Source organism: Ambystoma mexicanum, chromosome 5q (assembly GCF_040938575.1).
Source record: "Ambystoma mexicanum isolate Mex_15411 chromosome 5q, UKY_AmexF1_1, whole genome shotgun sequence".
NCBI lineage: Eukaryota > Metazoa > Chordata > Amphibia > Caudata > Ambystomatidae > Ambystoma > Ambystoma mexicanum.
The window spans coordinates 730,005,712-730,294,069 of record NC_090933.1 but is presented as its reverse complement, the minus strand read 5'-3'; the positions used below and the strand labels follow the sequence as shown (position 1 = coordinate 730,294,069).

General features: G+C 45.7%; 2 protein-coding genes across 2 annotated transcripts; one reads left to right on the top strand and one right to left on the bottom strand.

Moving 5' to 3' along the window:
* Window positions 1-80,297: 80,297 nt before the first annotated feature.
* On the bottom strand, window positions 80,298-168,826 carry TMEM70 (transmembrane protein 70). The gene is made up of 3 exons (XM_069621216.1): window positions 168,497-168,826; window positions 137,710-137,839; window positions 80,298-83,189 (listed from the first exon to the last, which is right to left on the bottom strand). The coding sequence occupies exons 1-3, from the start codon at window positions 168,674-168,676 to the stop codon at window positions 82,744-82,746; spliced, it is 756 nt and encodes a 251-aa protein (XP_069477317.1). The 5' UTR covers window positions 168,677-168,826; the 3' UTR covers window positions 80,298-82,743.
* A 623-nt stretch (window positions 168,827-169,449) lies between these two features.
* Window positions 169,450-288,119, top strand: ELOC (elongin C). Its single transcript, XM_069621217.1, has 4 exons — window positions 169,450-169,624; window positions 238,765-238,814; window positions 250,003-250,146; window positions 287,507-288,119. Exons 2-4 carry the CDS (start codon window positions 238,811-238,813, stop codon window positions 287,695-287,697), a joined length of 339 nt encoding a protein of 112 aa, XP_069477318.1. The 5' UTR covers window positions 169,450-169,624; window positions 238,765-238,810; the 3' UTR covers window positions 287,698-288,119.
* The last annotated feature ends 239 nt before the right edge of the window (window positions 288,120-288,358 follow it).

Genomic DNA, 288,358 nt, shown 5'->3' with positions numbered 1-288,358 from the left:
TTGCATTTATCCAAGTGTCCACCACACGGCAACAGCGCAACCCACTGTGATTGCAATGTTCACTCCTGTTGGATTGATGTTGGGTACTGGCCCCGGTTGGGCCATTAGCGAGGCGGACCCACGTTGGGACCCGCCCGCTGACCCCTGGTTTATGGGAAGTTCTGGTTTTGAGGGGAGGGGGAGGTTGGGTACACTACCTACCAGGGAGAGGTGGTGGGGGAGGGGGGTGGGATTTGGTTGAGCAAGGTTATTGGAAAAGGCAGAGGCAGACTGGCAGACCACATGTCATCGGGGTGCCCCCACAGTGATGGCCCCTGCGGCAAACATGTTCTATGACACCAGTGCTGGGATGTACCCTAGACACCTAGAATACCCACTACGGTGATGTCCTGGAACATTCGGGGCTTGAGTAATCATACTAAGGCTCGCAAGATCATTGCCTACGCTAATAGACACGGGTGTAAAATACTACTCTTGCAGGAAACACACTCTACGGGCCCTTTGACAAAGTGTATGGGGCCATCCTGGGGACCCAACAGGTATTCTACATCATACTCCACTCGGGCCAGAGCGGTGTTAACAATGATTGACAAATCACTCAAATTTGTACTCCACAAGAGTTACATTGACCCAGAAGGTAGATACATTATACTACACTGTGCAATTGCTAATAGAGAATATCTCTTAGTCAAAACTTACGGGCCTAATGTAGACTCCCCCGATTTTGTAGATCAGATCGCAGCTATATTGTTGGGCTATGTGGGGGTGCAGATTATTTGGGGAGGGGACATGAATTTCATTTTGAATACTGTGCTGGACAGAACAGGTACATCTCCCAGACTACAGTCTGGCGCAGCGCGCAGACTGCTGGCTCACAGCATAACACTAGACATCCGAGATCTATGGAGGACACTACTACCGCAAGCACGGGAATATACCCATTACTCCTCAGTGCATGACAGTTCCTCCAGAATTGACATGTTCCTGCTGTCACGCGGTCTGCTGGGTAGGGTGGTTGAAACACAAATACTGGCTCGCACCTTATCAGACCATGTCCCAATCATGCTATCCCTGGAACTGGGAGTGCCTGCCCCTACTATTAACACATGGCTATTCAAGTCTGCTGCACTGCAGGATGTCGTGTTTAAAGCAGACATCCTGTCGGACATCCAGTCCTACTTTGATCAGAATACACCCCAGTCCACTAACATAGGAGTCCGATGGGACGCCTTCAAGGCCTTTATCAGGGGAATGTCCATATCTAGGGAGGCAGGAGTTCTCAAGACTATAAGAACAGCCCTCGGCTGCTCCGAGGCCAGGTTACGCGAGCTGGAGTGGGCACATCCAACATCGGTTGACCCTGCCACCCTCTCCCTAATTAGCGAAGAACTCCAATCATTTAATGAACATGCTACTACGGAAGTTCAGTACTTTAGACGTCCACAAGTTGCGCGGAAGTACGGGGAGGGTGATAGACCTGGCAAAACACTGGCTACTCTGACTAGGGGAGAGTGGGGCCAAACTCAGATCACTTGTGTCAAGGATTGCTGGGGAACAGTACAATGGTCTGATCAGCAGATCTTGGAAGTCTTCACGGACTTCTACACGAAGCTATACTCCCAACCCCCCAAACATAATGAATCCCATATGAGGGACCTCCTCGAGCAAATACCCACGACCTGCATTTCTCCTGCAACCAGAGACCAACTAGATTGCCCAGTCAATTTCACTAGATGAAATAGTCGAGGCCATATCTAGACTCCCCAAGGGCAAGGCGCCAGGCCCCGACGGGCTCACGGCAGAATTATACCAAGAACACATAGCCATACTGGCCCCTAAATTACTTGAGGTATGGGACGAGTCGCTCCAGCTCATGACCCTTCCCCCGACACTACGCGAGGCCGTCATAACGGTGCTACTCAAGCCCGGTTAAACCAGCGATGAGTGCGGATCCCACAGGCCCCTCTCGTTGATGAACCTGGACACTAAAATCTACGCCAAAGTAATAGCTAATCGCTTCCTCCCAGTCATGACATACATGGTCAATGACGACCAATCAGGATTCGTACCTGAGAGATCCACCTCTCACAACATCAGAAGAATGTCAATGTCATGGCACGGATTGATCAGGGCGCCAATGCTGTTGCGGTCACACTCGACGCCCAGAAGGCCTTCGATATGGTGTCCTGGAAGTACATGTGGCTAGTACTGGAGACCATGGGCGTCGGCCCTAACATGATCAGATATATTAAGTTATTATACACTTCCCCTGTGAGCAGAGTTCGAGTTAACTCCTTAACGTCAGGCCTGATCCCACTCTTCAGAGGCATCCGACAGGGCTGCCCATTCTCCCTGATTCTTTTCGCCCTGGCGATAGAACCAATTGCTGACCACATCAGAGCGCGTCATTCACGCAGAGGGATACAGTTGAGAGACACCCCTGAGATTATCTCGCTTTATGTGGATGACGTGTTATTATTCATCAGGGACCCCGCTATCCACCTGGACCCTATCTTGCGCGACATCACTCGTATAGGTACACACTCTGGCTTCACTATCAACTACACCAAATCCGAACTCTTCCCCCTCACCAGCTCCACCCAGTAACCTACCACAGAGTATCCACTCCGCTGGGCGCCCGATGGGATTAAATACCTAGGGGCCCTGGTTTCCCTGTCCAGGGAGACATTACTAACAGACAACTACCTGGCTGCAGCACAGCAGGCTGAAGCCAAAATGATGTGATGGCGTTCCCTTCCGCTGCCCCTTGCCGGGAGACTCTCACTCATCAAGATGATACTGCTCCCCAACCTGTTGTATATATTCACTAATGTCCCCGCCTGGCCAGGAAAGAAATACTTTGCAAGGCTTCACAAACTGTGCGCGCAGTTCTTATGGCACTCAGGTGCTGTGCACAAAAAATAGTCTGAAATGACACTCCCTTACGATAGAGGGGGGTTCACCGCCCCCGATGTGCTGCGGTACTGGCTCACGGCAAAAGCGCAATTTGCCTCCAACTGGTATCCTGGGCAGCCCCTCGTCCCCAAGTTATGCTGGAAATACTGGTGGCAGCTGGCACTAACGTAATGTCATTAATACTACACCGGCAATATGTACCGGATTCACCCATTGATCCTGTTGGGACCACTGTGCATGCTTGGGGTCGGATATTCAAAGCAGGGACCGAACAGCAGCCATACTACAAGTGGCTCCCCACCTGGAGATTTCCCTGGCTGGAACCCACACATGACACAGCGCTGGCACGACATTAGGAGGCCCTGGGGTACCTTGCTCTAACGGACTTCTACCCGGAAGGGCAATTTATAACTCCACAGACATGGAGGCCGGGCGACTCAGGTTCAGCATTGGAATATCTGCTATTCTATAGACTTCGCTGAGCTTTCCGAACGGCCTGGCCTGATTTCCCTAACGAACCTCCGGACTCCTCAGAGATTACTTACATTGCTAACTCGGGTGGCGCTCATGGAGTGGTCTCTTCATTGTACAAGCTCTTGCAGATAGGTGCCCCGATCCAGCCCCCCCGGGCCCGGGATGGCTGGGCGGCCGAGTTGGATGTGAAACTCACCGACCACATATGGGGGAAAATGTGCTCACACACTAACAGAGTCTCCCTCAACTTTCGCTGAGAACCATACAATATAAACTGCTGAACATATTGTACTATACCCCGTGCAGGATCTCCAGATTTGCGCGAACCACCCTGCAACCCTGCCCTCGTTGTGGTACAGAGGGTGCTGATCATTTACACATGTTCTGGGAATGCCTAAGATTGGCAGAATTCTGGGGCAGGATCCTGGAGACACTATCTGAAATCTGTGACACTGTTATTGACCCAGACCCGATGGATGTTCTGTTTGGGTGTGGCAGGTCAAGGGGGCCAAACAGATGGCTACATTCTTTAATGTGGGCTGCATTGTAGCCAAGAAGTGTGTCCTACAGAACTGGAAGAGCTCCTCTCCCCCCTCATTCCAGAAATGGCTAAACCTACTCACCTGGTCCCGTAATTGTGAAGAGGAGTACATTACTATGATCCCAGCTCGCTCTCGCCCCCAAGAACATTTGGACTGCTTTCAACAGCTACCTCCATAGCCTAGATGAGACCTCCTCCGTAGGTGGGTCCCCCCAGAACTCTCATTAAAGTAGTGATGCACTATGGCACACTGTGATGCCTTACTTCCCACCTGTTGTATCACTGTCTTTTGCTGCCAATGTATTCCTTGGTGCATGTATTGTACTCATTAGTTGCCCTGATGTGTGTATATGCTATATGCCTCTGCCAACAAAAATAAAAGTTTATAAACATGCTGCACAAAAAACGAACATCACTTGGAAAATCTCCATCTGATGCAAAGTGAAAATCAATATCAAGAGCTTCTGAAACACAACAAACAGCAGCACGACCTGCCGACCAAAGGAGAAGAACAACTTTCTCCATGGCAAATGAGATGCCATTGCAAACTGAAACAAGACTTGCTGACATGAGGACAAGCACAACATTCTCCAGGGCATATGAGACACCACTCGATCAGGACATGGGCAACGCCGGGTACACCAGCCATTTACCCATAGATTGCTCCCCATAGATCTGTTGTTTTTGCAAATGTGCTAATTAAATATCTACTTTTAACTGCTCAGGTGCTGTTTTTACTAACGGGCTACTCAGATGTCTACTTTCAACTGTTTCTGCGACTTACTGCCTCGCCTCTCTCACAGACTGTGTGGATGGGATAGCTCTTCACGTGTCTGCTGTGGCTCACGTGGTTAATGACACCCTACCTTCACAACCCACCCCTTATGTGCTTGCCCTTCCTTACGATGGCTGCTCACTATTTGGTTACCTCTGCTAATTCTTAAACAATTTATTGGTTGAGTCAAGGCTCTGCCTGACAGTGTATCCACTCTACTCTCATCTTACATAAGTATCTGCACTCCTGCATCAGCTCCCCGTACCATGAGGTTTGATGTTTTGCTTACCTGTACACCTGTAGTAGCCCCCGCACCATGAGGTGTGGCTTTGACAGATTGTCCACCTACCTTGATTTAGATATTATGCTTACCTGTACATGCATCAGCCCCCATACCATGAGGCATGGCTTTGCCAGATTGTGCGTCTACCTCGATTTGGATGTTATGCTTACCTTTACAACTGAAAGAGCCACCCGCACCATGCAGCGTGGTTTGCCAGATTGTGCACCTATCTTGATTACAATGTTTTGTTTACCTGTACACCTAAGTAGCCCTTTGTACTGTAGAGAAGGAGCCAAGTACCCCCACCTCAAGCATCTCGCCCATATTGCCTATATGTTGGGAACCAGAGTGTGAAGTACGTGCAGTACCAGTGAAAATACCAATACAAAGGAGAATCCTGGAAGCAAGTTTCCCATTAAGAAAGCCATGCCTGCATACAAGACAGTATGATGGTCATTTGAATGAAATCCCAGAAAAAGAGTCAGAACTGAGCAAAAGAGCAGATTGGTGACGTCACACGAAGTAAGACTGATGCACACAGAAGAGATCCAGAGACAAGAGGACATAGACATTCTATAGGCATCAAGAAAGTATTCAAAGATAAGTAACATCTCGGGCTCGAGATGAAGAGGCTTATGCTGCAGAAATTAAGATATCAAGTTATTTTACACATGTACAGATGCAAGGAAATGCAAGCAGACAAAGTGTTCTTGAGGCTAGCTATGTAGTGAATAGATTGCAGCAAGCGCCAATGTATATATATAGGAGTGAGTGAACTATGGCCGATTCCACTACGCATTATAGCAGAGCTGGACTTGGAAAAGGAAGGCCTTTTCCAGTGTGTCACAGTTGAGAAAGCAATTGAATTACAGGAGTGAATCTCAGAATGGCGAGGCTGGACCAGCCCCAAGAATCCAAGGCTGTGTCTGGCTGGGATAAACAGACATTAGTTACAATTGTGTGAAAGAACAAAACTCCTGTTCAGAAGACATGCATGAAAACAAGGAAGACGTCAGAGGTTCATTAAATAATAGTATTTTAAATGCACCAAAGCTCAAATGTGTGGTCTTCAGTCACATGGAGGGGTGAAAATGGACAATCATGACAAACCACACCTACGCAACAAGTGCCTCCACGCTCCCTCATATTCTCCAGAGCAAAGAACATTTTCAAGGCCAAGTTAAAAGCCTTAATTGACGTGCAGACCACTGAGGTGATGATAGATGCTATGCTAATTGGTGGTAAGCCATGGTCAAGACCAGCCCACAGCTGCTAGCATAGGTGGAAAATTAATGATGGACGTAAAAGTGCCAACCAATTATTTTTTGATTATTGATGTTTGAGTATCTTCTTCATCCCCATTCATCTCAAAGTATTGCTACCTCGTCTTAAAGGGCTGGGTCAGCTGTCCCGGTTCACGTGGCAGCAGAGAGATGATGGTTAAAGAACTGTCGATATTGTAAGCTTTGGGGTCCCGGCAATGTCAGACTTCCTCTGCCATTCGGCTGAAAGGACGTGAAGCTCCCTGTAGATAGCGGAAACTAGCCTAAAAAAAACAAAGCTTGCAAGCGTAGGTGAGAGGGGTCCCTTGTTTTCAGGCAGAATCCCCTCCTGATTTCTACATGAAGTTGAGCAGATGGAAGGTTGAAAAGGCTGGTTGAAGAGGCGATGATCACAAGAGTCGGAAGTCTAAAAAGTGAATGGTGAGTAGAACTGAGTTAGGTAGAAAACTATGAATGGGCAGCGAGTGGAGAGAGTAATAAGGGAAAATAAGTAACAGAGGGGGGTTTGGGTAAAAACAACTCGAGACGATGAACGTCAAGTTATTAAGTAATTGACTTGAGATGAGGATTGCCAAGCAATTGAGAAACTGAGACGAAGAACGTCACAGTAGAGTAAGCCCAGTACCCTGCGTCATAGCACGTATCAGAAGGAGTCATATCCAGAGTCCCAATAGCAGATGACGTAGGTTATGGATAAGTTTAAAGACTGTTCACAGGGAATGAGTCAAACTCTGTAGGAGTGTTTTAGGGGCAAGAAAAAGTGTCACTAGGTGTACGAATAAAGGAATAGGGCCTCATTACACGGACGGCGGTAAGGGTTTACCGGTACCGGTAAGGGTACCGGTACCGGTAAACCCTTACCGCCTTACTACGAGGTCCCTTTGCGGGTTGGTACTTTAACGCCTGCTGTTTAGCAGGCGTTAAAAACCAACCTGCAAAGGGACCAGGGTGCTAATTACGGTGCCGCAATTTGCGGCACCGTAATTAGCACCTTCCCCATTCCCATAGAGCCCTATGGGGCAAAAATGGGAATGGGAAAGGGCAATGGGGGAAGGGGGAATTACCGCCCCCCCAACCTTGGAATAGGGCGGTAATTCCCCTTTCCTCCAAGGCGGTGCCGGTATTTTACCGGCATGGACCAAGGGGCTAATAGCACCTTGGTCCTCCGTCTACCGTGTAATGAGGCCCATAGTCTCAAGGAGCGTAGACTGTGATATACGTGGGCCGGCAAAGTCTGTCAGTTTGTCTGTTCGTTTTATGTATTATAATGAATATATGGTGAAGAAATAGTGAATTATTTAAGAAACGTAAAAAGGAAAGAATGGAGATTTGATTATTTGTTTATTTTTGAACTGACAATGCTTAGTAAGTAAATGTTAAATGTTAAAGGTATTTGTACCGCGCACTGTCTGATATAACGTGATTTAATGTGATATAAAAGGTTTGGAGCTGCAATGATTGGTGCACGCTCATATTGTGTTATTTTTCTGAAACGTATTTATAAAGCGTATAAAGAGTCCAAATGGAGGATATTACTCCGCTTATACATCTACGCAAGCAGTTGCCAAAACACGCACCCAAACACCCAGTACTGTGCGGAATGGGTTAAGGGCACGGCACGGCAGATAAGATGTTCGTGCCTTGGCCACAAGGGGGATCACTATCAAAGGCAGTTTTGCATCATATGACGACATACTTGCACGCAGCATACACAGGAAAAAAGTTAGACAAACGGCTAGCGAGCTTAGAGGTCTGGAAAATGTACCAGGAGGAAAGGGACGCGCCGCCTCCTGATGACAGGATGCTTAACCAATGCAAAGAGGGGGGTGTGGAGCCTTTTGCTCCCCCACCGCGCCTGTAGTAAATGGCGATAGCACGAAAGATGACAGAGTGTACCCATTAAGAGAACTTAAGGCAGCAATAGGGTACAGCAATCCGGCATATGAGCCGCCTGCACATAGTAGTGACGAGAGTCCAGAGAAGACTCCATAAAGAGATATGTCCCACGAGACAAACAGAGAAGGGATAAGGAGAGAAATGATCGACCAAGTATCAATCTTTAGATATAGAACGAGAAATAAAAAGATGGAAAGGAGAGAAAGATAAAGCTGATACAGAACGAATGGATGGGTGGTCAGATTTTGCTCAAACCTGATTGAAAGAGCATTGAGAAAGTAAGGCAAAGGGAAGATCAAGATGAATAAGATAAAAAAGATAGAGAACGAGAAGAACGATTGAAACGAGATGGGGCTAGAAGGAAGGATGGGCAGAGACGAGAACAGCTGCATCAAGGTGAACAGCTGAAAAAGCAGGAAAGGGGAGAGGAGAAAAGAAAGTATGATAACAGACAAAGGGCAATCGAAGAAAGAGACAAACTAGAAAGAAAGAGAGGAAGAGGAAGAACAGAAATTAAGGGATAAAAGAATACAAAGACGAAGAGACAAAGAAATATGTAGGGCAAATGAGAGAAGAGAGATGAAAAGACAAGAAGAGGAAAGGGTAAGAGAAGAAGCAAGAAAGCGAAGAGAGCTTGATGATGAAATAGAACGTAAAAGAAGGCAGAGAGCACGTGACATTGATCGCGTAGAAAAGGAATTAATGGAACCTAATCCAGTAGTAGCATGGGAGGACATAGAAGAATTCTTCCTGACACATGAACCAATGGCAGGTCTGTCTAGAGTAAATCTAGAGGATGAGTTTGACTCCAGAAGCATTGGGGACGCAATCGATAAGCTCTATCATGATATGGGGACTAAGAAAGAATCAAAAGGAAAGGGTAAAAACAATCGGCTAGAAAGTAGCAGTTGTACGATAGAGAGGCTCATTTCATTTCAAGCCTAAAGAGTTGTCTTTGGACAGCCTAACTCTGAATAGAGACGAAAAAGAGGGAAGCCATACAAGTTGGGGACAGTATATGTCAGATGAGGACAGAGAATCCTTCCGTGAGGAGGAGTAAGGTGACGCATCTGGTCCTGAAGGATGTTCTCCGATAGACAGAGAAGTAAGATGGTCAGATCTAGATCTATACAAATCACAGGTGTCAGAATCTCTGGTGCGACTAGATTGACCCAAAGGGCAATCCCGTAGTGAGAGGGGGGACTCGCCACCTTATGTGAGCAGGTTAAGGTCGCTACTAGGAAGAAGACGGTGCGGAACCATTGTTCCTGCTATGGACAGACAGACAATGGGGGATGAATGTGAGTTTGGAATCTTGCTAGAAATAGGAGGAGCCAGACCACAGTATATACCATGGCCACAAATAGATAAGGACAATTTAAGGTGTAAACGTCGGAGTTTAACTTCTGGCGTCGGAAATGGATACATGAATTAGAGAAAAGGACAGGAGGAAACACGTTAGCTATAGGAGACATTAAAGGTCTTCTAGCTGCTTTTCTTGGGGAAAGTGCAAATGACATTTGGACAAGAGCAGGATATTCGAGTGTCACTGTACAGAACACCACTCATGACGGAGCGCCATTTAATAACTATAGAGCGGCAGTCTGCAAGGCGCTGTGAGTGCAGTATCCAGATACATCAGATATGGGAGCTATAATGGCAAGGAAGGGGAGGATCCTCTTGGTTACATTAAAAATTTCCAAGAGCAGTCGTCTTTGGAAACGCGCGAGCCGTAAGGAAAATTTATATCTGTATTCTATCATATATTATGCCTGGGGTTGCCAGACCCAGCGCAGAAGCAGCTCAGCAAACTAGTGGGTATGGAGGCGAAACCATGGTCGGAAATACAGCTGATCATTGCGCATTATTGCAGATTACTGCAGGAGAAGAATCGAAAGAAAGATGATGTTAGGAAGGGTGAAGAAGCGAATTTAGTGCAAAAGAAATTGTCAAAATACACCATAGAAGGGGTGATGTTGACTAGCAGAGAAGGGTCAGGTTCACAGCAACCAGCAAGCATGCCACAGGTGAATAACCAAAGGCAGTTTGATCAAGGTAATAATGGATTCATACCACGGGGTAGGGGAGACTTCCGAGGTAGAGGCTTCCAGAATAATCAAGGAGATTTCAAAAATAATCAGGGCGAGTTTCAAAACACACAGAACGATAATCAAGGCATACAGGGAGGACACATCAGGAGACCTTCTATATGTTGGACATGTGGTATGACAGGGCATATTGTTCGCATGTGTGGAAGCCAAGGATTTGTGCAGAATGGGCAGTTCTCAAGAGGGAGACAACACACCTGCCTGCATACACCCAACAAAGTGGAGAGGGGTTTGCCCAAAATCGGAAAGTGCAGCAAACACAAGCGCTGAGAATGCAACAAGATTTGCAAACACAGCAGACAACAATGAATCCACCACAAGGGCAGTCGCAGCACAGGACAGTTAATGACTCCTAGGATAAGGGGTGTCACTGTCAAGGGAGGAAATCCTTTCACAGGCACAGGAATAAGTATGTACCCACAATAGGACAGCTCACTGGGAGACTTGATGTGTTCAGTACTATTAGTGACTCCTAATCCTCAAGAGGAACCGAGGGTTGATGTCACTATAGGGGGCAAATCTTTTTCTTTTTTAGTAGACATGGGGGCAACACGCTCATGTATACAAGAGTGGAAATTTACATTATCTGGGAATGACATGAATGCTCAAGTTTTCACAGGAACTACAAGTAGAGTTCATTTTACTGAAAAACTGCCTGTCTCTATAGGAGAATGTGACATGTCTGTACCATTACTGTATTCAAGACAGACACCAGTTAATATACTGGGTCAAGATTTCATGACATGGGTTAAATATGACGATTTCATTCACTGATGAAGGCATAGTGTGTTCAAATCCAGGAATGCATTATTTGAATGCGAGTGAATTTATTATGACATTTACAGGACAAATGGCCATACGAGGAGTACTGTTATAACCAGAGGTCTTTCACTATGGGGTATGCATTTTGTTAACATGGCTACCAGGTTTAGTGGGTAAGACTGTGAGAATACCTGATGAATTTTTATTTAGGCCAAGGATACCTATGGATGAAGAGGGAGGACAAGTCTTTCCCTTGGAATTACAAGCAGCTATAGTGCGAGGAGAATTAGCTATGCTTGATGGAGTTGACTATGAAGGCAGACAATGGTGCACAGTAATTGCCATTTGAGAAGGTTATAGATTGACTGACGTCACCAACAAGGATATGTTTAGAGAGCACCCATCAGATGATGAAGTAGTATTTGAAATGAGTATTACTTATTGGGTAAGAGCAATAAGATGTGAGGTTCCATAGGAAATTATGGTAGCACAGAAGCATCCCGAATTCTTTGATTAAGACATGGCGAAAGTGGCAGCTTCATTATGGACTACAGGCCCCTATGACGTAGGCCTATTAAAGGGGGTTGGAGAAGTTAAGATTAAACTGAACCCAGGAGCAATTTTGCCTCGAGCACGACAGTATCCCATGTCTCGAGAGGCAGACGGTATTTTTAAAACAATATCCGCCATGATGGAGCAAGGTAACTTAGGGACATCAGAGTCACCATGCAATACCACAGTGTACCCTGTGAAAAAAATCAAAGGGGGGTGTGGCATTTAATTCAGGACATGAATCCAATTATTCGGATTGTAGAGGCCGAGTTTCTTCTCGTTCCTAATCCGGCGACGCTCTTATTTAGTATCCCTGTTGAGGTGTGATATTTCACTGTGATTGACTTGAAAAATGTGTTTTTCTCAATCCCACTGCATAACGATTCTCAAGATCTGAAGTCCTTTACATTCAGACAAAGTTAAAAAGCACAAGATTGCCCCTGGAGTACTGTGAGTCTCCACAGATTTTCAATCGAGTCCTGCAGCTGGAGTTAAGCAATATAGATTTGCAGAGTATTGTGCTGCAATACATGGATGACATATTAGTCTGTAGCACCTCAGAGGAAGAGTGCAGACGCGACTCAGTTCAGCTAATAATTATTCTCGCAGAAAAAGGAAATAATGTGGACAAGGATAAATTACAGTATCGCCAAGAAGAGGTGTTATACATAGGCCAGTTAATCTCGCATGAGGGAAAGAAAGTTACACCTGAAAGGGCTGAGGCTATTTTGAAAACAGCAAAGCCACACACGATAAAGCATATGCAAAGGTTTTTGGGGCTATGCAATTATGTTAGAGCATGGGTCTTCGATTATAGTTCATATACAAGTCCCTTGTTGCAGGCTCTGAAAAAGGCACAGGCAACTCAGGAAAAGATTGTCTGGACTGAGGACATGGAGGAAAGGTTTGAGAGTTGAAAAAAGCAATTTGTACAGAGCCAGTTCTAGGGATTCCCAATTATGCTGAGGAATTCTTATTTTCACACACGAATGGCACAGTCATGGCAGCAGTATTCGCGCAGAGAACTATGTTGGGGTACAAGCCTCTAGCATATTACAGTGGGATTCTTGACGCAATAATGAGGAGTCACTTTCTTTGCGAACAATCTTTGGCAGCTGCCGCGTTCACCATTGAAAAGCCTGCCAGCATGGTAATGGGGTGTTCCATGATGTTAGTTGTTGAACATGCTTTGTTTGCCATTTTGGAAAAACCTAAGTGTACATTAACTTCTGAAAGGGCTTCTGCGAATCAGCGATTAAAATAGTCAGATGCACAATAGTGAATCCTGCCATGTTTGTAGCTGAAAAACTGACAGAAGACGATCATGCACATGATTGCTCAAATTCTATTATGAAATCCCGAGAGTGAAAGAAAATGCTGTGGCAGCTGGGGAAATTCTCTTTATTGATGGTTCTTCTAGAATTGATCAAAATGTTGAGCAGAGATATACAGGTGCCGCTGTGGTAAAGCACAGGGCCAATGGAGAGTTTGAGGTATTGATAAGTGCACGACTACTGTCTCACTTTTCAGCATAGGCTGCAGAGCTAGTGGTGCTGATTGTCACGCTCGAGAAAAATTCAGACCAGGAAGTAACCATGTACAGTGACTCCACCTATGTGACATCGACAGTACACGCAGGGTTAGCACGTTGGAAAAGGAGGGGCTACCTCAGAGCGGACGGCACTCTAGTGCAACATGTCACCTTATTGGACAGACTTATTAGAGCACTACAACTCCCAGTAGCCATGCAGTTGTTAAATACACAGCTCATACTAAGAGAGCAGACTTTATCTCATGCAGAACTCAAGCCGCAGACGAGGAAGCTAAACGAGTTGCATGTTCTGAAGTTATAATGAGTTTTGATACACCTGATGTGAATGAAAGCATGGTGGTAATGATGAGTGTGTATGATAGCTTTAACAACTTATCTAAGTCACTTAATGGAAATTCAAGGGGAAGCGCTGCAGGATGAGAAAGAGCTGTGGACGAGGAGGGGGTGTTCTTTATCCCCTTCTGAAGCATTGTAGTGAAGGGAAAGCACTGGTGATGCCTGTAGCCTTATTTAGGGTGGCATTGGAATAGTTGCACTACCCTGCGCATGTCGCTAGAGAAAGCCTCGCAGCAGCTATTGCGGAGGACTGGTTCGTTCTGAATCTGCTAGAACACATTGCATTTTATGTAGTAAACTGCATCGTATGTCAAAGGTTTACAGCTGGGCACACACTGCTTACCGTTAGAGGAGTCATCCCGAGACCTAATGGTCCATTTCAGCATTTACACATCGACTATGTCGATATGCTGCAGGTCTGTAATGGATATAGATATATGACAGTGGTATTATGTCCCTTTTCAAGGTGGATGAAAGCTGGTCCATGGACACATCCAGATTCCACCTGTGCAGCGAAATGTTTTGTACGGGAAGTATTTCCTAGATGGGCAATATGTGAAGTATTCAAATCTGATAATGGCCCTCATTTTGTCAATAAGTTTGTTGCTTCGTATAAAACACATGTTTTCATCGGCTTATCACCCGCAAGCGAATGGAGTCTGTGAGAAACGCAACGGCCTTCTTAAAGAAAGGATAGCCAAATTGAAGCTTACCTTGAAGAAAGGATGGTTACATTGCCTGCCACTTGCATTATATGCGTTGAGAAATCAACCAGGCTCCGACCATCATCTGACGCCCCATGAAATAGTGACAGGGAGGTGAATGAGGGTACCCCCTCACTCTTCCATCTAGAACTAGAAGTGATTCCCAGACAACAGCAGAATTGTTAGGAAAGGTTTTACATGCTTACTTAACATGTATGACTACAAGAATATCTGTCATTTCAAATCAGCTCAAGTGGAAGGGGCGTGGGGCTCAGAACACAGAGGTAGACCATACAACAACCAGACTTAAAGAATTATGTCTTCCCAAACTTTTTCCCAGAGAAGAGGTCCGAATTAGGAACTTTACGAGAAAGTGGCACGAGCCACGATTCAACTGTCCATTTGTCATGGAGGAAGTAACGCTGTCAACCATGAAGGTGCTAGGAAGACGCACATGGATATTTCTCTCTGAGACATAAAAATCTATGCTGGAGAATCCCCTTCACCCCGACCCCAATCGGAAGCAAGCATCGGGGAAGAACATCAGCATATGCAGACTAGATCTATGACGAGGAAGAAGGACACAGAAACTGTCAAAATAGATAAATAAAGAGTACATTGGACTGTGGTTCTTTCGGGACACTCTTTTTAACTGCTAAAAAAGGGAATTAAAGTAGGTTATTTGTTCTTGAGCCACAGGAGCTTATAAACATTGGACTGAGACACATTTAAGTCTTGATCGAGAAGGAAAGATGCCAGATCTGGAGTTCCTTCGCGATGATTGGAAAAGAGAGCAGTTCCCTGATTCCTTTCTCACTGAGTTTCTTTTTTGGAGGCACCCATGGTAGTGTTTAATGGCCACATTTGCCGGATCATTCTTACTGTTTTTCTATTCATTTTTCGTGCATACCCTGCACTTGAGGGGAGAACTACTTGCATTCATCTGTTCCTGCAAGATCCTAGAAATGGTCCAATCATGAGGAGATTGCTTGCAGCCATAATAGAGCAAGTTTTCCAGCTTCCTAAGTGCAGTTTAGAAAACACAAATGCCCCTATCTGATGACAATGCTCATAGACTAGTTGCGATGGTCTTTTACTACTTGATTGACGAAGGCCTGCATCTTATTGGAAGACAAACTGATGTTCATGCTTTTCTGAGAGATCCAAGGAACACAGAGGCACTTAATGAATTGCTACATGACATCATTGAACAAGTCAATTTAGATTCTGAGAGAACATTGAGAATGTCCTGAAAGAGGATTACGAAAGAAGAGATCCGGAACTTACTTTCCCCAGTGTTTAACTTCTTGTTGGAGACGCACTGCACTTTGTCTGGCGAAAGAACGGCTCCTTTGTGTACAATATGAATCCTGTGAATCGTCCTACGACCAGCCAGCTGCTTGAAGAATTTGTAGAGCAGATCCAGATGTTGCCAGAGTGTTTCATGATGTTACCTGACTCACATTTTCCTTACTTAAAAAGATTGAGAATGGGTAACATCAATAGCAAAAATAATGTTGCTAACAATGAGAGGCTGCCATATCAGGCAAGGAGCTACTGCTGCGTAAAATGGGCCTATCTATATTATATATTATCTATACATGCATCTTGTTTATTGTTATCATGCTCTCACTTACAGTATGTACTGCCTACTATTTGACAGATGAAGAAATCAGAGATTTCGTGAAGGCCAGTATCCATGCACCTGAGGGAACAAAGTTCCTGCATCCAAAGAACCATAAGAAGTATGTGGGGAAATGGATCTATTGTAGCCCAAGTGGACAGTGCATGCACCTGACTTGGAATAAGGATGAGCATGTGAAATCAGCTGGATGTCCGAAAGGAGTAATCAAGATATGGGTCCCGAAAAAACATTTCTTCAGAAAAGGATGTCTAGATGTGAAGAAGGATGGGAGAGTGGTCGATGAATTGCCCAGAGGGGGGAGTGTAGAGAAGGAGCCAAGTACCCCCACCTCAAGCATCTCGCCCATATTGCCTATATGTTGGGAACCAGCGTGTGAAGTATGTGCAGTACCAGTGAAAATACCAAGGAGAATCCTGGAAACAAGGTTCCCATTAAGAAAGCCATACTTGCATACAAGACAGTATGATGGTCATTTGAATGAAATCCCAGAAGAAGAGTCAGAAATTAGCAAAAGAGCAGATTGGTGGTGTCACACTAAGTAAGACTGATGCACCCAGAAGAGATGCAGAGACAAGAGGACATAGACATTCTATAGGTATCAAGAAAGTATTCAAAGATGTGTAACATCTCAGGCTCGAGAAGAAGAGGCTTATGCTGCAGAAATGAAGATATCAAGTTATTTTAGACGTGTACAGATGCAAGGAAACACAAGCAGACAAAGTATTTTTGAGGCTAGCTATCTAGTGAATAAGCACCAACGTATATATATATGGAAGTGAGTGAACTATGGACGATTCCCTATGCATCATAGCAGAGCTGGAGTAGGTAAAGGAGGCCTTTTCCAGTGTGTCGCAGTTGAGAAAGCAATTGAATTACAGGAGTGAATCTCAGAAGGGCGAGGCTGGACCAGCCCCAAGAATCCAAGGCCGTGTCAGGCTGGGATGAACAGGCATTAGTTACAAATGTGTGAAAGAACAAAACTCCTGTTCAGAAGACATGCACAAAAACAAGGAAGACGTGTGAAGGTTCATTAAATAATAGTATTTTAAATGCACCAAAGCTCAAATTTGTGGTCTTCAGTCACGTGTAAGGATGAAAATGGACATAGATGACAAACCACACCGACGCAAGGAGACAGAGCGTGCGTCTACTCCCTCATATTCTCCAGAGCAAAGAACATTTCAAGGCCAAGTTCAAAGCCTTAATTGACGTGCAGACCACTGAGGTGATGATATGCTAATTAGTGGGCAGCTATGGTGAAGACCAGCCCACCAGCACCTTGCGACTAGCCTGCGTGCTGCTAGCGTATGTGGAAAAGTACTGACGGATGTAAGGATGCCAACCAATTATAGGGGGCCGTGTAGCTAAAAGCCCTATAGCTTGTATAACCAATGGGACGTTGTGTATTTAGTGATGTTCATAGTGAACTGTTTTAGGGGAGGGCTTAGTTATCCCACCTGATGCTAGAGACCCTATCACTTTTCTAGATTAGTATGGAACGTATACCTAGATGTTCCCGCTAAACTTATCACATTTGCCACTAGGTTTTTGTAGTTTTCCAGGTAGGATGACGTTAGCAATTACATAGGTTGAAGTCAGTAATTACGGGTTTTTGCTATATAACTCATGTTTTTTATGAACATCGTTGAGGTCATGCTGTGAGATGTCCGTTGATGTCCACTGTACTCCCTGTTTTAGATAATTGACATTAAAACAATCTACTTTGCCAACTTTCTCTGCTAATATCCCACATACAATACCCAAAAGATTCTTTTCGAAATTACAGAGCATATATAGGGGTTTCATCTGGCATAATTCCAGGAATAGAATAGCATTACGGAAGTTACAAAACTCGTATGAGCAAGGAGGTATCAGATTGCCAAACTTCAAAGTATATTATCTGGCCAGCCAACTCCAATATGTATCAAGGTGGCTGTCAGAGGATCAAACACTTGAGTCTAAACTGTTGAGTGCCAAATGCACCCCCTATTTCTTGAACGAGAGGATGTGGTTGCCGAAACAACAGAAGAAGGGAGTGGGCAGACTATTGGACCTGGGAGGGAAGATGTGGCGCAGAGCTTGTCAATTAATGGAGACCCCGTCCCCGTGGTCCTCACAGGTTCCGCTAGTGGCGCTAGAAGGAGTAGATGAGCAAATGAGACTGGACATCAGAAGGAAATGGGAACCGGTAGGAATAGTGACAATGGGGGATGTGTGGCGAGACGGGAAGGTTGAGGAGTTTGATACACGGGTAGAGGACACAGGGTTACATCGGGGACAGCATATCATACATTCTAGGCTGGTGAGGAGTATCAAGGGTACGTGGCCCGCAGCAGTGTTTGTCCACCAACCCGAGACAGTCATAGAAACATTTTATGATGTGTCAGAAGGGGGCCACGAGGTCTCCCGTATATACGAGTTGTTGATGTCAAAGGTTGGGAAAGAGGTGGTCCAGACGAGACAGGATTGGGAGGTAGATGTGGGGGAATCAATGGAAGACGGCTGTGGGTCAGAGTACAGGGATACCATAAAAAGGTATCGAGAAATGCGCGATTGCAACAGACACAGTTATACGTCACCCACAGAGCATACATGACCCCGGAGAAAATAGCTAAGTTTAAAAACGCAGGGGTGCAGACATGTCTGAAATGTTGGGAGGTGAATGCAGGAATGGAACATATGTTTTGGGCATGCCCCGAAAAGGAGAATTTTGGAGGAAAGTGGCCCACTACATGGCAGAAAAAGAGGTAAACTTGGACGTGAGCTCCCCTTGGGCATACCTGTTGGGGGGGTTCCCCAGACCCCGTAGAGCTAAACACGTGAGCAAACTCAAAGACCTGGCCTATAGATTAGCTAAACGCATAATAGCAATGAGCTGGAAAGCGAGTAGGAAACCACAAGCACAGATCTGGTGGCAAGATCTTAAGAAATGGGTGAATGCCAAAATGACGGTATGGCTCAAAGCAGCAGGCAGAGGGGGGGAGGAGGAAGCGGACAGAGTGGTCGCCTGGAGACATTTAATAGCAACACTATCCAAGTCAGACCGGGAAAGCCTGGGAGAAGATAGCCCTTCAGGAGCGAAGTAGCGGTGGAAGCAAGTAGGAGCGGGCGGGGGAAGATTGAAGGGCGCTGTAGGCTGGGTCAGAGGGGGAGAAAATGCAACATGAAACTGTAAATGATAGTTACTATGCACAATGGTTATTGAATTATATGGTTGTCGTGTTGTGAAAATAATAAAAAATATATTTTTTTAAACTTTGCCTACTTCTTGAGTCGTTTTGATTATTGATGTTTGAGTATCTTCTACATCCCCATTCATCTAAAAGTATTGCTACCTTATCTTAAAGGGCTGGGTCGGCTGTCCAAGTTCAGTACCTTGAGACGTGGCTCTGCCAAAGTATGCTTTCCTATTCCATTATGCATGGCCTTGCACTTTATCAACTGTCACTAGCGCCTAAATGCTTTAGGGTTTTGTGCGCTGCTATCAATGCAAAAATAAATAAACTTGCACCCTTTTAGCACCACCGTCCCTTCCCCTCTCTTCCACCTCTCCCTGCACATTAGAATGTTCCCAGCTTGCTATAAGATAGACACCATCTAATTCATTTAAACATATGGCTAGCCTATAAGATAGACACCATCTAATTCATTTAAACATATGGCTAGCCCCAACACAGCTGTCCCCCTTTTTATTTACCACTCTAAAATTATAAAGCATGTGGTGTTAAAGGGCATCACCAATTTGCTTATAATACATACATTCCATTCTGGGTTCTGCAGTGATCACTCTTCAAAAGCAATGCTCACCCACAACGTGTACTTCCTCTGTAATACCTACCACCCTTACATAGCCTCATCATCCTTGATCACGCTGCAGCCGTCAACACTTTTGACCACTCTCCTCTCCTCCCATAACATCGGCTTACAGGGCACCCATCATGCTTGCCTGGACTTCCTCCTACTTAGATGGGAACTCCTTTTCCATTAGCTGTAATGCTGGAACATCCTATGAAGCCCCTCTACCAGTTGGCGGTCCTAAAGGGTTTATCCTTGGCCCTCTCCTAGTCACTCTATATACTTTGAATCTTGGCAAGCTGATCTTCTTTGGGTTCTCATATCAACTATTTGACAATCAAGCATTATTGGCAGCAGCTGCAGGCAATATGGGCTCTTATGAGCCCAGAAGCCTGATTTATGGGCCCAAGTGAAGCAAGAACCCAAAACGAGGCCTTATTGCCCAGCAGCTGCAGGGCTATGTGCTGGTGTAACATACAACATAGTGTTTGGAAAAAAGGAAAATCCACTTAGGAACAGCTGACAAGCAACAGGTGCTGATGTGACGTGGGCTGGAGGCACCTGCAGCGGCTAACATGAGGGAATGAGAGACAGGAGAAGGTGAGTGGGCAAATATAGAGGGAAGAAGTAGAGTGTGATTAGGGGATGGAGGCCGGGGAAAGAGCGGAACCAGAGCTGGAAATTGATTCCCCTGGAATGAGAGAGACAGCACCCTACTGGCAAATATTGCCTGGAGCCTCTGGTAAAAGACTGGCCCGAGGAATCTAACGTTCTACCCTGGTTGCTGAGGACTCAAAGATTCTAGAACCTACTAACCAGAAGATGGGAGCTTGAGTACTGAATTGACCAACTCCCCTGTTCCACAAGATTTAAAGTAGTTTCAACAATGTTTTTGTGAACTTACTCAATTTCGTAGAGCCCGACACAGAGGGGGAACCATGGAAGGCACTTCATACTGCTAACATTGTGAAAACCGCCAATGATGGCACCTGCATGCCAAACTATGGCACTGCCATGACCCCCGTAAATAATGCCAATACCTCTGCAGATACTGGTACCTACAGTGGCAGTACCGGTACACTCCCCACCACTAAAACCACAACCACTAACAGCAATTGTGATAACTCACTTGAGATGTGCACTGATCAATGCCCGCTCCATCAATGCCCACTCCCTGGATATTCATAACCTCATCATCTCCCACAACCTTGACATCCTCATGATAACTGAATCATGGCTACACAAGGCCTCAGGTCCTGCTCTATCCCTAGCCTTACCTCCGGGTTACTCTATCATCAGACGGGGCCGCCCCACCAAGGGTGGAGGCGTAGCTCTTATAGCTAAGGAATCCCTTTCTATCATAAAGACTGACAAAGACATAAACAACAATAGTCACTACCACTTGTTAAAATCAACCTATCCCACCACTGCACCATCACCATGCATCTTGTTTACCGCCCTTCAGGACCCGTAGGTGATTTCCAAACAGCCCTCACTCACCTCCTCTCTGACAACCTGAAAATAATCGACCAAAGCCATCATACTGGGGGACCTCAACCTGGGCATCAATGATGCAAAAGACCCTGCAGCCAAGTGACTCAACACTGCGCTCGAGACCCTAGGGTTCAGCAATTCTATCACTGCTCCCACTCAAATTCAAGGCTGTAACCTTGATTGGATAGCCCAGCACAACTGCCTCTTACTATCACTGCCAACACACCTACCCCATGATCTGACCACCATATTATCCACTTCAATATCTCCACTGTGAGGAACAAGCATCTCCCTACATCACCCCTGCCATGAGCGCTCTCTAGAAGCTCTCGGCAGCTTACTAAAATAAGACTACTGCCATATCTATCAGGACCAGCCTCCAGGCCCCCTTTCTCGGCCGACCCAGAGATCCTAGCATTCACCGATGCTAGGATATCAAAGCAGCAGTCGAAGATATCACACCACTTAAACCACTGAAAGCTAAACCCACCAGCCACACGAATGCCTGGTTTACCACTGACCTCCTTGCACTACGATCTAAGAAATGTTCAGCCTTATCCCTATGGCAAACCACCCGCATGGACGCAGCAAAACTGGATTTCAAAATCTGTTCTAAAGAGTACAAAAAAGCAATCATCCGTTCTAAAGCTATCTCTTTTGAAACCAGGATCCGTGAAGCACAATCTAATACCAAAGAAATCTTCTCCATCTTTAGGGACTTAGAGACTCCCACGCGCCCCTGCCCCACAGAACTTCACTAAAGACAAGACCTGGTGAGACGGAATACAATCAGCCATGATCGGCAAGCTCAACACCCTCCAAATTAAAATCCAGACAACCCGACAGACACCGAAGAATACCTCTCTCCTCGTCTCTGCGCAACCATCTCCCCCAGACACCTCCACCTCCTTTTCCTTCAAGGAAATTGATGAACAAGACATGATCAATATCATGAAATCCATTAAGCCATCTAATTGCAAAGGGGACATCTGCCCTGCTGCAATCATCAAAGACTGCGCCAGCACCCTCATCCCATTTTTTACAGCATTCGTGAATGCATCCTTTGCCACGGGAAGGTCCCTTCCTGCCTCAAGGAAGCATGGGTCCGCCCTCTTATCAAAAACCCACCCTGGACCCTTCCTCATCCAATAACTACAGGCCCATTACCACTGTGCCCTTTCTGCTGAAAATATTGGACTAAGCGGCCTACTTACAGGTATAGCAATTAATCGAGAAGAAACGTCTTGGGCTACATCAATCAGGTTTCCGTCCAGGGCAGGGGACTGAGACAGCCCTACTTCGTTTGAAAAACCAGATGGATGATGCAAGAGATTCAAGTAAACCTGCTCTTCTTCTTCTCCTTGATCTCTCTGCAGCATTCGATCTTGTTGATCACAAGGTCCCATGCCACCACTTAACCGCCAAAGCCAAGTTCTCACCAAACGCCACTGCATGGATCTCATCTTTCCTACAAGGAAGGACTATGCAAGTCTTCTCCAATCTGGCCCCCGCCTCACCTACTATCATCCTATAAGGCACACCACAAGGGTCCTGCAATGCGCCCACCGTCTACAATATCTTTACTCACCCCCGCATCCTCATTCTCGACTCACTGGGTATCTCGTACACCAACTACGCTGACGATCCTCAGATCCTCCTAACACTGACAGGACACCAACTCTAGGGCCCTCAATGACATCTACACCACCATCCAAGCATAGATGACGGCAAATGGACTCTGTTTGAACTCGTACAAGACTGAGCGGCTCCTGGTAGGCTCCACTGAAACACTGAAGAACCTTGGCTCACAGTTCAGGCACTTCACCATTGACTGCATCAGAATCCCAGCGGCCGATTCAGTAAAAACACTGGGAGTCTATCTTGATTCCAACCTATCAATGACCAGGCAAGTCAACGCCATGGCCTCTTCGGCGGCATACCACGCCAAACTCATGAACGCAGCCAGACCGTTCCTCTCCGAGGATAAGTGCGTTACCATTGCAAGAGCCATTACAGGATCGAGACTAGATTGCTGTAATGCCCTCTTCCTGGATACGTCTACAAAAAACATGGTAAAACTAAAAGTCATCCAAAAAATGCTCTGCGCGCAACTATCGGCATTCCTAAAAGGGAACACATCACTGCCACCAGGAAACAGGAGCACTGGCTCCCAGTCAAAGGGAGAGTTATCTTTAAAGCCCTTGCCCTCACTCATTAGTGTATCCACCGGACTGCCCCTCCCTACCTCTCGGAAAGAATTCACCTCCCCTCCTCCACAAGACTGACCAGAACTCCCTACACAAACATGCTCTCAGTACCTAAAATCAAGAGAGCTCGAGCAGGAGGCGCCAGCTTCCCTTACCTAGCAGCTCTGCATTGGAATGCCCTGCCACTACCCCTACGAGGAGAAAACTCATCTGGCATTGCGCAAAGCGGTGCAAACACTGCTCTTCTCATAAGCACTTAGCACTCCTCAGCTAACCTGAGAACTATTCCTGCAAGATAAGAATGTTCAAATGTATGTTATGTATAGATTACTAATATGCAAATGTTATTTCTCTGTAACTAAGCTACACACAAGTAATATCTCCGCGATGCCCAAGGTCTGTATGTGCACTATACAAATGTAAAATAACAATAAAATTCACCTTCCACCTCCATCCAGCAAGCACCTTTCTCCATGGACGATGTCTATGTCCAGAAAGAGCAACCCGTGGAAGTAATCGTGGAATAAAGGTCAGCTCCGAAGGCACAGGAGGCTAGGATGAGCAAAGTGCCGTACAGAATGGCAGACCTACAGGCCATAAAAGCAAATTAGATGATGGTTGAAACATTTAGAATTAATCTTAATATATGGCATCACACTAAGCAAGACCCAGCTACACCTCTATGATGATGCCCAATGAGGCTGAGACATGTCTGGGGTTGCTTATGGTCTTGTCCAAAAGGGATGTGGCCAAGCATTTTGGGCTGGACTGCGCCTTATGGGACCAAGCCCGATTTGCATATGGTATTTTCCCTTTCTGTAATTGCGTGGCAGACTGAAGAATTATGGTGTGGAGGGTTGCCCAGAGCAATTGCCAAATTAATTCACAGAAATGGCTCTGCTCGTTGCAAAGGACGCCCGTTATTATGCAGATGCTGCTAGATCTGTCTGCAGCATTCGATACCTTGGATCACAGCATTCTATTGAACCACTTGAAGGAGGTCCCTACGGTATCCGACATGGCTTGTCACTGGTTTGAAGCCTTTTCAGCTAATAGAATTTCCATATCGATGATCAAGGAGTTTTGTTCTAACCCAGAGATCTTGCATTATGGTGACCATCAGAGGACTTGAATCTCATTGCTATTATTTAACATCTCTGTTAAACTCTGGCATGATATTCTGGTGAATTTGGGTGTGGCCTTTCATAACTATGCTTATCATATGCAGATTGGTTTCCAACCGAAGTGACATGTACAGAAAAGCCTGGGATTTATTCAATCTACTTTTCAAAAAATGTCTGGCTGGATGTCCAACAACTAGTGCGCTTAAACCAAGTCAAAACTAAGCTCCTGATCATTCCTCCAGTTTCTAGGAGATGGAAAGGAATAATGCACCCAAACTGTTGAATCGTTCTATATACATTTATGATATGGTGAAATCTCTTGGTATGATCTTTGATGCATTGCTGACACCGACATACTAAATACGTAACATAGTTTAAGTGCCACTAACACTTAATACTCCCAAGACAACTAAGACCTCTTCTTTTCGAAACACACTTTGCCACCATAGCAAGGTCTATCATTCGGTCTAAAATTGATTACTTTAATAGCCTATATGCTTGCTCGACTGAACATGCCAGACTATGGAACAGCCCGCATTCATGCATTAGAGAAATTCTCGATCTGCTTTTCAGCCAAAGGTTAAAAACCTTTCTGTTTGACCAAAAAGATATCTACTCCTTGTCGCTTGGAGAGTTGCCCAGAGCAATCGCAAGAGGTTAGGATTAAAGGAATGGTGCGGTCAGAAATATTATTGTCCCTATGGTTTGGGCATGTGTTTTTAACCATACGGTGATCGATCGTACAAACATTTCCTATGCACCTTACTGTAGTTTTCATCTTTTGTACTCAAGAAAAATCAGGAGGCAGGGCGTGGCCATCTTGTGATAATCTTATCAGTTGCCGCATCGCCCAGGGTGGGCTGCCTTTGCGGCACTAAATCATATCCCCCGCCCCTGAGCCTGACATCACTAGACGCGTACCGCCCGATTCACAACGCCAAAGCACGTCTCGTGTCAACATTCTTTGCGCTTCAGCTAATGACATGTTGCCATGGAAATGGCAGGACGCCTCTTTCCTCAATAAGTATAAACAGACCATTTCACAACACACAACATCAGATTTTCTATTGCATTTCCCTCACTGTATTTCTTTGAGTATTCTGTGACTCGTTTCTTACTTAGCTATTCTGTTCCAGACTTGTTTTATGCATGGAATTTGAGATAATCTGATCATATTTACGTATCGTGTCATTCGTTTACACAATGTTTCATTCGTGGTTTGCTATTGATATGTACCTTTGTCCGCGTCCCAATGTGTTTGTCCAATTTCCAATATTTTCATCCATACTAATGCAAGTACTGTGTTTCAGGGAGAAGCTGGAGCGTCCTCTACAATTACAACATCCCTTGTAGTAGATCCAGATGTATGGTTACTGACAGTTCCATCAAATGAGATAATCGGATCATATTTACATATTGTGTCATTCGTTTACACAATGTTTCATTTGTGGTTTGCTATTGACATGTACCTTTCTCCGCATCCCAATGTGTGTGTTCAATTTCCAATATTTTCATCCATACTAATGCAAGTACTGTGTTTCAGGGAGATGCTGAAGCGTCCACTACAATTACATCATCCCTTGTAGTTGATCCAGAGCCAGAGGTATGCGTACTGACAGTTCCATCGAATGAGATAATCTGATCATATTTACGTATTGTGTTATTCGTTTACACAATGTTTCATTTGTGGTTTGCTATTGATATGTACCTTTCTCCGCATCCCAATGTGTGTGTTCAATTTCCAATATTTTCATCCATACTAATGCAAGTACTGTGTTTCAGGAAGATGCTGAAGCGTCCACTACAATTACATCATCACTTGTAGTCGATCCAGAGCCAGAGGTATGCGTACTGACAGTACCATCGAATGAAAGAAAGTCAGTCTAATGTAATACAAATGACTTATTTTAAATGAATACTCTTTTCTAGGGATGTATACAAGATCCGGCTATAGAACGGGAAGCACGTGGATCCGAGTCGGTGCACCAGCTTGCTGTTGGTGACGTTAGAGTAAAGAAGGTTTCAACGAAAAGAAAGAAAGATAAGGTAAGGTAATTTATAAACAGTTTCTATTTTTAGCAAGTGTTTTGTGCTGAGGCCTTCATAATATACTTTTTTTTAATGTAAATTGTCCGATACTGTATGTTGGATTTACATTGAACATCCTTATTCCAACCTGTCTTCTAGTTGCCTGATGGTGTACGGAGTATGCAGACACAGACAGCGACACAAATGAGAGATGCTGCTTGCCAAACTGTTTTCACCATGGAGGAACTATTAATTGAGGCGCAGTGTGTTCAGACTCGAGATGCCTTTGCCTAATGGCAAGAAAATTAATTTAATGTGACCGGCGAATCCAGCAAAGTGTTTCTGGACCATTGCTACAATGCGACTGCTCCACCAGATGAAGATGAAACTGAATGTATTGAAGATACTTTTGAATTAGTCGCAGACCACTTGACACAATCGACACCCGCCAAAAAAGTGCCACCCAAAAAGCAGTCGACATTGATGTTTTCTCCTATTCACGGTCAAGTAACAGATTGAAATGACAGAGACTGAAGCATCAACACAATTGACCGACGAACTAGACAAAGATCTCAACTATAGTGTGTCCAGTTTGGCTGATATGTCCACAACAGTTCAGTCCGAAACAACAGTAATGCAGGATGACAGTCTAATAAAGGAGGCCAAATACATAGTATTCAACAGCAGCTTGATGGAGATTATAAAGATGCTGAAATGTGTGCATTCAGTGAGAGGGGAAGTATGTGGGAAGCCATTGGTAAATGTGACTCGTCTAACACAAGGCAGTAACCTCAAAATACATGCAACCTGTGAAATGTTACATAATTGTTCAACCGATGCTGGGGAAACTGCCAGCTGGCAATCTACTGTGTGCAGCAGCTTTACTTTTCAGTGGCTCTAGTTTCAGGACGTTGTCCAGTTTCTGTCAATTTGTGGGACTCCTTTTTATTTCTAAAACGCAGTACTACAAATATCAACGTGATTATCTATTCCCTTCCATTAGTGAAGCTTGGAAAATTGAACAATTGTCTATTCAAAGTACATTCTCCGACAAACGGTTCAGGCTAGCCGGTGATGGACAGTGTGACAGCCCCAGATTTTCTGCTAAGTACTGCACATACCACTTTCAGGACATGGAAAGTAAAAGAAATTGTGAGTTCGGTGGTCGTGCAGGTGTCCGAATGTAAATCCTCAGTGGCCATGGAGAAACTTGGTTTTATAAAATCACTGGAAGATCTACAATCGAGGGGAATGCAAATTGACCTCATAGCCACGGACAGACACGTTTCATTAGCCAAGACAATGAGAGAGCAGTTTCCAAATATTAAAAATCAATTTGATGTATGGCATGTTGCCAAATCAATCAATACAAAAATCTCAGCTGCAGGGAAAAAAAAAGGTTCTCAAAGTATTTCACAGTGGTCCCAGTCTTTCAGCAACCATCTTTGGTGGAGCTCCAAAACATGTGATGGCTCTGTGGAAATTCTACTGGAAAAATGGCAGTCACTAATGCACCACCGTTCACTCTTGGACAGAAAACCAACATTTCCACCAATGTGTACAAGGCCCTTTGTCCCTGGAGCAGGCACGGAAGAAGAAGTGGTTGATTCCATCTTCACCTACACACAAAGCCCTTGAGAAGATTGTGTTTGATAAAACTCTATCAAGAGATCTGAAGGGACTCTCAGAATTCTGTCACACAGGAGATTTGGAGGTGTTCCACAATATGTGCCTAAAGTACAGGCCAAAGAAATTGCATTTCGGCATCGGAGGGATGAAATATAGGACATTACTAGCGGTATTAGCGCATAACGATGATGTAGGCCGTGAATAATCTAGGACTGCAGGAAACTTAGGGATGCTTCGCTACACTATGGCCTTTACGAAAAGAAGCAAAAAATGGGTGGTCAAACCAGTATATGAGGAAATGGAATTCGATTTTCTGAAATATCTTATTATTGATGTCTTGGAGATGCATACTCATGGAATTGCGTGTGATTTTGTTCAGAGCACACATACATTGCCACAAAACATTGCCAATGTGCCCTGTCCACCTAAGGCAGAGCTCGTTGAACAGTTCAAATCCCGGTACAAATGATTACAATCTGCTTTTATTTTTACCAACAATGTTTTTATGAAGTGTTCAAATAAAGTATGCAATTTCTCTTTTGAAATCTATCCTCTTTGTACTTTTTTTTCTCCAAATAGCACCATTTTTACGATTGCCATACAATGTAACGTTGTGCTTTCACATTTCACAGTTTCGTCGAGCTACTGTGGGACCTTCATTTATTGTGGTAGGGCCAGATGGATAACAGTGTGTAAGAATCTTCGGTGTTCGGCAGTTGCCTTACCATACAGTTACCCAATACGCTGAATAACTGCTTGTCACAAAATAGGGATGGGACCTAGGCTACATAAGATACTATGCACGCAAGAAGTACTGACTGTGAACAAAACATGCTATGGGGAAGAAGGCCGTGACATAAGCAGAGGTGGGGCTATTGCTAGACACACTTTGACTCTGTTTTTGTGTTTCCTCGACTACAAATTTTGGAGTAGGGCGCATTCTGTCATTGCCAAGTTTCCCCTACCCCTCAGCAGCGCCACGAACAGTGAGCAGTGACAGCCCCCGCATTTTTCCTTCTCTGCCCGTGCTTCACAATTCCAGTTCTCATGGATACGTTGACACGAGATGTTGCAAATTAAGAATGTATGTTCATTCTGAGTGAAGGTCACCAGCTTTGAATTATTGCTTGCGAGCCGAGGAAGCCCACCCGTCGCACACACAGTATACGTTTCTATTGTTTTTTGACCTTGAGAGACAGGGACCATTCCGAAAGGAATTGAATTGAAGGAGGGGTGTAATAATGTAAGATATGATAAGGTTCTCCATTCCAAAACTGGATTTAGGTACATGTAAGTTCAGTTTATGAAAAATCGTTGACCCGAACAGAGTCTGCGTTACGGTCTGCATTACGCCAAGAGAATGGAAATGCCGAATATAATGTAAGTTGCACTTTAGACGATTTTATACCAGAACTGGTCCAATTATCATTAGCTGACCGTTATTGCTGGGTTACATTGTACTTGTTTGTTCTGTGTGGCATATTGCAATGAAACACAAGTACAACCTTTGTGTGCTGGTCTTTCTAAAGGGCACATGGGCAGTGCAGCATCGAGACGCATGTAGACCACCACTCGGTTCCCCCTGGTTCAACGCTAATAAATCATTAAATTGTGCACCTCGAATTGTTGCCTCAGCTTCCGTATCACGTTTAGAGCTGAACATACTCCACTGCACTATCCTCGGAAGCAAATAGTGGAGTACTTTCCACGTAGTGTTCTCTCTGTTCACATGGTTTCACGTCTGTGCTAATCGTTAGTTGTAACTCGATGCTGAATTAATAAGTAAAATTATCAATTGTAAAAAGATTGGCTACTGAGACACATTTCTATTATTATGTTTTGCAAACAGGTACATCATGCCATTCTGCGATTGTCATCGATTCCAGACCCCAACCGATGGTTTCTTCAACCGCCAGCTGCAGCTACATGTCAATCACTGGATTTATTTGACTCTTTTTTGGCCGATATGCCCTTACGCTGTACCAGCGATTAGGAGAAACATAACAACCTTTACGGTGGTCTAGCGCCAAGTTGATGCACAAGCCTTGCAATTCACTGTGCGACCAAAGTGCTTCTTTTACCCAAAACGAACACCCTGTGTACTCAAAAGGAACAGCGCGTGACTCATGATAAACATTTGCGGATTGAGAGCAAAGAAAAAAATTTCCATTTTGATTGAATATGTCAATCGCTGAATGTTCTCGAAGCATTTACTGTGAAATAAATGTACTTTACAAATTGTACAGGCTTGCTGTTTCCTTTTAAAGTACAGTTTCATATTCCGAATTGTGAGACGATGTGTGTTGTTTTCCGGGTTCTGCGTCCAGCGCGTTTGGCTACGCTGCCCAGTAACGTCAGGGAGAAAGGCAGAGAATATCAATGATTTGGTGATGTCAGGCTTAGGGGCGGAGGATATGATTTAGTACCGTAAAGGCAGTCCACCCTGGCCGATGCGGCAACTGATAAGACTATCACAAGATGGCCGCGCCCTGCTGCCTGATTTCGCTTGTGTACAAAAGACGAAAACTACTGTAAGGTGCATAGGAAATGTTTGTATGATCGATCAACATATGGTTAAAAACACATGCCCGAACCATAGGGACAACAATATTTCTGACCGCACCATTCCTTTAATTCTAAACTTCCAGCCATCATATTGTTTTGTCTAACCCTCAGATTTCAGACCACAATTTGGGAGATAAGCATTAAGGACAGTTGCAAGATTTACAGCGAGGCCAGAATGGAAAACTGGCAACTCTGAACAAGGCACAGTCTTACAGAATGTAAACTGAGACAAAACAATATAACGACAAAGAGCACCCCGGGTTCAATCTCGGGTCCGCACTTAAAAACCTCTGGGTATTAAGTGCGTTATAAATAACATATCATATCATAACTTTCAATTTCAAGTATGAGCCCTAGCTTTAACCAACATTTTGCCAACATCTTCCGGACATGAGGGGCAGCACCCCCGAAAAGGGATGAGGTAGTATATAGAATAGGTAAACTAAAGTCAGGTACGGACTACCCTATACATATGCTGACACAGTTTCTGAGGTACTCCGTGAGAGAAAGGGTCCTGGGTGAGACCATGAAGCCCTGGGAGTTCACATGGCAGGGACACAAAGTGTGTATATTTCAGGGCTTGCCACCAACAGAGGTGATCGCCATGAGAATGGCCTTTAAAGTAGTGAGAAAAATGGGCCAGAAAATACCCATTACAACTGCTTTTCAATATCCTGCCACTCTGAAAGACTTGGCTGACAGATATGCTACATCTTCAATATTGTCATCAAGACTGACCATCAGACTCTGATCACGCACAAGTCGACTGCACAGTTTGGTTATCCACGATGGATAGCCCACAAGGTCCTTGAGGTTCAGTCCCTCCTTACTGAAAAAGAAAGACTTTTTGGATTGCTGGAAAGATGAGATAACACACTTCATGGAAATAAAACAGAACAGGGACACCTCCCTGGACGTGGTGTGACAGACTGTATGCCCACTTAAGGAGTATATTTTTGTAGAGGAAAGGAATACAAGGATTCAGAAATCAAAACCGGAAGCTAAGACACTGGAGGCAGATCTCACAGCACTACAGAAGGAATTAATGGTTAAGGGCATGAACCAGGAACTGAAACAATTGAAAGGAAACAAATAGCATCTCAACTGACATTACAACACACAGCCAGAGCTGCCATAATGAGAATGAGAGCAACATATTGGGAAGGAGGAGAAAAGGCAGGCAAATTCCTAGTCCACAAACTGAAAAAGCAGCGGAATAGGAAATCTATTTGTGCAATTAAAAAATGGAAGGGGAGCGCTGGTCCGTCAGACTCTCCGGGTCAGTCCACTTTTAGAAACAGCCCCGACAGTTAACTATTTTGTATTTCATGTGTGCGATTAGCATCTCTAGCTTGAGCTTTCTGTGATGCAATATTCCAAGGGTGATCATAACCTACTAAGCTGAACTATGAAATCCTCTTGAGAAGTAATTAAGGACTCTCATAGACAGTGTAATATTAGGTCTTGCACTGCACTGAAGCCGCTAACATGGGCTACGGTAGATAACCTCAGATAGGTTTATTGCAGCTACTTTTCAGGATTCGAGCCATGTCTCACTATCTCATCCACTGATGTTTCAAACACTGATGCGTATGTTAACATTTTGCAAATGGTTAGAATGTTCTTAGCATTGAAGCCCCAAATGAGATTACATTTTAAGCATTATCCTAAATGTACACTAAAGACTACAAGAGTATGAAATCCTTACTTCTTAAAATACTAAATGCTCATGCAGGAATAATTTTAAGATGGGAAGAGCAAAACAGGGCTATAAGAAGATCCTGACGAGGTCAAGAAAAGCTTGGAAGCAAGTGGCATGGCTCAATCTAGAATCTGCAGCTCATAATAAATATAAGGGTGTATTTGTTAAATTGTGTCCAGAGGCGTTGGGGCCGTCCAAAGCCACAATAGTGATAAGCGACCCTCCGCCCCCAGTCCGGGAGAAGTATTTTACCCAGCTGTACAACCTCTCAGTACAATCTGCTAATTCAACTGCAGCATTTTCATGATGGGATAAATGTGACCGGTCTTCAAGAGAGCAATTATCTATTAAATGGAATCTTGATGAAGTCAGGCATGCTCTCTTTATGTCACCTATTGGAAACACTAATATTCACCAAAACCTTTAATGCAATTGCAATTAGCAATTTAATCACAGTTAGTTGGGGGAAGTGCATCATTGTCGCATTTTGTAAGAAGGATGATGGATCAGATATATGCTATCAGACAATCTCACCAATTGATTCTTCAGCAAAAAGGTTCAGTAGGCTTGTCTGGGATCAAATCAATGTTTGGGTTAGAACTAATAATATTGCCTGCAGAAGAACAACATGGGTTTAGAGAAGGTGTGAGAACCATTAAGCAATCCATAAACCTCAGATTAATCCGAGACAAATATGTTCTAGGATCTAAGAGTCCAATCTACCTGGGGTTATGGATTTGAGCTTGGCCTTTGACTGTTATCGGCAAAACTGTGGGCGTAATTTTGTCTGCTTGCTCTGCTAAGGCCACTGCTAAATATGCAGATTGCTTTACACAGCAATCATTCAGCAATGTCTTCTTGACATTCAATGTATCATGCGAGGTTGAAATAGGATGTGTGCTGGCTGGCTTCTGTTTAATATTTGTTGACTCACTAAAAAGTTGAAAAAATTAACCAAGGAGACAAGAATTTCTGGACCAAACGTACACTGGCTTATGCTGATGATGCGGTCTTACAGGCTCGTGCCCTGGGAGCCCTCCAGAAACCTGAATTTATGGCTGCATGCTATATATGTGTGTAGGCAGTCATAGAGGCAAACTACTCTCAATTCCTGCAACCAGTGGTATTCTAAAATGGGTCAACCAGTCCCCTTTTAATAATAATACTGGCTTGATTGATCATGTTAATAACTCAGCCACCAAATTCACGGAGATAAACTGTGCTTTTATTTTACTATGAAGGGGTCTCATAGGATTGATTCAGTATTGTCATCTACCATGCAAAGGCGATTGATACAGGCAACTATGGTGCTCAAGGTTGCGATCCTGCGTCTTCGACCCCAATCCAAGTCAGAGAAAACAGTTTATTTGCATTGTATCTTTGGATTGACAAAGGGTGTTCCATCTTATTTCACACACCTTAACGTTGGTGTAGACTTAATCAGCGACTCAATGGGGGTCATTATGACTCTGGCGGTAGCCGTGCCGGTAAATACTGGCACGGCTGCCACCAGAGTCATGAATTTTCCGGCGCCCGGGAATGGGCAATTACTGGGGCATTACAGCCCGGCGGACCCGGTAATTGCCCATTGCCGGGCGCTGGAAAATATTACTCCCCATTCCCATTTGAGTCCCATTTGACTCAATGGGAATAGGGAGGACGGATTCACCCGCACCATTGATAAATGGTGCCTGTACGTCCGTCAAGGTCTGCGAGCGGGTGCCGTTCCACCCGCCAGGTCAGACCTGGCGGGCTGAAAGGCACCCACTCGCAGAACTCGTATTTTGCCAGTCCGGAAACAACGGTACCAGCAAGCTTACCGGTACCGTTGTTTCCAGACCAGCAAACTTATGATGATGTCCAAATAGCCGGAAACCACATTTCTGGGCTAGAATGTGGAAAAAGGCAAGCACACACCTCATCCATTACTTTTTCCAGGATATGATAACTTCTGACGTCTGCTCTAAAAGTCCATGGCTAAAAAGAGTTCGATTTGCTGGATTTGTCCGAAGTTTTTGCTCCCTCACATAAAACAGCCACAACAGATATTAAGCTGTCTGATCCAGATTTCTTGCATTGAAAAATGAACAGCGGTATGCTAATGAGATGGAACATTATTTTAAACTAGATTTAAATTTTACCAAAGGCAACTATTTATGCTGATTCGACAACATTTGTAAGCTCTATGTGAGGGCTAATTGCTTCCTGTTTCCATTAGTAATGACAAAATGGTCACGCAAAAATGAATGCAAGCGGACTTCAACCGGTATTTGCAATAGCACAACCATGGTGGGAGATCTTGCACATGTTCTATCTTCATGGGGTCAGTTTACTCTAGTGGTTCAGAGATTGAAAGGTGTTGAAAGCGGCTGCCTGTGTAGTGTGAATTGATGTTTTAGCGGATCTTGATGGACCAGCGAGAAAACAGTGCACAAGTGAGCGAGCGAGCAGGAGGAGGTGCACACAGGGACCCTGCCACGCCCAGAACCAATGACCCAGAGTCCCCAGAAATCTTTGCCATAGTCTATTTGCTGGAACCATAGTGTTCACTGTATTAGCCTCCAAGACGGCACTAACAGCCCATGAGTTTTCCAAGCCAGTAACTTCTGCCTGTTGATCACACAAGATACCCCAAGTAGGACCGCCAGTGGCAGGGAAAGGACAAGCAGGAGGGTACGTATTTCATAATGCAGTGTGTGCAGCCCCCTCTTGAGCCCCTGCTAGTTCTACATGTGTACAGTGTGCAAAATGTTTGTTATGATGGCATCGAAGCCAAAAACAAAATCACTAGTGACGCCTTCAGTAAGGAAAAGGAAGGGAAAAAATAAAGCACTCTTGCAGCAGACTAACCCCCGTAAATACATTCATTCAGAAGGGCTCGGAGAAGCCAGCAACTGACAGGGGGCACGTTAATAACATGGGTAGGTTAAGTCTGGCTAGTGGTACAGATCAAGAGCATGATCAATAACACAATGCTGATGCATGCTCGTGTGATAACCAACCGTTGATACATTTGGAGGAAACCACGAAGAGCAGAAGGGGTGCTGGCCATGTAATTCTGACACAGATCAGACCCAGAGAGACCCCTGAGAACTTACAGAATAACTGAAAGAGTATTGAGAGCTTAGAGGGGGTCAGATAATCTTGAATAAGGAATATCTGTTGATCCAACCATTATCTTTTGATACATGCAGCCCACACAGATATGGTTTGCTGCAATAGCTGCCATCCAAGCAGTAATTATGGATACTACAGCAATGTTGGGGGCACCTGGGTCGCTGGTCTCCATCTTAGAGAGCTTGGATGCCTAAAGAAAAATTGAGTCTTGCTCTTAACATTTGCAGTGGGCACACCAGCAGAACTTGAGCCAGACTGTATCTCTTCTGACCGACTAGAAACTAATTGGAATCAGTCAAATGGTAGCAATGAGCAGATCCTTACCCAGGGTATGGGCCTATGGACTCTAGCACTACTCACTGTCTACCGGTGGGCGATTTATCATTTTTCACTTGGTTGGAAAATGTTGAATCAATACTGGAACATTGAAAAGGGAAGCTAACAACCAAAATGAGAACAGGAATATAGAGCACTATGGGCTGGACAGATTCATTGAAATTATTGGCTCCTTGCTAAATCGACTGAACAGTGACAAAGGTGCCCGGGTAAAGCTAAATGTTGCCCTCAGAAAGGAAGGAATCAGTCTCAGGTGGATATAGCTTGTTAGACGTTGCCAATGGCTATAACACACAAAAGATAATCTCTGTCATCCAATAATAAAATTGGGCCCTCTGGAAGGAAATACCTGTTCTATCAACCGCAATAAGTGTAAATCTTCAATCTACAGAACAGCAACAGACTTACAATGCCAGAAAAATAGGCCTGGTGAAGTTTCCGAGCCCGACAACGCACAGAAGAAATGCTCACCAAGTATCTGTGGAGTGTCCGCCTCCTTCAGGATTGATGCCAGCTGGTACAGGTATTGGATGCCCCACAAATATTTCAGAGGCACAAAAATGACGCAAATATAGATGGTCATTTTTCATTGGATGGCCTCAGAAAGCAAGAAGATACACCACAAATTGACCAAATGGGATATGTACCTTTAAAGGACGCACACACGGAAACAAAACTTCTTGTAAACGTACAGTAGTGAACACCCATCAGTCATTGAGGGCGAATGGCATATCATGCAAGATTTTAATTACTGTTAGGATTTTATCTGACTTTGTATTGTGGCAGATACGTGTGGTTTGGTTTACTAAACTCTTACATAAGGAGCTGTTCAATTAATTGTAAGGATGCCTTAGTGGTAAAAGCAACAGAAGTATTTACTGACTGAAAGTTTTAAATATAGGTGCGGATCCATGCCCTTTTTCACGGCTATGCTGCATGACTCGGATGGCTATATGTTTCAGATCCTTTTTGGGTGAGCAGATCAATGGATACATGTTCTCCCTGCCTGTGGTCTATCGACCCCCTCCTGTGTAATCTAATGGTTCTGCTGTATGCTCATGTCAATCGACATGTCTTGATGTTCAAAACATTCGACATGCTGCAGTGTTTAAGGGGGAGCCTACCGCCTCGCCTCGCTTTACATCTACAGCATGGGCTTTTCTGATGTTGTATTGGCATTACGTTTCTAAGCTCCAATGTTGCTGTTGTTGTGGGGCTATTTTTAGGGGGAGCATGCGTCAATGGATTGCAGATCTTCTGTAGTTGAGGATTTATCCAGATGCCATGCTCAGGCATATTTTGAGTTGTATATCCCCGCACCAGTGGCAGGATTCAGGTCTGATGTGCACTCATCATCGTTGGCTACACTTGCATGCATTAGGATTAACATCCAGGAGTTTGGCCACCCTATTAAATGGCGCTGCTTGCTGAATCTCCTACAGGATTTTCTGGGGGATATTAGCTTCGTACAAGAAACGCATTTGAAAGCAGGTGCGTCGGCGAAGTTGTACAGAGGGTGGGTCGGTATGGCCGTCCACTCTCCATCGTGGGAAGCAGGGGGTCTCTATTGTTTCTCAAACGGATTCCTCTAACAGTTTTCTTTTTCAGCAACGTGTTACTCCTATCAATATATATGGCCCCACTGTTTTATACACATATGTTTGCTATGTGCACACCATATATGGGACGCTTTACAATCATGGGCGGGCCTCAATTTCACCCTCTCACCCGAGCTAGACGTTTAATCCTACACAGGTAGAGAGCGTCCCCCTCCCGAAGAAGGTTCAGACTCTCTGTACGTGGATGTCAGATATACAACTGGTCGATGTATGGAGACATGTACACGAAGGTCTGAGGGATTATACATTCTATTCTAATAATCACCAATGCGATTCCCAGCTTGACTATTGGTTGCTTCCATGTAACACAACATATATGGTGGGTAAATGTTCGATTCTCCCTCTGACAATATCCGACCATGCCCCGGTCCTAATGAATATCACACTCCCAAATATACCACATAAACCCCCACCCCCATTGGACCTAAACCTGATGGCACTGCAATACCATGATATGGTAGAACTTCTCATACAGGATTCTGACAAATTCTTGCAGGATAACTTGTCAGATGCTGGGATCCATACAAAGCATATCTTGGAGGGCAATTGATCTCTCACTGGGCATACAAGAAAAGATAGTGGTCCAAAAAGGAATCCCAGTTGTCTACAGACAGCTGAACGCAGTCACAAGGCCTCCCAGAATTCTCAGATTTACTCCCACATTCTCAAATTGCGATCTCAAATCTCACATCACTACATTTCGAGCCAAAAAGCCTTTGCCAAATTGCCTTTTTGCTGAGTGGGATAGACCACTGCACACGATGGCTCTTGCCCTCAAGGGTAAACAGTGGACACAACTCTTCTCATCGATTTGGGATACACAAGCTGAGATATTGACAAACGATGACGCCATTAATCAAAGGTTTGCAGAATATTACTTTGATCCCTATGCAGCCCCACCCGACCGAGGCACGGCCAGGTACATACTTTCTCAGCGAGATATCTCTTCCTTCAATCGCTCAAGAGGATCTTATCCTGCTAAAGGCTCCTCCTACCTACTGGAGCTATTCGGGGGGGTTGTCCTTGGGAAAAGCTGCAGGGCCTGATGGTTTCCCAATCGAAATATTTAAACTAATGCTAGATACCCCACGACTTGGACAAATGTTGAGAGAGGCTATGGACTTGCACCCTCTTCCATCCTCTCTAATGGCAGCCAATATTGATTTATTTATTGCATTTATCAAACGCCCAAACCCTGAGGTATCACCGCGTAGTTACAGACATCTTGGCTCAAAAGCATAAGAAATACATACCAGTAAAAATCAAGGATACAAAAGAATACATAATAAAAATAAGCTTTAAAAACAGAGGTTCATGATTACGATTTACATATTCTGGGAATAGTCTACGTTTAGTAGGCGTCTATCTGCCTGAGGTGGGTGTTGATTATGTGTCAGTTGGCTAGAATTGGTTGAATAGCCAAGTTTTTAGTCGTTTTTTGAAGCAATGGAAAGATTCTTCATTTTGAATGTTTAATGGGAGGGCGTTCCAGTGTTTAGGGGCCATAACTGGGAAACTGCTGCGCCCTGCTCTGGAGCTTTTGTAGCGAGGGACCACAAGGAGCACGTTTTTATTGGATCTGAGCGTTCTATTAGATTCTTTTTTACTTATTGAGTTGTTTATATAGATGGGAGCTTTCTTAGCAAGGCATTTATGGGTGACAAACAGAGATTTGAAGATAATTCTGGCCTTAACAGGAAGCCAATGGGTCTCCCTCCGGATGTTGGAAATATGGTCAGACTTCTTAATTCCTAGTGCTGCTCATAGCGCTCTGTTTTGCATTAGTTGTAGTTTCCCTAAATTGGTATTGGAGGTCCCTAGTAGGAGAACGTTACAGTAATCCAACTTTGATAGTATTACGGCTCTAGCTAGAGTAATGCAGTTTGTGGGTGTGAGATACCGGCGATTTAGGGCAATTAGTTTGGATGTGTAGGATTTGGATGACGATAAGGCGCTTACATGTTTTGTCATTGTTAGATTAGCATCTAGATAAACGCGTAGGGTTTTCGCCTGTTTTGATACTGGAATCAGAGTACCGTCAATGTAGATTGATGAGCAATCCGGGTGGAGGGCACTCGTTTTAGCTTGGGAGCCCACAATGAGAATCTCAGTTTTCTGATTATTGAGGCAGAGGCTGTTCATGGCCCTCCAATTTTGAATTATTGCCTGTATCTTATTGATGGTTAACGTATCCTGCTCATAGTACCCTGTGATCGGTATGAGGATCTGGGCGTCATCTGCAAAGTTCGTATAGATGACACCCATGGCATCCAGTGCAGAGAAGAGAAGCTTGGTGTACACATTGTATAAGGTGGGCGAGAGACAAGACCCTTGGGGTACCCCAATGGGGACTGTTATAGGATTAGCAGCCTCTTTACCAATGGTTACCCGAGACGTACGTTCAGCTAGAAAAGATTTCACCCAAAGTGTGGCATCTTTAGAAAAGCTAGAGTACCGCAAAGTTTATCATGATCCACAAGATCAAATGCTGCAGATAGATCTAACAGCAGTAGTATACAGAGTTTACCTGAGTCCCTAATAGTATTCATCTGGGTATTCAGAGCAAGGAGTGCCGTTTCAGTAGTGTGGTTAGGCCTAAATCCAGATTGTCTAGCTCCTAGGAGCTGGTTTTGTTCAAGATGGGCTTGAATTTGGGTATATGCTATTTTATCTATGATCTTGAGTAGGAACAGGACCGTGGTTATTAGTCGGAAGTTCGTGGGGACTGTCGAGTCAAAGGATGTTTTTTTCAGAAGTAGGGTCAACCAAGCTTCTTTTATGCTGGCCGGGATCATATTAATATTGAATGAGGCATTCACAAAGTTAGTGATAATAGGGTTAAGAATGGGGGCACATAGTTTAACTAGATGGGTTGGGAAATTGTCCCCTTTACAATTAGAGGCTTTTAGTTTGGCGATGGTGTCTGTCACTAGATCTTGGGTCACTGGGGTAAAATGGAATAGCAAATTCGCATTTTCCGTGGTTTTATTGAGAGAAGTATTAGGAGTGTTTTTTCCAGCTAAGATAGTTCTTTTTATTTGAATTTTCTTTTGTAATAATTCAATTTTGGAGGCTAGCGCATTTTGGATAGTGGTGCACCATTCTTTGCTGGAATTAGCCAGAGTGGTGACTGGGGTTGGGTTTTCCAATTCTCTGAGAACGGAGAGGAGCTCTTTAGAGTTCAAAGTGGCGTTGCTAATACAAGTGTTATATGCGTTAGCTTTATGGGTTACGATTGCTGCTTTGTATATTTTATTAGCAGCTCTGAAGGCCTTAGTAGATTTTGTTGTGAGAGATTTTTTATGGTTATGTTCAAGAGATCTTTTAGTTCGCCTTAGCGAAACTAGCTCGTCATTGAACCAGAAACTCGCTTCTTTGTCGGCACGTCGTGTTTTAGTTGTTTTCGGTGCTACCAAGTCAATAGTGGTGAGGCAATTATGGTGGGTGTCTGCCAGGAGACATGGGTTGTCACTTTTAACCATATTGGAAGACAAAGCTTCGCTTAGGATGGGGGCAAGGATGTCAGCTGTTAGCTTGCGAGTGTTTCTTGTTTCATAAGTGTCCATTGCCTTAGTCTTAGAGGGGAATATCTCATTGCTAGTAAGGGTGAAGTTAACACTGTGGTTATCAGACCAGTCCAGGGGTGCAATCGACTCCATGGATACTTTGGAATTGAGCGTGAGTACCCAATCCAGTGTTCGGCCCTTGATGTGAGTGGGGGCATTCACAAGTTGCGTGAATTTCATATCTTTGAGTGCAGCATGGAAGGCGTCTGCTTTGTGGTCCTGCTTATCCTTGAAACCTAGATTAATATCAACAAGGATGATACATTTGGTATTAGGTTTGATGACGGGAGCTAATAGTTGAGGGACGTCTAGGTCCGGATGGGTATTACTATTATGTTATCTGTAGATAACCAAGATGTTGAGGGTGGTTTTCTGGTCAGATGCAAGTTTGGCTAGGAGGAGTTTGTAACCTTCTATTTCTTCAAGGGGGCAGGATCTAATTTGCACGTTTGTTTTAGCTATTATGGCCACACCACCTCCTTGTGCATTAGGTCTATCAGTCCTAAGAATGCTATTATCTGGTGGGGTGGCAAGGGCTAGTAATGGTCCAGATGCTTGGTGCAGCCAAGTTTCTGTAACTACTAGGAGGTCCAATTGTTGTTCAATGACGAGGCCATGAACTTCCATAGCATGGGCTCCTAGTGAACGGGCATTGATCAGGGCACATGTATAATTGAGAGATGGCTCAACTGGAGGCACAGTGCTGGTAGTCAGTACCTGCGAGTCTGAGGAGCTAATGGATTGTTTGGCAGTGACTCCAAAAGTTGTTAGGTGTTGTTTGTTTTTAGGAAGAGGGTTGGGCTGAGTCTGTTTTAGCATGCCTAGCGCTCAATTCTGGTTCTGAGCGAACATTTTAGTTTGTGATCTTAAACAATCTAGTCTGATCTTACCCTGAATAGGATAGGAGGTTGAGTCATCCGTATTATTTAGCACATGTTCTGGAGCCATCATGAAAGAGATAGTAGAGGGCTCTAAAGTCTTAATGCTTCTTGTAGTGCTTAGGGTGTTAACGTAGTCCGGGATGGGCAAGAACGGTGGGGTTGAGGGTAGAAATGGGGTGGGACAAGGGATGGCATAATGCCTGTAGCAGCCAATTCTGGAGAGGCCCTTTCCATGTGTGATGAAGGAGCTTCCTGTGCAGGGTAGGCAGTCATTAACAATGCATAATGGAAACATAGTGGTGAATAACAATCCTAGCATGACTATATACTCAGTGGGGAAGTATTTGTAATAGTGCTGCAGTTCACACGTCGACAAAGGCTGCCAATATGAATGGTGCATTGCACTTTTATGAGAAAGAGTTAGATTAATCAATCTAGCAAGAGCATTCTGTTTCAGCAAGTGGCATGTTGGAAACACAGCGCATTATCCCTGCACTAAGGGGAACAGTACAAGTTAGTGATGCAAGCAGACTGGAATAATACGTGTCGATATATAGAGAGAAAGTTAGCACCACACAATCACCATAAGGGTAAGGTTAATTTAACAGGCTGCCAGGTTAATTTGGCACACTACATTCCATATTTAGTGAATATGGTAATGTGAACACAGCTTAACACAGTTTTGTGAAAAGGATAAAAAAAAACAATGTTAATGAGATCCGACTAGTAATATAACATTCTATGATCGATGAGGAAATGAGCTAGCATATTACAGTGCATTGGAGTCATAAGAACAAAATTAGCATTAGTAGTACAAGTGCACAGGTGAGAGGAGGCTGCGCACAATTTAATGTTTGTTAAACAAAGTACCCGTCAACAATGGGCAGTACGCTAATTGTTGGATATGTTACAAAAGTGCTGAATGCAAGTTATTAAATCGCACTGGGCGGCATATATGGGAAGCCTCAGGCAGAAAGCAGAGCATGACTTGATATGCAACAAAAGGCACCCTGAGTAGGTTTAGGTTTTTCCACAGTATGGAATACAACTGAGTGATACTGGGCGACGTGAACATTGATTTGCCAAATGATCAGCACAGTGGCTTGGTGTATGTCAACCGCTAGCGCGAGCCTGCTGATAGAGCAGTGGGTGAGCTACTATTTCAAAGTACTGGAAAGGGCAGATCCTTGTGGGTGCCGTCAAAGTCGAGCGCCAATTCGGTAACAAGTATTCGTCAGAGGTTAAACTGAAGGGTTTGTTATGGGTTACAGGACAACGAGGTTAGTGCAGCAGGGAGGCTGGCGGTCAATCAGAGTGAGTTGACAGATAGTAGGATAGGACCCGCTTTTGGGTATGAATCAGATGGTGGTACAAGGATAAGTGGAAAATCAATGCGTACCTTCCGTTTGCCAAGTGGACGGCGGATTGCTACAGAATGCAAACAGGGTGCAAACAGGACCTTTTTCCTCTGCCTTGTCCGCAGCCCGGCTTCCGTCTAACGGTGGTGCTGATTGGAGGATAAGGGAGCTAGTTACCTAGCGACTGAAATAACAGCCTCGGTTTCATGCCGCGTTGCACCGGCCATTTTGGAATCACGCGCTGGCTCGATAGCAACGTTGCGGTGCCCAAAATCGAACAAAAAGGCAGTAGCTGAAGATGAAATGGTGTGATTAAATCCACAGGCTGGCCTCACACTATGTGTAGGATGCAAGATGCAGAGTTCTCGTAGGGTTCCGACATGATGGCGAGATTGCAGTCGAGGAGCTGGAACCCTGATGACTCGTATTTGCTATTTCTGCAAAGTGGGGAGATGGGCTCCTGCCCTCCCTGCTGCAGGGGGACGACGCTTCTGGTCTGCAGAGGGTGCAAACAGGGCCTTTTTCCTCTGCCTTCTCCGCAGTCCGGCTTCCACCTAACGGCGGTGCTGATTAGAGGATAAGGGAGCAAGTTACCTAGCGACCGAGATAACAGTCTCAGGTTCATGCCACGTTGCGCTGGCCATTTTGGAATCAGGCGCTGGCTCGGCAGCAATGTTGCAGTGCCCAAAATCGAACAAAAGGCAGTAGCTGAAGACACAATAGTGTGGTTTTCCATAAGAAAGGGTTTGATCCCATTGTCTGCAGCTCTAACCACTCAATTTTGCTTATTAATACAGATGCGAAAGTGCTGGTGAAATGTATGGCGACTAGACTGGAGCGATTGCTTCCGCGTCTTATTCATCAAGACCAGACTGGTTTTATTCTGAACCGACACTCATCTGATAACCTCGGACGCCTGTTGTATATTATGGATAGCGATAACACCCTGAAGATGTTGTCCTATCGCTTAATGCCGAAAAGGCTTTTGATGAAGTGTGCTTGGACTGCATGTTCATGGTTCCCCAGAAATGTAGTTTGTGTGGGTACTTTCTGAAGATGGTGCAGCTTCTCTAAAGAGAAACATGTGCCTCGGTGGTAACCAACCGTCTTACATCAGAACCCTTTCCTCTATAAACTGGGACCTGCCAAGACTGTCCCGCCGTCCCTCCACTATGCTTTGGCGATTGAACCCTTGGCTGCCAAATTGCAAGTTGATAAGGATTGGTCTGGGATCTACAAGGGCACTGAAGAGCAAAAGGTTTCTCTCCATGCAGACAATATACTACTTTAAATCAGTTTGTATTCCAGGTCCCTTCCCAGCATTTGCACCATTCTGTGGGAATATGGCCCCATAGCTGTATACAGTGTCAATTGGGACAAGTCAGAGGAAATGCCCCTATCCTTGGACATTCCCTGGGAGCCGGGCAGGGTGGCCGCATTCAGACTACAGTCTCACCATATGAAATATTTGGGAGAATTGGTTAGCCCATAACTCAAATCCTTAGCAGACTTGCCAGATATGTTAACATGGAATGTGCTACCGCCATCACTCACAGGTAGGATTAATGCCCTTATGACGAATTCACTCCACTAGCCGATATACTTCTACTTCATCTGGAGGGGCAAGAAAGCTCATCTCGGTAAACTTGTCCTACAAGCTGCTAAAACTGAAAACTGATAGCATGACTATATACTCAGTGGGGAAGTATTTGTAATAGTGCTGCAGTACACACGTCGACAAAGGCTGCCAATATGAATGGTGCATTGCACTTTTATGAGAAAGAGTTAGATTAATCAATCTAGCAAGAGCATTCTGTTTCAGCAAGTGGCATGTTGGAAACACAGCGCATTATCCCTGCACTAAGGGGAACAGTACAAGTTAGTGATGCAAGCAGACTGGAATAATACGTGTCGATATATAGAGAGAAAGTTAGCACCACACAATCACCATAAGGGTAAGGTTAATTTAACAGGCTGCCAGGTTAATTTGGCACACTACATTCCATATTTAGTGAATATGGTAATGTGAACACAGCTTAACACAGTTTTGTGAAAAGGATAAAAAAAAACAATGTTAATGAGATCCGACTAGTAATATAACATTCTATGATCGATGAGGAAATGAGCTAGCATATTACAGTGCATTGGAGTCATAAGAACAAAATTAGCATTAGTAGTACAAGTGCACAGGTGAGAGGAGGCTGCGCACAATTTAATGTTTGTTAAACAAAGTACCCGTCAACAATGGGCAGTACGCTAATTGTTGGATATGTTACAAAAGTGCTGAATGCAAGTTATTAAATCGCACTGGGCGGCATATATGGGAAGCCTCAGGCAGAAAGCAGAGCATGACTTGATATGCAACAAAAGGCACCCTGAGTAGGTTTAGGTTTTTCCACAGTATGGAATACAACTGAGTGATACTGGGCGACGTGAACATTGATTTGCCAAATGATCAGCACAGTGGCTTGGTGTATGTCAACCGCTAGCGCGAGCCTGCTGATAGAGCAGTGGGTGAGCTACTATTTCAAAGTACTGGAAAGGGCAGATCCTTGTGGGTGCCGTCAAAGTCGAGCGCCAATTCGGTAACAAGTATTCGTCAGAGGTTAAACTGAAGGGTTTGTTATGGGTTACAGGACAACGAGGTTAGTGCAGCAGGGAGGCTGGCGGTCAATCAGAGTGAGTTGACAGATAGTAGGATAGGACCCGCTTTTGGGTATGAATCAGATGGTGGTACAAGGATAAGTGGAAAATCAATGCGTACCTTCCGTTTGCCAAGTGGACGGCGGATTGCTACAGAATGCAAACAGGGTGCAAACAGGACCTTTTTCCTCTGCCTTGTCCGCAGCCCGGCTTCCGTCTAACGGTGGTGCTGATTGGAGGATAAGGGAGCTAGTTACCTAGCGACTGAAATAACAGCCTCGGTTTCATGCCGCGTTGCACCGGCCATTTTGGAATCACGCGCTGGCTCGATAGCAACGTTGCGGTGCCCAAAATCGAACAAAAAGGCAGTAGCTGAAGATGAAATGGTGTGATTAAATCCACAGGCTGGCCTCACACTATGTGTAGGATGCAAGATGCAGAGTTCTCGTAGGGTTCCGACATGATGGCGAGATTGCAGTCGAGGAGCTGGAACCCTGATGACTCGTATTTGCTATTTCTGCAAAGTGGGGAGATGGGCTCCTGCCCTCCCTGCTGCAGGGGGACGACGCTTCTGGTCTGCAGAGGGTGCAAACAGGGCCTTTTTCCTCTGCCTTCTCCGCAGTCCGGCTTCCACCTAACGGCGGTGCTGATTAGAGGATAAGGGAGCAAGTTACCTAGCGACCGAGATAACAGTCTCAGGTTCATGCCACGTTGCGCTGGCCATTTTGGAATCAGGCGCTGGCTCGGCAGCAATGTTGCAGTGCCCAAAATCGAACAAAAGGCAGTAGCTGAAGACACAATAGTGTGGTTTTCCATAAGAAAGGGTTTGATCCCATTGTCTGCAGCTCTAACCACTCAATTTTGCTTATTAATACAGATGCGAAAGTGCTGGTGAAATGTATGGCGACTAGACTGGAGCGATTGCTTCCGCGTCTTATTCATCAAGACCAGACTGGTTTTATTCTGAACCGACACTCATCTGATAACCTCGGACGCCTGTTGTATATTATGGATAGCGATAACACCCTGAAGATGTTGTCCTATCGCTTAATGCCGAAAAGGCTTTTGATGAAGTGTGCTTGGACTGCATGTTCATGGTTCCCCAGAAATGTAGTTTGTGTGGGTACTTTCTGAAGATGGTGCAGCTTCTCTAAAGAGAAACATGTGCCTCGGTGGTAACCAACCGTCTTACATCAGAACCCTTTCCTCTATAAACTGGGACCTGCCAAGACTGTCCCGCCGTCCCTCCACTATGCTTTGGCGATTGAACCCTTGGCTGCCAAATTGCAAGTTGATAAGGATTGGTCTGGGATCTACAAGGGCACTGAAGAGCAAAAGGTTTCTCTCCATGCAGACAATATACTACTTTAAATCAGTTTGTATTCCAGGTCCCTTCCCAGCATTTGCACCATTCTGTGGGAATATGGCCCCATAGCTGTATACAGTGTCAATTGGGACAAGTCAGAGGAAATGCCCCTATCCTTGGACATTCCCTGGGAGCCGGGCAGGGTGGCCGCATTCAGACTACAGTCTCACCATATGAAATATTTGGGAGAATTGGTTAGCCCATAACTCAAATCCTTAGCAGACTTGCCAGATATGTTAACATGGAATGTGCTACCGCCATCACTCACAGGTAGGATTAATGCCCTTATGACGAATTCACTCCACTAGCCGATATACTTCTACTTCATCTGGAGGGGCAAGAAAGCTCATCTCGGTAAACTTGTCCTACAAGCTGCTAAAACTGATGGGGGTCTTGTGTTGCTGTCGAGGAGGACATATCAAATGTCAGCTCAGGTTTGCTGGGCCAAGCGTTGGCTCAATACAGGGGATACCATGAGCTGACGCACCATAGAACTACAGGTGCTCCTACCCTTCGCCCGCAGGAGGCCCCGGTGCCCCACAGAGCCTCTTGAAAAATCTCTCACAACATCCCATACTCGGTCCCACTCTGGTGCAATGGCACCAGATGCATATTGTGTCTGGGATCGATCCACATACAACCCCATTGTGGATCACTCTTCGTGCCCAGATGACGTATGGCACGCGTGAACAGATTCACATACAACAGCATACGCAGTGGCAACAAGTCAGGTTAATGGACCTATTTGAGGATGACACTCCTATCCCCTTCTCAGAAGCTAAAACCATGCTAGGGCGCTCAAACGTGGACTGGCTCAGATACAGGACTATATACTCAATCATTAACGCCCACACAACTAGGGACTCAAGAGTGAGGGTACTCTTGATGTGCAAAGCAGAGTTTGCTCAGGAACCCCTGGAGTACCACAGGATCAGGACGTTTTTTGCCCTTAGAATGCATAACAATTGCAGGAGGAATCTGACATTCGCAAATATGTGGCCGGAGGACTTGGGTATTGTGCTGAATATAGGAGATATGAGATTTTCTCCATGATCAATCATACTTTGTGCAATTTAAAACATAGAGAAATGCAATTTAAGAGTATTCGGAGAGCCTACACTCTGACCTCTAACCCCTCTCCTTATTCTCTGGCACCTTTTCCTCTTCTGTGCTTCTTTCACTCTGTTCTTTTTTACTTTACTGTTCTTCCTGCACACCACCCTTTCCTGTTGTTCACACCTGCACCTTCTTTCCACCTTTCTGTGCTTCTTGCACACTTCTCTTTGCTTTTCACAGTGCTCTCTTGCACCTTTGGATTCTCACTGTGATCTCTTGCATCTTCAATTTCTCACTGTGATCTCTTGCACCTTCATTTTCCCTTGTGCCTCTTGCACCCTCTGTATTTCTTTCGGGTCACTTGTCCACTCTCTCACTTTCAGATTGCTTTCACCCTCTCTTGACTGTCTGTTTTCTTTTTCACTGTCTCTTAACTGTCTCTCTTGGTTTTGGGTCACTTGCACCCCTCTCCTTTCTTTCGGGTCTCTTGCAGCCAGTCTTGCGTGTTTCCACGCCGCCAGCACACTTTGCTGTCTTTCATTATTTCTGCTTCTTTAGTGCACCTTTTCTGTTATTACACTTTTGTTTTTTCACGCTTACCAGCTTTCACCTGCTTTGCTTTTACCTTTCTCTTGCTTCGCTTTGCTTTCTTTGACCGATTTCACTTGCTTTCTTCCTTCTGTCGCTCATTGGGCTCTTCTATACACAATGCTCCTGCTCCCGCTCCAGCCACCCTTACGCTACCGAGTTTCTCAGTGCATCATGAAACTCACCAACAATAGTGGAGCGCTGGCAAGCAGGTCAAATGGGTTTCACCACCTGCCCCTCAAACATCCTTGGGACCGGCACTCATCCCAGGGGAACGAGCACTGGCCTAAACAAGGCCAATAGACTGCCTTCTGCCCTGCTCTGGCTTCCTGGAGACATGCCTCCCTCGACATGCTGCAGCCCTACACATACCGGGCCAGCGTCTTGGTGCCCCGCACTCCACTGGTCCTTCTGGGCTCCTCTTCTTGCAGCCTTCTGCTCCTTGGCCTTCTGTTCCATCCAGCAACCCCAGCTCGCTCCATGATTCTGACAGAACAACCCTTTTTAAACTGCAGGTGAGTAAATTGGAGTCAGGTGTTGTTACACTCACATAGCTCCCACAGAGGCGTCGATCTGAACTGGACAGCTGCGGTCTCCACCAATGTGACGCGTAGGGCCGAGATGACGGACTGGACTGGCCCACCTAGCTTCGTTTGCTTGGCCCGTAGGAATATTCTTCTGCAAATGGATAAAGGTAATTAACCACCCATGGAGTTGAGTGTAAATCCCCCCACCCCCGCTGTTCTCCCCACGGATCACCCTTGATGTCCCCTCTTATAGTCTCACCTGACAGTTTGAAAAGATGAGCTCTCCATCCTGCATTGAGCGTAGGGATGCGTTGATAACCAGTTGCTTCACTGGCTCGAAGGAATTGGTGAGTTCCAGAACAATATTGACTCCGAAAAGTATGTAGTTCGTAAGAGTTTAAATGCCTGACTTTCACTCTTGTCCAATTCCTTGCAGATTGCAGCTTGACCCTAGTGAAGAGTTCCTCGTGGCAACCGGTAATATTCTGGTAAGGATTTGTGTTTCCAACACAGTTCGATAAATAATGTCAATATGTAACCTGTTGCTTTCTCCCTTATTCAGGCACTGAGAGAAAGTATGAAGTCTCGGGGAATAATACCTCCGGCGGTAAAATCAGGTAAGTCTAATGTGGTGAGGAGGGTTCCCCTTGATAGTCCCTTTGTTTCACCTTGCTGTCCTTTTGTTTCCCCTTAGGGGCCGGGGTTCGGCAAAGATGCAGTGGAAGCTGCGCCGACCCGTGAAGAGGAATAGTACCCCCAGTGGTAAAATCAGGTGTCTATGGGGGGGTTACTAATATTCCTCTGCGTATTCCCTTGGCTCACCTTGCTGTTCTTGTCTACTCCTTAGGTGGCGGAATGCGGCGGGAACATGCAGGAGGATGCGGTGGAATGTGAAGATGCTGCGAAGGCCGGTGAGTTCAGCGCGGCGCTGCAGCAGGCGAGGCAACGCACATAAAATAACTTCTTTCTTCCAGCTCGAAGGCGCGATGGATCGGGAATTCAGGTAAGGATCAAAGGTATTGCTCTTGTTCTAACCTTTTCTCCTTCTTTCTCCCTTTTTCTAGGAGCTCCAAACTCGAGTCAGGCGTGGCAGAAGACTGGATGCAGACTTGCAGGCATGGTGAGCGTTACGCTGCTGGATGCAGAATAACACGAAGCGTGTGCTGCTCTTCAGGCGTGGTTTAAATAGCCTCCAAAGTAGTCCCAGGTAAGTATTCCTCCCCAGCCCCACCCGAGTAAAAAAATAGTCCCTAGGTAAAATAGTCCCTTCCAAGCCTCATTTGGCTTGGAGCTCTTGCAGCATGGTCTGCATCAGGTAAGCTTGCAGCATGGTCTGCATCAGGTAAGCTCTACTCTATGAGCCTGGCGCCTATGGCGCCAGCACTGACTCTCCATATGAGCCTGGCGCCATAGGCGCCAGGACCGCACCCAAACAGCCCCTAGCAGGGGTTTTTGGGCTTGCCCAAGATAACTTGATGCCTGCTTCTGGGATTGCTGGACCTGGTCTGGGTCCCTGGGGGTAGGCATCATGACAGGTGTGCACAGTTGGGGAATAGTGCCCGACTCCAATAGTGTGAGAATTCAAAAGGTGCTAGATGGTAAGCCTCACTTTGTATCCCCATGTTGCTTCTATGGGCAATCCTCATTGCTCCCAATCGCCTCTTCTTCATCCCAGTATATATTGGAAATGCGGAGCGATTGGAAATACCCCAATAAGGCTGAAGGATAGTGGGTTGGTGTATAATTGGGAAAGGAGGAATACCATGTCTCACCCTTGGGCATTCTCCTCTCAATCCCCAGTGACCCTCCACTCAGGTGATCCTCCTTCACTTTTCCACCCCCAGGATCAGGATCCAAAAGCGATGGCTTCCTGAATGGAAAATCCCGGGGGAGTAGGTGGGAGAACATTGTCTGGTTTCTCACACCAGGAAGCGAAAAACAGAAGGCTACTGTTCCTAGTGCTTCAAACATCCTGATAGGGACGTCTGGGTTAGGGTGGTGGGGACAAGGCTGGGGTAGACCAGAGAGAGGGCCGCCCTAGCATCAAATATCCTATACCCTGTTAGACCCAGACATCATTGACACAAGAAATACGACTATCCCATCTACAAGGAATTTTTATAAACACCCATGAACTCTATATATCGGAGCTAGCATGGTTCTTTGTGGCGGGCCACTCTGTCACACCCTCTTCTATTTTGTATTGGTCTTGGGCAATCAGAATTTGTGAAATACTAAACTGCTTGATAATGTTTTGAGGAGTGCTCTTCATACCTACGCACTTCCTCCTTGTCCCAGTATTTTCCTGAGAGCTCTCTCTAAGGTAGAACAGACACTTTTTAGTCCCAGTACCTTTAATATAGAACTCCCTTGGATTGACTATGTTCTTCATCATCCCAGTACGGTTTATTACTATGTACATGACACATGGGATGTCAAGGTAAATGACAGTGAATGGCACTGGGGTTGAGTATACCATGTTCTCCCTGGATATTCCTCCCTGATCCCAAAGAGGGGTCCCTCCCATGAGGACCTCCTGCTGAGTACCACCCCCAGGGAGCCTATTGAGTAGTGGCCTCACCTCCCTGGCCTCATGAGAAGGGCCTCCCCCCTGGGTAACAAGGGACAACATCAACTACTCTTCACACCTTTTAACAATTATTTATGGAGTAACAATATAGATTATTTATTTTTACTGTGTTATAGTTAAATGTAACTTTTTTTTTTTTTTACACACTTCCACCATTGCAACATTTCTCCGCATCTGCTAATTCTCACATTAAAAAGTCTTTAGAAGGACCTAGCACTTAATTGACTTACTTTGTCATTGGTTCTTCTGCTTTTAGCACATGATCCAAAAAGTAAATCCCTGCACACGTACGGCAGAGTCATTCTCCAGCTAAAAATAGCCTCTACCAGTCATCAAGTGACAGAGTGTTTCCTCTAAATACGTGCCCGGATACAGTGATCTATATCCTTTCAAATGTTTGCAGCTTGTTTTTAGATGTTTTGTAGATTCTAAAGTGTTCTCTAAACCACAGTATCTGCAATTGTTGTCCTGGATCCCGTGCTGACGTCTTCTATATATAACTTCTTTTGTTTTGGATGCATTTAGTTTTAATCGCAAGAATTGGTTACAATGGTAGGGGCTTGGAAATGTCTTCAGGTATGTTTGAATCTTATTCACTGCCCTATGCTCCCAAGGAATCAGTTCTAGAGACTTGTAATTCATTCTGATATTTTGAGTTATTATCCATTCATATTCTTTCACCTTTTTTTTTTAACTGCATCCGGATTGTTAATCAGGAGTTCCATGGTCGTGTCCAGTTGATTTAATTTAATTTGACATTGTGGTTGACATTCTCCAATAGGCCAAGATTGGGACCCACTTTCTTTCTGCCACAAAATGGTCTTGCCGCATCTTGTATTATTGACTTCATAAACAAGGCAAGGGTTTTCCACGTTAATACCGAGTGAAGGCCAAGTTCACTTCGTATAGCTGCTTTTGGGGTGCTCTTTGGAAGTCTCAGCACTTTTTTTCCCGAAAACAGCCTTGTAAAAATGGGCCAGATGTTGCATTTCATACTTAGGGTTGTTTCACATCCGTAGGTCACAACTGGCACAACTTTTTGTTTATAGAAACACAAAGCCATGAAGGTGAATTTCCCAAATCTGAAATGAATTGTGGATCCTTGAGGCACTACGACTTTAATTTTGATCTTTAAGTTGTTTATCCAGTCTACTTCTCCTAAGGATTTAGAGAATTGGATACTGAGATATCGTATCACTTCAACATGTTCTATATGTTCCAAGCCTATGGACCATCGGAAGCCAGAGTGGTTTTGTTTTTTTCCACCAGGTCTTGCCAACAGATTCACAATTTTGGATCTTTTAGAGTTGATTGCTAACAAATTTACTTCCATATAACTCTTTAGTGCTACAAGCTTACGGTGTAATCCGTTTGCGTCCTGTCAATCAGTACAATATCGTCGGCATATAGGATCCATGCCATGTGCTGGTTGTTTAGCTTTGGAGGAAAATCATTCACCTTAAACATAGCCTGCGGGAGGTCAGCCAAATAAAGGTTAAATAATGTGGCTGCCAATGGGCAACCCTGTTTGATACCACGTTCTGTCGAAATGGATGCATATAGAGTACCTTGTTTTTCAAGTACCACTTGGACTGACGTGTTGGTATAAAAGGCTTTTATTTGTTCAACTAGCTCTCTTGGGCATTTATGTCCGTGTCAAATAGCAAAGGTCAAGGTGTTACCATGCTCATTAACCCTCTATTGTGGGCTCTCAGAAAGTATTTGTACATGCTGCGAGTTGGCACAAAAGGAAGGCCAGAAAATAAGAGACCTGAAAAGTGCCCCGAGTACCACAGCAGAACTTGCATACACATGTGGGACCAGGGACCATCATTGGCACAATGCCACCGGACTTCACCCAAACACCTCTGGAGAGCAGAAGTACAGAATTCCTCCCCCCCTCCCAACCACCCATCCCTACTCCCCGTGGCTCAAAACACCAGAGGCAGACAGATGACAGCGAGAACCCCAGCAACAGTTAACTGCCCACCAAGGGGCATAGACATAAGATGTTTAGAAATGGCAACATAGAAAACAGTGCCTCGACACAAGCTGAAATTTTGACTTTTTTCAATGTCTACTTTCTTGCATTCTAGTACTTGTGCAGTTTTGTTTTTCCCCAGTTAGAAACATTTTCTACAAAAGCCACACCTTGACAGATCACAACATTTATAAAAATCTGCCATGATTCTGGAAGGCTGGCTATCCATCTAAAGAGCATTTATAAATCCACCTTCATCAGATTTGCTCCCTCTGTACACACTAACGTCCTGTCAGGACACCTGCCTCAAATCCACTCCTGCAGTGGGTTCAGAGCTGACCACAAGACCTCAACTGTCAGGTATCCTGAAAAGATAGCCGGGTAAAAGTAATTGGAGTTGTGATGGAATGTTTTTGACTGAAAACTCCCACAAAGCCCCAGTTCCCTACCAAATATTTTTATTAGACTATAAAAAGAAGGAATCATAAAACTCCCCTTCTAAAGCTTAGTTAAAGCTATGATCTATTTATAAGCACTATACATGTCCTTCACTGAAGTCCTGTTGTAACAAGCATTGGCAAAGGCAGTTTTGCCTTGTTATGCATATATTGACACATTTCTAGTAGTAAACCACTGATCGGCTGACTATTTGGCTGCTGCCTAATACTTAGGACAACTATTCGGTATTCGGCTGAATAGTAAATTCACTATTCGGTACAACCCTAGCTTTAACCCTTCAAAATAATTTTAAACGGATTTTACAGAGGGCCATCGTAAAAGGCTGAAAAGGAGGGCATCTCTCACACCCGCCCCTTCTCACCACCTATGCCTTGCAATGTCCTAAAGGGCCTTCATTTACCCTTTTGTGCATGAAAAGCATACAACTGTGTTATGAACAACTACTTTAGATAAACCATTTCCACCTTCAGAGTGAAGCTCAAATTTCTAATAATTTCTGTACTTACCCCTGCAAATCACGGGAAATGAATTGATGGGAGCTTATAGGAGAGAAAGGCGTTGGTTATGACTCACATGTGACAGTATGCAAGGGGTCTTGCAATAGCTTCCTGCAAATGTTTACCAAAAGTTAAATACACCCTCTCGCTGGGCTGTCATGAGTAAAAACCACTATTAAGTAAGACATTTGTTTTTGAGACACAAGAGGATCCAAAGAAAAAACAAGGTTACCTTCCTTGATGGTTAGAAGATCTGTCCTGTAGATCCCTCCCATCTTTTAACCTGGGATATAATCTGCAAAACACTTGAATGGCTATGGCTTGATCGCTCTTTTGTTGTGAAGAACCTGGAGATAGTTTTGAGATTGCTGATTTAGTTGTAAGCATCATTCTTGAACGTTCGCCGTTTATCTACTCAAAAGAAATATCTTCAGCTACATCCAACTGCAAATTAAGCACCTTACTACTGATCATGGGGAAGAAAGTTTGATGTTCCTTAGCCCTATTTTCACGCATCTAGGCTAAGGCACAGTCCCCTCACAACAGGGAGTGTACAATAAGACTGACTCAAAGAAAGACCAATGTTAACGGCTTCAATTCAACACTACAGCTAAGTCAATGCCTAGTCTGGATGCTGATGGAAACCCTTATTTATATATTTTTATGACCAGTTATAATCTGGATGATGAACCCTTGTATAACGCCCCTCTCTTAGAATCCCCCTGACCCCACTGAGCCAAGAAGTAGGTTTGTTTTGCAAATTAAAAAGGTTTATTTGAAAAATTACACAATAGATATATATCACACTTTTATAATAAATTAATATTTGATATCACACTTATAAGTATAATGTCGATCAACAATGGATAATGTTATACTAGCACACTTATTTTATTACTTAGGAGTAGTATAGAAGATAAGGTAGCTGAGAATGCTTTATATGGTACAAGGAAATGCAAGGTGAAAAAGAATGCAGCACAGGAATAAACTGATATGGGTTCAACAAAAGCTAATATGTTCACTTTTCCCCTTGTGGCAATTCACTCCCCCCCCTTTATGCAATATAAGGAGATGGAAGTAAAGCATGCAGTTCTCAGGAATACAATCAAATGTAGTTCAGTTCCCCCCTAGCAAGCTTAGATCACAGGGATGATTTTAAAAAACAGGCAAAATACTTTAAATGTGGTTTGCAAAGAAGGGAAAGATATGCTAAAAATGATTTTTAATTCCCTATAAGAGATTCAGAGTGGGTGATAGGATCACTTTAGCAATGCTCTATGAATGATTGTCAGGTTGCAAACGAATTTCAGCAAAGGAAAGCAAGAAGCTGCTATTTTGACAAGTGAAGAAATTTGAGCCAAATCGCAAATCGCTGCACTTTTTCCGAGTGCGTCGAGCGCGATTATGGAAAAAGTATAATGAAAAGAAAGTCGGTTCTGCGTTCGTTGGACAGCCTAGACTCTTAGCTTTAAAATGAAAGTTAAAACTCGCTCGTAGCACAAACGGTTCAAGAGATACGGACGATTTCGTGAAGGTAGATTTTCAGAAATGAAATAATGATTCAAAATGGCAAAATGACACTTTTACAGGTTTAAAATCGGAGAAGGGACACACAATTCCTATGATACAGTTCTGGACAGGTTCAAATGTTTTGAATCAGATTATTTTAAGCTAAGAGATTGGTTTTGTACAGTTCTAGCTGGGTACTCACACTATAAATTTGAAAGGAATGGCCTCGTCACGGATCTGGTCAACAAGTTTAGCTGCGGTTCTCTCTGCTCGGCGGGTCAATCAGGCACCGGTTCTGCTCACAGCGGTCTGGTCTGGTCTGCGGTTCTGGATACACAGGACCCTTAGCAAGCAGCAAACCCCACAGCCCGGCGGTTGAATAGTTTGCAAAAGATTTTGAGGCCTGCTAAAGAGTTCAGCTCTTTGGAGTTTTTGTTCTGGAGTTTGGGATTCTGGTGTTCTCCATCAGAGTGCTGCGCAGGAATTCAGTTGAAGGTTAGAAAATGAATGTCCCAGTCTGGCTTCCAGTGACTCTTTTTATGTCTTTTGAAAATGGGTGTGGATGCTAACTTTCTGTGCCCATCCCACTCATGATTTGATAGGTCAAGGATTTCTCTTTGACCTGATTTGAGAAGGGAGCAGTGAGTCATCATGTGTATTCTTTATGGCATACAGAAAGAACACTCCCCTTTGCTTTTACTTTAGAAAATCATTTTCATAACTAAACATATTTCCCAGATACACAAGTGGTTGACATTACATATACACATCATATATCACATAAGGTAGTTTCTGTTCCAACTCTGATGTTTCTAAGAGCTTGGATTAAGAAATGACAACATTTTGCGCTTTTTGGTTGGTTTACCAATATTGGATTTTTAGCAAAAATGACACAAATGTACACCGCCTTTCTACACATATTCCAGTAAATTTTCATTTTTCTAGCGTGAACCCTGTGTCTGCAATCTCCATAATTCATGGGGTTTTGCCTCAGAACATGGTATAGAGTTCTAACACCTCTTAAAATGTGCACAGAAAAATCACAAGAATAATGATATTAATTATATAATTTTGACAAGTCCGTACTATGAATTATCCATCTTTTTAAAATTATGCTCTGGCCCAGAGGGGTGTGGTTTCCCAAAGCACATGGTGGAATTTCTGGTTTGTCCACTTCCTCCAACTGAAGTTGCTCACAGAGGCCCTGCCCCTCCCTGTTTCTCTCAACAGGAAGCCATTTACGACCCCCCCCCCAGGAAGGCTCATTGTTCTGTTTCCTGCAGTCCCCAGCTGCTCCTCCCCTAATCCAATCAGAGAGGTGTCATCTCCCTTTGGTGAGGGCAGGAGAATGCAGGCCAGGCCTGGAAAGCGTGGCTGAGCAAGTTCATCTCCTGTCTGGGGTAGTTACCAGGCAGAATTCAATCTCTTTAAGCCAGGCTTCAGCTAAATGTCACTTTTGTTCCCAGTTTTTCTTCATCCAAATCAAACTTACAATTTTTACACATGCAGCTAGAATGCTGATTCTAAGTTCAAAACTATGACATTTAACAGTTGCAAACTATGTGACACTCAACAGTAGGTCACTCATTTATTTTAAACATTTCGATTTTAGTGGCTTTAAGTCCAATTTCACTTCAGCTGATGACATCCACAGCTCAGCAAGTTTCATTATGAACATTATTTTGGGCTCTTTCTCTTTCCAGATTTTGTATGCACACAAGTCTACCTTCTGCCAAATGTCTGCTGGTGTTCATTGAGATTTTTGAATATCTTGCAATGTTTAAAATAGGCATTTTTAGCCTGCATTTCAGAGAAACAAAGGTGATTTCAAAGCGCTTTCTGAGCTAACTGGCACTGCTGTTTTTCCTTTGGCACACATTTCACTCATGGCACTCCTGTCCCATCACGCTCGCACTGGTGGGTGGCAGGTCAGGGGAACATTTTGGTGTGCGCCAAAACTGCACGGTTTTCCTGGATTCTGGCGCAATGTGGGCTTTTTCGGCCATCTTGGATTTTCTAAGCCCACAGCACCAAATGTTGCAGCATAATAGTCCAAACGTAGGTCAGGACACCCAACAAGCCCCCCCACCCGACTGGGCTTTGATTTCGAGTCGAGGGGAAGTCGGGTGCAAAAGATGTTTTGATCCACGCGCTGGGATGTCCGCATCATCTTCTTCCGATCCCGCAGATGACAAAGTTCAGCATCTTTTCCTCCATCAGGGTGGATCGATCGGTTCTCCTCGCCGGTCCTGATGGAAGTATTGGGCGGTACCCGGGCCCCTCGGATCTTTGCTCCCGGTCCCCAGGTCGTCTTCCGTGGTCAGTCTTCAGGTTTTCTTTCTCCTAGGATGACAAAGCAAAGCGGCAATACCTATCAGTAGACATTTCTCCCCCACTATTGATATAGTGGGGCGGCTGTTACGCTCACCTGGTTCCCACGGGGGCGTCGACCGGAACTGGGCCGCTGTTGTTTCCACCAGCGTGACGTGTAGCGCCGAGATGACTGACTGGACTGGCCGCTCAGCCTAGTTTGTCTGGCTCGCAGGAATATTCTTCTGCAAAGGAGAAGAGGAATTAACCACCCGTGGAATTGAGTGTCAACCCACCTTCCCCACTCCCGTTGTCTTCCCACAGATCACTATTGATGTCCCCTCCTTAGTCTCACCTGATAGTTTGGAAGGATGAGCTCTCCATCCTGCGTCGACCGCAGGGGCGCGTTGATGACCAGTTACTTCACTGGCATAGAGGAATTGGTGAGTTCCAGTATTGACTCTAAAGTCCAATTGTTCATAAGAATTCAAATATCTGATATTCACTCTATCCGATTCCTTGCACGTTGCCGATTAATCCACTCTAAGATTTCCAAATGGCAATTGGTAAGATTCAGGTACGTCTATTGTGGTTTTCCCCTTAGGGGCCGGGGTACGGCGATGAAGCAGAGTTGACAGCGCCGACCCGAGATAAGCTGAGTACCCCCCGTGGTAAATCAGGTAAGTCCTTGGGAGTAGCTTGTATAGCCTTAGAGAGTCCCATTGCTCACCTTGCTGTCTTTGTCTCCTTAGGTGTCGGAGGGCGGCCACGAGATGGAGAGAGCGTGATGGAATGCTGAAGTACCGCCAAGCAGGTGAGTTCAGAGCGGCACCGTAGGAATGCGAAGCGATGCTTCAAAGACTTCTGTCTTTCAGCTCTGTGGCGAAATGGATCAGGATTCAGGTAAGGATTAAAGTTAAAACTCCTGTTCTAACCTTTATCCTTCTTTTCTTCTTGTTTCAGGAGTCCCAGGACTGAAGCGGGCGTGGCTGAAGACTGGAGCTGCTGAAAACACGGTGAGCGTTACGCTGCAGCAAGCAGAATAACGCAAAGCACGTGTGGCTGTCCGGGCGTGGTTTAAATAGCCTTGGAAGAAGATCCAGGTAAGTATTCTTTCACAGCCCCACCCAAGTAACAAAATAGTCCCTTCAGTAAAATAGTCCCTCCTAAACCTCATTTGGCTTGAGTCTTCATGCAGCATGGTCTCCTTCAGGTAAGTTATCAATAATGAGCCTGGCGCCCATGGCGCCAGGACTGACTTTATCTTTATGAGCCTGGCGCCATAGGCGCCAGGACTGCACCCAAACAGCCCCTAACTGGGGCTTTTGGGCATGCTCCATGTGGCATGATGCCTGCTTCCGGGGCGGCTGGGCCTGGTCTGGTCTTCCGGGGGCAGGCATCATGACAGCACTCCCCCTCAAGGCCCCTCCTAAAGTCGTTCTCCCCCTTGGCCGTGGGGTTTGTCTGGAAATTCCTGATGGAACCTCTTCACTAAACGAGGTGCATGCATGTGGTCACTAGGTTCCCAAGACCTTTCCTGCGGACCATAACCTTTCCAGTCAATTAGGTAAAAGAGTTTTGATCTCACTCTTTTTGAGTCCAAAATATTCTTGACTTCGAACTCGGGCTCCCCGTCTATGAGGATAGGTTCAGGTGGAGTGGTTAGCCTAATTCCTGGTTGCACTGGCTTCAAAAGAGACACGTGGAAGACGGGATGGATTCGCATATGAGCAGGTAGGTCCAACTTGACGGCCACTGGGTTAATAATGCCTTGACAGAAAAAGGTCCCAAATACCTGGGTTTAAAGGTCCGAGTCCCCTTGAGTGGTAAGTGCTTAGTGGCTAACCATACTTGGTCCCCTATTTGGTATTGAGGAGCTTCACTTCTGAGCTGATCCACATCCTTTTTGTATTTTTCCTTAGCCTTTTGCAAATGGATGGTTGCTTCTTTAAAGGCTTGTGTAATGACAGCGTGGAGATGGTCCACTGCGGGCATCTCTAAATGCTGGGGTGAGTCCAAATCCGAGATTCGAGGATGGTGCCCATAAATGGTAAAAAAAGGACGTTGTCCAGTTCCTGAGTGTACGGAATTATTGTACGCATACTCTGCGATCCACAGAACGTCTTTCCAATTCCCCTCAGACTGATGTAGCATACAACGGAGGTACTGTTCAAGAGTCTGGTTGGTCCTCTCCGTTTGACCGTCGGTCTGAGGGTGGTGACTGGTCGAAAGCCTAACATCAATTTGTGCCAGTTGGCAGCATTTCCTCCAAAAATGTGAAATGAATTGACTGCCCCGATCTGAAATTAACACTGAAGGAAAGCCATGCAGGCGGACACATTTTCAAGGAATTCCTTGGCCAGGATTGAAGCTGAAGGTATCCCTTTTAAAGGAATGAAGTGGGCCATTATAGAAAAAAGATCTACAATAACTAGAATGGTATTGTAACCTTGGTACGGGGGTAAATCCGTGATAAAGTCTAATGACAAGGTATGCCAAGGGGTAAGTGGTATGTCTAATGGTTGCAATAATCCAGCAGGTTTTTTCTTTTGCCCTTTATTTTGTGCGCAAATGCCACAAGATATGACAAATGACTTGACATCCTTTCGCCAGGTGGGCCACCAAAATTGCTTCCTAATTTTAGCTTCGGTTTTTGCAATACCCGGATGCCCTTCTATTAAGGTGTCATGGTAATGGGAAATGACAAGTTCCTGTAGTTCTTTTTGCGGTAAAAATAGCCGGCCTTGGTAATAAGGTAAATCATCGATGACAGAGTACTCTGGACGTTTCTTTGCCCAGTCCTGTAGGGCAACGGAATCAAAGAGTTGGTGGATCTTGTTTTGAATGTCCTCCAGTGTTTGTATGGATGTCAGGCCAAGGATTCTCTGTTCCGGAATTATGGGTACGGGTTCTAAAGTTATTTCTGCTTCTCCCATTCCAATCTGGGACAAGGCGTCTGCTTTACCATTCTTACAACCTGGTCGATAGGTTATTACAAAATCAAACTCGGCGAAGAACAATGCCCAACGGAGTTGGCGCGAAGATTGGGCTTTGGCTGTCTTTAGGTATTGTAGGTTGCGGTGATCGGTGATGACCGTGATGGTATGTCTGGCACCCAGTAGATAGTGCCGCCAAGCCTTGAAGGCGGACTTGATGGCCATCAGCTCCTTGTCGGTTATGGCATAGTTTAATTCAGGGGCTGAACATTTTCTTGACCAAAACGCCACTGGGTGAAGCTGGTTAGTTTCGGGATCCTTTTGGGAAAGGACTGCTCCCATGGCTGAACTGGATGCATCTGTTTCCACTATGTAGGGAAGCTTGGGGCGCGGGTGTCTTAATATGGGAGCAGATGTGAATTTAGCTTTTAACTCTTGGAAGGCGTTCTCGGCTTCCTCTGACCACACAAAGCGTCTGTTTTTTCGCAATAGCATCGTAATGGGATGTACAATGTGCGAGAAGTCTGGGATAAACCTGCGGTAGAAATTGGCAAAGCCAAGCATGCTTTGAACTCCTTTGATTGAACTTGGCGAAGGCCAATTAAGAATGGCATCCACTTTTCGTGTATCCATCCGGATTCCTCTCGGGGTCAGAATAAATCCAAGGAATTCCACTTCCGTAGTGTGGAAGATGCACTTTTCCAGTTTAGCATATCATTTATGCTGGCGTAACTTCTCTAGGACTGCTCGGACGTGTTTCACATGCTCAGATTCTGATAAAGAGTATACTAAGAGGTCGTCGATGTAAACGACCACACAAACGTCGATAAGCTCTCGGAGGACATCGTTCATGAAGAACTGGAAGGCTGCTGGTGCATTGCATAGTCCGAAGGGCATCACCTGGTACTCAAATAGTCCGTACTTGGTGCGAAAAGCAGTCTTCCATTCGTCACCCTCTTTGACACGTACCAGATGATATGCCCCCCGAAGGACTAGTTTCGTGTATATACAAGCGTCCTTCACCTGGTCTAGTAGTTCTGGGATCAAAGGCAGTGGGTATCGATTCTTGATGGTTATCTGATTCAGTGCGCGGTAGTCTAGACATGTTCTAAGGTCGCCTTCCTTTTTCGGTACGAAGAACAAAGCTGAAGATGCAGGGGACTTGGACGGGCGAATAAAGCCATTAGCAAGGTACTGGTCTAGGTACTGGCGCAAATGGAGATTTTCGGGTTCCGTAAGGGCATAGATTCTGCTGCAAGGTGGTTGTGCTCCAGGTACAAGATCTATTTGACAATCATACGATCTGTGAGGTGGTAAGGTGTTTGCCTGTTCCTTTTGGAAGCCATCCTGAAAGTCTTGGTATTCAACAGGTAATTGTATGGCTACTGGAATTACTGGGGCCAGGACTGAGTTTTGAGTTTTCCTTGGGTAGCAGGTGTGAGCACATTCTGGGAAGGTTAGTCTCTTCTCTCGCCAATCAATACAGGGGTTATGTTTTTCCAACCAAGGTATCCCCAGTATCAGCTGAAACTGTGGGGCCTTGATTAAGTCAAACACCATAGCCTCTCGATGCCCATCTTGACTCAGCAATGTCATCTCTGCAGTGGAATGAGTTACGGGTCCAGAGGCAATTTCCGTTCCATCTACAGTGGTGACAACATCAGCCATGGTCTTGCGGGTGAGAGATAGATTCATCCTGGTAGCCAATTCCCAGTCCAAGTAATTTCCTATGGCTCCACTGTCTACGTACGCCTTTACCGCGTGCATGCGTGATGGCTGCTCTGGATCTACAAGGACCATGGGTATGGTGAAATGCGAGGTCAGAGTGTCCTTCTTTAAGCTCGGCAAGCGGACCTCTACGCTTGCCGGGCGTGGTCGTTTCCGGAGTCAGATTTCACATGGTTTTCGTCTGCTGCTCCTATAACTTTCTTGGGTGGTTTTACAGGGCAGTTCCGAAGAAAATGACCAGTAGTTCCGCAATATAAACATAATTGCAGTTGCCGTCTTCTATCTCTTTCCTTCTGGGTTAAGGGTCCTTTAACCCCCCCCGATTTGCATAGGTTCTGAGACATCTACTCCCTTGGAGCTTACGTGGGTTTTAACCAACACCCTGTTCTCAAACTTGGTTCGGTCAGCCTTCCTGGTTTGAAGTCTGTGATCGAGCTGGACCACTAGATCTATATATTGAGCACAGTCTTGAGGCGGGTTCACGATTTGGGCCAAAACATCTTTGAGTTCTCCCCGAAGTCCTCGATGGAATAATGTGATTCGCTTGGCTTCAGGCCATTCGGTTTCCACTACTAATCTATTGAAAGTTGCAATGTAAGATAAAAGATCCTGGTTACCTTGATGTAGGGATAAAAGTTTGTTGTCCAAAGCCTGTCCTCGGGAGTGTCGGGCGAATAGTCTTTCCATGCTTGTTCGAAAACCCTGGAAATCTCGAAGAATCGGGTCATCCTGGTTAACCAGTGGAATGGACCAATCCGCTGCACTGCCGCTGAGATATGACAGTACAAAGGCTACCTTGACCTGATCGTTTGGGAAAGCTCCAGGTCTACATAAAAAGTGCAAGCGGCATTGATTCATGAATGTTGCAAACCCTTTTGGGTCTCCGGCAAAGCGTTCAGGCGGAGCCAAAGGAACGGCTCCAGGTAAATTTATCTGCACCGGGTTACTCGATGGTACAGGAGCTGGACTTGCCCCAAGTCCTGGTAGAGGTGTTTGTCCAGCCTGGCTCTGTAATAGTTGTCTGGCCAACTCATCAATTCGTTCTTTTGACACTATCAGTTCCCTCCTGAGGGCATTGGTTTCTTGGCGGGCGGAATGCATTTCGGCCCTTAATTCCCCTAATAATTGGGCCAACTGGTCAGTTTCCGAGGTCTCCATGACGCCCAGGTGGGTATTTGTGGGTAGCCTTTGCGTTCTGTTACGCTCACCTGGTTCCCACGGGGGCGTCGACCGGAACTGGGCCGCTGTTGTTTCCACCAGCGTGACGTGTAGCGCCGAGATGACTGACTGGACTGGCCCGCTCAGCCTAGTTTGTCTGGCTCGCAGGAATATTCTTCTGCAAAGGAGAAGAGGAATTAACCACCCGTGGAATTCAGTGTCAACTCACTTTCCCCACTCCCGTTGTCTTCCCACAGATCACTCGATGTCCCCTCCTTAGTCTCACCTGATGGTTTGGAAGGATGAGCTCTCCATCCTGCGTCGACCGCAGGGGCGCGTTGATGACCAGTTACTTCACTGGCGTAGAGGAATTGGTGAGTTCCAGTATTGACTCTAAAGTCCAATTGTTCATAAGGGTTCAAATGTCTGATCTTCACTCTATCCGATTCCTTGCAGGTTGCCGATTAATCCACTCGAAGATTTCCAAATGGCAATTGGTAAGATTCAGGTAAGTCTATTGTGGTTTTCCCCTTAGGGGCCGGGGTACGGCGATGAAGCAGAGTTGACAGCGCCGACCCGAGATGAGCTGAGTACCCCCCGTGGTAAATCAGGTAAGTCCTTGGGAGTAGCTTGTATAGCCTTAGAGAGTCCCCTTGCTCACCTTGCTGTCTTTGTCTCCTTAGGTGTCGGAGGGCGGCCACGAGATGGAGAGAGCGTGATGGAATGCTGAAGTACAGCCAAGCAGGTGAGTTCAGCGCGGCGCTGTAGGAATGCGAAGCAATGCTTCAAAGACTTCTGTCTTTCAGCTCCGTGGCGAAATGGATCAGGATTCAGGTAAGGATTAAAGTTAAAACTCCTGTTCTAACCTTTATCCTTCTTGTTTCAGGAGTCCCAGGACTAAAGCGGGCGTGGCTGAAGACTGGAGCTGCTGAAAACACGGTGAGCGTTACGCTGCAGCAAGCAGAAGAAGAAGATCCAGGTAAGTATTCTTCCACAGCCCCACCCAAGTAACAAAATAGTCCCTTCAGTAAAATAGTCCCTCCTAAGCCTCATTTGGCTTGAGTCTTCATGCAGCATTGTCTGCCTCAGGTGAGTATGCAGCATGGTCTGCTTCAGGTAAGTTATCAATAATGAGCCCATGGCGCCAGGACTGACTATCTTTATGAGCCTGGCGCCATAGGCGCCAGGACTGCACCCAAACAGCCCCTAACTGGGGCTTTTGGGCATGCTCCATGTGGCATGATGCCTGCTTCCGGGACTGCTGGGCCTGGTCTGGTCTTCCGGGGGCAGGCATCATGACAGCGGCATATACATTTTATAAATCAAAAGACATGAACATGTAATTTTTTAATTTTTTTTAAATCAGGAGACAATTTGCTTTCAAGAATCATAGAATTTTATAGGCTATATGTGGAATATTTTAGGGTTGGAACTGAATTACTCTGGGTAGGCCCCCTCTGGTATAGCAGAGGACTCCTCCAGTTGCTGCAGAGTGTGCCTGGGATGGCAACACTTTAGCTGATTGCTGTGGACCCACTTGTCTTCCCCTTCTGCCAAACTACCTTCGGGGAGGCGGATCGTGTATGCAACTGGGGAGATCTTGTCTATAATTTCAAAGGGTCCCTTCCATGTCGGCAAAAATTTTCGCTGTTTGGCCTGGTTCCTTTGGAAATTGTATAGATAGACCCGGTCTCCCACATTATATACTTTTCTGGAAGTTTTCAAATCGTAATGGGTCTTCATGCTATCAGCTGATCTTTCTAGATTCCGCTGAGCATAGGCAAAAGCATGTTGGAGGTGTTTCCTTAAATTCTCCACATACTCATGAGTTGTGGAAGAATGTATCAATGTCTGCTCTTGGGTCCTGTAGAGCAAATGCTGGGGAAGCACCATCTTGCGTCAAGTCATGAACTCAAATGGTGACATTTTGGTTGCAGACAAAGGGGTAGATCTGATGGCCATTAGGACCAGAGGTAATTGGATATCCCAAATTGGCCCAGAATCTGCCACAAACTTTTTTAATATGCTCACAATGGTTCTGTTGTATCCCTCTACTGCACCAGAAGAGGCTGGCCGGTAAGCAATATGTAGCTTCCTTTTGACCCCCAGTATCTCCCACATCTTTGTCATTACCTCGCTGGTGAAATGGCTACCTCTGTCTGACTCAATCCTTTGAGGTAGACCAACACGGGAAAAGATGTGGTTAATCATCAGGGCAGCTGCTGTTTCTGCCTTGCAGTTTGGGGCCGGTAGACATTCCACCCTCTTATAAACAAGCATGTGACCGTCAACATGTACTTGTTTCCCCTAGACGAGCGAATCACAGGGCCTACGAAGTCGATTTGCAAATCTGACCATGGCAGTGTCATCCCCCTCTTTTGGAGAGGCTAACGGTGTGTGAGTAATGATGGCTGAAATTTTGCACACACCAGACACCCCTTCAAGTATTGGTCGAGGTCCTGCCCCATGTGTGGCCAGTAAGCAACCTCTCTTAAGATCTCAAGTGTTGTATGAAACCCCCTATGACCGGCGGTGGCTGCATCATGGGCGTGACTTAACATCAGGCTTCGGAATGAGGTAGGGACCACCCACTGATCATGGCCAGCTTGGGATTTCCTTACCAACAAACCGTCTTGGATTCGGAAAATTTTTGGACATTTCATCAACACTCTAAGGTCCTCCTTCCCAATGTAATCGATATCCGTCAGGGGACAGTTCTCAGGGTCCTCAATGTGTTGGTAAAACTTACCAATTATTGGATCCCCCTTCTGAGCCGCAATTAAATCAGCATCAGGGATCTCCTTACTCCATTGTGCAGTTGAAAGATCGTTGTGAACATTTGTCTGGGACCTAGTGATAGCAGTGACCTGGATTTCCCCCAACAGGGACTCTATTTATATTAGATCCCCTTGGATGGCCCCGGTTTTAGCCAGCTGATCAGCTAAGTCATTTCAAGTTTTGTCTGGTCCCTCTACTTTGGAATGACCGTTGATCCTTTTCCAGTAGATGGTCATCCCATTCGAGGTGACCAGATCATCAATGTTTTGGATTAAGTTCCCATGTTTCAGCGGTTTATTAGCACATAACATGCCTCTGGTTTTCCAATTAACCAGGTGCTCCACAAACCCGTTCCGTACATAATCCGAGTCTGTGATTATGACCAGTTCGTGGAGTTGATGTTGGACAGCAGTGAGGATGGCTTGATGCACAGCCATCAATTCTGCCCAGCCATCAATTCTGCCACCTGACTACTTCGGGGACCAATTTTGTACCCAGCTGAGGGTTCTGGGGACTCATTCACCCATGCATTCCCTATTGCGGCCACCAGTTCTTTCTCTCCCTTGTTGTCAACATGGTAAGAGCATCCATCCACATAGACAGTAGGCATTCCCTCACACTTGTCTTCTTCAAATACTTTGTGTGGGGAATTAAGGTATGCCTCCATGTTGTCCTTGATTTTCAGACTTTTGTCCTCGAGACAGTTTTCTCTGGCACAATCATGCAAGTCAGCCAGACCTTGCGCGAGGGGACTCTTCTTGTTTTGGCCATATCTGACCTCCACACGAAAGCCTTGCATTGACAGAATCCAGGAAGTAATTCGGGAATTACTCACATTTCCGGCCCGGATTCTGTCACTTTGGAGATACTGCAGAGGCTGGTGTGGAGTCTCCACTATGATGTGTTCCCCCTGGATGAACGGGCGGTCATTCTTCAATGCCCACACCGTTGCCAGGAGTGCCTTCTCACAATCGTTGAATTTTTCCTCCACAGAGAATAAAGTTTTGCTCGCATAGGAGATTACTTTATTGACCTTGTCATGCTTTTGGTATAATACTGCCGTCAAGCACGTATTAGAGAACCCGGTCTCCAGGAAGAACTCCTTGTTTCTGACAGGGTAAGCTAGGCAAGGCTCTTGTGAGAGGCTTCTTTTGAGTTGTCTTACTGCCTCGGATTGTTCTGGACCCCATTCCCACTTGACCCCCCCCTTCAAAAGATGAATCAGGGGTCTAGTGATCTCTGCATAGTCCTCAATGAACTTTCTGCTGTAATTAGTCAGTCCAAGGAGGCTCCTTAGTTCCCGCAGAGTTGTGAAGTGCTTCCACTTTCTTTTCTTGGGGACAGAGACCCTGAGGAGTAATCTCATGCCCCAAGAAATTAACACGGGTTCTACACCACTGTGTTTTCTGAAAGGAAGTTTTTGCTCCGGCGGCCCTCAACTGTGTCAGAACACAACGGATCTCTGCTATGTGTTCTTCCACAAATGAACTTTTGATGAGGACATCATCTACATAAGCCAAGTTACCACTTGCACCCAGGTCGGGCATGGCCTTGCGTAGGAAAATGTTGAACTCATTGCCGGAGTTGAGGTATCCAAAGGGAGTCCGGGTCCATGTGTACTGCTGGCCCCCAAAGGTAAAAGCCAGTTTGTATTGGTCCTCCCTACTGACAGGCATGGTCCAGTATCCATTGGTCAGGTCTATTGCAGTGAATACCTGTGACCCCTGAATCTGGGCCAGCCCTTGGTCAATGTAGGGAAGAGGCCATCGGGAAGTATGGACCCATTTTTTGAGCTCCCTAAGGTCGGCGCAGAGTCTCCACTGGCCGTTTGGCTTCAATATTCCCGGCACCGGATTATTGAAGGTGCTGTGTACTGGACGGATTATTCCCCGGGACTCAAGGTTCTTAATTATTTCAGTAAGGGATTCCATGGATGCGAGAGGCAAACGATATTGCTTCACAAACACTGGAGTCATGCCAGGGTCCGTGGGAATTTTTGTTGTGTGGATGTCGGTGCGACCACAGTCATATGAGTCTACCGCAAAGAGATCTTGGAAATCCAAGAAAACTTGTTTCAACTTTTCCTTCTGTTCCAGAGTCACGCAGGCATCAGCTAGGTTGACTCTCTCTCCCACCATCTGCCTGAAACCCGGAAAGACTTCTGGTTTTGCTATCTCAGCGGCCTCCTCCAGCTGGGTGGAGAAGTCCCTGGTCAGAGTGCTGATTTGGACTGGAGGCTTCAGGTGGGAAAGGCAGCCCTCATGGACCTGGAAAATCATCTCATCCCTTCTGAAGTCACAAGTCACGTCTTCCTTACCATAAGGGCAGAAAGTGTACACCAGGAAGTTCCCCCCCATGCCGGGTAAAGATCCCGTCTGGTGTTGTATTGTCATCACTGTCACTGTCAAAACAGTCCTTGGGGATTGGTCCTAACAGTTCATTCCCTAAATCAATGGAGAAATGTCGGTCATCAACCGCCATTCCAATAATGGTGCCCGCGGCTAGAGTAATACTCTTTAAGTCGCTGTTATCCACCTCTATTGGAATGGTGTCATGTTCTAGATTGACCAGTGGAGTTGGGTTTACCCCAACCCTTGCTGTTGGAGAGAAGCATTTAGATGCATATAAGTATCAGGGTTTTTCAATTTTTGTCCTCTTTTAACTTTCACTTCCAGGGAGAATTGTCGGGTCCTTTCTGGGATGGTGACTTCCGCTTTAACCTGAATTTCAACTGCATAAGGTAGCAATTGGGCTGACCTAAATGCTTTTCCTGGATCATCAAAGCCCATGGGATTATCCGCTAATCGGGACCAAGCTTTGAAGTTTATTAGGTCCAAACTAATGGCAAAGCGATTGAGAATGTCACTGCCTAAGTAAAAGGCGGCAGTGACGTCTCGCACGACCCAACAATGATGGACTATGCTCTTGTTGCCAATGGAGATTTTGAGCATACACCTGCTTGGCAGGAGATGTTTGGAATTGGGTGCTTTCAGGTCAATTTCCTATTTGTCTATCAGTTTGAATGTGGGAATGGCTGGATCTTTTGGGAGTTGGCAGAACATGGCTTCGCTGATGAAGCTCTTACCGTTGTTCACACACACTCGAGCGAGAACAGAGTCCTTCCCATCATTTAACTGAACAGGGATGAACAACTGCTCTCCAATTTGTTGAATATAAGCCAGGCTCTGAGCTGATTTCACATCTTTCTGGACTATCGGAGTGGGAATGTCGGATTGTGGATTAGTAAAAAATTTCAGAGGGTTTCCTTGCAGTGTGGAATACCACCTTAAACTGGAGGGAAGGTTGATTTTCAGAAATAGAGAGGACCCCCACCCCCCCCCCCCATCAAAAGTCTGTTGTCCTACTGCTATTACTGTCACATCTGGAATTTGGTTGTTCTGGAAGGGAAATTCTACTTGGTCAGATTTTTATTCAACCATGTGGCAGGTGCCATTTAAACTAACATGGTTGACACTCTGTTTTAATTTTATTGGTCGGCTAGTCTGGGTCCAGAGGACCTCGTTTACGCAATCTATTAGGGGTGACAACCTTCTCAGGAGGTCATTCCATAGTAAACAAGGGGTGCCCTCTGGAGTCACTACTATGACCGGGTGTTTCACCTTGTGTCACTCAATTTTGATGTCCAAATCTGCAGTCTCCTCGACAGGAATTTCCTTCCCGTCAAAGTTCTGCAGTTGTCCAGGAAGAGAGGTGAGAGGAATCTGGCATTTCCCCCCCCCTTCCTGCATTTAGTTCGTCAAAGGCCCTTCTGGACAGAAGGGTAGCTTGGGATCCAGTGTCCACCAGTGCCAACATTGTACCCTGCCCCTGTACTTGTACCGGGGCATAATATCTTCCCTCCTTCTCCTCAAGGGGCCACAGATGATGCACATTTTTGGACAACTGGTGGGCTAACTTTCTGGTTTTGGACATTGAGAGAGAAGAAATTTGGGCAGAATTCTGTGGAGAGCCTTGGGAATCTGAAAGAAAAAGTTGGCAACTGGAAATGGTTTCGGGTTCCCCTGGTTCCGGTTCTGGGCTGCCCCCCACCCCTTTTTGGAGGCAGTCATCAGGATGGGTTTGACCCATGGGATTTTGGTATTGTTGGTTCTGGAATAGAATGATGGGCGGCGACAGCTCCATCCCCAAATCTACCCAGTCTATTGATGCGGTTTTAGGTTCCCCTGGTTCAGGTTCTGGGCGGCCCCCTCTTTTTGAAGGCAGTCACAAGGATGGGTTTGAACTAGGGGTTTTTGGTATTGTTGGTTCTGGGATAGGATGATGGGCAGCGACAGCTCAATCCCCATATCTACCCAGTCTGGATTGGAATCCCGTGGGACCCATTTTTCCTTGGGAGGAGTTCCCCCATCTCTGAAGGAGAAGATCCTTTCCCCAGGATCCTCTTGGGATCCCTCTCCCTCAAATTGGAAGACCTGTACCTCCTCCACAAAATGAGTCTGTTTGGGTCCTTTGTTTCTCCTACCTCCTCTTTGCTCCTTGGGTGGCAGACTTTCAGGGGTAGGAGATTTTGTTTCCGGTTCCTGGGCTTCCAGGGGCTGTTTACAAGTGGGGAAGGAAGCTTCCTCCAAGGCCTTACACCCCCCCCCCCCTTCCCCTTGTGCCTCCTCTCTGGGAACCGGTGGGCGTCATTGTTCTGGAGCACTAGGTCCAGAGTTTGGGGCATTCTGTGCCGGGATGCCAATCTGAGGGTTCTGTTGAGCCCTCAGTATGTGACCCAGATCCCGGGCCATATTTTGGACCTGGCGCTCAAGTTGGGAAACCCGCTCAGGCTGATACAGGGTTCTGTTTTCTCCCCTGGACTGATCCCGGGAAGGGTAGCTATCCCTTCTCTGGTAACACCCTGGGTTGGGAAGATTTGGGTACCCCTCCACCCTTGGCCTCCCCTATCCCAGATTCGGTTGTCTGGGCTCAGGGAATTGGGGAAAGAAGGATGGATGATTTTGGGGCTGGAAGTCGGGTGGATACCTGGGGAACAAGTTCTGCCCAGTGTTTGGGGAATTTCTGCCCTCCTGTGGGAGGTTAGGAGGGAAGTTCCCTGGGTCAGGTGCTTGGCTGGATCCCCCCCCTTGGGCTGGAGAAGTCCACACATAAACCAGGATTGGTCCGTTTCCCGTGTAGCGGGGACTTACATAGCAAGGGGAGCAAGGGACCCCATTTGTGGGATTACCTCCTTGACTCCCTATCTGTGACTGGCCCGAGGGCCTTCTGGGCTGTGAATTGTTCGGTGCAGGCAGGTTTTTAGGCCCCCCCCCCCCCATCTCCAAATCTAAAACGGGGGCAACCTTTACCTCTGCCACCTTGGCAGCAGCAGGGGTGCTGTTGGTTTTGGGGTTTTTGGGCAGATTCTTATTTTCCACCGGTTTCTGCACCTCATAGATGCGGGTGGCTTGCTCAATGACCCAGTCTAAAGATCTTTTCTCGTGAAAGTCTCTCACGAGCTGGGTCATTATGTATTTGGGTAAGGCATGGAAAAACGTATTAACAAATTCCTTACTGTCGGTGCGCACCCTTTTTGTAGTCTGCACAAAAGCATGCTTTAACTCCTGCACAAATTCTTGTGGGGCCTGATCCTCCCCACCTCTTGAGGATTTCTATGAACAGAAAAATGTTTCAAGATGGCCGCCCTATAGGTGGACCATCTTGAATGATTTTGGTCCTCCAGCCCCGCAAAGAAACTGGAGTATTCTGGGGAGAATGTCCATTTGATGTACTGGATGCAGCTACTGCTGTCCTTCAAATGGAAAGTCTCCATCATTTGCTCATAGAGCTCCAAGTGTTCCCAAACAGAATACTTGGCGTTCTTGTGATAAGGGGTGATGACACTCCTTATTGCCTTGATCTGCTTTAAGGGGTCCTTAAGCAAGGCCCTTTTTGCCTAATTGGCCTTTTTGGTTCGGGTAACCCTGGTCCACTCATCCTCTGACTCAGAGGCACTGCTCCCAGAGGTGCCCGTCTGATCTTCTGCGAGTCTGGGAATGGCTGGCAGAATGTGGGGACCTAGTCTCCTGTGTCCTGGGCCGCTCAGAGGAGTCTTCAGATTCCTCCTTGCTACCAGGATTTGATGGGTACCCCCCCCCACTGACCTAACTGGGCAAAGGTTTTCAGGGTGCCCTTTGTGGGCCTACTCTCCTGGGGTTCCCCACTAAATTGCACTGTGCTTGGGTGCCCATACCCGGATGCCCGCCCATTCATTCCTGGGAGGTACTGGCAAATGAACCCCATACTTTTGGCTGTATAGTAATCTGCCATCCCTGTGGCCCTGTGCTCACGTGCGCCAGGGGACATGGGGGTGGCAGAGTCTATGGACTGGGAGAGGTGGAGGCCTCTGGTACTAGGGCTCCTGAGGTTATGCTCCGGGGTTTCCCTTTCCCAGTGAACTTCACCTCTATCAGCCCCTGCTCCCTGTTGCAATACAAGAGCCTGTGCTTTCAGTGCCTCAGTTAAGGCCTTACTAGACTATCAGTCTCTCCTGCATGGCTACCTGTTGCTGGAGCCTATCATTGTGCTGACAGAGAGCTTCATTTTCTCTCTGCACCTCCTGATTGGTCCTGGAATACTGGGCCAGTCTTTGCTGCAGGGTGCCATCCCTACTGGCCTGCTCCTTTCTTGCCAGAGCATCTTCCACCCTCCTGGTGTGCTCCAACAAGTCGTGGTGCCCTTTTTGGAGGTCATCCAGTCCCTGGAGGGCCAGGTGATTTTCTTCCATTTTCCTTTTTAAGTGGCAGACTTTCTGGCCTAAGGCATCCCTTTCCTGAGTAAGAGCCTGCATCTGTGCCGCCAGGTCGTCCCTCTGCCTTTGAAAGACACCAGCTTTCTGGCATTCTTTTTCAAACTCTGCCTGGGTATCCAGGTCTTTCAAAATCAGTGTATTGCTCTCTGTCTTCTCCCTATCTAGGTGGCTTTGCAGGGTGACTACCTGCTCTGCGCATGCCCTATTGAAGTCCAGTTCTTGCTCCAGCTTTTTCTGGCTCTGCAGTAGGGCGTCCAAACCTTCTTGGTACTCCTTCTGCAAGGCCAGAAATCTGTTATCCTGGTCAGACTTTTCCTGTTGCAGGATATCCATATCCTCCTTTATTTTAATAATATACTGCCTACTATCATTTTCTGACTCCTGGCTCCTCTGCAGCCTCTGCTCAGAAGAGACCAGGTCAGATTGGGCCTTCTCTAATGCCATCAGTTGCTCATTTGCCAGATCTTGGCCTTCAGCACATTTGTCCTGTATGGCTCCCATATGTAAATAATAAATATGCCACTACCCTGGCAATCTTGTTGTGCTCATCCTTGGCCTTGGGGGCCATATATAGTTCACTCAGGGCCACATGTAAGGGACCCCGATCTCTCCATATATCTGACCCTGTTTCAGTGATCTGGGGTGCGATTGCCTGCAACCAGACCGCCTGGTCCTGATGATCCCACTCACCTCTCACAAATAGCTTATGTAAGAGGTGTTCTCTGGCTATTTTTATATCTACCAAGGTTGTCATTCTGGAACTTGATTTCCTTCCTGACTTACAGAAGTTTGTATTTTATTTTGCAAAACAGACCGTTTCCTTAGAGCGTTCCTTTGAGGGGTGTTTTTACAGTGTAACACAGCGTGGTGATCCAACAGAATTTATATATCCTGTCAGTTAGCACACTGTATTAATCTGCACAAGTGATAGATCTAATCCAGAATCCCCGGCTACGAGCCCCCACTCTGTTAACGGCTTCAATTCAACACTACAGCTAAGTCAATGCCTAGTCTGGGATGCTGATGGAAACCCTTATTTATATATTTTTATGACAAGTTATAATCTGAATGATGAACCCTTGTATAACGCCCCTCTCTTAGAATCCCCCTGACCCCACTGAGCCAAGTAGGTTTGTTTTGCAAATTAAAAAGGTTTATTTGAAAAATTCAATAGATATATATCACACTTATAATAAATTAATATTTGATATCACACTTACGAGTATAATTTCGATCAACAATGGATAATGTTATACTAGCACACTTATTTTATTACTTAGGAGTAGTATAGAAGATAAGGTAGCTGAGAATGCTTTATATGGTACAAGGAAATGCAAGGTGGAAAAGAATGCAGCACAGGAATAAACTGATATGGGTTCAACAAAAGCTAATATGTTCACTTTTCCCCTTGTGGCAATTCACTCCCCCACTTTATGCAATATAAGGAGATGGAAGTAAAGCACACAGTTCTCAGGAATACAATCAAATGTAGTTCAGTTCCCCCCTAGCAAGCTTAGATCACAGGGATGATTTTAAAACACAGGCAAAATACTTTAAATGTGGTTTGCAAAGAAGGGAAAGATATGCTAAAAATAATTTTTAATTCCCTATAAGAGATTCAGGGTGGGTGATAGCTACTTTAAATTAGTTCTTTAAATTAGTTCAGGATCACTTTAGCAATGCTCTATGAAGGATTGTCAGGTTGCAAACGAATTTCAGCAAAGGAAAGCAAGAAGCTGCTATTTTGACAAGTGAAGAAATTTGAACCAAATCGCGGCACTGATTCCGAGTGCGTCGAGCGCGATTACGGAATAAGTATAATGAATAAAAGAAAGTTGGTTCTGGGTTCTTTGGAAAGCCTAGAATCTTAGCTTTAAAATTAAAGTTAAACCCTGCTCCTAGCACAAACGGTTCAAGAGATATGGACGATTTCGTGAAGGTAGATTTTCAGAAATGAAATAATGATTCAAAATGGCAAAATGACACTTTTACAGGTTTAAAATCGGAGAAGGGACACGATTCCTATGATGCAGTTCTGGACAGGTTCAAATGTTTTGAATCAGATTATTTTAAGCTAAGAGATTGGTTTTGCACAGTTCTAGCTGGGTACTCACACTATAAATTTTGAAGGAATGGCCTTGTCACGGATCTGGTCAACAAGTTTAGCTGCGGTTCTCTCTGCTCGGCGGGTCAATCAGGCACCAGTTCTGCTCACAGCGGTCTGGCCTGGTCTGCGGTTCTGGATACACAGGACTCTTAGCAAGCAGCAAACCGCACAGCCCGGCGGTTGAATAGTTTGCAAAAGATTTTGAGGCCTGCTAAAGAGTTCAGCTCTTTGGAGCTTTTGTTCTGGAGTTTTGGATTCTGGAGTTCTCCGTCACAGTGCTGCGCAGGAATTCAGTTGAAGGTTGGAAAATGAATGTCCCCGTCTGGCTTCCAGTGGCTCTTTTTATGTCTTTTGAAAATGGGTGTGGATGCTAACGTTCTGTGCCCACCCCACTCATGATTTGATAGGTCAAGGATTTCTCTTTGACCTGATTTGAGAAGGGAGCAGTGAGTCATCAGGTGTCATCTTTATGGCATACAGAAAGAACACTCCTTTGCTTTTACCTTAGAAAATCATTTTCATAACTAAACATATTTCCCAGATACACAAGTGGTTGACATTACATATACACATCATATATCACGTAAGGTAGTTTCTGTTCCAACTCTGATGTTTCTAAGAGCTTGGATTAAGAAATGACAACATTTTGCGCTTTTTGGTTGGTTTACCACTATTGGATTTTTACCAAAAATGACAGATGTACACCGCCTTTCTACACATATTCCAGTAAATTTTCATTTTTCTAGCGTGAACCCCGTGTCTGCAATCTCCATAATTCATGGGGTTTTGCCTCAGAACATGGTACAGAGCTCTAACACCTCTTAAAATGTGCACAGAAAAATCACAAGAATAATGATATTAATTATATAATTTTGACAAGTCCGTACTATGAATTATCCATCTTTAAAATTATGCTCTGGCCCAGAGGGGTGTGGTTTCCCAAAGCACATGGTGGAATTTCTGGTTTGTCCACTTCCTCCAACTCAAGTTGCTCACAGAGGCACTGCCCCTCCCCGTTTCTCTCAAGAGGAAGCCATTTACGACCCCCCCCCCCTAATTTAACATTTGCCTGAGCCCAGGAAGGCTCATTGTTCCGTTTCCTGCAGTCCCCAGCTGCTCCTCCCCTAATCCAATCAGAGAGGTGTCATCTCCCTTTGGTGAGGGCAGGAGAATGCAGGCCAGGCCTGGGAAGAGTGGCTGAGCAAGTTCAACTCCTGTCGGGGGTAGTTGCCAGGCAGAATTCAATCTCTTTAAACCAGGCTTCAGCTAAATGTCACTTTTGTTCCCAGTGTTTCTTAATCCAAATCAAACTTACAATTTTTACACATGCAGCTAGAATGCTGATTCTAAGTTCAAAACTATGACATTTAACAGTTGCAAATTATGTGGTCACTCATTTATTTTAAACATTTCGATTTTAGTGGCTTTAAGTCCAATTTCACTTCAGCTGCTGACATCCACAGCTCAGCCAGTTTCATTATGAACATTATTTTGGGCTCTTTCTCTTCCAGATTTTGTATGCACACAAGTCTACCTTCTGCCAAATGTCTGCTGGTGTTCATTGAGATTTTTGAATATCTTGCAATGTTTAAAATAGGCATTTTTAGCTTGCATTTCAGAGAAACAAAGGTGATTTCAAAGCGCTTTCTGAGCTAACCGGCACTGCTGTTTTTCCTTTGGCACACATTTCACTCATGGCACTCCTGGCCCATCATGCTCGCACTGGTGGGTGGCAGGTCAGGGGAACATTTTGGTGTGCGCCAAAACTGCGCGGTTTTCCTGGATTCTGGCGCAATGTGGGCTTTTTCGGCCAGCTTGGATTTTCTAAGCCCACAGCACCAAATGTTGCAACATAATAGTCCAAACGTGGGTCAGGACACCCAACACCAAGTGCCATCTGCTTTTCTATCAGACAACCATAAAAAGTTGTTTCTACAAGGTTATCGGCTTTTCTTTGGATTAGTGCTCAGGTTCTCTGTCAGCTGGTCTTCTCACTGGATTAGGTCTCAGTGTTTCCTTTCTCAGCCCTTTCCTTGGCGAGAAGGTCATCCTTTTCTCTTCACACAACACATAAAGCTTCTACATTTTCTCCTTCCGCTGGGGTTCAGCCTTTTCTCACTCCGTCGTATGTGTGGCACAGCCACTTTCTGGGGATAAGGAACCCTGCTCACAATCTTCCCCCTCTTTTTTTAGTGTTCTCTTCCACACTCCCCCACTCGCTTACTTTTTTCTTTTTTACCGCCTTCCTTCACACTCTGGATTTTCTCTTTCTCTCCATCTTCTCTCTCCCTCTGGTTTTTCATCTGCTTTTCTTCTGCTTACAATGCAGGACTGCAGCCAAAACACCAGTTTCAGCAAGGGGTGATGCCATTAAAACAATTCCATAACTCCAAGTATGGGCTCAAGCAACCTTTTTGCAGAGGACTGCAATTCCTCCATATGAAGATTGGTGTTTGACAAGGCAGAAGGGTCAATAGGAAAATCAGCTGTATCACTATTACAACCACCCAATTAAGAGGGAACGGTAACTCTTAGAAGGGGGTGGGAGGTCTATCAGGGAGCCAGTCCTACCCCTGAGGTGGACGGTGGCTGCAGAGAGGGCCCCAATTCATGCCCCCATGCTGAAATGTTTGTTTGTTGACCACTGTAACTCAAACCATACGTCTTGTACAAGATGCATGCCAGTCTTTCTTTAACTGTACTAGAGAATCAATTGCGATGTTTCTAGCCCACAAAACATTCAGATCCCTATTGACCTGCAACATACCAGAGAATCATACCAAAGACACAGAGCAGCACCAGCACACATCAATGCTGCCACCAAAACACAGGAGAGGGGGTGCGAGCTGCAGAGAGGAGGCAACATCTCACATTGCGAATCCCAGAGCTACACGAGCCAACAGAAAACCACAGCAAATTGAAGCTGGAAAAGATGGACCACTTAGACCACTAGCGAAAGGAGATTCCTTGCCCCTTAACAGACTTACCGGGAGACCCAAAGCACTACAGTCCCAGAACACGAAAATGGACACACTGCGTCCCAGGCCACCATCCCCAGGATGTTGCAAACCCGTGAGGAGAAAGTTGGCTGGGCTAGCCCCCTTTTAAAAGTTTTTCCTCACACATATGCACTCTGATCAGGAAAGACAGGGCCAGATTGGTTGGGGAAAAGGGACCACTCTTTACAGAGCGAGGAGCCTTTACTTTAAGCAGGACACAGAAAGCAGAAGTGTATGTTTTTAAGGGAGAGGTGGTGGTGGAGAGCGACCAAGAGATCAGCAGGATGACAGAGGGAGTGGCGGCTTGTGGAGAAGATTTGACGAGCAGGTGAGGTATTGTTTAAGGAGTGAATGTGGTTGTCCAGTTTGAGTGTGCGCATTTGTGTGGTGTTATGTAAGGAGTATCTTGGTAGAAAATGGTACTGTGTGAAAGAAGGTTGCTCGAGTGGCAGTTGGAGGGCAGGGTGGAGGAGGAAGTAGTAGTATGGAGGGGGGAGTACTAGGAGTGTGGAGGAGAAAGTCAGAGAGGAGGAGTAACATCAAAGGGTGGAAGCAGTATGTAGGAGTGAGAACATCATAAGGACACTAGCGTGGTGGGGGTGAGAAGGTGAAGAGCGGAAGAAAGAGTAAACAATGGGAGAGGAGCGAGTCAGCATGACGGACACACTAAATCCATCAAAGTATTTACACTATCCAACTCCCCATTAGATCACCACAGCTAGTTAGAGTAGGGACAGCTAGGCTAAGGCTCGATTTATTTTTTGAACACTTCCATCTGCATTTATACATATTGACTTTGTTCATTTTATTGGTAATCCTTTACATTGATTTTCTTTCTTTAAAATTCAAAGTTGCAACAAGCATTTTTAATTAAAATGAAAAAAAATGTGCCTTTGGAAGTCTTTAGTGGGGCATGCACAGAGCTGGGCGGCTGCACATCCAATTCCAGTTCCCTTTCATTCTTCAATACAAAATGGGTTACCATTTGCTTAAAGGCATATAGGATACATATGGAGCTGGAAAACTGCAAATCGACTATGTCATCATGCACATCTTTACAAGCAGCAGCGATTCCATGTCATTTTATTGGTGGAAAAAGATGGTTTGGAGCAACAAATAGGGTTTCACTACTAAACAGCAGCCTCAACATATTTTAGTAATGGTATGAATATACATCTCCGGTCTTAGAATATGTGGTAAAGTTCTGGATAGTGGGAGATGAATATGAAATCGTTTTCCCCAGACTATATGGCTGAATACCAACAGCAGCATTAGCAAACATTTCTATTGTTTTAATGCAAAATCAAATGACCCCACATGCAGCGAGGCTCCAGCATATCAAAACTCCCATTGTTCACCTGCCAAAACACACATGCACGTTTGTTAAAAACCACAAACAATACAGGACTCAAATAGAGATCACTTCTTTCAAATCAACCCTAGTTCAGTTTTAAGGGTTTTAAAAAAAAAAAAAAAGATTTATAAAAAAAACCGTTGCCTTTCATTGCCGTTAATCTTGGTCTTGTTAAAGAATTAATAATAGCTTAAAAATTAAATGGTCCACTTTGTTCACCCTTTTCAGGTTGCCAGGCACGATTGAACGCATGGCGAGCCAACCCACTGAGTGCTTTACAGGTTCGACCCTCTGCCCCCTTGATTTTGATAAATAAATACACATCTGTAACATATTCCTTTCTGTCAGTATTTATCGGTAATAATGGCAACTCGGAGCCCCAAATAGGGAGTATGAGGAACGGGCATGCAGAGACATTCGACCCGAGTTTGCGACGGAGTACTTGAAGGGATAGCAAACAATGGGTCACCTTGTTGTGCATTCACGTGACGGTATTACACACTTCAGGGAGCATCTCCACTTCTGTGTATGCTTCAGGGTTTCTATTTTTGAAATTGTTGCAGATCGATAACAATGTGGTGCTGGAAATTAAATGACGCTCATTTTACTGTATCCAGTAATTGCTCAAAGTTCTCTCAATAACTTTGATTATCTAATGTTTGCCAATGATCTTGGAGCATTGCTGGTGCACCTTTTTGTGTATTATTGCAGCAATGTTTTCACTTGTTATCGAGTTTAGAGCTTAGTCGTACAATTCAGTCACCTGGAGAATCCACATATGTATGTTTTTTTATTTTGTAACTGCATTTCATGTACACACCTATTAACATTAGGATATAAAACCATGGACGGCTAACACTGTTTCATCAACGGTTTCAGGCACACCTCTGTTGCCAATGTAAAATTAAAATGTTAAACTGATAGGTCACAAAATGACCATTAAACAAATTGGTGGGTTTCCATTCTTAGTGATAGGCAGGTGCATTGGAAAGAAACTAAAGGCTAAATGAACGTTCTCGTGCTTTCTTTCAAGCCGATAGTCCAAGCTAAAAGAAATTAGGGTTAACTGAAAATGTGGAGGTAATTAAAATACCCATGTGGTCTCAAAATCATAACAAAGCCCCCCATCCACTGACATTAAAGAAGTTGAAGATGGATTTAGTGAAAGCAGAATCCTGAATGTCACAATTAATTTATGCCAGCTATCTTTCAATACTCCATGGCCGGTTACATAGGTTCGATATTGGCGTGTGATACTCTGGAAACCCAAGGGAAACTTCAAAATCACTATATCAGAAGCTGGGATTTGAGGGGTTTCCAGCGTTACCTGGGACAAGGAGAAAGAAACACTGTCGGTGGTAGGGTTGTCAGACTAACAGTATGGACCAGGGATGCTGCCCTTTGAACAGAGGGAGAAGTCTGATGTCTGGACTGCTTTATTTTTAATTGATTTTCACTTTTTGCAACATTGTGTTTTTCGAAGGACTATTATTGGTGCTTTTTGCCAGTAGATATTTTGGAGACTTGAATTTTGATAAGCAAATTCTAGAATAGTATTCATGCATACTCTAACCAACAGCAGAGCTATAGGGACATGTTAGTGCATGTGTAAATCCTTGTTAGCCAAATGAAAACTTTGGCTTGCAGCACCAGCAGTTTTTGAAGTCCTTCTTGTGAATCGTCAGAGGAAAAGCTGAGAAGCAATCATTGCTTCCAAGGAGAAATATGTCCATGCACTTTGCACACTACATTGAGTGCTGCTGTCCAATCCTGGTGGTGAAAGGGATTAGCTGGTGTCGACAGGGGGCATGCTCGGGAGGAATGCATGCAGGTGTGTTCGACAAATGCATCTGCTAATTTTTTTTTAATGTAGTGCAGCCAGTGCTATGGGCCTGTGCATTTTCCCGGCATGACATACCAAACTTACAGAGGAAAGAGGATGCAATATAGGACTACTGTTTTAATGGAAAACTGGATGTGCTACTCTAAACTTTCATTGTCACACGTGTACATTTTGCAGGTCAATTAGTGAATAATTTGGAATGCGTACTTTGCAAGTAATACCCTAGACCTATGCATAGGGTATTAAGGAATAGGCACAGATGTATTAAGGAAAAGAAACAGAACACAGCTTCCCAAGTGCAATCTTCTAATATTATTAATTGTCCTTAGATTCTTTCAGTTCTTCCATGTCAAAAGAGAATGGTTTGTCATAGCCCATAAGATGGTTATATTCATGAGGAGTGGAAAACAACATTGGATTGACGAGCATCGATTTACTTCCTGCATAAAATGTAGTGAACATCTTGCTGACACCTGGAACCTTAACATCATGTTGATGGAAAACAGTCCTCTTTTCAGCAAGAAACATGTTGTAGGTAACGGCAGTGTAGCTATCAGTCTCCAACTTGTGATACAGGCGTATAACATAGCCCTTGGTCATGAGATGCAAAGCACATGGAGTTACAAAGGTAAAGAATCCTATAATGCTGCAAAAGGCAATCTGCAGGGCAATGCTGTCAACTCCAATGCCAGACTTCGACAGGACGTAGGGCATCACGCATAGGGTGAACAGGCTTGTAGAATAGGAGAAAATCTTCACACCTTAAAGAAAAGAAAGGGGTAACAGATTAGTATCCCTTGCATTTTCAATTTGCCTTACGTGTGGCTCTTTCAGATGGTCTTCTTACAACCACAAGCTTAAATGATAAGCTGAACCTGACATGGTAGCTTTAATGTTTTGTGGAAATGTAGCACGCCAAGATGGCAAACGGTAAAAACCGATTGAGTCAGTGTGTAGAAAAAGAGTAGTAGGACTGAACGAACCTGATACAGCTAGAAACGTTTCTTTCTACCTTTGTGGTAGAGTTTAGATGCTAACTCGCTTCCTGGATTCACTCAAGTACAATTGCAGATTTGGGCTGTTTGGTACACTTATCGAGCAAAGAACCATGAGAGAGACAGATTTGTCATGAGAGGGGCAGTGTGGACAACAGCATAACAAAAAGGAACACAGTATGGTCTAGTTTCGGATCCGGGAAACAAACATTAAAAAGCAATTTGTGCTTATTGCTTAGACGTTCCAATGGTCACCAATTACTGGCGCCGGATAATTAGCCCATCAAGAATTGAGTCTGTAACTTGCAAATGCATGTCTCAAAACCTTGAGGGAACCACCCTGCACTCTCCAACGTGGAATGTACCACTTTTATTTATCTTTTTATGGTTTATGTAAAATAAATGACAGCTTCCTCAGAAGTATCACTTTTTCTTTACATAAACAAAATACTATTTTTCATACACAAAATATAATAATACAAACATTTACAAATACGTCACATAATAGATACATTTGCTCAAATTTGTACTAAAATTTCTACATTTTAACAAAAGATGCCTTGACAGAATTCTAGATGAAATAAAGAAAAGTGTGCCTTCACTCTAGGTGTTTCATGTACCTTGCCGACACTATTCAGGAGAAGAAATGTCTTCCTACCGATTAAACCTACAATCAATAGCTCACTGCCACAACGGCACCTTTAATATTCTAGCATTACTGAATCATTCTATCAACATATATTTGGTCACTTTTGAAATAGCCTACCATACTAGTGATGAAGAGAGAGAGAGAGAGAGCAGTGGTGTTGTAGTGGAAATCATTGCGCTTCTATGCTCGAGTGAAGGAGATATCTCAGAGATATTGTCCGGCACCTTTTTTTTTGGACAAAGATGCTGTCTTTTGTGTAAGAGTGAGATTTACAATTAAAGTAAATGGCGAAGGAAAGCGATTGTGGTGAAAGCGAGTAAGGTGCGTGATTGTGGGGGAAGACTACAAAACCAGTAAGGGGTAAAAGTGGGGGCTCTTTGGGTGGACATTTTGTGCTGTAGATTCGGCTTTGGTGTTCTTTTTACTAAATTGGGTTGGAGTAGGGAGACTCAGCTGAATCATTTGTGTTAAGTACTTCCTGGATGCAAGGTGAAGATTTTAAAATACCATCTGGAATGGTTGCAGGAAACAAAGGGTAAAATGTTCAATCCTTGGCTTATTGAGGGGATATGATATTTTATTTGTATCACGCTTGTACACAAATGTTTTAGAGCACGAGGGGACCTATGATGAGGGGATATTGGAAAACATGCAACTACAAGGCACAAGGGCTCAAAGTTAAAGAAGCGGTTAAACATCTTTCAACTATGGAGAATGTATGAAAAAGGCGGGACAACCCATAATGTTAAAGACTCGGAGGAGGGTAAACAGTGATTTTACCGAAAATGTAATAAACAAATGCATTTTACAACAAACCATTAACGAAAAAAGCACACACGTTTTTTGTAAAAATGTATGTGGGGGTGGGGAACAGGGTAAAAACGGGTAGCGAAGGGCTTGGGAGGATTTGAGGATGACCCCTCCAAACCTAAGGGAAAAATAGAAAATCAATGTTTTTTCGATAAAAATGTTTTGTTGATAAGGTTTTCATTATAACAATTTGATAAAACCACATGTAACCCAGAGGACGGGCTGAAAAAAGGCAGGTGCTGGAATTCGTGCCGCACCGCCCTCATATGGGTGCTATCCTTTATCACCTGCAGAAGGGTATACAGACCCGGAGTTCGAACCTCCATTTTCTCCAGTGGCCCCTCCAGTGGTTGCGAGACGAACACAGGTAAATGCCTCCATCAGCTACAATTCCTAGAAAAACGGATACTGAGGAAATTGGAAGGATAACTCCTTTAATGGTTAGGGCTGTAGAAAGGATGAGAATGGAGAGCTTGAACAGAATAACTCCCTGGACTGCTAGGTTAGCAGAAAGATTAAAAGGTGGAGGAACGAGAGAGTGAGGCCAGCAGCCAGAAGAGTAGGTGAAGGGTTGAGAATGAGTGAAAAAGAGAAGACTATGCCTTTTACCGATAGGCAGCAAATGGCAGTAGAGGCACTGAGTGGGAAAAATTGGAAGCAGAGCCAAGGCTAGCTGAGGAAGAGGTAGTGCTGTTACGACAGCAGAGAAATTAAGAGCGGGAAGAAGTGACTAGACGGGCAGAGGAAGGATGATTGAGACATGGACCAGTTCAATTATCAAGTAAATGTGGACCTGGAGAACAGCTGCATTGCTATGGGTACAGGACTCGATCAGGAAGAATGGGAGCTGGCACCCTATCATAGTGCCGAGTATGCCTCTATGCTTGAAGAAGTGTCAGTTGAAGTGATAACAGGAGTAGGCGATGAAGGGGAATGGGAATCAGCTGTTGAGCAGGGTGTAGCAGCCCACCTCACACTCCACTAGCAGTGAGAGGGGGTATGCCACGTGCTGTGGTAATTGCATGGCAGTAGTAAGTAATAGGGAAGAGTGTTAGGCAGAATCATATGTAGTACCCTTTGGGAACACCACACACAATTAAGACTACAAGTGCAAATACAATTTCACCTTTGGTACAAGCTTGTACTACACAGTAAATTGGTAGCGATGGCTGAGCAGCCAGACTTATATCAAGAGTAAGTGAGCAGTATCAGAAGTTACACAAAGAACAGCAATTACTATGGTTCAAACAAACACTGACTCAAGGTTTCTGAGTAAAAGAATATACATTTATTTACACCATCAATTAGAAAACAGTTCACTAGTATAAAGCAGCAGAAAATCACCATCTTAATACACTACACACCACCCAATGAATATTCTGGACAAGTTAACCTCAAAATGAAGTGTGAGCAAAATGGCACTCGAGCAATTTAAAAAGGGGTCGGGGGGGGGGGGGAGTTATTCAAAATCAAGCAGCACCAACAAGTAAGTAGGCAGGGCAATCTAGAAAAGGCTTACTACAACTAGGATTCAAATCAATAGGCCTGAGCCAATGTTAATGCTTCAGAGTCTTTGCAGAGGATCACACAGTTCAGAGTAGTTCGCGGTTAAGTCTTTGCTAAGAGTTCGAAACAAAGTTGGTCGGAAGAAAAGTTATTTAAAAGAGTAGAGAAGGACAAGCCCTCGGATTAGCGAAAGATTTCAAACACTTTCACCGCGGTCGGACGGAACAAACGACTGGATTTGAACAGTACCTTAGTAGAAGAAGAATGCTGTAGCTGAGGCAGAAGTCCTGGAAGGTCCTGCAGGCTCACGGTTCCTGAAGCGACTGTCGGACTGACAAGAAGGAGGAAGACTGGAGGGTCCTGCACTGCCCAGGGAAGAAACCAGCAGCAGGGCAAAGTGACGAATAAAAGAGTGCTCCTTAAAACCCAAACAGGGTCCGGTCCTCCCGACTATCCGGTTCCCTGCAGCGATGCACAGCAAATTCGACTAGGGGAGGGAGGCCTTGCTTGGTGTTTGGCAAACTGGTTGGTCCCACCAGCTCAAGGGAAGAAGATTCCTTGCAGAACTTCTGTCGACATTTAGGAGATTCGGACACGCAGCAGGGCTTCACTGGGAGGTTCAGTAGTTGCAGTAGTCCTCTTCCGTCAACTTCTTTTCGGTTCTCTCGATCCAGTGGCGACTTTGCCTTCCAAGTCCCAGAGACATGCTTTTTATGCATTTTTCCCCCCATTCACACAGCCTGGCTGTCAATCACACAGCAGGGTGGTTGTCCTGGCAGGACAGTCACCTAGCCAATCAAACAAGAGTGCAACTTGGGTCTCCAAGGAGACCCTGTGCAGGGGGCCTAAAACCCCTCCCTCACATCCTGCCCAACCAGACACTCAGGCGCCAAAGGACGGCTTACAAAGAAACCAAACCTGATTTGGCACGCAGAGTAAAACAAGAGAAAGACCTTTATAAAAACAGAGTCCTAGAGATGTCACAATATTGTTTTGACTGTATGATAACCTTCATTTGAAATGACGGTATACCGCCCAATTTGCAAATTCTAAATGTTTTGTTCCTTCTGAAGAAGGATTGTCAGAGAAGGGATGCCCAGAGGGGATATGGCAAACCTTTTGGTTTGCTGAATTAGGTTTCTGCAACACTACCCCTGTAAAACTGTCAAAAAGATCATATATCTGGGAATGTTCCAAGCAGCCTGGGCCCGGGCAGTGGCGGCTGGTGACTTTTAAAAGGTGGTGGGGCGCACATTTTGACTAATACTAGACCCAGTGATGCAGGGACAGTTTCCTTGTGAGCAAGCATTAGCAGCAACAGATTTAGCCATTTAAAAAAGTCTTCAACCATTAGTATGTGTTGCCCAGCTACATTGTACACAGAGCATGTTTTCTTTGCAATCTTGAAAAAGTCCAAGTGACTTTGATGACCCCAAAAAGTGTTGGGTTATGAGCTTATTCGATCAAATGCATCTATACATCCCGTTCAGCTTCACCTGGTCAATCCTGTTCCATTTGTAGCTGAGCCAGTGAAACCGTATTACTTTTTCCACAATTGTGCAACATAGGAGGGAGAAGAGGCAGAGAGGACGAGTGTTAAGGAGGATACTTTGGAGGGAGGTTAGGTACTTTTTGTTGATGGGTCCTCAACAATTTATCAGGACACTGATGAGGCATACTGGTGCACTATTTATTCTGACTCTGCGTATGTAACCGCCACAGTACATTCAGAGTTATCAAGGTGGCAGAGAAGAGGGTTTTCGGAGATCTGATGGGACCCCTGTACAGCATGTATGTATGTATGTATGTATGTCAGCTTATATAGCGCCGGCAGCCCGCAGGCATCAGGGCGCTTTTACAAACACAGCAACAGTTATACAGACAACAAAAACAACAAGGCTAAACCATGTCCCTACTGGTTCTATATTCTATTTCTCAGATTGTCACCAAGCGAAAGAGTCATGAGTCATTTAAACAGGTAGGTCTTCAAGTTTTTTCTAAAGTTTAAGTGATTTCCTTCCAATCTGAGTTCCAAAGGGAGTTTGTTCCACTGCTGTGATGCCAACACTACAAATGATCTACCCAAACCTGTCTTGAGCTTGTGTTTAGGCACTATGAGCAAACTTTTGCCTTCTGACCTTAACTGTCTCTGTGGGATGTACATTTCCAGGCGATTTTTTTAGATAGCAAGGAGCTTTTCCAAACAGGCACTTGTGAACAAGTGCCATAGCCTTAAACTTAATCCTCTCTTCAACCCTAACCTAATGTAACGATCTTCAAGCTGAGGTAATGTGCTCACCTCTCCTTAGTTTCTTCACTATCCTCACTGTGTCATTTTCTATGACTTGGCATCTCGCTAGATCCTTTGCAGTTGCACCAATGAGAAGGGCATTACCATAGTCCAATCTTGATAGCACTATAGCCCTAGCTATTGTGGCTATGTTGCTTTCATCTAAATACTGACAAATAGCCTTCATTAGACGCAAGTGGTAAGCTGTATTTTTATGCAGGCAATTCACCTTTGCTTCAGAATTAACCGAAGAGTAAACCATCATTCCCAAAGTTTTAACCTGGTTGGATACCTGGATTTTGGCTTCGTTAATCTTAAAGATCTCATACTCGTTCCCCAACTTAATTAGAGTTTGACTGGACCCGAACAGCATAAGTTCAGTTTTAGTATCATTAAGACACATCCAATTTCTCTGCATCCATTCATTAATTTTGCTATACACTGTTGCAATCATCTCACTATCCTTAGAATAAGATCCATTTAGTTCAATGACATATCATCCGCATAATTGGTAAAAAAACACTCCGGCTTCCACCAGATTGTCACACAGACTTCGCATATAAATGCGAAATAACACTGGCGAAAGACTAGCACCTTGAGGGTCTCCGAAGAGGATTGAAATTGAATATGAAAAATTATTCCCCCAATGCACTTTAGCTTGGCGGTCTGTAAGGAAGGAAACTAACCACTCCAAAGCTACCTCAGAGCAGCACACGTTATCTCTCACTGCCTCTACTAATTGATGATCTACAAGATCAAAAGCAGCACTGAGATCCAACAGCATCAGTATCCCTATTTTTCCTTTATCAATCACTCCCAACATATGATTTTGGAGGTCCAGCATAGCTGTTTCAGTACTGTGAGAAGCCCTAAAGCCAGATTGTTGTTGATGTATAGACGTCCGTTTTTCTACATATTCTTGCAATTGCAACGTGGCAATTCTATACATAATTTTGAGTATGAAATTCGAGTTGCTAATGGGGCAAAGATTGCCTTGGTCCGTTGGATCCAAACCCACCTTTTTTTTTACCAGAGGCATAATAGTGACCTTTTTTTGTATTTCTTTCGGTACTATACCCTCCTTAAAAGAGGCATTATCTATTCTGAACAGGATAGGTGCAAACCGTTCCTTGTTTTGGAGTATGATATTAGAAGGTAAAACATTCTCAGCGCATGACGTGGGTTTCATTTGACCTAAAACTTCCAGTAGTTCTGCTTCAGTAATAGAGGCGAAGTTAAAATTCTCCGAACCACAATATTTATTGCCATTCTTTATCCGCGCTCAATATTTTCCTGGCATTAATTATGTTTTGTCTTGCTTTCGCTATTTTAGCTGCAAAAGCATTTTGCACAGCATCAATCTTCCTTGGATGGTGAGAAAGGCGGAGTGAGATTTTTAGGTTTCTAAACACTTTTCAGAATTTCGAAAAAAAGTTTACTAGTAGAGTTAGCTGCTGCTTCTATTCCTTTGTTAAAGAAATACGCCTTAGCTAATCTTATGTTATCTCTATACTTCTTGTTTACTAGCTTCCATTTATCTTTGTTTTCTTTAGATTTGTCCTGAAGCCACTTTCTTTCAAGTGCTCTTTTTTTAGATTTTAATTGAGTCTAACTCCGTATTAAACAATTTCTCACAACTATCCTGAGCCTGAAAGGATTGTAAGATTTTATCTAAACAGAGCTGAAGTTGATCTATCTTCAAGGTTTTTAAATTTCCACTAGTAACCTTAATATGGGGGTTCTGTTGTTTTAAAGGAGTTTGCAAAACTATGTCCAAAGAAACTAGGAAATGGTCACTCCAAATAAATGGTTCTGTGGAAATCATGTGGGTCTGCCGGTTATGGGATAGGATCCAATCCAGTTGGTTCCCTTGCGGTGTCGTGGGCTCTTTATTAATGACCATAAAGTCAAGATTGCTTAATGTTTTTTCCAGGGCAATGGCTTCTTCGTCTTTCCTATTCCCTCTCCAATGGTTAAAATCAACAACTACCAATGTGGATACATTACTAGATCTTAAATTTATAAGTTGCGAACAGAGCTCATTAGCAAACTCCGAGACCAAAGATGGCGGTCTATAGAGAACTACTATGTTGAGGCAATTGTTGGGTGTAAATACTAGCTTCATCTGGATGGATTCACAGCCACTACAGCTAAAGCTGACCTTGAACATTTTCAGCTCCTCTCTAGCTACGATAGCCACCCCTCCTCCCTGGCCAGCTTCTCTATTTACATTGTAGATTGTGTAACCCTCAGGGACAGCTAATGCACATGTAGGTCCTAATGGATCTTTTAACCAGGTTTCAGTCACATATAAGATGTCTAGATGTTTCTCCAAGATCAATTCATTTAAATTGATTGCATGTTTAACCACGGATAGATTGTTCAACAAACCCACTTTCAGCCTCTGAAGCGGCTCTGTAGATTTATCGTGTTTCTCCTCCTCATCCAACTTGGTCAATCCCTGAGCCCCAGTGATTTCATTTAACTGTGGCCACTCCTTCCGCTCTTCATTAGCTACCAACATCCTAACTGTAAATAAGTGGCAAAATACACGCAAGACAGTTACCTTTAAAGATGTGGCGGGAGAAAGAGGGAGGGCAGAGCACTTCCGGAGCGAAACCGGAGTAAACTGGCCCCTACGCGCCGGCGCCTATGTGCCTGACGTGTAAATTAGTACTGTCGCGAACTACAAGTGTTTTGGGAATTGTAGTTCACGGCACGTACAAATGCGTGTTCTCAACCTTTTGCTTCAAACAACAAGTGCAAAACAATCCTGCAGCAAAACTAAGCAAATTGCTGTAATAGTATTGTCAGTGCAACGAAGTCCCAGCAATTTATGCAATTTATTCTAAAGAGGTATGACTTCACACCTACAAAAACACTTCCTAAAAATCGAGGGGTATTTTTTTTTTTTTTAATAACACATTTTATTGGTGTTTTTAGGAAAAAACAAGGTTAAACAAATAAACAACGTAAACAATCAATACATGCGCATTGCCGGAGAGGGTTACTGGCTGTTTCAGATGTTGTACACATATGTTTGCAAAGGAAAAAAGGGGGGGGGGACAGCTTTAGTTGAGCCCGCAGGCAGCGTCCAGTTGTTTTATAATCCTCATTGGGCATCTTCCCATTTCCTCCACACTTTCAGGGCTTTTGCCGGGCATCCTCTGGCCGCGTATACTCTGTATTCCGTTGCGACACAGATATCCACATCCGTTCTCCATTGTTCATAGCTCGGTATTTGGTCCGAGCCCCATTTTTGAGCAATGTTCCTTTTCAAAAGTGCGGTGGTGGTGAACAAGAGCAGTTTTTCATATCTAGATAGGTCAATTTCATCATCTATCCCCAATAGTAGTAGCTTAGGGTTTCTGGGAACTGTTTTCCCCATAACTCTAGAGAGTTCCGCACAGCATGCCTCCCAAAGTGGTTGTATATGTGTGCAATCCCATATGATGTGGAAAAAGGTACCCTCTTCCGTTTTGCATCGCAGGCAGTTCGGATCATCTATTCTTCCCCATCTGTGTAGGGCCACCCTGGGATAGTATACTCTGTGTAATATCTTTAATTGAACCAATCTAAGCCTTGATGAAATCGCTATCTCCCTAGGGAACATCAATGTCATGACCCATTCCTCCGGCAGTATGGCCCCCACGTCCGATTCCCACTTGGTCCGCAGTGACAGTAGATCTGGTGTGCCAAAGGAACTTATGGCACTATATAGAACCGATGTCACTCTCCGGGTAATTGGTTCCGGGAGTAGATTTCTCTCAATGGGGGTGAAGTCCGGTAGGGGGCTCACTTCGGGGAGGATGTTTCGTAGTGCGTGTTGTAGTTGAGCATAGTGGTAATGTTCGGTTTGGGGAAGTCCAAGTCGGAGAGCCAGCTCTGCAAAAGGGACCATGGTGTTATCTTTCACAACGTCTCCCAAGATGGGCGGACCTTGCCGGGACCAGTTCGGCCACCTGGGGAGCGTGTATACACCTGGAAGGTTCTTGTTGTTCCACAGAGGTTGGGCCTGCGATAGTTTGTCGCCCCATCCCACGAACTTGTGTGCGTCTGTCCAGATTTGTGTTAGCTGTGCGCGCATGTTGGGAGTAGCCGCGCGGTCTCTTTTCTTATAAAGGTACAGCATGATGGGTTTTCCAGGAGTGTCCGACTCTAGAGATTTGTTGTGTGGTGCATCGGTGTCGCCGTGTAGTTGGTCATTCACTTTCATCAATTGACTGGCCCAATAGTATGTTTGCATTCGGGGTAGTCCTATTCCGCCCTCCCATATGGATCTTTGGAGTGTAGCTAGGGCTATGCGTGGATGACCGTTATTCCACAGCAGTCTGCGGAGTGTCTGGTCTATTTTCCTAAATATGTTTGAAGGGATGTGTAATGGGGCATTTTGTAATATGTAGAGTAGGCGGGGTAGGGTCATCATTTTGAAGAGTGCAGCTCTACCCAGTAGTGTCAGCGGGAGGGATGACCAGTGACGGGCATCCTCTGCAAATCTTGTCATGACTGGGTACAGGTTTCTGGGCACATAATCAGTCAGCTTATTTGTTATTAGAATACCTAGGTATTTGAATTGTTCCCTTTCTACCCGGTAGGGACATTGGGGCGGGATCGAGTCTCCCTCTTGTTTAAGTGGGAATAAGGTGGATTTGTCCCAGTTTACTTTCAGGCCACTGAAGGAGCCGTATTTCTGCAGTAAATCAGTCACTATGGGGCAGGATCTGACCGGGTCTTGTAAGTAAACCAATAAGTCGTCCGCGTATAGGGACACCTTATCTTCCCAGGCTTCAGACCATCTAAATCCCTTCCATGTTTCGTTTGTTCTTAACAGTATAGCGAGTGGTTCAATCGCTATTGCGAATATCATGGCCGACAGTGGGCATCCTTGTCTGGTTCCTGTGCCGATTTCAAAGGGGCCTGACACGTGACCATTCACTTTCGTGACTGCTAGCGGGGATTTGTACAATAATTTAACCCAGCTCATAAACTGGGGCCCGAATCCCATCCTTTGCATTATCTCCCAGATCGCATCCCACCTGATAGAGTCAAAGGCCTTCTCAAAGTCTACGGCCAACAGGGCCAACGGGTCTCGGATGGTGGTCGCATTCTCCATCGCCATGAATAATCGATGTATATTCATCCGCGTGGATCTCTGCGGCATAAAACCACACTGATCCGGGTGGATCAAGGAGGGTATAACTTGCTGCAATCTATTGGCTAAGGTTTTCGCTAAAATTTTGGTTTCTGTATTGATAAGGGAAATGGGCCTATACGAACTGCAGCACTCTGGGGGTTTGTCCGCTTTGGGTATGACCACTATGGTGGCCTGTCTCAGGTCTTGTGGGAGGGACCCTTTGTTTCGGGAGGTTTCATACATTTTCAGCAAGTGTGGTGTAATTACGCTCGTGCCTATTTTCTTCCATACCTCGACCGGAAGGCCGTTGGGTCCCGGGGCTTTCCCGGGTTGAAGGTCGGCTATGGCTGCAGACAATTCATTCTCCGATATGTCGGTTTCTAGCAGGGCTCTTTGTTCAGGTGTCAGGGAGGGAAGGGTGATTCCCGAGATGGGTGTAGTGTCAATGGGGGAGATTGGCGGTCCATAGAGTTCCTTGTAGTAGCTTGCGAACTCTTCCGCTATGTCACGGTCCGCTGTCACTAGTGTATTCCCCTGTGTTCTGATCGCTCTAACATGTCGGAGCCCCTCGTCACGCCTCTCCAGCCACGCCAACATTTTGCCTGCCTTATCCCCGGTTTCGTACACTCTGGTCCGCATCGCTGCGTGTGCCTGTTTGGCATTGTCCAGGGCGACGTTTTGAAACTGTTTTTGTGCTAGCTGTAATTCGCGATGGGATTCTGGGAGGTCTTGGGATAGATGAGCTACCTCTGCCTCTTGTACTCGCTTTTCGGCCGCCCGGATCGCCGCGGCGTGTTTTTTCCTATGGGCTGCGATCTGGGATATGAGTTCCCCTCTCAGTACGGGTTTGTATGCCTCCCACAATGTTACAGGGCTATCCACTGAGGTTGTGTTCAGTTCAAAGTATGATTCTGTTCCTTTTTTGATATGTTCGACTAGGTCGGGGAAGCCCAGATAATAATTGTTTAGCCTCCACGTGGGTGGGGGAATCGGCCTGTGTGTATTGAGCACCATTACGAGCGGGGAGTGGTCCGATATACCTCTGGGTAGGAGGTGTGCATCGGTTGCTAGATGTAATTCGGAGATCGGGAGAAAAAAGTAATCAAGTCTAGATAATGAGGCGTGTGCTCCGGAGAGGAAAGAGTATTCTCTCGTGCCAGGATGCAAATGTCTCCACACATCTTTCAGGCCTATTGCGTCGGCGAACGTGGCTAGTTTGGTATGCGTAGCTGGATTTCTCGAGCGGATGTGTGTTCGGTCAAGTTCTGGGTGCATGACCTCGTTGAAATCTCCCCCCACCACCATCAAGCTCGAGGAGTCCGCCGCCAACATTGGCGTTATATCTTCAAGTAGTGCAGTGAGTAAGGTAGGTGGTGCATATACGGCTAGCATGGATATAGGCCGCTCCCAAAGAGTCGCGGTTATGTGAACGAATCTACCTCCTGGGTCCTGTGTGACGGATGAGAGGGTCAGTGGAAGTCGTTTGTGCACGAGGATCAGCACCCCCCTAGCTCCCATGGAGAAACCTGAGTGTATCGCGATGCGGTAATTAGTTCGCTTGAAGAGGTTGCAGTTTGTGCCCGCCAGGTGCGTTTCGGTTAGGAAGGCTACATCGGGCGTATAACGGTTCAAATATTGGAGTACAAGGCGTCTCTTGATACTGCTGCCTAGCCCATTCACATTCCAGGTCATTATCTTAATAGACCTGTTCTTGCTTTCAGCGGTGTGGTCAGTCATGGTGGTCGGGAATCGGACATGCCGGGTAATGTTGTGTGTATCTCCGGGCATTGCCCCTTATCCGCCCCCCTGGAACCCGACCCCAGCCTATTGCGCGCATTGATCTTAGAGCAGCAAACCAAACAAATAAACTCTGTCCTAAACACAAACTCCCTCGTACCCTCCCCATACTCCACCCCAACTGGAAGTACCTGTCGCCCCAACATTAGGCCGAGCCTGACAAGGGTCTGCTCGGACCGAACAAACAATCAATACATTCGATATAACTTCTTTGCGATTCTGTCGCCGTTGCTCGGCGCTGGTCCTATTACCTTTGTTGAGGGGGGGGGGCCCCCGCTCGAGCCGCCATTTCTTCAATGTGGGGGGGGGGAAAAGCTCTGACAGTGCATTGCTATCAGCATGTGTCCGCACACTTCAGTCGGCTTCTCTTGGTGGTAGTCCATCCTGGCCTTGTAGTGGTTGTGCATTCGGGGATCTGTCCGGGCGCGGTCTATTTCGTTCACGTTCCCTTCTATTTGTGGGGCCCCAATCTCCCTCCAGGTTATTTTCTGCCCAATTCCATGCATCCTTTGGGTCATTAAAGTGCACGGTTGTGCCATTATGGTAAATTTTCAGCTGTGCCGGGAACAGGAGACCATATTTGATGTTTTGGGTCTGTAGCTTCTTCTTAAGCTGGTCAAATGATTGGCGTGCTCTTTGTACTTCCCGTGTGAAATCCGGGAAGAAAGCGATTTTCGCGCCGTTGTAGGTCGTGGCTCCCTTGGATCTGGCCATTTGCAGTATCGCGTCGCGATCTCTGTAATTTAGGATTTTGGCAATCACAGTGCGGGGTGGGGCCCCAGGCGTTGGTCTGCCTGTTGGGACTCGATGTGCACGTTCAATGGAGAAAAGTTTCGAAAAATTCTTTGGGGCGTATAGGTCCATGAGTAGTTGTTCAAGGAATAGTTCCATGGAGGGGCCTTCACTTTTCTCAGGTAATCCCAGGATTCGTATATTGTTCCGTCTAGAGCGCCCCTCTCCTTCCTCCACCCGTTCCTCTAGAGTCTTAACACGTTGCAGTACTCTGGTCATCTGTTGATGGATGTTTCGGAGGCCATCTTCCGTGTTGGATATGCGGGTTTCCGCCTCTCCCGTGCGGGACGTGAGTTTCTGCAAGTCATGGCGTAGGAGGGACACTTCTGTGCTGATGCCGTCCATTTTAATCTCCATAGCGGTTCTGGAATTGGCTATGGCGTTCATAATGTCTTTGAGAGAGGGTTCGGGTTCCTCATCTTCAGTAATTGCCGATCTTTCCTGTGTCGGCTCCGTGGCCAGTGTGGGCACCGCGTATTGTTCCATTTTGCTTTGCGTCGTGCCTCTCCTGCTCTTGTCCTTGCCCATGACCGTTGCAGTCACAACTTCGATGAGGATCCGCCTTGATGATTCTAGTAGCGTTGTGCGTGGGCCGGGGCACGGATTTAACTCTCGATCTAATCACAAGCGATTTTCTGGGAGCGGGCAAGCGGGAAAGCTGCTCGCAACCAATGCCTCCCGCCCACCCTGCTCCTCACCGTTTCGCGTGCCCAATCACGTGCCTCTCCGTCGCTGTCTGTCGCCCCTTGTTCTGAGTTGGCGGGCGCTCAACGCGGAGCGGAGCGGAGCGCGTACGGTTGGTCACTGCCTTCCCATCAACCGTTCGCTCCTCCTGTATGGCGCTGTTCTTCGTGCCGGATGTCAGTGGCGCATTATCCCAAGTCACTGTCGGCCATCTTGGATCGAGTTCGGCGGGTGCCACGCTCTATCACCTTCCACCGCAGTTATCTTCGCCTCCGGCCTCCGTTTTGTTACGGGAGCAACTGCAATGTGTCGTGTCGTCTGTCGGCCAACTTTTCGTAATTTTGCAGGAGTGTCGCAAGTCAAATTCCCCCAGGATTTGGCAGGATGTGTTGGCGGCACCGGGAGCTCAGCGAGCACGCGTCTACATCGGTCGCTCGTTGGCCACGCCCCTCGAGGGGTATTTTAAAATGATTTGTTAAATACAGTTATATTAAAACAAGCTAAAATCTTTAAAAAGAATAGCCCACTAGTCCTCTCCTAATCTAGCATGATGCACGTTAATCCAGACATATCGAAGCGTTAACCCTGTCTAGAGGTAGGCATTGTAAACTGCGCTGCGTACACTAATTGTACTAACTCATTAGTACTTGGACATGATGCAGCAGACAGGGCGGCGAAAGAAAACACATATCTGCCATTTACAGATTGCAAGAGAATGGAACCAGAGCCCCAGCAGGTATAGTTGCCAGCTCCATACACTGCAATCCTGATGCTCAAAATCATAGAAATGCAAAGAAAAGCACCTAAAGAGGAAAAGAAGCTTTGGGGAAAAAAGAGGATGTGCCCTCTCACCCACAGATTTGCTGTCTAGACAGGAGCCGACAAGGAAGGTAGTACTGCCTGTAGAACTGCCTCTTGTGGATCTAGAAGTACATTACCCATCTCACACCTAGACGACAAATTGCACCAAAGCTCCAGGAGGAATGGTTTAGACCAATCCTCCAGGAACAGGTAAGTAGATTTGTAGGAAACTGCATAGTTTGAAGGGAATTCAATCATGGAAACACCATGAGGTCAGTAAGGGTAGTTTTGCCTAGGCCCTCTGGGCCATTTAGAAAACTCCACATTTACTTTGTAGATATGCTTGTGAGATGTAACCATTACCAGTACACTTGAGATTGGTCCCTGCGTATACCCCGATGCTAAGTCTGCAGCAAGATTTCTGGTGAGCGAGGTATTTCCACAGTGGGGAATTTGTGAGGTTTTGAAGTCTGACAATGGAACCCACTTTGCTAATGCCTTGTTCTCAGAAATCACTTTGCTCTTGGGAATCAAGTACAGGCTGTGTTCAGTGTAACACCCAAAGGCCAACGGATTTGTGGCACGGTTAAATGGGGTTCTTGAGGTCGGGTTAGCAAAAGTGTGGAATGATTTAAGGAAACCATGGTTGTACTGCCTTCCTTTAGTGTTGTTTTATTGAGGAATCAGCCAGGGGAAAAGCACCACCCCAGCCCTCACGAGATTGTGACGGGGCGTAGATTACACACACCGATCTCACCTATACGCACAGCATCAGATGCACATAAGACTGCAGAGGTCCTGGCTGAGGAGTTTAGGGAGTACCTTAGGGCTTTAACCAAAAGTGTCAGAATATCTTCAGAGGTTGTCTCTTCTCACCAACAGTCTACAGGAGAAAGCGGCAAAGAATCTGACGATCTGCTCAAACAACTACTGCTCCCTAGGGAGTAGAAAATTATCCAAGCCTTCGTGCAATTCTGGAATGAACAGTGTTTCCATGGGCCACACTGTGCGGTTTTCAGAACTCTGACTGCTGCGAAGGTGGAGGGCAACTAGAGCTGGGTCCAAATTAGTGACATACAAAGGGATACTGGTACCCCTCCACCGGCGCAGGAGCAGGCTCAAACTTAAGTACGCCCTAGGAAATCACAGTTCATTCCAGTGTAAAAGGAGAGTGTGGATAAACAAGAGGAATTTAAATTTTTCGAGAAGAAGAAAACTTTGGATTTATAATATATATTAGGATGATTATGCATATGTATTTTTTGTTCTTTTTTCAGAATGTTCAAAAGATGGCAAACAGTATGGAAGTGAATGGTTTAAATGTATCTACAATCCTAACATTTGATGGCATATCATTGAAGTCAAAACAAAATGTTTATGCCAATTTCCTGCACAATGCAGGGTATAAAAATGTAGACCCTACAGTAGATGCACATGGATTTGCAGCAGAAAATGTATGGTATAAACACATGAGGAGAGTTGCTTCCTCTGCTCCCTCATCCCCGATGATTCAGGTGTCCCTAGGTTGTTTACCCCATAAGAGATCGCGCTAGCAGACACACTGTCTAGTGTATTTAGCTTTGTGCAGGGTCCAAGGGCAGTTCCAAGGGCAATCAATGTCTAGTGTATGCAAAGAGTCCAATTGAGTTTAAAAGGGGCTATTATCATCATCAATAACCGCAGGGAACAAGGGGTGAATAGTTGCAGAGCTGAAAGGGTTCTCAGAAGAATGGGTGGCATGTGTAAGCCAAGAACGTTGAAATGTGTGGCAGAAATATTTACACCATCTGACATGAGCCAGAAAAACCTGCTAAGATACAGACCCTTACCCAGTTTTGCTGTGTTTTAAAGACAATGGCACAGTGCCCGTTACCACAAACTGGAACTTCAACCACAGGCTTGACAACGCCGACTTGGCTGCAAGTACTGCTGCACTTCTGACTTTTTTGGGTTGTGGACTGTACGCCTGCAGGCAGTTACCTCCAGCCTCGTAAGGTGTGTGCAGTTTCACCACGTTACATGTGCCAGCCTGTCCTTTTGATTACAGAGGAACACTTGCTCCTTGCCCACCCGATGCTCAAAGCCACATCTGTGCTCCCTTTGTCCCCTGTGCTCCTTGCGTCCTTTTTTTCATCCCACATGTTTGTTTATTTATTTCTAATGCGCACCAAACCCAAGGGTAACGGGGTGCAGCAGTAAGAAAATGCAAAGCTTACATAGTTACAAGTATAGTCACAATAAGAAATATATAGTTACAGGTATGTTCACAGTTAGACAAATAGTAAGACATATATACAAATATGCAAGTTATAAGCAGGTTATGAACAGGAAGGATAAAGTAGGCACAAAGTCAGTTGGTGGGGGGAATAGTCTAAGGCAGCCTAGGTGAGGATAATGCAGCAGTTAGTGGTCAGTAGAATTGAGCATGTTAATGTAGTTACTTCTAAATTGTAGGAACGGTTGATCTGCTCTAAGCCAGTGTGGCAAGGAGTTCCAGAGTTTGGATGCTTTCACGGGAAAGCGGTTACCACCAATCTTGGCGAGTCTGAATCTAGGTACAGTGAGGCAGTTTCCGTTGCTGGCTCTCATGGGTCTGATAGACGTTCTTCTATGTAGTCTGTCTACAAGGTAACTGGGGGCAGCATTGCTTAGTGCTTTGTGGGTAAGGGAGAGCAGTTTTAGAAGCATTTTGTTATGGGTAGAGAGCCAATTGTATTGGCGTCTAGTTGCCGAGATATGTTCTCTTTTATTCACGCCTAGTGCAGCTCTTAAGGCGTTATTTTGGAGTGTTTGTAGCCTCTGGATAATGGCCTTATTGGCACCACTGTAGAGAGCATTACAGTAATCTAACCTAGAGAGTATTAGTGCTCTGGCCAGGATCATACAGCTATCATTTGAGAGGAATGGTCTGCCTGCCGTGATGAGCTTACAGGTGTAAGCGTTGGTAGAGGCCAACAATCTCACGTGTCTGTCAACGGACATGGTAGAGTCAAGGTAAAAGCCAAGGGTTTTTACCTCCTTGGCTACCCTAATGATGTTTCCATCGATGGTAAATTATGAATATTCAAGGCCTAATTTCTTGAGGTTATGGTGGGTACCCATGATAATAAACTCTGTCTTATCATTCAGGCATAAACCATGGGTGGCCATCCATGCCTGGATAATGAGACACACTCTATTCACCAATGCTAAATCTTTGCCATAATCCCCAGAAAATGGGAGGAGAATCTGAGTATCATCTTCATAATTAGTGTAGGTGATACACAGATGGTCCAGATCATCGAACAAAGGCTTGGTGAATATATTGTATAGTGTGGGGGAGACACAGGAGCCCTGTGGTACACCGCACGCGATAGGGACAGGGTCTGCAGCTGCTGATGGGGAGAAGACCCTTATAGTTCTATCGCTCCGGAATGATTCTATCCATCTGATGGCCTCTGTAGAAAAGTTAACTGCTAAGTCCAAGTGATTACACAGGACCTTATGATCCACTAGGTCGAATGCAGCTGAGAGATCTAACAGTAGGAGGAGGGAGCTTTTACCTTTATCTCTTAACTCATCAACCTGTGTTTTTAAATCAATAAGGACAGTTTCCGTCCCATGTAATGGGCGAAAACCAGATTGTCTTGCTCCCAGGAGCTTATGCAGTTCTAGATATTTTTTAATCTGGGTGTATGCGTCCTTGTCAAGTATTTTAAGTAAGAATGTAAACCGTCGTGATGGGACGGTACATAATAGGAATATGTGGGTCTAAAGTTTGATTCTTTAGAAGTGGGAGTGGCCAAGATTGCTTCAAATTAGAAGGAATGGTACCATACCAGAGGAGGAGGCGGCATTGATCAGTTTAGAAATGAAAGGTGCAAGATTTCTAGCTGCATCTTTTATAATCTGAGCTGGACAAAGATCGCCTTTACAGTTAGATGGCTTGAGAGATAGGATAACTTCCTCTACCTCTAATATTCAGGTTTTAGTGAAGTGGAATCTGGCAATTTGGTCAGTAGGTATTTCGCTAGAAAGGGGGAGATTGTTAGGATTGTGGTGGTAAATTCAAGGTATTTTTTTTTGGGCAATTTTATTTTGAAGAGTGATTATTTTATTAGATAGTGCATGTTGAATATCTGAACGCCATGTCTTACTTTTAATGCAAATTTCAGGTATAGGAATCGGGGACTCTAGTTCTTTTAGTATGGTGAATAATTCCTCCTTACTGGAGTTTATTTTGGCAATACGTTCGTTATAGGAGTTTCAATTTTTGTATAGTGAGGATATTTTAGTTACCTTAGATTTGTTATCATTGGAAGGGAGTAATCTCCAAGTGGTTTCACATTTCCTTTTTAGAAGACGTAGGTCCTTTATGTGGGGGGTGAACCACTTATTTAGATGAGATTTAGGTTTACTAGGTCTAAGTTTGAGTGGAGCAATTACGTCTAGTGTGGTGAGCATAATATTATTGTATTCGTGGACCAATGTCCCAGGGTCTAGGTTATCCGCCAATGAGTCTAAGGTATGGAGAATGGCAGGGATCACATTGCCCACTGTGATGTTCTTTTGTTCCTTGTTGGGCAAGGTGGAGCAGTAGGTATAGCCGTCGGGGGTGGTCTAATAGTTGATAATGTGAAAGACACATGCGAATGGTCTGTCCACAGTTGCGGTATGATAGAGGTGATAATGGCAGTGCAATTTTAATCATCTAGCCAGTCTAAGGTTCTCCCTTTATTGTGGGTAGGTTCATTGATTTTTTGTGACAGGCCTAATTCTGAAAGGATATTGGCTATTTTGAAGGCATGCTTATCCACTGGATCGTTAAATCCTATATTGAAGTCACCTAGTAATAGTAATTGGGTAGTTTTAAAATTGTTAGATAGTAGGCTGTAGATATCCTCCTCGAATGTTCCAAGTGGACCAGGCGGTCTGTAGATTAAGTGGATAGTGAGTGACTGGGAATTAGTCAGAGGGAGTTTAGCAGTGAGGACTTCACAAGATTTTATGGTTTGTAAGGGGGCTAGTCTCAAAGATAGGCTAGATCTAGATATGATGGCGATGCCTCCGCCTCAGTTTTCATCTCCGTCCTGCGTAAATTGCATAGGATCTTAAGCCTGTAACATTAAGGTAGTTAGGTTGGACAATGCTAAGGTTGATGACTGCCATTGTAGTCAGAATAGGTATGACTTTTACCACCTCAGATGGTGGGAGCAGCCAGTCGCAGTCCTCTGAGAGGCTAGTTGTAAGGAGTTTAGTGGCAGCAAATAAACTGTACATAATGTGTTAGGTTTAGCATATTTAGCACGTGGTAGGCTGGGAGTAGAGGCTGTGTGGCAGATGGGCCCAATGAGCACATTCAGATGGCACGGGCAGTATGAGCATGTTCAAATGGCACAAGGTGAATGAGCACAATCACATAGCAAATGGGAACACTGAGCAGATTTGAAATAGCAACTATGCATGGTGAGCAAAATCAAATGGCACGGGCAATGTAAGCAAGTTCAGATGGCAAAGTAAACAAGTTTCAGATGGCACGGGCAAATGAGCACAGTCAAGTGGCAAATGTAGTCATAGGCATGAAGTTAGTTGTCGAGAAATGCAGTACATAAAAAGCAGCTGAATAAACGAGCAGGAAAAGGATGTACGGATATAGACATGGGTAATTCTAACAAGACATCAATGCAGCAGTGTTGTGCGAGTAGTTTGATGCAAGGCAGTGATGGTAATGCAAGTAGACAGTATGAGGACCATGGGTCGTAACGGGTGTGGTCGCGTGATCTAATAAACGTATGTCAGGCAATGCGGTAGAATGCAGCCTGCGATTCTAGTCGAGCGGCTGTGGGACCAAAAGCTAAACGGCTGCAGGTTACAGATAGTAAGCGGTCATTCAGTCATTTAGCTCCGATGCTCGCCAGCCCGGCAAAATGGATCAAATTCTGATGTAGGTAAAAACAATGATAATGTAGGTTATGACTAGTTGTCCATTTGGGCGGGCAGGGTTAGGTGGAGCCTGTTAACGGCAGGGAGCCATGTATCAGATTTCACTGCAGGGAAGGCAGGCAGCGTCAGGCACGAGTAGAATCAAATAGATGTGCCATGGCAAACTAATAGGTGAGGTTATATAAATATCCAGACCTTAGGTATGAAGGTTGAAGTACTGCGGTTGCGGGTTACGAAGCAAGCAGCGTGTAGGTTCAGATACTCAACTCACGTTGAGTAGAAGGCAAACGGGCATGGTGGCTGGCCCCTAGCTCCGTAGGTCTGTCAGATCACAGAAAGGAGAGACTATTGCAACAGATCAAGAGATTCAACTATCTTTCACCAGGATCATCAAAAGCTTTCATGAACATCGTCAGTATTGTCTGTTTAGTCGCAGAGAGATCTTATCATCCCCCTCCTTGCACCTGGCCTCTAAGCCGCGTCAAATGCCAAGTGGCTCCAGGTGACCCGGTACAAACTTCTTCTGTTTGCCAATTCTTTTGAATCAGCTTTCAGTGCCATCAAGGAAGAAATGCGGGCCTTAGGCTCATGGCCTTTCAAAATCGGTAGATCCTTGGCCTATGGAGGGAGGGCTCTGCCAGAAGATAGTGAGCCTGTGTTGTACGTTTGTGCCTCCCAATGATTCGGAGACTGGGTCCGTGACTCAGACTGTTGCCCTGTTGCTCAAGCTCAAATTGATCATGGAGAACGAGCCAAGAATCAGAAATTACCCTTGGTTTCTTGGGTGCCGTCTTGAATGAGCCTAGCCGTGAGATTTCTAGTACCTATTTTTGTCTTTTTCCTTATTATGGTCCCCTTCAAATGCTCTTATGATGGTGTTCTGCCCAGTTACCGGAAGCAGCTGCCATAACGACTGTGACCCTGTCCAAAGCTACAACCACTACCATTTCATATCACATGGTTACTCAGACTGAAGCGGTCTTATGTCCCCCACCAATTTGGGGTGATTGTGTGGAGCAGCAGATATATTGTGGAAATGGTGAGGGGATGAGTTGGGTTAATCCAGTGGAGGAGTATGCCCATATTGGGACCAAAGTGAGAGATGATGGTAGGGTTTTTAATTAACAGGAACAGGCTTTATTAAAGTATTAACTAAAGGGGGGAGTGTTGGGGTGGTCAGGAAAAGTCCCACCGAGACGGGGTGAAGAAAAATTATCACGAGGTTGCAATTTATGTATCCAGGGTAGTTTAATGTAAATGGGATGTTACTTCAAGTGTTATTTTGTATTCAAATTGACACACATTAAATTTGCATACGGTGTGCTATGAAGCGCCTGCAGGCTGGGCAACGCAGAGTATCATAGTGCGCATGCGTGGAAGGGGACTTGTCATGAAGGACCCACTGCAAAGAAGAGACCATAGTTATTAAACTTGAATGCACACTGATTTACGTAGACAGGGAATATATACATGTAGTGGGCTTTTTTATAAATGGATTAAACTGTGCAGCCAGGAGTTCGCGAGGTGAATTCTGAGTTTCTGGGAACAACTGGTTTTGCAGGGTTTCAAAGAGGAGATGTAATGAGTAACTACGACCTTAGCAGATGGTCAGCTAACACACCGGCCAGGGTTGTTATGGACTGGCAGTATCGCAAAGACAGAAGTAATCTTTTATAAGTGAATGGGGGCTTGCAGAGGGATGCAGACATTTACTTTTGTCCATCAATAAACGTGCAGTGAAGGATGCCCGAGGCCAAAGTTGACCGAAACTCACTGAGTTTCAATTATTTTCAGGATGGGCCATCCGTGCTGAATTGGTAGTTATTTTAGATTAACCCGTTAAGTGCCAAGGGCAATGTATCTCGTCCTTGGGATTACCTCCCTGTTGCCACTTAAGGGGTTAATGAAACAAAAAAACGTTAGAAGGCATTGAATGGCGAAATACCAAAACCACCAAAAAAGGCCTTGACACTGGTGGAGGGGCGGGGGGGGGGGGCCATGGCAGTTAAAAGGTTACAATTTTCCAATGATGCCAGTGAGTTGGGGTGGGTGAGATGGTTATCGTCAGTTCATAGGGAACCTGTTTCTTCTCCTTCTCCTCATGTCGTTTGAAGTATTCATGCAAACCATGTGGAATTACATTTTCGGGATAGGAGGTCTCATTCCAGCTGGCACTTGTAATGAATTATGTTTCTATGTGAATGTGTAACTGTATGATGATGTCACGACCTACCATGGACCAACACCATTGGTCCGTTGGATGATGTCATGACCCACCATGGACCAGTCCTAAAAAGGTGTTTGTATCATGTTTAACTGTTTATAAGGAGTGTGTGTGGCATCTTACTGAATACTTTTTTACCTCTGCTTCATTTTTAACATTGCGGTGTTAGCACTTTGTTTTTAGTATTAGTGCACAATTATCGTGCTTTTACTTGATGTAATATTTGCTCCGGTTGTGCTCAGAACTATCAGCATATTTAGGCAACTCTACGGTGCGAGTAGAATCGGGAAGTCTTTCCTGCACGCACATGTAAACGGGACAGAACTACAATTCCCATCGGACTTGTAGTCCCGAGCCGTATTTACTCTCTAACCCGGCACGAACGGGGCTAGCCGTCTGTGCCAGTACGTGGCCGGACGTGTCGGCGTCTGCTCACCTTCCCTTCGCTCTAGATGGGCCTGCAGGAGGTCTTAGCTGCGATCGAGGCAGCGAGAAACAGCTTTTCCAACCCACATCTAGACATGGCCATGCCATTAAGAGTAAGTCAGCTGCCAATTGCTACTTGTGTTCCTCCTGCAACATTAGAGGCACGGGACTTGCATAGCCCCTCTAATTGCTCTACGCCATGGAAAGAATCTAATGAGACCAATAGGGTAGATCACTCAGACACCTACCGGACTACCATTTCGCTGATAATCGGCAGAGATTCGAAAACCGTGACATCCACTCTCCCCGGTTGAATCATTACGTTGCTTGTTACTGAATCCGATATCGCTCGTTAAACACGCGCATGAGGTGGCGGATTATATTGAACTCCACCATCTAGATATATATGCGCTCTCACAGAAACTTGGGGTTCAAGCTCCACCGGCCCATCCCTGCATCTATCCATTCCAGCAGGTTATAATATGCTGACATAGGATAGAATTACAGGGAGAGGAGGAGTTGCGCTCATTCTAAAAAAAATACTCTCTTCTTGGGAAGTAAAAGGCCATCTTATGGATGGAGTTGAATTCTTGCACGTTAAAATTGGTATGAATGCAGTAGCTACGATAAATATTATATTGATAACCGACCACTCTCCCTTCTAGATAATTTCATCTTGGCACTCTCTAGCTACTTACTTCCTCTCTTGAAACCTAATGCACACTTCATAGTTCTGGAGGATGTTAACTATTGGTTAGGCTATGTGGATGATCCCACGGCCTTAGAGCCCTCACAAATCGCTCACTGACCTGGGCTTTAGTCAACTTATTCAAGTTCCCACTCACTCATTGGGGCATACCCTCGATTGGATATCAGTTTTTAATACTTCCCGTCATGAGGTCGCGGTATCCCCCTGTCCCTGGTCAGATCATGTCTTTGTGCATTTTTTCCGCTACAGTGCCATTCCCTCAAGCCAAAATATGTACGATCAGTAGTAGAACGTAATGTCAAGCATCTGACCCAGGAAAGAATTGAATCTGTTCTTTCACACTCGCCAGTGGTCCTGGATGCAGAGGCAACCGATACTATGGCTTTGAAACTCAAGACCACATTGGAATTTGTTGCGAATACTCTGGCCCCTCCTATTCGTAAAAAGAAAGCGGCTGAGACCAAAATAAAGTAAACCATGGTTCACTTCTGAGCTGCAAGCTTTGAAAGCCTCCTCTCTGAAATTATTCTACATTTGGAAGACCAATCAGACCTCCTCAGGACTTATTTTAAAAAATCCTCCAAAAACTACAAAGCGGCCATAGTGGCAGCTAAGAAGATGCATGATAATCTTAGAATTTCCCAGGCAACTTTAGATTCGAGGAAATGGTTTAAGACTCTTAAAGAGCAGGAGATTACCCCCCAAACAAAGGCTTCTGTTATCATCAAAGACAATAACAGGTGTCTGGACATCCAGAAGGCCAGGTCTCTGAAATTGGAGGGGATCCGAGAGGGCATTGCATCTAAAAAAGCATTGCCTGCTAACAATGGGACCTCCACGGATTGTAAAACATTTATTAGAGACAAGGATATACCCATTTTCAACTTTAAGCCCATCACGACCGAGGACTTAACCATGGTAATTGCCAAGCTTAAGGCAACTAAATGCACAGGTGATCCGTGCTCATCTATCATCATCAAGACCTGCCCGCCTTTGCTAGTCCAATCCATTTGTACATTTATTAACTCATCCCTGACAATGTGAGTGGTCCCTGATGAGCTGAAACAAGCTTGCGTCACTCGGTTGCTAAAAAAAAAAAAAAAAAAAAAAAAAAAAAAACAGACCAAAGCATTCCTGCTAATTATAGGCCTATAACTAACACTGCTTTCCTTCCTAAAATACTGGATCGAGTGGTCTACTCTCAGAATGCACAATATCTCAATCCCTATCCTATTTTAAACCCTCTGCAATCCGGATTTAGGCAGGGCTTTGGGACGGAAACCTTGTTATTAGACCTCAAATTAAAATTGCTAAAAAGAATGGACAAAAGCCTGGCCTGCTTGCTTATCTCGTTGGATCAATCTGTGGCATTCGATCTCGTCGATCATACGATTTTGGCCGAGTGATTGAAGGAAGTCGCCAACTTTTCATCAGCCGCAATCCAATGGATGCTATCGTTCCTCTCCAATAGAGTTAGCAGGGTTAGTGCAGATGATGCAATGGCGCCACTGATCTCTGTACTTGTATTTATATTTTTATGGCCCCTTTTTTTGCACATCTGGAATGGGAAGTAGTCCTATTCTCCAACTATGCGATTGACACACAATGTGTCATCCCGCTCTCAGGGCATCATTGCCAGGATGAAAGGGAACTGAATAGAATATTTACTATCATTGAGCGATGCAGAACAACTTGGTGCTCAACCCTGGCAAAACAGAACTTATGGTGGTTGGTTCAGTTGGCACCCTGGCCAAACTGGACCGAGTGTATAAACATTTCCATTTGAGGGATGTAGAAATCACCACACTCTAAGGTTAAAATCTTAGGAGCAGTTCTTGACCAGACATTGAATATGAAATTCTACATAGGATGCACTGTTGCATCGGCAACATACTACATCATACTTCTAGCTCATTTGAGGCTATATATAAAATATATTGCAAGATAACGCAGAGGCAATTGCGCGAGCAATAATTGGTGAAAGAATTCATTATTGTTGTAGCCTACTGGCAGGAGCGGCAAAAGCAACCATCAATAGACTTCAAGTGGTCCAAAATGGTGCTGTGAGAGTGGTTACAGGGCTCTCCTCACGTACTCGTGTGACGGAGTCACGACGTGCACTTCACTGGCTGCCGGTGGAGGCTCGAATTACCTTCAGGCCTCTGGTCATCACATTCAAGTGCCGAATGGGGACTATGCTGACCTACCTACAAGATTATATTACGGAAAAACCCAATCACAGAAGTTTGAAATTGAGCAATCAAAATCTCTTATTCCTGCCCAGATGTAAAACAAAGAAGGCCCAGGGAGGAGCTTTCTTTGGTGCTGCCCCTACCCTAAGGGATGCCTTGCCAGCACCATTGAGAAGCTCTCTGTCCCTGAGCCCGTTTAAAAGAAGAGCTCAAGACTTGGCCGTTTCGATAAGTAGACTTCGCCCTCCTATTTGTATGGTATGGTGGGGTTTTTTTCTCCTCAGGACCGTGTCTTCACTTGGCGCCCATATTTGTTCTTTCCGTACTGTTTTGTCTTGTCAGTGCCCTCACACCTAAAGGTTTATGGATGCGTGTTATAAATAAAATAAAGTAAGTTCTACACATGAGCTGAAGATGGTAGTTAAGATAACTGCCACCAATGAGAATGCGGGAATTGGAGAAAGATTGGATTTCTTTTATATGTTTTAATCAATCACGTGTGGCGGGTGGTTTGTTATAAAATAGATGGGAGTGTTTTAACTGTTGCACAGATGTATATAAAAGGTGGGTATCAACTTGTGTGGTTCAGGGAGACAGTGTGGTTCAGGCAGACTCAAGTTAGTTTGACTCCACAGGGTCATTTAGCCCCCTCTGGTGGTTTGTACTATAAACTTGCTTTACGGACAAACGTGCACTCGCTTCTTAAGAGGGGAGCCTACTCTGGGTTAAGGTGATTGGAGGTCCACCCCTACATTTTCCTGGTCCAAACACTGTATACAGCAAATGAAGCAGGACCTTTTTTCCACTGTGCATCCAGCACAATCCACAAAATGGCGCCAATTAAGCTACAAGCCATCACAATATGCACACGTTGAAAATCCTACGCAGCAAGTTCGATGACATCCTTGGAAAAGTGAATTAGATGAGGCAGCATGCACAGTATTTAGTTTAAGAAAATTAAGCTTGCATCCACAGCAATCTGCTTGCGCTGAGTTGAAACCATCAACCCTTCCATCCCTGCCTAAAGTCAATGGAAGTCCTCACTGGAACCCTCAGTGCCTGCATTCACCTGCAAGTCTCTAGAGACCTGCGTGGCGTTAACTAGAAAGACACAAAAACAGCCTACTGGAGAAGTGAAGACTAGTAGAAATCAAATAAAAATGCAGATGAGTGCCTCGCACCGGCGCAAATTGAGGTGAAAATTCCCAAAAATACATTAAAAACACAATTTTGGCTAAGTGGTGGACAACACAGATGCCTGACCCATGAGCGCTGATGGGCTAAGGCCAGATTGAACTTGAAAACTGGAGTTTTTCTCCCTCCCTAGCCCCTGTATGTTGGGAAATATGATGGCAGAGTGCCCCCCCCCAGACCCCATTGACCGATTTTAAAAATCAGGAGGAATCCTGGAGTCGCTGCCACAGAGAGAAGTTCCTGATAGCCGCTTGGGCAAGATTGTGGCTGCTCTCTGCTCAGCAGAGCACTGATATTTGGCTCCGGCGGGACGTGGCAGCTTCTAATTTGGAGCGGCTCTGGCGACTTCCCAAAGGCTCCGGGATAAGCAGAGGAGACTCCTAGCAGGGGGATGCCTGGGAGCGACAAGGGTCTGCTCCATATACAGCTGGAGTGTGATCAGCGTCGACACCGGGAGACAATAGAAGCCTTGGAGACGGAGCACCAACTACTCTGGGTGAGCACCACCCGGGGATAGATGTAATGAGTTGCACTGTGCATTCCGACTAAGCAATGAGGACCCAGTCTTCCCTTGAGGCATTCAGCTATGCTGAATGCTGCACCCCCAACATAAGCGTGAGGAGGTTATGCTGTGAACAACTGATGGTCCGCAGGTGCTATATCTTCATGAAATAGAGCATGCCACTCGAGAGAACCTGGGAAGCTGTCATTGCATAAAGAAATTGTGCTTAGAGAGATGAGAGTTAGACTTTGCGTCAAGAATCCACGTTAGCCCCTTGATCCTGGAAATATCGAGTTACTGCTGAAAGAAGAGGGTCTGAAGTCAATTCTGCAGTAGCTTCATTGGAAAACTTCACTCCCTGTTTCTACAAGTGTGCGCACCTGAATTTTGGAAGGATGATTTTTGGGATACCCCTCAACCTGGCCTGTGGACTGGATCCTCTGTTTAGAGGAGACGGTGACGGGATACACCCTAGTGGGAAATCAGTACATCATGGCTTTGAGAGCTGGGAAAGGCAACGTGACCTCCACAGAGCTCATAATCAAAGGCTAATGATGCAGGAATCGTCTTCTAAAAAGGCCTCTCTTCCGATCAGCGCCTAGGTGCATGCACCATCGTCCGCTCCCTCACCTGTAGAATCACTGGACGCGCCTGCAACAAAAGTTGATATTAAGTTTATGATGCTTGAATTAAAACAAGATATCCAAGGGAGTTGTGAGAAACCTGAAGGTACCCTTGCATCTACTCCCCAGGAATCTTCTGTTCAGGTGGCCAGGGAAGGGGCAGGGTTTTTGGATCCCGACCCTGGTGGTGGACAAGTGAGGGAGGATCACTTGGGTGTAGGATCCTTTGGGATTGGAGAGAGGGTGCCTGAAGGTGAGACATGGTATTCCCCCCCCCTTTCCTAACACTGATCTACCCTCCCCTTCCTTGGCCTTTATGGGATATTGCCAATCTCATCCCATGTTTCCCCGTAGTTTCCCACTAATTACTGCAAGGAAGATGCAGCTAGGAGTAGTGCACACTTCCTACTACAAACACCACTCTAGTACTGAGACGAAGAAGAGGGGTTTGGAAGCATTCAGCAATGCAGATCAGGCATGTCCCACTAATAGACTTAAGCAAGGTCAGGCAATTGAGTACAATTTATTTCACATGCAGCCCGTTAGTAAAAGAAAAAGAGTATCAAATGTAGAATCCAGAAGCACACAGGGGAAGCAGCAGCAGAAGCAAGAGAGTTGAGAATTCGCCATGCTGGTGAGCAAGAAGCTGAGACACAGACAAAGATCCTGGGAGTCCTGTCGATGGGACTGTGCAGGACTGAGAACCCTTGTAAGGGACGGCGGGCTGCTGGTGCTACCGGGGAGAGTAGGCAGAGAGGAGCATGGAGGCCGGTGTGTGACGAGCAAAGCACCCTGTGAACTGGCGAGTTGGTTTTCCCGCTAGGGGAGAAGCCTGCCAAGAGGAGCTGCAGAGACTCGGTAAGTGTCGGAGAACACTGGAAACACTGAAGTGCTCCAAGGGACCATAAATACAGTAAAGGTCTGTGAATGTAAGGAAGTCTTGCGTCTATTGAATACTGAACAGAATGAAAGGTGCTCTTTAGATGATAATAACGCAATACTGCATTTACCGAATATCGAACTGCAGAAAAGGTGTTCTTTGAGTGAAACCCAGTGTTGAATGTTGAAATGAAAGAGGTTACTTCCAGAAACCAATGAATGTTGGAAAAGAAGTACAAGCTACGAGCAATTAGTGATGTCCACCTAGTCAAGTGGACCTCATGTTTCTTGTGAACTTTTGAACAGACGCAGCGAGTCAATTGCTCATTATAAGTCTTAGGGAAGGGAACTCTGAGAACCAAAGAACTGGAGTGCATTTGAACTTGGGGAAGGGAACTCTTAGATCTTCACTTGATGTGAACTGCAATGCCTGTGAACCTAAAGACTCTAAAGAAATTGATAAGTAGTGTATAAGGTTTTAATTAACCAAAAGCACTTTAAAATAAAAAAAAATAAAAATTGATAATTCTATATTGAAGCAAAGCCCTATTGGAACTGTATTGGACTTGCGACAGTGTTCCAGAAGAACTTAAGTTGCAAGTAGCTGAACATTTAGTTTTCAACATTTATATTTCAGAACATTTCCCCACTAGATTTGGTTATATTTGCGAGGACAAGCATAGGTTTTGAAACAGACTTGTTTTGGACTAGAAGACACAGACTTTCCTTAGATTTCTTTAGGCAGGGAAAACCCTACTATAGCATAGGCTTAGTTAGACGTTACACCATCCCGATCATTAATAAAGCTATGTTTATACTATATACCTGTTGTCTGTGTCATCTCTCGATACCATACCAGTGCAGTCGGACTAGTGCGCACTATTGCGCACCTTCAGTCTCATGTCACAGTTGTGGAGTCTAGACTTAATGAAATTGAGACCACAGCGGGGGGAGGAAGCTCATGAGCAGGCCCTACTGGGAGAAAGGATAAATGCTCGAACAGCAACTAAAAGCAGTCACAGTCAAGCAAGAAGATGCAGAATATTTCTCCAGGCTAAATAATATTTGCCTCAGAGGGATCCCCAAACAGATCCTGGATCAAGATCTAAACGCCTACATGGAGAGCTCATTTCACTTCATATTGCAGATTCCGTTGGCAAGGACATTATTTTCGATCGCACACAGAGTCTACACAGCCTTCCAGATTAAGAACAATCTGCTACCGGATGTCCTTACGAGAGTACAATTCTATAGCTAGAAAGAACAGGTGATGCATGAAGCTAAAAAAAAAAAGGAGATGAAGTGCAAGGACTCTTAACTTTTGTTACATCAAGATTGGTCCCAAACCACTCTGCATGGACATAAAACGCTGACCGTAGTTACAGGATGGCTGCTAAACCTGAAGATTCCATACAGATATCAAGTTAATGATGCTTGATTCCCATGCAAGTTGCTCGAACTAGAGGGAAAGAAGTGTTCCATCTCCAGAGAAAAGGAGGTATTGGCGCTGATGGGGGCAGAAGAAATTGGTGAGGACGACGGTAACAATGGACAGTCAGGACAATCTTGTGACTCAGGGAAAAAGTGTCCAAAGCCATGAGGCCACCCAAACAATCGCAAAAGCGAAGTGGCAAAATCATCATGATGATATGGAGACTCTTAGCACCCCTGAATGGGGCGGTCCTGGTTTGGCCTGTACAAACGCCCAATGGCACAGGGTTTTCCCCCTGTGTGGTAAGGAACCTGCTGAGGGACAAACAGAGGGGGTGCACCTCCACTTTGATGATGTTAAATGCAATGAAAGTTGAAGTTATGTGGTGCATTTCATTGGGGAGGGGATGAGAGTTAAATGCCTGGGGGAAGTTGGCCTGGTCTTGGCGTACGGGAATCACCCATATGAAAGGGCCACTTGGCAAGTGGCTCGATTGGATTCAAAGGAGTTTTATGTTGACGGTTCAATATATTGATACAGTTCTTATGTTATTAGTTTTGATCAGGATTCTCGATTAGGCAGCACATAGATGTTTTTTCAGTCCTGGGTGGTGGCTAGCTCCTGAGGGGCTGATGGGATTGTTCATACACATGTAGAATTCTCTTATTTAACGCCAGAGCTGCAGGTGAGTTCATGTAATGTTTGTTGCCTCAATTCCCCTATTAAGCGCAAATCAGTATTGGGGCGACCAAGGTCCTGAAATGGGATATCGCTTTCCTCCAGGGGACCCATTTGCAGTTTCAGGATGAAAAATAGAGAGTTTCACAGGGGATAATTTAACAGTGCATGAGTAAGAGAAGGATCGCTATCCTGCTGTCACGCAATTTTCATTATCAGGTTGGGAAGGTTCTGGCGACCAGTGGAATTTTAAAGTGAAAATGCTGAGAGCTAGATGTTTATAAAATCCTGGCGCTTTCATCTTCAGGGGGTAGGGGGAGATTTTACATTTTATTATGCAGTACACAAGTTCTTCTCTAGAATAGATTTGTTCTGGACTACTCCGCACTAGATCCACAGACATAGGACCCACACTAATCACGGACCAATCATCTTAGCCCTGGGAGGGACTTCGGTCCCTCCCTACTGAAAGCGCTCCATGACAATTAAATGACAGTCTTCCGGGATTCAGTCATTAGGCAAAACATTGGTAGAGGTCATAAATAAAGTACTTCATTGAGAATGATGCGATTTGGAAAAGGGATTGGTCTGGGACACAGGGAAGGAGGATTTTCAGGGGGAACTAATCAGGAAAACCACAGCTCTAAAGCGGGCAAAGGCCCACACTTGTGTGAAACTTGAGAAAGAACTCAAGATTAAAGAGGGAGAACATAAACTGAGAAATGTGCTTAGAACAGTCAGGGCCCTCCGAACGGTTCAGGCAAATCTTGTAGTGCTCCAGGCAGGCTCTGCTGTGCAGTTTCTTTTGCACACCAAGCAATATTATTACTCAAGGGGGACAAAGCCCAATAGGCTCTTAGTAGCTAAATTAAAACATGTGCAACTACAAAATCAAATTGACACCTTGCGAGATCTCAAAGGAGTCATTCACTGGGATGAACATGCAAAAGTCCAAATCATGGAAACATTCTATTCAAAGCTGTTTGGATGGAGAGTATAGCCTGAGCACCGGCCGCCACCCACAGATTCTCTAGATTTATCCCGGCTCCCCCAACTCTCAGAGGCAGATAAGCTCTCATTGGAGAGCCCGATCACAGCAAAAGACATTGACAGGGTCATTTGAAACCTCCCGAATAACAAGGCTGCTGGGCCGGATAGTTTCCCTAATGTCTTTTACAAAAAACATTCTGGTCCAATCTAGTGCCCCATTTGGTGAATGTTTTCAACTCTTGTGATCACTAGGTGTGTCTCAGGAACTAAGGGGGAAATCTAGGACCACACGTATCCTAAAACCAGGGAAGGATCCTGTGGGATGTAACTCCTAGAGACCTACAGCCAGTCCTCTAGATAAGGTGCGTATCGGCCCTTTTTACACACAGAAATCTTGTCAATATGCCGCTTTTCATTCTTCTTTGTCTTTGCATACAGCTTATGCAGGCTATTTATATCAGCACCCCCATAAATCATGGAGTTCACCGGCGTCAGCCTGGGCAGCAACAGCTTGCAAATACACTCTTTAATTCAGCAATCCACACAGTTCCTTGAAAGAAGCAACTGGGAAGAGACCTGGTCTGTTTATTTTTTCAACACTCTGTTAATAATTCTATCAAGCTAATACTTTGAGTAATGTATAAGGGAATGTGTGTTTTGTTCACTTCGTTCAACTGCCCGCATTTTGTATGTTACAGTGCTATTGAAGCCTTTTGAATCATGAACATGCTTTTCGCATTGCTTTTGGACACATGTACTATTGTGTCAAATGAAAACTGTCTTAAACAAGGGCTGCATTTGTGCTTCATTTTCCTGTTTCAATCAGCAGCATAGTTGCAGCAGCATGGGTATTTCATACTTTGTATTCTTTCCGTCACAGAAGCACATCAATAGCATTTAATTGGCTTGGGGTTCTTGATGTCTTGAAGTATTAGGAGAGCCTCCCAGCAAGCTGTTTGACATTTGTGAGAAGGAAAAGCTTTTGGTGTTCTATAAGAAGATGTGTTTTTTTTGTCTTAAGATAGTAAGTGTTTGTGTGCATGTGCATGCATGAAAGGGCACTGTACATAGTTTGTCTTAGAGCGGAAGGAATAGCTGTGCATGTGGTCTGAACGTTAACTCCCTTTCTGACCACCGCAAGCATGTAGACCAGTACTGTACATATTTTCAGTGGCACAGATTGTACCGGTACCTCTCAGCAGGACTGTTATATATTCAGCCAAAGTAGCCTAATTTATCAGCAGAGCAGCTATATGCATGTCATGGGACCGTGCCAATTATTCACAGCAGGGCTGATTGCATGAAGCTTATATTTCTTGGCAGGCCTGCTACATTTTGAGACAGTACCTGCACTGCTTAAAAGAGCTGCTATAATGACAAAGCACGAACATGTGTTGGCATTTTCTGCAGTGAGCTAAAGTACTGAGCAAGAGCAGTGTCTGAGCTCTTCCCACTGATATCACTACAGAAAACGGGATCCCATTACTGAGAGCCTTGCATGCAAAACAACGATCCCCCCCCAGCCCCAGAAAATAGATGAGGGGGACACTGGGTATGGGTATTTAATAAAGTGGGTTATGTGGAGGGTGGGGGTTGCAGGATTCGAAATACCGAAAATGTATTTTAGCTGCAAAAAATGTTGACCTTGCAGTAAACAATTTGGCAGTTTCACATAGATCCTTCCCACCGTCCTCCTGAGCTGGTGTGATATACGCTGTCGGTCAGTGTGAGAAGATGGCAATGCTGTCATATTTCAATCCCTTCTACTCGGTCTTGCGCTTTTCAAAACTTCTGCTTCTCCCATGTCCGATTACTCAGTCCCACTGCCAGAAATCTAGCACATTATAAACATTATGAATCTCCCGACTCATGTAGGATAGTCCAAACAAGCTGAGAGCTTTTGACAAGCCAGTTACGTCAGGCAAACCTGCCAGTGCCCTAACGCTATGTGTGCCTTTCCAAGGCAATAGCCTGTTGGGAAAACTAGATAAGTGGGTCAATACTCCTGCTGAAGAGATCATTGTATAACCTGTTAGATCAAATCCTATTGATAGGTGAGCTAATGCGTCTACATCAGGGGTATGTGGTTAAGATGCAGGTATCATTTTATTGTAACAGAACTGACTTAGCTTTTGACTTCTCAAAAGGACTACTAAATGGTCAGCGATTCAGAACACACAGATCTCATTAGGGCTGCTCTACCGTTAATGGCTCAGAACAAGCGCGGGCCGTTCTACCGGTAATGGCTCAGAACAAGCGCGGGCCGTTCTACCGGTAATGGCTCAGAACAAGCGCGGGCCGTTCTACCGGTAATGGCTCAGAACAAGCGCGGGCCATGAGGGATGCTATACTTGGAATGGCTCAGAACACATCTCGTCTGGGCTGTTATAATTGTAATGGCATACAGTGCTGGTAAAACATCTGCATTCAAGCAAGTGCTGCATCTGGTGAGACAAACCTCCAACTCCAATTCCTAGCCTAATGGCCAAAAGAAGGTTTGCACACATCCAAAAAGAAGCACCCAATGGTAAAGCTGCACTAGATTTGTAAATTTTCAGCTTTTTGACTATTTATTGGTGCCATGTCAAAAGACAAAGTGAGAGAAAGGGCAACTCTGACCCTAAGCAAAACAGGATAACAAAGAGGGGGTTCGGGGCTAAGGCCGCGAGAACAGAGAACGTATAAACAATCCAAAACAGGAATTTGAGCAACAGTAGGAGAGAGACCAATGAGCTACATAAGAGAGCAACAAAGAAAGTGAGAAGGGAAACAGTTAAATAATACGACGCACACATAATATGAATGGGGGATAGAAGCAGAGCAAAAAAGACAGACCATAACATAAGAAAACAGATCAACAGCAGACGGGGAGAGCTGGAAATAGAAAATCCAGATTAGAGAAAGGCAGACCAATAACATAAGAGGCAGTGCAAAAAGATAATCAAAAGGAGTAGCAACCATAAGAGAGAAAATTAAAAACAGATATAGCCAGAGTAATGACATGAGAAAGGAAGAAGAGTTATATCAACCGATACAGCACTGTGTAGGAGGGAAACAGCAATAATAAGATGGGAGAGGCAGAGTGACAGAGCAACATACTTCAAAACGTGGCATAGCAACTCTTAAGGGTGAGAGACAGAACATTAGAAAGTGAGAGATTGGGGAAACAGAGTAGCAAGGAGAAGGAGAGATTAGGCAAAAACATGGAGTGGCTGTCAAGCAGGTAGTGCCAGACTGAAACAGTGGGCTCAAGAGGCAGAAAAGCGATGCTGGTAGAGTGAGGGACTGGATTTATGATGCAACTAGCTGGCATCTCTTGTAGTCCTTAACAAAGTTTTAGTATCCAAGTATAATGAAGATGAAGCTGGATAGTACGCATCAACAAGTTCTTTGTCACTAATGTTTTCTAACAGTTTTAATTTTACCCACAAATTGGATAGTTGTCAGACACTTTTTTTACTCTCTTGCGAAGAACGAAACAAATTTTTATTCTCTTGAAATTAGATTTACTCTCAAATTCTAAAAACAGGGAGTAAAATACTCTCAAGTCAAATCCTATCTGGAGCACTGCCTATAGCGTTGCTCAACAATGATGTGAAAATATTGACAAACGTTCTGGCCAACAGAATCTCTGGGATCCTACCGAAACTCATAAATGGGGCTCAAACATCCTTCATCTGGGGACAGTCCACCTTTAACAATATAAAGACACACAATAGACGTTATCGAGCTGGGGGCTCATTGTAGCCAAAAAGCAGTGGTCCTGTCCTTAGATGTAAATAAAGCATTTGATAGTCTGTTTTGGTTGTATTTAAGGGACGTGTTGTTAGCCTAAGGGTTTGGTCAGAATTTCTCTAAATTGGCATTCACTAATTTGTATGCCCCTCCACATGGATAAAGGTAAATATCAAGCTCACATTAAAAAAAACAAAATTATGCGATGAGCTAAGCAGGGCTGCCTCCTGTCCCCTCTATTGTTTGCAGTGGCAATGGAACCCCTGACCACTGATCAAAGACTACCATCTTACTTCAAGCATGGTCACCCAGAAAGGTCAACATAAATGTGCGCTCTATGTGGATGATGTGATCTTGTTCCTTACCAGTGCAAGCAGTTCCATCCCCCGAGCCATAGCCGTGATAGAAAGATTTGACCAACATTCAGGATTCTCCAATAACTGTAACAAATCATTTGGAATGACTATCTGTGAATCAAGGGGACTATTCAGGCAATACAATCCTCCCTTCAATTAACATGGGCCCCAGACAAGTTGACATATTTTTGACACAGACGTTCGACTCACTATATAAATCAACGTTCCCTAATCTCTTTAAGGAATGTGAAGAGGACCTAAAAAAGGTGGAACATCTGCAAATCTCTTGGCTGGGCAGGATATCTGCAGTTAAAATGTCTCTTATTCTGTATGGGGTAGGAGGACAGTGAGTGGGGAGGAAACGCCTACAAGTAAATAGGAAGACTCTTATGCACTCTCCCTGGCAAAGGGCCTTGAAGTCTCATCGGTCAAAAGATATCTAATAACGGCACAACTTAGCTTGGTCTTTGACTGTACGATGAGGGCGGGGAAAAATGGGCAGACTTGGAGCAGGCGGTTACGTCAATCCCTGTGGCTGGACTGCCGTTCCTGCCACCCAGGGCACGGTAAGGAGGCAGCAGACTCTTGAATACTACAAAAACGTCCCTCACTTATTGGGACAAGGGGGAAAACTTGGTGAAAAAACTAATGGGTTAGGTCCACAAATGCCGGTGCTGAAGAATCCAGAATTTGACCCGAAAATGGTAGATCGATCATTTAGCACATGGAATCCGCTGGGAGGCTTAGATTGTCCCATATGTACGCAAACCTAGAACCCACTGACCTTTGAAGAATGTAAGGTAAATTTTGCCTTTGAAGAAAAAGAAAGATGTAGATATATTCAGCTGCATCATTGGATTACGAATAGTTAAGTTAAAAATGGGGGCACGAGAGAACCTAGGGGGGTTGAATTAACGCTATTTTAGGGAATAACCAGGGGGGGGGGGGGCGCAAACTGCTAAATCTTATCGATTGTTAGGCCTGGGTTAAGAATCGCACAGATTACCATCTATGCAGAAATGGGAAGATGATTTGGGTATTGAAATTCAGACCTCTTCTTGTAATCTCATTTGGGAACGGGCACATGTGGCCTCTCGTTGCACGAAATTAAAGGAGTGTGCATATAAAATACTGTGCAGGTCACTGAGTGGATTACACGTAAATTATCGAAATATCCATGCTGCATGCTGGAGAGGCTGTCAGGAAAGGGGCATGATCAGACACTTGTGGTGGTCTTGTAAACATTCAGAGGTATATGGGAAAGAGATTCTCTCTGTAAGGGACCTCACAGGTGGTATCTCTTCCCTGGGAACCCTAAGGCGATTATTTTGGGAGACTCCGACGATGAAGGCACTTACCCAATAGGGGGCAAAAGTCAAAGGTTGGTCACTCAACTCTTGATGGCGGGCAAACTAACTTTGGCAGCTGCTTGGGAGTTATTAGAAGCTCAGATTGTTGCACAGTGGTGAGTGAGGGTTTGGACCCTGATAGCCATGTAGAAAATAATTGCAATACTTAATCATTCATATCAGGCCTTCTATGGGTCATGGCTCCTGGTAATCCAGTTCGTAATGGCCAAAGAACATTTGCCCCAAAAAACGCAGTTAGTTACTTTGAAACTTTAATGTATAATATTGCGGTCATTAGGTTAGTGATCTACTTTCATTAATTTGTCTTACTTGTGTTTCATCATCTGATATTTGTCATGTAATACCTTAAATAAAACTTGGAAGGAAAAAAAAAAAAAACACCATTTTGGTTGATATAGAAAAATGATTAATTGGGGGACATTTTTGTTTTTTTTACATACAAATGCGACGTTAGTTACGGAGAAATTGCATGCATCACAGATGGCTTTCAGCAAGTTAGGCAACGGTCACAGAACTAGGAAAAGATTCAAATAGAGCAAACTTCAGGGGGCTTTTAAAAAATATACCCTAGAGAGATGGCTGGTCTTTTTCTAGGGACTTTGCTCAGGTCTGTAGTGGAACATCCTCAACTTCATCCTGGTCATTCAGCCCCTCAACAGCAACAGTTCCTTTTATCAGGCAGAGGATGAATTGCTCACAGTCTGTTGTGCACTCTTCCAGACCCAAAAACAGATTTCCTCATTGCCAAGCAAAATAAAAAACAAGCACTGGCAATGCCAACAGTTTGGGCTTTCTTTCGTGTAGGCATGGGAAAGGCACTTGCCAGGCTCTGCCGTAGTGGTATTAACTGGCTATCGATGTTAGCAAATGCCTAATACTTACACAAGCTAAAACTATTGGCTTTGCCAATGCTGGTTAACATGCCTTCTCAAAGGACATACATAGTGCTTAGAAATAGAGTGGCTGAAGCCAGACCAGGTTAAGACATGTTTTATTACAGCAGTAGCGCACTCACTCTCAGAAGATTGTTTTGAAAAAACACTGGCAGGCACTGCAAGAGCAAGGTTTGATGTCAAGGCTTGATTAAAACAATCTCAAAATTAACATAAGGAGGTGTTTTGGCAAGGAAGTGTGTGGAAATGGCCATAGGGATTAGCATGGCCAGGGGCAGTCAATGGGTTGGCAAATAGCCAATCAACACCTACAACCTTTGCATCCCTCCTCAGTAGCCAATGCTCCCCAACTGCAATAGTTTGGGCTTATAAATGGTGCTATTGCACCACCCGATAGCCCAAAATAAAAAAACCTGTATGTAGTACAGGTCTGTTAATCTCTTTGCACAACTAAATCACGTTCAAACAAAAAAGGAGTACATCCAAACGCCGAACAAAAACAGTAAGCAAAGTAGGCCCGAAGTTATTTGGTAGCATTGCAGATAGTTGGTAACATAGCACAATAAGCATTGGCAAAAGGCAACAGGTCTGCGTTGTACATTTAGAGGGTGACTTTTTTTGTACAGTAAGGAAGTCAGGCTTTACAAAAAAAAATGTTTACCCTTTACATTTAGAAAGCTAGACGAAAGCGGGTAGAAGAAAAAGTAAGCTTGAAGAGACGTAGGGAGGTCCTATCATTTTTATAATGTTAATTAGCAGCTTTACGATTTTTCAGGACCATGGGGGAAAAATAAATATAAAAAGTGTATGGGATCAGTCGAATTCCTAATGAAAAGGATCAATACAACTTTTCGCCTCATTGATATTGGAGATGCTACGAGCTTGGGCTGATTGTTGTGGCAAACTTGGGCCCTTCCGGATAGGATTTAGGGCGGGCTCCAGCACAGTCTCTGATTCCTTAACACCATGAAGCAAACGGCACGCAAATTTGGATCTCCACCTTTCCATCTTCTATTTCTCGACTTTAAGTCGGCATTCGGTACAGTATGCCGTGACGTCAACTGCGACATGCCGGTGGACTTACTACGCATACTGCATGATTTTTATACCGAGACATCTGTGCAGGTAAGGTTAGAAGGCACGCGCCGTGAGTACTAGAGAAATTCCAACCACTAAAAGGCACCAAATAAGGCTGTGTGCTCGCGCCAATGCTCTTCAACCTCTACATGGCTGACCTGCCGGAATGCCTAGTGAATTGAAAGGGCATTTGCCCCAAGATCGGCAATAACCACATACATTGGGTATCAAGTGCAGATGACGTGTTTCTTTTTGGATCACACAATAGTGGAAATAGAACAGATCGGCACAGGCTCTACATGAATTTCCTGTGGAGAAATCGTGTGCAGGCCACCGTGAGGCCTTGAAGGGATTACTTTCTTCCAGGGACTATTTTTCTTGGGTGTGGTACTGGAACTATTTTACCTGGGAACTACTTTATGGTGGCTATTTAAACCAGACCCGGAGAGCAGCACACGCTTCGCGTTATTCTGCATTTCTGCAGCGTAACGCTCACCATGCCTGCAGCTCAGCATCCAGTCTACCGCTACATCCGTCTTGTTCTCCGTGAACCGAACCTGTAAAAGAGAAGAGGAAAAGCAGATTAGAATAGGAGCCGAGACACCATTAGTCGTCGCATTCATCTAGGAGTCGCCGCACCTGTGAGGAAAAGAAAACCATCTGTTACCGCGCTGTTCTGTCAGCAGCAGCGCCGCGGCATACTCACCTCTGCTCCTTTCATCCACACGATCAAGCGAGGCACTCTGTGGAAATCGCCGCTTGGAGCATCTGTATCTGCAAAAGAAAGAAAGACAACAGATGAGCTGCGCTCTGCAGAAGACATTCAGATTCATACCACAAGATACTTACTTGGTACATTACCGCTCGAGGTGTCGCTAGTCATCATCCTACGTCCCTCATTCCGGAGAAGCGCCACACCTGCAAAATATAGAGAGGACAATTGGTTAATCTCATGATGAACAATATCGCTTGCTAAGATTAGTGCTTAGTGCAAAACTGACTCTTACCTTGGCGCTACCTCATTCCTCTCGGAGACGGAACATTCACCTTGGGCCATTCTGCAAGTGGAGAAATATATAAAGAGAGCAAGAGTGAACTATAAGACAATCGAACTCTAAGACCTTGTATTACACTTTGGATTGGCATACTTACCTCGGAGTCATCGTTGTCTGAAAACTCTGCCATAAGCTTACGGATCAGTGAAGTCAACTGGTTTCTACGCACCCCTGCACGCCGACGCAGGATGGAGAGCCCATCCTTCCTAACAATAAGGTGAGACATGATAAGGGGAACACAAGGTGGTTTCGTAAAAGACAAAGTTAACCTCTTACCACGGTCGGCTAATTACCATTTTACCACTTTAGGAAAATCCTCCTACGTGCCAGACAGACGAAACTGAGTGGGTAAGTGCAGTCGCTCATCACTACACTACGAGTCACATTAGTGGAGACCGCTGCAGTCCAGCTTCATTCGGCGCCCCTGTGCAACCCAGGTGAGCGTAACACCTGCATTCTTACCTTCTGCAAACCCTATCTCGGCCACCCATGCCTGCACAGCCAGTGGCATCGCCAGGAATCAAATTTAGGTGGGGCACAGAGGGGGCCAAATACAAAAGTGGGGGCCGCCTATGAAAGGCAATGTGTGACTCACAAGCACTCCGGCAGGAGCTTTTATGCACACCAACTACCCACACCCCAATGCACCTCCCCTACCATCAGAATGCAGGCACAAAACCATTCAGTGACTAATGGCCCATCATTAGCAGTTTTCTGCGCTACATTCTGATGGGAGGGGCTGCAAGCTGCTCTGTAGACTATGGAGTTCGCTGTGCAGAGGCCGAGCAGGAACACCCGAGAAGTGGCTAGTGCTCATGTTCATACCGATGCCAGAATGCATACCAAGATCACTGCTAACTTTGAGACGAAAGGAGAGCATTTGCCGTGTGATATGCAGACATTTGCCTTAGTGAGTTTCACAAATAACACCACAAATAGAGAACATGGTCACTGCTCGCCTTAGGTCGGGGGGATAGGAGGGGCCAGGATTTCAGAAGGGAGCCCGGGCCCCCCCCCACACCCCTTTAGCAATGCCACTGCGCACAGCCACTCCAGTCCTAAGCAGCCACTACACGTCTCCCGCCCATACAGGTTTTTAAGCTCCTCCTCCACCCATCCAGATGATCTGTCCACACTGCATCGTCCTCTCTCATTTATGCAGTCTTCTGTGACCTTTTGTTGGTGGCACAGGACAAGCGTTCTCGAAACCCCACACAGGCTTGCTTAGGCAACGCAAGGGTTGTATTTCGTTTATACACACTTTAAGGAGTGCTGATTTTTATAGCCCGCTACCCATTCCCATTCTCATGAAGAAACAATGACACCTGTGGTTAAGTGGCAAACGACAAACAGAGTTTGAGGCCTACTGATACCATTTAAAAAGAGCCTTTAACTGAGATGGTCTGCTAGAAATGGCCCTGCCTTTTTATGCAATAAAAAAAAGGAAGTGGTTATCATTTGGGAGATTCCACACGTTCAAATTAAGGATACCTTCTTACAGATTTGTTGCTCGTTTTGTTATTTGGCATTTATATAGCGCTCTATAATCATTGGTATGACCTCAAAGCGCTGGTAGGTTGAACGCCCTTGGGGATCGCAGTCCAGGTCAGTCGAGAGAGTAGGGTGTAATAGGGTGCTTGGTGGCACCTACTATGTGCGCAGCTGAAGCGAATGCCCGATGGTAGCTGCATCCTAGCATTAGGTGTGGTGGTATTTTATATCAGTTGAACGTGTGCAGTCTGGAGGGAGTTCACCTGGACTGGGTTTTGGCTGCGTTGGGCCTGCGTAGGATGCTTATGTGTGCATCTAGCCCCAAATTTCGTGGGTATAGTTGCGTTTTATCAGAATGTTGAGGTGTTCATGAAGTATTGTTCGTATGTGAGCACCTAGGCCAAATTGATTGAGGGGTGTAGCTGCACTATAATTGTGTGTCGGTGTAGAGTAGAGAGTGAGCATAGGGATAGGAGAGGAGAGTGTCTTGGTCGAGTTCTGATCTAACAAGCTCGGTATTCCGGATTCCAAGTGTGCATTGTGATTGCTGCATTCAGAGTAAACTTATTAGTGACTTAATAGGCACTGTCGGTGCCATCATTGCTCCTGATCTCATTGAACATTGGTCAGTTTGTTGTAGGTCTCAGTCGCCTTAGATGGTCTTAGTCAGTTTTATGGAAAGAGCTAGGTTTTAAGAGCTTTGCAGAAGTCATGTCTTGGGTGTGTCGAATATGAGGGGGGAATGAGTTCCAGAGAGTTTGGGCTAAGGTTGATCCATACAGAGTTAGAGGTTGGAATCACTCGAAAGAGGGCAGTGCTTGATTTTAGGGTGCGAGAAGGGAGGTAGCTTCTCTTGTATGTATGTTAGGCCGGTCTTGTGCACTGTTCGGTGGGTAATGCAAAGTGTCTTGAAGGTGGCCCTTTGTCCAACTGGGAGCCAGTGCAGGGTTCGGAGAACGGGTGAGACATTGTTTCCCTAGCAGATCCATCGAGATTGCAGCCCAGAAGGCAAGTGTAAACGGCTGCAGGGAGCAGGGCAGAGACACACCTGACTATTCCAACCAATTGCAAGAGGGGAGGGCAGGACTGGGAGAAAGCCAGACACAAACAAAGGACTACACCCCAGGGACTGCACAATCTAGATGAAGGCCAGCATAGACAAACAGGGTGAGAAGCCACATAAACACAAGAGAACCCCACCAGAATAGCACACACTGGTCAACAAAAATGATTGAAAAAACACTCAAACCCCTCCACTAAAGTACCTGAAACCGGCCAAAAAAAACGGATTACAGTCAATGTAAAACTACTCACCGAGCATCAACAAGCCCTTAAGGCTGGCTGCTTAGCTACAATTCCCCAGTGCATTTTTAAGTAAATACAAAATAAAGGGAGTTGGACAAGCGTAGTCTGTAAACTCTTGGTCGTTCCCACTGCCGGCTCACAACACAGGATTACAATGAAATGTCTCACATGTTCAGAGAACTGCCTATGTGTTGTCCCCTGGTGTAATTGAATTTATATTAAAGAGGACAAAATCTGAAAACCCATGTTGCTATGGGGCACACTTTCTTTAGGGCTCAGAGCGCGATTTTGGTTAACACCCCCCCCCCCCCCGACAGCAGAGACCGATTTGACATGCCTCCTACTGCCACTGCAACCCCATCTTGACTGCTCGAATATGCATTTGCTTTTCATGTGGGATCTTCTAGATTCCCAGATGCTGATATTGTTTGGCTCAGGATCGCAGGCTGGTCTGTACCACTTATAACACCAAATCACAATGGCAAGCTCTGAATTTCCTTGTACACATTTTTAGAACGTTTAGTACTTGTGGCAAGTAGATTGGTTCTTTTTTTTTTTTTTTTTTTTTTTAAATCCATACCCTTGCAAGTAAACTTGCAGTTTCACTGATCCTCACCTCTTAAATGCTCTCATACCAGTGCGCCTTCCCATGTCACCTGTACACACCGGCTAGCTACCCAGGAGAATACTTAAGACAAGCATTCTAGCCTGGCCACATTAGTTCACACCCAACGTTGAAGATAATGCAATTCAGACCATTTCACGTTGTCAGACCTCAAAGACTGACCACCATCAGCAAACAAGACATATTCTCCATCCTTTCTAAGGTAGCGGGAAAGCGGTACAGCTGCTGCTCTCCTGTTGGGACTTGTAGGGGCAATCTGTCTCAAGGACACACTATTCCCCCACCCACCCTGGAAAAGCAGCCTGTGCCAAGAGGCCACGAAAAGGAGAACTCTGTACTGCACAAAAGCCACTAAGCATAACACATCTTGTACAAAGCCTACCAATTATTCTGCAGGTTCCTTAACAGCTTTTCTGGTGTAAAAAGAAATCGTTTTTTAGCTATGCTTCTTTTCTGTGCAGAGCATGGACAGATCTGATGGTGTTAAATTCACACATTATAAAAAGGTCTAAATAATAGGTAAACAGAAAGCACATTACATTTTGAGAGCTATTGGGAATGGGAGCACAGAGAACTTAAGGTCTGGAAACAGACCGGATTACAGATCAGTTTTCTCGCACCCAGTTGATCTGATCCATCCAACTAATAGAATATATTGATTTGCCACAAACTCTTCTGAAGACGATAGCTCCCTACACCTTTATAGCAAGCCCTATCCAGTTAGACCCAATGTTGTTAGATTTGGAGTATTTGCCCGCCAATATTACTTCTATGCCTTCTAAAAGCAAGGGAAGACCATAGCAGGATGACGTTGCCTCCACCATCCCCCAAAAAAGTTATGGTAATTGTCCCCTTACCCAGAGTTTTGGGGAAAAATATTTAGAACAATGCAGGGGCTGAGGTCCACACTGGCGCACAAGAGTGCATTATGCTTACAAAGCACTCGCTGGTGAAAGGAGGCAGAAAACCCTCAATAGAGGGGTTGGTCTTCCGAAAGACAATGGTAACCAAGTGGACCCCCTTATGGTGCTGTGTGGGCGTCTAGACACTTCTGCCGAACTTCAAAATGGCCGACCAGGTTCTTAAACCCTCGGCTACCACTCTCCCAGTCATTAGTAGTCAACAAACTCAATCAAAAAGGGACTATAAAAGAGCCCCGGTTTCCACTGTAAGGGGCGCTCACAGGGTTTCCGACAGGTCTCTCGAGAGAGCGATTGGAGGAAAGGAGCCCTTGGGAGGAGGCTTAAGGAGGGAATAGGAGCGGAAGCTGAAATTTTGCAAAGGGCTACATCTCACACTAGCTGAAACCAAATCCAGTGAAAGAGAGACTAGGGACCTTGCAGAGGGCTATAATCACAAACGCGAAGGCACAGCCACAGATAAGAACTTAACCAAGGAGAGCAACCCCGTTGCTGGTGGGTGACAATATCAAAGCCTGGCAAAAAACAAGTACGGGGAAGAAATACCTGCTTGCAGGAATGTATGAAAGTTATTACGAGGCTCGATGGGGGACCTGCGGCTGAAGGATGAGAATATTGAAACTGATATGCACACCAAGGTAATGGCGAGAAGTGCTCACTAACAGGAGAATCCAAAAAGCGAGCCCAGCACTATATACAAAGACTGAGCCAAGAAGCGTGCGAAGCACTAGATCTCCCACTAACTGTATGCTGGGCTAGTAACCCCGGGGAAGAGCAATATTCCCATATGCAAGTCCTCAGGACCCTTGAATTAACCCATCCATGCACCTATATGAAGTTATTGTTTATAGTTAAAACTTCTAGAATTTGTAGTAACCCTACCCACCCCAACACTTAATAAAGAGATCAAAACTTCACTTATGGCTATTTTGTTGATCACTGTTAGGCAAGATTGTATGCAGTATCCTTTGGGTACACTACAGTAACCATGACCTCCTGGCAGTAAGGACCCAACCTTTGGTACAAGTCTGAACTACACAGGTTGGCAGTGTGGTCGAGCAGCCAGGCTTATGTGAAGAGGGGTCAATATGAGCAGTAATGTTGTGACACAGAGTTTCACAATACAATTATCCAAATAAACACTTACACTCAAGGTTTTTTCTATAAAACAATGTTTAATTTATTTCACAGTGAGTTATATAAGCCTTCTTCAGAAAGGGAGCAAACCATTAACACTTAAATATACTTCAAAACTCACTCTTAGTTTCTCTAAATCAGAGGACACCAATTTGGGATGGCACACAGACACTTCCTACACCCTTAGGTGACTTAGCTATTTATTTGTCTCTGGTACATTTAGAACAATACTGAGTTGGGTGAAATAGATAGAATAGAGGAAGTAAACAAAGGTTAACAAATAACTCATAAACAGGTAAGTACTTAACACCTTCCAAAGCACAACGTCAGAGGTAAAGAGGAGTCTCTCATGGAGTCAGGACAGCCAACATTAATTGCACAATGTCAAGGGGAGCTGAAGATCATCTTCGCAGGTAGGTAAAAGGTCTTGCACAATGTTTGCAGAAATGTCTGTAGAAAATAGAACACTTGGCTGGTAGGCTTGTGAAGGGCAAAGCTTTAGCAACTATGCAAGGTAACCAAGACAACAAGAGGTAAGTTCTCTGAGACTTTACAGTACCTCTGGTTAGATGAAATGGTTCCAGCGGGCTTCTGGTCCTGTGCAGAACCTGTTGTTCCTCAGCCTCAATCATGGGGACAGACGGAGGACGTCTGGGGACTTCAGCAGCAGCAATGGGCAAACTTCAATTCAGCACTCCTTCAGTGTTTCAGCTCCTCGCATCTGACAGCAAATATCAACACTACGGTTCTCGGATACCACTTCAGACTTTCCTTGCTTCTGGATTCCTGCACTCTGTTGAGGTGGCTCAGGCTTGGTCAGTCCTGCATCAGGGAAATCCAGGGGATCTTCCTAGCACTAGAGTCCGACTTAAAAGCAGCACACACAATCTGGTGTTCCTCTCCCTGGCTCTTCGGTTCCAGCAGCAACTGCAGTGGAAATGCAACCAGCTTCGAGAGGATGTCCAGACGGGCTTACTTTGGAGTGGATTGGAAAACCAACTCAAAAGGGAGAAGTCGTCCTTGCAGGACTTCTCTAGCTGAGGCGAATTCGGAGCTTCAGACAGAAGCAGGGCTTCACATGGCAAACCAATGGTCCAGGAGTTGCAGCAGGCGTCTGTTCCAAGTTCTTCTTCGGATTCCTTCATCCTGTGGTCGACTCTGCCGTCCAAGCCAAAAAGCCTCGCCTTTTATGTAGGTTTCTCCCAAGCATTCCAGCCTAGCAATCAATTACACAGCAGGGTGGCTGTCCTTGGAGGATAGCCAGCCAGGCAATCACCTTTGGGTGCATTCCTGTAACCAAGGGGATTAAGCACAGGGAGTTTCGGAGACCTCCCTCACTTCCTGCCCCTGCCAGACATACTGGAGCCAGAGGCAGGCTTCACTCGTGAATCCCGCCAAAGATAAAATGATTAAAGAGACCAAACCTGGTTTGGCGCGCAGAGTAAATCTCAAGAAGGACCATTCCAACAGAAAATGGACAAAAAAGAAGACCGGGGCCATTGTACGAAATGGGCACCCATGGGTGTCTTACTGTGGCTGCAAACACACAATGGTAGTAAAAAGTAAACCACTGCCGCCAGCCATTAATTGTAGAAAGGGTAACATAAAAATTGTTACATGAGAAACTAGACAAAGGGGATACTAGGTAACCCCTCCAGCATCCTATGGTAAGATAGTGTGTGCTGGGTCTAGAAAGTTACAAAATGTAAGTAAAGTCAATTTCACTTCACTGCTCTTGGAAACAGTAGTTTCACCAAGAGAAGGTATTTAAACTTTGGGGAAATCTAGAGACTGCCCTGTGCCACTGCACTGAAGGTGCTGTGTGACACAATATAAAGATGATGCCTATGGAGTTTGTCAGACTCCAAAGTCATAAAGAACACAGAAATTAAATCACACTAAAATTACATGAGAGATAAAAAATCCTAAGTCCAGCAAAAGAGCTGGGGGTCTCTAAGGTAGAAGGGAATTAACATATTTATGAGAATTCCCCCTAACACTCGTCCCCCCAACCCCAGACTAAGGGACAGGAGGATTTCATCCACTCCTGGATGAATCTCCCTACTCCAGTCGGTCATACTTTCTGGAGAGACCGTCAGCATTTTGGTGAGTACATCCTGACCTATGTTCTATGGTAAAATCAAACCCCTGAAGGATGATTGACCATCTTAACAATTTAGGATTCTCCCCCTTCATCTGCATTATCCATCTCAAGGGTTGGTGGTCTGTTTTAATTATAAAAGTAGATCCATACAAGTATGGTCTAAACTTTTTCAAAGACCACACAATGGCAAAACATTCACATTCTATGGTTGCCCACCTTGTTTCTCGGTCCATCAGTTTACTACTGATGAAGCAGATAGGGCGTTCCCTGCCTTTCTCATCCAGCTGACTCAGAACTGCACCTATACCTGTATTGGAAGCATCCGTTTGTACAATAAAGGATTGGTTGTAGTCAGGAGCTCTCAAGACTGGACCTTGACAAAGGGGTTTCTTAAATCCTTCAGATGCCTTAGTGCACTCCTCATTCCACCTGACCTTCCTGGGGAATTTGGGTGAGGCGATCACATTCAAGGGAGAAGCTATAGTCCCATAGTTCTCAATGAATTTCCTATAGTAACCAGTGAGACCTAGAAAGGCTCTCAATTGGGTTTGAGTAGTGGGGGTGGCCTAGTCTTGTACAGCTTGTACTTTGCAAGGTAATGGCCTCATTACAACGCCTCCTACCTCATGTCCAAGATAGGCCCCTTTACTCTGACCAATTTGATATTTGCTTGCCTTTATGGTCCGTTGGGCCTGCAATACATATCCTAGATGGTCAATATGCTCTTTCCAAGTAGGGCTGAACAATGCAATGTCATCCAGGTATGCCATGCAGGTGTCCTCCATCCCATTCAGAAAATGATTTGCCATCCTTTGGAAGGTAGCAGGTGCATTATTTAGTCCAAAAGGCATTTCCTTAAACTGGTAGAGGCCTCCTGGGGTGGAAGATGCAGTTTTCTCCTTGGCATGGTCTGTCAGAGCTATTTGCCAATAGCCTGAGGTTAGGTCAAACGTACTGAGTTTATCCACCAGTTTATCTGTCCTAGGTAAAGGATGGGCATCAGTCGTGGTGATTGCATTAAGAGCTCTATAGTCCACACAGAATCTCAACTCCTTGGATCCTGCCTTTGGCACTAGTACAACAGGACTAGCCCATGGACTTGTACATGGCTCTGTTACCCCAAGATCAAGCATCTTCTTTCTTGACCTCTTCCTTTATGTGGTTTCTTACATGGTCTGACATTCTGTAACCCCTACTGTAGACAGTCACCAGTGAGAATATCATGCTGGCCCCAAGGGGTCAAGCCTGGTGTCAATGAAAACAGGGAGGCAAACTGATTTAACAGAATCTTCTTCTTCTTCTTCTTCTTCTTCCATAGAGAAGCTCAAAGGGGCTGAAGCCAACCCCTTCTTGAGGGACTTCTCTATAAGCAAAGAGAAGGCATGGCAGTAGAAGGTCCCACTTTCTCCTAACGGGTTCTTCTAAAGCACCCATTATGCTCTTCATAGTTCTATTAAACCTCTCCACCAACCCATTGGTTTGGGGATGGTAGGCTGCTGAAAACTTCTAGGTCACTCCACAGTTTTTCCACATGGCTTGCATGTAGTGGGACATAAAATTGGTCCCCCTGTCTGATATAACCTCCTTAGGAAAACCTACCCTGGTAAAAATACCAAGTAGGGCCTTAGCCACTGCCTGAGCAGTAACAGTTCTCATAGGTATTGCTTCGGGATACCTGGTAGCATGGCTTACCACAGCCAATATAAATCGGTTGCCTGAAGAGGTGAGAGGGTCTAGGGGACCAACAATGTCAATCCCTACGCTCTCAAAGGAACTACCACCCCTGACAAGTGTGACAGCTTCTACAGAATTTATCTACATCACACCTCATTTTAGGCCAATAGAAATAAAGAGAAAGGCTTTCCGTGGTCTTCATAAAGCTTAAGTGACCAGCTAAAGAAATATCATGGGCTAACTGCAGAAACTGGGGTCTCACCTCCTGGGGTACCTCAAGTCTTCTGTAGTCCCCTGGGGTAGTCTCTATAGGCTCACTGTAAAGGTGGCCATCATCCCAGTACAGCCCGCGATTCCCTGGCTCTTGCCTTTCCAGCTGGGAAGCTGCCTGTTGGTGAAGTCCATCAAGAGTAGGACACTCACTTTCACCTCTGCTGACGTCTGCCTGCCCTACAGTGACCACCTTCTGCAAGCAAAGTCTGCAGCTCAGGATGGTCTTTAAGATCCAGATCTCCAACAGGGGGACGGTCTTCTTCCAGTTCTGTTTCACCAGTAACTGTCTCACCATCCTCTGGTTGGGCCTCCAACTCGGCCTCAGCTGGTGGAGGAGTCACAGGTGTGACCTTGGACTGTCCTCTCGGGGATGTCCTTGTTTTGTGCACAGGGGTGATCATTTTCTTTCTTCCTGAGACCTTGGGTTTCCCCTTTGTCCCTTTCTTCTTGGAATTAGAAGTATGTCCTTGCTGTGGACTGGGTGTTATAGGTACCTCAAACAACCCATTGAGAGTCATCCAAAGTGAGCTATCTGGCCATCCTAGTCTGCTACTGCTTCCTTTTACTGGGAGGCCTGGTGTGCTGGATACAACTCAAAGAGCTTTTAAGTCATTCCCCAACACGACTCTCCCAGGCACCTCATTCTGAACACTGACAGGTTTTCTTACAGTCATATTGTTGCACTGGATGAGAGCTGGTGGTTATTGGAACCATCTTGACAGGGCCTCCAGCAAGCTTAGTGGAACCTTTGGGTGCCTTAGCAACATCCCCAGGTTTGAAAAAGGTTTCATCCACTACAGTAATGCTGGCCCCAGTGTCTCTAATGGCAGGGGTCTCCTGTCGATAACAAGTACACTGTACTTGTAATATTCTTTGGTGTTATCTGGAATATAGAGTAATCCACATCTACATTCTGCTGTCCCAGGGACACTAAAGAAACACTGGCTGAAACTCCAATGGGGTCTTCAGCCAATAGATTAAAGTCTCCACTTCCCATATGTACTTCTCCCTCAGGTACTAAGACTAAGGAGGCAGTGAGGACCCCTGAAGGTTTACCCTTGCATCTGGGATCCCCTTCCCCATGGTCAGTAGACCCACAAGCATAGCATTTACCAAATGTTTTCTAGAATGGGGGTGTCTGCTGACCTCCCTCTGGTTTGGCACCAGAGGTCTCACTAGACTGACCTGGTTTCCCATATGGTTTACCCTTCTGTTTGTGGCCCTCTTTTGGGTGGTTGGATTTAGAATTATCTTTGTCATCTTTCTTGTGCTGTTTCCCCTCATCCTTTTTTGTGAGTGGCCCCTGAATCCTTGTGAGAAGCCCTGCTGGCAACCCACAAGTCAGCAGCCTTTGCTAGCTTCTTGGGATCGATCTCTTTTGAGTCAGCCAAATGCTGTCTCAGCTCAGGAGAGCAGGCATCAAAAATAGATTCCAACAAAAACAGATTTCTTATTCCTCCAAAAAGGTAGTTACTCTGTAACCCTTACCCCATCTATCCAAGTTTTTCAAACATTCACACACCCAGGTAGCCCAAGGGGTTCCCCAAGTCTTTTTGAGGGTCATAACCCTCTTAAGGTACAGGGAAGGAGTTTCCCCAAATCTAGCTATCAAAGCTAGCATCACATTCTCATACTCCAATCTTTCAAGTTCCTCCACCTCCATTACAGCATCGGTTGCAAGGGAAGCCCAGACAAAAGGCAAGGAATCAGCCGATTCCCCGTGAGACCCTGAATCCCATGATTGTATTCAAAAGTAATCAACCAATCCAAAATATCATGTTTTGCATCATACATACTCACTTCTTCTTTGGGCAGGTGAGGCCTCTTTGGACTGGAAGACCTGGGGGACTCTGGGATAGAAACATTTTCAAGAGACAATTTTTTCATATCAAGAGCATGTTGCATTTCTAGTTCCCAGAGTTTGATGTCCTAATGTTTGGCTTCAGCTCGAGCCCGTTTTCTTTTGAACTCCAATTCAAGTCTCATTCTTTCAAGAGACACATATTCTGGACTCAGTGATGGACCGTGTCGGGGTCCCAGCGGACACAGGTTGAGGCAAAAGGGCAGGCTGAGGCATAGAGGGGTTCCTATCCTTGGACTCCTCTTCCTCTTCTGACTCTTCTAAAACATTAGAGTGAGACTCTGAATTATCATGCTCAATATCAATTTCCACATTTTCTGGAGTAGTAGGAGTTACAGGCCTACTATCCAACCTTTGGTGATCTAACAACCTTCCAGCAGCAACTGCAGTGGAAATGCAACCAGATTCAAGAGGATGCCCAGACGGGCTTACTTTGGAGTTGATTGGTCCCACCAACTCAAAAGGGAAAAGTCGTCCTTGCAGGGCTTCTCTAGTCGAGGCGAATTCGGAGCTTCAGCACAGCAGCAGGGCTTCACCGGGCAAACCAACGGTCCAGGAGTTGCAGCAGGCGTCTCTTCCAAGTACTTCTTCAGATTCCTTCGTCCAGTGGTCAACTGCCTTCCAAGCCAAAAAGCCTCGCCTTTTATGCAGGTTTCTCCTATTCATTCAGCCTAGCTGTCAATCACACAGCAGGGTGGCTGTCCTTGCCGGACAGCCAGTCGGACAATCACCTTTGGGTGCATTCCTGTAACCAAGGGAATTAAGCACAGGGAGTTGGGCACCTCCCTCACTTCCTGCCCCTGCCAGACATACTGGAGCCAGAGGCAGGCTTCACTCGTGAATTCTGGCAAAGACACAACGAACAAAGAAACCAAACCTGGTTTGGCGCTTAGAGTAAATCTCAAGAAGGACTTTTCCAACAGAAAATGGTGAAAAAAGAAGACCGGGGCCATTTTGACGAAATGGGCACCCATGGGTGCCTTACTGTGGCTGCGAACGCAGCCCGCAGTAAAAACACACAATGGTAGTAAATGATAAACTACTGCCACTAGCCATTAATTGTAGAAAGGGTCACATAAAATATGTCAGATGAGAAACTAGACAGAGGGGATACTAGGTAACCCCTCCAGCACCTTGTGTTAACAGTGTGTGCTGGGTCTAGAAAGTTAGAAAGTTACAAAACGTAAGTAAAGTCAATTTCACTTCACTGCTCTTGGAAACAGTAGTTTCACCAAGAGAAAGTATTTAAACTTTGGGGAAATCTAAGAGACTTCCCTTTGCCACTGCACTGAAGGTGCTGTGTGACACAATGTAAAGATGATGCCAATGGAGTTCGTCAGACTCCAAAGTCAGAAAGAACACAGAAATTAAAATCAAACTAAAATTACATGAGAGATCAAAAATCCTAAAGTCCAGCAAAAGAGCGCGGGGTCTCTAAGGTAGAAGGGAATTAACATATGTATGGGAAGTCTCCCCAACAATCAATTATCACAGTTACCACAGATTATATTTTTCAGCCATATTTAGAAAGTCCCAAACCGTCCGTTTAGGTTTATCCCTTGTTCAATCATATTAAAATGGTGTGCATGTGAAGTGAAAGAAATACCAAGTCATAATGTTTCACAAAATAAACATCTTAGTTAAACTTGTCAGAAAAAAGCCAGGAGAGGAGTCACATTTTACACCTTTCTTGGTTACTTCTTAGCCACCCCTTGAAGTCCCGTCGTCCAACCACTGGTTCTTGAATCCAGTTATCACTTAAAAAATGCTAGCATTTTCTACAATATTTCTACCCATCTGCCATTTAATGATGTCAGGTCTTCCTCTCAGCCTGCACTTCCTTACAAATGAAATGCATGCTTTTTGAATCTCTCTTGAAAAGATTGGTGCAGTCATTGAACCACCTCGGCAGTTGTCTGTGCCTTCCAATCATCTTTACCCTTCCACACACACACATAGGCAACAAATGTAATGTCTCTATTCCTCAAAGATCTTCCTTTGCAATCCTGATTTGTGACATTTGCTTAAAATTGCGTGGGTTCTTGTGGGTTACTGCTTCAACCTAGATGTACGAATAACACTGGTTGATTCCCATAATCTGCCTTTCTATACAAAATCTAAAAGGGACATGATGCACAAACTCATACAAACGTAGGACTACAGAGAACATACATACCAAAAACTGATCTTGCTAAATTTCCAATGTACACCAATCTTCCATCATCGGTACTGTCAGAAAACGAGGATGTTCCGAGGCTCCGTCTTGGCTTTAAACAAGATGCTGCTGCCTGCCAGAAAAGACCAGCCTGCCGATTAAAGAACATTGTCAACACTGTTACTCACCGAGTCAAAGAGAACACAAAAATATCTTGCCGTCTACAAATCGTTTATAGATTCCAAATGTGGCCCCGACTGCTAAGTATATAGGTCCCCAAACAGTTCCACTTTTATCGCCGACTCATGTGAGCTGGTGCTGGCTGCAAAAAAACAGTCCAGAAATTGCATTGAAAATGTTGGTGTACACTTCACACAAAAGGAATGGGAGAGGGAGGAAATACTTTACAGAATTACCAAGGTAGGTGGTCAATTGTAAGCCAAATGCATATAGGGATGGGATGTAAACCTTCACGTGTGTCCACGAGACCACATCTCACTTGCCTTACCCTCAGTGAAGTAAAGTATAACATACTATGAGGAGCCACCTAGATGTGGTTATCTTCTCTTTTGCACGCTAATTGTGGATTATACAATACAGAGAACACTTTTAAATAAGAAGCAAGCTCATGCCCAATACACATACCTCTGCATACTAAAATGGTACCATATTTAATATTTCAATTTACTTTATTTGGGAATATATTGGCACAAGAAGGGTCCATCATTTTTCTACCATCTTGTGAATCTAACGTACAACCCAACAGCTCAAGATGCGAAACACCTATCATGGGTTATCACATATCCAAATGATATATAAAGCTCTACATTTATTCTAAAACGGTTTTGCACAACTGAGTCTTGAGTTATTTTCAGTCCAACACTTTCTACGAAAATTGATTTTCGTTGTTATATTATGTTGCCTTTACTCTGGTTCCTGTGTGGTTTTTCCAGAAACAGTAGCATCACACTTTTGTCTAAACAGCTTATGCAGAAAGTGCGTAGCTCCTCTCAATGGTACTTAACCCTCCTAAACTGACCTTAAATAACTCCCTGGGAAACCCTAAAAAATACCTCACGCCCAACACAGCACATCCCAGCCACCCATCCAGACCTCACTTTCCTCTCCCCAGTTATTTACCTCTACCCAATTTCCTCACCTCCACAAACAGCCACTTTATTAAGCACAACTGCATCTTTTTGCCACATCACCACCACCACCACCACAAATATAATAATCCTTCATCTTGCACCCACACTGCATCCAGTCTCTCACCTTTCTCCCCTCTGCCCCTTCACACACAGCGACGATGCAACACCCCTCTTTAAGAGGGACTTATTATTTCCGTACCTACCTCGCTTCCACAATAACATCTGCTCACTTACCTACAACCCCCAAACCGGGACCTCAACGCAATACCTGCTTAACACTATCCATCCCACATTCTTACTGCTGTGCTGTACCTGCAAACCCTCTCCCATTACAAACCATCATACCTTAATAACATGTGTGCTCATCAAGTCATGTACTCATTCTCTCTCCACCCCACTTGCGGCTAGTAAATGCTCAAAGCATTTGCTCAACCTTCTTCCTCATTTACTCACTCAACTTTCACTCAACTTTCACTCGAGCGTATCTACCAGTTACTCCACCCAATGCCTAGGATATCTTGCACTACTCTTTCTGTCATTCCCCTCCACCCCCCCCACCCCCGGCTCTTCAACTAATAGCACTTCCTTTACTCACCAAACCTCAACCCACAATAGTTTACCCTACCACCTTCCCTAAATCAGACAATGGCACCCTGGTTCCACTGCCCTTTACCACTACCCCTCTTCCCCACACATTCCTCATCCCCATACTTCAAATGAGGGGGAAAATAATAATAAAAGAATTTATCAAAACTACTGACATTTCTCTGTGCAGCCTAACATACGCTCATTCTTTAGCCCGTCTCCACCATCACAGAAGGGAACCCATCAAATGCAAATCAGTCTTAGTCCTGCCATCAATGGGTGAAGTCAGATCCAACTGCTAGACCACGTGCACGTCGATCACATCTTTTGGCCTTCCTTGGTTGTGAATTAATCAGAATCACTGCTGTTCCTCTGGGTAACGTCTCATGCCACTTTTAAAAGCTTTTGCATCCATCACTCTTCAAAGTTGCAAAGCCTTTGCAAGTCTCACAGGTTGCCCGGACAAGGGCGCCAAGCTTCCTGAGCCTACAGTGCCAAACTACCCCTTGCTGAAGATGCTTAGTGAGGTTTAAACAGCTCCATGTACCTTTTGGTCTTGTGTAGGGAAATGTGACCTAGCAGTTTTGTCCAGCCTGTTCCTTTTGGGGGAGGAACAATCCAGATTTGCATATGCCCCCCACCCCCTTCCGTGAAGGCTTTACAAGCTGCATTGAACACAATGGAAGAGTGATCAAAGCAATTTCCAGTTGTGATCATTTCAATGCTTTTTCATCCATCACTCTAGGAGTTGCAGTCTTGCAACCTACGAGTATCTAAACCCTAAGAACTAAACTGCACCCCAACAACCCTACATAAATAACCATCTTTTCCACCCTGACAGTCCCACTATTTGGTTGTGGAAATGTCCATACAAACCAGACACGCACTAAAAACAAGGAGGGGGCAGACCATCCTGAGGTTCCACTTTCATGGTAATGGAGTTAACAGTTACAAGCTAGGTATAACAAGTCACTCACCCATGCACACAACACACAATTTCTTAAATATTGTTATTTACATCATTGAACTGTTATGGCTTTAGTTCAGGTTGACATTATTAATGTTATACATTGAGCATGATTGGTTAGTAGCTTTTGTCACCGGTTTGCTATTGGAAGGACATAGGTTTTCTTTCTCTACAGATGTTTACTACGGAGGATGGCATGCTGTACCAACGCACCTATGGCCAGTATATGCCTTACACTATTTCTATGTATGTACCTGTGCAATATACCGAGATGCGAGAACTGTGCCTTTTACTCTTGACCCATTAATTTATTTTTCAAGGAGGGGGTGGGGGAGGGGCGGTGTGCCATCGGTGCCCTCCGATGCCTTGCAGCCAGCGTGGGTATGCCCAGCTCAGTTGTGTAGTTATATAGCCTACAATGTCTTTTTTTCCAAGTCCAGGCAGTTGGCTGCCATCAAGCCGGTTAAGGTCTAGGCCTATTCCCATGTATGTTCCTTTGCAATATCGAACTGTGACAACTGTGCCATTTCTTCCTGGCCTGTTGATGGAGGAGACAGGGTGCTATCTGTGCCATCAGATGCCTTGCATCACGGTTGTGCATTCAAACAGCTGAGATTTTCTTTTTAACACTTAATGTGCGTCGAAAGACTTCTGTTCAGTTTACTAAATTGTCTGGCCCCAAATCATGTTACCCCCCCACTCTATCTACGCTCACTTTAGTGTTGATGTACACAAATAACATCCAAAATAGCAGTGTAAATAACTTATTTTTGTGCAATTTCTGACATAGCCAGAGACTGACAATCACAGATGGTCTGGTGTACAGATCCCTCACCCGGGAAAATCAAGGGTGAGTGTCAAGGAACCACCCTTACACTATTATTCACTTGTCAAGAAAATTATGCTCAGTTTGCCATGTTTACACAATCAAATACTTGGCTGGGCAATATTTTAAAAATAGTAATTTTTCTAAATGTTTCAAGATGGTTTATAATCATAAGTTCATTAAAAGTAAAAAGGCATCAGATCTACATTGTAATTGTCAGAGACCTAGGAAAAAGAAAGACCACAAAACACAGACCACATTACAAAGAAGGGACGCACGCTGTCAAATATTCTTTAGGGCAGGTTTGACTTTGCAACATCAGCAACAATACTCGTGAAACTGACTAGTGGCCAGAATTTCAATTAAACACCAGTGCAGAGCCCTAGAGGGTTGTAATGGTCTTAGTTACTAGTAAATGTCTGAAACCCAGCCGAGAAAGTAACTGATTTTAAACGCGGGTCAATTTGTTTCGTAGTAATCTAAGCAATCCAAACATGAGTCGATTGGTGAAATGTTTACCTGCATCACAATTTCCATCAGAAGCACCCGCAATCTCTCTTCTAAAAGCTTTAGAAGTGCTTGAAAGTGTTGCCGACAATGAAGATCTTAACCTGGACTACAGGGTGTCTAGAGTAGAGGAAAGGGCTACAACGTTTGAAACAGAAGAGGGTGAAATGCCAAATTAGGGCACACTGCGAGAACCTTAATGTAAAGAATACAGAGTACTGCCCGATAGATACTTTAAAGATGTTGAAACGAACATCATCAACCAATGGTACTGCTTGATGGAAATTATTTTCCCAATTATGAAACTGGAGGGAAAAAAATAAAATGACATGGGATTCACTAGTGATTGAAAGGACCTTACAACATTTTAACATAAGATGTGTCTGATAAACTGCTCCAAAGGTTTGCATTTGAATATATGAAGTATGGACAAGGGTGGCATTCTTGACTGCCAATGACAATATGGGTTGATATCATGCCAGAACAGGTGTGGTTGCCATGGGTAAACAAGGTAGTGATGAGTTACGTTATGGATTGGATTACCCTTCTCAAAATGAAAGTGGGTAGCCAAGCTAATTTATGAAAATGTGAACTTTGAATTTGTCTACGAAAATCCAGTATGTGTCACAGCAAGAGAGCTACTATGGAATTAGCACAGGATGGCATCTGCGTGCTTACAAATTGCCACTTAACGCTGCATACATAGAAAACCTTCCTAACTCTGCCATCGTCGCCAAACTTAGTAGCCGATTAATGCGAACATCTGATGTGCTCTACCTAATATTATGCTTTTGTTAATGGTCACAATTAAAGGCCCATCTGATCAACTAACCATGGAATAAATGTGTTCTGTGTTCACTCGTAGAGTTTATGCATTCACTATACTCAACTTGTGTAGCATTTTCACATATTATTTTGGAATAGATTCATCATGTGCAATAACCAAAATTGAAATGCATATTAATAATGAGCGGCAAGATGTTTCAGATGAAGAGCTAAATGGACCAAATTCTTTTTGAGGTGATCTGTGTTCATGTGCCAGGCTAGTGGTGCAGCCTGGATTTCTTAACAGGGTGGGCTAGAACCATGTAGATGGGGGCCTGAGGAAGGGGAATTCACACACAAGTCAAAATAGATAGATATTGTATTGACGCATTATCTTCAGTACACTCACGTGACCAGACCTGTATTACCCCTGTGTGGGGTAATACTCCATCTTGGAGGAGGTGGCAGAATCCCACTCCACCCTCCCTCTGGGATGCACATCAGGTAACCGGAACACCAACCCAGTCCCTGGCAACGCACCCACTCACATACTGGGGGCTGGGGGGAGGGGAGTTCCGCCAACTCACCACACCCCTCCTATTCAACATCCATGTTAAATACCTGCATAACCACTTGGTAGACTTTGGTGCAGTTCCAGAATTATTTATTTTTCGAGCATTCGTATGGCGCCCATACATGAAACAGTGTTTCCAAGCACCCCAAGGCAAAGGGGGAGGGGGGAACAGGAGGAGGATAAACAACAATATGCGGTCCTACTAGGCCTTGTGACATTCAGATTGTGCAATGCAGCATACAGGAAGTGCAAGGGGGCAGAGACACGCAGATTGTCCTTTATTTGGAGACTACAAGATTAACATCTCACACATTTATAAGATCTTCGGTCACTTTGTGAATTGGATGAGGGTGAATCAATTAGGTCTGAACCAGGGCAAGACCAAGATTGGTAGGGTTATAGCCAGCCAGGCACTACCTATAGTCATAAGTATATAGCCTAATATTACCTTCAGGATTTACTACCCCCTGCTCAACAAAAAAATGAAAACATTAGACAGGATCCTTGACTTGGCACTCTTCATTGATCCACAACGCAATAATAGTACCAGGTCTGCTAATTATTAGTTGATGCTCTTGAGACATCTCTGCCCATTGTTATGTGAAGCTCATGGAGCTTCGTTTGCTTGTGTCATGATTGGAGAACAGTTTGACCATTTTAATTCTCTGTAAGCAAGACTTACTCAATACACACGTATGCGCTTGCGGACTAGAGAACATGGCTGTCAGAATAGTTATGCAGACTCCTACAAGAAAACTCTCCTGTTCTTAAGAAAGCACACCAACTCCCTGTGAGGGAAAGGGCTGCCTTTAAGCCATTTACTCTGACACAAAAGGTTCTTTATGGTCATGCCCATGGATATTTGAACAATCTTTTAATGGAATAGATCCTCTCACCCACAAGAAGCCAGAACTCTAAACATTGTTATTCCAAGTTTTCAATTAATCTGGGTATTGGGCAGGTCCGCAGGCCCTTCAGTCTTCGCTGCTAGCGAGTGAAATAGACCGCCAGAGGAACGTCGTCAAATAGTGGATCTCCATAGCTTTAGAAAGAAATTGCCTTTAACCATTTCATTGTTTCCCCCCTTTCTGGTTTTGGAGGCATGCACTTAAATACCCCCCTTGGATCGGAGGACTCTACAAGTACCATTCAAACTTACCAATGCTCTTCTAGGCTACAAGCAAAAGCTAAACAGCCCCAGTCATTTCGAACCCTGATATCAGGTTCGAGTAATCTGCATTCCCTAAACACACTCCTGAAATCCTCCAAGCCTAATAGAATCAGCCAATACATCTTTGAGCACATCATTGAAAGTCAAATTGCACCAAGTCACAGTGCACCAAGGTTCATCACCCTTGCACGTCTCCTGTCCCATTGACACAATCAGTCATACTGACACTGAGTGTCTTCATTGGACACAATAATGTAATTTAAGTTGTCTTGTATAGTGCCTGCCTGCACTATTGGTGGCATTGCTGCACTTGGCTCTCTTAAAAAGGGGCTGCGGTTCATTAGTGAGATCGTGGAAAATGCATATACAAAACCTGTGGTGCCGTGCAGGTTGGAAGTACTCGGTTCCTGAGTGCTAATCTGCTTTCTATAGTTTGGAGGAGGAAACCTGGAAGTAGATTATCCATAGGGAAGAGCCCAATACCTGATGCTTTGGGTCTGGTTAGCCGCTGATGTGGGAGAGCGTGCCAGGGCTAAAGAGAGCTTAGTTGTGGCTCGGTTAGTGCTGATGTGCTAGTGGCTAGCCTGGGGTGGTCTTCTGTGGGGGGCTTGTGTGCTTAGTGTAATGTGATCTTATGCACTCCCACCCCAAACCATTTAGCAGACAGGTCTGACTTCTCAAGCTCCCAATGTTCTCTCCTTCTCCCATAGATACATTGCAACCCATGAGGAATAAAACAATTTTCTCGAGTTGGCAGATGAAGGAAAGGAAAGGAAAGGTGTGGAAACTCAAGACATTACCTTAACCGGCTAAGGGTTATGGGAGACAAGAATTTAAGGTTCAGTGGAAATGCAGTTTAAACGCGAGGACCACCATCTCTCATTTCCCCCTACTTAGTATACTGATTATACGGCTAACAAATGCATCCAACCTTATGTTCAGGTGCTTATGTTCAGGTGCTATGTTGAGTGCCCTACTGGGACTTGCCAGTCGAGTCAGGGCAAGGGGATTGGTTGGGGGCAGGTGCCAGAATCCTTGCTCATTGTGTCCAGAGGTCTACCCTTCTGTCTCCCACAAGCCCCAAACTCTTCTCACACAGTGCTAAAAGAACCCTCTCCCCTGCTGCCAACAGCTACAACTCACCAGGTTGACAGAACCAGGCCTTGAACATCAGAGTGATGCTGAAAACCTGCATGGGATTCTTCAGAAAAGATTAAAGGTGTACTGTGGATTCCTCAACAAAAGAAAACGTGCAGCATGTTGGCCTAAGCAAATATAACCTTGATTAGAGTCATCAGTTACATGTTGAAGAGCAGTGGGGAGAAGGAGGATCCTTGTGGTACTCCGCAGGTGGATTTCCTTGTAGCAGATTTGAAAGGCGTGATCCATACAGTTTGTTAAGAAGGATTTAATCCATAGTAGGGCTAGGTCATTGATTCCTATTTCTTCCAATCTCCTGATGAGGCGTTTATGGTTGACTGTGTCGAATGCTGCAGAGAGATCCAAGAGTATTAGAGCTGTGTTTTGTCAATGTCTTAGACAGAGGAAATACATTTGGTTCATTGCGGGGAACTGTTTCCAGTTAGCAAGGTGGTATTTATTTATTTGCATATGTAAAGCGCACAACTGCCCTGGGGCATTGAGGCGCTATTATGAAGGCTTACTTGGTTAAATAAGTGCATTTGAGGCATACATACATGTTGCTTCATACAGTTACTGAAGTGCTTGACATGGGTTACAAGGTTAAGTGCGAAAAACTATATGGTGCACCCATCTTGTATGGCTGCCACCTATATAGGTTATGTGCTCAAAATCAGTAAGCGACAGCATGGTGCCAGCCATGTCTTATATATGGAGGCAGCTATAGGCAGTTGCATAGTCAGAAATGGTGCACAAATACAAGGTGTCAGCCACATGATGCGTGGCGGCAGAGACTCATATATGCAAAGTCATAATCAAGGAATAGGTCTGTGGTGCAGGCAGAATGGTACCGAGGAGGTTTGCCACGCATGGATGCATTATAGAAGTCACCATAGAATAGCATGGGGCCGGCCCTTTGTAGAGGGGTGGCAAGTGCATACTATAGATAGGTTAATATCGACAGGCAAAAGCATGAGGCAGGTCTCAGGGTATTACGGGCAGCTACATACCCTTACTAGGGTAGGGCGAGGTGGGGGATGCACCCCGAGGTACACTAGCCACCAGGTGTTGGGGGTTCACTTGCAAACAGGGTGCAGCGGGAGGTGGGGGGGTGCACTTGCATACAGGGTGCAGTGGGGGGTGAGGGTGCCAGTCACCTCACGATCCGGGCATCGAACAGGGAAACAAACAAGGCCTTAGAAGGTGGGCCTTAGGAAGGCGAGCGGGCGTCCACCTGCCGGCGTTAGGATTGGCCCATTTGACTAATTTGACTAGGCTAGGGACCAATCACTCTACAGCAGGAGCTGAGGCAGGTAGGGACAATGGCAATGAAAGAACAATCCACCATCTTGGAAGGTGGTAACATGCACAGGCCTCTTATATGGCTGTGCGCAGCAAAACACATGAAATTACATTTATCCACGCCAAGCACTCACCAGGCAGTGTAGAATGCGCCGGTAACAACATGAAGTGCGCGCAGAGTAAATAAGCGAATTTACTCTGCGCGCACTTCATGTTGTTACCGGCGCATTCTACACTGCCTGGTGAGTGCTTGGCGTGGATAAATGTAAGTCTATCTTCTTTTGCACCTGCACTTTAAATTGTATTTTAGAGTATTGTGTATTGATGTAATTTTATATGTTTCAAAACCTTTTTTACATGGATTTAATATGTTTGTTTTGCAAAGGTTCTACTCGAATTTATTCCTGTAATTGAACTAAATGCAAATAAAAAATAAAAAATAAAAAAATAAATAAGCGAATTTACACGTCATGTGTGCAATCAGCTCCAAGTGGAGTGTGCAAGTCCCATAAATGCGTGGCAGTTCACAAGGTGGAGCGTAGCCTCATGTTGGATTCCAAGTCCAGAGGAGGGAAGGAAACGCAGGTCCAGAGAAGGCAGAGGGTGAAGAGATGGGCTTCCATACACGAAGCAGTTCCCTTTTGGAAACATAGTCGAATTTCCCCTCAAGCAAATTTCTCTTCACCTTGGAAATTCAAGAATTGACATCAGGTACTGGCCATATAGAGCCTTTGTTCTGATTTCTATTGCTCCGATGAGGACTTGCAAAGCTTCTATGGCACTTCCAATATATGTCATGGCCAAGTCAGGGTTGGCTCCAGTCGAAGAGCATTCACTTACTTTTATTAAAAAAAAAAAAAAAAAAAAAAAGGTAGGAGGGCATCAGGCTCTGATCACACAAAACGTGCCTTAATTATTTCTCAAAATCACACTAAGAGGCCAGCTCCCCTGGGGTGCCAACATGGTCATCATTTCTTTAACTGGGTTGTCATTTTCTCGAGTAGCACTTAAACCCTTCCAGTACAAGGTTTATTTTGACACCAAATATCTTACAGTGTCTGGAATGGCGCTTTATAAGGGCCCTCTTCCTAGTCACCAGCAGGCAGAGGTTTCATTATGGCGAGAAAATACTTTTCTATGAAAAATATATATTTTTTGCAAATGTTTCAGTCAATACAATTGATGGTTTATTTGTTCATGAAGTATAGCTTTGTCTCAGTTGAGGTGTGATAAATAGGCACCATCTTACGTGCGACTAAATAATGTGTCCACCTACCTAATCATTCAAAATAAGATTGGCATCAGCTCTCCCTCTTGTGAAAAGTTAATTGTAATGTTGTACACCTCTGTGAAGCTCTCTGTTATGTATCTGTATCGGTGTATACATCTGTGAAGCGCTCAGTTGTTTCTCGAAGCTAGGTCCGCGCGCAAATACCATAATAATAAGATTCAAAGTTTATATTAAAAAGGAGTGCCCTCATTTCCCTTTAATACAACTTAATATTTCCCTGAATTGGGGTGGACATATGGGGAGCTTCCCTATTGTTGGGATTCCTATGTACAGGCCTGACCTGCCTAATCCCTGTAGCTTCCTCTCTAGGCCAGATCAAATGCTGCGATCAGTGTTGGTCAGAGACTCACTACAATTGGAAACTGCAAGCCTGCATGCTGAGCCAACGGGTTACTGAAGATCCATGAGAAGACACCTTTGGTCATTCTGACAGATGGGGCGTGGGGGGCCAACAGCAAGAAGTCTTCAGCAGATCCTTTCAAACCCAGTCACTGTGCTGCATCGTAGTGTGCATGCATTGTCACCTAAAGGGCAGGTAAATTATGCCAGTGAATGATGAAGACTTAGAATAGGATATAAAGGGGGGTAATGAAGGAAATGCAGAGGTCCCGCTTCTTTCGAGGCAAAAGAGCTATAAGATTAATGCCATAAAGTTCATTTTGGACTAAAAGACAGAAAAGAATATACCTCGTAGCGGAAAGCCAATATCACAGCCAACTCGTTGTGCGTACAAGTCTCTGACCTCTGGACATCTTACAACTCCAGTCCCAGTGCGCCCTGCAAGCAGCATAGTTGATCATAACACAGTAAATTAGTCACATGCCTTACATACATGGGAATTACAGGATGAGCGTATTCTACAATCTACACACATATATCCCTAGCACCCCCGGATCACTTGTGGGTTCCACAATACAAGGTATATAATGTGCCCGCTATAGAACTTCAGGTAGATACATGTTCTGTGGAAAATTATCCCAACTGTTTACACCTAATGTCCTAATATCCAATGTTTTGTTGAATATTTTAATGCATTCTTATCTTGTTTTTTTTGTTTTTTTTAATATACCGCAATATGTGGCTGAATCAAACTGGCTGGGAATATTCTGCTGTGCCTTTTGCACAATCATCACCTAACTTGAAGGCAGTTTCCCTGTATTTTGCAAGGCTCATACAAGCAGGGAAGCTACACGTATGAAAACCAATATGCATTTCCCAAACAAGAAATAGGACACTTCTTCTATTCCTATACAAAAAGACCTTAGTATTAATTACACCCAGGTAGCAACTATGACTAGATTATAGTTCTAGCCATTAGAAAATACATCCTTCTAATATAGCCCACAGTCTTTTAAAATGTTCACAGTATTCTTGTAAATCTGTAACTTATCAAAAAGGATGACGAAACATGGCGAAAGCATTTTGGAACTACTGGTCCATCATCAGGGTAAATATGTAAATAATATTAAAACACAGCAGGACTAGTGAACCATCAAGAATAAATACCAGCAAAAAATAAATGATCAATACGACTGACCTTTCTTCATACATAGAATAGATGATCCGAGATAATATGAAAGGTAATTGTCAATTTGTTGATCATTATAGCCAGCCCTCCAGATAAGAGGTGTATCGGCCAATTTTACTCCCTAAAAATAGCCAAATACTCACAAAAAATAAAAACAGGGAGTACCAATACTCTCAACAAAAAATAGCTTCACCCACAAAGCTCCATTGATATGTTTGGACCAGTAGTGCACGTAGTACCATAGGAAGAAACTACTAATATTAGTGACTGATGGGAAGAAGTAGACCTGTATCTTTTTATGTGCATGAATAACTAGGTGCAAAGAAATCATTACAAAAACATTTCCGCTTTCCAGTTTAAACATTTTTACCCGCTTATAAAATACTCCCATTGGAAATTGGACTTTCCATTTTAGTCCCTAAAAATCATTTTACTCCCATCTTAAAAAAATTGGGAGTAAAATACTCCCACTTCCAAATCTGGAGCACTGACGATAACTGATCAAAAATTGTCCGATGACAACATTTTAACCCAAAGTGCCTTTACATCCACAGTTTCGATTGTAGATGCTGTCCCACTGTAAAACACTCATGATGCTGGTGCTCACAGTAGAAGTCATCATTGGTAATGTAAAACTAATGATGATGAATGTGCACCCACGATATATTGAATTCCCCGAAAATGTCGAATTTTTTTACGTATGGTATAATTGTTCGAATTTTGGCAGTACTTAAGCTACATACAGCTGAAAAATGTCCAACAATTATACCATACTAAACCATTATAGCAAACAGGAGGAGCGGGGATGTCCCCCCCTCCCCCCACCGCTCCCTTGTTGTCTATAATGGGAATCAGAGGTTACAGAGGTGTCCCCTGCATTCAATACATTGAAAGCAGGCAGGGACAAAAAAACAATTTAAAAAAAAGACCCTGGGGCGCCGGTTCCCATCCACGTAAGTGAAGGGACTGCCATTGCAGGGAGACAGGGGAGTCGGCGACACACCACTAAGTGTGCCACCAAAAGGTAAGTAGGGTGTGGGGAGCGGGTAAAGGGATGTGGCCCACAGTGTAATCGCAACCATCCCAATCCATGCCAGAATTGTAAAATGTCCTCGAAATGGTTTATGTTTTCTTACTGTACAGAAAGGAAGTAAGACTTCTCTTTAATTTAGTCAAAACCTGCTGTATTGGAGAAAATGGGAGGGGGTGGGGAAAGTGGCCATCCGATGCCCACATAGTCCCCATCTTTCACATGCAATGCAAACAAAGGGTCGGAATAGCACCTTTCAAGCATTAAAAATAAAACAAACATTGACAAGGCCAACTGATGTGCTTTTGTGTAGTCTTGGGATAGGGATTTTTAGGCACTGCTATAAAGACTGGAGGGGAGTATCTGTACTCCTGCTCCCTATATGGCAGAGCAAAAGCACAGAGCACCCCAGCCAAGGTGCTCTATTCAGTAGCTGTGGACGAGCAACCAAGGCTTAAGCTCTCAGGAGGTGATGCAGGCTAGTTCGTAAGTACAGTGTAGTCCCCAAGCACCCACAAAGGAATGGCCACACACTATGTTAGTGAAAACATAGTCTATATATAAATAGGCTCAGGTTATGTACACAGTAACACACTTTGTGCTCACGTTGTTCTAAAAATGGTAAATGTAAACAGTTTCTATGTGGTAACACAATTACTCTTGGATTCCATTAAAATGCATTAACTGTACTAGTTCAAATGTCATACAAATCAGTTAATAATGTGAACCAACAACAGAATTAGGAGAAAAACAAGTGGGTTAAACAACAGGCAGAATACTGGTCCTGTTGCCAAGACAATGTTCTGTCTGAGGACCCCCCCACCTGGGCAACATGCAAATAAAGATATAATGCAAGCCCAGTCAATATATTGTTTGTATGAGGCTTATTTCCCTCTAAAAAGGTTCTACTGCCCCAATGTACATGGTTAAGCACAGTTCGTCGACGGATCCTTCTTGAGCAACCCTTTGGCAGGAGTTGCGATTGTCCAGATCCCACGAGGAAATGGTGAACAAAGGCGTTGAGGCAGCAGCTTCGGTCCTGGCGGTGCTCGTAGACAATCGGTCGTGGACGTCCTGCAAAGATGAGGCGTGCGGTGCACCTCAACAACGATAGTTTGTTGCCGCAAAGAGTTACTGAAGAAGTTTAGCCCAGCAAGGGTGTCGGGTCGTCGGCGTCTTTGTGGTCGTTAGGTGGCGGGAAACCCACTGACAGATTCTCGTCAGCGGCCTTGACTTTCTCCGGTGGGACATAGCGGTCATCGGTGATGAGCGAGGGAATCCTTCATTCAAAGTGTTCTTAGGCAATGGAGCACTGTGGCTCCGGTCGGCGACGGTGATGGTGATTGACTTCAGTGTTCAGGCGCTTCGCTTCGTGATTCAGCGGCGGTCCCAGTCTCCCGTCGGCAGCCTTTCGAGGACTGACTTCCAGGGCGCTTTGGCGAAGGTTAGCTGGCACACAATGGTCCCTCGTAGCTCAGGGAGAGGTCTCCTAGCCAAGTCCTCTCTTGGATCAGTTCCTTGAAGGCACAGCCTCTCTTGGATCAGTTCCTTGAAGGCATAGCAGCTTTCAGATTGGCTAAGGACAGCAGCAGTAATTCTTCTTCTTCCAGTGGGCTTCAAGGTTAAGCATCAAGCATCAAGCATCCACTTCAGCTTCTGAACAATTTCCAACAGTGAGAGGTCTCTCATTAACTCTGCTGGGTCACACTCAGGCAACCAATCACTCAGAAGGGCATTCAGGCAGGCAGGCAGCCAATCAGGCTCACAGTACATTCAGGCCATTCTCCTCCCTGCAGACACTCATAACAAGGCATATCTATTGGGACAAGTACCAAGACATTCAGCACTTCACACTGCATTCATACCAGGTTCGGGCAGGGCTGTCTCATTCATTGTATTACATACCAGAAACCAGACACCCATAACAAGAGGTGCATATTGGTCACACACTCCATTCACCCAGGTCCCACCCCAAGGGTGTACTTACATCATACAGTCACTGGGAAGGCTCCAGCCAGTCTGGCCTGGACTTCCTCACAATACCATATATGGAACTTACACCCAACAGCCAGTCAGGGGGAAGGGACGGAATCAGGGCTTCACAGTGGGAAAAACAATGTAACAGGCAATAGAAAGCCACAGGGGACATCTTGTCTTCTATCAGGAATCAACTGATTCCAATGGCAGGGCCTGGGTATCCTAAAATGGAGGATACTCAGAGAACCCGTCAAATTCAGCATGGAGCTACCACCAGCCCATACTCTGCTCTGTGGGCCACACCCAGGGGCCCAGAAAAATACATTAGGGGTACAGGGTTGTACCCCCACCCATGGTGCCATAAGGGTATCCCAAGTGTCTGTACACCAAACCAAAAAGAGGAAGAGCCGCACCGCGAGGAGTCCCAGATGAACACCTGCGCAGAAACAATAAAGGACAAGGATACGGAGGCCCTGTGCCTCCAAAGCATTTCCAGCATCACAACTGCCATGATGGTAGTACTTGGACATAACATGGCAAGAGGTGGAACATGTTGCGATTACCTAGGCAAATGCCCACCCAATACTTACACACCAAGAAAAACTGTTGGCTTTGTCAATGCTAGTTTTATAAGTACTTCAGTGCAAGCAACAGGTATAAATTAAGTGGTCGAAAGCACACAGCTAAGACATTTTTATTACATCAGTAACACATTTGCAAATGAAAATAAGCCATTAACCCTCTGACAGGCTGCTTAAAGATGAACACTGACATGACAACGTTTGTTGTTACTACTTGATAGAGTTCGCTCAAAGAGATGCCAGGAAGATGTGTTTTGCGAAAGGCAGGTAGTGTGTGGAGATTGCCAAGTAAGTGGTTAAGGTTGGCCATGGGCAGACAAAGAGTTGGTAAATAACCAAAACAAAAAACACACACGCTGTGCATCCCTTCTCACAGGTCATCTCTTCCCCAAGCTGTACTCCAATGATTTTGGCTTATAGCTTTCCGTTACGCACGACCTAACAGACAAAACTAAATAAGTACAAAAAGAGCAAGTCCATAATGAAGTCTGTCTTATTATTTTATTCTTAAAGCAATCAGACGGCAATGACATGCAGAGGGTCCCACTTCAGGTGCAGGTAACTCATCAATTTCTGCTTCTCCATTTCCCTACTGGGACAATTATAAATAATGCTGAAGTCCCAGAATGCAAAGCAAAATCCAGGACTGAATGAGCCAATCCACCCGACATGGACATTTTGAGACCTTTATATATGCACAAAACTCTTGGAAAGTAGGCATTTAAGGCTACACGTGTTTGCATGCTTGCAAAACCTTATTCCTACTTAATCAAAAAGAACACATGCCAGATCCTTCAGTTTATTTATGACAAATTCCCCCATCACACACACCCGTGTGAACACTCCTCAGTTTAGAAGCACTGCACCAGAAAAGGGAACGCCCACATGTATTGCTAAAATGTCTCTGTTACATGGTGTGAGGAATCCTGCTGAATCCCTGCCTGAACTCTCCTCTCAGGTGGCCAGGGGAAGGCAGCTGCTACATGATTCTCACCCTGGGGATGGTATTAGCCGGGTGGATCACCTGGGAGAAGGCCTCCAAGGGAATGGGATGACTTGGTTAGGAGACAGTATTTATCCTCTTCCAAGGGTAAGGTTTCTTTAATACCGGAATACCTAATGGCTTGTTGTCATAGCAAGGCTCCCCTTCACACTGTTACTCAAGTTGTCAATTCTGAAAACCCCTATGGTAAATGTGGGAATGAGTTTCAAAATAAAAGGGTACCCGAGATACTGTACGGTCCTCCAGGTAAGAAAAGGATATGTACAAACAAATGGACCGTTAGATCGAGAATGGCAAGAGACTCGTCACTAAATGTTGCAACAATAAATCTAATGTATTCAAAATTCTAAACAATCTTTAAATGGTACTTGAACAACATTTTTCATAAATCAATCATTACATAAAGCTCCATTCATTTTTCTCCATCGCACACATGCACTCAACCATTAATACACAAATCCTATTCATCTATATTGACATCTGATTTCATGATATATATGACCTTATAAACACAAATTATTTACACATTATTTTTACACCCCTTTCTTTTATAGACGTGTCTATCTGTTAAACAACAGACGATGTTAGTCGACACGCGTTTCAGTTGGTATCTCTGGGCTTCAGTATATAGCCCTCTATTATCCCAACCTTCTTCATTCAGGACAGAAGCCGAGTACAAAAATATGCCTCACTTCTGGGTACATGGAGTGGGAGACATCTAAAAAATAATTGCAAACTATTACCACCATACTAGTTACTTGCCATTCTCATTTTTCTGCAAAAAAAACAACAACAAAAAAAAAAACGAATGTGTACATGTAACTTATTCATATTGGACTGACCTCCAGCTGGTATCTTGGAGGTCATCAAAACTATGGGCCAAATCCTAAATGCTCAGGCGATTTGATCACATCAGGACAGAGCCTATGAGACAAGGCAAGAGAGTCAGAAAGCAAATCCCCATGTACCTTCTTTGAATACTTAGCCTCACACCCCCACTTCATACATAATTAGAGGAAAGAAGGGGTACTCACTGCTATGCAGAGTCTTAACAGCACGATACCCAAGGCTTGCCTCTGGTCCACACCAGAACGGTGTGATAACTTCCTCACATTCGTAGTCCTGTTATAACAAGGAGACAGGTATAGACAACACCGGTGTCACTACTGCCTGTGTGTGTAGGATATTGCCAGTCATGTTACAGCATACCAAACTCTTCTCCCATGCCTATGAGGGAAGGCAGGACGGTCGAAAGCACGTCCCTTTATGCCTTTTTCTTTCCATCCCTAAACACCCCTCTTAATATATAGTTAGGGGAAGAATAGTACTCACTGCTATGCAGAGTCTTGTTGGTCTTGTGTCACTTGGCATTCTTGTTATAAGTATCGTAGTTGAAATATCTATAAGTGATGTGGGATACATTTACCCACTCAGCAGAATTCCCCTCCATCTCCCAGCTGCATTTCAGCAGTTACCAGCAGAATGGCTGCGCTGGCTCCTTGGAGCACCATTGCCTCGCATCAAAACTGTGTTTTGCAGCTACAAAATGATGGCTGCACTGTCTTGCCAAACACCTATTGGACAGAATCGAACAGGGAGCACACTGAGAAAGGCTGTCAGTGTGCCGTCTTACATGGATCAAGGAAGAGAATTGAAAAGCAGCGCTGCTTTGCTGCTTGCTCAAACTGTCCCATTGGAAAAGGAAATATTTTACATTTAAAATTATGCCGTTCTGATGCTCTTGTCATTTGTTCAATATTACACTGCTTTTATCAGTGAGACCCTGCTATGCCCATCCATATTCAGGTTGTGCTGCAGCAGAAGAGAGCATTATCACTGAATGACAGGCTGTGGCAGGCAAGATCTGGATAATCAGCAGAAACTTCACTCTCAGCCATATGGAAAAACGCTGGACTTTTGCAATAAAGTGTCCAAAATAAACCCTTCAAAAGAAACCCTAGATCTCTGTGCACATGTCAATTTCAGCAGACATTTGCCTTGAACATACTGCTGTGTAAGAGAGACTGACTAGGGCTGCAAACAATGTTTGGAATCCAGAGGGGAGAGAAAACCGAATTGGAAGAGGACATCCCAGCAGAATTCACCACGTGTCAAAATAAGCTTTTACAAAAAGAGGAAAATGCCTGTTTTAAGAGTACAATGTGATTAAGGCCCTGTCCTTGCCTAGAAGTGTAAGGGGGTTTGGGTGATCTAGATAATGTTTTATTTTAACAGACTTGCTTCCGATTCAGAACAAAATAATTAAATGCATTGGCTGTACTGGGGAACCAGTCAAGCAGGTTTCCTGCTCCGTTTACATGGACACTTGTGTGCTGACAACAGGAGTGGCCTCCTCCCACCCCCCCCAGAAGGAGCCACATAGGGATGTCCAGGACAGATACGTGTTACTTTTGGAAATGACACCTACCAGTCACTCAAACTGGGGAAACTTCAGGGCAGCCCTCGGCTAAACTGACTTTTGGTGGTAGCCTGGGGGAAAAAAATGGTCCCAGTTGAAGGACAAAGGCCAGCCCATTTTGGCTCAAAGACTATTCAATGAATAAACTTTAAAGACTGTTAATTCTATAACCGGACAATGCAGTAATGTAAATGTTTTACAGTTTAAAGGTAATTTTCGTGGCTTTCAAACAAGATATTGTGGCTGTCCATAGCATGTATGGGACGTAAACGCCAGGAGAATGTGAATCATGGGAAAAGTACATATGATGCAACGTTAGAAATTAATGGAGATGTGCCCTATGATAATATGTATATGTGCTTAAAATTGTGGGATTTTGGGTGAAGCGGTTCCCACTAAAAACCGCGAGAAACTATTAGAAGGGCGAAATAATGTTGTACATACCTGGGAGTGGGAACACCATGCTCTGTATGAAAAATACAATTTGTCTAGGTATTTTGCAAAAATGCCACAACTGTATAAATGTGTGTTTTATGTTAAGATTGATTATAGACAAAAAATTACTGTGGGGGTGGCTTTGCACCTCATAAAACACAACCCCATAAACTGAGTCCCCTCCTGGAGGAGGCGACCAACATAGGCTGACCTACCCGGTTCTTCAGGGTAGGTCTAGCTTAGTCCTGCCCAACAATAAATCCTGTGAGCCACCCGCCTTATAAAAAGGGGAAGCTGGCAGAGACAGGGACACACTTCTGAATTTTCCAGCGCCTGCGTATCCATACATTCCAGATCCACCCTGCAGATTCCAGACTCCACTGCCAGAAAAGGGATAGTTGGTTCAGGTCCTCCTATCCAGGCAGAACCACCCTTCATAACTAAACCTCATAACAAAATCCCACTAACTCAGAGTGAAGGGGGAAAAGCTGTGGCCCCCTTTCGGGTGTATCCTGTGACCAGACCGGCTTTTTGCCCACTACCTGTAGGCCAGCTGTACCCATGTGATCCAGTGACCAGACAGGCCCAGCTGTTCTGCTAGGAGCGTCTGCCACCTTGCTGTGACCAGAGCCTTTCAGTCCAGAACCCGGTTGACTATCCCAAATCCCAAGTCTCAAGTGCAGATTTCCCAATGCCATAGCACCACACAGCATACCCCATCTTGAAACTTTTTCTTTGTCCTGCTCTCTAAGTAATCCTATCCATACCCTGATAACTTGTTTAAAACTGTCAGAATTCTCTATGCATCCTGTCCTTGAGCTCCAAGCGTAGCACCCGTCTTCTACTCATCTCAGTCTTGCACAGATCTTTAGTCATATTTGGACTAAATTAAGTAATTACCACATACAGCTGAACGCGGGGTGAAGAGGTTAAGTTGCAAATTAACCTTGGAGCGTACCGTGTCTTTCTTTAACAATCTAGTCTAAGTACAACTTGCCCTTTCCTTTTTGAACCGATTTTCTCTTTTAACTGTTTTATTTTACCAAAACCGAATCTCTTTCCATGTTGAAAATCTCATCCAGGTATTCAGCTATAGTCACTCTTTCACTTCTATATTGTCCCCGTCAGTGCTCCAGATAAGATTTTGAGGTGGGAGTATTTTAAGCATGATTTTTGAAATTAGAGAGTAACTGCAATTTCAAGAGAGTAAAAATGAGTTTTCTCATCTGCAAGAGAGTAAAACGTATCCAACATATACACCCAGTGCATATGTAAAATCAGACTCCTAGACAAAAAGAGTTGTAGCTCAAAGTTGCCTGTATTGACTTTAACCATTTTATTACACTTGCGTAAAAATATTCTGCCATGAAATAACTTGTAAGTACAAGTGCACACATGCAGGGGTGCACCTGGGGTACAATTTAGACAGGGCTAACCCTTCAAATGTTGGGAGAAGCACCAACAGAGACGGTGGAGGGGTGGCAAACTTTAATGAGACTATTCTAGTGCAGCTTCAATGTTACAATCATTTAACTCTCTCTTTTAAGTCTGAAACACCCACTTCTTGCAGATCCTGAAGGTCCTAGAAAGTGTCCAAATGGCAGATGGTGTGCAATGAAAGACTCAATATCATAGCATAACAGGGACATTGCAGAGTGGGGGGCAGTATTCTGGACGGCCCAAACCACTTCAGTTGCTGGGAGCAACAGGGGAGAAAATGTAACGTTGGTTCTACCACAGTCTGCTATACTAGAATTTCTGGTGCACTGACTGGCTGGTGGGACTGTCTGGTGGGACTGTCTGCCTGTCAAATCCAGTGTTACGAGATTGGAGGCGGGCCAGTGCAGCAATAATGCATTTCTTTTTTTTTATTTTTTTTATTAACTTAGAAAAACCTTTAAAATAATGCATTTCCATGCGGCAGTATTGGAGCTACTAGCAGAGGAGCACACGGGTATACCAATGTGGCCCTACACTTATTAAAACGGTACTATTGTAGTAAGGGTGTACACGTAATCATTCATAAGCACTCAATTTTTTGCAGTTGCAGTTTAGGGTGAGATTACAATATTTGCCCAGGATCACACACTTACGCTAAACAGCGAAGCAGGGATTTTAACCCACTCTTTCAATTTGGGCATGGCCACTTTCTTCCATTCCATACTTACAAATATTTAAGTTTTGGGTGTCAAGACCTACAAAAATACTGTCCTATAGAGTTTACTTGCAAAATACCCAAACTGCATAGTAAAGCATCATGACAACATGTAAATCCTTATAGCAGCATGTTGGGGCAAAATAATATCACTGTACCTTTATTTTCCACATCCAGAATGGAAAACGATATGATGCAAAAGAAAAATATCCTGATTTAGCCACTTTATTTTCAGCGCTATAAAAACACACCAATAAATAAGTTGTGGGCATGACACACGGTAACGGGGGGCATGGGGACACAGAGACAGTCAAGGGGGCTGGGGGGGCAGAGACAGTCGCGGGGAAGGGCAGGCATGACATGTAACGGGGAGGGCAAGAGGGCACAGAGACAGTCACGGAGGTCGGGGGGTGCATGACACGGTAACGGGGGGAATGGGGGCAGAGACAGTCACGGGGGCAGGGGAGGGAGGGCAGGCATGACACAGTAACGGGGGCAAGGGGGCACAGAGACAGTCACGGGGGTTGGGGGGAGGGAGGGCAGCATTGACACGTAACGGCGGCAAGGTGGCACAGAGACAGTCACGGGGGGGCGGAGGGAGGGCAGGCATGACACGTAACGGGGGTAAGGGGGCACAGAGACAGTCACGGGGGGCAGGGAGTGGAGGAATGACACGTAACTGCGGGGTATGGGGGCACAGAGACAGTCACAGAGGAGGGAGGGGAGCATGACACGGTAATGGGGGCATGGGGCAGAGAAAGTCACGGGGGAGGGGAGGCATGACATGTAACAGGGGGGCAAGGGGCCAGAGACAGTCACGGGGCGGGGGAGGGAGGGTAGGCATGACACGTAACGGGGGGGCAAGGGGGCACAGAGGCAGTCACGGAGGGCAGGGGAGGGAGGGCAGGCATGACACGTAACAGGGGGCAAGGGGGCACAGAGACCGTCGCAGGGGGAGGGAGGGGAGGCATGTCACGGTAACGGGGGCAAGGGGGCACAGAGAAAGTTCACGGGGGTTGGGGGGAGGGAGGACAAGCATGACACATAACGGGGGGCAAGGGGGCACAGAGACAGTCACGGAGGGTGGGGGGAGGGAGGGCAGGAATGACACGTAACGGGGGGCAAGGGGACACAGAGACCGTCGCAGGGGGAGGGAGGGGAGGCATGTCACGGTAACAGGGGCAAGGGGGCACAGAGATTCACGGGGGTTGGGGGGAGGGAGGGCAGGCATGACACGTAACGGGGCAAGGGGACACAGAGAGTGACGGGGGCGGAGGGAGGGCAGGCATGACACGTAACGGGGGCCAAGGGGGCACAGAGACAGTCGCGGGGGAGGGAGGGGAGGCATGACATGTAACGGGGCAAGGGGGCACAGAGACAGTCACGGGGGGTGGGGGAAGGAGGGGAGGCATGACACGTAACAGGTGGCAAGGGGGCACAGAGAGAGTCACGGGGGGTGGGGGAGGGGGGTAGGCATGACACGTAACAGGTGGCAAGGGGGCACAGAGCCAGTCACGGGGGTTGGGGGGAGGGAGTGGAGGCATGACACGTAACAGGGGGCAAGGGGGCACAGAGACGGTCACGAGGGTTGGGGAGGGAGTGGAGGCATGACAGTAACGGGGGCATGGGGGCACAGAGACAGTCACAGGGGAGGGAGAGGAGGCATGACAAGGTAATGGGGGCATGGGGGCAACAGAGAGTCACAGGGCGGGGGGGCGGGCTATGCTGCTGATGACAAAGGAAACGTGTTTCCCAGAGTCACAGCCCCCCCGCCCTCCCGAGACACACAGGCTGCATCGACAACACTGTGGTGGAGTTCATCTGGGACACAGCCTGTGTCTCAGAGGGACTGACTCTGGGAAACGGGCAGTTGGTTGATCGTCCGACCCGAGCAGATGGATTTGCTTTGGAAGAAACAAAATACTTTGAACTGGTTTCAATTGCGGTTTTATTTCTCTCTGACAGCCCGGACCATGCGAGATTCGATCAGATAGCGGTCCGGGCTGTCAGACAGAAAATGAAAATGCAAATGAAAAGCGCCTGCAGCAGAAGGGCGGGTTGCTTACCTGGCTGGTGTCACCGCGTTTGTGGCCTCCTCTCTCAGCTTACTCTACAAATGAAAAAACGTAGCAGAAGGACACGTGCGTTTCTGGAAAGGTGTTCCAGGGCCGAGGGGGTGGGTTGAGCCCTGGATTAGGATACATGTCTCAGAGAGACTGGCAAGGGAAGGGCCTGCCTGCCTCAAGGCAGGAGCTTGCTACAGTGCCATCTAGTGGTGGAAAGTATGCTCTTTTTAATTAATAAACACAGCATACATGGTACGCAGTAGAAACAAAAATCATCCGTATTTCCCATAATTAAATGCGTAAATAAGCACGATACGCACCTTATCTAGAGGGCTGGTCCCTGTGATGTGCATCTATCACCCAGCCTAAAAAACGCACTTTGATTCTGTCTATTTCACCCGTTTAAAATGTTTTGACATTTAATACTGAAAAAGTGTAAAGTGCAACTTGTCAACTTGTGATTTGGCTGCACTGTGGTTTTACTTTCAAGTGACTTCCTGAACTGTATGCCCTTTGTTGATACCCTGCCTGGTAGTTGCTAGTGTTATTATATCCCTGATACTGTGATAATCATATTTACCTCCTTGAGTCAACTGCACATTATTTTAATTATTTGTCAATTCCGAGTGCCATTTTATGCAATTGCAAAGGGTTTAAAATCCATTTTGACTCTTATTTTGTGAGGGAAGGTCGGATTCTGATTCTGTTTGCTGCATAATATCCCTGACTCCTTGCTGCTCCTTTCTATCCACTCAAAATTCGATTAATTGGGGTTTGAGGGAACATTGCAGGGGGAAATCTTAACTCTTGTGCTATCAACCCGAATAGAAAAAGTGCTCCTATTCATTTGTGCTTTGGATATGTTCGTGTAGAAGGTCAACCAAGTGTATTTCATTAGTTTACATTGTAATTATCACCCCATTGGTGATTGCTGCCCAACATTCAAACGGAGTGATTTTCTTTGAACTTAAATTAAATAAATATTGTATTCCCACCAACCGGCCTGGTTCATGGTCCACTCTGACCCAGGGTATTTATAAAAAGGGGTGCGATACGAGATGGGTGCCAGCTCAATTAGAATTCGAACTGAGCGCTACATCTTAGGCTAAGGGAAAGAGTTCTGGTCTGGCGTGACGCCCAATTGGAATCCTTTCCAGCTTGCGGGCTCGTGCCGGGAATTGGGATTGTGTATTCAACCGTGACAGCTTAACACAGCAGGCTAACCGTGGTTGGAACACTGTTACGCTGTAAAAAGTGCCTCCCAAAAACAAAGACCCCAAGTATCAGGCCTAAGTATACAATTAAAGCTAACAACCCCAAACTAGACAAAAAGCAACTGAATACTGGTTACCCGAAATAAATTAACAAAGAATGAACACTTTCCAAAAATGGCCACAGTAGAGATCAATATGGCCAGGGAGCACCTTCTGCACACATTTGTCAGAGGGGAATGGGCAGAGCAAGATGAGAAAGTCTGGCTAGAAGAAATAAGGTCACCGCCATGGACATGGACACATGGCAGGATGGTGGCCTATTACATCAAGCTTTGAGCGAGTTGAGAAATCCAGCGCAGGTATATTACTGCCTTGATATACTAGTGGTCACACCCAGGCATGACCAAATTAGAAGCCACTCTTGCTAGTGACCGGCTAATTAGTGTGCAGTGATGTTAGGCACCACAGCTGTGTTCAACCAACAACGCAGGATCGGGACCGGCACACCGGGTACTAATTGGTGCACGTCTCATCACTCTGCATCGAATCTCGAGCAGGGCGTCTCGGAATCCTCCCTTTGATGTCAGCAAATTATTTCAAAACCATGTGCATAGAAAGAGGACAGCACTTAGCGTACCTTCGCGCATCCCGTTGAATATTATATTTTTATTTTTGTCGTTGGGATGCATGCACCGAATGTTTTTGTAACCATATACAAAGACGAGTTGCTCATGTTTCTCAAAATGTTGCAACACGGTTGTAATGTTGTCAGTTCTCTCGTTCTTCATGGACGCGTACACATGTCTCCAGTATCATGGGACATCTAGTTCCCCAACAAAATGCTGTTTGAGAACACTGACCGCACGCTGCAGCCATCTCCATCCGTGCATCCACACGACCTCAACCGAGAACTCTAATTTTTTCATTGTAAAATCTGTTCACTCAAGGGAATGGGATGACTGTTAGAGACATGGAATACCTAATGGCTTGTCACAGTAAGGCTTCCCTTCACTCTTTTACTCAAGTTGCTAGTTCTGAAAACCCCTATGGTAAATGTGGGAATGATACATATAGGGAGCAGGGAACCCATATCACCACTTCTGATAGTTCCAATTCCATCTTAGGTTTGAATTATAAAATCAAGAATCACCAATTCATTACTTGAAAGCCTTCTCCAGAAGACACATTTTATGAATCATTGAATCAGAGTGAATTAAATGATGTAAAAAGGAAGAACATTAGGGACTTCAAGTCCCATAATGCTCTAGTTACTGGTACGAGGAAGAGGGGCTCGGAGGTGCAGAACTATAATGTGCAGTCTAGTTGTTTTAATGACCCAATTTCTACAACTATGTGAGATTCCAGGTTAGTAAGACTCCATAAACCTGCAAACCTACCTGGAATGCTAGTATAGGCAAAGACCACTCATTTAGTTACAATAAAACATTTAGTATTAATTTTCAAAAAACATTTATACAATACCCCTTTGATTTAAGCATAAAGGTTTAGTTACATAAACCAGACATGCGTCTGTATACTCTCACACATCTCCTAAATACAATTTAAAGTGCACGCATCTCCTAAACCCAAATTCTCCTAAATCCAATTTTAAAGTGCAATGTGCTAAAGTGACAAAATGTGCAATGTAAACCACAATAAACAACTTTGCAAAACTTGCAATTGATAGCTTCATCCTCTTCAGGGTCTGCATAACCAACGTGTGCCCAACATGTTTCGTTCTATAACACTTCAGATAACTCTCTAGAACTTCTTCTGGGGCTATTGAGCAACTAAAAGACCTCCGTCTTCGACTCTAAACTGGGTGAAAATGTACAATCTGATTGCCTTGCTTATATGGCAAGTCAAAACATTTCTGTGCTACTGGGAGCCGTAGAATCGAATGGCTTCTGCAAGCACTGCAAGTATATGGTACTCTTCTGCCTATACATTGCCAGGATCCTTATTATCCTTCTACTGCACAAAAAGATACGTCTACTTTGATTCAATACTACTCTTGGTTTAGAGGGCCCTCAAAATCAGCCATGCACTATGGCTCAGCATCCAGCAACTTGCTTGTCACCACCGCCCACGATTCTCTGTGGACCAATCATATAAAACATAGGTTAGCAATGGCTAACTTTTTACTTAAGCAGCTGTTATCACGCTTCTGCTTACTTGACTTATATTCATTCGGTATATCAATCCTGGGTCGGACTTCCTCTGCACCTACAACCACATTTCAGCATCAGTATATATATCTCACTCACACGACTCATAACTTATGTAAGCTTGATGCCTCATCTTACTTGTGTAGCAAATGATCAAGCTCCTCATGTCTTATTGGATGGCTACATTCTTTCTTGGCTACCAGTCTGGAAATAAAAGCAAAAGGCTCCTTTAGTTTTGCCTACTGAATTTACATACATTTCTGATATATATGTATCCAGTCTTGGACGACACTTTAAAACATCTGTTCTTTTTCAGTATTCATGTCTAGGAACCCCACAATCTTTCTAAGCATGATGCAGAGTATAAGTCGATACCCCGAGACCTTGCTGCAAATGAACAGCGGGGTATTAAACTGTGGTTGGTAAACAGTCTCATGGACATGTACATCATGTGCTACCCCCTGTTGTGCCCCTGCATCGAATCTAGGGCTTACCAAATCTAGGACTGTTAAATTGCCAGGATCTACTCTATTCCATGTCTCTTACTTGCTTACGGCGTAAACTCCCGGATGCGCATCTGCACTACCATTATTAACCAACATTACCCTGCCCACGCAATCACGAGGGCCGTTCAACTAATGTCCGCTCAGTGCTAGCCACAAGGGTCAGCTATCGTGGTGTGGCTTTCCTGGTTTCACTATGCATATACGGGCTACCCACTCCCATTTAGGTCACGAACATGAATTTTGGCCGCATATAGGTCATGTCTATGTCACTGCTCATTTGCCGCACAGTACACACCTATAGTTAAAGCAACATTAGACGATCAATACACATGCATTGTACCTAGCCAAATAAGCATATCACGTATAGCTTCTCTTGGCCATGCGCCAGAAGTGCAGTAGGTTCCTTTACAACCGCCCCTTGTATCAATACTTATATGACTTACATATATTGTAGTCTCATTATGCCGCCACATTAATCTGCCTATAGTAGGGTGCCACTCCCATCCTACAGCGTATATAGCCCCCTGTGTAGGGGCAGTCCTCCAAGGTATGATCAAAGCCCTATACAACTATCCCTTATTTTATCTTAAGCCATGCAATATTTTTATGTAATCCAATTTTGTCCCATTTAGTAGGAAAAATCAGTTCCTGTTTTTTTTATTTTTTTTAACAGTCTAGCCTTATCCACATTGGTGTCTTTACATTTGGAAAGTTTGCATAAGTTCCAATTCTGTCTGCTCACAATTGTGATAATATGTGGTAAAGTGCTCGACCATCGGTGCATTATTGATTTTGTTCCGGATGCAGCTTTTGTGCTCACTCATCCTTGTCTTGGATTTCCTTGACGTTTTGCTGATAAACAAAGGACATGGACACTAGATAGCATAGAATACCATCTCTTAGTTGCAATTTGCTGCCATTTTGCTATGAGCCCTATATCTTATTTCTTAGATCTTGCTGTGGTATCGCACAATTTACGTTTTCCACATGGTACATGTCCTCTAGTTTTTTTCCATCCCCACTAGGGCTGGTAAATTACTTTTGTTTTTCCGTCCTTGGGCAGATATTATTGCACATGATTTGATCCTTTAGGTTTCTGTGCCTTTTAAAAGCCATCAATGGGAGGACCTAATGGCTTCTTGCCTTCCTGGAAAATGTTCCAGTTCGTTTTAATAGACTTCGTAATTTTGTTGGACCGATCTGTATAAGTATTTATAAAAAAACATTTTTTCCAGAGTTCTCAGATGTTTTTGGTATTTTATTCTAGTATCACTTCACGGTTGTTATTACCGGCTCTCCTGGAAGATTTTTTAACCAGCATCTATTTGTTCTACTGTCTATTGATGTGTTATAAATGGTACATGTCTTTTAATGCACACCAAGGTTAATGGATGGTGTGAGCAGTGGACTATCAATATAAATGTATGCGACATTGGTAAACCTCTCCCTTGTTGGCAATTGAGAGTAGCCACCTACTGAAGGGGTTGTTGCATGCTCTCATCTCCGTTGCACAGTGACAGGTACATGCTTTTCCCTACACCTACCACAGCCCCTGCTCGCGTGGTCACAGACACTCCCCTGGGGGTGGAGGCCAGGGTCTGGAGGTAGGGGTGTTAAAAATCATGTCAACTCATGGACCTTCAAGATTATGACTGCACATGAGAATTAATTAAATTATTTGCTATGACCGACTAGATTATTTTATCTTGTACAGCATGCATGCTACAATTGTCACGGTTTACTGGCATTTCATGCTCTGAAAGAGGTGGTACAGGGGACCAACGTGTTGTCTGTGGTGTTTAAGGAGTGTGGAGAGTTGTGTTGGCGTATACATGGTGGGTTGGTAAGGTATTTAAGGAACTTTAGTGTAGACATGCGCATAGCTCTCAACCATTTGTGTTGCAAAGGCGGGTGAAACCACCCGATTTTGTTTTTGGCGGTTGAGACGGCCATTGGAATGCATGGGCGTGCAGGAGGCATGGCGGGTGAGTCAGCCCTTTACAAGGCGGGTGACACCAGCGAAAAGCGTGTGAGTTGAGAGCTATGCATGCGTCTTCTGGTGGTGTGTGCGCAACCTGTGTTGCTTTGATGTGAAGTGTTTTCAGTTAGGGTGGGAGGTAGAATGATTTTGTGGATGTTACTGTTACCAGATCTTGCTCAACAAACATGGGCTAACCTTTCTCACTTTAAAAATATCACAGCCTCATTTATTTGCTTGTATGCATATAAATCTTGTGACACTGTGCCATAGCATACATTCAAGCTGTTGGTTTCCAGGAGTTGCCCGGGACCTCCCTTCTGACTGCCCACTGACTCCTCAGAGACACTGGAATAGTAGCGTCACTCAGTTTTAAACAGAATTACAATCATGCAACTGAACATGCACCATGAGCAGCTGACAAAGCCAACAACGTACCACATCACACTCACAGGGAGCCAAGCATCAGAGGACCAACTCACAATGTATCCAAGTGCCAGAGCGGGGATGGATCATATGGACCAAGGGCCAGAGGTGAGCGGCCCACCAGGTAGCCGAGGACCAGAGCGGCAAGAGGGCCAACTCACAAGGGCATAGCTGCTAAATTGTTCCAAGTCACATGTGACAACATGAGATCTGGCTTTTCATGTTTCCCATTAAGACTTGTAGGCCCATATCTAGAATGGGGGAAACGAAACTAGAAATCCCAGCATGCAACAGGAAATGCCCAGACTAGTTCACTGTGTCAAGCATGACATAGGGTTACGTGGCAGCTATGCAAAGGGACTCTGGACCACATGTGTAACGGAATAGAGGAGTCATGGACAAGAGAAGAGTGACTCATCATGGAGCCAAGAACCAGTGGGGCAATGGAGTAGAGAGACCAACGACCAGAAGAGACAAGAAAGCACTTTTATAAAGTCTATACATACAAGTACTGAAGAAAAAAAAACACCATTGGTCCCAAAAAAATATTATAATTAAAGCTTGTGTTCCAACATACATTTCTGGCTATTGTGTTATATTCCTTACTTTTGAGACATCTCTTTGGTGCTTGCTTTTTCTTATTGTTTACATGGGAATCGGCTCGTTTTGGAGAGGTCATTCAACAATTTACTTTCCTGGCCTGGGCCAGTTACTGCCAACACTGACGACCACTAAACAACACTCCTCGCAGCAAAATACTAATAAAGCCATTCTATTATTTATGGGTCATAGCCCAAATGTTCTTAAATCTCCATATCTAAATAGTAGTTACTAGTAGTAAGCCAAAAAAAATGAACAGAGAGGAAAAAGAAACCATAAAGAAGGAAGACGATGCATATAATGCATGCATTAAGGAGCAAACCAGCCTTAACATCGCCTCTCCCTCACAACATTTGCCTACCCCGAAGAATTGGGTATAGTGTGAGCCCAATCATGATGGGAACATAGAGGAAACCAGGAGAGCGATGTGCTAGATCCTTCACCTTGCGCTGCGACGTCAGAGAATTGGGAACGAAGGGCATGGTATACCGCAACCTTCCATAACTGCTAGCACTGCTCTCCGAGGACCTGTTGGCCGCTTTCACTGCCAAGCAAGTATAAAGTCGTGTATAGACACGTCCCAAATGGCGGTGCACGGACCCCCGTATCGCAACACTCAGCATCTTCAGTGTCAAATAACACGCCTCTATACTACCACCTTCAACTCCACGAGGGGGTCGTAACCATTGAGCAAAAAACAGCGCAGCCTCTTAAGAGTTGCACACTTTCGGTATGGAGGAAGCCGTTGTGAAACTATTTAAACTAGAATTAGTTGGCTAAATTACAAGAGCGTACGATACAATCCATATTTTGTTTTTATTAGGGAATGCTACATTTCCATAGAAACCTAAAAATATGTTGTTGTTTATTTTGCTTGCGTAACGTTCTATCCATTTACCAATTTAATGAAAATAACATTGACGAATGTCTGTTTTCTCGGCGGTTTCCACCGTTGAATTAGTTTCGTTTTCTCCATTGAATTAGAGTTATGCCAACTGTAACATGGACGATATATTAACTAGCACATAATAGCTGCCTGCCAGTCCTCCCTCTATTTAAATGCCTGACATAGACCGACTCCTTCTTCGAACATTTCGGGATTCTTTTGTATTGGACTCGAACGCAGTGCACTAATAAAAGTAACCCTGATATGGAATTATGAGAGAATTGTTTGCTCCGTGGCGGCAAAAAAAACAGTTTCTTGATGCATCACAGAGTTAGTGTTTCTCTGGTAGGACCTAGATAGCGGAAGCAGTCAGAGGAGGGAGACCACGGTAGACAAAACAGCATTAACAGTACAGTTTTTCTGTTTCGGAGCCGCATAGCGAACGGCAGCCATGTCAAGGCCAGGCGGATCAGCACTTTTAACAACGAACACAGGAGGAACTGCTGGGCAGGTAGTGCGTGACATTGCCTGGTTCTAACATGGAATAATAGCGTTTTCCGTTGTCATTATCGCTCCAACATCCGGTCCGCAGTGAGCGAACCCCTGCCCTTGCACCGGAAGTACTCTCTTGACGGTGGTTGCCGAGCTTAGTTACTGGGCAGGGTGCGACCAAAGCGGACTTTAGGTGAGTCGATGCAGATGGCTTTGTCATGGGGTGTGATGGCTTTGTTATGAGGTGTTTGGTGACCGTGGTGGCACGGGGCAGATGGCTAAGCTATCGGTGGGGAAGGAGCCACACAGTTTGGAGCGGTCTCCTTGCTTTCACATGAAGACTTAATTGTGATTGTATTGTTGGTCCCATACAGAGGTGGTGGAGGACACTAAAACCTGCACAGTTTTAAAAAGAGTCCAATATTGTGTAGATTGTATGAACGTTTGGATTGGCTGACACTGACAGCCAAAGTGACAGCTGTTTAAAGTGGCCTAACATTTTTTTTATAGATCGTGCCACAGCTAAAAATGCGTCTGCCCTTTTACTTAATGCATCAGACCAATTGATCCTCCCGCCGTAGGCTGTCTTATTGTTTCCTCACACATCTACGTTATTTTTTAACAGCGCCCAGTTGTGTCTTGACAATGAACATCATGTCCGCAATGCATGGTAAAGTGCGAACTGCGGCTTCTGACAGCTCAGCCCAATCATTGCTCGTGTCAAAAAAAAAAAGCCTTGACAAAGCTAATAGCTCGGGGTTTTGTACTCGCGACTGTTTTCTGTGTTCATGTACAGACACCCTTGGGCAGAGGAAGGTCTGTTTAGAGGGGAAGGAAGTCTGCCAGAAAGGGTGGATGAAGTTTTGAATGCAAACGTTGGGATTGATGAATACATAGGAGGGAAGGGAGATGAATGAATGTGTACCACGCGCACTAGGGGCTGTAACTGCAACCTCTACAGTCCCCGCCTCCTTGCACTTAACCAGAGCTGATCTGCCCTGGCTGCACTTACCCAGAGCAAAGTGCCCTGATCGCACTTTACCTTTCACTTCTCCCTACCACACGAGATCGTTTGTATTGTCTGCCCCAGTACCCTCCCTGGTCTTGTTGCGCCTAGAAACATATGCTTACTGGCGCGTTATAAATGACTTATCATATCAGGATATATGAATGGGTTAGCACATTGTGCTAGATGAATGCATTACAATGTAACTACTCATGATGGTGTGGATAGACTTAGGTGTGTACAAATAACTGAATAGGCATGTACAGATGAAGGGGTTAATAGTGTGATGGTATGCTGGTGAGCGAATGTGGGGGGTGGATAAATGAATACGTTTTAAGGACTAGTTAGTGTTCCAAAGAGCACACAAAGGGGAAAAAATAGTGGCGGGGGGGAGAAGAGAGATGATAGGTGAAAATTGAGCACACCGGGCAGAGAGTTCACAAATAGTGAAGTAGACTGCACAGCATAATGAAGAAAGTGTGAGGGGTGACTGTGTGAGACCCATTGAAAGGGAAATACTGACTCAGTTAAGAGCGCCCTATCATCCTATGTGAAATTCGACGGTCGGTTGGACCAAGGTCCCTGAAGCTGAGTTCGTAACTGTTATTGTTGATTCCTTTGATTACTTTGCTCTCTTCCCACCACACCCCTTCCTTGGCACTTTCCCCCCCGCCCCTCCCTGGAATGTTGAGTGATGTTTTAACCTTGAAAACCAATAAAATCTTTGATTAAAAAAAAGAAAGTGTGAGGGCATATAGGGCAAGAGATGGAGATGCAGAAGAGTGATGATGATGAGGGGGCTGAGATGCTTTGCACACAGAGAGAACATGGATGGGTGGTGATGGTCTGGCAGTTCCGGGTAACTTTGGCCAGGTGAGTGCAAATGCACAAGTAATACAAGATGTCAAGCAGGAGTTGTCATGGTAGAGGACACACATTGTGTAGAGACAAGCGCAGAGAGAGGGATAACGCAGGCATGAATATGCCCAAGGGGAAGTTGGAGAGTACCCAAGAGGGTGAGAGTACAAAGCCAGGAGAAGAGCACACATTACAAAAGATGTAAGAAGTGCAGAAATGTTTAGTAGTCTGCCCGTCATGGTGTGCATGCTGGTGTCCAGAGTGCCGGTTGATTGTTCTGAAGAATGACGGAGGGTGAGATGGCTGGGTTGTGGATAAACCAGTGGTGGTTCCCATATGTTCTTACCTGATGTGACCTTATGGAACTGTAAATACACTACACTGGATCTACAGGTAGGTTTATCACCTTAAAGGACCAGGTATCTTCAAAATGCCACCTGTGCGGGCTTGCAAGCCCTTTTTTTTTATCACTGTAAAATTAAAATGATGCTTTTTTTTCTGTCTCGGAAAGGGAGCTCTGCTTATCGAGCCTCACTTCATAAATGTGTCATGATGCCTACCTCCAAGGAGCCAGGTCCGACCCAGTGACCCCAGAGGCAGGCATCATTTCCCCCAGGGGAGTGCCAGCGGGCCCAAACTGGGGCCCTTTGGACGCAGTCCTGGCGCCTTAGGCGCCAGGCTCATGTTGGACCTCTGTCCTGGCGCCTTAGGCGCCAGGCTCATAAAGCTAGACATGTGTTCAAGTGTTTTAATGTGCACTTACTTGATGTAGACCATGCTGCCACATCCAGGCCCTCTTGAGGCCTGAATGGAACTACTTTACCTGTGGGACTACTTTCCACCCGGGTGTGGTCGGGGAAGGATACATACCTGATCGGAGGAAGGATACACACTTGGGACTTCTTCCAAAGCTATTTAAACCACACCCGATCAGCAACTCACGCTTCGCGTTGTTCTGCTCCTCGCAGCTGGACGCTCACCGTGTCAGCTCCTGCATCTGGACTTCAGCCACGCCTGTCAGCATCCTGGGTCACCTGCAAAGGGAGACAAGAGACCTTACCAGCTAAATCGGCACCACAGAGACATCACCGACGATCCTGAAAGGGAAGACATTATTTTTAAAAGCATTTCGTTACGATCGCTGCAGCGCTGCATTTCACTCACCTTTCCTGGGTTCCTCCATCTTCAGCAGCGATCATCCGGATACACAGCCACTTCCCAGAGCCTAGAGAAAAAGACAAGAATAAGAGGTGAGAGAAGGAAGGGAATAAGACTTACCTGTTGGGTCTTTCCCATTTCATTTCGGGTCTTGCCGCTTCCAGGCATTTTCCGGACCCCGGCCCCTATGGGGAAAAAAGACAAAGACATTGAATGAGCGAATGCAAAGTCAGTTCCCGAGCGCTCATCCAGAACTAACCTGCCATTTACTGGAACTGGAACTGCACGTTTCACTTCGGGTCGGTGCCATATCTCCGGCATTCCGAACCCCGGCCCCTAAGGGGAAAAAAGACATAAGCATTAGCGCTTGCTGCAAAAAGACAATGAACATTATTATTAAGCTTGGACTTTTGAACTTGCAACATAACTTTTACAGAGCCTTACCTGAATAGTCAAGCTTACCTGAACTCCCATCAATCCTCAATCCAGTGAAGTAACTGGGTTTCGACGCGCCCCTGCATCAGAAGCAGGATGGAGAGCTCATCCTTCCTGACCCTAAGGTGAGACTTCACGGGGAATCGTGGAAGGGTATCGTGGAGGGTTGGAAGAGAGTGGGAGGCTTGAGCATAACTCAGTCAGTAGGTAATACTCCCTTTTCACGCACAGGGGAATATTCCTGCGAGCCGGAGAAGCCAGAGTAGAGGGCCCTTCCTGTCCATCTTCAGAGTCCTGCGCTTCACCATTGAAGAAGCATCAGCACTCGAAGCCAGACCTGCGCCTCCGTGGGAATCGGGTGAGCGTTACAAAATGTTCCATGCAAAAAAAAAATTGGACACGTGGGCTCTCTGTTAGGATCTGTCCTTCGTGTCTCCCTGCATGCCCGATTGAGGTCATCTGTAGAGTGCTAGGTGTGTTTCTGAATGTTGTGGGACGATTGAGTGTTCCACCGGAGACATTTGGAAGAATGTAGCCTGGGTGGTGGGAGGCAGTGAGCTCCCCTGCGCTTCCTTATATTTCCTAATGAACTAATGTACCTGATGCCAACTGAACTGTGAAGTTAAGGAATAAAGAACCTTTTTTGAATCATCTTACTACCACCAGAGTAATTTACTTACATAACAGCTGGTACCTGTGAGAATGACAGATGAGAAATTAGACTGCTCTGGGGAGCCAGTCGTTAACTTTATGCTAAAAAAGAGTGTGGGATAATGTTCACAAGAAAAGAAAGAAGTGTTCACAAAATAAGTCAGGATGTTATGGCTGGGGTCTCCCTTGCCCAAGTTTTTTAGCACAGGACACTCCTGGGCTTCTCTGGCACAAGCTTACAGTTCCTTTTCTCTATATCAGGGCCTTCTGTGCCCAAGTCTCTTCCTGTGCAAAGTCTATTGCTTCAAATGGTCTGATATGCCAAAAATACAATAAAACAAAAGTTCTTTCTTTTAATCTTCACGTCGGGTGATTATGGTTCACCCTTGGATCCCCCTCATCCGGGCCTCTGATCCTTCTGTCGTCAGCCTCCCTCGGTCGGGCTCAGACCAACCCCTCCCTCACTGTGGACATGCCTCAGCCAGGTTCATACTTGTCACAATGTAGTTCACTTAGCTTCTTCACAATGTGAGATTCACTTCCCTTAGCTTTCCTCTTGGCGCCCCTCAGTCAGGTTCACTACCACCTTTCAATCACAATCTCCTCATTTGTAATATTCAAACGTCTCAATGTCTTTTTAAACAACCACCTAGTTTTAGTTCGGTCCCCCTCAACTGGGCTCAGACCTTCTAAAGCACTTGCCGTTTTTAAACGGAGACTTCCGAAGGGCGATCACGTCTTGCCTGGTCGCTGTGTTAGCTTATGGCAAGTGCGAGCTTTACAAAATCACAGTTTACATGGCGTTCCCCCTCAGCCGGGCGCAAATGCCTGTTTCACAATTCCCTCAGTTGGGTTTCACAATCGTTCAAACTCTTGAAACGTGTCAAGGACTTTCGATTGTACACATGGTTTGTCTTGACCCTTGTTTGACTTCCTTGACGCCTCACGCCGGCCGTCCCTATGGCCTTTTGTAATTCCACATTCTTATTGTTAAGGAGATGGGTAACAGCTAGACCTTCGAATGAGCGCCCATATGGCACCTGACCACTCTATCTCTGGTACCAAGTTCATTCACAAAAATACCTCCGTCTAATCTTCCTAATGTTGCCACGAGCCTAACACAGTCCGGTCCTGTGTTATCAGGTTCTTCCGACTCACCAGCTGTGCTGAACTCAGTGTTTCTTTTGCTGCTGGAGTCAAAGACGGTATCCCGATGGCAACACCGTCTCCCCGCCCTGGCTCTCAGGGCAGGAGGGTTCCATGTACTACTGACATCTGTGCGTTAGGCCTTGCTCAGTGTGCTCTTGTGCTCTGCCTGTTATGCCTATGAGGAAGAGAAAAAACCGTCCTGTGTGTGTGTGTTGTCTGCAATTGTCTGACTCTTATGTTGGGACATGTCAGGTAAACAGCTCAGATTTAGCCCGTTGTCGCTCACAGTGTGAGAAAATGTTTGTGCTGGAAAAGGGTGGGAGCGTAAAGTTTCTGGTAGGGAGAATTCTTAGAAATGTGCTAATTCCTCTCTACCTTAGAGACCCCCAGCAACTTTGCTGGATTTTAGGACTTTTAATTTTTAACCTGGAGAGAGCGAAACCCTTTTTCCCACTCTCTCATGTATTTTTAATGTGATTAGAACTGTTTCTATGTATGGCGCAATAGGCATCATCTTTACATTGTGTCGCACAGCACCCTCAGTGCAATGACACAGGAAGTCTTTCAGATTTCCCAAAGGTTTAAATACCTGCTCTTGGATAAACTACTGTTTCCAAGATCAGTGAAGTGAAATTGACTTTACTTACACTTTGAAATTTCTAGACCCAGCACGCACTATCTCACAATAGAGTGCTGGAGGGGTTACTTAATAGCCCCTTTGTCTAGCCTCTCATGTAACATTTTTGTTACCCTTTCCTCGTTGAATGGCTGGTGGCAGTGGTTTACTTTTAACTACAGTGGTGTGCTGTTACCGCAGGCTACGTTCGCAGATGCAGTAAAACACCCAAGGGTTTGGTTCCTTTGTTCATTTTGTCTTTGGCTGGATTCACGAGTGAAGCCTGCCTCTGGCTCCAGGGTGTCTGGCGGGGGCAGGAAGTGAGGGAGGTTCTCCAAACTCCCTGTGCTTAGTCTCCTAGGAGACAGGAATGCACTCTTAGATGATTGGCTGGCTGGCTGGCTGTCCAGCAAGTACAGCCACCCTGCTGGGTGACTGACAGCTGGGCTGGCATGAATGGGAGAAACCTGTATAAAGGCTTTTTGGCTTGGAAGGCAGAGTCGACCACTGGACGAAGGAATCCAAAGAAGAACTTGGAAGAGACGCCTGCTGCAACTCCTGGACCGTTGGTTGGCCCAGTGAAGCCCTGCTGCTGTGCTGAAGCTCCGAATTAGTTTCGATTAGAGAAGCCCTGCAAGGACGACTTCTCCCCTTGAGTTGGTGGGACCAATTAACTCCAAAGTAAGCCACCTGGACATCCTCTCGAAGCTGGTTGAATTTTCACTGCAGTCGCTGCTGGAAACCAAAGAGCCAGGGAGAAGAACACCAGATCTTGTGTGTTGCTTTTAAGTTGGCCAAGAGCTCCGGGAAGATCCTCCGGACTCCCAGGAAGCAGGACTTGACCGAGCCTGAGCCACCTCAACGGAGTGCCCAACCCCAGATGCAAGAAAAGCCCATCTCGACAGCCAAGAGTCTCCGGTGTTGCTGTTTGCTTAGACGTGAGGAGCTGAACCCGCAAAGTGCCACTGAATGTTGTTCCTTTTCTGTTGCCGACCGTCCTGTTGCAGTGCAGGAGTCCTCCAGATGGCCTCCCTCTTGTCCCCACCACTGAGGCCCAGGAACGCAGGATCTGCAGAGCAGCACAGGAACACAAGCCAGCTGGAACTGTTTCTTCTAACCAAAGGTACTGTAAAGTCCAAGAGAACTTACCTCTTGTTGAGTAACCTCACTTGTTCTCATTGGAGGCTTGTCTTGGTTGCTTCTCTAGAGTTGCTAACGGCTTCTTTACCTCACATGCCCAATCAGCTTGGGAACCTACTTGATTTCATCTTATTCTACAAGACTTCTAAAACATTGTGCAAGACTTTTACCTACCTGCAAGAAGTGCTTCAGCTCACCTTGACTTTTGTCCAATGGACTTTGGCCTGGCCTGGCTCCCTGAATAACTCTTCTTCCCTCTGACTCTGTGTTTAGACTCCTCCCAGGAAGGGGATTGCATTGGGGGTTACCAAAAGTACTTCCCTGCTTCAGAATATTTGTGGGAACTCTTTGTCACGACCCTCAGCCCTGATTCCCCACTGGCACGCCCATTGGCCAGGTGGAATCAGACTTCGGATCGCAAATAAGGCCTGGCATCCACTTCACAGGCCCTCTTGGGGCCAGTCCTGGCGCCTTTGGCGCCAGGCTCATAAACAGGGAAAGACATCAGCTAAAGGAATTACTTCATTCAGGCTTTCAGCCAACTTGGAGGCATCCACATAGCTTGATTCCTAGAAGCAAGCTATGTGGTGTGGTGGTCTAGGGACTACTTTACCTGGACTACTTTGCAGAGACTATTTAAACCACACCCGAACAAGAAAACACGATTTGCGCTACTTTGCTACTAGCAACGTGACGCTCACCATGTCCTGGTTGTCGCGAGCCTGGCAAGATCCGGACCTGCAGAAAACAACAAAGAACATCGTTAGCAGCAGAATCTTACCTGCAATATCCATCCTTCACTGTTCACAGCTCCTGGGCAGCTCCGTGTGGATGGTTTGCCACCCGGATCGAAGGACCTGAGAAAGGAAGAAAGACATCATTAAAGAAGGTGGTAGAGACATTTCAACCACAAATTGCTTAGAGACTTACCTGGCTGGTGGTTGTTCCAACAATTCGGGGATATGTCCGGGTTGAGTTTAAGTTGAGCGTTGTATAAATACTAGAACAGATCTTGTAGCCGCTTTCTTTGTTCATGACACATTGGGTGCTTTTATGTAACCTGGACCAAATTTTCCCCCATTCCGTGGGATTTATCTCATATCCGCGATCCCTCTCCCATTCCACCATGTATCTTTCCTTCTTGGAGGGATCGGTTCTATCTAGGAGTTTGTAGAATGCGGACACCTTCCCTCCGGCTTTCGGTGCTGTGAGAGTGAGCTCTAAAGCTGTTAAGGCTCTCGCCTCCCTTTCCTTCACCACCCTATTTGAGGCCCAGTGCCGAAATTGGGAATAACGAAATCTCTCTAATTCTGAGACCCCAAATTTCTCTTTGCACCTCTCAAAGGAAAGGGGGTAGCCCTCCTCCAGGAAATCAATAAGTTCTGAAGCCCTCCAGCCTGCCATGTGGGGAGATTCTGGGGGTGAATTTGGGGTTGTTCCACCAAGGAGTGAGCAGGCCCAGGCAGGATGTACAACCCCATTTGCGGGCTGCAGCCTCCCATTTACACACTGTATTGCTGGTAGTTGCTAACGGGCCCTGTTTACCTTGGACTTTGGTAGGTGGGGGGTGCGGGAGGTCCGCCAATGGGACCCGACTCCAGCCCTCTTCTATGTGCCTCCACAGGGGAGTATCTGAAGGGAGGACCCAAGCAAACGCATGGGACCGCTGTGCCACTAGTGCATGCCTAATTACATCCGGACAACCCAAACCACCCAGCTCCCTCCCCCGAAGCAGAATTTTCGCTATTCTGAGCCCCCCTCCACCCCCATGATAAACTTGTACGTTCCTCTGCAGGGACCTAAGCTCCTTATCTGGAATATGCACTGGAAGGACAGTACAGTGGTATAACAGCCTGGGGACCAAGTTCATCTTCACTGCGGCTATGCGGCCGAACCAAGAAGTTTCTTGCGCTTGCCATTTTTCTAGATCTCGCTTGAACTCACTGAATAGCCGCGGGAAGTTGCACTGATATACTAAAGATGGATCTTTGGGGATCTGAACACCCAGGTACCCTATGGAGGAAGTGGCCCGTGGGATTGGAAGGGCCTGGCGTAGGTCCGCCTTGTGCTGTTTGGTGAGGTTGACTGCCATTGCTTCAGATTTATCAAGGTTCACCCTGAACCCCGAGATCAGGCTGAATTGTTCAATTTCTCCCCAGAGTGGGGCCAGAGAAGAGAGAGGGTTAATTATCGTGAGCAGGACGTTATCCGCGTATAGCGCCACTTTGTAGACCCCATTTCCCAACGTGAGCCCCCTAATCCTCAAATTTTGCTGGACCCTATACGCGATTGGCTCCATGAAAAGCGCAAAGATCAATGGTGACAGAGGGCAGCCTTGTCTCGTGCCCCTAGAGATGTTTCTGACTTAGTACCATTCATCCGCAGTTGAGTTGTGGGGAATTGGAAATGAGCCATAATCAAGGTTATAAAGTGTGTGCCAAAGCCCCAGTGCTGCTGAATGATCCGAATATAGCCCCAGTCCACCAAGTCAAACGCTTTGAGCATTCCGTGATATTGCCAGCATCCCTTCCCTGTTTTAGTGGCGCATTCAACAAGGTCTATAGTGCGCCTAATGTTGTTGTGTGTTCCCCTCCCTGGGATAAATCCCGTTTGGTCTTGACCTGTAATGTGCGGGAGGTGTGTGTTCAGCCTAGCTGCCAGGATTTTTGAGAAAAGTTTACTGTCGTTGTCCAGTAGGGAGATAGGTCTATATGACGCTGGGTCCTCAGCATCCTTACCCAGCTCCTGCAGGAGAACCGCTACCGATTCCGCCATTGATTGGGTGATGGTCCCTGTATCCAGAAATGAATTGAATAGCGCTGTTAGCTGTGGGGCTAAGACATGGGAGAAGGATTTATACAATGTAGCCGTTAATCCATCCAGCCGGGGGTGGAATTTTTCAAAGCTTTAAACGGCTTCAGCCATTTCTTCCAATGTAATAGGACCTTCTAAAGCGCTCAACTTGGACCTATGGTTCTGGGTTTTGCTAGCACTGAGATATTCCTGTAGCCCCTCGAGGACTGTGGGTGTGCCCAACATGATCGCTTTATGGTACTCAACAAGCACCTTCATCTTATCCCGGTCGTTCTAATGAATTTGACCCATCTCATCCCTCAAACGGGCTATATTGTTCCTAGTGTGGATTCTCTTCAGCTTATATGCTAGAATGCGGTTAGCCTGGTTTGATTTGCTATAGTAAAACTGTTTAGTGTATGTCCGGGATTTCGCCAATCGATGCGCCCTGTGCATCTCCGGCGCTATTCTAGCTTTACGCAGCGCCCTCTCCCCTTTCCTAGACCAACAACCTTGTAGGTCTTTCTCCAGCTAGGTGACTGTCCCCTCTAGTTTGGCCCCTAGGATCCTTGAAACCCTTCGCAGCTCAGCCCCACCACTTATAAGTGAACCCCAAATCATTGCAGATTTTCAGGAAAGTAGTTATTTAGTGTTCCCTCAGTTTCCCTTTTTACATTTTGCATCTAGCAACAGGGAGTCACATCGCTTCCAGCACTTCACTGGCGATGCGGGGGGAGGCGGACCATGGATGCGCAGGTCCGGCAATACGGACGCATGGTCCACGATTGTCCCTGAATGAATCCTTACCCCCTCTAAGCATGAATAAATTACGGCTGTGATCAGTAACCGGTCAATTCTGGAGAATCCTTTGAGCGTGGGAATAGTGTGTGAAGCCTCTGACCCCCCCCATTGGCCAACGTCCACGGTCCCTGTATCCCTGAATAGTTTGGTCAAGGCTAGTGCTGAAGAGTGGTCTAACTTGGATGGTGGGAGCGTTTTATCTAGCCGGTCAAGTAGCACAGTGAGTAGAGTGCTTGCTTTGACATTCGTGCAGAGCCTGCTAACGCAGGTTCGAATCCTGGCAGGGCCAAACTCAGCCTTTCATCCTTCCGATAAATGAGCACCACACACCGTGGGTGGTAATAAGCAGCGCTCAGATACCTGAGGGTTCGAAGCGCTATATAAATGCCAAATTATTATCTATACTGGGGTCCGGGACAGCATTAAAATCGCCCCCTATAATTAGATGTCCTTCCGAGAATGTCAAAATTATTGGAATAAGCTTCGCTAGAAATTTGTCCTGGGTGGAGTTTGGCCAGTAAATGGAGATTAAGGCAATTGGTTGTTCCACCAGCCAACCCTTCAGAAATATGTACCTGCCCTCTGGGTCACGCTTCACAGAAATTTTCGTCAGGGGAACTTGTTCACTTAACAAGATTGGTATCCCTCTTTTCTTCCCCCCGGAGATGGCAAAGAATCTTCTTTTGAACCTTTTGAATCTCACCCGATTTTCATCGGCTTGAGCAGGTGTCTCCTGTAGGAAGACTGTCCCCCTCCATCTGGCTGAGCGATTGCTCCACCGATCTACGTTTCCCCGGGAAGTTGAGGCCCTGGACGTTCCATAACAGAACTCTAAGCTCTCTTTCGTCAGCCTGCCCCATAGGATGTAATAATGTTGCTTTGGCGATGGGCCCTCCCGAGCCGGTTTCTGGCATGCTGTGGGTCTGACCAGGGTAGAACCCGATGAGTGCTACCGTGGATGTCTGACTGCAGTAGCGTTTCAACATGTGTGAGGGAGTATTTACTTGCCCCTCTTTACCCCTGAACCTAACTCCCCCAACTCCCCGCCCCCCCAAAACTGAAAGACAGGAAATACTCCTACCCCAATGGGCAACTGGATGGGTTCCAACCACGAGCCCCAATAGCCAACTGGGCCCAACCTGACAACGTTGAGGTTTCCTGTTAACCGGACTTCACAACATGTATTGGGGTCAACATGCAATGCAATGCAATGATCTACGCAAGAACTAGCCAGCGCCGCAGAATAGAGGAGGCATTGGGATCACTCCTCACCCCGTGGATCTAATTTGTTCCAGACCAATTATGCATGTTCATGGTAGAATGTTCCTGCTCAGTCTGGATTGGGCTTCTTCTGCGGAGGGCTCTGAGGTTTGAGTCGCCTGTTCACCCATGTCCAAGATTTTCCAGCTTGTTTCTTGCCGCGATCTCTGGATTTCGATTCCGCATCGGATGCGTCGCTCGGTGCTTCAATGCCCTTTTTAATTTCTCGGCCTCCTTCAGAGATTGGAATCGATACTGCACCCCCCCTCACATGGAAATCTGATGGATGTGGGGCACCCGCAATGATATGGGATTTGCCTTTCGCGTGTCCAGTCCGTCAATGGCTTAAGGGATTTCCTCTTTTGGAGGGTGGAGGCTGCCGGATCTTGGAACAGAAGGATATTGGTGTCCCGGAATGAGATTTGCTGCATCAATGTGGCTTCTCTCATGATTTCCTCCTTCAGTCTGAAGAAGTGGACGCGAACTAGAACATCCAGGTGCATGGTCGTGGTGCGGCGAGGGGACGTTCTATGGACTCTGTCCAGTTCGATGGACTCTGTCCAGTTCCAGCAGAGAGTGCCCAGGTAGGGTTATGATGAATCTAAACAGCTCGGCCGCATACGTCTCAGGTTCCGAATCTGGGACTGACGATGGGATCCCCCAAATCCGTATATTGTTTAGTCTGGACCTATTTTCCATATCTTCCAATTTCAATTCCATCGCCTCACATAGCATTTCCAATGCTGTTGGTCTATCTTGGCCTTTCTCTAGTTCGAATGCCTGGTCACGTAGTACATCCTCCACTTCTGCTGTGCGGCTTTCCACTTCTTCCACCCTCTTGCCAAGGGAGTCAATTCTCTTTCACATCCTCCGTGCCCTTTTGGATGTCTTTAGCAGCCAGAAGGTCCCGCAGGTCTGCCCGTTCCGGTTCCTCAGACTCTTGAGAGGCCCCCTGGTCCCTCATTTGCTCCATGGCTGATTTCCCCCGCCCCCTGTCCCCCTTTCTTATCTTGTCTGGGTTGCTATGTCCCATCATGGCTGCAATGTCTGTCTGGTTGCTTTGCTGCTTTTCGCCATTATTCCTGGCCCTCTAGTAATGGATCGAACTGCAAAGGAACCACTTCCTCTTTTGCGCAGGGGGCTCCTGGGAGACGAGCGTAGCTCTATATCAGGGGCACTACTCCTTCACTTCACCCTTTGAAGCTGCAGTGGTTTGCGGGTAGATGAGGTTGACCCCCGTGCCTGTGGGAGCTCCCAGTCCAGTAGAGTAATCCACCCCCACCACACCAACTGATCCCCTGACCAGCCTTGTTCCCCTCCTGACGTCCTAATCCTGTACCTCTTAGGTCATGCATGCACGCACCCCCAGGACCTCACCTCGGATCAGGGGTCACTTTTGTGCGCTCTGGTGGCAGGTGTAGGGCTTGTCATTGCCCCTTTGCCCCACTCGTGAGTGATAGTAGAGCTCCACGTGAGGTTGAAGTGGTTGGGGGGTGCTCCCCACAGAGGGGCGCCCTGAATCAGGACCGTTGGATAGTGGATGATGATGGCCAGCAACAGCACAGTCTGGGCCACCGGACTGCGCCAACAGTGGTGAAGATGCCGCTTTCAGCCGGCACAGAACTCCGCCAGTGCAACTCCAGTGCTGGGGGTGAGAAGAGCACAGCCAAGGAGGCCCGACGGCCCAGCCCACCCTTCCGGCAGGAATGAGAGGCGTGCTCAGCCAGCCAGCAGCCCCCCCCTCCCCCTTCCAGGACCTCACCTTGTTGAAAGGAAATTATGAACTCTCCAGAGCATTCCAGGACTTGGCTGGGGAGGCCGGCACGCTAGTGCGCGATCCGGTCGAGGCAGGGGGGTTGGGGGGGACACAGCCCAGGATGGTGACGCTGGGGCCAAGGCAGCCCGCCAAGGAGTCACCGCCGAACAGGATTGCTTTAGTCCAGCAGGAACACACCATCTGAGCCCCCTCCCGTCCCAGGGTGGGAGAGCTGGTCTATCGCAGGACGTTGCATGGCGTTTATACTGCTGTGAAGTATGTCAGGCTGGGAACAGCTGGGCGCTTGATTGAGGGGACTCCCCTCTGCGTCCCCGGCACACTGCTCCGTTGTGAGCCGCTGGCGACATTTTGATGCCTCATGACCCTGCCCGCAACTTGTGAGGGCCGACGCTCTGCGCCCCGGTGGTTTCGGGCGCTGTAGTTGTAGTGATGTGCTCACCAGGACATCTGTGTTCCAGAAATATCCCCCCGTGATGAAAACCAGAGAGGGGAGCCCCCGTAATTATGCTCGAGGTAAGAAGTCAGCCAGGAGCCATGCCACCCGCGGCAACTCCAAGCCACGCCCCCAGCTGGTGAGGTTTTAAGGGTTAGCCGATGAGTGGTTTTGTGCTGCGTTTTGCTCGCAGTGGAGCAGTTTCTGCTTGGCGTGGCAGGACTGAGGCTCTGGCGGGCAGCCCAGGGTGGAAAGTGTAGGTTAGTTGAATTGTTACCCGTTATGGGTAATGGTACGCTCTGGTGTGGCAGGCCTGAGGTTCTGAGGGGCAGCTCAGGGCTGGTGGCTGTGCGTTTTATTTATTTTTGTTCTCGGTGGTTGCTTGTCGGTTCTCGGTTTATTTTGGTGGGGAGCATTGATGCCCTTTTTCCATGTCTATGGGTGTTTCTTTCCAGATTTTGTAATTGGTAAAGACGGAGTGGAGCGTTAGCAGTTATAGCTTTTAGGAGCAGTTTCCTGGCATATTTTGTAGGGTCTGGATGTTGGTTGGGTGAAAGGACGTGCCTTTGTTTTCCTTTGTAGTTTGGCTTTTGCCCATATCGTTGGCCACTTTGTGGGAAACGTTGGATTATATGTCCTAAGTGCTTAGGAAATGAAGCTGTGCGGATCATCGCTTCATTTCAAGTTTTGTAGTGTGTAATCTGTAATGGAGGGGGAAGTGTTGTAATGGCATGCGTGTGTTCAGGGGGTGATGTCATAGTTGCTAGTGTTTGCAATGTGGGGTTTCTGAGTTCTGGAGGGACGGTTGGAACTTGGACAAGAGAGGTTTCCTGGATGAGTGTGGGGAACTCGGTGTCCTACGTTAGTGCTAGTGTCTATGTACCTACCTATCCTACTGTTCCATGAACCCTGAATAACTACTGGACCAAGGACAATAAAGAGTGTGTAATTTACCTCAAGGAGCAGGCCTCGCATCATTACACACTACCATAAATGTCAGTGTCTACCGTTCATGTTGTGCCTAATTCACCTGTATCATTGAGATCGCTGTTGGTTGTGAGGTAGTGTGAGGTTCAATCAGAGTTTTTTTTTCTTCTTTTTTTTTCCATATTTATTTTCAAGAATTTCAAACAACCAAACGATACATTACCAAAAGTTTAACAGAATACAAGATACATCACTCTGTACTACATAGGTAAGTAAATGAAAAGCAATCCAAAGCATAAAGAAACTTGAAAACATCACAGATAACTGAAACAAGTTCTACTTCTCTCTCATAAATACCTAATCATAATCCTTCGTACACAAAACTCCAACACAGAACAATACAGACATCCCACAGACCGCACAAAAGAAAACAGGGAATCCTCAATCAATGATCATGTACACTACCAGCTCGTTGGGCCCAATAAAAGTAACTAATCCTCAGATACACAGTCACCATACAGATCATTGAAAGGCACCCAAAGAGCTAGATATCTATCTTCTTTTCTCTGCCTCACAAACATCACCCGCTCAAAGTCCGATAACATTAATAAATCATTAATCCAATTCTCTACTCTAGGCTTTTTCCTCGTCTTCCAGACCAACACTTGCTTCACTGCAACAACAAGCTCTTTATCAATTCATTGCCCATGTCTACAAGCAACCGCTCATCACCACTTTCCTGATAAAAGTAACACCTGCATAAGCATTCTGGGACTATTTATGGACAAAATCGTATCCAGTCTATCCAATACTTCCACCCAAAAGTCTAACACCCAGGAACAATACCATAACAAATGAATCAGTGTCCCTTTCCCACATCCCCAACACAAATCCTCAGCTAGTCCCAATTTACACATACGTAACAGAGTCCAATAGAGATGTCCCAACATTTTCAAATGAATCAATCACAATTTGAGATTTAACTTACTCCTATATCCCACACCCCACATAGTTTCCCACTCCTCTGTAATTTCACATCCCAACTCCTGTTTCCACCTCTCCAACACTTTCTTCCCAGCATCAGCAACCGTATAACATACCAGCATCAAGTTACTATAAGTGCTTAGCATCCGTGGCGACGACATGAGAATCTTAAAAATACCCGACGACTCCCCCTCCAATGGCCTTGCCAACCTCTCACTCATTAGTGTTTTTAACGTCACAAATCTATTAATTTCCCTCCTTGTCAAATGAAACGTGCTTTGCAACTCCTTGAATGACAATATATGACCATCCCGTATCACATCCTTGATATAGAAAATCCCTTTCGAGACCCAACTCCTCCGGTACAAAGGCTTATTGGCAATTTGCAAGCACGGATTAAGCCAAATAGAGGCTCCATAATGGAGATACAAACTCCCCAGAAAAATACTCAACCACCAAATCAAAGTTTCCCTAGTTGAAGCAATAGTCGGTAGTCTTCTATCTCTCACAGGTAGTTTTTCCCATTGAAGTAATAGCATGTAACTGAAAACCATTAATTTTACACCTTTCAATTAGCACCCAAAAGGGCTCTTGCCCACTCCCCGATGAGAAATAGTGTGCTGCCTTTTTCAAAATAAACCCTTTATAGTAATGTACCAAGTCTGGGTACCCAAAACCTCCACACTTAGTACTACGCATTAAAATAAACTTCGGGATCTTTGGGCTCTTTCCCCCTCCCCCCCCACCCCCCCCAACAGGAAGTTTTGAAAGACTCGATCAATACTAGCCAGTAGCTTTAAAAATTTCAAAGCAAAGATTGCACAACATAATGTACCTTTTGGTAAAAGAGTCCTCTTAATTGATTGATTGATTTTTACCCAAATCCCCGTCAGTAAGCGTTCCCACCTCCTAATATCCTTTCTTAGGTAGTTACTACTTTCTCCACATTGAATTTCACCATTGCTTTAACATCCCTAGTCAGGTAAACGCCCAAATATTTCACATGAGACTCAGTCCATCTACAGTGCCAATCCAGAAAATAACCTTGCACACAAGTCCTAGCAATTGGAAACACCTCAGTTTTGTCTCAATCTTATGCCCCGATAACATACCCACTCTATCAAAGATACTCTTTAGAACCACACTACCCCGTTCAGGATTCGCAAGAACCACCACCATGTCATCTGCATACGAAAGAACCTTAACTTCAATATGATCAAACTTCAGATCTCTAATACCCTGTTCCCCACGTATATATGCCAGCAATGACTCCAAAGCGAGATTGAACAAGTAGGGCGATAAAGGGCACCCCTGCCTCGTCCCCCGAGTTAGCTCAAAGGCCTCAGACAACACATTGTTCACCCAGATCCTTGCCTTAGCACCACCCTGAAGACAACTGATTATCCCCAGAAATCTACTTCCAAATCTCATCCTTTCCATTGTAAACTTCAAATACCTCCAACTCTCACTCTATCAAACACTTTCTCTGCATCCATAAAAACCAATGCTGTATCCAATAATTCCTTCTGCTTCAAACACATTATATCAACCAAAGTTCTATTATCATACCCAAACCGATTTTTCATAAATACCACTTGAGATTCATGAATCAACTTCCCTATACATGATTCCATGCCATAACCTTTGCGAATATCTTCACATTCAGCAATGAAATGGGCCTATAATTACTACAATTCTTACGATCTTTCGGTATCAAGGTAATCATTGCCTCACACATCTACTGACACAAATCACCTTCAGACAATAACATATTAAACAACCAACATAAAATAGGGGCTAAATAAGTTTTACATTTCCTGTAGAACTCCACAGGCATACCATCCATTCCCGGAGATTTACCTACTCCAAGCTGCTCAATAGCCCGCAAAACCTCATCCACCTCAACTTCCATTTCTAATTCCCCGCTTTCTTCCAACGTCAATTTAGGAAGATCTAAATTCACAAAGAAATCCCCCAGTTCCACCTGAGAAAGAAACACATCCTCTGAATACAATTTCTCATAAAATCCCTTAAAACATTCACATATCAATTTTTTCACCGCTTCGTCCCCATGTTCATTCACAAGACTGTGAACAAACAGTTTCTCTGTCATCCCATTCAACCTACTAGCAAGTAGCTTCTCACTCCTATCTCCACACTCCCAAAATTTCTGTTTCGTATAAAAAAAGGCCCATCTCAGCTAATAAGTCAGTCTTACTTGCCAACAGCTTTCGAGTTTGTAACATCTCCAATCTATCCTTAACCCTACCTGACTGTGCATATTTCTGTTGCAAATTCGACAGCCTATCCTCCATTGATTTGAATTCGCATAAATACTTAAGTACTTATAAATGCCCCTCTTATTACAGCCCTCTTTCTCCCCGAAATACCTCTCCATTAATGTCTGAATGCTTTCACAAACCCCCCCCCCCCAATCATCCAAAACCCCCACTTTAAGACGCCACGTTATAAATGTGGAAACCTCTCTATCCACAAGAGCATGGTCAGAGATCTCCCTTTCCCTAATATTCTTCTTAACTGTTTTATCCAACAATCGATCAGTTACTAAAATATATATATCATGCACTGGAGAATAAAATGTATAATCTCTTGAAGGATGAAATTCCCTCCAGGCATCCACCAAGCTGAACTTCTGCAAAAATAAATCAAACTCCGTACAAACACTAAAATTCGTGTGCCTACACGGACTAGTCCGATCAATTTTGTAATCACGAACACAGTTAAAGTCCCCCCTAAATTAATCACCTCCCCATGCATTTCACTGAGTAATTGCGATATGCCATCAAAGAACAACTTGCCCGGCGAGCACGGGCCATAGATATACCCCAATGTGACTTTCTTACCACAACACTGGATATCGACAAAAAATCATTCGACCCTCCCCATCCATTACCACCATATCAACACTGAATTGTAGACCCTTTCTAAACAAAATGCTGACTCCTCTCGACTTAGACAAATAACAGTTAGAGAATTGTTTACGATATCTTGAATTAAGTAAAAGGTGACTGTCCTCACCCACCAGATGTGTCTGCTGCAAAAACACAACATCCGCTCCCCACAACCTTGCCATAACTTTTCTACGCCTCTGCAGGCAATTCAGACCTTTGACATTCCAAGTCAAAGCCGTTAGTGTACCCGTCACATTATAGCAATTCACTCAATGGCCAAATCTCAATAATAATCCGAAACCGTATTCTACAGTGCCTTGCCATATACTGAACAAGAAAGCAATAAAGCCAGACAATGAAATACATTTCCAAGAACTCAACATTCCAACCCACCACCATACCATATTGAGGATTCCCGACAACAAACAAAGCCAAAACAACAAACACAAACCCTCAAAATTGCTAAACCATGTTACCATCTGAAAGTAAATTCCAGATTTCTTATGAGTGCATGTCACCCCTGCATATAGCGCATTCCAACCCATCTCCTCCAGAATCCAAGCCCATAAAATCTGCATTACCAGTAAATTTCTTCTCCCCATGACAAAAACTCCTACTTAAACTATTGCATCATAACTCCTACGCAATCCCACAGCACTCCTCCCTTCCCCCCCACCCCCCAACACAGTGCAAAGGTATTAGTAGTTAATTTAATAGACAGCGTCAAACGGCCAGAACAACCGCATCTCCCCATAACATGACAACCATATTTCCCCCACTCACTAAGGTGGATAATGTCCAGTTCACCAACAGTTCAAACGCACATTCCTAAGTAACCACCAAACAAACCCAACACATTGCAAACCTAAAACATGTAAATACCCATCACACCTAACTCATCTACAAAAGTCCACAGTCAGAGTACTACACAAGGCAATGATCGTGCCCATGCAACAACTAAACACTGACACAAACGGCAAGTACCATCAAATGTGCGACTACATAAGAAACATAACCTCCAAAACATACTGAGTACTTACACGCAGAACCACAAATCTATGCCAACGTCACACACCTGGAACCCACAATCTGAGATCACACCATTGAATCCCCATCACCCCCCCCCCCCCCCCTCTCTTGGGTTGAGCTCACCAATTGTAACCAGCAGCTTCTCATCCAATTTTCATACCCCCCATTCACACAATATAGTCCAATGACTAGTCGGTACACTGCACACGAACATCACTGCAACCAAGGCAATCCACAACATTATGCTGTAGAAGAGAAATAATGTCTCCAATGGGACTCAACAAACATGAGTCCCGCTGAAGAATCACAGCCACTGTAACATATAGGTGCACAAGGGTCAAATGGAGCAGGTAAGATATGGGTAACAAAAGCATTAAGGTGTGAAAGACACCCAGCATCCTACCCCTTCATCGAATACTAAAAAGTTCCAATCTTCAACCCCCATGTACAGATGCAATACCATCAAGCATTGAAGCAAATGGTATAGCAAACGTAGCCAATCAGGAGTGTAAGGTGCAGTTGACTTGCAGACAAGTAGGAGACACCGTAGGCAAGCTGGTGTGTTTAAAAAAAAAAAAAAATCTCAGTACAGACGATGAGTGATCATGTTGACAATATAGGTGAGGAGGGGGGACACCCATGCAGGAATTTTAATGCGCGCAAGCGATGAATGTAGTGTAGATTGTCCATCTTGGCTAAGAAAGTTCCAGCGCCCTTGCAGAAACTGTAAAGTTCTGTGCAGTGAGAGGAAAGCTGGTGGAACAATGCACACACTCAACGGAAGAGCTCAATGTCGAAAATTCAATAGTCCGCCAAGCCCCCAGCACAGTGCAATACTCAGCGCAAACAGGACGGCGAAAGTTTGCATTAGCCCGCAAGTGCAATGTCTTACGGTTCTTTCGGGGGTTCGTCTGGGACAGGGTCCTCAATGCGAGGCCCACCTGAGGGGAGTTGCGGTTAGGTGACCCTCAATACAAGATGTAAACACGAGCCCCAAAGCATTACGGAGACTCCACCCCCCACTTCAACTCCTCACCTCTTCATCATCTGCACAAAAAGATTACCCTATCAAGAATCCGACCCGAGCGTGTCATGTTAAAGGCACACCAACATGTAAGCGTAAGAAGTACAGTTCGCTCAAACCGTGGCGGCGGCAAGGCTCCGTTCAACCTCCTTGACTTCTTCTTTACGTTCATCACGCAATGCACGCCGATCAGGTCCTTTCATTTAACATTCCCAACTATGCAGTTGTCGGATCGTGTGCCTCCAATTTCGTATTCAAATAAACACAGGTTCCAACGGCATTGGCAAAAAAGTAAAACTAAAGTAAAAAAGAAAAATTACTAACTTAATAAGAAATATACAAAACAAAGGTCACCAGTGGCAAACACCATAGGTCCCCATAGGTCTCCTCTTTTCTTCTTCCCAGGTAATCCATTTCTCTGAATCCTCCATGGGTTCAACTTCCAGATCTGAAAGGAAGGCTTCCGCACTACGAAAAGCGGTGAATGAGTGAGTCTGCCCATTTGAAATCACTCTCAGCACTGCTGGGTAAAGCATATAGTATTTCAGGTGCTTACTTCTAGCCGTCTCTTTGGCAACATTAAAGGTTCACCTCTTCTCCACAACATCTTTATTAAGATCCCCAAAGATCATTATTTTGTTACCTCCTCAGTTCAAGTCTCTTTACTCGCGAGAAGACTCAATATTAGTTCTCTCACTGGGAATCTTAAAAATTTAACAAAAGTGTCTTGGCCTCTGGCCAATGGCAGGTTTGGGTCCCAGGGATCTGTGAGCCCTCTCAATTTCCAGTGGGGTTTTTGGATCCAGCTTAAGCATCTTGAATAAGGCATTTTCCAAAAAATCTGTAGGGCATCCTTGTTCAATATTTTCAGGAAAACCTGCTATGCGTACCTTGTTGCTTCGTGAGAAATTCTCCTGCTCAGAACACTTCAAGCTCAATTTCTCTGTTAGTATTTGTAATTCTCTTATCTGCTCATCCATCCTTCTTGATTCTTCATCCACCACTGTTAAATGAGTCTCTACAGAGGTGGCTTTGGAAGACAGTTCACCATACCTCTCTTCTGAGGCAAACAGTTTGGCCTTAATCTCAGCAATGTCAGCAGTCATTATGCTCCGAATGCCCCAGACTTTGTCCTCCCTGCTTTCACCATCCACTCTGTCTCCTTGCCCTTTCTGCCTCTTGGAGGGTTGCAGCTTCTCAGGTGTTTTCTCAGCCGTATTGTAAAATCAACAGAGAGAGAAGTACAGGGCTCAGGAGCTCAGCCCTCAAGCTGCCATCCCTGGAGCTGTAGGTTCTAGAATCTCCTCAGAGTTTTGAAATCTCGCCATTAATCCCAGTACAATCTGCCAAGCAGTAGTCTTTTCGTGTCACAAGGGGAACAAGCAAGCGTTCGCACAGCAGGGTAGAAGAAAGTAAACCCATTGAGCGAGAGATGGATAAAAAGACAGCAGTAACAGAGCACACAGAGTAGCAACACAAGAGTGAGCGAACTGATCTTAAAACTGACACCGATTCAAGTATTTTCTAAATTCCTTTTGAGACACAGGTCTGTCTATCTGCGCACGTGCAGGAATTGTTTCTAAATGATATTGAATGATTTCCTTGTATATGTACATTTGCTTGCTGCATGCAGTGCATATATTTCCTCTTAAAACTCCTCTCTGTCAGATTAAAGTGCAGTAGAACGTCATGTTGGAGCTATTGGTGTGGCCACGCAAAATGGTTTGCAACGTTTTACATGCGGTTTTCTTCAATGCATGAAAAACAGCCTGTTTTTCAATCTTGTGCTGACGGCACTGAAAAACTGCACAGTGAGTTTAGTTTGCTGCTATTTTGATTTTGATGCTGTGCTCTATTGAGGACTAAGAGGAGCAGAACATTAATTGCTGAAATTTAAAACAGCCAGCCCTTGCAAGTGTTTCTGTGTTTTTAAGGAAGACTGACATCCAAACTACAGTGCAAAAACACAAACTGCAAACTACTAGCCACCCACAAAAACGCATTTGCTGCCTAAATTATGCATGCAAACAGGACGCCATTTCTTGCTCACCAAGATCCAAATATCACTAGCCACTCACGAGTGCAACTTTTGCGCCCTGTCCAAACTTGCACAACAGGAATGAAAAGAAGCCAAATGCCATTGTTTCTTTTTACAAATTTTAAACCCCACATTACAATTACACAGGAATATTTTGTCCATTTGACTTCTCCAACTTGGAGCCAAAGCTAAAAAACGTGGCTATTGGTGCTTTTTGTGTTTGAATATTTTATTAGTGGGCAATGTGAATGAAGCGCCATAGAACTGTGGCTGAGGACAGGCAATGAAGAGGGAGATTGTCGGCTAATTTAAGTGAAAACGAGCAAGCAGGCATCCGACAGTGTTTTGGTAATGCTTAACAGGGTTATGGTGTAGAGGCGGCACTTCAGGCTCGACTATATATTTCATAGTTTAAATTGATGAGTGGGAGCTAAAACCAGCTCTTGGTCATGCATCACATGGTATGCACTAGCTAGCGCTGGGGAGCGGGGAACGAGGAGCCTGCGTGCTGCAAAAAACTTCCATATGAGATGCACACTAACATTTGCCCATTATGTATTATCCATTATGTTTAAATGTGTACTAGATATGTCTGAATTAACATTCTCATCTATTCGGCTAATATCAGCTATGCATGTTTGTGAGGCACTAGGTAGCTGGCTAACTAGGCTCTCATTGGCTAGAAACGGGCAGTAAATGACTCCCAGCAATTTAGTCGTTTTGGGGTTTTGTCGACCACTTTATTTTTTCTTTAAACTTTATTTAATGCTTGTGGTACATGACATTGCAACAACATATATAGCATATATTCGGAACATCAACGGTTAGTTCAGTCATATTACAGCAGCAACAGCATAACCTATTCGATGAATCGTTCAGCCCTACAGGGCTATTGCTGATCGAGTCCGCCTCACATAGGTATATTCTAAACGGGGCCCATATGTTTTTGGGTTTACTTGTATTTGGGAGTGATATTATGTAGTGTTCTTCACATTCGTTAACATACATAAATTCCTTAAGGAAGTGGCATATTGTCGGTGCATGTGCACTTTTCCATTTTTGTAAAATGCACTTGTGATGTTAAAAAGCCTCCTTGTCACCTCTGATTGCTTTTGTGGTGTGAGGTCTGCCGGTATCTGAGTCACCTCTTCTAGGATATTAGCAACCTCGCCCCAGAAAGCGTGCACATGTGGACAGCTCCAGTACACATGTATTGAATCAGCCCGATCCACCCCACATTTTGGACATATACCAGGACCATCATTTGTAAACCTTGCAACCCTTTGAGGGGTATAGTGTAGCTTATTTAACATCTTAAACTGGATTAACCGGAGGCCGGCGTTCATAGATACCTTTTTGGTCATTTCACAGTACCTCTCCCATTTTTTAACTGTTATATCCTCACCCAGGTCCGTTGCCCAGGAGGCCTTGAGTGTATTTAACGTTGGAGTATTGACCTGCACGGCCGCATACAGCCCCGAAATGCTGGTCCCAGCTTGGGTTGTCAGGGTAAGCAGACATGGGTGTGGAGGGGGTTCATCTGGGAACATTGGCCACCGGGCCTTATAAGCTAATCTCATCCTATGATATTGCAAAACCATCAATTGGTCCCCTCCCATCCCTGTTTTGAAGTCCTCCAAAGTTATGAATTTGCCATTAGGGAATATGTCTTTGATTTTGAATTCCTCATCCGGGTCCCATTTGTTTTTTATACTGGTATCATATGAGGGTTTTATACCGGGGAAATTCCAAAGTGGGGCCTCAGCGTAGTAAGGCGTCTGTACCCCAAGCCTTTGGAAGAGCTTGAACCATGCCTGTGCTGTCGTACTCACTGGGTCAAATGGGCATTCATCCCTATGTTTAACTTTAAAGATGACTGACCTTATGTCGGTTGGGCGCGCTGCGTGTATTTCAAGACAAATGTGGGGTGCGGTGTCATGTTCGTAATACCAATGCTTAACAAATTGGGCCTTTGCTACTAGATAATACAATTTGAAGTCAAGGGCTGCTATGCCGCCTCTGTTATATGGTTCCGTCATTTTCTCCCACTTCATCCTGGACGCCCCCCCCACCCCAGACAAATTCCACCACCATTGATCGAAGAGTGTCAAAAAACCGCTACCGGGCCAAATCGGAATATTAGTAAATATGTACAGTAGCTTAGGGAGGATGACCATTTTCAATATGGCTATTCGGCCCGCAAGTGAGATGGGGAGTTTGGTCCAGAATCGGAGCCTAGCGGCAATCGTGGTCAGTAAGGAATCATGATTATTCAAAAGTAGTGATGTTCTGTTCCCTGAAACGATAACCCCCAGGTACCTTATCTTGTCTGGGGACCACTGTAGACCATGCGTGTTTCTCGGGTAGCAGGGATAAGGGGGAACATTTCAGATTTAGATCGATTAGTCTTGTACCCCGAGTATGCTGCGAATGTATGCATTTCTTCCATCACTGGACCGAAGTGTGTGTCCGGTTCTCGGACGTACAACAGGGTGTCATCAGCATATAGGGATATTGATTGGGTCAGGCCCGCCATCCATATACCCCTCTGTTCCTGATCTCTAATTGCAGCAGCGGCCGGTTCCATGGTCAGGGCGAATAGTATGGGGGAGAATGGACAGCACTGTCTAGTGCCCCGCTTCAACTCAAACCAATCTGATATAGTGTGATTAGTCAACACCCTAGCGCCCGGATTCGTGTACAACACCTTGACATAGTTCTGAAAGCTCGGGCCTAGTCCAAATTTATCCAACACCATGAACAGATATGTCCATGACACAGAGTCAAATGCCTTTTCGGCATCTAGAGACACAGCAACAGCCTGGGCCTCCGGTTTGATCTGGGCCATTACACCAAACGGCCTACGTAAATTAAGTGCTGTGGATCTTGTGGGAATGAACCCCCATTGATCAGGGTGTACCAATACTGGCATGTGGGGCAAGAGTCTGTTGGCCAAAATCTTCGCGAATATCTTGGCGTCACAATTTATGAGGGACCGGGGTCTGTATGAAGACATCTCATTGGGGGGATGCCTGGGCTTAGGGAGTACCGTGATTATGGCCTCTCTCATAGATGGTGGCAGTGTCCCCACTTCTGTGGCTTCCTCCCACATGGACAGTAATACCAGGGCAAGCTCCTCACTCAGTTCCTTATATAATTCAATTCCCAGACCGTCTGAGCCAGGTGCCTTTCCATTGGCTAGTGATTTAATTGCTTCCTTAATGTCCTCAATTGTAAGGGGTTGGTCTAACAATGACCTATTCTCATCAATCAGTTTTGGAAGTGTGATATTATCGAAGTATATTTTGATGTCATTGGGGCTTTTCTGATCATGATTAGCGTAGAGCTTTTTTTAAAAGTGAGAAAACTCCCTGTTAATACCCTCCTCGCATGTTTGCACTGTGCAGTCGCTAGCTAGTGTACTGGAAATTAAGGTGCGGCCTCTATCAACTTTCAGCAGGTTAGCCAGGGTGCGTCCCGCCTTGTTGCCCTCACCATAGTGGCGTGCCCTGGCTGGAGTGGCCATATACAGCAGCTCCCTATGAGCTAGTTTATTGAATTCTTGTAGGTTGCTATTAATGTCCGCAAGGGTACTGTCCTCATGCAAGGATGTATATCGTTGCTCTAACTCACCCAACCGTTTCAACCTCCGCCAGTTCCCTCCTGACCGCTTTCAACAGTCCCGTAGATTTAGAAATCAGGATACCCCTCACCCAGGCCTTGAATGTTTCCCATAATGTCGCAGGGCTATTTACTGATTCCTTATTAGTTTAAAAAAAAAATTCTACCTCGGTATGTAATTCCTCAACCACTGCGGGGTCCTTAAAGATGTCGGAGGGCATCTTCCATCTTCTGGATGGGGGTCTAAGGTTTTCTAGTATCATGTCTAACCCAACGGGGGAGTGATCCGACAGGGTGCGGGGAAATATTTCACAGCCAGTGATTTGATGCATGAGAGACGCCGACACCAGCCAATAGTCAATGCGGGACTCGGTGTCATGTACTGAGGAGTAAAAGGAGTACTGCCTCTTGTGAGGGTGCAATGTTCGCCAGGCAACTACCAGCTGCAGTTGCGAGGTAATTTGTTGTAAAGTGTTAGTTGTTTTCGTGGGGTTTCTGTGTGTGGAGGTGGAGCGATCCAGTTCCATGTCTAGGATGGTATTAAAATCTCCTCCCCACAATATTTGCTCACCCCCATACGCACTCATTTAGTACATTTATGTAAAAATCAGGATTGTCTACATTTGGACCATACGTGTTAATCAAAATCAATTCTTCCCCCATGACATTTCCCGAAACTATTATGTAGCGAACTGCCGGGTCTATTTTTCTCTTTTCGAACTGGAACCCGACTGCTGGGTGAATCAGGGTCAATACCCCTCGAGGAGTATTCCGTACCGTACCTATGCATACCCCACCCTTTGAAGAACTCGGCATTAACCTTCTGGAGCGCATGAGTTTCCTGTAGCATGACAATCTGAGGCTGATGCCGGGTAATATAAGCCCCCACTTTTCTTAATTTAGCACGATTGTTCAGTCCTCGGACATTCCAAGTGAAAAGTTTCAAGTTAAACCCTCGGGCTGCTTTCATAGAGTTAGCCATGTCTGTATACCCAGTTTATATTTTTGGCCCTGCTGTTATTCATGAGAGTACCATGTGTTGCAATGTCACCACTTCTTTTAACTTGTGAGACTCCTCCAACTGAGTCACAGTTCCTGAACTTCTCCCTCTCCCCCCCCAACTTGCTTAATCGCACAACATTTTAATCCCCCACCCACATCAACCCCAACATGACAATGCTGCCCCGCAATAAACAGTCCCTTAAACATGTGGAACTTTCCTGAGGGTCACTAATTGCAGCCATCTGGCGCACTCTAGGCTGAGGCTCACAGCCCGGAGAAACAACATTTCAGTTCAGTTCGCCACTGTTCCATGCCTTCCAATGCCAATATTTTCTCACCATATTGTAGGCGGTCGAGTCCTAGTCTCCTTCCCGCTCTGTCTAATCTCACCTCTCGGTTATGGATTCGCATTTTGGTTTGCCACTCGTTCTCCGGTGGGTAATGGAATGGAAGACTCTACGTATGACATGGCGTCTGTGGGGTTCTCAAAGAAGTGGGCACGTCCCCCATGTTGTATTCTCATTTTTGCTGGGAAGATGAGGGCATGGGGCACATTTCGCATTCGTAGCTGTTTTTTCACCCCTTCATATGATCTCCTTTGCATTTGCACGTTGGTCGAGAAGTCCGGATATATGTGGATTGTGTTCTCTTCATGACGTAGGTTTCCCTTTTCTCTCGACAGCCGGAGTATAGTGTCCCTGTCTCGGTAGTTTAGGAGGCGCGCAATTATAGTTCGAGGGGGAGCCCCTAGTTTCGGGAGCGGTGCTGGTGTGCGATGAGCTCTTTCGATCAGTAAGTGATCCGAAAAGGAGTCGGGGCCCCTAGGATGTCTTTCTGCAAGGCCTCAACTTGTCTCTCCATGGGGCCCTTTCCGAACTTTTCCGACACCCCAACAATCCGGATGTTGTCCTCCGGGATCTCGATTCGAGGTCCTCGCACTTGGTGTGAGTCTTATGCAATTCTGATTTGAGGTGGGCTATATCTCGACTGTGTTGTGCTGTCGTGTCCTTGCTCACACTTATCATGTTTTCTGTCTCCGTAATACGTGCGCTCTCCTTCTCCACACGTGCTTTTAGGGATCCGATAGTCGCCACTATATCGTCTAGCTTAACGTTCACCGCCATGAATCCATTCTGCACCAGCGTTGCGAGGCGATCTATCGGGTCGTTCTCCTGCCCATTGGATGTTGATGGCTCCCCCCAGTCGCGCCTTGTGGTTGCGAACTAGTGAAGGTATCCATCGGGCCGATCTTTTTCCCTCCTGTCCCCTTCCTCTCGTTGCGGCCCATGTATTGTGGTTGTCCGTTGGGGGTGGACTGTGCTCTCCCACGTGTTATCTCCCAATGCACCGCTGTATGGCTTAGGATGAGGAAGGGACGTTATTTGTATGTATGTCCTTAGTACCTGGTGATTTGCTTCCACATGGGAGTAGATCCCGCAGATCTGTATTGGTGGGAACCCAGGTCACCACTCCAGACTGTGTTTGTTAGGACCGTGATGGAACGCTGAGCAGTGCACCCGGAGCAATTAGGGCGGTCAGCGGTGTTGCCCAGCTGTATCTGCACGTTGTTTGGTTTGCGGCCGTTGGCAGTTATACTGCGCTTGAGGGCGTGCGTTTATCCTCCCCTTCATTCACATGGGGCCGGCCCGATGGAACCCCGAGGCATCCCCACTCCCAAGGATCAGCGTTTATTCCCCCGTACTCGTTGGGGTTGTTCCTGGCCAGCAAGGACAGCCGCTGTGGGGCGCGATATGAGGCCCTTCCCCGCCGCGGCCGCATATTGCAAAAGACCGCCTTGCGGGCATCGAAAGTAGAGCCTCTGTCCCGGCCCAAACTCACTTACTTGGCGTGTGAGGGGGCTCCTCCGGGAGAAGTCCGTTCCCCCAGAAGGCCGCGGGTAGCGCCGTATTGAGCCACGGGCAGCGTTGCCAGCAGCCGCGGGCTGAGGCCGGCTGTGTAGCAACAACGGTCCCCTCGGTCGGGATCAGTCAACCTCCGCGGGGCTCCACCTTCCCGTTCCTCCCTCCAGCTGTCTCCTTCTACGGGTCGCTGGGAGCGATCGGTGGTATCTCCACGGTCGTCTCGGGACGGGCGGCCACTCAGCTCTCTTATCTCAGGATGATGGAGGTCGAGCGGTGCCCCTCCCCCACCGTGGCTCACAGTCCAGGTGCTCGTGGAGCCTCCAGGCGGCCACCTGAGTCTCTCCTTGCTGCCGAAACTGCCGGGTGCGATATCTCGGCAGCGCGGCCGCGGTTTTCCACTGCCTTTTCACAGATTATGCCTTACGTTTCTTGCCTCCTGGTTCTTGCTTCTGATGAAGTCTGGGACGAAACTGAGAGGATTAATGTCATATAAGGATTGTGCCCGAGCCGGAGCTCTCACGCTAGGCGGCCATGCTCGATGTGCGCAACAGCGCCCCCCTTGTCGGACCACTTTTTAACTTTAACAATATTTTCATCTTTCATTTGTCACTCATACGTTAATGTTTCTTTGCTAAAATACTTACTTGGACATTCTTTTTCATGGAGGGTTCGTTTCTGTTTTTGTCCTATTTCTACTCTAGACAAAGTAACCGGTCACCGCATGAACAAACCCGATCTACCTGGGGATACTAAGTGGAGAGATGAAGTGCCTAATTCACAGAGCGTTTTCCCATTGTAAAACGCTTCTGCGAATTAGGCCCCAAGATGTGAACATAAACCTTTGGGAGCAGGATCAGAATGTTAGGTGTGAAGTATGGAACACTTAACATATTCATTGTTTTAATCTTCTTGAAGCAGGTTCCAAAATGTGCACTGTGCACTAGCCTTTGGCGAGAAAGATATAGTGTGATCTGTGTATGTGTAGACTTTGTGGCTGGCTAATAACTTGCAACTTCTGTCCTATAGTTTTGGGTGTCATCAGTTGGTGTTCTTAAAATACATTGCATATTTTCTGGCAATGTTTAAACATTCTGCAGCATCATAACTGAGCATAATACTGCCATGGTGAGTTTCATTTTAATGGCTGGTGACAGAGCCTTATATCCTCAGAATGTATACGTTTCAACATCACTAAGTTCTCCATGACTCTACATTGCAAGGAGCTGTTTAGCTCCTTGCCTGTGACCTACAAGTACCTGTTTAGCTTGAAATTGCCAGCTACCAGAAGCTATTTTTGACTCCTCGGGCCAACTGGTGTCATACAAATATATCTGTGACATAAGCTGTGTTTGGATGTGTGTATAAAGGAGCATTGTGGCACTTCTAGAAGACACTTAAAGCATGGTGCAGAAATTCAAGTTGCAGTCTACTAGCCAGCCATAAAAGTCACTTGCCACCTCAATTCTATAGATGCACACAGCACATGTCTTACTCGCCTAGAGTCAAATATCTCTAGCTAGTGGCGAGTGAAAATTATGCACCATGCTTAAAGCATGATGTACAATAGACAAAAGGGCACAGTTTGCATCTCTTGTTGAAGTTATGTTTGCGTTCAGCTGTTCCTGTTGGTTCCTTGTTCTCCAGAAGAAGCTCCTGCTTACTGGGTGATGCCCAATCCCTGGGCGCTTTTTTTTGTTTTAGCTCCTGTTCGCTGTAGACTTGTTTAAAAAAGGTTCTTGCAATCTCTTGCAATCAAAGATTGTTTATTAATATGCTACTAGCAGATCCTCCCTGCCCAAGGCTTGTTAAAGTGAGCAAAGCAGTGCAGTGAGTTACATGATTGAAAAACCCTCTTTTTGTCTTGGACAGTGCATACCCTCAGTTCTCTAACTCTTGTGGTTTGCCTAATGCTAGTAACCTCAATGAGGATCGGGGAGGTTGTCTAGCTGCTAGCAGTTTTTGTAAAGATTCATAATCTATTGGTGGCACCATTTGTTTGTGTGGGCCAGGCACATACTTTATTTTTGGGGTAAAAATGCTGAATATGCGTTTAAGCAAGAGAAGCATTGTATATAGTAGCTGTTTAGTTGGAGTGGCAGCTGTTGCAGGCTGCCTTCATATTACGTGATATTTCAGGCACCCCCCACCCCCATTTTGACAGAACATATCCCTTCCCAGGAGTTTCACATTTTCACGTTAAACTTGGAGATAGAGGTACACATTTCAAACTGCACGCTTTTAGCCTGACGGTCACTCTCCCCTCCCCCTCAATTCTGTATATACACATAGCACATGATCTCATATTCGCCAAAGTCAATTATCTTTAGCAAATGGTTAGTGGGGAGTGCACATTTTGAGTCCTGCTAAAGAGCAGGTATTGGTTAAATTATCATGATGCGATCTGAGAAGAGTATCTGATTACTCTCTGTAATTCTTCACTACCCATAGTTCTACTCTTCGTCACAATGTCTGCTAACCTCCACGGTAGGAACTTAAATGAATGCCCACCTCTCCCCGCCCCAGAAATCATTGTTATTTTTAGATTGATGCAGATGACTGAAAAACGTGTATGCTGTGATTGACGGAAGTTCGACACCTCTTGGTTGCAGCCCTGCATTTCTAACCAAGAACCAACTCTTCAGGCAGACCTTTCTTAAAGGGTGCCAAACACAATAAGGCCCCAACCCGCTCCCCACCTCCTATCCCCCAATCTGCCTGCTATTGTAGTGGGAATAAGAAATACTGTCTATCAGATATTTAAATCTATGGTATCGGATATTAAAATCTGTGGTCTCCACTGGTTCAACTGGTGGACCCTGTAAATACTTAGCACTAAAGGGTGACGCTTGGTAGGAGCCCTAAGTAACCCACTGGCCTGGACAGAAGAACAAGTTGTCAAATAGTGACCTACCATGGGTTCAATCTGGGTTGCCCCACCACGGCTCTAAACACTTTGACCAGTGGAGAACGGAGGATAAAAATGAGCAATGCCTTGCTGCAAGCTTTGTGGAATAGTGGAGGTATTATACCTACAGAGTAATGGGGCTGGACTTGATTTGAAAAAGGAAGTTCCCGTCATAGAAGTTTGTACCCGATTAGGAGGGAGCCATGGAGAAAAAGCTAATTTTGGAGGCATAATGAGAATATAGTGATATTGTAATGGTAATTGGATACATGAAGGCCCGGGCAAATGGCACCAGGCTACGAAACTGCCATTTTCCACCAAGCTATTTTAAGGATTCCAGGCTCAGGCTGCAGTGCTGTTGCCCTGATGCCTATTCTGCACTTGGCATCGTAGGGACACACGTGATATTCACTATATACAAATGCATTTTACTGTTGGGCTTCACAGGCATTGGTTCAGTCTGTAACGACCGTCCCACTGCAGACCCCCTTTATAAAAATTGGGAGGATTACAGCTCTTATTTATTGGGGCAGGGCTAATTGTATTGTAGCCACGACTGTTGCTTCAGCTGGTGGATTTAAGTGCCTTTCCTGCTGTATTTTCCAGCATAGAACTAAGATTCTTTTCTTAAAATCTTGGTAATCGTCTTTGAACCATGTTGGCAAGTGACATGCAACAAAATGTCTCCACTATATCGTTCATGGATGCTCTGATGGATATAAAAATGTGTATTTGAAAATACTAAGAAGATCAGAGCCCCTACCCAAAAAGAAGCCAATGAAATTGTGAATGTTGCATTTTACGAATAACTCTTGCAATAATTTGTGCATGTTTTCAGAATGTTCATACTGCTGGGCGCATCAAATTTTTTCTAAAAATCTGCTCCATTACTTCTTGGCTTTTAAACGTAATTTTCCAGAGTCCCAGTCAACCTAATCTAAGAATGGACCTTTTTTTTTTCCTCCTAACGTTTGAACTTTATGCAATTCTGGTTGTCCCGCCTGGCTATATATCGCATTGCACAACAAATCTGGTCTTAGTCTTTAGGTCAGCGGGGGTGGCTCAGCTTTTTAAAAACGTCTTAATTGTTTTATCAGAAAATTAAACCTCAATCGTAGACTGGATAGGAATGATGAATAATTCAGACCGGATGGATGGTAGTGTGAATGCATTGATTGCATTGTTGGGTGGTTTGGGGATTAGGCAGGGACAATGGGAAAATCTTTCGCTCTCCTTCTCTCTCGTGTGTCAGCAGTCCACAGTGTGACGGAAAAGCAGGGTTCTCTCACAATTAAGATAAAGCAGAGAGTGGCGTAGCCCCCATCCCCCACCACCAATGGCACAGATGTGCACGAACACTGAGCTTCCTTGCAGGCACAGAATCTCATGGTCCAATGTTTGCTGGCCAGTTAGCCTGACATCCTTCAGAAGTCAGTAAATGATCAACTGAGGCAATAATAATTACAGTGCTTAGATATTGAAGTCTACATGAATCACTACATACAGTTAAATACCTATCTGGATTACCTCTACAGGGACATGTCTTGCTTAATTTCTGTTTGTTACAAATGATACTGTTTTTAAACATTTGCTTTTGTAAAACGTTTGCACTGAATAGTGTGTCCGGTTATGAATGTTAGAATTGCTTCCTCTAACCAATTATAACCAATTATAGTACATTTGCCACATGGGCTCCAAGTTAAAGTTAGTGGATTTTTAAACTGAACATTCCATACTGATCCGTGCCTTGTGTGGTTTTGAGGCATACATATTTTACACCCTTTTTATGATTGGTCTAATTTGTAAGAGTAAAAGTGATTTGCCTACACACAAATGTAAAATGTACGCGACAGGCAACCAAAACATGACAAAACTTGAAAATGAATAGAACACATTAGCAATAGAACAGAGTTGTGTAGCTAAGATGTCTGGCTTTAAACAGTATACGTTGGTAGAAAACCCTCTGCTACACATTACTCCTACACGTTAATATGAACAAGCACACCACATATATACATCTTGATGAAAAATACACCCAGCACAGGATCTTAGAAAAATACTCCTGTGTAATGCAACCATACATTCACTTAAAGCATCATTTGTTGGTTACAAAGGATGCATCTTTTTACTTATAGAATATAAAAGGCTAGGAAAATAAATATAAATGCATAATGCTCCTCTCCATATCTGCAGACACCAAACATGCCAGTGGTTGAACAAAACAAACATTTCATTATCGCACTGTGTGCGCTGTTTCTTTGAAGTGTAAATGCACACAGATCAGAGAACACCTGTCTTGTTTTCAGACTGCTTCTCTATGGCATGCAATTTCATCCAAGCAGATACAAATCCAGTTGTTCTGGTTTCTGTCAAGTGACCTGACCTTTGCACTGCCCTGTGCGCTCAACTAGTGCATAAATAAACGCACAGAAAAATAAAAGGTGTCGTATTTACATATTTTAATGCGTACAAAGCCTTACCCTTATTTGGAGGCCTGATCCTGCCTGAGGACCAAGTATAATAGCACCAAACCACAATGAGGGCATTACACTGGATTGCCATTTACCCTCATGACTCTCCTTGCTAGGATTGCACAAATTGGCTGGTAAGATGGGCTTGGGTATCTAGTATTGTACAGACCTGCTATGGATTTTAGTTTTTGGAAAGTTTTAAACTAAAGAACATAAAGCAATCTTGTGCTAGTTATAATAATGAGCATCTATGGGAAATCACCCGTTGGAGCGATGTGTGTTGATTGGGCACACTGGGAAGGAGTTTAGTTGGCCAATAAACTGTCAGTGTGCTGTACTTTAACATGAAAATGTACAGCAACTTACTTATTTGACAGCCAATTGTTGCTGTGTTGACTGTAAGTAGAAAGCTCACTTTGTACCTGATGTTACACTCACCTGTACATTGGTGAGGTCAGGTATGTCAGTGGTCTGGGAGTCACTACAAGCCCATCCTTTTTGCTCCCAAGGGCCCAACAACCCTTCCCCCAGAAAAAACACAGGACTTGGCCAAGGGCAAGTTAGAACTGGCGTTTATTACAAAAACCGATGGGGATCATACAGGACATTCAGAAATCTCTACAGTCACCATTCCCAAAATCATATCCACCCTTTATGATACAGAATTTCATCAGAATCTGGGCCCTCCCCCAAAAAACCTATCACACGTCCTCATTGGGTGCTCAGAGTGGTACACACTATAGACTACCCTCATAGACCTTACGCAATTGGTCCTTCCATGTCAGGTGGCTGGCCGGCCCCATTCGCCATGAAACTATCGTATTACATTGTTGCAGGTTCACAGGACTACCATGGGCCCTTGTCCCCTGCCATCCACCCCTGGACTCCGTCCCCTGATTGGCTGGAACTGGTCTCCTCAGGCCTGGGACCCAGTTCGGTTCTCAACCCTCTCTCTGTGCACCTCTTCAAGGTGACGAGAATGACAGTGTAACCAATGTATCTGTTAGCTGTACCACTTTTGCCTGTGAGAGTGCTCTCCATGTTGCAAAGTTGTTAAAGGATAGTTCCGGGACTTTTTTTTTATTGTCCCTACGGTTCTGCCATGTGTTTTCAAGCATAACTCGGTAGATCGTAGAAAACTTTCCTATGGACCTTACCCGACTTTTCGTCCATTAACGCACTCGAAATCAGCCGCCATTTTCTGATAATCCTATCATTTCCCCCCATCGCCCTGGCTCACCTGCTTTTGCGGCACTAAATCAAATCCCCCGCCCCTGAGCCTGACATCAGCAGACGCGTACCGCCCATTTCCCAACGCCAAAGCACGTTTCGTGTCAACAATCGCTGCGCCTCAGCTAATGAAGTGTCGCCATGGAAATGGCAGGACGCCTCTTTCCTCAATAAGTATAAACACACCGTTCCACAACACACAGCAGCAGATTTTCGATTCCATTACTCTCTGTGTGTTACTTTGAGTATTCTGTGACTCGTTTCTGTGCTCTGGTCAGCTACCTTCGTTGATTGTAGCCCGTGTGAACAGATACCAGTACCACCGCTATAAATTATTTTACTTTCTTTACCACACAATGGCTACAATAATGCCGTATATGTACGAGCCCGAGTACACCGAGGAAGAACTACTGGAAAGGCAAGCACGCGAAAACGATGGGGATTCGGACGGCAGTTGGGAGGACCAGTCAACGGATGAAGAGCCTGGACCATGTCGCATGGACGGCGTCTCCACCTGGTGCACGTGCAATCGGTGCGAGCTAATGCCAACTGAGGAGGAGAACTGCTGCTGCCGTGAAAATTCCGGGTGCTTGGCCTACATTTCGGAAGGCGAGCCAAGTCCGCAATGCATCACCGAGCTGCCAGAGTTCAGGGAAGCCTGCCTCTCACGGACAGTGTTGAGGATGATGATGGTGCTTATGCACGAACTTTGCGGCACTGTTCGTCCGCGTAATCCGAGTAACGAGTAAGTATACTCTGGTTGTGATGTCAGTGATGCCACTACTATTTCATGGTCGTCTCATCATTCGAATGCATGTAAATTGGTTCCATGTTGTGCATTTTCTAGATAGAATTTTTTTCAAAGCAGAATGACATTTTTTACCTGAATCGACAGTGATAAGAAAGTTTTGTCATTTTAATACAGTTTGCATCTTTCATTTTCACAGGTGGTACAGGCTGGTGGCCTATCGTTGCTTCACTTGGTGGCTTCACGGGAGGCTCGGACACCGCGTTCGGAGAGTAATACCTGCCTGTGCGGTACTTGCCATTAGACAACATTTCCCCAGCGACAGTGGACAATACCGCGGATTTTCCATGGATGTGCTGCAACCGCAACTTTACAATGTGTAATGTTTATTATTTATGTTCAATTGAAATTAAGATCTAAAATAAAACCCAACATATATTTTAACAATGGTTGTTTTGATTTTTTAAATGAATCTAGTGTGTCTCCATTGAATAGTCTTCCTGTGCCTTGTCTTGTCACACCACATGTCTCCGGCCAGCATCCTCCCTCACGCTGGCCGCCCACCTTCAATCCACATAACCGTTGAACCCATATGCAGCAGACATACATATGTTATTTTGCGGGTTGGCATCAAGCCTCCCGGCCTTGCCTCCTCCCCCAAAAATACTTACCACACCACTTTGTTCAAGCGTTGGCAATAAAAGGAAGGCCGTTGGATTTTATTGACACAAAACATGGTTATAGGTAAATAATCAATATGGTTGATCATAATAAATCATCCTTTTGGGCACCGGGTACAGAGATGACCCCCTCTGGCCCGTGCCGCCTTGCCACCACAGGCCAGCCTGCTGCTGACTAACTGCCTAGGCATCCAGGGTCTCCAGGGTGAACTGCACCCATATATTCTCCTGGGAGGCTGAGGTATTTATAAACTCACCCCCCTGCCTTCCATGTACTAGATCCTTCAGCCTGCCTCTTACATGCAGTTAGATGGCCTCTCCTTGGTGAGGCCCTGCGGCAAACGAGTCTTGTCTGCACGACCACCGCCCCAATCCACCCCCCGCCCTATCAAAGGCAGTTCGCACCGGGGTACTTGCGCTGGCAAGTGGAGCTGTCAGGGAGCGATAAAGGCCAAGAGGTGCCAAAGACCATGTACACTTCAAAGTGGTCTATAGAGCATGGGTTGTTGTTCCCATGTCTACCTCCAGACCCCGTGTCTCCTGCCAAGCATCCCCCCTCACGCTGGACGGCCCCCTGCAATCCACATAAGTGTGTCTCCATTCACGAGTCTTCCTGTGTCTTGTCTGCACGACCACTGCCCCAATCCACCCCCCGCCCTATCAAAGGCAGTTCGCACCGGGGTACTTGTGCTGGTAAGTGGAGCTGTCAGGGAGCGATAAAGGCCAAGAGGTGCCAAAGACCATGTACACTTCAAAGTGGTCTATAGAGCATGGGTTGTTGTTCCCATGTCTACCTCCAGACCCCGTGTCTCCTGCCAAGCATCCCCCCTCACGCTGGACGGCCCCCTGCAAACCGCATAATGCCACGACATATACACGTCATTCATTCACAAACACACCCCTGTTTCGAATTCTTTATAACCCACTTCATATTTCGAATGAGAACTTCTTTGCGCTTTGCTAGTCAACCCGTGAAGGTGCTGGTTATCTGCTCTTCGTCTCTGTGAACTTCCGTGACCACTTCGAGCAAACTCGTCAGTTTGCAACCTGTGAACTGCTCCCTATTCTACGACAAGAAACTACTCTGATCCCTGCATCTAACTGTTTGTTCGTCAAGGTAAGGCCATGTACCCTAATCATTTTGCGTCCAATTTTTTAATTTATATCGATTTGCTAGTAGTCATCAAATTGCATCCATGTTTTCTTTTCGTTCAAGACAGTACATGCAAGGAACTAGTCACATGTTCTGAGTTTAGTCAAATTATTTTTCTATTTTTTTAAAGTTATTCAAATACTTATCTGCATGTGAATAACGTGTATAGTTACAAGAACCAAAACGAACCTTGCATTGGACCTTTTATGTGTCATTTAATTTTTTAACACAAATTGTATTCATTGAGAATTGTTGATCTTTACTTTTCAGAACTTTCCACAATGCCTGCCTGTTCCATTGGCGGTTGCCCTTCGAAGACCCATAATAAATCTGAAGGTACTATAATGCATGTTTTCCCTAAGACAATAGATAAGATAAGAGAATGGGTCCGATATTGCGGATATCCACCGTCTGAGCTTGAAAGTAGAGTCCTAGAAGTCTTTGCGGACAAGAGGGGTGATCGATACCGCATCTGCAGCAGGCACTTTAGCTCAGACATGTACTCCACATCATTGCTAATAAAGAAGAACACACCGCGAGCGAGGCGAAAATTGCTCTCAACCGCTATTCCCACTCTATTCGTCCACATCCCTCCACTGGTGAGTCAAGTTTACGTATTTATCTCTCGGCCTTGCGGTAGTGTGTAGCATTAGCTAACAATAATTTCCCCATTTATGTATCCACTCAATATGAAGGCGGAAGATTCTCCATCCGTGTCGTTATTGCAGTCATCAGCCACTTCAAGCGCCTATCGGGTAATCTTACTTGGCTATTCTGCCACTGACTTGTTTTAGGCATGTAAATCAATAGTTTTAATTTATCGTGTAATTATTTTACCTAATGGTACACCCTTGTACTCGTCCTCTAGTCTTTGTTTTCAGTTATAATTATTGTTATCCAAAATAATTCAAGTACTGTCTTTCAGGGAGATGCTGAGGAGTCCAACGTATTGACGACTACCGTTGATGTCACTCAGATGCTCGAGGTACGTTTCAGGACAGTTCCATCGATGGAGATCATCAGATCTTGCATTCTTGTAGCGTGATTGTTACACACAATGTTTCTTTCGTTTTTAGCCATTGATATGTCCTTCTGTCGTCGCCCTCCTATGTGTCTTCTTTTTTCAATATTGTGTTCATTACTAATGAAAGTCCTATGTTTCAGGGAGTCGATGGAGCATTAGTCCAAGAAGAAGGGGGAGCGTGCAGTTACGGGTCGGCGCAACAGCTTGCAGAAGTGTGCACCGCAGTTACATCGTCCCTTGATGTTCTTATGCATTTCGAGGTATGGATACTGACAGTTCGATGAAGCGAAATCATATGACGTGATTACATCCGCTATACTTCCTTCTTTATTAACGCAAGTACTATGTTTCAGGGAGATGACGGAGCTTCTTCTACAAGAACATCACCCCTAGTAGTTGATGCAGATTTCTGGGTGGTGACACTTCCAACGATCGAGCAAATCGAATCATATTTAGATATCCATTATTTATTTTAGACAACTGATCATTTGTGCAGGTCTATTTAGATGAGCCGTTCACGCCTGCACAAACTTTCTGTTCTTTTTATCAAAATAGAAAACCATACTAATGCAATTACTGTGTTTCAGGGAGTCACTGAAGCATCATCTTCAATAATATCATCAATGGAAGTCTATGAGGAGCCCGAGGTATGGATCTTGACAGTTCCATCTAACTAGATCAACAATGCGTGAATAATTGTCGTTTGAATGTTCTACACAAAGCGCTCATTCGTGTTTTGCTATTGAGATGTACGTGGGTATTGGTCCCCAAGTACATTTTGTGTTTTCGATATTATTGTACATACTAATGAAAGTTCTATGTTTCAGGGAGTCCATGGAGCGTCAGTGCGTGATGGATGTGCTTATCAGGAAAACATAGTCGTTGCAGCGCAAGAGGAAGTGGAGACATGCACACACGAGTCGGAGCAACAGCGTCCTGATGTTGAAGTTCGAGGCAAGAAAGTTTCAAAGAAAAGAAAGCAAAAGAAGGTTAGTGTCCTGGTCACTATATTATGTTGTTTTTCACTGTTAATAGTTCAATACTGTAAGTTGTGTTTAAACTGAACATCCCTTTTCCAATCTGTCCTCTAGTTGCGAGTGGGTGTACGAACTAGATCTACACAGACAGTGAAGCGAACGAGAGATGTTGCTTGTCAAACCTTTTGGCAGGGACTTGAGACTGGAGATGCATCGTGCCAATGGGAAGAATATGAAGTGATTGACAACGGAGCTATACCACCACCAGCCATTGATGGTGAATGTCCTCCTGGTAGTTCGGATGCAGTCGGAGATCAATTCACAGAATCCACACCCGCAAAAACTAAGACCGCGAGAAAGTTGAAGAAATTGTTTTATTCACCCATCGCCGGAGAAGGAACAGATGTTGCAATGGAAGAGAATGAAGTGGACGACAATGAAGCACCATCAATATCACTGAACATAGCGGAAGACGATATCAGAGATTCTACCTTTCATGTGAGTGACATGTCCTCAACGTTACAGGCCGAACCAGCTGGGATGCAGAGTGACAGTATAAGGAAAGAGGCCAAATTCATTGTATTCGATAGTTGTTTGATTGATCTTATTATTCGGATGAAATGTGGGCATTCGGTTGGTGGGGAAGTATGTGGGGAGCCATTGATTAATGTGACTCGTGCAATTCGAGGCACTAACCTTAAAATACATGCCACCTGTACAAAATATCATCCTTTCACATGGTCTGCACAACCTATGCTGGGACAACTGCCAGCAGGCAATCTACTTTGTGCAGCGGCTGCACTTTTTAGTGGTTCAAGTTTTAAAAAATTAGAGTCTTTCTTTCAGTTTGTGGGAATCCATTTCATTGCGAAAACTCAGTTCTACAAATACCAAACCGATTATCTATTTCCAGCCATTAGCGAAGCTTGGAGAATGGAAAAAATGTCTATTGATAGTACATTCGCGGGCAAACGGTTCAGGCTAGCCGGTGATGGACAGTGCGACAGCCCAGGATTTTCAGCCAAGTACTGCACCTACCACTTTCAGGACATGGAAAGTAAGAAAATTGTGAGTTCGGTGGTCGTGCAGGTGTCACAAAGTACATCCTCAGTGGCCATGGAGAAAGTTGGCTTTGTAGCATCATTGCAAGAACTACAATCGCGGGGAATGGTGATCGACCTGATAGCCACGGACAGACACGTTTCAATTGCCAAGACAATGAGAGAACAGTACAAAAATATAAATCACCAATTTGACGTTTGGCATCTTGCAAAATCAATCAATAAAAAATTGTCGGCTGCAGGTAAAAAAAAAGAATTGCAAGGTATTTCACAGTGGTCCAAGTCAATCAGCAACCATCTTTGGTGGAGCTCAAAAACATGTGGAGGGTCGTTGGAAATTCTACTGGAAAAATGGCGGTCAGTAATGCCACACTGTACGAACGTTCACCGATGGAACACGAACCAACATTTTCACAATTGTGAACATGGCCATTTGTCCACAGAGGAGGCACGGAAGAAGAAGTGGTTGATTCCTTCATCACCCACTCACAAAGCCATTGAAAAGATTGTATTTGATAAAACTATAACAAAAGCTTTGAGGGGACTCACGGAATTCTGCCACACAGGAGATTTGGAGGTGTTCCACAATATGTGCCTCAAGTACAGGCCAAAACGATTGCATTTTGGCATGGAGGGCATGATAAATCGGACTCTTTTAGCGGTCTTGGCACATAACCATAATGTTGGCCGTCAACAAAGTAGGACGACCGGAACTTTAGGGAAGCTTCGCTACAATAAGGCCTTCACTAAAAGAAGTAAACAATGGGTGATCAAACCAGTGTTTGAGGATATGCCATATGAGTTTATTGAGAAACTTATTGTTGACGTCCTAGATAGGCACATAAATGGAGTTGTGAACGAACCTGTGCAGGGGACAACTGCATTGCCACCCAACATTGCCTCTGTTCCATGTCCACCTAAAGAAGAACTCATTGAGAAATACACATCACGGTTTAAATGATTGTAATTTGATTGTCTGTTCTCTCGAGTCTCCTCATGTCGCAGGCCCATTGAATATGTGTATCTATCCAACCTTGTTCATTTGCGCATTAAATTAAACCAAACAGTAATATAAATCATTTTTCAAAAAATATAGAATGTCTCCGTATTTATGGTTCTGTGGGGCTGCAAAGCACGCAGACAAAATGCAAAGATGGAGTGTAAATTTCAAGTCCTGTGAGATGGCCTTACACTGAATGTAGCTAACTAGGAATGTGTGCTCGTTCAAAGTGAAGGTCAGCTGCTTTGATTTTTTCTCGGGTGCCAGAAAGGCCCACGACTCAGTATAAGGTTCTATTGTTATTTGACCTTGACAGGCCGGGACCACGTAAGAAACGATAATTAATATAATTTCAGAAACGAAAGCCATTTCATGTTCGTTCATTAGAAGAAATAACGTCGGCATAGAAGGAGTGGTATTTCGGGGCTGCCCTACGCACAGACACAATGGAAAATGCAAATATAATGTAAGTAACTCTTTAGATGAGTTTATACCGCAATTTAATTACTATACAGTAGCTTTAAAGACGGGTTAAGTTGTACTTGTTCGTTCTATGTGGCATATTGTTTTGTACCGCGCACTATCTTGGGGAGAACCGTCTACTTTTACGGAAGCACCTCAAAACCTTTGCTTCTGCTTTCTCTCTCCCTCTCCCCTGCTACAACTGGTCCACTGTCTGCGATCTCGGTCCTGGGCCCTTCCACTCTCCACCTGCACTCCCTGTCAACCCCTGCACTGAGGGACTGTCTCAGTATCCTACAGCCCCCCCTTGACGTTTAAAACCCAGTTGCACTGTCCTAGTTATGAAATAATTTCCCGACCGAATATATAAAATGAATAATTTTAATAAAGATCTGATGGTGAGACTAATTTCATTTTTTATGTTTTTAGGTACATCATTCACTACTGTCTGTGTCACGAGTACCAGACACCGGCGGACGGCTTCTACAGCCGCCAGTTGCTTCTCCGCGTGAACAACGTTACCACCCTGACCATTTTATGGGACGATCGCCAAGTACAAGTATGCCCTTACGCGGTACTAACGGCTAGATGCAACATACAGACCGTTGTGGTGGCCTAGTGCCTCGTTGTTGGAACAGCCATGCGATTATCAGTGCGACCGAAGAGCTTATTTTTTCGTAAACCAACACCCTGTTTACTGCACACGAACATCGCTTGCCTCAAGACGAACTATTTTGGATCGAGAGCAAATAAAAATGAAAATCGCAGAATATTCTCTAAACATTTGATGTCAAATAAATGTACTTTACCAAATTTACAATCTTGCGGTTTGATTTAAAAGTACAGTTTCATATTGCGAATTGTGGCGCGCTGTGTTGTGTGAGCTGATCTGTGTTGATTTCCGGGTTCTGTGTGGAGTCGCGTAGAAGACGCCTGGGCGCGTTTGCCTACGCAGCACAGTCACGTCACGGATAGAGGCGGGGAATATGAATGTTTTGATAAAGTCTGTTTCAGGGGCGGGGGATTTGATTTAGTGCCGCAAAAGCAGGTGAGCCAGGGCGATGCGGCAAGTGATAGGATTATCAGAAAATGGCGGCTGATTTCGAGTGCGTTAATGGACGAAAAGTCGGGTAAGGTCCATAGGAAAGTTTTCTACGATCGACCGAGTTATGCTTAAAAACACATGGCCGAACCGTAGGGACAATAAAAAAAAAGTCCCGGAACTATCCTTTAACACTTCATGTCTAGGTTGCTGAGAACTATTCGTCTTCCCACCGCGTTGCCATTGTCTAGCTTGGCCGCATCACATAGTTGAGGACCATGAAATCGAGCTCTTCTGGTCTGCAATTATGAGGATTTATTCTGTTTTTCTGCAGATGGCCCCTTGTCGTCTCAAGTTTGGAATGTGCTGCTTGTCTCTGACCTTGGCTGTGAGCCCTGGCCTTCCTGCTTTGTGCAGCCTGGCTCTGCCTTTCTCTCGTCTTCTCGTCCTGCGGCTTGATGCCTTATGTGATTTGCATTATTCTTATACTATGATTTCTGCACACTTATATCGTGCTATGCGTCCTAAAGATTAGTCCTATTTGGTCCTGCGAGGCACCTTATATAGTCCTGCAGTTCCATAGAGTTAGCTCCATAAGCATCTGCGAGCTTGCTATTCATCTCTTCGTTGCCTTGTGTTCAGCGTTTCTGCACTTGGCTAATAAGAAAAATAAAACCTTTCCAAGTCTAAGTATTATTTAGGCTTATGTGAGCTCGGTTTTAAGATGGAGAAATGTAGCAAGACAAAATGGCCACCTTACAGTTCCTCCCGTCACCCCTTCGGAGTGAACTACTCAAAACTCTTATTCTACAATTTTGGCCTACAGTATTCTTCTTGAGTTAGATCCTGGTCTAACCTTCCTGTACCTGCCTCGAGGAATGTGTTTAAAGCTATAGTTTTAATGTAATTTATATTACTAGCTCACCATGCGTTGAGCCACTTGAATGAAAAACAAGCGACCTAATATTGAGTATGCCTGCCAAAAGAAACATGAAAATCTTCCTTGTGCACCAAACGTATTTGTGAATGTTGCACACTAGTCGTAGAGCAATCTGCAGGGACACAGGCAATATTGTTGTCAGGTATGAACAAACTGCAATCATTTATTAATGTGCACAAGCCTCCTTCTGCTAGTCCTTCTGCTAGCGTCATGTCTAACACCATTCTGTTTTGCAGGAGCATTGTCCTTTCTCCTTGCTCCTTGATCAGGGCATCAGTTTAATTGGGCACTAGCTCAAGCATGGCTTGAAGTCTCAAATGGGCAGTTCCCTTCCGTGTAACAATATATGTACAACCTCTGAATCCCCCAAAGATGCACCCTACGGCTCCCTCCCCCTCCCATAACCTTCACCCACATGGAACACGGTGCGCCGTCCTATCCATGGCAGGGCTTTGTATACTTCTCACAAGGGGTGTTTTGGCTGTGTGGTACCAGAGGAAGGCTGGTATTGCTGAGGGTACACAGATTGGAATACCAAGTTGTGCTACCAATACCACAGTGGTGTTGCCACACCAACCTAGTCAGGAACAATGTGGTTAGTGTCATTAAGGCATTTGTTTAATTCTGTGGCCAGCCCATTCTTATTATACCCGTGTTGGCCTTTTAATAGGTGTACCACAGGATCTGTAGTATGTGTACACTTGTCCCAAAGACTATCACCCCTCCCCCAACCCCTTCCCTGTTGAGGGCCATTCACAGGCAATTCATCATGGAAATTACATCCCATCGAGTTTCCCACCATTCTCCCCTTCTCTTATTTCCACAAATCAAGGGAAGTGGTGTGATGGATTTTTTTTATTTTTTTTAATTATTTTTTTGAATTTGTAAAGCACCAAACTGCCCTCGGGCATCGTGGCGCTGTTAAGAAGGCTTACTTAGTTACATAAGTGCATTGGAGGTATACATGTAGTTTCAATAAGTGCTTGAATAAGGTGCATAGTTTGGTGGGCAAATATATGGTACCAACCACCTCTTACACGGCGGCAGCTACATAAAGTTGCGAGGTCAACATAGGTAAGCAAGATCATGGTGCCAGCCACATGTTGCATGGCGGCGGCTACAAACGGCTGCGAGGTCAAAATTAGTATGCATATACGGGTGCCACCCAAAAGTTGCAAGGCGGCGACACCACATATACATGGTCATAGTCGATAGGTAAGTGCGTAGTGCCCAGCACAGAGTACAGATGAGACATGCTACAGATGAATGCATGGTTGATGTAAACGCAGAGAGGGGCATGGGGCCAGGATCATATTTGATGGTGGAGGGTGCATGCTAGTACCTAGGCTTCTATCAACGGGCACTAATATGGAGCAGATCTCAGGTCTGGCTGGCGGCTATGGACACTTACTGGGGAGGGAGCAGAGGGTGGGCGGTGCAAGTGTCCAACAAGGGTGGGGGTAGAGTGGGGATCAGCGGGCGACAACAGGGGGTTGAGGGTACAGTGGGGCACAGCGGGGCGACCAACAGGGGGTTGGGGGTACAGTGGGGCACAGCGGGTGAGCAACAGAGGGGTGGGGGGTACAGTGGGGCACAGCGGCGACCAACAGGGGATGTACTCGTAAGTGTTCTTGATCGTTTATTTTGGCCCTTAAAGTAAATCTGATTTGTTCCATAATGCCAGGTTAGAGACGAAGGGGATATGTGTCTTCTGAATGGTGTGGCAGATGACTAAATACCTAACAGTCACTGACATTTAGTTCAGAGGCAGTTATATATAGCAGAATCATGTACTGAGTTTCCCTCCAGCGAATATGATGATTTTGTGCTACCCAAATGGACAACGAAGAGCCAGGTAACACCTACCGCTATAAACCCAAGTAGCACCCATGCTCCTGTATGGAACCGCACCCCCCCACATCCCCGCAGAGGTTCACTGGCCAGGCGGTGACACCGATCCATACCTGTTCTTGATTCGGGTTTCCTGGGAGAGCGGGCAGGTAACCTGCAAGTGCAGTTGTGCCAGGGCTTTGGAACGACAGAAGAATATCCTGATGGGTCTGGCTGTATTTATTCCTCCTGTAGTAATGCAGAAAAGGTGGCAAATAAGTGAAGGATGGTATGCCTCGAACTCTGCGTAGTGGGTATCTTGGTGTAAACCCAGTGTTGACCCCCTGAAGGGCCTGCCCACCCAGCTGGGCTGGCTGTGCAGTCTGCCTTCGTGCAACTGTGTCGAACACGGACCATGCAGCTATGGCAATGATGGTTAATTTCTCTTCAATAGAATTTAAAATTCTGAAGTGCACACATCTGTGTAATTAGATAATCGTGGCGAAATGTATATTACCTGTGCGTATTGCAAGTTTTGCTGTGTCATGTGAAGAAGTTTGTGGAACCTACAGTTCTCATCTCTGCCCCGCCCCCTCCTCCAAGCTGGCAGAAATTCCCAGCTGGGGGCAGCTGTTCTTGACTGCATCTACTTTACTATTCCTAAGGATAGAGTGAGAAGTTCTTGAAAAGTTCTTATTCCTTCTGAGTCTGGGATTGTTGGTAAGGGTGCTGCTGGTGATGGTGCGATGGCAGGGAGCTCCTTCTGCTTCTTCACATGCGAAGCGTGGATACACCTCGGTAGCCCCTCACATCGAACTACGGTATATGATGTCAAGAGGACCACATATGCACTTTACCAGTTTTCAGTACATTTTATAAGTATGATTTCCGTGCCTGAACCTTTAGAAACACAATATCCCCAGGTTGCATATCGTGAAGTGGCTGGGCTGGTCTAGTTGGATCGTAGCTGAGACCTGTGAATGGAGAGACTGAGGGCAGAGGTCAAAGCCAAATTACTGCAGCATATTCTCATCGCATGAAGGCATAGATGAAAAGGCTCCTGCTACTGCAGGTAAACGCATAGGGCGTGCAGTAACAATTTAATGAGGAGAAGGCCTGTGGTTCTGTTAATGGAGACATGTACAATAATGCAGTGGACTGAACCAATGTAATTCTGTCTGTGCAGATCTTTACTAGGTTACACTTAAGATCTGCATTACATATTTTCACTTGGCCACTCGCTTGTGAGCAGTAGGCCGTAATCAACTTGTATTAAATTGATATGGCTTTAATGTCTCACATATAGGTATAAACTCTTGCAACAAGTTCTAAGCTACTGTCTGAGCATCGTGTCTCTTGCAGGGATACACTTTGACCCAACAGCTGAATAAGTCCTCCCCCACAAGGAAGTAAGTACACGAGTTGACAGATGGTGTGACCTGTGGGCAAAATCCTCCTTTCATATATTCCAGCCATGGTTTCAGGGTTGCGGTGCTCCTCTACTTTTTTAAATTACCTTTTTACAGCTCCCATACTTTTATTTTAAAAAGAAACCGTTCCGTAATGGTTTCGTTTTAAAATAAAAGTGTAGGAAGAAGTTGAAACTTGCACTTTCAGTGCAGTGCACTGGACTTTCCCTTAAACGGCAGGTGCACGTGTTTGGGGTGTATATGATGTGTGTGAGGGGACGTGGTAATGGAGTTTGTGGGGATTGGGTGCAGGCCAGCAGGGAACATAATTCCACTACTTCTTTTCGTACACTTCGACCACTGCATGTGCTGCATCGTCAGCTTCTTGATAACCTCTGGACACCAGGCCCCTCTTCCCCCTTGTATTTGCAGAGCATTTGACAACAATTGCAGTGCTTTTAGGTAACAGAATAGCATCAAAGACGGTTGTAATATAGGGGCTATTGAGGATGGGTGTCCCGTTGTTAGAAACCCTCTTTACAAATGTGTCCAAAACCATGGGTGCAAGGACCACTTCTTCAGAGCTTCGACTCTTCTGGAAGGGCGTTTTGGAGAAGTGGCGCAGTAAAATAACCACATACACCGTCTGGTTTCCGAATTATGCGCAAATGGTCCCATCTGCTTTTATTGCTCAAAACCACAAACATTACGTAAGAGCAAGCAAGAATGCGTGCATATTTCATCACAATGTTCTCTTTACTTTGATCACGGCTTCATAAATCAGATAAATCGTTGCATGCAAATTGTTCTCATGCTCGCAACAAACGCCTGGCCATAGTTCACAAGGGACCTTGCATGATTTCCCAGTGCTAGTTATGCGACATGCACATACATTCCCATCGTGAAAACTTTTTCCCTTCTAAAAGTGTATTTCTGAGGTTAAAAGCAAGCTAAAATGGCTGAACCTAAAAACAAAATGGCGCACCTGACCTGCGCTAAGCCCCAAGCGTTTCTATTATCCGTATAGATGGTGACAGTCAGCGGATACAAGAGGGCATGGAGTTAGCGCAGTAAGCTCAGCGACCTGCGCTGGCATGGGAACCTTGGGCCTACACAACAATTAATTATTTAACAATTAAACAGCATATGACGAGTGCTCCCGAAAAGGGGAGGCCCAGGGATGATCTGTCCACAAAAATAATGCACCTTTCCTTTAAGGGAACCTCCCATCTGTCAGGCCTGACAGTAGTACTTTGGGAAGCCACAGTGTAACAATTGTGTAAATAACTGCAGCCAGCACAGGCACTGGTAACAGGGAGGCAACATTAAGAGGGCCCACATGCTCCAATGTGGTGAAAGGATCATTACAGTGGGTTTCCTAGTAGCGCAGCAGGAACTGCTGTGTTAAGTGTGGCCTTACTTTGCAACAACGGGAATGCCCAGTGTGCGGGAACCTAACCATCAAAGGTGATCCTAAAACAGTTGCAGCCACATTTGCTAAAACTGCTCTCAAACATGCTGGAAAGCTCTGAGTCACTGTTTACAGAGGTGTGGAAAAATATGCAACAGTGCGGGTGTTTTTCTCATGGTCCTGTGTAAGGACCCCAAATGTCATGGCCATAAAGAACAAAATGTTTCTCAAAAGATGGTAATCCCAACGGCAGGGCGGTATATGGTGCAGTTTTAATTTTTTCAAAATCTTCCGTGTCCTATCTCATTCGGGGCATCTGCCTTAATAGTAACCTGAAGATTGTTCGCCAGAATGGCAAAATCTACAATCCATTTCCGGCATTACCCCAGGATCCCCAAAAATGAAGTCTGCTTTTGTGTGTATTGGCGGCATGCTCCTTCTTGCATTTACTCTGAATGGATCAAAGGCCCAGTGACGAGCCATTAAGATGGGTCCTAAGAAATGTTCCTTGTAAGGTGTGTGCTTGCCCAGCTTCCCTTTGGGTGCTGCTCAGAAGAGTTTTAGCAGCGCACACAGACAATTCCCACCATTTCAAGAATTAAGGCACAATCCACAGCATTTACCTGACATTTGCTTTCTCTCGTAATAAAGCTAACATACACAAACTAGTATGGATATTCTGGTCTAGCATATTCACATTAAAATACAATGCAAGCGTGTCCTTAACCTAAAAACCCTTAAGAGGTTAAAAAAAGGAATATGAAAATCGGGCTCCATGAACAGAAGTTGTAACTAAGATACGCTTGCACACGTTAACCATTTAACTTACCCCTCTCTCCTGACTCCCCCACTTGTACCTTCTGACTGACTTCTGCTCCATCCCACATTTAACTATTATCGGACACCCTTGAATCTGCCTACCGTGGCACTACAAATGGGTCTCAGACTTGTACCTACATCCACTTGTCTTGTGTTTGTTATACCATAAATAACGTCCAAGTACCAACATTTCAGTTAACCATGCATTTAGCAAAAGTGTCACCCACACTATGTAATCCAAATGTCAACTCAAATATCAGATACAGACTGTAAGTAAGCATGCTACTTGAGTCAGTGCCCTCATCCAAAGCTTCCTATTCTTTAAAGCTTCCTATTCTTTGTACATAAGTCACACATGCACTTTGAAGTAGTGACACTTCTACAACTCCAATGTCAATTTACCCTCTAACGATTTTGAGTAGGCAAATGCCATGCTCAGCCACGATTACTTTAGCATTGGTAACATTAGACTGTAAGCTGAGAGCAGAGCTCCAGATAAAATTTAGAGGCGAGAGTATTTTACTCCCTATTCTTAAACCTGAGAGTAAATGCGATTTCAAAAGATTAAAAATTACTTTTCTCTTTTGCAAGACAGTAAAATGTAGGTGACATCCAGCCGACATGTGCAAAAACTGTAAGGAAATAATTACCATGCGGCAGCTTTCTGCATTGTGACAGAATACACCTTTCATTATTTCTCTAAGGTCTGGACATTTGATCTCTACTGTATTTATTTAAATGTTGAAAACACAAAAACCTAGCCAATTGCATAGCAAAGCAAACCTGAATTGTATTGTGGGTTTTGGGGTTCAATAGCAGAATTTGTCTTTTTATGTTTAATGAGAAGTCCTCCTTTCCTGGAGGCATTACCATCTAACAGTATGCCAATGTTCTGATGGGACAGTGCAGAGAGGCACTCCATGTTCAATTCTATACCTAATCTTGTGCTCAAATGGTTACTAAGCGCTGTACATAGAACATATTTATCACAATTATCACCAAACCGAAGTTAGTACTACTTTATTGACCTCGAAAGGATGAAAGGCTGAGATGGCCTTTCTGGGATTCGAACCTGCAACCTACAGATCACACACAGATCGCAGCAATGAACGCTCAACCGGCTGAGCTATCTTATTGGCTAACATCCTTCACAGGTCGGTTAACTGAGTATTGACTGAGGTTTAATGATCACAGTGCCTAGATGTTGGATGAACCATGTATGAAGTGCTACATAAAGTTAAATACCTAGCTGGATTATCAGAGACAGGGTTTGCTGAGTTTCTATATCAATTACAAATGTAACTTTCATTTGTTTGTTTTTGAACAGCGCTTGCACTTCCTTGAGATGTTTTTAATTGTAGTCTTGAAGATTTGAGAGGCTATAACACCTGTGATTGGTGTAACGACACTCGCTCACTCTTGCACAAAGATTCTGCTGCCAAGGACCATTTATAGTATGTACCCCACTGGCTGCAAACAGGGGTGTTTCTAGGTCTGGAAAAGATCAGGGGCTAAGCTAATGTTGGAACTGGCGGGACTCGGGTCTAGCTATAGTCTTTTGGTTGTAACCCCTGAGCTTCTATACGGGGCAACAACCAAAAGAACACACTCCGCACAACACCTCACACGCAGATACACACGTGCCTAACCTCAACTATAGACTGCGCAGACTTAGAACTTGCACCCGCCCCATTAACTTCCATGCCACTCTTACACCTGCCCCACTCAGAAACCGCAGACTAGGCTTGCACACCATCAGAGTTAATACAAACCACCACTGCTCAAATACCCATAAATACAGCACAAAACTAACCCATGCCGCACCCAGCCGCAACTCCTACAAACAACGTGCCGCATCAACTAAGACCGACATTCCACCTATACCTAAAAAGAACCTGTGTCCCCTGCAATACAAGTGCACTTGTATGCTCTCTCAAAGCCCATGCTCTAGAAGTTAATGATCTAATCACCACCGACGACCTAGACATACTAGCCATCACAGAGACATGGCTTCATGAAGCCTCTGGCCCAGCCATCGCGCTAGCTCTACCACAAGGATATGCCATCCTCAGACAAGACAGGATTCCCAAAACAGGAGGGGGGTAGCCCTAATTTACAAAGAAACCTTATCCATCAGAACTGTACCTCACCAAGGGGAAGGAAATGTAGACATCCTATCAGTCAAACTAGCACTCTCTCCAAATAGTACTATAAATATCCATGTCATGTACTGTCCACCTGGCCCCACCACCAACTTCATAGTTCAAGTCACCCACCTTCTAGGACAATATAACAAAAAAAAACACCAAAACCTTACTCATAGGAGACCTAAACCTAGGATTCAATGACCCCAATGACAAAACTGCTATCTTTCTCGCAAAGGACCTCCTCGATCTAGGCTTCTCACAAAAGATCACATTGCCTACTCACACAAAAGGTTGCATCTTAGACTGGGTAATAGACCACAACTGCGAAACAGTCATGACCTCTAATACTAGCCTCCCATGGACAGACCACAACTATCTACACTTCACCATTCCAGTAACACCATGCACTAAAGCGCCTACCACAGCACCGGTTACCTTAGCCAGAAGTGCTAAAAAACTCACTGCGGACAATATCAGTGCATGTCTTAACCTGCCATGCCTAGCACCACCTTTCTCCTCTGACCCCAACATCCTTGCAGAGATATTCAAATACACCATCACTAGGGCCATCAATACCGTTGCCCTACTGGAAAATAAGAGAAAAAATCCTTCCACTCCCACTCCTGGTTCACAGAGGAACTCCAGAATCTGCGCAAAAGCAAATGCCAGGTGCTCAAAAACTGGCAGATCAATCCTTGTGACACCACCAAAGATAACTTCCAATCTACGGCCAAGAAATACAAAGACTCCATTGTCAATGCTAGATCTGAAGCCTACAACCACCGAATCACAGCTGCTAAGTCCCAAACTTAAGAACTATTTAGTATCTTTAAAGAACTAACTGTACCACCCATCCGCACTGATGAGATCGTCAAAGACGAAGCATGGTGCACAGGCATACAATCCGCCATGCTTGGAAAAAATAAACCTCCGCCAAAACAAAATATCTCGCCATTACAAAGCCCTACCCAAGCAGAGCTCTTGTGCGCAGACACAGTCCAACGCCAAAAAAAGCAACCTGCCCAAATTTTCATTTACGGAAATCACTGAAGCAGATGTGAGACATCCTTGGACACCTCAAACCCTCACAATGCAAGGGCGATGTGTGTCCTCCTAAAATCATTAAGGAATGTGCAGAACCACTTGCTCCTCTCCTTACGGCATTCATCAAAGCCTCATTCAAAATGGGCGTAGTCCCGCATAGCCTCAAAGAGGCTTGGGCGCGCCCTCCTTTAAAAAAACCTACACTATATTCCCACTAAACCCAATAACTACAGACCCATAACAGTCTCATTCCTTCTGAAAATACTACATAAGGCCGCCCACAGACTGATTCAACTATACTTTGAATCGAACTCGATCCTAGGAAAGGGACAATGAGGGTTCCTCAAAGGGCACGGAACTGAAACCACCCTTCTAGACTTAAAAAACAAAATCACAAATATCCTCGACAAAGGCAAGCCTGCACTTCTACTCCTTCTAGGCCTCTCAGCAGCGTTCGATCTGGTAGATCACAACACACTCACCAATCATCTCTCGCATGCTGTGCATTTCTCCAAGGATGCAGCGACATGGGTAACCTCCCTCCTAGAGGGCAGAGCTATGAAAGTGTTCTCTAACACAGCTCATGCAGCACCCTCTATCATCCACTGTGGTGTCCCCCAAAGATCCTGTATTGCCCCCACCTTATATAATCTTTTTACCAAGCCACTCTTTGATAAACCGGATGCACTTGGGATCACATACACCAACTATGCTGATGACACCCCGGTGCTCCTTCCCCTGACAGGCTACTATCAAGACGCCACAACACTACAGCAAATCTACTCCACCATACAGGCATGGATGGCTACCAACGGCCTCTGTCTGAGCGGGGGACAAGACTGAAATCATCATTCTTGGGCAGAAATCCACACTAACCAACCCTAACCCGCTTTCCCTCAATTTCAGCATAGATAACTGCGTCATCCCAGTATTGTCCTCGGTTAAAACTCTTGGTGTCCACATTGATGCGACTCTATCCATGGATAAACAAGTCAGCACCATAGTCTCGGCCTCCGCACCGAGTACAAAACGTATCGATGCTATAAAACCATTTCTAACCAAGGATAATCGCCTCTCTATCGCTAGAGCAACTATAGGAGCCAAACTTGATTATTGCAACGCGCTTGTAGCTGGCACCTCCAAAAAACAATCTAGCCAGACTCCAAACAACCCAAAACAATGCTCTTAGAGCACCCCTCAGCATACCGAAAAGAGACCATATTACACAAGCAAGAAAGACCGCCCACTAGCTCCCAGTCAAGGTCCGTATCACCTTCAAAATTCTCACAACCACACACACATGCATCTAACCTCTCAGCACCCTCATACCTATCTGACACCATATCTAGATCACAATCTACCAGACCGACTAGATTATGATACACCAATCAACTAACAGTACCATGCATCAACAGGACCAAGGCAGGGGGAATAGGCTTCCCTTACCTCGCCCCTAAGCTATGGGCACTCCCTACCGACGTCTCTCTACACCTTCCGCAAAAAACTAAAAACTGCTCTTTTCAATTAACTACCCGCACCCGGACACCTACCTCTCAATGTATGTATGTAACCAAGCCATCTCGTCCAATGTAACATATACGGACGTGAACTGTATGTAACTAAGTATAAGCACAACTGTAAGAAGCGCCACGATGCCCACGGGCTGCTGTGTGCTCAACAAATGCAAATAGATAAATAAATATCCCCCCCCACCCCCCATTGCAACTCCTCTGGCTGCAAGGTTGAATGGAAGTAAACTAGACCGCGCATACTCATTTTACACACTGTTTATAATTAAAATGTACATTAAATTAAAAGTGTGCAATGATCTGTCTCTGCATGCTTATGCACAGGAACTTCTTGTGCCCCCTATGCAGATTCTTTAGTCCAAAGTGCAAAAACTACGCATTATTTTGGATGTGGTTTATACCCCTCTCAGTCCAGTTAAACGTGAACAGGAGTTCAGGTGCCCCTCTTGAAAGCATCCATCTACGGAAACGCTTTAGTCCCCTGCGAGCCGCAGCAGTGTGTTTGTGCCATTTAGCAACAAATTTCCCTATAGCCTGGGCATTCCCTTCAGATTGGAGAGTGCATTGTGCAAAGAGATGGCAGGAATTAAAAATAGGGTGCACACGCTGACAACTGGGAAGGCAGTAGTTATGAGACTTGGCCCTGCTGAGTGCACCCCTCCTGCTTCCCCCAGCAGCAACTCAGCTCGTCCTGTGTTATCGGAGACACAGAGCACCACTGTCTGGTACAGTATCTTTGCAATTTTCCATCTGAAGGGGATTTCTTTGGAGAGTAGCTACATACACATACTGTAATAATGAACTCAACACACAGATAATAAGTGTGGGCTCAGTGCCATATTTATATACTAAAACCGTCGAAAGAATGTAATTCTTTAGATAAGATCTCTTTTGCCACCAGCCCCCTTCGCATGACCACATTTTCAAAGGTTGTAGATGAGCCGAAGGACATAATATACGAGTCATCCCGACTTGTGACATTTTTACCTAAAGGAGAAATGTCTGGCCTTGGGCTGAACTGATCTTGGGGAGGCTGCCTGTCGTATCCACTGACAACTAGTCTTTGCAGTGACCTCAGGGTTTCGTTCTCATTGCATCAGCATGTGATCGTGTGCACGTTTTCCAAAAAACGACTTTTCTAAGTGCAAGAAATATTGAGGCTAATGCGAGCGCATCTTTAAGATGGTGGCATACAGCAAGACACAATGGCAGCCTTACACCGTTGAAGCCAGGGTTCAAAGATGCATTGGATGTCATTGATCAACGGGGAGGCCATAAGTTTAGCCAAGGTGCTTGCGACACGACTGCAGGCAGTTTACTCCACTGATCCGCTCCGACCAATGTGGTTTCATGCTGAACAAATCGACGCATATGAATCTGAGACATCTCCATCTGCTCCTAGAACGAACTCCAATCCTCAATACCCCCCCCTCGCCCTGTTAGCAATAGATTTCGAGAAGGGGTTTGACGCAATGTTAAGGGGAATTCTTTGGTAGATCCTGCGTTGGATGGGATTTGGTGACACATTTCTGGGGTGGCTGAGGTTACTATAAGAGTCCCCACAGGCAGAAGTTCGGGTCATCGGAGTTCGGGTCAACGGATGGGTATCCAAGCCCTATTCGCTGGGCAGGGGTAGGCGACAAGGGTGCCCCCTTTCCACCCTGTTGTTGGCATTAGATATTGAACCCTTAGCCCTATGGCTTCGTCAAACCAATACATGGGAGGGCTTTAATTAGCCTGAAGCGGGACAGGACAAACTCTCTATATGCAGATGATATATATATTTCTGATGTTTGTTAATCTGCTTAGAATCACATGCTGTGCATAGGTCCGACATCCAGTGGTCACTGCGGAGTATTGCATTTTGTTTTTCGTAGTCGAAAAGGGGACGTCGACAAGGCGTGTCTGAAACACTATCCCTATAGTGACGTGCGTTGTACCCACAATCCCTCACGCGTCGAGGTCCCTCAGATTGTTTTTTTCCGCCCAGCTTCTGGTCGCCTTCACGTGGAGCTCCTCGAGAGACATTGCAACTCCTCGACCTTTGGTCGTTTTTTCTCTAATATTAATAATCCCTCCCTCGACGCAGTTGTAAGCTGTTCTCCGCCGAAAAGAATCTTCGACGGAGGGTCGAGCGGAAGGAATCCTTCGGCGCTGCCGAACACGTGGCCTGGCCTCGCAGGCCATATACAATAGGGAGAGTGGGGTCGTGGGACATCTCTGGGTCTTTTCTGAGAATGCCTTTCCCTTTCCCCTTCCTTTCCCTTGGGGTGTTTATCGCGATTTATTGCCTCGGCTATGGAGAGGACACCGTTTAGGTTTTGCCCACTTTGTAAAGGCAAATTCACTTGGAAGGACAAGCACTCACGGTGTAACCGCTGCTTGCCCCTCGATCACAAGGAGGAAAGGTGCGCGGCTTGTCGGCTTCTTAAGCCTAAAACTCTAAAAGACCGAAGGGTTAAAAGGTGGGCGGCCTACGCGATGTCGAAGGCCGAAGGTTCACCCGCCGCTGCTACCACCGACAGTGACGAGGAACGCGATAACACGACCTCCGCTACGGAAGTCGAAACCCCCTCTAAGGAGCGCTTACGCGCTTCGTCGTCTGTCCCCGGCCCCGACGGGCTCGGCTCACGCCCTGCTTATGGGGATGAACACCCCGGCGACACAGACGCACACAAAGATCCACATAAACACACAACCCACGGCTCTTCTTCGACGAAGTCGAAAAGACCTTCGGCGCCCAAGGAGACGCAGGTTCCACCGGCGGCCTCCTCGGACCGTTCGGGTTCGAAGCCCCTCTCGCAGCCGCGACCTGCGACTGGGCTTTCGGCAAACAAGGGCGCTGCCACCAAACCATCGGCCGGTGCGCACCAACAGAAAGCGCAGACCGCCGTAGAGCGTTCGATACCCATAGCGTCGAAAACTCAAGCTTCCGCCGACAAACGAGTCGCCGACAAGCGAGTCGCAGATAGCTTAGCAAGGATCGCTGTAGCCGACGCCCAAAAGCGTACGCCGAAGATTACGTCGAGCGTTACGCATCAGTTAAAGGATACGCCGAAAAAGCCCGAAGGGAAGCAGGGACTACCCCCTTCAGTCAGGGAGTCTCCCGACTCACCTGAAGGTTTTTCGGAGGGCGACGGGACACTTTCCTCGACGCTTTGGGAGAGGTCGAGCCATTTCGAGTTAGATAACCCTATGTTTCCCCCGCCAGACCGCTCTGGGGTACCCCATGAAACAATGGAAAGACTCCACCTCTGTATGGAGAGGATGGAAAGGTTCATGACCACCCAGGCCTCTCAAACTCACAAGAGGACCAGAGAAGGGCCTCAGGAGGACCCCAGGGCCAAAAATCCGAGGCTAGTCGATCCCCAGCAGGACACAGCCTCAGACTTCCAAGATGTATATGACCTCACTGGGGAGGAACAAGACTTCGAGAAGGAAGATGATTTCATGGACAATGAAGAACAGAACCAGGAGGAATGTCTGGAAGACAGAACAGACATTATAGAAGAAGGCTTCGGGGTTAACCCAGAAGAGGGACCTTCACACCCCTGGCAATCACCATCAGTGTATTCCGACACTGATGTCCTAAACCTAACTCCTCCGGACAATTCTCCAGTTAGGAACACGTCTCCAATTGACGATCAGCCCACGTTCAATGCACTGTTGCGCAGAGCAGCAGCGCATTTCGAACTCGACACCGGGGAACTCTCTCCAGAATTGGACTTTGTAGAAAGAGTGATTAAAGAAAAACCCCCGGTCAGCCAGACCATTCCACTCCTCGCTTCAGTGAAGAGAAGGATCATACCTTCGCTGTCCACTCCCGCAATGATCAGAGGGGTCAATCCACGGATTGAAAAACTTTTCACTCCTTCACCCTCAGACCCCCTCTACATTAGGGGACATTCCATTCCGGATTCCCTAGTGGTATCTAATACTAGAAAGAGGGCAGGGGTACCACTTTCCACCAGTGAGGCACCCCTGACAAGGAGGGCAAGAGGCTATATGCCCTTGCAAAAAGAGTTACTTCCTCGGCTGCCTTCTCAGCAAGAATTGCCAACAACAATTCATTGCTTGCAAGCTACGCAGACACGCAGTGGGCCAAACTGCGAAAAGACGCCGAGGAAGCACCGGAGCCTTTACGTACGCGCCTACTGTCAACTATTGGCGAAGGAACCCAAGTGAACCAGAGCATTGTTAAAAACTCTCTGGACGCGGCAGAAACAGCTGGACGTTCCTTGGTACAAGGAATACTCCTAAAGCGCCATGTATGGCTGCGCAACTCAGGCTTTAAACCAGAGACACAGGCGTCTTTGATAAATAAACCTGTCGAGGACGCTAACCTCTTCGGAAAAGCGGTAGATGAAGCCCTAGAGATGGCTAAAAAAGAGTTCGACACTATCAAGACTCTTGACCAAATCTCTAAGCCCACTACCAGGCGCGGCTATGGCAACAAACGCTTTTTTCGTGGCCAACGCCAACACCAACAACAAAATCAACATCAGCAATACCCTGCCACCAATTACCAAACCAATAGTGGGCAGTACAGCCAAAGAGGCCAACGCCGGGGCAAAGGGAGGGGTCGGGGATCCACCCCCAGAGGCTCCCAAGCCCCCAACAACTCCAAGTGACGCGAAGATTCGCGTCCCCTCCCATGCAACACCGGTCGGGGGCCGGATAACATCCTTTCTTCCTGCATGGGAGGAGATAACGTCAGACCGTTGGGTACTGTCCACCGTAGCCCACGGATACTGTATCAAATTCAACAGTTCCCCATCCTACAGACCCCCGAGGGGACGTCGCATGACACCGGAACATCTTGCCATCCTTCTCCAAGAAGTACAACTACTGCTGGAAAAAGGAGCCATAGAGGTCGTGCCTCTATCTCAGGTAACGGAAGGTATTTATTCAGTGTACTTCCTTGTACCCAAAAAGGATCTAACCATGCGCCCTGTATTAGATCTGCGCCCAGCGAACAAGTTTATCAAACCCCAAAAGTTTCGTATGGTAACCTTACAGGAAGTAATCCCACTGCTTTCTCAGGGAGATTACATGACAACATTGGACATGAAAGATGCATACTTTCATATTTTAATGTTGCCAGCGCACAGAAAATACCTCCGGTTCATGATAGAGGGCAAACACTACCAGTTCAAAGTGCTACCCTTCGGCATAGCATCAGCACCAAGGGTATTCACGAAGGTGCTGGCAGTGGCAGCGGCCCACCTGCGCAGGTTGTCCATCCCAGTCTACCCTTACCTCGACGACTGGCTCATAACAGGGGATTCTTACGAAACATGCTTCTCCAATACCCAAAAGACAGTAGACCTTTTGTTCCAGTTGGGCTTCTCCATCAACGAAAAGAAGTCCAATTTAGACCCAGGTCAAATCAAGCAATTCCTAGGGGCTCTAATTCAAACAAAGGACGGCCTCGTCTTCCCCTCCAAAGAGAGGGTCCAAAACATGCTGTTTCAAATCCCTCAATATGTAACCGGTCGAGAGGTGACGGTACGCAAGGCAATGCGCTTGCTAGGAATGATGGCGTTGTGTATTTATTTGGTACCTCACGCGCGCCTGCGCATGCGCCCAATGTAAGAGTGGCTCAACAGCCAGTGGTGTCAGGCCAGCGGACTATGGGAGGATCTAGTTGTGGTCTCGCAGGCCTTAGTTCTCTCGCTACGGTGGTGGACAAAGGAAAACATGGAAAAAGGGAAACCCTTTGCCACACCCGCGGCGGAAGCCACTCTAACCACAGACGCATCCCTCACAGGATGGGGGGCGCACCTATCCCATCAGACTGCTCACGGAGTGTGGACTCCGAACGTAGCATCCAAACACATAAATCTACTGGAGCTACTAGCTGTGTTCAAGGCGCTAAGAGCCTTCCAGGAACACCTACATGGCAAAACAGTAATGGTCCTTACAGACAGCACCACAGCCATGTACTACATCAACAAGCAAGGGGGCACCCACTCTCCAGGCCTGTCCAAGCTGGCCCAGAATATATGGAAGTGGGCTCTCAAACAGGACATGTTCCTACTATCACTACATGTACCCGGGGAACTCAATCTGCTAGCAGACAGTCTCAGCAGAGATTTCCCCCTGCCCAAAGAGTACGAATGGCGCCTGCACAAAGACATCGTCTTCGACGTCTTCACACAATGGGGATTCCCAGATATAGACCTGTTCGCAACCCTGGAAAACTCACAATGCCTAAGTTACGCCTCCAGGTACCCCCAGAACCAATCCAAGGGGAACGGTCTGTCGATGCAATGGTCAGGGAAATTTGTTTACGCTTTTCCCCCGACTCCCCTTCTCAACAAAGTGGTGCACAAGATGCACCAGGAACAAGTGACCATGATACTAGTGGCCCCAATGTGGGCACGACAACCATGGTTCGCTCACTTGATGGAGATGTCTCTATCCCCCCCAGTAAAACTCCCCTGCCCGTACAACATGCTGTCTCAGGACAAAGGCAGGACTCTGCATCCATGCCCCCAGAACATGAACTTAGCAGCTTGGCTCCTGAGATCATAGAGTTCGGACATCTACAACTCCCGCAAAGATGCATGGACATCCTCAGGGAAGCCCGAAAGCCGAACACTCGCCACTGCTATTCTAGCAAGTGGAAAAGATTTGTCATCTGGTGCAGGAGTAAAAGCATCAACCCTATTGACTGCTCTCCCACACATGTGGTCCTATACCTGACCCACCTATTGGATTCAGGTCTAGTGTTTAACTCCATTAAAGTCCACCTAGCTGCACTTTCTGCATACACCACTTCCCAACTCAAAGTGTCGTGGTGGAGGATCCCTGTTATAAAGGCCTTCATGGAGGGAGTAAAGAGAATACACCCCCCGATAGCTGACCCAGCTCCCGGATGGGACCTTAATGTGGTACTTACCAGACTCATGGGCTCTCCATTCGAACCCATGCACAAAGCATCTCTTAAACACCTCACGCTTAAGACTGCTTTTTTAATAGCTATCACCTCCATCAGGAGAGTAAGTGAACTTCAGGCTCTTTCTATTCTAGACCCCTTCGTTACAGTTCACAAAGATAAAGTGGTTCTACGCACTCACCCTAGGTTTGCTCCGAAATTTATTTCTAAATTCCACGTAAACCAATCTATAGAACTACCAACGTTCTTTCAAAATCCTTCCAATTTGGGAGAAAGGACTCTGCACACACTAGATGTACGCAGAGTGGTCATGTTCTACATGGAAAGAACCAGACCACTGAGGAAGACTAATCAGTTCTTCGTCTCGGTGGCAGCAGGAAGAGAAGGAGATGCAGTTTCAAAATCCACTATTTCTAGATGGATTGTTCAATGCATCACTCTCTGCTATACTCTTGCTAAGAGAGAACTGCCCTTTAGGCCAAGAGCACACTCTACTCGAGGCACGGGGGCATCCATAGCATTCATTGCAAATGTTCCCCTTGAGTCCATCTGCAAAGCGGCTACCTGGAGTTCTGTGCACACCTTTACAAAACACTACTGTCTAGATACACACTCTAGATCTGACTCCCAGGTGGGACAGGCACTATTACGACACCTTTTCTCTACTGTTCCTTCTCATAACCCACCGCCAACTCCGGGTACTGCTCGCTAGTCTATGCACAGCATGTGATTCTAAGCAGATTAACAAACATCAGAAGAGAATGCATTACTTACCGTAAAAGCATTTCTGATGATTGTATCTGCTTAGATTCACATGCGCCCGCCCTTCCTCCCCGCTCGGATGGAAGGAACATAGACTTCCTTTATATATCTCTCTCTCTCTTTTCTGTACTCACTCACGTCTAGAAGGCTCCCTCAGGGCAGAAAAATACAAACAGAGGGACCTCGACGCGTGAGGGATTGTGGGTACAACGCACGTCACTATAGGGATAGTGTTTCAGACACGCCTTGTCGACGTCCCCTTTTCGACTACGAAAAACAAAATGCAATACTCCGCAGTGACCACTGGATGTCGGACCTATGCACAGCATGTGAATCTAAGCAGATACAATCATCAGAAATGCTTTTACGGTAAGTAATGCATTCTCATATGAGACCCAGCTCGCTCTTGTCCAGTGGTTACACAAATACTGGCAGTTTACGGGGCATTTAGCAGACTTTGAGTTAACTGGGGAAAGTCGATCTTCTTTCTTGTGAAGGGGGGAGAACACGCTATACCGCCTGACTGCCTATACCGGATTGTAGGGGAATGCGTTCGCTACTTAGGCATTCAGATCTCAGGAAACCTCACGCAGTATGTCCCTCGTAATTTACAACCCATTATTGACCTATTCGCAGGCGATGTCCAACCTTGGATGCACCTCCCCCTGACACTAATGGGCAGGGCAGCCCTATTTAAAATGCTAGCGATTCTCCCGATTCCTGTATGCTTTCCAAAATGCCCCACTCAGAGTTCCATCGGATAGACCACCTTCTTCAAAAGCTCATATGGGGTGGGGGTCGCCCAAGTATTGTCCTCGATAGACTCCAACAATCAATTTGGGAGGGTGGTATAGGCCTGCCACACCTCCAAACGTACTATTGGGCAAGCCTGTCTGTAATCAACAATATGCTCCATGGCAAGCGGGAGTTAACACACATTAGGGCTAAAATCCAGGGGCGACCCAACACCTCGCTTAGAGCGCTACTTTATCAACCCCTAAAAAACCCTCCCCCGCACACAACACACATCGCTATGCTATGGAGGAGGGCACACAAGCACATCGGATGGGTGACTCGGATGCACCCCCCGTGGAATAACAACTGTTTGGCTGAGATGAATAAATTGCCAATGTGGCCGCGATGGGCCGAGGCCCAAATAACAGTGGTTGGTGATGTTCTGCCGGGGAAGATCTCATCTCTTTAGAGTTGTGTTAAGATGGATTTCTGAACTCTGACCTGGAGAGGCAGAGGTTAAGAAGGCCAGCCTAGTTTCTTGGAACCGGGTAATCTCTGGACAAGCCAGACCAATCAGTGTAGCGATGGCGGCGGTCAAGACTAAGTCTCAAGAGGGTTGAGGGTGACTGAAAGACCTCAATGAGCACACAAAGCAAGGACACTTACAAATGACTCCAGACAGGTGTTATATTAAAAATATAGACACATTTATTACAAGGCCTTTGTAACATCGACCATAGCAAAGAATCACAATAATACTAAAGTAAACCAACACATCACAATCAATACAATATATATACAAGACCGAGGGGTCTAAGGAGTTAGGAACATGCAATATGTAGACCACCTAGATGGGGAGGAAAACGGGCAGTGCAAGTAATCGTTAGACCCAGTTCGACATCAGAAATACACCTAACTAGGAGGCAGTCCAAGTTCTACGAAGAGAGGAGCCTTCTGCTCAATAGTACATGCTTGTACCAATGGACAAAATAGGGTCTCTTCAAGGGTCTCTGACAGTTCAGGAAGGTGAATGAAGCGATGAAGAACAAGTCCCCACTACTCAAGCAAGACCTCCACTTGCGGGCGGAGGCAAGTTGAGAGTGCGGGATAGAGTCGCTATTTCACAACAGCGGTAGAAAAGAAATGGGCTCCTGCGCGAAGGACCACCGGTTGGGGTATGGACTACTCACCGGTCCCCGATGCAGGCAGACCCAGACTTCGCGAGTTCAGTTCACGTTGCTGGCAGGTTCGGATGCGACCAGCAGGACGTCTCCACACCGTGTAGATTCCACAGTAGCAGGATGCAAGGTCGAGGGGGTCACAAATGCAGCGAACGTGCCCAGGTCGTTGCCACAACCGGGCAACACGGCAACCGTGGTTACTCTGGTCCGGGCGCACTCGTCTCACTTCAGACCTGGGAATGCCAAGTGTACGAAATTCGGTGTGAGGGTGCCGTGGACACAGAGCTAGCAGTAGGCCAAGTTTCGAGGGCTTCCCCGAAGCGGTGACAGAGCAAACGTCATGGGTAAGCTGGTCAGCCCACTGGTTGGCCCAGGGACAATTCCGAAGAGGCTTACTTGCAGGGTTTGATAAAGGTGCCGAGAATAGTTGGTCCCACTATTCCAATGGGTCGAAGCGCCTTCGCAGACCTTCTAGGACTATCAGATGCAGAGGGGTTTCGCTGGACGACAGCGGGCTCAGGTGCCAAACCTTCCAGCAGGTCACCAGCGGTTCCTCGACTTCTTGTTGCAGGATACTTGGCTCCTTATCCCTTGTTCGGTGTGAATTCAGGAGATCGACATGGTAGTGGTGTTTTCGGCCTGCTCTTATCCAAAGTTCCCTTTGCGCCAAAACGGAGAGAACCCAATGGGAGATCTGCTCACAATCGCTCACTCCATACGTGGATCAATCATGGACCACGGTGGTCCCAGGCATTCAGGACACTCCAGACTCTCTGGCACCCAGGATGTGTATTGGGAACAGACATCCCAGCCCACATCCTGGAGGCACACACAAGGCATGCAGAAGCCCGCGAAAGGACTGACCCGGGTCTACTCGACCTGGGGAAGGTGAAGGGGCAAGATGGCCAAAGGACAGGACAAAGAACCGCGTGGCATGGCCATTTTGGAGCCAGGCCACCTATTCGTGCCAACCGCGGTAAGCGCGGATAATATGGCAAAAAATTCAAAACATTAAATACACGATAGCTGCCACCAGTCCTGTCCGTGACACACCTGCACAGTTCATAAGTCCAGCAAGAGTTTCTAGGGCCTTTGGAGTGACTAGAGACCCAAGAGTGTGGTAAAGTAAGTTTCATTGCACTCTTGTTACATGTTGCACAAAAGCTGCAACATCAGAAAAGGACTAAGGGAAACAAAGTCTCCCAGTACTGACTGTCTTAAGGGCATGTCAGTTTCCCCATAAGAATTGAGCGAAAGCCCAGAGGAGTGCGGCGGAGGGCTGCGCGTCTCTGGCAAAGGTTAGATCAGGGTGTAAAACAGCAGCAAAAAGTTTGGGGGTTGCCACATGGAGGGAAAATTACATTCAAATATGAAATAATTCCTAACAAGTTGCTCCAACAGAAATACGGAATTCTGCGGACAGAGCATTACCACTACACGCAGTTTACCCATGCTCTGCGTAGGAACATACCTTCACTTACAAATGTGCCAGTGTTCTCCCATAGAACGTAACCTACTGATCGAATGTGTGCCCACCAATGTCACATCTACCCTATATAGTGCCATAGCGGCTTTTGCCACTCCCGAACTGGACACCCTGAAACAGAAATGGGAAGGGGATGTGGGCACTATTGATCCAGAGGATTGGATACTCACAATGATGCACCCAAGGGAAATAGCAATTACTTCCAGACGTCGCCTAGTGCAACTTAAGATACTGCGTAGGATATACTATCCCAGGGTGGCATTATATGGGTGGGGCCGGGCCTCCAACCCGAACTGCTTGAGATGCCGGGCAGAAGAGGGGACATTCATACATATCCAGTGGACCTGTCCCAAAATCCAAAGATACTGGCAACAATGCTGCACCAAACTATCCGAGACACTAGGGAGAGAGGTGCCAATGGATCCTAAACTATTATTGCTGGGCATACCCGATGAACAAGTCACTAACCAGTGGGGAAAAACTGTTTATTTTCACGGCAGCTGGACTGATCAAGCGAAACATGGCCCGTCTGTGGGGTTCACCAGAGACACCAGCACTAGCCCAATGGATTGCTGATATGGATATATGTGCTGCAGTGGAACATCGCATATACACAGCGCGTGGCTGTCCACTAAAAGCCACTAAAGTGTGGGGCAAGTGGGAAGACGGGAACTAGTAGGAATCCCTGAGACATTAAGGGAAAGATGCCCAAACATTCAGACTGATTTGAAAGTATCCGCTGTTGTAATGTGTCACTGAATCAGTCCTTCCGGCTACGATTTGTCAATTGTTAGGAAGTGTATGTACATGTAAGATGTTTGTTTGCTTTTAAATAATATTTATAAAAAATAAAAATAAATGCCTTGGATGTGGTGGACCCTTGGAGTACCTGTGTAAGCTGTCTGAGCAACTTCCAATTGGTGAGTTCCTGTCAGTTCTATGGGAGCATATAACCCAGGTCGCTGGGAACTTGGTCTCCATGCTAAAGGTCCAGTACCTCAAGCCACCGTGGGTTTTGTGAAGGAATGCATGAGATGGCCCCCCCCTTATCTGCCCCCTCCATTTTGGGTGGGGGGGAGAGGGCCACCCCCTTTTTACATTACAACATTCCCAGTGGTTTAGGATACCCTTCAGCCCCCCCACTAAAATGCACATTTTCGATATTTTTTTTTCTTTGTTTACCCAACTTCCCTTGGCGCAGATGGGCACATTAGTGTGCCAATCTGCCCCAGGGGGCCCAAAACCTACTGACCCATCCATTGGGGGCTTGTCCCACGTTTTGTGGTGGCCCTCTCAACCCCCTCAAATGGATGGCGGGCGCCATCTCATGCAGCCCTCCCTGGGGCTCCTAAGAAGGTATGCATGAGGTGCCGCCCATCCTCCATTTGGGGTCGGGGGAGAGGGCCACCACAAAATGTGGGACAGGCTCCCCAGTGGGTGGGGCAGTAGGGTTTGGGCACCCTTGGGGGAAGGTTGATACACTAATGTGCCCATCTGCGCAATGGAAAGTTGGGTAAACAAAGAAAAAAAATGAAAATGGTAGGCTGCATTTTAGCGGGGGTTGCGGGCAACCCTAAACCGCCAGGGAATTTCGTTATGTAATGTGGACCTCTCCTCAACCCCCAAATGGAGGGGGGCATCTCATGCAGCCCTCCTTGGGGTCAGGTGTCCCTTCCAAGGAGCAGATACATTATATGCCCCCCATCCACTTAGGGTGGGGGGGGGGGGAGAGGGCCACCCCACCTTTCTTTTGACAAAATTGCCTGGTGGTCCAGTGGTCCCCCGGACCCACACCCTGATTGCATCACATATATAAACACTTTTATTTTAGGGGTTTGGGCCCTTCCCTGGGAGGGGGAGGTGGAGGCAGGGGGCCCAAACCTACATCCCCATGCTTTGGGGGGGAGAGGGGACCGCTTACCCACACACATCACAAACAGATCCTGGTGGTCTAGTGGCATTGCTGCCTGCGGATTGAGCGCTCTGCGCCCAGCAATGCTTTAAAAAAAGGTGTCATTGGAAAGGGGGCGGGGGGAGTCTCCCCTTTCCAACAACCCCTCCCTCAATTTCCGACTTGCAATACAGCCGGAGATCGAGGGAGAAGGGATCTTACCTTCTCTCTTCACTGCGGCAGCCGAAAATGGCTGCCGCAATGTTTTTACTTTTTCATTGCAGGGATGGCTCAAAAAAGAGTGCCTACGGACGAGATAACTCATCCATGACACTTAAGGCGTTTATTTCATGTAGGGTGACCTAGCGTTTATTTATAGATTGTCCCAAATGCACAGAGTTAAATTGTTCTATATCAGTTGGCCTGGGGAGCCAAAAGTAGCTCCTGGTAGCCGTTGTCAATCTAACCAGGCCCTTCTTGGTTGCAAGCAGGAGCTAAATAGCTCCCCGATCCTGTCTATTTCGAACCCTGTACCATGCATGATTTGGCATGTAAATGTGCGTTACTGGACATTTGCTAGCAAATCTTGAGTGGTGGCTAGTATTCTTCCTCTTCCTAATTAATGCTATACAGCCTGGCCCTGTAGGCTTTCATGGTGAAAGCTCTGACTTTTCCACAGTGGATTAACATCACTTTTCTACAGTGAGGTCATAATGCCTGTACATTCTCTAAAGCTGAAGCCAGATCCCTCTCTCTCTATTGGCCAACTTGGGGAGCTCGCATGTTTTCATTTTAGATTCAGAAAGCATTAGATATAGTGTGTATCAATTCTGGTAGAAAGGCTCTATCAAAACTGTGAGGGGCATGGAGAACGGAGGGTGGGCATGGTTGCGAGCGAGAGCGATGGAGGGAAGATACTGTTTATTGTGGCTTGACTCTCCCTTCATCGTTGATTTTAGCAATTAAATGTTCCAAGTACTAATCCAGCTATTAATCTTCTGGTATTTTTCTTTTTGCAGATTTGCATGTTCTGAATCCTTTGAGTACAAAGCTATTAAGTATAAAATGGGTAAGTGATTTTAACTATTGCCACATCCTGCCATGCCTATTGACAATGAGCTCTGAAGTCTTAATTTCTTCATATAATTGCATCCGGTTGAAACCTACAGATGGCGAGAGTTTAAAGGTTTGAGAATAATGCAATTAAAAACACTTAACGTCCATTTGTCTTGGTACTCTAGGTTGGATGATTTACAAGTTGTTGACAACCTTGGTTATATCGATGTAATGCAGGCTACAAGGCATAAAATAAGCAGTCGCATAGCAATTTGCTAAGCAATTATCTGATTATCTAATTAAATTGACACTTGTTTAGCACAACAAGCTATTGTTCAATGAAAGCACAGCTCACCCTGCATTCTTACCTTGCCGTCAGGGCTCCATCTACCCTCTTTTCTCTGCAATTTCAAAGTAGCTAATGGAGAGAAGTGCAGCAGTAATCCTCTCCTCCACTCCTAAAAGTGGCAGAGACCTGTGTGGGAGTGCTATGCAAGAAAAGATTTTTCAAATAATTGCAAACCAGAAGTAATCGGGTTGATACGTTTATAAAGCTAACTATATTCTGTTTGACAAAGTATGTATTAACTTTTTTTTTTTTAAATACAGTCCTTCAATTCCAATCCTAAAGGTTACATGATGCATACTTAAAGTATTGCTGCTGTAAAACACTGTATTGTCTCCATTGCTGTTCAGTAAAGTTAAGTTAATTGTATCTAAAGCTCATAGTGTCAACTATGTATCATTTAGTTGGGGAAGGTGCATCATATTGATGAGTGAACATGTTATACATGATCACACGGCCGAATGCTTTTGATGGGGAAACCTAATTCTGTGACTTGTTGGTTGCATACATCTGTGCAACTGGTGTTCACCCCTCGCGCTGATTCAAACTCCTTGACATTCTGTCTCGTCACCTTGTTGCATCATACCAGGTAGCTACTTTGTACACTTCTATGCCTGCTATGCAATCCTCTCTACTTATTACTGTTTCCTCTTGCATAATGAATACACCTACAGATCTACTGCAATACCATACACAGTAGTTGGTCTCCAGAGCTCTTATTGCACTATGATTTGTGATTGCATTATATAAGCACCTGTGGAAGAGAGCTGGTCAGTTCGGAGGCCAGAAACGCAAGCGGAATCTACAAGTAGTGACTGTTAGGAAAGATTTCATTTTTATATGTATTTTCCCTCCAGTTGTACACCCCCAAACGTTTTGCTGCTATTTAAACACCATAGACTGACTTTGCCTGAGAAGCACAGCCGTCCGCTGCACTCGTCTCGGCTTTTGCTCACTTTTAATGGGGAAACTGACATGCCCTTAAGACAGTCAGTACTGGGCGACTTTTTTTCCCTTAGTCCTTTTCCAATGTTGCAACTTTTCTGCAACATGTAACAAGTGCACAAGGTACCTCCCAGTACAGTGCACTTGGGTCTCTTAGTCATTTCCAAAGGCCCTAGAGACTCCCGAACGACTTTTTGGTTTAGGTCTGTACTACACAAGTTGGTAGTGTGACTGAGCAGCCAGGCCTAATTTCAAGAGGGGTAAATGTGAGCTGGGTAAATGTGAGCTGTAGAGCTGTAGCTATGAAATTTGTAAATACAAGTAACACACTCAAGATTTCAGTTATAAATAAAATTATTTATTATACATTTTTTAATAAGGGTTCTTTAAAAAGGGCAAGATATGTAACACTGTAAATATACTTTTAAATATTTTTCAGAATCAAATAAGTTAGCGGATACTCTTTGGACATGTTTCTTACACATTTCCTACACCCTGAGGTGACTTCATTCACAAGGACAGTAATGGCATTTATATATCCCACTAGTTATGCTTTTTAGATTCTGAGGTCGCGGAAAGGTTTAAGAAAGGCAAAGGTTAAAGAGGTTCTCAGTATATGTGAGGGAACAACATCTTCCAATGAAATCTAGACAAGCTTTTCCCAGCAGTAACAGTCTAAATGAAGTTGCCCCCTATGAGGGACAAACAATGTCAAAGTCAATGGCTTGAAGAGTCTACAGGGAGCCAAGACAGCCTGTCAATTTGAACACAGTCTATGGAGCTGAGGCACTTCTTGGATAAAAAGTATTGCACAAAGTTAGAGAGTTTGTAGAAAAATCACTTGTAGGGTCACAAGCTGTTAAGCATGTGAAAAGCAGAGTTGAAATAAACTCTAAAGGTAAGACACTGCAATTCTCAACTGAGAAAAGCACAGCTCAAAGACACTGAGGTAAGTACCCCAAGTCTAAACAGTACCTCTGGTTTGTGGATGTGGTCCATCTGGATTCTGTCCTGTTGCAGCGATGCAGACCCTGGGTGTGATGCTAGAAATGCATTGGAAGGACCGGGCCTCCCTGTCCTTGTCCTGTGGTCCTTTTTCTTTTGTGTTCTCTTTTGTGTTCTGTATTGTTTTCTGCCCAGGAGTCCATGTGACTCCTGGCAGTGCAGCTCTTCTTGTTTTTGGTTTGGGCGACAGACCGATGGGATACCCTTATGGCACCCATGGGTGGGGATACAACCCTGTGCCCCTACCGTATGCTTTTGGGCACCTGTGTGTGGCCTACAGAACAGGGTATGGGCTGATGGCAGCTCCATGCTGAATTTGACAGGTGCGGATTATCCTCCATATTGGGATACCCAGGCCCTGTCATTGAAATCTCTTGATTCCTGATAGGAAACAAGATGGCCCCTGTGGCCTCTCCTTTCTATTGCCCGTTACCTTGTTTTCCCAAAGTCCTGGGAACCCCTGACTCTGTCCCTTCCCCCTGACTAGCTGTTAGGTGCAAGTTCCATATATGGTGATGTTGTGAAGTCCAGGCCAGAATGGCTGGAGCCTTCCCAGTGACTGTATGCTGTGGGTGGGACCTGGGTGAATGGAGTGTGTGACCAATATGCACTTATTGTTGTGGATGTCTAGTTTCTGGTGTTTGACACAATGACTGAGACAGCTCTGCCCGAAACTGGTATGAATGCAGTGGGTAGTGTTGAATGTTTGGGTACTTGTCCCAATACATATTCCTTGTTGTGAGTGTCTGAGAGGGAGGAAAATGCCCTGAATGCACTGTATGCCTGATTAGCTGGCTGACTGCCCTTCTGAGTGATTGGTTGCCTGCTGGAGTGTGACCCAGCAGAATGAATGGGAGATCAACTAGTATATCCGGGGGCCTCTCACTGCTAGAATTCGTTCAGAAGCTGGAGTTGAAACTAACATTGAAACTGAAGCTGAATCTCGAAGCCAAGCCTGAAGAAGAAGGTTGTCTGCTGTCTCCCTACGCCGAAATCCGAAAGCCGCCGAGCTGTCAAGACTGATCCAAGAGAGGACCTGGTTAGGTGCCCTCTTCCCGTGCTCCGAGGGACCAGACCTTCGCCGAAGCTCCCTGGAAGTCAGACCCTCGACAGGCTGCCGACCGGAGAATGGGACCGCCGAGGAGAACGAAGATCCCACCGGACATTCCGTCCACTGTAGTCGACCAGGGTTCGCAGGTTTGCATAACTGCTGGAGGCCCGTCGAAGCCGTGTTGCCCAGAAGAGGCGATCGCTTGATGCTGTGCCATCGAGGACCGGAGCCGCAACACTCCTTTGCCTAAGACTTTTTATTCACGGACGTGCTCGTCCGCACCGCCGCCCACCTTATCCCGCCAGAGAAGGCCAGACCGTCTACGTGCCGAGGAGCATCTGCCGGTGGCTATCCCGCCACCCAAAGACAGTAGACATGTCGGACGACTCAACGCCCTTGCTGTGCCACAGTTCTTCACAAACTCTTTGCGGTCCTGAACTATCGACATCGAGGTGCCCCGCACGCCTCTTCCTTGCAGGACGTCTTCGACTCGTCGACGAGCACCAACAGGACCGAAGCTGCTGCCTCGACGCCGTCGAACTTCCGTCAAGGATTCTCGACAGAGTCCACTTTCTTCGAGGCCCATAGAGCCGTGGCTGCTGCTTTAAAGGGAGTCACTCAAGAAGAATCCCTCGACGCCTCCTCGAGGAACTCTGCTATTCCAGGTACATTGGGGTGGTAGAAACCTTGTAGAAGGAAATACGACTTATAGAACAATATATGAACTGAGCTTGTAGCATATCTTCATTTTACAGGTTGCCCAGGTGGGGGATTTCCACACAGAACTGTGTCTAGGTAATGGGGCCAGTATTCTGCCAATTGTTCTAACCAACTGCTTTCCTCCTATATCTATTGTTGGTTACCTTTTAAGTGATTTGTGTGACATTTAACCAGAGTACAGTTGGTGCACTTTAATGAAATCTGATAATTATTGTGGTACCACTTAGAACTGTATATATTTGCCATTGTAGATTTACTGAGCACAAAGTGAGTTATTGTGTATATAACATTGAACCTTAATTATATAAAGACTGTTTTAACTAATACAGTGTGTTGACATTCCTTTGTGGGGGCTTGGGGACTACACTGTACTTAAGAACCAGCCTGCATCACCTCCTGAGAAGCTAGGCCTTGATTGCTCATCCATTGCTACCAACAATAGAGAATCTTGGCTGGGGTCCTCTGTGCCTCTCCTCTACCATATAGAGAGCAGGAGTACAGACACCCCCCTCCAGTCTTTACACTGGGTTCCTGAGCCTCAGTCGTGGGGACAAGAAGGAGGATGTATGGAGGGCTACTGCGGCGGCAGTTTGGAGGTAGTCGGCAGCTATGGGCTCTTTTCGGTTCAGCGGCACTTTGCAGTTTCAGTGCTTGGTAAACCGCACTGCCGCGGATACCAGGTGGGCTTCCTTCACTCCTTAGGTCCTGCACTCTGGTGAGAGGACTCGAGCTCTGGTTGTCTTGCTTCTGGAGGGTCCTTAGACTACTCGAGCTTCTAGACAGATTTCAGACGTTGCACTCGAATACGGATTGCTCGACCCCTGGCACTCTGTTCTTGCAGCAACAAAGAAGTACAGCCAGTCGGGGAAGATGGTCCAGTGGAGTTTGTCTCTGGGTTAGTTGATCCCACTAACCCAGGCGGTTTGTTTATTAATTTGTAATGCGCACCAGACCCGGGGGTATCGGGGCGCAGAAGTTATACAGAGACATGAATACTTTCAACTTGGGTTACACAGATTGCAGGTTATCTTTATATGTCCATAACAGAGAGTAAAGGAGCGCTGCGTGGTTACATAGGTTTACACAATTACAATACAACAAAGTCAAGAGATTTACAGTGGCTCTGATGCTTGTGTACATGAGCAGAGCAGAACATAAATATACATACTTTACAGTGTTGACAAACCGCAAATACAGGGATTTGCATTTAAACTGGGACTAAATTAAAGGTCAGATATGAAGTAGAGGTTGTGGTGCATACAGTCGTGGTTAAAGGTCATTTTCTCTGATCCACTTAATGGGGTTATATCTGAACGTAAGAAAAGTTTGGTCAGCCGTTAAAGATGGTGGGAGGGAGTTCCAAAGTTGCGCTGCTTTAACTGGGAAACTACTCCCTCCAGATTTGGTTATTTCAAATCTGGGAACGACTAAACAATCGGAGTTAGCAGTCCTAGTAGGGCGGCTGTGGGGTTTTCCTGTTGATTCTATTCAGCAGGTACCGGGGGGCAGCGTTATTGAAACATTTGTGGGTAATCTATAGAGTTTTGAGCCGGATTGTATCGCTGTTGGACAGCCAATTGTTCTGTCTTCTTACTTATGACATGTGTTCTCTTCTAGCAATACCCTGTGCTGATCTCGGAGCATTGTTCTGTAAGATCTGTATCTTGTTTATAATTTGTTTACTGGAGTTAAAATATAGAGAGTTGCATTAGTCCAGTTTGGACAGAATTAATGCTCGGGCCAGTGTAGCGTAGCTGTCCTTTGATAAAACGGGTTTGCCAGCTATAATCAGCTTGCAGGTATATGCTGAGGCCATGGCATTTACCTGTTTAGTAAAGGTGAGGGTTGAATCCAGGTAGCAACCTAGCGTTTTCACCTCCTTAACAACTTTAATGGTGTTGCCATCGATGTTAATGGAAGTGTAGTTTGGGCCGAGTTTGAAGTTGGCTGTGGTTCCAAGAACGAGGAGCTCGGTTTTGTCATCATTCAAGCATAGACCGTGCGTGGCCATCCATGCTTGAATGGTGAGATAGATTTTGTTTACTAAGGCCGCATCTTTACCATAATCCCTGGTAAGTGGTATGAGGATCTGGGTATCATTGGCATAATTGATCTTGGGTACAGTGGACGTCACACTAGGGATAGTATTACTGGCACGCCCTGTGTCGACGCCCATTTTCGAGTTTCGAAAAACAAATTGTAATACTCCGCAGCTTCCACTAGATGTCGGCCTATGCACAGCATGTGAATCTAAGCAGATACAAGCATCAGAAATACGATTACAGTGAGTAATGTATCCCATACAACGTGGGTGAGACACAAGCGCCCTGTGGCACATCGCAAGTAATGGGGATAGAATCTGCCGCTGCGAAAGGTAAGACAGGGTGAAGTCGTCCCTTCCGGAGCTACTCTTTCGAATTGAGGGCAAAACCGGGCAATTCAGAGGTCCAGGAGGATGCAGCAAGCTGTGTTCATGGTTTCTTCGTCTGGTGTTTCTCCCAGTGGTCGACTCTGCCTCTAGTCCCAAAACCCTTGCGTTTTAAGCAGTTTTCTCCCATTCATGCACAGCCTTGGCTTTCACTCAAACAGCACAGTGGCTGTCCTTGAAGGCCAGCCAGCCAATTGCATTCAGGCATTCCTAGAGACAAAGGACAGGGGAGTTTCGGGAACCTCCCTCACATCCTGTCTTTCCAGACACACTGGAGCCAGAGGCGGCTTCATGGCTGAAGCCCGCCAAAGGCAAAATTAACTAAAAGTTCACATCTGCCTTGACGCACAGAGTAAAACCCAAGAAAGACCTCACAAACAGAAAATGGCGAAAAAAGACTGGGCCATATTGACGAAATTGTGACCGATGTGTGCTGTACTGCAGCTGAGGGTTCAGCCTGCAGTAGAAAAGCACAATGGTAGGAACATTAAACCACTGCCACCAGACATTTAAAGTAGTGAGAGTAACATAAAAAATGTTACATGAGTAAGTTGAAAAAAGCGCTACAAAGTAGCCCCGCAGCACTCCACATAAATTGGTGTGTGCTGGACCTCCAAAGAGAAAAGGTAAGTAAAGTCAATTTCACTTTATTATTCTTGGGAACTGTAGTTCACACAAGAAAAAGTATTTAAACCTTACGAGACATCTAAAAGGATGTCTCTGTGACCCTACACTGAAGGTGCTGTGTGTCGCCATACAACAAGTAGATGCCTATGGCGTTTGTCAGACTCCAAAAACAGAGAAAACGCACAATCCTATTCTGGTCAAAAAACATGAGATAGTGAGAAAAATGTCTCGCTTGCTCCAGGGTTAAAATTCAGAAGTCCAGTAGAAGAGCTCAGGGTCTCTAAAGTTAAAGGGAATTAGCACAGAAATGAGAATTCTCCCGAACTGCCTCCTAATCACAGAAAACACCTTACAGCTACACAGGAATCACAAGAGACTTGAATACCGAAGCCAGCACAGTAACTCAGCACAGAAGATTTTGCAGCAGGAGGACTTCAGGATCTGCAGCAAAAACCCCAGTCAGTGGATTCCTTGACGTGGTGACTGAAAACAGGACCTTGCAAGGTTTATCTCGTGGCTGGATGCATATCTGTGGATTTGGCACCTTTTCAGGAGCCAGAAGAACACAGAATATCGCCGGTCAGATTCAGGTCCAGCACTCCGGTGAGGGGACTTTTTGGACTGGTTTTGTGCCTCCGGAAATCCAGCACGATGCCCATAAAGTTTCAGCAAGCTTTGGAAGACTGTGCACCGCACAATGGCTTGAGGTCCCATGGTATTGGGGTATTGCAGCCCAGCAAGGTCACCACACGGCATGGGGTGGCTCAAAATGCAGGTTGTCTTGAGTTTAGTAGGTCTCACCAGGCTCTGAATCGTGGTCGTCATTTTCAAAGGAAGGGCTACAGCAAGCTCAGGTTACACAGCAGGCTCTCTGATTGCTGAAAATCGTCTCAGCTGCTTTTCCTTCATCCTCTTTGGTTTTTGTTCCAGTGGTCGACTTGTCTTCAGCTTCCAGGTTCAGAGTATTTAACGGGAACTACAGCCCAACTTCTGCATTTTCTCCCTGCATTTTACAAAAAGGGCGGTCTGGTTTTCCAATCGGGACAGCCAGCCCCCCACTGGCATTTGTCCCCATTCAGGCAAGGAGCAAGACAAAGGGCTGTGGAGTTTTGGACTCCTCCCTCGCTTCCTGCCTTCACAGACACTCTGGAGCCTGGGCGGGGAGTGCAGGGGAGTCCCGCCGAAGATAACAATCACACAAAGGAATTTCCTGCCCTGGATGTCACGGGAAGGAGCAAGGAAGGCCGAGGAACACTAAAATGCCAAAAAAACAAGACCGATGCCATTTTGGTAAAATGAGTAACCATGGGTGCCTTTACCAGGGCTGTGCACACAGCCAACGGTAAAGGCACACCAAAAAGATATCTCTGCCACAGCCATTAAAGGTTAGCTTGTCCCTGTAACAGAAGTGTTAGTTTTAGTGTGAAAGGGGATACATTGCATCTCCCCAGCACTCCACATAAGGTGGGGTGTGCTGGTTTCACCAAATAAAAATGTAGAAAGGATCCAAATATCCTTTCTACCTTTGGGAACTGTAGTTCTCTAAAGGTTAGCCAGAGAAATTTAAAAGGGGAGTCCCTAGGCAACCCAGCAACAACAGGCACTTATTGACAAAAAATTGTAAGGGAGAATAGAAATAAAGACACTATGTAGAGTCTAAAAAATTACACCCATAAAAAGAGTAAACTACTCAAGTCTTTTCTGCCGTTGTTGAAGGGCAAGGTGGCGAGGATCTTCAGACAGCACCACAACCATGTTCTACATCTGGAAAGGGGGGGGTGCTCACCGGCCCTCTCCAAGGAGTCCCAGGATTTGTGGCTGTGGGCCATTCATCACGGCATGTTCCTTGTTCCGTTTCACCTGGCGGGAGTCGGGAACGCCATCGCGGTCTCGCTCAGCAGTGAACTACGTTCTTGCCAGGACCAGGTGGATCTTCTGTTTGGCAAATGGGGGCAGCCCCAGACCGATCTCTTTGCGACTGCGGCTAGCGTCAAGTGCCAGAGTTTCGCCAGTATGTTTCTCAACCGAGGAGCATGGAGAATGCATTCCTGTCTGCTTTTCCTCAGTTTCCCCTCCCCTTATGTGTGATCAACACACTCGGACAGTGCCACTGCAGGATGATACTCATCGCCCCAACGTGGCCGAGACAGATCTGGTATCCGGACCTGCTGTGTCCGTCAGTGTGTCTGTCTGTCAGTGGTTCTGTCCGGCTGCCACTGTCCCCGGACCACCTCGCCAGAGAAGGGGCGATTTTGCATCACAACCTCTCTGATCCTGAGGACATAGCTCCTACAGCCCTAGAGTTTGGGGGTACTGCTTTACCCGCAGAATGTAAGGGCATCTGGCCAGGGGCTCATCAACGTTGAAGTGCTACGGGTATAAATGGAAATGCTTTTCTGTGTGGTGCCAGACTCAGAAGATTACACCGCTGCCTGTCACGGCCCCGCAACGTCTACTGTACTTGCTTTCCTTGGCCAAAGCGGGACTGGCTCACGCCTCTATCAAGGTGAATCTCGCGCCATATCCAGGTACATCAGATCTCAAGGCAGACTATTGCTGTGGTCACACAGACTCGTAAAGGAGACTCTTCAGGACTTTCTTCTTCTCTCTTGGAAGACCGCTTTCCTCATGGCTATCGCCTCCGATTCAGGCCCTGTGCTGCAAGCAGCCTTACTTGTCTTTCCATGCTTCAAGGGTTTTGCTACATTCACACCCCACTTTTATGCCAGAGTTACCGTTGTAATTCCACCTCAACAAACCTTTGTTATTCCGAATCCGTCATTGCCAGCGGACAGGGCCTTGCATTTGCTGGACGTTTCTTGTGCTTTGAAGTTCGACGTGGAACGTGCAAAGAATTTTCAGAGTTTTTTCAGTTGTTGGTCAACTTTGGACCTGTAAATCAAGGAAGGGCCTTTATCGAAGGCTTCCATCTCCAGGTGGCTCTCCGGCTGCATCATGCACTTCGACTGCCGAGCAGCTGCTGCCAAGCAGGCAGAGAGCCCACTCCACCAGAGCCATCGCAGCTACGACAGCGTTTCTCTCTGGTGTGCCCCTGCTCGACATCTGCAGAGCTGCTATATGGAGGTCCACGAGGTTCTACTGCTTCGACAGGGATCTCGTGGAGGAGTCCTGAGTCTGCCAAGCAGTGCATGCAACCTGTTTGTTTGATGTGAGTCTATTCCAGAGGCGAGTGTTGTTGCTTCTGTTGAGTCTTGCCACCTCCTGTGGTTGTGTATGTACTACTGTGTAATCGTTATTCATAAGCATGTGAATCCATGACAGACCGCAGGCTGCAGAAGGTTTAAGTTACCTTTCCTATAACTATTGTTCTCCCGCACGGGTCTGGCATCAATTCACATGCAAACCCTCCCTCTGTCCTCTCTGTGGCTCTTCTTGGTTAATTCTGCCACTTTATGTGCTTACCATATCTGAAGATTGCCTACAGGGGCTGAGCTTAAGGAGAGGGCTGTCATTGGATGGAGGCACTATGACTGAGAGGACAGTGATTGGTTTAGAGGAGAGAGAGTTTTGAAGCGAAAGAGTTTTTTCTTTTACCAGAGGATTCCCAGCGACGGGGAATATTCATAAACATGTGAATCCATGCCGACCCTTGCTTCAGAACAATAGTTACAGGTAAGTAACTTAAACCATTTACATTTACTGTTACAGGTACATCATTTTTGTGTTTTCCTCAAAACCTATGTAGGTTTAGATGTGCTATGCTCCTGCTATGATTTTGAAAGCCTTCATCCACTGATCATAGGGAAGGTTCGCTATGTTTCATGAAGGTGTTTCTCTGTCATGATGAAACCTACCGCATGATTACCTTTTCTTATCTTAAAGGATTGAATCACAATGGGACGTATTTGTATTTTGTACCATTTGAAAAGCATTTTCAGTTTGAAATACTGAAAGTGCACAGCATCATTTTGAACATCTTTCACGCCCTATGTGGTGCTTAAATTGTGCTATACATTTCCAAGTCCCGTTTTTGGTATTATGTTAATGGTGTACTGTGCCGGTTTCATTTGTTAAATCAGTTAATAGAGCTTAATTTTGAATGTTTGCTTTGTTTGTAGATGGAGAGGAGAAGACCTATGGTGGTTGTGAAGGCCCTGATGCCATGTACGTAAAGCTGATTTCATCAGATGGGCATGAATTCATTGTTAAAAGAGAACATGCACTGACATCTGGCACAATAAAAGCTATGTTGAGTGGCCCAGGTAAGTACGTCTGCTATTGTAGGTCTGGTATAACAAGTAGAAAAACATATTTATTTGCATCTTCTGCACAATGCTCTGGTATGCAATTTACTAAAAATCCATTCGTGAGTAACTTATTTAACCCTCAGATTCATCTCATCTTGAAGACCTGATGCCATTTTAGAACTGGACTATCTGACCCAGTGTTTAAGGTGTTTTCCGTGATAGGCTTGAGATTTCGGATCATTTTGTTCATGCACATGATTGCTGAATTTCAGCTCAATTCTCAGTCCAGTTGGCTTAATAAAAAAAACTACAAAGCTCCAGCTAAACTGAAGGTACACTGAAACTGCAGTGAGGTAGGTGGCACACAGTAGTTGAAGTGAGGTAATTTGAAATCTAAATATTGCAGTAATGGAGAAATCGGGGAGCTACGTGAAGGAATGTTGCATCGCGAGCTGTAATGAGTATTTGCCTAGTGGCCAGGGGTTGGTGGTAGGTATGAAGGTGATAATGCTGCTGGAGAGTATTTGAAAATGCCAGATACAGGGCTGCATTGGGAATTTGAGCTGGGGAGCCCCTAACCTACGCTAAAGCTTTTCCGGTGTGGAAGGAGAGGTGGAGGGCCACTGCCTGAAAGGTGAACATTGCTAAACATAAACTGAAAGTCAGGTCACGTGATGGCATGGGGCGGTGGTGAAGTCCTGTGATTGGGTTCATAGGCTGTAACACGAGCATCGGGGTGGCATAGGGGGTTGGGGTTTGTGAATGTTAAAGTGGGTATAGGAAACTGAGATGGCGAAGGAGAATTCAGAGAAGAGATTTGCTTAAGGTTGAGCTCCCAGCGAACCCCAGATGATCCACAGATAGGGATAATCAGAATCCAGGGTGGGAGTATGGAGTGGGGGGGGGGGTGTTGTAAGCAGAAGTGTGCCTGGCCCTGCCTCCTCCATGGGGAACCATACCTTTGTCTCCTCTCCGCTTACTTTTGGTCATCATCTGACTTAAAGTGAAACACAGGACCATTGTACCTCGACCCATAGTATGTGGTGCACCAAATTCCGTCCTTGGAAAAAGGTAGAGGTACTTTTGCTACTAGGATAGCTTCCCCCAGCCGGCCTTGAAGTTGTTGGTACTTGCTGGCTGGTAACTAGGCATAATATTGTCATAAAAGAATATCGTCAGAGGACAATCTTTTTCTCTCACTATCAAGGAATGTCTCCACGTATTGTAGGACTGGCGTTCGTTCATATAATCATGCTGGCTATCTTCCATCTGAATACCCCAGTACCCGTTGTTTCCAGTTACTGGCCACATTATTACCACTGCTTTTTCATTGAGCAAGGCGGTCGAGCAGTCTACATACTGCCTCATGAACCTGTCTTTTGCCCCCCCCCCCCCTTCTCTTCACACAGCATCACGTTCTTGGTACTCTGGCAGAGCCCACTTCCCAAAGACGCCACTACTCCTCTACTGTTTGTTCTTTCACGGATGCCAACGCTAGATCAGTGTGGTAGTCAAGGAGATGACAAACTGTATTAGGCGGATTGCCATTAGTACTGTTAGGTCTGTGCACAATCTGACAGGCATTCAGATTGTAGATGCTCTTGCTCTTTATCTGGACAGGAGCTTGGCTCTTGTCTTCCGGGAAACAGCCTTCTTCTTACTCTTGACTGCAAATTAATTTGCAGTTGCCATTTGCCTGCTGTGATTGATATGGTCTCTTTCCACTCAACCTACTCTAGTGGGCCTGTTGGTTCAGACCTCAAGTGCAATCTCCCACCTGAAAGGGAGTCCAAATAATATATTCTTTGAGTTGATTTATTTTAACCTCTGGAAGCCAGTGCCACCAACACCATGCGCACGCTTGCCAGATAGTCCCATGGCCTGCGGAATGTGGGGAAGGGAGCTGCGTGGGGCATGGCAAAAGAGTTCAAATTACAGCCACTTGTCATGGTTGGCAACGGAAAATATTCTGCTTAGCACATCAAGGAGGTTTAAACGCAAACTATGTTGGTGGTTCGTGTGTATGGGTACAGTTGTGATGGACATTAATGACTGAGCATCTGGTTTATCCATGGAGTTCAGCAGTGAGCTGCTTGATATGCAATTCCATGCTGCGCATTGTTTGGAAAAGCTGCTGATTTGTTTGAAGAATCTAAAGCTTCTCGTGCTACAGACACATCCTTAGGGTTGTTGACCATGTCTCCTTGACAGTTACCGCATATTGAAGTCCTTTTCCTTGCTGAGACTGTCTTTCCCTCAGGCAAGACAGTTGCCACCACCACCACCACAACACCATTTCCAACTTGGGTCTAAAGTTTGCTCCAGTAGTTCATCTTGATGCTTCTCTCATTATGCCATTATTTAAACTCTGTAAAGAGTATTAGGAGACCGCACTTCATTCTTCATCTGTGAGTAGCAGGGTTTCACCTCGACCACTGGGTCCTGCAGATTGTTTCAGATGGCTGCTGCCTTCCCTTCCAGGACCCCCTGACCACCCATCCACAGTCCTCTCCTTCTACCCCGAAGGGCCTTTTGTACAGGAAGTATTAACACATTTCCTCACCTCAGCGTAGCGATAGGAGACATCTCGGTCTGTTTCATCTCCAGGTGGTGTTTTAAGTGAACATTCATCCCCCCAAGTGCCTGTAGTGCTGCTGGTCGGTCAGTAGAATACCACACCCCTTTATTATCGTCCTCTGACCTTTATCTGACCTTTATGGCAGAATGGCAGTAGGAGTGGAAACTGTTAGCAGATGTGAGCTGATGAGAATAGTGGCCAAATTGTGCCTTGCCATTCTATCAGGAGTGCCATTCTGCTGGTTTATGACTGGACAAACACCAGCTGATGACGTTGAGGATTTCTAGAATCTGGCCTGGTGGAAAGAGGCCACCCTAGGTATGATGAACCGGGAGCGCTGAGGTTGCAGAAAGGAAAGATTTAGGGGAGGAAAAGGTTAAACAGGTTCTCAGTAAATGTGAGGACAACTAAATCTTCCAATGAAATCTAGACAAGCCTTTACCAGCAGTAAGTCTACAACAAGTTACCACCGATGAGGGACAAACGATATCAGTCAATGGACTAGAAGAGTCTCCAGGGACCCAGGACAGCCAAAGTGAATTGGAACACAGTCTATGGATCTGTTGCACTTCTTAGATTAAAAGTCTTGCACAAAGTTAGAGAGTTTGTAGAAAAATGACTTGTAGGGCCACAAGCTGTTAAGCCTGTGCAAGGAGAGTTGGAATCAACTCGAAAAGGTAAGCCAATGCAATTCCCAACTGAGAAGAGCACAGCTAAGACAATCAGCTAAGTACCCCAAGCCTAAACAATACCTCTGGTTTGAAGAAGAGTGGTCCAGCTGGATCCTGTCTTGATGCAGCAATGCAGACCCTGCGTTCCTGAGCCTTAATCACGGGGACAAGGACGACGTCTGGAGGGCTCCTGTGGCAGCACTTTGGATGTCGTCGGCAGCTCCGGGCTCTTTTTGGTTCAGAAACACTTTGTGGGTTCAGCACTTAGCAAACCGCACAGTCGCGGATATTGGACACTGGTTGGGCTTCCTTCACTCATTGGGTTCTGCACTCTGGTGAGGGGACTCGGGATCTGGTCGTCCTGCTTCTAGAGGGTCCTTAAGAGACTCTTGGAGCGTCTAGCCGGATTTGTTAGCTCATCAGATGTTTCACTCGACTACGGATTACTCGACCCCTGGCATTCGATTCTTGCAACAACAAAGAAGTACTGGCAGTCGGGGAAGATGCTCCGGTGCAGTTTGTCTCTGGGTTAGTTGTCCCACTAACCCAAAGGGAGAAGTCATCCCTTCCCGAGCTTCTCAGTCGAAGTGAAAAAGGAGTTTCATCACAACAGCAGGGCTCCACCGGGCAATTCAAAAGTCCAGGAGGATGCAGCAAGCTTCCTTCATGGTTTCTTCGTCTGGTGTTTCTCCCTGTGGTCGACTATGCCACTAGTCCCAGAACCCTCACCTCTAAGCTGGGTTCTGCCATTCATGCACAGCAAAGGCTATCAATTGCACAGCAGGGTGGTTGTCCTGAAGGCCACCCAGCCAATCGGGACTGGTTGCATTCAGGCATTCCTAGACACAAAGGACAGGGGAGTTTCAGGACCCTCCCTCAGGGCTGAAGCCCGCCAAAGGCAAGACAAAGGGCTCAAACCTGGCTCAATGCACAGAGTAAAACCCAAGAAAGTTCTCACAAAAATAAAATGCCAAAAAATGAAGACAGGTGGGGGGAGGGGGCATTTTCAACAAATGGTCACCCATGGTTGCTGTACTGTAGCAATGGTAAGAAAAATTAAACCACTGCCACCAGCCATTTAATGTAGTGAGGGTAACATACAAATGTTACATGAGATTGTAGGATAAGGGGCTACTAGGTAACTTCCCAGCACTCTACATAAGATGGTGTGTGCTGGACCTACAAAGAGAAAAGGTAAGTAAAGATAATTTCACTTTACTATTCTTGGGAGCTGTAGTTCACACAAGAAAAGGTATTTAAACGTTATGAGAACTCAAAAGGAGTTCTCAGTGACACTGCACTGAAGGTGCTACTATGTGTTACAATACAAAAAGATGCCTATTGAGTTTGTCAGACTCCAAAAATAGTGAAAACACATAATCCAAATCAGGTCAAAATGCATATGAGAGAGAAAAAGGTCTCACTCACTCGGGGGTTAACATTTAAAAGTCCAGCAAAAGAGCTGGGTGTCTCCAAGGTTGAAGGGAATTAGCACAGAAATGAAAATTCTAATGAATTGTGTCCCCCCCACATATTCCTTATCTTTGCCATTTCCCAAAATCCAGCTTTCAAAAACCTCAGAATTTTGTTTTTCAGTAGAGGGCGCTGTGCGTCCATGCCTGGTCGAGTCAATGTCCCCCAGAGGCCTCCGTCTTGACGTCACCGCAGGTATAAGTAGCACACACGGCGCCCGTTGGCCTAAGTTCTGGTTTTCCACGCTTCACAGCTTTAGTAACGTAACGCCTAGTTCCCAGTCAGAAATCTTGCTATCCCCCAGGGGGATCTCTCTCTCAAGTGGCCAGGGTGCGGTCCTCACCTTTTTGGATCCAAACCCTGGGTGTGGACCAGTGCGGGAGGATCACCTGGGTGAGGGTTCTTTCTGGAGTGGGGGTGAGGCAGCTGATGGTGAGACGCGGTATTCACCCCCCCCCCCTTTTTTTGTTCATCTTGCCCGCCCTATTTCTTTTTTTAGGTTTCTCCGAGGTCTGAGTTCTCTCCCTCCCCCCGCTGCCCTTTTTATACAAATACTGGGTCGATGAAGAGTGACTGAGAGTAACAAGACTAACTCTCATACATCGTACAGGACATGTCCCTTTAACCGGGTCAAGCAAGTCAGGCACTTGACTTTAAGTGCATATACCTGATACCAATTAGCTCTTACACAGATAAAAGGCAGAGCGTAGAGGGACACTCTGAGCAAGGCAGAACACGAGTACGAGCAGCACTTCCGGGGCAAAGGCAAACCTACTGGAGCAGAGCAACGGACCAAGGGACTAGAGCAGCGAGTCGAAAACCCCAAGAGTTCCCTATTGGAGGTCATTGTCTCTGACAGGCTGCTAAAGACACGTGGAGAAGGCCAGATCCCACAACAGAAGGCTGCATTGTGTGCGTCCAGCGACCCTCGTGGGTGAATAGCAGAGTTGGGGAGGCCAGGCCAGGCCTCTGGTACTGAAATTGACTCGTGAATTGGAAATTGTAAAACCAAGAAGGAAACGTACGCAGCCGGTGAGTTGTCAAGCGACCTGAAAGACTGGTGTGTGTTAAAGATTGAAGTGGCAACATTGTGTCACAAGTGAAGGCTGCATGCGTGTGAATGAGACGCGAAGAAAGGCAGACCTGTGAATTAACTTTGAAGTAAGGACGGAGTCGTCAGACAGAAGAAAGTAACCCACTCAAAAGTCTGTGAAAGGTGCATTGTTTTGGAGCGATAAAACAAATGAACTGCAAAAGCAAAGTAAGCAAAATTAACTCCTAGAGAAGGGGAGAGTGAAAGTTGAACTTTGAACTTTTAGACGAAGTGATCAGGCGGAGGTCTGTAAAAAAAAAAAAAAAAAATCAAAAAGCCACACACTTTCGATAGTCTTGGACATCCGAAAGCGGTCTGAACCTGACTGAGGGAGAACCAAAGTCTAATAAGCTTGGGGAAGGGAGCCCCCTTGCAAATCTTGTTGAACTGCGTTCTGAAGAGGTCTGAGCCCAACAGAGGGGGGTCCTATGTGAAGGTTTTGTTGAAACATTATTTGGAAGTCTGGAAAGAGACTTTAACGTGGAAGGCCAGGCGCGCCTCGATCCACATTTTGGAACTGTTTGTGTTGAAAACCCAAGCCAAAGTGGCATCCTGCCTACAGGGACTGCCTTACTCTTTGTGATCTAACTTGGGGAGGAGAGCTGATTCAGCTACATTTATTCTTTTGAACACTGATTTTGATTTTTCCTTTCCATACTTATCTCCTTTATACAATTTGTGTACAAGAGATAGGGCAGGCATTCGGTTTTGTTAGCATAGGCCATTTTGATTTGATGGTCTCCACTAGGACTGTTTTGTTTATTGTTTGATGGTCGAGCCTACTCCATCTTAGTTATAGGACAAAGTAGGAGCTTTTCCAACCCCAGAAACTTCAATAAAGGTTACAAATTGTACCTATTGCGTCAGTGTCATACTTGTGATACCATGCCTTCCCTAAACCAGTTAAAACGAAAACTGGGTCAGCAAAGCTGCAAGGCTTCACTGGTGCTTCTGCAGTTCTGGAAGGTTTTGCTGGCGTCTCTGCTTGTCCTCTTCGTTGGATATGATGTTCCACTGGTTTTCTCTGCCTGTAGTCCCAAAACCTTGCCTTTTTTATGCGAAATCCTTTTCACAGCCCTACAGCTGTCGCACAGTGTGGGGTCGTCCTCTAGGACAGCCACTCGCCCACAGTGAACTGGTTTTGTCCAAGCATGCCTACAAACAAATGTCAGTGAAGTTTCGGGCTGCTCCCTCACTTTCTGCCTTCCAAGACACTGGAGCCTGGACGGGCTTCAGTGTTGAAGCCTGCCAAAGGCAAAACACACAAAGGACTCCAACTTAGTTTAAACCGGCTAAAAGCCCAGAGGGAACTAACAAACGAGAAATGGTGAAAAAGGATGATGATGGGGAGGGAGGGGGGGCGCCTTTTTGGAAAAATCGTCTCCCATGGGTGCTATACCGCAGCTGAGAAATCAGAAAGTACCCTGCACAAAAGGTAGTAACAAGTAACCACTGCCACCAGCCATTCAAGTTATTTAGTGTAACAGAATGTTACTTAAGAAGTGGCATAAGGAGTTTCTATGTGTTAGGGAGAATTCTCATTTCTGTGCGAATTCCCTTCAATCTTACAGATCCCCCAGCTCTTTTGCTGGACTTCAGGAAAGCTATGAAAAAATCCTAGAGTCAGAGACCTTTTTCTCACTCATGTATTTTGATCTGATTTGGACTCCGTTTGCTTTGATTTTGGAGTCTGACAAACTCCATAGGCATATAACCTTTGTATGGTGACACACAGCATCTTCAGTGCTGTGTCGCAGAGAAGTCCTTTGGATTTCTCATAAGGTCTAAATACCTTCTCTTGGGTTAACTACTGTTCTCGAGTAGTAAAGTGAAATTGGCTCTACTCAGCTTTTTCCTATGTAGGTCCAGCATACCCCATTGTATGGTGAGTGCTGGGGGGAGGGGGGTTACTTAGTAGCCCCTTTTCCTAATTACTCATGTAACATTTTTTATGTTGCCCTCACTACTTTTAATGGCTGGTGACAGTAGTTTAATTTTCCTACCATTGTGCTTTCCTGTTGCAGGCTGAATCCTCAGCTGCAGTATAGCACCCATGGGCGACCATCGTGTCAAAACGGCCCGGTCTTCTTTTTTTGCCATTTCTCGTTTGTGAGGTCGGTCTTGGGTTTTATTCTGCGCGCCAATCCAGGTTTAACCCTTTTGTTTGTTTTGCCTTTGGCGGGCTTCAGTACTGAAACCTGCCTCTGGCTCCAGTGTGTCTGGAAGGGCAGGAAGCAAAGCTCCCTGTCCTTAGACTCCTTAGTTACCTGAATGCACCCAGTCCCTATGGGCCGGCTGGATTTCCTTTCAGGACAGCCAGCCTGCTGTGAGTGACAGCTAGGCTGTGCATGAGTGGGAGAAACCTACATAAAAGGCGAAGACAGTAGACCACTGGACGAAACATCTGATGAAGTAATCGTGAAGAGAAGCTTGCTGCATCCTCCTGGACCGTTGAACTGCCCGGTGAAGCCCTGCTGCTGTGCTGAAACTGCTTTTCCGAATCGACTAGAGATGCTCCGGAAAGGACGACTTCTTCCCTTGGGTTAGTGGGACCGTCTAACCCCAAGACTAACTTTGCTGGAAGACCTTCCCCAACTGGCTGTACTTCTTTGCTGCTGCTGGAACCGAGTGCCAGGGGTCGAGAAATCTGTAGTAGAGTGCATAGTCTTTAAGCTGGACCAGAACTCCAGGAAGATCCTGAGGACCCTCCCGAAGCAGGACAACCGAAGCTAGAGTCACCTCACCAGATTCCTGGACTCAAGGGGCTAAGAAAGTCCCAAGTGTCTGAGATCCGCGGTGGTGGTATTTGCCGGTAGCTGAAACTGCATGCTGAACTGAAAAGAGCCCGTAGCTGCCGCCGACCTTCAAACTGCATTGCAGGAGTCCCCCTTGTCCCCGCTACTGAGGCCCAGGAACCCAGGATCTGCAATCCTGCAACCAGACCAGAAGCCAGCTGGATCCTCTTCTTCAAACCTAAGGTACTGTGCTGACTAGGGGGTACTTGGCTCTTTTGTCTGTAGCTTGCATTATCTCACTTGAGACTTGCAGTAGGTGCTTTTTGCAGAGTTGATCTCGGCTCCGACCCTCACAAGCCTAACAGCTTATGGCCCAACAGTGATTTACTACAAACTCTCTAACTTTGTGCAAGACGTTTATGTAATCTAAAAAATGCCTCAGCTCCATGTACATTGTGCAAATTGACTTTGGCTGTCCTGGCTCCCTACAGACTCTTCTGACCCATTGACTTTGATTCTAACTGTCCCTCATAGGTGGTAACTTGTTTGAAATTGCTGGGAAAGATTCTATCTAGACTTAATTGGGAGATTGAAAAGTGCTTGCATGCTCTGAGAACCTGTCAACCTTTTTCCTTCCCTTAACCTTTCCTTTCCACAACCTCAGAATTTTACCAAGTGCAAAAGTGATCTATAAATACCAATGCTGGCCTAGTAATTGAAGTCACCCCAGGGTGTAGGAAGTGTGTATGAAGCATCTCTGAGTATCTACTTGCTTATTTTGATTCTGAGAACGTGTTATGAAGTATTTTTTAAAGAATGCTTATTTAAAACTGACAGTTAAACACATTGATTTTTACTAGAAAACCTTGAGTCTAAGTGTTATTTGGATACTTGTATGTGTAGATTTCGATGCTCCAGCTCTACAGCTCACTTTTACCCCTCTTGAGATAAGTCTAGCTGTTCAGTCACTCTAACAACTTGTGTAGTACAGACCTATACCAATCGGTGGGTTTCCTAAAACCAAAAGGACAAGGCTGGTGTAGTTTCCCACAGGGTTACTGCATTCAATCTTGCCCCACTAACCCAAAGGAAGAAGTCATCCCTTCCGGAGCTTTTATTGTCAATCGGAAAAAGAAGTTTCAGCACAGCAGCAGGGCTTCACCAGGCAGTTGAACGGTCCAGGAGGATGCAGCAAGCTTCGGTCACTCTTTCTTCGTTGGGTTGTTCTTCCCAGTGGTCGACTGTCTTCAGTCCCGAAACCTTCGCCTTTTAAGCAGGTTTCTCCCATTCATGGGCAGCCTAGCTGTCACTCAAACAGCAGGGTGGCTGTCGTGAAAGGAAAGCCAGCCAATCGGGACAGGGTGCATTCAGGCATTCCTAAGAAACAGAGGACCGGGGAGTTTCGGGAACCTCCCTCACTTCCTGCCCTTCCAGACACACTGGAGTCACAGGCAGGTTTCAGTACCGAAGCCCGCCAAAGGCAAAACTAACAAAGGGCTCAGACCTGGCTTGCCGCGCAAAGGAAACCCCAAGAAAGGCCTCATAAACAGAAAATTGCGAAAAAAAGACCAGGGCCTTTTTGACAAAATGGTCACCCATGGGTGCTATACTGCAGCTGAGGAAGCTGAGCATGGTGTAGAAAAGCACAATGGCAGAAAAATTAAACCACTGCCACCAGCCATTTAAAGTAGTGAGGGTAACATCTTACATGAGTAGGTAGGAAAAGGGGCTACTAGGTAACCCCCTCAGCACTCCACATAAGATGGGGTGTGCTGACCTACAAAGAGAAAAGGTAAGTAAAGTCAATTTCACTTTACTATTCTTGGGAACAGTAGTTCTCACAAGAAAAGGTATTAAACCTTATGAGAAATCTTAAGGATTTCTCTGGGACACTGCACTGAAGGTGCTGTGTGTCACCATACAAAAAGTAGATGCCTATGGAGTTTCAGACTCCGAAAATAAAGGAAACGCATAATCCAAATCGGGTAATAACACATGAGCGAGTGAGAAAAAGGGCTCATGCACTCAGGGTTAAAATTTAAAAGTCCACAAGTCAAGCAAAACTGGTCTCTTGAGGTGGGAGGAATTAAGCACTAAAATGAAAATTCTCCCTAATATTCGGTCACCACTGGACCACATTCATGCCCCTCATAATAGCATAGCCTTCCCTCGGCCCGCGTTACCACAAAATGTGAAGGAGGTTGTAAGGGTGCAGAAGGAGGAGACTGACACATAGTTGGTATGTTGGTTTATTTTTTCTCTCCTGAGAATCGGGTGAACCTGCGTGTGTAAAGACCCTCCTGGGCCTTTGTTTTGCGGTTTTTAACTTTGATCGAGCACCATTCTGCGCCCTCTCCCCACCCTACCCTCTCTGTGCATCCGTTTCCCCGTTGGCGATCCTCCCGCCACCCAACCCGCCCATCTCCCCTGATTGGTGCATCCACCAGTCATAACTGACCTTCCCAGGGCAGCCCTCTGCCCATGCAGACCCTGCGGCTGATGGCCCCAAGGCAAAGGGCGGCTCCTACAGTAGCGGCTGCATATCGTGTCAGCAGGGGGAGCCAGGTGGCCAGCTGTCAACCAGCAGCTACCAAGGTAGGCATGGCCTGGGTGGAGTGGAGCAATCGCTCTACTCCGAAGCCTGACCACTCTACCTACCCTCTGAACCACCCAGCGCCACAACATTGAAGTAATGCTAGTACTCCCTTGATTCACAACTAGAAGGTGCCCACTGAAATATTACTGTGATTTATCTACCTGTGCCACACACTTAAATTGTTCTTGTTAGACTGATTCACATTTAAAACGTGCCCATTGTGATATTACTTGCCTGCGCCGCACACCTAGAAATTGTTCTTGTTAGATTGATTCACATCTAGAAAGTGCCCACTGAGATTTTACTGTGTACTACTTGCCTGCGCCGCACACCTAGAGTTGCTCTTGTTTGTTCTAATTCACTTCCAGAGGGTGCACATTGAGATATTACTGTGATTTACTTGCCTGAGCTGCACACTTAAAATTGCTCTTCCTAGATTGACTCACATCTAGAAGTGCCCACTAAGATTTTACTGTGTCATACTTGCCGGTGCCCCTCACTTAGAATTTTTATTGTTAAACTGATTCACTGCTTCACATCTAGAAAGTGCCCACTGAGATAGTACTGTGATGTATTTGATCTCTAGCACCCAACTGCACAACTCCCCTCCCCCCCCTTTATTCCCCGCTTAGTCGCAAACCACAACCCCACCCACCCCCATACAAGAATACACCCGGACCCCGCCTGCCCACTCGCCTACCATCAGCCCTTAATCAACTCTGGTAAGATCAGTGGAGCAATCTGGCGTGCCAAACGCTCATCCCCCACTCCTCTTCCCTCCCAAACACCTCATCCACATTCCCTCTGGTATCTATTGAGAACAACCTCATATCTCCCACTCCAACACCCGCCAGACTCCCCCTCGCCGATGCACCACATCAAATGTCGAATTCACAAGCCAGAGGAGCTCCCCACCCTCTCAGCCTACCTCCCATGACGCCCTCCCCCGTAACCCCTACTTGACGGCCGCCAACAAATGCCCCCACACCCCTTCATATCCCTTCCCTTCTCTGACAGTTGCTAGTCTCGCCATTGCTAGAACGGTAGCCTCTTCTGCCACCCTCATATGGCACTAAAACCCACAAAATACCAGAAATGCGACTGGTCCTCTCCCTCGACCCTCCACACCTCACCACTTCTGCTTCAGTCCAACCTCCCAGCTTCTGCCTCCCATATCCTCGGGCACCCCCCTCTCCCAGTTTCCACCCCCTTGCTCTTGACTTCTCACCCAGTCCCTCACATTCCTACCTCCGCCTGCCTACTCTTCCCATCCCCACCAACGTAACCCTCTCACCTGAACCTCAAAGTCCACAGGCATCCAGCCCCAACCCACCCTACCCCACCTCAGCCGGGCTCAACCACCCTGAATGATCCTACCACACCCACCACCCCATCAGGGACCCTTGTTCGCTGAGCCCCCCTCCCCCGTGATAAGCGTCACAAAGTCACATGCATCCTTTTTAATGCCCACTCCGTAGCAGGAAATAGACACAGCATCTTTGCTCTCCTATCCTCTGACAATCCCGACCTCATTTATATCACTGAAACCTGGTTCTCTGATGACTTTGTCCCAGTGGCACACAAAGCCTTGTACAAACTGCCCCTCCTTCTGCTCCCCTGTCCCCCACCCCTGATCTCAAATGCTGGAACAAAGTCCAGGTCCTCCCTGACCTAGCCGAAGCCCTGCTTCTCCGTCCCACTGCTATGCTGCTCCGTGTTAGACCCTTAACCATTGATTCCTTCGACTCCTGGCTAAATGACTCACTAACTCCTCCCACCCCCTCGTGCCCCGCACCCTCACACAAAAGAGCGTCCCCCAAATAGTTCACACCCCACCTGAGGAATGTCAAAAAAACAAATTAACTCTCTTGAACGCAAATGACAAGCATCTAAAACCGATTTCAGCAGATCCATATTCACCCTGCACCACTGTAATTAGCCGAAATGTCAAAGCATTTCGAATGGATTGTGTCCTCCAACGTATTGCTCATCTTAGATGTATTCCATCCAGCTTTAGCTGCTTCGGAATTTTTTTCTCGGCAGAGGGTGCCGTGCGGCGATGTCATCGAGTCGATGGTGACTCGTAGGCCTCCGTCGAGGGTGGCGTCATCGGGTATACAAGTAGCGCGCGCAGCGCCCATTGGCCTCAGTTCTGTTTTTCCACAGTACGTGTTGCTTCGGAGACTTGGCGCCGCGATCGGGATTCAAAAAGTGTAAATCCTGCGGTTCGAAAATGTCCATCACGGACCCGCACCGGGAATGTCTGTGGTGCCTCGGGGAAGGCCACGACATGGAGGCCTGTACGAAGTATCAGGCGATGACTGGGAAGGCCTTGCGAGAGAGGAAGGGAAAACTGCAGGTAGGTTCGTAAACCTGACCGAAAAGCCTCTAGCGTCGAGTCGAGGTCCCGTGAGGAGAAATCTCCTTGACGCGAAAGGCATCGATCTAGGTCCCGAAGCGATTCTCATCGCTCTTCGTCTTTGATGGAAAAAGTCCAAAAAAAGACGCCTCCGTTCCCCTTCCACCTCGCCCTCGGACGAATCCCCAAAAAGGATGAAATGCCCCACAAAACATTTTTCCTCCGAAGAGTGGGAAGCATTCAGGGTAAAAATTATGGAGGTGTTTGAAAAAGCTGAGCCTCGGTCTGTGCCTTCTTCGGAAGCCGGCCGGGAGCGTTATCGTTCTGACACTTGCAAGCCCGGGTGATCGAAGGAGGAAGGATCGGGAACCTTCCAGGGCGCCAAGTGAAAAAGACTGGTCGAGTCGACCGTTCGAGGTCACTGACGCCGTCTGAAACCCGACGCACCTCAAGATGAGCGCCTCGAAGCCAGCTCCGTCGACGACCACTATTTCGTCAGCACCATAGATGTCTTTGTCGACTCCGAAGCCCTTAGCGCCAAATATTCCAAAGGCTCCAGTTCAGCCAGCTCAGCCAGAAGCTGTAAAAATAACAGCAAAAGAGAAGGCTGCAAAGGCTGTAATGCCTTCAGGTTACACTGATACACCTCTCCCAGAAAAGATTTTTAAACGTCTTCCAAGGAAAGGATTTTTCAAATCCTTAACTTCAATTTTTGAAGAACAGAACAGATCTAATGAGGAGAAAGTTCATTTTGGACTGGAATATGGCACCCTAAATGTCCCAGAATGCCTGATATCTGAGGAAAGCAGGATGAGGGACCTGGTGGAAACCTTGCATAATGCAAGTGGTATTGATACTTCGCCTGAAACCAATTTTGGCAGGCCAGAACCAGGGGAACATGCCAGTCCCTCATACTGTCAACTGATTTAGGATGGGCTAAACCACCAACTCAGTTCATCCAGGATGATCTGACCGATATATTGGATATTGGTCCCACCGAAGATCTGATTTTACCCTCCCATGAAGCCTTGCAAAATAGGGTGCCCAAAAATTGGGAGACTCTGGATTCTATTCCTCCGGTGACTAAATCCCTTACTTCAAAATACCGCGCTTACAGTAGCGACTCCGGCTATCTGTCTAAACGCCCTACTCCCTAGAGTCTGGTGGTCCAGGCAGCCACAGCTTAAAATAAGGTGTTGTACCCTTCTATCCCTCCGGATAGGGACGACAAGCGTGTGGATGGTCGGGCAAGCAATGTATTTTCAGCTGGGAGTATGGCGTTAAAATCGGCCAACTCCACATATGCCTTGGGAACATTTTCGTACACTCTGTGGGAGGGAATTGCAATGGTGGCGGAGCACATATCAGAAGGGGATGAAAGGGAAGGATTCCTAGCCATTGTTAAAGATGGAAAGGAGGCCATTTATACATCCCTTCAGTCTGGATTGGACACTGCAGATAGTGTGAGCAGGTCCATGGGCACTAGCACAGTAATGCGCAGATTTACGTGGTTACGGAAGTCTGGTTTCGCACCAGACTTGCAAAACAGTCTTCTGAAAATGCCCTTTGACGGGTCTCACCTTTTTGGCAACAAGGCTGATGAGAGCATTGAGAGGTTGCAGACCTAATATGCAGCTGCCAAGTCTTTAGGAGCTGCTATTAGACAACCTCTGCCTTTTCGTGCACCTCGACAATCTTCTAGGTGACGATCGTATCGTTACTACTCCTCATATGGAAAGGCGAGAGGAATGGCCAGTCAAAGGGGCCAGAGAAAGGCCACCAGTGGTGGACGAGGAAAACGTGCAAAGCCAGCTCCAGCCTCTTTGCCATCAGCGGCCGCAGCAACTGCCACAAAACCACTTTGAGGGCTTGCATCACAAGATGCCTGTGGGAGGCAGGCTGTCACAGCATCTGCAAGAATGGTGAGCCATTACTTCAGATGTTTGGGCTCTAGAAATAATAGCCCATGGTTACTGCCTTCCTTTTCTAAAGCAACCTCAAATCAATCCACCAGGCAGACACCCCTTGAAGTTTTCATACCCGCTCCTACAGCAGGAAGTTCTAACCCTGCTGGAGAAAGGTGCTATAGAGCCAGTTCCTGTAACGGAGAGGAACAAGGGATGGTACTCCCCATATTTTTTGATTCCCAAAAAGGACGGAGGACTGAGACCCATCTTGGACTTAAGAAGCTTGAACAAGTTCCTCAGGAAGGACAAGTTGAAGATGGTCACTCTTTCTCAGAGCCTTCAGGCCCTTCAACTTCAGGATTGGTTGGTGTCATTGGACCTCCAGGATGCTTATTTTCATGTGCCAATTCATCTCAAGCACAGAAAATACCTGAGGTTCGTAGTTGGCGACTAACACTATCGGTTCGGCAGGATCTTCTGTGGTGGACTTGCACAGAGAATATCCTAAAAGTAGAACAGTGTTGGCAACCATGACCGGAGATTACTGTAGTGACGGACGCCTCACTCATGGGGTGGTGAGCTCATGCCAACGATCTGACAATCAGCGGTTGTTGGTCTCCATCGGAGTCCAAACTACACATCACCCTTTTAGAGCTGAGAGCAATCAGACTAGCGCTGAAGGCTTTTCTGCCATCTGTCGGAGGAAAAAATGTCCTGATAATGACAGACAACAGAGTGGCCATGCATTATCTAAACAAAAGAGGTGGTGTAGGGTCACTACCTCTGTGCAGAGAGGCAATGCAGCTCTGGTATTGGACAATTAAAGAAGGAATCTCCTTAACGGCAGTTCATCTAGCCGGGGAGGAGAATATGACGGCAGACACTTTGAGCAGGCAGAGCACGGAGTCCCACAAGTGGGAACTGGCTCAGGAGGTCCTTCAAGAGATCTTCGCCCTTTGGGGAACCCCTCAAGTAGACCTGTTCGCGACCGGAATAAACCGGAAGTGTCAAAGGTATTGCTGAAGGGAATTTCCCCCGAGACGAGCCCTAGGGGACGTGTTCGTGGTGGAGTGGAACTTCCCACTATTATACGCGTTCCCTCCGATTCCCATCATTCCTCAGGTCATCAGGAGATTGAGACAGTTCGAAAACCGCATGATCCTAATTGCCCCGGATTGGGCTAGCAGAATGTGGTACCCGGACCTTCTAGACATGTCCATCTGTCCTCCGTTACGTCTTCCTCAGAGAGAGGACCTTCTCTCACAAATGGAGGGTCAGGTTCTCCATCCAGAGGTCAAAACTCTCAACCTTCATGCTTGGTATCTGAAAGGCTGAGATACAAGGATTGGAACCTTCCAGATGACGCCATGGAGGTATTGCTTTCGGCAAGAAGGCCAGCAATAAAATCTCTATGCCGTTGGAAAGTTTTGCAACTGGTGCAGAGAAAAGAATGTTGATCCTTTTCTATGTTCCATTCCGGAAGTGTTGTCCTTCTTCTTGTCCCTAGCACATAGAGGTCTAAATGTTGGGACCATTAAAGGTTATCTTGCAGCGCTTTCCATTTTCAAGCGCTCTTCGGAAGAAGGCTCCTATTTCAAAAAAGGGACTCGCCAATGTGTTTCCCCCTTATCACTTCCAAGTACCAATTTGGGATCTTAATCTGGTTCTAAAATTCTTAATGTGTGCCCCTTTTAAACCCCTGCACACTTGTCCCTTAAGATTATTAACATTGAAAACCGTTTTCCTAGTTGCTTTCACATCTGCAAGAAGGGTGAGCGAATTGCAGGCACCGTCTTCTGGGCCACCCTATACTGTGTTCCATAGGGACAGAGTGGTATTAAGGGTTAAATCCTCATTTTTACCTAAAATTGTGTCCGATTTTCATCTTAATCAGAAAATTGTTCTACCCTCCACCTCATCCTAGTAAGGAGGAGGAAAGATTGCACAGGTTGGACCCGAGAAGAGCTCTAAGCTTTTACATTTCTAGGGTTTCCAAGCTTAGAGTGGATAATCAACTTTTCATTGGCTACACCGGAAGGTAATTGGGTCAATCGGTGTCAAAACAAACCATATCACGTTGGATTGTGCTTTGCATTTCAGAATGCTACAGATTGGCGGGAAAAGACCCACCAGAAGGCTTAAGGGCCCATTCCACCAGAGGCATTGCCTCTTCCACAGCCCTTCAAAGAGGTGTTCCCATAAAATCCATTTGTCAAGCAGCAACTTGGTCATCGCTGCACACTTTTTCTAAATTCTATAGTCTGGATGCTTCCCAGTCTAAGGAGCTTGCTTTTGGTAAAGCAGTGCTATATTCCACCACATAATGGTATCAAAAATCTACTCCCTCCTGAGTGTTCTATACTGCTTTGGTAGTCTGCTTTGCCGAGAAAAAATGTCCAAAGCAGCTAAAGCTGGATGGAATACATCTAAGATGAGGAATACGTTGGAGGAACATCCATTCGAAAGAACGTTACCAGTTGGTAAGTAACTTGTTAATTACAATAAATGCATTCTCAACTGTGGCAAAGAATTGTTCCTGATGAGTATTGGGGGCGGATAGTGAGACCAGGGTCACTCTGCCCGAAGAGCATAGCCTCTAACAAAATCTAACTCCCATCACCATCCCGCAGCTCCTTCAGCACCATCAAGGGAGTGCCCTAACGCACCAAAATGGCAACCCCTTGTTTCTATAAACCTGAAGAGGCACAAAATGTACTAGGGTAGAGTTGGGCATTAAGGCAGAATTCATCCAAGGGCAGGAAATTGGTCTCCTGGAGAAGTAAAAGGGAGACATCGAGTGGCCACTCTATGCAGTAAGGCTTTACGCTTTAGGGGCGGAGGGGGATTTAGGCCCTGTACATTCAGGGTAAGGCAGTTGATATCGGGGGACGCTATTCTGAGGCTGCTCAGGCATCCTTATAGCATAGTACACAAGTATCTCCCCATCTGGGAGACGGACCCAGGACCTCCCCAACGTCATGCCCCCAGGTTCAGGTAGTGTATAGGCAGGTTGTCAGACTTCTCGAGATGAGAGATCCAGGGGGTCAGCCCAGCCTCCTTCAGGAATCCCCAGAAGGGCGAATGCAATAGCACTGAAAATAAAACGAATCTCACTAACACCACGTCCTTATATAAAAGTGAGATAATACATGCTAAGAAAGAAGCCTACAACGTTAAGGAAAACCAGGCAGATTCCAGCACAAGAGAATTATTCAACATTCTAAAAGAATTAGAAAACCCTAACCCGCCAGTAGATACCTGTACGAAGGACAAACCCTGGTACACTAGCATCTAGAATGCCCTAGCCAACAAAATCACAGGGCTCCAAACGACAACAACTTACTTGTAGCAAGGCTACCAGCCCCAGCACTCATCCTACCACCGATACTAATTCACGTAAAGTTACCTTCTTGAATGTGAAACCTGAAGTACAAAAAATTATAGCCTCTCTGAAACCTTCCAACTGTAAAGGAAATAAACTTATAAACCTATCTTTTTCTACCAGCTCAGTCCCTAGCAATCTGAAACAATCTTGGGTTCTCCCACTTCTAAAAAAAAACAAACACTAGACCCGGCCACACCCACTAACTACAGACCCATCACCACTGTCCCATTCCTGCTAAAAATCCTAGATAAGAGTTGCTTATCTGCAAATTCAAGATTATCTAGAGACCAACCAACTACTGGGAATTCGTCAATCTGGCTTTAGACCCCAACATGAAACCGAAACGGCCCTTGTCGACTTCAAAAGCCAGATTGATGAACTTAAGATAAAGACAAGGCTGCCATCCTACTTCTGTTAGACCTATCAGCAGCCTTCGACCTGGTTGACCACGAAATCCTCTGCAACCACTTAGCAGCAGCTCACTTCTCCCCCTCTGCCGTCACGTGGATTCAATCCTTCCTCACTAACAGAACCATGAGGGTCTTCTCTCACCTGCAGCGGCAGCTGACCCTATCCCCATCACATGTGATGTCCCACAAGGCTCCTGTGTTTCACCCACTTTGTATAACATATTTACAAAGCCTCTCTTTGACAAACTGGACCATCTGGGTGTCACCTAGACTAATTATGCAGATGACACCCAGATACTCCTGACCCTATCAGGCAACTACAACGACGACGTTCCCCTGATCAACGAAATCTTCACCATCGTTCAGGCATGGATGGCCACACACGGCCTCTGCCTGAACGATGGAAACTCTATTCCCATTGTTAAAAGCATAAAAACTCTAGGTTTCTACCTCAATGCCAATACCAACCTCTAAACAAATTAACATGACTGCCTCAGCCACTGCCTACACGGGTAGGTTGATCAGAGCGTGTAGACCCTACTTGTCCTCCAACAGTTGCCTCATACCGGCTAGGGCCCTTATACAGTCCAAACTGGACTATTGCAAAAGTCTTTACCTAGGTGCTAACCAATCCATAATCGACAAACTGCAGGTACTCCAAAACAACGCTTTACGAGAGGCATTAAACATTCCCAGGCGAGAGCACATCTCTAACATTAGAAAATAATGCAAATGGCTCTCCATACAACAAAAAATCAACCTAAAAACTCTCTGCCTCACATATAAAGCCTTGAACTACCAAGCCGCCCCCCCTTATCTCACCAACAAGTTTACCTTGAAACCTGCCACGAAAACCACAAGATCCACTAACACCCTATGCCTATTGGTGCCAAGATTCACTCTAAAAAAGAGCGGGAGGAACTAGCTTCACGGTCCTTGCGTTCCCAACTGTGGAACACTCTACTATTGAACATCAAATCCATCTCTACCTTTCAATCATTCAGAAAACCCGTCATCTCATGGCTACTGAATAATAACTAACATTCCTCTCCCATGTCCCCCCTTTTCCTTCCCCCGCTCGACATTCTTGCCCTGTATTTTAAAAGTGATGTATAACTTTGCAAATTGTACTTTGAACTTGTTGCACAACTTGCAAAATGTATTCTGTAACCGCCTACCTAAGCGCCCACTTACCTCTGGGTCTGGAGCGCTATATCGATAAATAAACAAACAAAACAAACTGTGTTGGAGCAAATGTGAGAAAAAGGCATTGCATCATAACAATATTAAAAAATGTAATAAACAGAATAGCAATCGGAAAAGGTATAAGAAATTGCAGGAGAGGTTCGCTGAGTTCAACCAGCATCGATTCTAATTCAACAGTAATCCGTTCAGGGCGCTCGATCGGCATCGACTTCTATTCACTCAGCTACTTGTTAGCAGGCCACCAAAGCAGCGGCTGCAGATTGTCATCTCTTTTCCATCCGCAGGTTCGCCAGAGCTATTGCGATTTTACGCTGGGCATTCAGAATTGTAGTTGCGAGGTCCAGTGAGCTCCCAGCCAACAAGTCTGTCAAAAGTGCCTGGCTTACAAGTATTTAGGTCTTCCCCTAATCAACAGTAGATCTTTCACATCCACGGGCGGACCCTCTGTATGTAGCTTCTAGGGGTACATTGCTTCAAGTGGGATCTGTGGACTGCGGCTCCGAGCGCTGAGGTCCTCCCATGGACTGCCAACCTTTAGGTTTCCTTCTCCTATCTTTTGGCGTGGGGCTCAGGGGTGAACGCTTTGGTTCTCTAGCATCCGTAGTGGCATTTTTGTTGGGTTCTCGCATTAAGTCTTTAGCTTCTCCCTCTGAGCTGATGGCGTAAGACCGATCGTGAAGTGAGAAAATCAACTTGCACAGGAAGGCCCAGCGGTATCTGTTCTTTTGGCTTGGAGCCATGCTGTAACGTTTTGCAACTGCCTTCGGCATGCTAAGGTGTATGGGGCGAGGTCATGGAATAGCGTCACCGATGCACCTTGGAATTTCACCGGCTCCAATCTTCTAGCCGCCGCCATGATCTCCGTCTGGCGGATAAAGTGTACTCTCGAAAGCAAATTCTGTCTTTGAGCTGAGGAATAGACCCGGTGGGTCCTGTCCAAGAGCAGCTGGTCCGCATCATTGAGGTTTAGCAGGGACTTAAAGAGGGCTCTCACATAGTCTGGGAGCTCTTGGTCCATAACCTGGCACAGGATCGCCCCACACCCCACCCCCCACAACCCCCCACAGGCGAACATTGTTTCTTCTCGACCTGTTTGCCAGGTCAGCCTGTTTCGCCTGTAGTTCGAGTTGTTCTTCCACTATCTCCATTCTTTTGGCGAGTTCTGTGCAGACATGTGCATGTTCACAGGTTGCATTTTCCAAGTAATTGACTCTGGATTCCAGGTTCACCAGGTGGGAGTTCAGATCGGCCATTGACCGTGCCAGTGAGTCCTTGGTGGATTTAATCTCCAACTTTATTTCCTGCGGAATGTCTTGTTTGAGAGAGCTCAGCATCTCTGAGGTCACGTTTAGATCTAGCAGATTCCTGGTGCGAGGGTGCTGACCGGAGATCTTTTGTCTGCATTGCTGGACTCCGAGTTGCTTGAGGCGTCAAGAAGGTCGCGATTTAGTTTGTCTTGTTCTTTGTTGCTGTTTTGGGCATTGTCAGAAAATCTGTTGAGGGAAGTAGTAACTCGCAACACAGTCGATGTGAAACCCAACGTGGACAACCTCCCACGTAGGATAGTAGTGTCTTCTTATTCTGCTAAGGTGGGGGTCTCTGGTTGACTGCAGAGCCTGTAAACTGGATAGCTCGGGATCAGCTTGTGGGTAATCCTCCTCCCATGCCCAGCTCGGCGGCTGCGTGTGGCCATAGCCAATTAGCTAGCGCTAATTCTAGTTTCCAGGCCTCTGGTCTCCCGTTCAGGTACGGCATGGGAGGGCTACTCTGGGCCTCGCCGCAGCAACTGTAGTAAAGAGCTGCCGAGCCGGGTCCCCCACTCCCAGTATTGCTGCGACCGCTCATCCCGCCACTCCACCGGATTCTCCAGCTAATGGTTGTCAGGGGGAGCGGAGGCACGGCCAGGCTCTGCACCGGGCCAGCTACTCCCAGCACCACTCGCAGTACCGCACCCGTCCCCCCCCGCCCCACCCAGTCGGTGCCCCACGGGTCGGCTTGCCAGCAATCTCGAGATGAGGGGGGGGGTTGATCAGCCGATAACGCCCCCTCCCGAGCGGCGGACCACCTGCGGTCTCCCCTCTCCTCACCTCCGATCGTTTCAATAAGGGCTGGGCAGCTCCGCGACGCAGGAGCAGCTCAATCCTGCTCAGACTTAGGGTCTACAGCTTTCCGGCAGGCCGGGAGGAGCCGAGGTCTGGCACCCAGTAGATGCAGTGGGTAACGAGCCAGGGGTCGGGACTGCCCCAGCCAATGCCACTCACTTCAGCAAAGAACGTTAGGATTTTGGCGGTTTATCCGCCATCTTGCCACCGCCACTGGAGCTCAGTCCGCTCAGCTCCACAACTTCGCTTCAAAGTAGCTTCCCTCGGTGCGTTTTCGTTCGCCAACGCTCCCGCTCTGGTCACAACAGCCTCAGGCAGCAGAATGGAAGTGACATTTTTTAAATTTTCCCATATTAGAGCTGTGTAATCGGGCGCCCTAACTTGGAGCTCACAGCAACCACGTCCGCATGGTGTGCTGCCGGGCCATGCCCCTCCAAACCTATTTTTTATACCTTACGGTTTGTGTTCCTTCTGAACCATTTGTATGCTACAGGTTCTTTGTACTTTCCTACAGCCCTCTCTCCTTCCTAAAATGAGCCTGGCTGCTCTGTTTACGCTGCCAACTACTCGGGAGGTACAGCCTTACACTGAGAGTGGAGTTTTGTACTGTCTCAGTAGTATGGTTCTTGGGAATCCCTTAGTTGGACTTCAGAAAAATTGTCATAACAGCTACCAGCAACTCAGATAAGTAACTCCAGGATGGTTTTATAAATGCACTGAAGCAGAGCAGGGGAAGCAACCCCCAATGGCACTCCTTAAGAAGAACACAATTATTTAAGGTAGGTAAACCCTATTGGTAAGCTTTTACACTCATTCAGTTAAGAATAATGAAACCGTACCAACACAATTACTTTTAAAAAGAGTGGAACACTGTTCAAAGTCTTTTTAAAGGCACTACCAGCAACTTAAAGGTAAGTAATAACTGTTGTAAAACTTTGCAACTTGTTCTGTTTCAGAGCTACAGTTACACCACTAACTAACTGACAAGTAAGTACTTTCAACACTTGTTATATTTTCAAGCCTTATCTTTTAGAGTCCTTCCCTATTCTATAGCATAGGTTTTCTCAGAAGAGGGACTCTAGTGGTCTAGGAGCCAGCTTTAGGCAGGTATGGCTACGGTTCAGACGCAAGAAAGTCAAAGTTCCAGCGATATCTCAGCAAACAAGTTTTAGCTTCAGAGTTAGTTCAAAGTGTTCAGCGACTTCATAGAAGACTCACTATAGGCGCTTCAGCGTTAGGACTGGGCAAACGGTATGGGCAAACACACCAATCGCCCACTCAGCCTCACAGAATTGACACAAGACCTGAGCTAAGTATTACCCACGCAACACAGTACCTTAGCAGAAAAGAAGAGCTCCTGGGTGGCTTCACGCTGCAACAGCACAGGACCTGGTCCCTGCAATCTCGGGCTTTTATCGAAAGAAACACACTAGATGGGAGCTGGCAGCAACAGTCATCAGAAAAGGCTTCCAACAAAGGATTCATCAAGGCTTCTCAAGACTCTGTGGATTTGGCACCCTTTTACAGGAACCAGATGAAGGACGAATATCTCTGGTCGGATTCTCTTCACTACCTCGGTCCTACACTGTGGTAAGGGGACTTGAGGGATTCCAATCCTTTCTCTGGAGGTCCAGCAGAAGTCCACCAAAGTTTCAGTAGGAATCGGATTTAGGAAGACGTTGCACTGCACTCGGGCGTGAGGTCCCTCTGTATTGGTGGTTTGCAGCCCAGGAATGTCACAGCACGTCCAGGTATGGCTTGTTTCGCACGTTGTTTTGAGACTAGCGAGTCTCATCAGCCTCTGGGTAGGAGCCATTGTTTCTGGGACCCCACGTCTAATGGAAGGGTTACCTCAGGCTCGGGTTACACAGCAGGCTCTCTGGTTGCTCGGCATAGTTACAGCCATATTTTCTTAATCTTCCCCTTTGGATTGAGCTCCCAGTGGTTGACTTCTCAGTAGCTTTCAGGATCGGAGTATTTATCAGGAATTACAGCGCAACTTCTGCAAACTCTCCATGCAGCTTACACAAAAGGGGCGGCCAGCTCTCCAATCGGGGACAGCCAGCTCTCCAGTAGGAAATGGTTACTTTCAGGCAAGGTGAAGGACAAAGAGCTACAGAATTTTGGACCCCCACCCTCGCTTCCTGCCTTCAGACACTCTGGAGCCTTGGTGGGGAATACAAAGGACTCCTGTGGAAGACAAAACTTCAACCATGGTCTTTCCCACCTAGGGCGGCAGAAGAAGACCCAAGAAAGAACAATGATTCTTAAAAATGGCGAAAAAGGAGCCCACCATTCTAGCCGAATGGTAACCCTCCTATGCATTAGCATGTACCACACTTTGATAGAAATGTGAACGTTAGCCATGCCAACTAACCAACCAACAATTTCACCCCTCTGCATACACCTCTCAAACTCTAAACAACCGCAAGCCTATAAACACAACAATCCGCACAAACTTCACTTCACTACACTGCAACAACAAAACAAACAACACATATACTTGCACAACAGTACACAACGGCTACCGACCAGAAAACACCCCAAGTCCAGCTAACAGAGTTACTGGGTTGAGACTGCTCTCTTGCACTTTTCCAGCTCATTCCCACTAACTCAACCTCCCCCCAAACCTGCCCCAGCCCCCAGTGCTTGCTCTTTTTTTCAAGAGCCGCCAGGGGACCAGTCAGGTGGTGATAGTGCAAGGTAGAAATATCCTTTAACATTACCGTGGCTGATTTGACAGCATGCGAGTAATATGACTGAAACCTCGTTCAGGTAAACCACTGCCACCAGCCATTCAAGTAAACTTGCAACTGTAGCAAAAATGTTACCAGGTAAGCAAGAAAGGGGATACAATGAATCTCCCCAGCACCCCAAATAAGGTGGGGTGTGCTGGCTCACTATATAAAATGTAAAGGGGATGGAAATCCCACTTTACTTCTTGGGAACAATGGTTCACCCAAGAAATAATAAGAGAATTAAAAAGCATCCCAAAGGAGCAACCTAACCCCAGTCCAAATGTTATAGGGAATCATAACTCCAGCCGCACACTGTGGAGACATGTAAAGGTCACCCGTGGAGAGACATAAAAAGGTCACCCATAAAATCAGTAAAACACTAGGTGCGAGAGGAAAAGATTCCCACTCGCCTAGGGACAAGGACAAATGATCACCAAGTCCAAGCAAAAAGTTCTGGGGTTGACACAGGCCAGGAAGATTATTCATTTGTGAAAATCTTACCCAACACCCTCTTCCCCTGGTCATTCTCAGGCTTAATATTTTGGGTGCTGGTCCCAGACCCGTGTTGCCATACCAGTGATTGTGATGCTCTTCCTATGAGGGTGTGGGTCCCACAGTGTCTGTCTTTCTGGTGTGGGGTTAGGGTGCTTGGTTTCCCAAAAACCTGGAGTGAGTGAAACCTTTATTCACTCGTGTTTTTACCTGATTTGAAATATTTATTTTATTTGTTTTCATTTTTATAAAGCGCCACATGCTCGTGGGCCTCAGAGCGCACATAAGAGGCGAACAGGGGTCAGGCGGCAGAGAATCGGTGATCAGGGGAAGTAAAAGGTTACCAAGTTCAGCCTGGGTTGAGGTTGAACAGGTATGTTTTTATTTGCTTCTTAAACAGTGCCAAGTTGTCAGCCCTGCGTATTTGCCTGGGAAGTGAGTTTCATTGTAGTGGGGCCTGGATGTCAAATGATGTCCCCCCAAAGCGCGCCAGCTTGTCTGGGCTGTGCGAGAGTGGAGTAAGCAGAGGAACGGAGCTGTCTCCCCACTGTGTGGGATTTCACTCAATTGATTAGATAGATATATACTATATAGAACCTACAACTACTAGTCAAAGGAGCAACACCCTCAACGGGGAACACACTTGATGCAATCTTCACCAACAAGGACCTCATCACCACGGCACCCCCAATTCAAATACTCTGGAGCAACCACCTCATCATTCCATTCATAATCACAACGGCCGCTCCAACAAAGAAGCAACAAGAAAAACCACCTATCACGATGAAAGAAATTGGAGAACCATAAAAACCTCCAACCTAACCGAGCTCCTGGAACTCAGCAAAGCACAAGCAACAACTATGGAAGAAGCTGGCCTAGACAAAAAAGTTGCTCTGCTCCATACCTGGATCGCAACAATCCTAGATGACATCGCCAAAGAAAAGCTCTTCACCCCATCACGTAAGAAAAGAGCAAAATGGTTAACCCCACTACTCACCGCCATGAAAAGAAAAAAACAAAAAGTAGAATCTGAATGGAGGACCAACACCACCACTGCAAACAAATTGAAATTCCTGCAACAGATCCGCTCATACAACAAGGAAATACAAAAAGTGAAGAGGAAACACTACGACAACCGAATCTTCAAAACACCAAACACCCAAAAAGAACTCTTTAAAATCATCAACGAAATAAAAAACCCACCAGGTTGCTGCAACAAGCCAATTCCATCGATGAAACTATGCGATGACCTAGGAGACCACTTCAAAAACAAAATAACTTCCATCCAACACACCATACAAAGCAGACCAAGCGATCACACCTCAAACCCCATCGACACCCACGAGGAACATCCAAACAAACTATGAAGCTTCCCAGAAATATCAGTGGAGACTTTAGTCAAACTGGTAAACCAAAACAACAAATCAAGCTCTCCTGAAGACCCCTGCCCCCCGGACATATACAAAACAATTCTCAAACAAGGAACCCCCCATGGAATACCACAGGAATCTCCTCAACCTCCCAATCTCAACAGGTAAAGTACCACAGGCCTTCAAATCGGCTTACATCAAGCCGCTACTCAAAGACACAACAGGAAACGTAGAGGACCTATCCAACTACAGACCCATTTCCAACATACCTTACATAGCCAAACTGCTAGAAACGTACATTAACAAAATAACCCAAGAATTCATAGAAGAGCACTGCCTACTAGACCAGGCACAAGTTGGATTCAGACCAATGAGAGGAACATAATCGGCTCTCCTCTCAATATGGGACGACCTAAAAACGAACGCAGACTCAGACAACAATACCGCCCTGATTCTCCTTGATCTATCCACAGCTTTCGACACGGTGAACCACGACATCCTCATAAAGAGATTGGAAGGACTAGGAATAACAGACACCGCCCTACTATAGATCTAATCCTTCCTAACAAACAGAACCGAAACCATATGGATGAAACATTTTATGTCCAAACCTAGAGATTCCACGTGCGGAGTACCACAAGGATCATCTTTCTCCCCGCTTCTATTCAACATCTACATGTACCTATTAATCAAACTCCTCAAAAGACACGGCCTCACATGCTACAACTATGCCGATGATGCTCAAATAATCTTCAACATACAAGACACCCGAGAAGAAAACGCCACACTAGAGAATTGCCTTTGTGATATATTCAACTGGATGAACCTCAACCACCTCAAAATCGACCAAGGCAAAACAGAGAATGATTGTTACATAAAGGGGAGGAGACATCAGCTACATCCCCTGGCCAAGAGAGCTCAGCACCACACCAGCACCATCAAACCTAGGGGGTCCTGATGGATAACAACCTCACTCTAGAGCCACAAGTAAACGCTCTACTCAAGAAATGTTTCTTCCTCCTGCGAGCGGCAAAAAGGATCCCACCGTTCCTGTCATTCGCCAACAAAACACTTACCATCATTGCTCTGATCATGTGCAGAGTAAATTACGCCAATAGCCTATACCTGAGCATGCCCAAACGACTTCTAAAAAAAAAAACTACAACGCATACAAAATGCAGCAGGACTCCTCCTCAAGCTACCCAGAAGAGAACACATCACACCCGCACTAAAAATACTACATTGGCTAACATTAAAACAGATAATAAAGTTCAAATCCATGTGCATCACGCACAGAGCAATACACAAACAAGGCGCAGAATTCATGAGGGATAAACTACGCCTACATCAACCGACAAGAACACAAAGCACCGGCATCCGCCTGGAACCAAAACCCTATAACAGAAGAAAACTTGGAGGATCCCCCTTCTCCCACCAGGCTCCGAAAACCTGGAATGACCTACCTAAGAATATACGGAACACAAACCACCTAGCATTCAGGAAACTCCTCAAATCATGGCTCTTCGCAACGTAACTACAACAAGAATGCCCACCCTGCTAAACAACGATGAATAAAGTTACCGACCTTGGTCACTCCCAAAAATGGACATACACAGAACCCAAAGAATGGACCCCCACAACAGACCATAAGACATTATGAGAAATAGCCACAAAAGGAGGACACTATTGACTGATCACTTACTCAGACCGAGACGAAAGCACTTAAATGACTCATCCACTGCCTCCCGGCCGTATCATATCCAAAACTCCCAGCAGGCACATTAAGATAGAAACTTTGTAAGTGGAGACCACAACACCTGCTCCAACACCCAAGGAAGAGAATAGACACCCAACCCACATTACTTACTCCATCAGAATGAGAACACTTGCAGAGCGTGTTAGAATAGCACAGGGAGCGTGTCACTAAACCTAAACCCCTGCCAGGCGTAACCCCTTCGCCCATCCTGATGGTATTGGGAGGATTAGCGATCGCCACAGTCGGTCAGAGCTCTGAATGTTGGCATGCTAAACTTCATATAACCCACTAACAAAAAAACTCAGCATTTCTGCATACTTATCTCGCTCAAAAATCTCACACCACCATCTCTCGCACAACACCTCGCACGCACTTCACAACACTGCAACAATACATAAGCCGCACCAACAGCACACAAGGACTGACATCGATCCGATACTCGCACCAACGCTCAGCACCCGGTGTATACTGAGTTGAAGCTGCCAAAAGAACACCACTCCTCTTACTATCCCACTCCCGCTTCACCTACTAACCCATCCCACCTTCTCGTTTGCAGATCCGCCAGAGCGCCTGGGGACCAACTCCCTTGGTGACTGTGCGCGATACAAATACCTTTTAACATTTAACATATTGGACAAGCATTGGTACAGCATTTAAATGACCCAAACACACGTCCGGATCCTGTGGGTGATCCGGTGTTGGACTGGCAACCAATACAATGTCCTCCTGGCGTCGGATACATGTGCACATTTGGACATACCATGAATGGCATGGACTGCATTGTTCTGAGCAACCTGCAAAGCTCGTATGTTTGAGCTTGTTGTACCTACTAGAAGGCTATTGCAGTAGTCGAGTCTGCCGTTTACTAGTTCAGAGGCCAATAGCACACAGTTCTTGGTAGTAAGAAGGGTGGATGTGGTTAGGGTGGTAATGAGGCCACAAGAGGATCGAATGTATGAGACATGCGGTCATTGTCCAGGACAACCCCCAGTGTCTTGACTTTCTTGGACACCATGATGATACTACCCGCAATGCAGAAGTTGGCATAGGCTGGGGCCAGTTTACCAAGACTGGCTCTAGATGCCACAATCAGAAGCTTGGTTTTATTGCAGTTCAAGGCGAATTAATTGCTTGCCATCCATGCCTGGATGGCATTGTAGATTTTCTTTATGGCAGCCAGATCCTGCTCATGATTCCTGCTGAGCTCAAGGACTACCTGAGTGCCATTGGCATAATTCGTATATCGGACACCCAGGGTGTCCACTAAGTCCAGGGCCCTGATGTATATGTTCAACAGGGTAGGCGATAAGCGGGAGCCTTGTGGGATGCCGCATATTTGAAGGGTGGGTGAGAGCTTGCTTCACAAACGGATATCCGGGAGGACCGAGGAATGAGGATATCCACTGGGAGGCTTGATCAGAGCAATGCGAGATCTCCCCAAGCCTTGTCTCCAGTTGTAAATGATCCACCAGATCGGAGGCTGCAGAGAGGTCCAAGAGCATCAGCAAGGTGGGATGACCTCTATCCGCTATGCCAGCCAAGGAAGATTTGAGATCTAGCATGATATATTTTATTTATATCGCGCTCCTACACGGGTGTTTCAGAGCGTGACAAGGCAAGGGAGGGGAACAGGGGAGAACAAAACAACGATCTTACTAGGACCAGTGACATTGAGAACGTGGAAGTGCATGGGATGGGGGAGGGGAAACGTGCATGGAGGGGTGGGGGAAAGTGCAGAGCAAAGGAGAAACGGGATAAATAATAATAAAGAATAAATAAATAAATGATAAAATCAGCACAAAGTGGTAGTGCAGCCAAGTGGCAAGTGCTAGGTTTGAGGCAGCAAATGAGGTGGGTCTGATAAGTGCAGACGGGGGGGAAATGAAAAGGGGGGGCTGTATGGGTACAAATACAAACCCCAGCGCAAGGGTTGGCCCGGAGGCAGTGCGCTAGGGTGGCAGGATGAGCAGGAACCTGGGACCAGAGACAGAGGGTGTCCCAAAGCAAGGTGCCAAGAGAGCAGATCAGCAGGGAGGATGGGGTGGGTGAAGGCCAAAGCAAAGAGGAAGGTCTGGAGGTGCTTCCGGAACCTGAGATGGTTTTCCTCAAGTTTTAGAGTGGCAGGGAGGCCGTTCCAGAGGGAGGCCCCAGCCGAAGACAGATCTGCCCCAGCTTGTTTCTTTGAAAAACGACTGACCCTGAGGGAGTTGGAGGAGGAGGAGTGAAGAGCTTGAGAGGGGAGGTATTTACGGAGGGATAGCTGAAGATATTTTGGACCCAGGCCCCAGAAAGCCTTGTGGACAATGAAGAGGGTTTTAAATGTAATCCGTGCATCCACTGGGAGCCAATGGAGAGATTTCAGAGCTGGAGAGATACGATCCCAGGGCTTGAGGCCAAGGACAAGTCTTGCATTCTTGTTCTGGATTAGTTTCAGAGGGCGGAGAGAAGAGGCAGGTAGATTTAGAAAGAGGCTGTTACAATAATCCAACCTAGAGAGACCCAGAGTTTGGGAGACATTGAGCTTCTGGGGGAAAGAGGGGACGGATAGAGTACCTCTGAGGAGGTGCAGTAGGAAGTTTGAGTTTTTAGAGACCTCAGAGATGTGGGCAGAGAAGGAAAGTGTAGAATCAAAGATGACCCTGAGGTTCTTAACCTCGCAGGGGGTAGGAGGGGGCCAAGGGAGGCCGGCCAAGGGAGGCCGGTCAGAGAGTGAGGGGAAAGGATGGCGAAGGTGTCCCAATGAGGAGGATTTCAGTCTTGCTGGCGTTCAGACAGAGATCGTTGGCGGAACACCAATCTTGAATGGCAGAAAGGCAATCAGAGATGAGAGAAGGAGAGGAGGTGGCCGAGGAGAGCCTGAAGATGAGTTGAGTATCGTCAGCGTAGCACTGGAAATTTGAACAGAAAATGGCAATGCAGTGGGCGAGAGATGCCAAGCATAGGTTGAAAAGCCAGGGTGAGAGGTTGGATCCCTGGGGAAGACCACACGTAGAGAGGGAGATGGATGATAGGAAGGACCCAAGTTTGACCTGGGAGGGTCGGTCAGAGAGGAAGTCAGCCAGGCCAGCGCCTGATCAGTGATACCGAGGTTATCACAGAGACGGATGAGCAGGATGGTATGGTTGACTGTGTCAAAGGCAGATGAGAGATCGAGTAGGATGAGGACAGAGGGACTGTTAGCGTCAAGGTTGGAGAGCAGATCCTCATGGATGTTCAGGAGAGCAGTTTCTGTCCTTCTGGCAGCTCTGAAGCAAGATTGGTGGTCATTAAGACAGCCAACCATGTCAGAATGAAGGTTGAGCTGAGAGATGGCCAGTTTTTCCAGGAGTTTGCCCAGAAAGGGAATAATGGAAATTGGGCGATAGTTAGCCGGACAGGTAGGATCAGCTGTGGGTTTCTTGAGAAGAGGATGCACAAGGGAGTGCTTCAGAGGGGAGGGGAAGGATCCAGAGGCAAAAGAGTGGTTGCAAAAGTCAGCAAGGGCTGGAGCAAGGGTGTCAATGTGGTCCTTGATGGTTTTAGAGGAACAGGGATGAACCTGTTGTGATGAGGTTTTCATAGATCAGACTTGTCTAGCAACCTCATCGGGGGAAAAATGAGGAAAGGACGAGAAGGGGGTTGGGGGGCGGCTTAAGGAGGGTCAGCAGGCATAGACGGAGAGGGGCGGGGAAGGGAAGGCAAAGTAAGGGTGGACAGGCTGTCCTGGGTTTTTGAGATAAAGTGAGAGGCAAGGGCATCGCAGAGAGCCTGGGAGGCAACAGGAGGGGTAGAGACTGCAGCAGGGTTGGCCAGCTCCTTGCAGATTTTAAAGAGTTCGGCCGAGTTGTTAGATGCCGCCGAGACAAGGGCTTGAATGTGGACTCTCTTCTTGGTGAGGACAGAGTCTGTATTGCCTTTGGAGCAGGCGACTGGCCAGTTTGTCAGAGGATGAACAATAAGCCCTCCAATTCCTCTCAGCCGCCTACACTTACGTTTAAGTGTAGCTAGGTCGGAGTCAATCCAGGAATTGCACTTGGCTTTGGACTTCAAGCAGATCCTCATGACGGGGGCAAGAGCATCAAGAGTATCGGAAATAGAAGAGCATCGCAGGTTCCGTCTGGTGCTGAGCTCTAAAACCTGATTTGCCAAGAATCTGATGGTCTTCGATGTTTCTGTAGTTGTAGAAAGGCTAGTATATCCATGATCTTAAGGATAAATGGCACATTTGTAATAGGTCCATAGTTGCCAATAACGCAGGGGTCTAAATGTGCCTTTATTTAGGGATGGTGTAATCCAAACCTCCTTGAGAGAGGATGGAACCACACCTTCATCGAAGGAAAGATGAATGAGTTTGGTCATCCAGGGGGCAATAGCTCCAGTGAGTTCTTAAAGACATCTGCCGGACAGCAATTGCCAAGGGGATTTTATTAGGTGCGGGCGTCCGGGTCCTGAGAGACGTTCGTCTAAGTATTACATCCCGTGATGAGGTCTGGATGTTGCTAATGGTCTGTCAACCGCAATCTTGGCCAGGAACCCATTGTTGATTTCCTGGCACCATGCAGAGTCCTTTATTAGGTCTTGGTTGGTGGAGGGGGTGTCCTGAAAATTTGCAAAGATCTGATTGTTATTAAAGTAGGTAGATTTGGAAGTAGTAATGGCCGTTGTGAATTCCTTCACTGCTTGCTTATGAGCTAATGTGGCTGGGCTGGGGTTCTTGCGCCAGGCTCTTTCTCATGATCTTTGTCTGTCTGATGGCGATAATGTCATCAGAGAACCACATGTTTGTGCCCCAGGTTAGATTATTTTGCTTTTCAGTGGTGCCAGGACTGAAATTACCTGTTTTATGGATGTGGTGAGGTGTGCGACTAGATGGGATTATGTTTTTCCACTGTTAGTTTGACAAAGTCCATAGGTATCTACTTTTTGTATGGTGACACACACCACCTTCAGTGCAGTGTCACAGAGACATCCTTTTGATTTCTCAAAAGGTTTAAATATCCCTTTCTTGTAATAACTACTGTTCCCAAGAATAGTAAAGTGAAATTGACTTTACTTACCTTTTTCTCTTAGTATGTCCAGCACACACCATCCTATGTGTAGTTTGTTTGTTTGTTTGTTTCTTTGGTATAGCGCAGAACCAAACCCAAAGGGTAGCTGGGCGCAGACAATACAAGGATACTTGTACAAGGATACTTGAGAACTTGGTTGCAGGAAATAGTTATACAGTACAAATTAGAGAGTGCTGGGGCGGGGGGGGGTTACCTAGTAGCCTTATATCCTACATTATCCTATAACATTTTTTATGTTACCCTCACTACTTTAAATGGCTGGTGGCAGTAGTTTAACTTTCCTACTATTGTGCTTTTCTACAGCAGGCTGAACCCTCGGCTGCAGTATAGCACCTATGGGTGACCATTTTGTCAAAATGGCCCTGGTTGTCTTTTTTCGCCATTTTCTGTTTGTGAGGTCTTTCTTGGGTTTTACTCTGCACGCCCAGCCAGGTTTGAGCCCTTTGTTCGTTTTGCCTTTTTGCGGGCTTCAGTCCTGAAACCCGCCTCTGGCTCCAGTGTCTCTAGAAGGGCCGGAAGTGAGAGGTTCCCGAAACTCCACTGTCCTTTTTCTCTGGGAGTGCATGAATGCAACCAGTCCTGATTGGCTATGCATGCTGTTTGAATAACAGCCTAGGCTGTGCATGAATGGGAGAAACCTGTTCCTTAAGTGCCAAGGGCGAGGTATCTCGTCCTTGGGATTACCTTCCTGTTGCCAAGGACGAGATACCTTGTCCTTGGCACTTAAGGGGTTAATGAAATAGAAAACGTTAGAAGGCATTGAATGGTGAAATACCAAAATCACCAAAAAAGGCCTTGGCAAGGTTAAAAGGTGAGGGCATTGAGACTAGAGGCAGAGCCGACCACTATGAAGAACACCCAACTAAGAAACCATGAACAAAGTTTGCTGCATCCTCCTGGGCCTTTGAATAGTCCGGTGAAGCCCTGCTGCTGTGCTGAAACTCCTTTTTCTGATCGACGAAGCTCCGGAAGGGACGACTTCTTCCCTTGGGTTAGTGGGACAAACTAACCCTGAGACGAACTCCACTGGACCATCTTCCCCAACTGAATGTACTACTTTGCTACTGCAGGGACCGAGTAACAGGGGTCAAGAAATCTGTAGTAGAGGGCAACATTTACAATCCAGGCAGAAGCACCAGGAGGACCTAAGGACCCTCCAGAAGCAGGGTGACAGAGCTCGAGTCCCCTCACCAGAGTGCAGGACTCAAGGAGTGAAGGAAGCACAACCGGTATCCAAGATCCACGGTGGTGCTGTTATCACGTATTGAAACCGCAAAATGCTGCTGATCTGAAAAAAGCTTGTAGCTGCTGACAACCTCCAAATTGCTGCCGCAGGAGTCCTCACATACTCCCTCTTGTCCCCACGACTGAGGCTCAGGAACCCAGTGTCTGCATCGCTACAATAGGACCACTCTTCTTGAGGTACTGTTCAGACTTAGGGTATTCAGCTCAGCGTATTTAGCTTTGCTCTTCTCAGATAAGACTTGCAGTGGCTACTTTTGGTAGAGCTGATTTCAACTCTGCTTTCCACAAATTTAACAGCTCGTCACCCTACAAGTGATTTCTACAAAACTCTCTAACTTGTGCAAGACTTTTATCAACCACAAAGTGCCTCAGCTCCATACACTGTGCTCCAATTGACTTGGGCTGTCCTAGCTCCCTGCAGACTCTTCTAGTCCGTTGACTTTGATATTTTCTGTCTCTCAGGGGTGATCACTTGTGTTTACACTGTTATTGCTGGGAAAGTTTTTGTCAAGACTTCATTGGAAGATTATACTCTCATGCCCCGAGAACCTGTAGAACTTTTTTCCTTCCTTTAACTTTCTCTTTCTGCAACCTCAGAATCTGCAAAGTGTACTAGCGATATATAAATGCAATTTCTGTCCTTGTGAATGAAGTCACCGCTAGGTGTAGGAAGTGTGTAAAAAGAATCTCTAAAGCGTATCTACTAACTTATGCTGATTCTGGAAAATATTTTAAAGTATATTTGATTTACATATCTTGCCCTTTTTAAAGAACGCTTATTTAAAAATTGATGTTAAATAACTATTTATAATTGAAACATTGAATATAAGTGTTACTTTACTACTTGTATTTGCGAATTGCATTACTACAGCTTACATTTACCCCTCTTGAGATGGGCCTGGCTGCTCAGTCACACTACCAACTTGTGTAGTACAGCCCCATACCAAAAGGTGGGTTACCTAATACCAAGTCGACAAGTGTTGTGTAGTCTGTGTTACTACATACATTCTTGCCTAACCCTTCCTCTCTTTGTCCTAGAGTCCTTCTGCCCTTTCTACACTTTTTGGGCCAGTCGGAATTCTGGACTCACTAGAACATTCAGTGTAGTTGTGGGAGTGCTCTTCATGGCTCTGCACCTCCTCCTTGTCCCAGTACCTATCCTAGTAATCTCCTTTGGGTAGACCAGGTTCTTCTTCGTCCCAGTAATTTGCAAATTCTCATACATAGGACAACCAGGTTATCGGGTTGGTGGGGAGAGGTGTTTTGGCACAGTGTACAGGGTGCTCTCTGGATAGTCCGTCTCTAGTCCCATTAGGGGGGGTCCCTCCCCATGAGATCCTTCCACTAAGTACCAACCGCAGAGGGAAGGGGGGGGGACACTATCTGGTAGCAATGTTACCTCTCTGGCCTCATTGGCAAGAAGGGACAACATCCAAGGATTCGTCACATAGTATATCTCAACTGTCCCCGTTTTACTTTTTATGATTGTGTTGGCTCTTATTTTGGATAGAATGTGCACAACAAAAATAATACAAAAATGTAACTGCTGCCACCAGCCTGCCTTCAGGCACATATAAAAGTAACAATCCCTGTGTAAAAAGCTACAGTGATGCAAAAGCATCCCCATTGTGCTGCATATTGCTGATGGCAATTGTTAAGTGCAAGAATTAAAAAGGAGAAGATTCCCGGTATTTGAAGGACTGATCAGTTTCTCCATAACAATGAGCAAAAGGAAAGTGAAGCTAAGACTTTACCTCCCAGCACAGGTCAAAAAACAGAGCAGCAGGTAGGGTGTTCCATAGGAAACTATGGAGGTAAAGTTTCAGAAAGAGAAATCTTTCCTGACAGTAGTCAATCATACACTGCAAAGTTGAATCAATACATGCTGACCAGTACTGATAACAGATAAATCTACGTAATGATTATTTTCTTATGCAATTCTGCATGCAGTGTTACGGTAAAGCCCATGCAGGGGAGGGCCAGGATGTGTTTTGGTGGCGGGGCAGCTTCATCGGAGACTATCCATCAGAAAACGTGTTAACAAAAGTAATTTGTTTTCCTCGGATAGTGTGCTCTGAATTGTTAGCAAAGCAATGGATGATCATCCAGTTCAGAGGTTGGTCCATTGTAGGTTTGAGATAAATGTAATTCTAGAATTTAAATCGATCTGTAGCAAAAGTATTTAAGTATCTTTTGTCTTGTGTGTTTCAGGTCAATTTGCTGAAAATGAAACGAATGAAGTCAACTTCCGAGAGATTCCATCTCATGTGTTATCCAAAGTCTGCATGTATTTTACCTACAAGGTGCGATACACTAACAGTTCTACTGAAATCCCAGAATTCCCAATAGCACCTGAAATTGCACTGGAACTGCTGATGGCTGCAAACTTTCTAGACTGTTAAAATAAAATTATTTTAAAAAAGTGTTTTTTTTTTTGTATATACAACGTGTGCTTTGATAGTAACTTTATTTCTTACCTCGTGGCAATGCTGTGTGCATGTATTTACCAAGTGTAATACACATCACGGTATCGGGTATTTATTCGTTTGAAAAGTACTGTTGGTTAACTTTGTTTTGCGTCTTACACAAAGGCAAATATTTGTAGTATCAGTGTTAATAAACTAAAAAGAATTAGATGGTTATGCTTTCCTCTATCTGTTAGATGCCACTTTCGCTTCATTGTATTGCCCCATTTTAATCTGATATGTTTTATGTCTGTAAAATGCAATTTAAGGGTTTGGGATTAAAGCACAGTAGCCTTGTAGTCCTTCTTGCAGTACCATTTCATCATGAGCATTAATAAAGAGTACGCTATACAAAATTACCTCTGCAAATAGAAGTGCATGTCTTTACATTAACAGGATGATGGGTGTTCCCTGGTGAGCAAATGTCTGACATGAAATTAGAACCTTGGATGGCATTAGCAACCAGCTTCAAACAATAGATGTTTAGCTCTGCCAAATACCATACATCTTCAGATTAAAGCAAACCTATTGCTCTTGATCAAGCAGCTCGTTTCTAATTTACTTTGTCAGCTCCTGTATCTAGAGCGTCTGTAGGTTC

Bases quoted from the DNA above. Each gene is read 5' to 3' on its own strand.
- ELOC (XM_069621217.1), top strand. The intron at 250,147-287,506 runs GTAAGTACGTCT...TGTGTGTTTCAG, and splicing joins AGCTATGTTGAGTGGCCCAG to GTCAATTTGCTGAAAATGAA.
- TMEM70 (XM_069621216.1), bottom strand. From the start codon at position 168,676: ATGCTGAGTGTTGCGATACGGGGGTCCGTGCACCGCCATTTGGGACGT. The intron at 137,840-168,496 runs GTGAAGGATCTA...TTTAATCGGCAG, and splicing joins CTCTGACGTCGCAGCGCAAG to GCTGGTCTTTTCTGGCAGGC. The intron at 83,190-137,709 runs GTATGTATGTTC...CTTTTCTTTAAG, and splicing joins TTTAGCAAGATCAGTTTTTG to GTGTGAAGATTTTCTCCTAT.